This window comes from Mytilus galloprovincialis, chromosome 3, assembly GCF_965363235.1.
Source record: "Mytilus galloprovincialis chromosome 3, xbMytGall1.hap1.1, whole genome shotgun sequence".
NCBI lineage: Eukaryota > Metazoa > Mollusca > Bivalvia > Mytilida > Mytilidae > Mytilus > Mytilus galloprovincialis.
Genome location: NC_134840.1, coordinates 62,312,288 through 62,578,355, shown reverse-complemented (window position 1 = coordinate 62,578,355; position 266,068 = coordinate 62,312,288). Strand labels below are relative to the sequence as shown.

Sequence of the window (266,068 nt, the reverse complement as noted above, 5' to 3'; positions counted from 1 at the left end):
AATTTTAAATATATAGAGTCACAAAATGTACACAGAAGAAAGTTAATATGAAAGTTTAGGAAAATCACTCACCTTTGTGATAGATGATAATAATAACAGAGCTACAAGTCAAACAAAATTTTATTGATGCCCTGTTTAAGAAATGATCACTTTTTAGTACTAAAAGTAGGATCAAAATACAATTAACCTTCTTTTATGGTACTAACGCCGTGATAAACCAATCGGCACTGTACTTCCACAAAATTATTACGTAATTTCAAATGAGCGTATAATGTATGTATCCCTGTTTTACGTTTATCTCAATCCGAGACATCACCATTTAGTAAAGGAAAGTTAACACTACGAAAACACCTTGAAAGAAAGTCATACAATTTCTGTTTGGTAAAAGATTACCGTGATAAATTGTATTATTGAAGTAAAATTAAAAGGGAAGCAATAAATTTTATCGTTAGATTTAGTAAGTTGAGATGGATACACTTCGTGAATGGTATCTTGAGAAAATTCTGAAAAGATAACAGAGAATACGACATCTAAATACATGCAGAAAATTATGTCAGGTGGTATTTGATTAGTTCTTAATAAAGTTTGGTTAAAACATTAAAGAATCGAGTCTGCAATAAGAAATGACCGTTATGACGACATCCGGATATCAATACCATTTTTTTTTATTTTACTCAATTCAGTAGTTCAACATTCATTGATAGTAAACAAAAATCTGATTAAAACGATGCTGTTTTAATCTTTATGTAACACCCTTTTATAATACATAGCTGTTATTTTTTCTAAGCATTTCTTCTATATATTTTTCTCAACTCCTTTTACATAACTAATCACAGGATACGACGTACATCAAGATTTCTACTTACTATTGTCAACATAAGAGTGGCCTGTATTGAAACATTTTCTGCTTACCTCTTCTGTACACATGCGTTTACTCTGTTTTCATAGGCTTCGTGTTGTTAAATCCTGAGTTTCCTTATTTGATAGTGGAATGTTGTTTTTATTTATTTTCTTGCAATGGTGCTGACTTGTCCATACCCATAGACTTATTAGTATTATCATGTGTATCACCAATATACACTTGAGATCTTCTAACGTGTTGTCTTTAGACATTCTTGGTGATCATACCAGGTCATCAAAAGCCATCAAATAAACTACTGGGCTGGTGATACCCTCGAGGAATTAAAACTCCACCAGCAGTGACTTCGACCCAGTGGTTGTAAATAAACTCATCATAGATACCAGGATTAATTTTGTATTTACCCCAGACGCGCGTTTCGTATATATAAGACTCATCAGTGACGTAGAATCCAAAACAGTTGAAAAGGCCAAAAAAGTACGAAGTTGAAGAGCATTGAGGACCAAAATTCTTAAAAGTTTTGCCAAATACAGCTAAGATAATATATTCCTGAGTTTGAAAAGCCTTAGTATTTCAAAAATTCAAACGTTTTCTAAACAGTTAATTTATGAATATGACCATAGTAATGATGATTCATGTGAAGTGCTGACTACTAGTCTGGCGACACCCTCGGGGAACTAAAACTACACCAGTAGTGACTTCGAACCAGTGGTTGTAAATAAACTCATCATAGATATCAGGATTAAATTTTGTATTTACGTCAGACGTCTACAATAGACTCATCAGTGACGTCGAATCCAAAAAAGTTTGTATTCATTTTGCGCAAGAATTTTGTTTACTGCTTTTCATTGTACTTGCATGCTACTATTTAAATGTCTTTTTATCGGTTCATAAAAAAAAAAGAAATTATTCAATTTTTCTTGGTGTCAAATTAAGATTTAAAATAAAAACTTTTACCAGCTACCTCCTCTTTCTTTTAATTATGAAACAGCATCAAATGCCAGACTGATGGTTCAAAGATTATTGATAACAAATAAACTTTATTAATCAATTTGAAATACGAGTACTAAAATGATATTTACTGATTAATTAAAAGCACAATTAGATTATTTCGCATAAATAGTTTTATGAAAGGGTGAACTATAAAAAAAAAACATGTACTTTTTGTCTTTTGCTGATTGCACTTAAGTTTAATCTTTGTAAACCACAGTTACCTTTTACCTTTTAGTAATAAATTAACATGCCACTTGTTGTAATTGAAAGGGCAAAACCTTTGAAAAAATCTTAAAAGCAAGATGTTTTTGTTTAGAAAATAATACCATTCATCAAAAATTGAATAAAATCCCCAACTACGACTTAAACCTACATAACATATTATAACAGATATGTTTGTCCGTGATTAATTCAAGAAGAGAACACATATAATGTAAAGCTATATAACCTAATGATCTGTTACACAAATTATAAAAAAAAAGGTTAGATCGATGAATATTTCAAAATAAAATACGTTTTATAAACAAAACATATTTAAGGAAGAGCGATCGGCTTTGGGCACTGTACTGTATCTCCAAATACATATGAAATCTAATGTAGTATAAACCTTATTTGCTCAGGCGACGATGTGTAGGTTTCTGGTGTTATGTGTAAATAAACTCATCATAGATAACAGGATTAAATTTTGTATTTACGCCAGATGCGCGTTTCGTCTATAAAAGACTCATCAGTGACGCTAGAATCCAAAAAGGTTAAAAAGACCACATTAAGTACGAAGTTAAAGAGCATGGAGGACCAAAATTCCAAAATGATTTCCCAAATACAATTAAGGTTATTTATTCCTGAGGTAGAAAAGCCTTTCAAGTCAGGAATATGACAGTTCTTGTCCATTCGTTTTTTATGTGTTTTGTCATTTGATTTTGCCATGTGATTATGCACTTTCCGATTAGATTTTCCTCTGAGTTCAGTGTTTTTGTGATTTTACTTTTTAGTATTTCAAAAATTCAAAAGATTTGTAAACAGTTAATTTATAAATATGACCATATCAATGAAAGATATATAGGACGTCCTCACCGTCATCAATGCGTAAACATTATTATATTCCCACTTATCAATGAATACATTTCTAGCGTTAGGTATCATATAAATTCTTTCTATTATCAATGCATACATTTCTAGTGTTAAGTAGTATATTCTTACTCTTATCAATGCATACTGATGAAGACATAATCTTTCAATCAGTTTAATTGAGGTCTGGAGCTGGCATGTCAGTTAACTGATAGTAGTCTGTTGTTATTTATGAATTATTGTCATTTTATTTATTTTCTTTTGTTACATCTTTTGACATCGGACTCGGACTTCTCTTGAACTGAATTTTAATGTGCGTATTGTTATGCGTATACTTTCTACATTGGCTAGAGGTATATGGGAGGGTTGAGATCTCATAAACATGTTTAACTCCGCCGCAATTTTGCGCCTGTCCCAAGTCAGGAGCCTCTGGCCTTTGTTAGTCTTGTATGATTTTTAATTTTAGTTTCTTTTGTATAATTCGGAGTTTAGTATGACGTCCATTATCACTGTACTAATATACATATTTTTAGGGGCCAGCTGAAGGATACCTACGGGTGCGGGAATTCTCGCTACATTGAAGACCCATTGGTGGCCTTCGGCTGTTGTCTGCTCTATGGTCGGGTTGTTGTCGCTTTGACACATTCCCCATTTCCTTTCTCAATTTTATTTCTTGTTTTAAGTATTATGTTATTACTGGTATCAGTGCAACATTTCTAGTGTTAAGTATTATATTATTACTGTGTTATCAATGTATAAATTTCTAGTGTTAAAGTAGTATATTCTCAATGCTATCAATTATTTCTGTTACAGTTCAGTGACATTAACTGGGACATCACGATCTAAAACAGAATCAGTCAGGGAAGGAATGCCTACTTGGTTAAATATATCTCTGGTTAATACAAAAAAGAATTTTGAAACTGACTTTATGATTGACAACATATTTGTTGCGTTTAGAGGACACGTTTTTCAACAAACAATCGGCTTTACAATTGGACCAACTGTGTTCCTCTTCTTGTCGACTTGTTTCTTTATTCGTATGAGGCTGAATTCATACAGGAACTTCTTTGAAAGATATAAATGAAGTTAGCAGTTTGCTTTCCTCTATATAAGTGATGTTCTCTCGATAAATAATTCAATATTTAGTGCTTATGATGAACGCATCTATCCCATCAAACTTGAGATAAAGAATGCAACAGATAAAGTTAATTCTGTCACATATCTTGACATTCATCCATCTAGGAATTAACGTTTCACATGTGTTAGCGGATATGTTCCGAATGTCGTAACTACAATCCCGTCCCTTTTTCCCGAATTAGAACTACCGAATAAGACTTATTACTGGGTTTGTCATAACATGATCAACACCACAGGTGTCACATGTGGAGCAGGATCTGCTTACTCTTCCGGGCCATATTTGATCACCCCAAGTTTTTAATGGGGTTTCGTGTTGCTTAGTCTTTAGTTTTCTATGTTGTGTTTTGTGTTCTACATTTTGTCTGTTGGTTGGGGTTTTTTACAGGATCTGCATGAAAACTTTATCTTGTAGAGGGCGCCAGTTCATAAATGTCTCTTGAATCATGTAGGTTTTTTTTGGTGAATCGTTTGCCTCGATATATTTGCATCCCTCCAGTCTTTGGGTATTTCACCCGTATCGAGCGAGCATTGCATTATGATATGCAAAATTGGAACTAGTAAATCAGCACTTTCTTTGGGTATGCGGTTTTGAATGTTGTTAGGTCCGGAGGAACTGTATAGATTGGTGTTTTAGGTATTTCTCCACTCCCTTTTTGTCAATCGTGATTGGTGCTATTTTGGTTTTTTACTCTTATTCTTGTTGTTGGTGCGGTAGCGTCTGATGTTGTTACAATGACAGACTTGAATTGTTATAATAGTAGTTCAGGTTTCTCTTGAACTATCGCTGATGAGGATATGTCACTTTTTTAATGGTACGAATCCTCCAGATACTTGGCATTTTGATTCGATGTACTTCCAAAACGCCTTGATATCGTTGTTGATTATTCCCTTAAAGAAGTTTTGGTGGCTGATTTGTTTTTGTACTCGTATGAAGCAGAATTCATTCAAAACCTTCTAAAAGACAAAAAGAAAAAGCACCTTGCGAAATTCTTTAATTTTACTTTCCGATATATTGATGATGTTCTATCATTGAATAACCCATACTTCAGCCAATACTTACATCTCATATATCCCAGTGAACTCGAAATTAAGGATACTACTGATACTAGAAGGACTGCTTCATACCTTGATCTTTTCCTCAATATTGACGTAGATGGACGACTCCACACGAAAATCTATGACAAACGGGACGATTTCAACTTCCCAATTATCAATTTCCCATTTCTCAGCAGTAACATACCATCTGCCCTTTCGTATGGTGTTTATATATCACAATTGATACGTTATTCACGTGCTTGTTCAAACTATACGGACTTCATATACAGGAGTGTGCTACTTACGCAGAAACTTCTCCAACAAAGTTATGAGGAGGACAGATTAAAATTGACACTCCGTAAATTTTATGGACACCATCACGAATTGGTGGATCCATACGATGTGTGTTTAACCAAACTAGCTAAGGACATTTTTACCACATGGTAGATTGTGGTTTGTCATTATGTCGTCTAATCTTTTAATTACCAAACGTGACTTATTCCCGATTTTGACTGTTTTGCCGAGTGTGAATTCGCATTACTATAAGACGTGTTACGGTACTTGTCTATCCCAAATTCATGTATTTAGTTTAAATGTTTAATGCTATATTTGTAATTCTCATATGATTTTGTCAAATGTGTTGACGTCTTTTCTATTATATTTATGTGTTATGGAAACAAAAATTAATCGACGCCGTCATTTATTAGATTTAATTTTGGTCAACATAATCTGTACGATAATTTACGTTTGAAGTTGGATTCATAACAAACTGCACATATATATATTATAGTTAATTGCTATTAATAATTATTGCAATATGCATTGTGTTTAAATGCAATTTCAGTATTTAGTTCTATTTTAATCTTTAATCAATCCTAATTCTATCTTACTTTTGAGATATAGTTTTTCATATGTGACGTAATTTTTCTGCTGTTTCAGAAATTTCATATATTTAAATGCCTTTTCACCATCGTATGTGACGTAATTTTTAACGCCTTTTCACCATCGTACGTCATTTTCATAATTTACTGCGTGAGGCCTGGACTGAGTCGGGTGTGTCTATTCTGTGTTGGTCATTTATTATGTATTCGTGTTTGTTTTATGTAATGAGTTAATACTTCAGTTTCATTATGTATATCTGTTATATTCATTTGATAAAATTTACTGTTTGCAATAGCATTAATTGTTCTAAACAATAAGGATGTTCTTATCCCAAGCATAAAAACTTAGCCGTATTTGACACAACCTTTTTCAACTTTTGATCTTCAGTGCTGTACAACTTTGTACTTTTTTTCGCTTTCGATCTTTTATATCTGGGCGTCACTGGTTAGTCTTGTGTGGACGAGGCGCGTTTTTGACGTATTAAATTTTAAACCTGATGCTTTTTGTTATTCATTTATCATGTGTTTCTTTGTCTAATACATTTTCCTATTTATTTGTATTGTAGTCCTGTAATATTAATATGTTGTCATTTCTATGTTATATTTAACATTGCCATTAAAGTGCGAGGTTTGGCATGCCACAAAACCAGGTTCAACCCACCAATTTTTCCTTTTAAAAATGTCCTGTACCAAGTCAGGAATATGGCCATTGTTATATTATAGTTCGTTTCTGTGTGTGTTACAATTTAACGTTGCGTCGTTTGTTTTATCTTATTTTTGAGTGTAAATTGACATTGCGATAAGACGTGTCACGGTACTTGTCTATCCCAAATTCATGTATTTGGTTTTGATGTTATATTTGTTATTCTCGTGGGATTTTGTCTGATGCTTGGTCCGTTTCTGTGTGTGTTAGTTACATTGTAGTGTTGTGTCGTTGTTCTCCTCTTATATTTATGTGTTTCCCTCAGTTTTAGTTTGTTACCCAGATTTTGTTTTTTGTCCATGGATTTATGAGTTTGAACAGCGGTATACTACTGTTGCCTTTATTTGGCTGACATATTCTTATTCTGCTTTTTATGAGTTGTCTCTTGCATTCCTTTTTTGTAAGGCCTACAGTTGGACCATTTGCTTGTCTTCCTGGCTTGTTTGTATAGCCTCTTTTTTCTTAAGCATGTTCTCTTCATATTTTTTATTTATTGAATGTTGTTCCGGGATTTTGTTTCTGTATTAGGAATGTTGGTGTTCATGTTGTTTTGAAGGTGTCCAAAAGTTTCTGAACCTCATCTCCTTGTTGTCTTTCTTTGACCACTTATAGTGTATGTTTTCTGCCTCTATTTTGCCATCCTATAAAGCAATTTCTTTAGTTTCCAAGTCGGTGATAATGATATCGTAATTTAATATTGTTTATCTTACTTTTATGAACAATGATTTGTTTTTATGACCATATATACATTTTTTGGAACAATAAATATTTGTTTTATGAACAACTATTCTATGTTGTATGCAAATATATTTTATTTCATGAATATATATTTTATTTCATGAACACATATTTTTATTTTTTTAATATATATATATTTTTTGTTAATGAACATATATACGTTTTTACGAACAATTATCTAACTTTATGGACCTATATTAAATTTTTCTTAATATTGCACAGTTTGACACGCCATAAAGATGAATAATACACTTACATTTCCATTCTCAATTTTACTTATAACTTTTAAACAAATATTAAAAAGTTTTCATGAAGAAGGCAGATTAATATCATTTTTCATAAATATCTATACAAAATAGTGTGTTGTATATATATCATATTATATTGCAAGTACTTTACGAATATGTTTTTTTTTATTTTGAGAACTCTTAGGAAGATTAGTTTTTACTAATGAGATTATCCGCTTGAAATAAAGATTATCATTTTTTTTTATTATTAATTTATTATTTTACATAAAAAGAACGGTATATTGCTGACTCTTCCAAGTGCTCTCCGAAACATCTTTCTACATTATTAAGATCAATGTTATCAGCATATCTATTAAGCCATTCTTCAAAGTTATTGTGAAACTACCTATTCTCGAGGTTCTAGGGGTGGCTTGAATCAGATGTAGATACTAAAACATGTCCATGTCTTTTATAGTACAAACAATCTAAGACTTTTTCATCTTGCAATAGTATTAAAACCTTTGACTTTTTAACGCTTTACATAGTATTCCCCATTCCAAACTAAGAGACAAATTGAAATATTTGGTCACGTTTTGTTTCATTAAAAAGAGTCACCAACGTAAATACAAGTATCTGTTCTTAGGGAGGGATAAATTGTATTTGTTAAAACAAATCACACTGATTCAAACAAACAAATTCTGTGAAATTGACATTATCAAGATGCTTGATTTTTTGATAGACAACATTTTTGTTACGTTTGGAAGACGTGTTTGAACAAACAATCGGCATTCCCTTGGGAACAAATTTTGCTCTTCTTCTTGCCGGCGTATTCCTTTGTTTTAATAATGCTGGTTTCATACAGAGGATACTTATAGGAAAGAAAGAAGTTAGAATTATCCTTAACTTAACTTTCCGCTATATAAATGATGTTCTCTCACCAAATAGTTCAAAGTTTGGTAACAATATCATCTATCCCATCGAACTTGCGCTAAAGGATACAACAGATACAGTTAAGTCTGCCTCCTTTCTTGACTCACATCTATAGTCAATGACAATTGACAATGAGGGTCGGTTGAAAACAAAACTTTACGACAAAAGTGATGATTTCAGCTTCCCAATTGCGAACTTTTCATTTCTATGTAGCAACATTCCAGCAGCGCCTGCATATGGAGTATATATCTCCCAGTGGATACGATATCCAATGCAGTTCTTGTATTTCCTACATGATTTCCTCAATAGAGGGTTTATGCTCACAAAGAAGCTAACCAAGAGTTCCAAGTGTTGAAGTTGAAATCAATCCTTCGTAAATTGAATGGACGCCATCACGAGTTGGTTGACCGTTATGGAATATATGTTTCTCAAATAATGACGGATATGTTCCATTTGTTGGACCACAATCACAACGCGTTTCCCTGAATGTGACCTACAGAATTAGACTTATCTTATATGAGAAACAAGATGGTTGCCTTATGTGAAGCAGGATCTGCTCACCCTTCTTGGGCACTTGAGATCATCGCCGGTTTTAGTGGGGTTCATTTTGCTCGGTCTTTAGTTTTCTATATATAAAAAAGAAGATGTGGTATGATTGCCAATGAAACAACTCTCATTAACAACCATAGGTCACTGTACGACCTTCAACAATGAGCAAAGTCCATACCGCATAGTCAGCTATAAAAGGCCCCGAAAAGACAAATGTAAAACAATTCATACAGAAAACTAACGGCCTAATTTATGTACAAAAAAATGAATAAAAAACGAATATGTAACACATCAACAAACGACAACCACCGAATAACAGGTTCCTGACTTGGAACAGACATATACAACAGAATGTGGCGGGGTTAAACATGATAACGGGATCCCTGATATGTTGTGTTTTGTGTGATGTTGTTTGTATTTTGATCTTTTTCACATTTTTTGCATATGGCGTTGTCAGTTTGTTTTCGACTTATGAGTTGGAATGACCCTTTGGTATCTTTCGCCTCTCTTCTACTTAGACAAATCTGTTAGTAGAAAAGGCATTTTTCTTAACAACTGTGGAAAATAAGGATATGAAAGTGGTATTTGTTTTTATAATTATGACAATTCCATGTGATCGTTGAATTTCAAGACATAAGAGGTGTTCCGACTAAAGAACGGCAAAATATTTTGATGAAATAGTTGAAGTTCGATCAAAGAGAACCAAAATAAAAATAATAATAACAAGGGGAATAACAAAAACTAAACATATGCTATTCCTTTAGAATTATAATTAAATACGGGATGTCATATCCTATTTTTACCGTTATGTTGTTTGTGAATATAAAAAAGAAATGTGGTATGATTGCCAATGAGACATCTCTGCACAAAAGACCAAAATGACACAAAAATTAACAACTATAGGTCACCGTACGGCCTTCAACAATGAGCAAAGCCCATACCGCATAGTCAGCTATAAAAGGCCCCGAAATGACAATGTAAAACAATTCAAACAAGAAAACTAACGGCCTTATGTATATAAAAAAAATGAACGAAAAACAAATATGTAACACATGAACTAACGACAACCACTGAATTACAGGCTCCTGACTTGGGACAGGTACATACATACATAATGTGGCGGGGTTAAACATGTTAGCGGGATCCCAACCCTCCCCCTAACCTGGGACAGTGGTATAACAGTTCAACATAAGAACGAACTATAAAAACCAGTTGAAAAAGGCTTAACTCATCAGATAAGTCCGTTTTTTAGATGATTGGTTGTATTTTTATGCAGCTTTAACACGGTTGGCTTTATCGTAGAGGCAATGTCAGAGCATGGAGATAATCACAGATCTAAGGCAGGAAAACTGGCAGTCCAATTAAGATTGGAGTCGAACGATGCGTCACGTGCGGGGTTCGAACTCACAGCATCGGTGTTAACAGGCTGACGATACTGTCTTCTTCCACCTGGTCACAGAACGTAAATGTCTTTATGATTCACATAACCTATTCATCCTTTGAATAAACCTATTCTGAAAGGTTATCAATTTATCACCGAAGTAAGATCGTGGAATATTGTTTTTTTTTTCTCTTGATATACTCACATTGATTTTGTTTTTGATAACTGAATATGTAATGCTATATCTTTATGAAAACCGTTTATAGTCCTACAGCCTGTAGTTACTATGTACTTATATTTTGGCATTGCACAAGGTCATAATTGTAAGAATGTCAGAATGTTAACTTGATGACATGTTCACGCTAAATCCATTTGATGTGTACTGATTAATATTTTAGTCTGAGAAAACATGATTTATGTTATTTAGATAGAACTAGGTTTCAGTAACTGTAAGAACTCTTAGATTGGTACCTGTATCTTTTGTCTATGTGATTGTTTTTGCGTTTCTTACCAATCGGAACAGTCTATTCATTTCTAATTGGTTATCTACTATTTGTTGTTATGTTGTGCTGTCAAAGCATTGTCCAAGGTTATGGGAATACTGTGTGCTTTTTGACATGGTTAACCTCGCCACATTCTATCTGAACCTGTAATGCAGCACTTGGTTGTCTGTTGGATAGATGTCTCATTGACAATCATAACACATCTCCTTTTTTACATCGGATGACCATGAGGGCATTCCGGTGTATTGTTGCAACAGACATTTTTACATTCGTTTTTGACTAAAAACCGTATAATTACGTGGATATTATCGTGTGCAAAATAACATTCCTTATCGCTTGTTATTTATAAATTGTATTAATAAAAGCTCATGAAAATAATTTTTAAGAACATAGATACATGATATGAAAATGTTTTGTCCTGAGAAATATATATCAAGAATACAAAAAAATTGTGTTAACGCATGCGGAAGAATATCTCAAGAACGTTTTGTAATAAACGCGGGAAAATATGAATGCCTACTCAAATCCAATCTATTTGAAAAACGAATTATTACAGAAGAGTGTCCACCATTCTCTTGCACTACACTATCGAGAATAGGAGAATAGAATGATATACTAATGGATGAAAAATATATAAATGATATACAATTTATGAATTTAATACATAACAACAAACCAGAGTATACTGAGTAACAAATATGTATATCACTACACTATAATAGTTATTACTTTGATGTTGAATTCTCTGTCATTTATTCATCATTCACACTTGTCTCAGAGAAAAAATTATATCTATGACCCTTAACCTAACTTTCAGGTATAGAGATGTGATTTTTTTCTGAGACAAGTGCTTGTGACCATCCACCAGAACTTGCGGTCATCCGATGTTGGAAACTTATGTACTTTGATCAATAAAGTTATGAACAACTCTAAAATGACTACATATTAGGGGGAAATTGATAATATATAATAGGAAAGGTATAAATTGAACGTGTTTGTTATATAAAAAAAAATACGGAGATGTGGTATGATTGCCAATCAGACAACTATCCATCATCCATAGGTAAATAGTGTGAGATACTAAACATGTTGATTCTTCTGCACTTGATGTTCTAAATAAATCCACCTTAAATATCTTTCCAAAATTTAACATAAAAAATTCTCGAGTAATTAACCACCATGCATCATTTAATTGATGAAACACAGACATAAACATTATTGATAATTACTTTTAAAAAATTTATTGGACAGATATAATCATAATGCATCACACCAAACACATAATCTATTTAAACAAAAAAAAAAACATCTTGATATAAATATGACCGTCCGTTTCATTTGACAGCAAGATTGCGATAGAAACACAGCTAAAATGAAGACCTTCTTGCTTGCAGTAGTTTTCAGTGCTTGTTTGGCTGTAACTTCAGGACAAAATTTATTAGGATCCCTTCTAGGTCTTGGTATCGCGAGTGAACTTTTAGGAGGTGGAAATTTTTTTGGAGGAGGTAATAATTTTAATGGTGGTAACAGAGGAAGAGAAAATGTCCTGTTAGTTGAACGTGATAATGGTGGATTTGATGGTGGATTTGATCGTGGCTTTGGAGGTGGATTCCCTCGTGCTGGATTTGGTCAACCATTCTATGTACCAGGTAAGTTATATTTTACCTTCTCCCTGAAAAGGATAAATTAATAAATATGAACATTAAACAATGCAGATAAAATTTGACTTGCGAAATTATTTGATTCCGTTACTTCTTCCATTTTTTTCGGAGCCTTAATTTGGTGTCATTCGAATCTATGTATAGATAGTAATAGTAAGAGAAAAAAATTCAGAGAAATCAACATTTTGCCTGGCCTGGCAGGCACATGGATGTTCAAACTTTTTTAATATTTATGATTTTATAATTTTATAGCTTTGCACTATTTTTTCTAAAAAAAAATTCTATAATATATATGCCTGAACATTCTTCTTTTTAATATAATCTTGCGCATTTTTATTCGCTATTGGTCTTAAAACTTGATACGGCATGAATTTAGACCAGTAGATTAAGTACTCTGGGCTTGCTTAAATGACTGCGAGAATTCCTGGGCACCGTATAATTGTTTATAATTGTTTTATGTGTACCTAAGCCCTTTGTTGTCTGTTAACCGACATTACAGAATTAAGTGCTTTTCATGTTTGGAATTTTCTTCTTTGTACATTTTGTATGTCAAGGGGTGATTTGCATTCAACTACTCAAGTTGAGATGTGTGCCGAACGGACGGATATTTCTATATTATGCGTGCCATACGACAAATTAGTACTACTATTGGATATCTTAACTTTAAGTGGTGTGTGCATATCAGCCCAGTATAATACACAGTCAGTGGACGGCAAAAGTGAGTTCCCTCTAAAAAAAATATCCTATATCATTTCAACTATTGCTGATATGTATATTTACTTTGTTGTTGAATTCAAATGGTATTTAGACTCATTTCAATTGTATTTATTTTTATTATTTCTTGTACATTAAACATGTGTAAACATAGTGATTAAATATGACGTTTTTTTCAGATTACGGTTATGATGGATATAATGATTATTGGTAACATCATCCAGCTAGTTAATAATCATTTGAAGTCTTCAGAAGTCACATTAAATCATCACAAGAATAAAACATTTGTCTTTCACTTATCAAAAATAAATCAAAAGGCCTTATGATTTTCATTTTAGTTTTTATCTGTCTATATGGAAAATGACAACAGCAGTACTATGTGTGTATATGCTATGAAGTATGTTGATATGAGGATGACTTTATACAAGAACATTTTAGGATTAATGAAAAGAAAGTAGTATTATCCTTTAACTGTAAATGGTGCAATGTCACAAAATAATTCAAATTTTTAGTGACAAAGTTGAACGAATATCAAGTTCATCGAACTTGGGATAAAGACTAATACATATAAAGTTAGAGCTTTTTTGATATTCCATGTTGATCAACAGTTTAAATGCCTAGTGCAAACTTTTTTGGTTGTTTACTTAAATCCTATAATCAAGATTGACCCGTGCAAAGGGGTCTGCGGGGGGGGGGGGGAAAGTTTAAAGGTGAACCAATTTTGAAATGTATCAAAGATGTAAAGCATAAATAACTCATTTTAATTCTAAATATATAATTACTGTTACTATGATAATTGGTTAAAATATGATTTTTTTTTGGTTACTAATTACGTTATGACTGTATAATATATTCTGCAAGACTTGAAGAAAAAAACTTCAGATCGCTTTCTTGAAAACTCTTTAAATTTTTACGATTTGAAAAATCAGTAGTTTTCGATTCTTTCAGGGCCACTGTAGTAGTATTAATATAGGGAATATGACTGACATTTTTCGACAAACTCAAACACTTGTATGTATTTACTAACTTATGAATTAGAAATACATGTATTAACACAATTTTAAAAACTCATTCATTCATGTGTCTGGTTTAATTTTAACAAGCGTGCATTAAAAAAAAATGAAACATATATATAGTTTTATTATAACAATCCAAATAAACCCAGGGATAGCATTTTATCAATTTATGAACCAACAAAAAAGAAGAAATAACTAAAAAAAACACACACGTATATTGACGTCTTTACGCTTAATCCATTGGATGTTGGATGTGTACTGATTGATAATTTAGTCTTAGATGCATAATTTTTTTTATTAGTTGTTAGTTGCTTTGAACTAGCTGTCAGTAACTGCGAGTACTCTCAGATCTGAACTTAGTGTCTTTTTGTTGTTGGGATGTAAAAGTACCCGGCCACGTCCACATATATTTGTAGTATTTGTATCCATCTGATGAGTTAATATAAAAAAGAAGATGTGGTATGATTGCCAATGAGACAACTCTCCACAAGAGACCAAATGACACAGAAATTAACAACTATAGGTCGCCGTACGCCCTTCAACAATGAGCAAAGCCCATACCGCATAGTTAGCTATACAATGACCCGAAATGACAATGTAAAACAATTCTGTTCAATTGTATATTTCTTCTTTTTCAGCCATGGCGGCATCAGTTTTTGTTCGATTTATGAGTTTGAATTTTCCTTTGGTATCTTTCGCCTTTTTCACTTATTCGTGTAAATTGTATTGATGATATGAAAAACAAAAGTATTTATAAACATGATGATAAGAAATGTTGTTTCGTCTTCCAGTATTGAAAAAAACCAAGTGTGTGCACAAAACCTTTCGTTCTATATAATAGAACAAATGTCATTCATCCCATCAAATCTTTCTTTACTGTCAAACTTGTATTAGTATCATTAATTAGTTTTCAAAATTGGTTCGCATTTTAAATAACTAAATATCCTTTTTCCTGTACACCCTTTACGTGTCTGACTAGAAACAATATAATATGATTCATTGTCCATTAAAATCTAAGAATATTCTTTGTATATAGTAAATGGACTGTTACTCCCTATCCATAGTTTTAGGTGTCAATCTCAGTCGGAAACCCGGTTGAAATAGAACAAAAGAATCGAAACTCTTTGTTAGAGAAGGCGATAAATGTGTACTGTAATGTTTACTATAGTGACAAAAAATTTAAAAGTTAATAGAAACAAACAAAATTACAATTTTCTTCTTAATAACGAAGTGTTTTATTTTAAAAACACCATTTGCATAAGTTTTCAATTTATCTAGTACATAGTTAAGAAGAACAATTAGATATCAGGTCGACAACATGGGTATCTTTCAAGTTGGATGTAGAAAATGCATATCCTCCGATTTCTTTAAAAAAAATTACCACGGACGGAAAACATATCAATCTATTAGTTCAGTAATTTTCGTGTCTGCCCTTCTATTATGTGACTCAAGAAAAAAATCCAAAAAATTGGTAACAATAGTATCGAAAAGAGAAAATCGAGTGCACCTTTTTATGTTAGGGCGTGTTTGAGTTGAATATTTTGTCTTGATATCGTACAAAGCAAGAATATTTCATACACCGTCTCGCTTCAGAGTTTATCATTTTTATATATCAAAGCTACAGGTTGACTTTATAACTTATAAAAATCACAGTACTAAAAGATGAAATATATGGGTCAAGTGAAATACCTATCTAATGAATCACAAAAACAGAGTAGGTGTGTTCGAATAGCTATTCTTTTACTAAAAGTACTTGACGACAGTCTTTCAAGTTCGATGATGAAAATGCATATCTTCGAAACATTATAATTTTTTGTGTGTGATAACTAGGGTTTATAGTCTTCAACCACTAAAAAAATCTAGTCTGCCCTTCCACGAAATATTTAATAAGAATTTTTTTAATGTTTATGAATTTTCGAAAATTCTACCTGACAACCGATCAGACAATAGTTTTAAGTTGAATCAATGCAGACAAAATCATTAACTGATGCTCATTAGCGAGTTGATACATTTCTCTTATAAAATGCAACTGACACATAAGGATCGTACTGGTGCAATGTGGATAAATTTATCGGTTTCCAAGAGCAAAATTGGTAGCGCGTCATCCCTACAATGGCTTCCATTTCTACGATTGTGAAAATGAACTGGCGTAATGGGGAGATAATTTTGACGAAGTAGGATCCTGACTGTGTAAGCTAAAGTCGGTTTTGAAAAGGTCAAAACTATTCCCCCTCTCCATGAATTTGGAATTTGGCTGTGCCAATGTAGAATGGATTAATCCGTCGAAGAGTTCATTCTTGTGTATATACTAGAAATGTCAAATGGTCATTATATTTTCGAGAATATTAAAGAAATATCCTTTTTTTCATCGAAATTTGACTATGGAGAAGGTGCAACGACCGGTTTATAAGTGATGTGCATGGTGAAAACTATTATTTTTTTAACAAAAAAAACGGGTTTGGCCGTTGAATGGGCACTTTACAGGTACCCCAAAAATACATGTAAACATGGACGTCACTGTGTTTTTTCTCTAGCAGTAAATGATTAAACGAATACACAAGAGTGGTGTTTGATGACGGGGTGTAACAACAGTAATGAAAATATAAGTATAAAAGAGAGACGAAAGATACCATAGGGATATTTAAACTCATAAAAAAAAACCCATCTGACAATTCCATGGCAAAAAACGAAAAACGACCAAACGACAAACAGCAGTACTCAAAATACAACATAGAAAACTAGGGATGAGCAACATGAACCGCACCTAAAAACTGGTGATGATCTCAGGTGTTCTGGAAGGGTAGGCAGATCCTGCTCCACATGGGAAACCCGTCGTAGTAATAATTAGTCCGTGTTCTAACCAACCCAGTGATCAGTTTAATTCGGTAGGTCACAACATTAGGACGAAATTGTGGTTACGACAATTGGAACAATTCACTTATCCCTTGTCATCTGTGAAACAGATATTCTATAATGGTCAACTAACTCGTGATGACGTCCGTCAATTTTTTCGAAGGGATGATTTCAACTTCAGCAATAGAAACTCTTGGTTTAATAGGTTCTTTTTCAGGAACACCCCTCTATTAAGGAAATCGTGATAGAAAATGCAAGCTCTGGAATATAGTTTCAACTTGGAGATGTATACGTCATATGCAGGCGCTGTTGGAATGTTGCTACGTATTAGAAAGATCACAGTTGGGAAGCTGGAATAATCTCTTGTCGTAAAAGGTTGTTATATCTGTGTTATAAACCAACCATCATTGTCAATTTCTAGATCTAAGTCAAGATATGAGGCAGACTTAGAGCGTTTATAATATTTCTGGTTGATCAAAAGTTTAAATGCCTTGCTCGCAAAATTTTTTCAAACATTATAATTAAGATCGTCAGGATCCTACTTCGTCAAAATTATCTCCCAATTACGCCAGTTCATTTTCACAATCGTAGAAATGGAAGCCATTGTAGGGATGACGCGCTACCAATTTTGCTCTTGGAAACCAATAAATTTATCAACATTGCACCAGTACGATCCTTATGTGTCAGTTGAATTTTATAAGAGAAATGTATCAACTCGCTAATGAGCATCAGTTAATGAAATTCTAATTAAATATTTCGTGGAAGGGCAGACTAGATTTTTTTAGTGGTTGAAGACTATAAACCCTAGTTATCACACACAAAAAATTATAACTTTTCGAAGATATGCATTTTCATCATCCGACTTGAAAGACTGTCGTCAAGTACTTTTAGTAAAAGAATAGCTATTCGAACACACCTACTCTGTTTTTGTGATTCATTAGATAGGTATTTCACTTGACCCATATATTTCATCTTTTAGTACTGTGATTTTTATAAGTTATAAAGTCAACCTGTAGCTTTAATATATAAAAATGATAGACTCTGAAGCGAGACGGTGTATGAAATATTCTTGCTTTGTACGATATCAAGACAAAATATTCAACTCAAACACGCCCTAACATAAAAAGGTGCACTCGATTTTCTCTTTTCGATACTATTGTTACCCATTTTTTGGAATTTTTTCTTGAGTCACATAATAGAAGGGCAGACACGAAAATTACTGAACTAATAGATTGATATGTTTTCCGTCCGTGGTAATTTTTTTTAAAGAAATCGGAGGATATGCATTTTCTACATCCAACTTGAAAGATACCCATGTTGTCGACCTGATATCTAATTGTTCTTCTTAACTATGTACTAGATAAATTGAAAACTTATGCAAATGGTGTTTTTAAAATAAAACACTTCGTTATTTAGAAGAAAATTGTAATTTTGTTTGTTTCTATTAACTTTTAAATTTTTTGTCACTATAGTAAACATTACAGTACACATTTATCGCCTTCTCTAACAAAGAGCTTCGATTCTTTTGTTCTATTTCAACCGGGTTTCCCACTGACTACTTTCACTTTCAACAATAAATGTGTATGCCCCATTTATGGGAATTATGTTTTCTAGTCTGTTCGTCCGTTCGTTCGTTCGTCCGTCCTTCTGTCCGGCTTCAGGTTAAAGTATTTGTCGAGGTAGTTTTTGATGAAGTTGGAAGTTCAACCAACTCGAAACTTAGTAAATATGTTCCTTATGATATGATCTTTCTAATTTTAATGCCAAATTAGAGATTTTACCCATTTCACGGTCCACTAAACATAGTAAATGAAAGTGCCGATGTGGCATCCGTATACTATGGACACATTCTTGTTTCCGCATGTTTTACTTATTTCAATATATATGCAACTGGTATAACCCCTTAGATAGTAAATATTTCAGAAAAAAGTAGACAGAATACAGAGAGTCTCTGCATATTATAGTAGTATAATCGTATTTTACAGGTGGATAAACGCGAAAACATAATTGTCTCTAAGGAGGTATAATAGTTGTGGTTTTTGCGATCTAAAACCCATAATATGGAGAACGCTCTGATTGGCTTATTTATTTTTCATTTTTGTAATCTATCATACGATTGGTTGTTCTTGTGCATGTTTAAAACCGGAAGTTTTATCTATGACTAAAAGTCAGTCTGATAACGGAAACAATATCCGGACACCTATTTTGTCGTTTTTCTCCCAAAATAACTCAATCTGCATAATCATAAGAACGGATGACAAATGCGACTATGCATATTACCTAAAGAACACAGAGGCATGATGATTAATTTATTGTGGAAGGAAGAGAAGCGACACATAAAATGAGGTCTTCTCGTTTAAAAGTACTAGAACACACCCGTGAAATCGCTGGTCCGTGACTGAATTAAAGTATATAACTATGTCATGTATGTGTAAGCCTTATTTCAGCCTGGATATTTAGTAAAGTCATGCTGATTATAAGATGCAGTTTTCTCTACTTTCAAAATCTTTCTGTTTAAAACCGTCGACCTGGAACTTATCAATTATTGGTAATATTAATTATTTGAAAAACAATTGGGCCAGGAATGGAGTTATTTGTTATCAACAGCATTGTCCAATATTAGTTATAAATAAAGTTGAATTCTTTGTTTCTCTGTTTTCCGTCATGCCGGCTAACAAATTGGAAACTACCTATACGCCTAATTTTAACTCTCGATTTTTAGTATTCGTATTGTCATCTTTTAAAGTGAATATTACAATAGGAAACAATGTGACAATGATATAATTTAGTAATGTCATCTATGTGATTATGACCCGTGTATATAGCAAATCCTAAATACACCGTTTGATGGTGCGCCTGTCAGATGCGGAACGTACAGATAAGGTAACATGTGAATATAGTACTATTGGTATCGGTATCGGATTCGACCCAGAACTTGTTAATTATTGGCAATATTAATTATTGGGAAAACAAAAGGGTCTGGAGTGGTGTAATTTTTAATCAACACCATTGTCCTATATAAGCTATATATATAAAGTTGAATTCTTTGATTTGTCGTTTTTACCCGATGACGGCTGACAAATTGGACCTCGTTATTTTAGTATTATAGATAGATATTTATTTACTTTTTGGTTCGTTTTGTTTGAACATTTTACTTTGGTGTTAGTCGTATCTGAGTGGTTCTCTGCAAGAACCTACCGGAGTAAAACTTTTCTTCTAACAGATCATATTTCAAAACAAACATTTTAGGGAACATGACCACGCGGGACTAGGAATGAAAACCAGAAGATATGAATTTTGTACAAAAACTCCAATTAAGAGAGGTAGAAATAAATTTATCTATAAAATACAGACGCAAAAGATATTCGTTTGCACATAAAAAGTATCAACATCTTTGGTAGAATGTGTTTACTTATCGTTAAAATGAATTGTCGTATCGCCTGACGGTTCTTCTGTTCGCTTTGACAAAGACTTTGGTCTATCTATACGCTATTAGAGATATTGCAAGACTAAATTCTTATTCAACCAAAATCCCTATCAGAAACAAAATAGATGAATGGAAAAACAAAGAAACAGTGGACAAGTTCATATCACCTTTAGGCTTAATGTTACAACAAGCAAAAAACATGAAAGAAGAAACAGATATCAGTATTGATGACATAGAACCAGAATATCAATTTCAAGGTCTACAAGCATCAAAATCTCCACCAGAATATTGGCGTACTCTTGGTTCCTCAAAAAACAGAACTAAAGAACAAGAAATCACAGGAAAAAATTTAATATTAAACAAACTTAACACAGTATCTCCATCAACAGTTGTTGCTTTTACAGACGGTTCTTGCCAATCCAACCCAGGACCTTGTGGAGCAGGTGCAATTGTAATCTTCAACAATAAAGAAATTGAACTTAAACAACCAGTTTCAAAAAGGGGTTCAATTCTTTTGGCAGAGCTGGTTGCAATAAAATTAGTATTAGATTATGTAAGCAGAATTGAAAACAAAACATTAATTGAAGAAGTAAAAATATTTTCGGACAGTCAAACAGCAATTGGAATTTTAACATTAAATTGGAAAATTGAAAATAACAGATCCACTTCACATGAAATTATTTCCCTTATTAAATGTATCCAAAAACACCATGGAATAAGAATTAATTTTGATTGGACCCCAGGACATGCAGATGTTAGAGGAAATGAAATAGCTGATAAACTAGCTAAAGAGGCAGCTAAAGAGGCAAATCAAATTCAGAAAGATACCCATATTACAGTAACTAAACAAGATATTAAAACAGCAGCAAGAATTTTAGTAAATAAAAAGTGGCAACATAGATGGGATAATAGTGATACAGGAAGATTTTATTATAACTTTCATCAGACTGTCAGCAATAAATCGACATTTAATTATCCAGATCACAAAACAGCAAAAATTATTAGAAATTTAAGATCCGGATACTACCTAAAAAATTATCAAAACAAAATCAATCAAAATATAGACCCAAAGTGTGAATGCGGTCAATTAGAAACTGTGGAACATTATTTACTATTTTGTGAAAATTATGAAGAGGCAAGACAGAAACTTATACATGAGATATACTTCAACACAGGATCGTTACACATTGATTTGGAACTTTTATTGTCAATAGAAAAAAACGACAATGTCTCCGTCTCTAATGAAACACTAATGCGATTGTTGGGTGACTTTATTTGCGAGTCGCGCCGGTTTGATTAATGTAATGTTAGATTTTTTTTTGATTTTTTTTCTTTCTTTTCCTTTAAATTTTCATGTTAATTAATAAATGTAGATATATTTTTTAATTTTTGGAAAAATATGTTAAGCACAGTTGCCACCTAATAGTATGTATTTTAAAGTACAAGAGAGTTGTTTACCAGAGTGAATTATAAATACACGCGAGATTTAAATAATTACAAGGGAGACAATCCAGTGTCAACAGCGACACCTACAGAATACAGAATACTATCTATAAAAATATTTCATAAAATTGCAACAATATTCTGTCGTTTGTAGTGGTACATAATGGATTGGTCGATATATAATCCAATGTTTAGGCAACATCAAAACAAACTTTTTGACTATTGTGCATTTTAAGCCCACAACTTAAGGTTCATCATAACAAATGGACAAATATGGCCGTATTTTCACCTCAAAAACTGCTCTGTGTACAGACTAGTCCGAGATTACTCTGACGTCCAACAGCTGTTTTGCCAGACAAGCTGGGGCCGTGGGACGTCAGAGCTCGTCCCATATCAAAAAGTGGATATTTGCCCACCCAAAATAGATGCGCTGCTTCGTCGCTTCTGGTGCCAACTGAGAGCCTTGGAATTATAGAAATCGGGCATCAATCTGTTCATGTTTCATTTATCTCTTCATTTATGTAAGTTTCACCTACCTGCCAACCTTTATATTATCATAATTAGACAGTTTTCACAGTGACCCATCGATTTCTGCATTTTGCCTTTCATTTTCAAAGATTATCACGTGACCACGAGAAAACAGTGATGATTTATGCAAATGACCATAATGTAACACCTCGTTCATTTACGATGCAAGTTATCTAAATGTCTGAGAGCTTCTGATTGTTATTGTGGTCGGAACTAAATGCTTAATACCGATCTCCTGTAAAGGAGGTGAAAAATCGTGGTTGGCTTCTAAATGTTAAACATTGATCTCCTATAAAGGATGTGAAAAAATATAAATATTTGCATATTTGAGTCTCGAGGCCATGCACGAACTCTCTCGTAACTTGACGTCCATTTGAAAGTGAAAGTCAAAATGCAGAAATCGATTGGTCTCTGTGAAAACTTAAAATATGGAAAAATAAAGGTTGGTAGGTAGGTGAAACTTACATAAATGAAGAGATAAATGAAAAATGAACAGATTGATGCCCGATTTATATAATTCCAAGGCCACCAGTCGGCACCAGAAGCGACGAAGCAGCGCATCTATTTTGGGTGGGCAAATATCCACTTTTTGATATGGGACGAGCTCTGACGTCCCACGGCCCCAGCTTGTCTAGCAAAACAGCCGTTGGACGTCAGAGTAATCTCGGACTATGTACAGACTTACCTGTGCAGTTTGGAAAGTTTTAAGGCCTGGCATTATATATTTTTTCTGGATAATAACTTCAGTATAAGTAAATAGAAATCAATAAAATTGTAACACCAGGTTTATAATCTTTAATAAAAGAAGGTTGGGATTGATTTTTGGGGTTATGGTCCCAACTGTTTATTTTTTTACATTTTACAAGCTATGACATTACAAAAATATCACTATCCTTTAAAGTTCATCCTAACAAATGGACAAAAATGGCTTTGTTTACACCTCAAAACCTAATCTTGAGTACAGACTTACCTGTGCAGTTTGAAAAGTTTCAGCTAGTGCATTTTGCATTTCAGGAAGATAAAATCTTGTTTGGATTTTGAATCCAATTTTTGTTAGGGATCTATTTTCCTTCCTGCTGTTGTAATTTAAAATAAACAAACTCCTGAATTACAATTTGATACTGTCCACTCAATTACACCCTTTAACTTACCTATTGTTGTGTAGATATCTATTGTCCTTCTATTGTCCATGTTAATAAAAACAAAACAGCAGATCTTGAGAAGGAGCATCTGAAAGATTTAATACAACTTAGATTAATTTTACACCTTCTGCACCTTTGGCATGAACAATGTACATTGTACAATACCCCCCAGTACTGAGAAATTGATATTGAAAGTACAGGAATTGCATTTAGTACATGATACCGGTTCACCCAGGTATTCTTTCTATTTTTAAAACATGTAAAAAATCAGTTCAAATTCCTGAAATCCTGTATGGAGTAATTATTGAATCTGATTTGATAAGCTAAAAATAGTGAGGAAAGGATTTTCAACTTTCTATTTTGGTGACACCAATATTATTTTTTACTAGTCTCTCCTGCATAATGGTTGATAAGTTTTGATTGCCTGAGGTAGCCCTCCACAGTTAGCATCTGAAGGTGAAATTGCATCTTAAAGTGCAGGAACATGAACATGCATTTTGAAATGGATAAAGTCACTTTTACATTGATACCCAAACATGTATACAGTTTTAGAATCCTGTTCTTCAGACAATTCCAAATCATTAAAAAAAAGTTAAACAATAATGCTTAAGTTCAGTATCCATGGGAACAAAAAGTGTTTGTTTTCTAATTTTTCTTCAAAAATGGCTTTGGGACCCTCTCATTCAGGCTATAAAATATATATAAACTAGTATTTCGCTGCATATCAGACATACATTACTTCAACACTGGTGTATAGCCTTTAAAAAAAATAGGGAAAAAAATGGTTTCTTTCGCCTCATTTTCTCGCAAATTAACTTTCAAAAGTTCGTGCTAAATTAACACCTTACCAAAATAGTCAACAAATGCTGATATAATTTCAGAGTCATTGCTGGAATGGACACCAATTTGAACCCGATATTTACACTTCTACTGAACAAAACATGGTTCAATCTCTTCTCTGGAGTTATATCTTTCCATTACAACCACTTACATAGCAACATTATTTGGTTTTACTAATTTTCAACTACTTTTACCATTTCAATTTGTTTTACAAAAAAATCCACAGGGGCCAAACTAACAATTCTAACTGTGGATATTGAACCAGGCTGGAATTAGTGGTTCTTTACCTCAAATGAAAAAGGAACAATATCCCAAAATACAATGTACAAATGTATGGTCAGATAAAGGGATACACAATACTGGTTTTCTCTTGGGCAAATTCTAGTGATCTCCCCTTAATTCATTTCTAATCATCTCCCTTTTAATTAATTCAAAATGGTATCACTATCACTTTGGTTTTGAGATGACAACAGTTGACATGGTTGACTGTACATATAACTATTGTATAATGTTGTGTTATTTAAAAAAAGTTTCCTTTTTTATAGACTGCTGGTTCATTGAAGAAACACAGAAAATCAACATCAGCAAGACTGTTCAACAGCATTCCTCGTCGCATGTGTTATCGTCTTTGTGCATTAGTTCCGCAAGATCTTCTTGAAGAAGGGTATGTGCTCAATTTCTACACTTTGTACTATAATAAAGAATTTCAAAAGTGTATGCAATAGTATATCGATTCAAAAAAAAATTAATGATTGAAAATAACTAGCTACCATCCTGAAGTTAACCTATGTTATTCTCAGACACAATTTATGTGGATAAGGCATTTTAAAAAAGCAAAAGATTTACAGTTTATTTATATAAAAAAACTTGGATCATTATATTTAGATAAACCTTAAGCTTTATAACAATTAAATAATATCTTTGTGCATCTTACAGACTTGTTTTTCTTGGATTTACCAAATGTGGACAGTTTGTGGTATCTTATTCCTGTCAGTTGCTGGTTGCTGCAGAACATTCAACATTACCTGTCTATGTTTATAAACTACAATGGTGGAGATTTATACCCAATAGTCCATTACATATGGTAGGGTAATAAGTTTAGAAAATAACAATCTTGTATCAAATAAAGGACATTTAATAATCCACAGGCTTATTTTGGAGACATAGTTTTTAAGTTTGGATTATGAAAAATATCTCTTTTTATGCCCCCGCCGTAGCGGAGGGGGCATTAAGTTTTACCCTTGTCTGTCTGTACGTACATATGTACGTCCCAAAATTGGTATCCGTTCTCTAACTTGAGTTTGCCTCAACCAAATGTTATGAAACTTATACACAATGCTTATTACCACAAAACACAGATCAAGTTTGAATTTTGGTGGCATCACTTTAACCGTTCTAGAGTTATGCCCCTTTATAAATGGAAAAATTACAAAAAATTTAGTTTCCGTTCTCTAACTAAAGTTTGCCTCAACCAAATGTTATGAAACTTATACACAAGGCTTATTACTACAAAACACAGATCAATTTTGGTGGCCCACTTTAATTGTTCTAGAGTTATGCCCCTTTATAAATGGAAAATAAATGCAAAATTTTTAGTTTCCGTTCTCTAACTTGAGTTTGCCTCAACCAAATGTTATGAAACTTATACACAATGCTTATTACCACAAAACACAGATCAAGTTGAATTTTAGTGGCATCACTATAACCATTATTGAGTTATGTCCCTTTATAAATAAAAAAAATGCAAAATTTTAATTTCCGTTCTGTAACTTAAGTTTGCCCCAACCAAACATTATGAAACCTATACTCAATACTTATTACCACAAACCTCAGATCAAGTACAAATTTGGGTAGCGTCACTTTTATCGTTCTTGAGTTCTGTCCCTTCATAATGTTGTATTCAAGCTGGGGCATCATCTGTGTCCATGGGGACACATTCTGCATTTATTTTCTATTCTTCCATGAATACATACCTATCTTCTGCAAATTTCTAATTATGTGCTTATACATATAGTATTTTGATCAAACATTTAAAATCTTGTCCATTGAATAATATATTAAAAGTTCTTGTTTTTGGTGTATATTGGCGTAAATACATACAACAATTTCAAACATTGATAAGCTTAAGGTAATATGTTGACAGTATTCTGAAAGGGCATGACAAGTATATATATTTGATTCTTTTTTCTTTCTTTATGAATCATTTGACATAATTATAATATTCATAATCCTAGATAATAGTGTTCTGGATTTTGAGTGTATCTATGTAACTTTTAAAAGTAAACTTGTTTTTATACGACTGCAAAAAAATTTGCGGCCGTATATTGGTATCACGTCGTCGTCCAAAGACATTTGGTTTTCGGACAATAACTTTAGTATTAGTAAAAAGAAATCTATGAAATTTAAACATGGTTTATAACCACAAAAGGAAGGTTGGGATTGATTTTGGGGCCCAAATAAGCATTTTTCTAGTTTCCAGACAATAACTTGTGGAACGATGTATGGATCGCTCTGAAATTATATCACAAGTTTCCATATCACAAAGGGATGGTTAGGATTGGCTTTGGGGGGTTATGGATCAAACTGTTTAGGAATAAGGGGCAAAAAAGGGAGAAAAAACAAGGGTGTCCTGGTTAATAGACAATTACTTTTTAAATTATGTATAAAGAAATGTTGTATTGTCTTGAGGTGATAAGCTGTCAATTTATTTTTAGAAGAACTATGTTGATAATTTTAAAAATGCTGATTAAGGTATATTAATTTTAGCCATGATTATGTCATTTTCTCTTTTAAGACTTTTATGATGTATTTAAATGGGTAATTATGGTTACAAACTCCATTGGAAATTTGAATTGATGTTATGACCATACATTGTATCTTGAGGGAAAGAATTTTTTTTTTTGAAAAAGGGGGGAGGTTAAAAAAAATTGGTGGTGGGTAAACAAAAATATTTTTTTATGGGGGGAGGTCAATTTGCAACAGCATGGTTAATTGCACAAAAGCAAAAAAAAGTGGGGGGGGGGATTTCTTTTTTTTCTGGGGGTGGGGGTCAATTCGCAACAGCATAGTGTATTGCTAAAAAACAAAAAAATTGAATATAAATTCAAATCATATAACCAATTCCAAGTTCTTTGACTACAGTTATTCTGTGTCAGAAACCTATTATGTGTCAAATATTGAATTACAATTCAAATTCAGACCTGTATCAAGCACAAATTTTGTGTCCATTTTTGTCCCAACTGTTCAGGGTTGACCCTCAGCGGTGGTATCCAGCTGCGATCGGCAAAGCAATTTATTTAATTATCTATTAGTTGGAGCCAGAGGATAAGCTTTTTTCAATGCTTATTTTTCTAAATTAGATTTTGATTATTAAAAAACTTTCTTCAAGACAGTTCTTTTTTGCTATCATATCATATTTACTTACTCTCATTGCATTTTTGTTCTGTAAATATGATATTTTGTTTGCAATATAAATAAGATATCTTAAGTTTTTTTTTCTTATTTTTCCTAATGTCCCAAATAAATAATTTATGTCTTTTCACTATGTAAGAGTACTATGTTATGCAATATAGGAAAGGTGTACTTACATAAGAGGTCTCTAAACACAATAGCTCCAAATAGAGCTTTCATTACTTAGTAGTAGCCATATTAATTATGTGTATCAGCGGGGGGGGGAAATGTAAACATAAAAATATAGTAGATGTGCCAATACGCATAATTAACAGTGCCTGGTGATGTTTCATATCCTGACCGGTAAAATTACTTTGTTACTTCACGATAGAAGTATTTTTTATGCCCCACCTACGATAGTAGAGGGGCATTATGTTTTCTGGTCTGTGCGTCCGTTCGTCCGTCTGTCTGTCTGTTTGTTCATCTGTCCGTTTGTTCATCTGTCTGTCCCGCTTCAGGTTAAAGTTTTTGGTCAAGGTACTTTTTGATGAAGTTGAAGTCCAATCAACTTGAAACTTAGTATACATGTGCCCTATGATATGATCTTTCTAATTTTAATGCCAAATTAGAGAATTTATTCCTATTTCACGGTCCATTAAACATAGAAAATGATAGTGTGAGTGGGGCATCTTTGTACTGTGGACACATTCTTGTTTATTCTAATCTTTTCAGGTTTCTGAAGTGAGACTGTTTGGAGAAGAAGATGTCACACAAGATTTGTTTATCACATTTTGTCAGTGGCAGGATGATAGTTCTAAAGTCCTAGTCTTGGGTCAGAGGTTAGATAGTTTAAATTCCAGCACAGTACCCCATTGATTGTATGCTATTTAAAAATGATCGAGGTTAACATAAGTTTTATGTTTACCATCACAAATTTGTTGACTGATACAAAATGTTGTGTAGCTCAACTCACTTGCAATCTTAAATCTTTAGATACCAGAATAAGAATAATCTGATTTGTCTTATTCATCTATTTCTGAGATTTGAACTTAATTTAACAATATTTTTTTGTAAAATTGAGAAATTGAGATGTCAATATTAGGAGTGCATGTGCATTTGACAGGTGTTGTATGAAATGGCTGCAAGTTTAAGAAATCATTAACCTGTAACTCAAGTATTGTAGCAGGCAAGATATTTTATTTTATCCTTCTATAATTAATGTATTTGTATGTATATAAAAACATAAGTTGCAATCAATAGGGATTTTGATTAATTGGTTCATCTCACTTAAAAGAGAGAACACATCCATTCATAAAGAAATTAGACAGACTTGATTTGTAAAATTAACAAAAATACTGAAATTTGTAAATTTATATTTTTTTTTTCAGACTCTTTGGCATTATAGATATTTATGTTGTTTGGTCACACAGATTATTAAGTCTCCCAAACAAAGTTTAGAGACTTACTGTTTTTGCTCAGTTCTTATTATTTTTATTATTCTTCCTCTTCTGCCACTTTAAAAATGAACTTTTCCACAGCGTTTCTCCAAAACCACTTGTCAGATTTACTTAGGGTTTTATAAAATGTTAGATTTATATGTCTAGGGGAGCCATCAATCTTTCGTTTGTTCATTGGGGTCTATTAAGAGGTATTTTGGGGGGCTTAATTATGAAGGGAGGGGTTTACTATAGAACCCTATGGGATTTTATTTTCTAAAAATTTCAAATGAATATAACTTGAAAGCTGTAAGTGATAGACACAAACAGTCTTCAGTGATCAAAGAACAATGAAACAAATGACATGAAATATAGCTTGCGTCCCTTGGGAGTCACCCTACCCCCTTCAATTTGAAAATATGCTATTATCTTGTAAACGGTCGAGATCCCCTCCCCTAAACATAAATAGTCTTGTATTGGACAATAAAACGAATCAAATGAAATGAAAGGGAAGTCCCTGCTGGTCACCCCCACCCCATTCACTTTAAGAATGTGCTATTATCTTGTAAACGGTCCAGATCCTTACCCCTAAACCATATATATTCTTGTATTGGAAATAAAACAAATCAAATGAAATAAAAGGGTAGTCCCTGGGGGTCACCCCACCCCCTCTTGTTTGAAAACTTGTAAACGGTCAAGATCCCCACCCCTAAACCATATATAGTCTTGTATGGGACATTAAAAAAAATCAAATGAAATGTAGGCTAAGTCCATGGGGGTCACCCCATTCCCCTCATGTTTGATAAATTGTAAATGGTCAAGATCCCTGTCTCCTAAACCATGTATATTCTTGACTGGGACAACAAAACAAATCAAATGAATATGGGACCATATGAATGGCGAATTATGGGAACTTGTTTGGGAGACTTCGTAACAGCATCCTGTTACAATTACTTCTTGTTTTAACTGTTTTAGTCACACATTTTTTTAAATTATCAGGATGGATACCAAAGTTTATGCTGCAGCTGTCTTAAAACCTAATTCTATATTTAAAATGAGTACTGTTGGACAGATATATAAGCTTACAGAATCTCAGTCTCCCCTGACATTACAGTAATTTAAACCTCATCTTGAACTTGACTATCTCATGACATTTCAGTTTACCAAGTGTCTATAGAGATAGTTGTTATCAGTGTTGCATAAAAATTATATTGTGTATTTCAGTTTACCAAGTGAAGATAGAGATAGTTGTTGTCAGTGTTACATGACAATTACATCGTTTCCTACCTCCTACAGGTGCTCATTTTGTCAGCTGCTTCAGACAGGTAAATTATTCTGCCTTGTGCTTGAAGGGGGGGGGGGGATATTTTTTGCAAATGATGTTGTTTACAATGCTGTAATATTTTTTCTGTCTATGATGAAATAACATAAAAAATTTGGTGCACACTGAATAACGCAGGTAGTGGGTTATTTAACAGTGTGCACCACATTTATGTTATTTCGATAGACAGAAAAAATATTACAGTCATTTCTTATAATTTAATTCTAAATTCCATTTTAAACCATAGAAAACCATGAAAAAACGTTGATGACGTCACAGTCACATGACTAAATTATGTCTATGGGCTCATAACAAAATAACGTCAGCCAATCAGAAGATGCGTTACATCCAAAATTAAATTATTTGATCTTATATATCTGTCCTTTGAATGTAATGTTAATGAAATGAATGGACCTACCAGACAAAACAAGATACCATTCATGAAAGTACCCTTTACAAAAAATTAGTACATTCCTGTCATTTGAGTACGTTTAAAATAAATACTTTAAACTTGGTAGGTGCTAGTAGTACCGAAAGTGGCTTTAAACACCAACCAAGAATCAATCAGTCAATATACTTATAAACTTTCATTACAGCTAAACTATTTGAAAATGTACCTTGTGCATAAAAGTTTTAAAAGTTTGCTTGACTGTTAGGTGAGCCTTTTTTTTTCAAACAATAAAAATCATGGTTCAAAACTATGTTCAACTTAGGCACCCTGTGTGCATATGTTAAAAATCATTTCTGCTCTCCAACTTTCAAAACCCTTATAGTTAGGTAATAAAACTTGGCACTTCTAGCATACTGACTCTTTATTTTATTCATGTAAACTTATGTTATACTGTTATCTAAATATACTTTTTTTGTCTTCTGCAGCACCAAAAGAATTACAGACGATATCAAAGTGCCTTGCTCATAAATATGCCTTTCATACAAAATTTGAATTGACTCCACCTTACCCACCGTTTTGTCCTAGAACTCAATTAAAGATTGATGGAGTAGCAGTGGTAAATACTGGTGATTCTATTGTTGCTCTTTCTGTATGTGTCGGTGATTCTTGTAAACATTCACCCATGTGTAGAATGGACTGCTCCGTAGTGGAAAGTATGGATGATCCTGGTTCCACAGATGGTGTCATATCTGATACTATTAAATATACTGCTGTACGGAGTCCAGCCTCTCCGTCACATTTATGTAGTGAATGTAGAAAGAGACCATTTTGTAAACATGAGTATGTGTTCTCTCCCTCGCCTAAAAACTTTTCTGACGAAAGTCAGAAGGAGAATATGGAAGCATATTTGTTAAAAGAATATAGCAAGCAAAAATCGCCAAAATCTCCACGTGTCATTGATTCAAATCAACGAAAAAATGGAAAACATGGATCCCAAGGGATGAGTTCACAAGAGTGGTTTGAAAGCATGGGGGATGAAAATCAATCAAACGGAGTATTGACTGCTCATTCATCATCTGTTATTCATGAAATTCATGACGGTGGATCTAATATACATAGTATGGAGGTTGAACAGGATAGAATCTCCAAAGACAGGTGCTTAAGATCACCAAAAGATGAAAATTCTTGTGATTCAAAAAGTAGTGTTCAAAGCAGTATTTACTTGCCTTCTAAATCTAGTCCTTTACATGTGTCAGATAATTATGACTGTTCTGATAATCAAGTGGCACACAGTCCTCTCCGTATTACGACCAATACCCAGAATTCTCAATCAAGACAGGCATCACAACGATCGTTTTTCTCACCGTCCAACAGCACAAGTAGTAGAAGTACGACAGACAGTCTTGTGTTACAAGTGAATGATTCAAGGACAGTCACGTTTTCTGTGAGAAAATATACACAGTCACTTGAACAAGATGATGAATCACAAGAGGTTGTTGAAGGTAGGTTACGTTGGCTTCCTTTATGCATAAGCTCAAAGAACAAATATTTGCATAATGATTATCTGCAGTAGATAGACAAGTTACATGTACACGCTGTCTGCTCTATGGTTGGGTTGTTGTCTCTTTGACACATTCCCCATTTCCATTCTCAAATTTATTGATAATTGTAAATTTCAGCTGAATTCAGGTAGCAAGTAAAATCAAATTAAAGTCATAAGTTGAACTGGAAATGATATAGGTCTGATCGATTGTTCAAATATTCTTGATTTTGCATTGGTAAATTGTACATAATCAGTTTCATATATTGTACTGAGAGAATATATACTCCTGATTAATTGTTCAATCGATATAGAAGATGTGGTATGAGTGCCAATGAGACAACTCTCCATCCAAGTCACAATTTGAAAAAAATAAACCATTATAGGTTGAAGTACAGCCTTCAACATGTGCACAGAGTCTTGACATTGTACATTTACATCGTTGACGATTAAAAAAGTGAATGACAAATAAAGAGTGCACAAAAAACACAGAAAAGTACAGAAACACAGTACAGAAAATCAAAGTTTGAGCGAGAAATTAAGTGGGGAAAAGTTTAGCACTTTTGAAAGGTCAGCAGTTATTGATGGTACGTCACAGTATCTAAACAGTGAAATGTGGACGGAATTATTAAATCTTTCACTTTTTAAAACTTTTTTCAGATGATTTAGACTTGGCCTATCGTAGTGTATTACCAGTTGATGTACAAGGTCCTGAGGGGAGATCACTCCTACTTTCACAGAAAAAAGATGTTAATCAGGTTGGTTGGATAATTTATTGTGAAAAAAAATTTGAAACTTATGTATAAATGCATTTACTATATACATGTTGTAGCTTATCATGCTTATCTCATTTATAAGATATGACATGAGAACACTGATTAGGTTTCTGACTTATGACAATCACATAGATATATTGGGATCCTAGCTGAAGAACAATATATTGTGTTTTGAATTCATTAATATACTTTTTGTCGAGCCTTCGACTTTAGTTGAAAAAGCGAGACTAAGCGATCCTACATTCCGTCATCGTCGGCGGCAGCGGCGTCCACAAATATTCACTCTGTGGTTAAAGTTTTTGAAATTTTAATAACTTTCTTAAACTATACTGAATTTCTACCAAACTTGGACAGAAGCTTGTTTATGATCATAAGAAAGTATCCAGAAGTAAATTTTGTAAAAATAAAATTCCATTTTTTCCGTATTTTACTTATAAATGGACTTAGTTTTTCTGCGAGGAAACATTACATTCACTCTGTGGTTAATGTTTTTAAAATTTTAATAACTTTCATAACTATCCTTGATTTGTACCAAACTTGGACAGAAGCTTGTTTATGATCATAAGATAGTATCAAGAAGAAAATTTTGTAAAAATAAATTTCCACTTTTTCGTATTTTACTTATAAATGGACTTAGTTTTTCTCCGAGGAAACATTACATTCACTCTGTGGTTAAAGTTTTTAAAATTTTAATAACTTTCATAAACTATCCTTGATTTGTACCAAACTTGGACAGAAGCTTGTTTATGATCATAAGATAGTATCAAGAAGAAAATTTTGTAAAAATAAATTTCCACTTTTCCGTATTTTACTTATAAATGGACTTAGTTTTTTTGCCAGAAACAAAACATTCACTCTGTGGTTTAAGTTTTTAAAATTTTTATAATGTTCTTAAACTATCCTGGATTTCTACCAAACTTAAACAAAAGCTTGTTTCTGGTCATAAGATATTATTCAGAAGTAAATTTTGTAAAAAAAAAATTCACTTTTTCCGTATTTAACTTATAAATGGACTTAGTTTTTCTTCCAGTTAACATTACATACAGTCTGCAGTTAAAGTTTATAAAACATTTATTAGATTCATAAACTATCCTGGATTTTTTACCAAACTTGGAAGCTTCTTTCAATCAAAAGACAATTTCGAGAGAGAAATTTTTATTTATGTTTTTCCTCATTTTGTTGAGTATGCGATTAACAGCAAAAGTAGGCGAGACACTGGGTTCCGTGGAACCCTTACAAATTTTTGTTTTTGCAGAAATATTTGAATACTGTTAGTTGAAATTTTTATAATAGATGTAGGAAGATGTGGTGTGAGTGCCAATGAGACAACTCTCCATCCAAATAACAATTTATAAAAGTAAACTATTATCTATAGGTCAATGTACGGCCTTCAACACGGAGCCTTGGCTCACACTGAACATCAAGCTATAAAGGGCCCCAAAATTACTAGTGTAAAACCATACAAATGGGAAAACCAACGGTCTAATCTATATAAAAAACGAGAAACACGTATTACTTACTTAAACAAAAGACAACTACTGTACATCAGATTCCTGTCTTAGGACAGGTGCAAACATTTGCAGCGGGATTAAACGTTTTAATGGTACCAAACCTTCTCCCTTTATCTGAAACAATAGCATAACATCACAACATAGAAAAACACACGATAAAATATAATTGGAAGGCTTAACTCAATTATGCTTTTTTATTTTTTCCAGAAACATTTAAAGGTTGTGCAGTTAACGTTTGATGTTGAGCATTACCTTGAGGAAGTGATTGGTCAAAAAGCAGAGTGGGGTCATCGTTATGTTTCTTTTACAAACTATGACCTACAAATTCTTGATGTAAGCAAACACTAAAATTAATATCTAGATAATCATGAATATTCTTTATTCAGTGTTTCTTTATTTAGGTTAATATTTCATCTGTAGTAAGTTACTGCTCATTTAATGGCACATATAAAATATTTTTAGAATTTCTTTCCTGTTTAGAAAATTAGAATAAATACAAATTTTTATGCCCAACCTACGATAGTAGAGGGGCATTATGTTTTCTGGTCTGTGGGTCCGTCAGTTCGTTCGTCTGTTGGTTCATCCGTCTGTTCGTTCATCCGTTCGTCCGTCCGTTTGTTCGTGCTGCTTCAGGTTAAAGTTTTTGGTCAAGTTAGTTTTTGATGAAGTTGATGTCCAGTCAACTTGAAACTTAGTACACATGTTCACTATGATATGATCTTTCTAATTTTGATGCCAAATAAGAGTTTTTACCCTGATTTCATGGTCCACTGAACACAGAAAATGATAGTGCGAGTGGGGCATCCATGTACTTGGGACACATTCTTGTTCAACATCTTGTGGAGCTGAGACACATTTATCTATAAAATAATTTCCATTTTATCAACATGAATGTTAAATAAAAGGGTTGTTGACAATTAACTTATATTTACTACTCTAGTCTATGGTGTCGCATATTTTTCATCTGCATTTATGCATTCATCCTGAACATGAATGAAATATTTACTCTTCGAAATTTAACAAACATCAGTCAATTATATTGTTTTGCTTCACTTTAAATGGACACCCTTTTGAGATGTTTATTTGTTTCTTAATTACAGGTATGTGCAGACAGAAATTTAGTTGTTGGAAAAGTCATTGTTTTATTACATGCCCGTGAAGAAGTAGACCTGCCAAAGAAAGTAAAGCGATGGTAAGGAATATATTATTAATAACAACATCCAGAAAAAATATAATTCAATTTACACTTTATATATAAAAATAAGAAAATGTGGTATGATTGTAAGTAAGACAACATTAACCATCCATCAAGGTTCAAATGCAGTAGAGGTGAGCAATTATAGACTACTGTACAGCCTTCAACAATGAGAAAAATCAATAAGATATAGTCTACTATAAAAGGCCCTGCAGGAAAAATGAACATGAATCAATGACAACCACCAAACTATATGCTTCTAACTTGGGACAGGCGCATAAAGCATGTGACAGGGTTAATGTATGTTTTCTGTGTATACACTAGAATTTCTGATAACTTGCACCATTGGATTGTTCAATGTAAACTTTTAATTACAGGACTTTGAATATTTATTAATTTAAGAGATGTGGGGTATTTGTTAGCCAGACAGAAATTGAACAAAATCAATAATAGAAAAAAATAACATCCTGAGATATTAAAATACAGTCTTCATTGATCATGGATAAATGCTACACATTTTGAATGGATTCAACAGAGACAGCAAAAGATTTAAAAAGACACACTGACAAGGTTCTAGACTTGTGTTTAGTCTCGTAACAACATATGTTCTTGTTATTGACAAAATTAGGGTTGCTGTAATTATTGAGTATTCCAAGGTTTAGAACTTATAAACTAGGAACTAAAAAGTGTTTTTAAAATGCATGTGGTACATGTATCTGTTATAAGTGTTCTAGAAGTTTCACGTACAGATTTGTGCTTTTTACAGAAATTTTGTTATTTTTGCTTTTGGGAATTTACATGTTGTTAGTGGACATTTTTGTGATACATTAATTCAAACTTTAAAAATGTCACAATTAAACCAAATATGGAATATAAAATAAAAGTTGAGGATTCATAATTGCATGAAAATTATCTATAAATGTGTAATTTCAAATTTTGTGATTCTTTTGTAGCAAAAATTCCATCAAGATGTACCAGACCAGTTTTTGTTTTACCTGGAATTTAACAAATGGTAGGTTGTCGTAATAGTATTATAGGCTTGATATGAGTTTAATTCCTACTTTCATAAAAAAAAAAAAAGAAAAACAGCATAATGTTTTGATTACAAGATAAGTAAAACTTTGACTTTGTGAGGTGAAAGCATCCCATGAAATCAGTTGTACATGATAAAGGAGAAATTTGCATAATGAAAATGATGATTTTGAAGTATATTTATTGAAAATCACCAGTGGAGCTATATTGCAATCACCAGGGACTAAGGTCATAAAATATTTTGAGTCCAATTATCAATAGATTACCTATATCTATTAGCATATTTCTGTGCCATTATATAACTTTCATGATATTTTAATATTTAAGTGTCTTTCTTGAACAAATCAGCCAGTTTGCAGGACATGCTATTTGCACTTTTAAGAACCACATGTACAAGTTCAGGTAATACTTGATACAAAACAGTTGACCAATCAGTAGATTTTCACAGTCTACCACGAAGAGTTGCAATGCCAGGAAAACAGATCTTGAAAAAACTATTTTTAAATTTTGTAGGTTTTTATGACACAGTAAACATTGACAGATTAACTGAGGTCAATGAGACAGAGATGAGAAGGTATTTATTTATATATATATTTTGAATAAGTAAGTGATGAATCTTCATGCATTTATTGTTTATTTTTAAATTTAAATAGTAAAATACTGTAAATTCAGAAATTATTGTGTGCATCTATTATTGCGATTTTATCCTTATTGTCTAAAATGCAATTTTATCATTTGCAATATTAAAAAAATAAAAATTTTATTCATATAAAAATTTCAAAATGCGAGTTTTAATTATTGTGATTATAACCCTGTTGCATTTTTCACAATAATAAAAACATTGCAATAATTTCTGAATTTACAGTTGTAGCAGTACAGGAAACGGAAGGATAAATGTTCTATAAAGTTTAAGAAAACTGAGTTACATCAATGTTGTTATTTTTTTCAGGAAAGAATGGAAGCCTGGACATAGAGAATGTGCCTTATTGAGACGTCAGATGTTTGTCCCTCAGTCCACCCATAGATATATCAATGTTCTCACTAATGAAGCTGTGTTCAAAGGTATGTACATAGGTTTAGTTACTTAGGAACTTTTGTGATTTAGAATCTCAAAACAGTGTGTTGTAAAAATGTTGTTCCTGTATGAGTAAGAGCAAGAACTGTTTCGTTGATGCTCTGAAAAATCAGTTTATTAAAGACGAAATGTATTGTGTGAATTTTCACCCGTGTGAGCTCCCTTTTTAGCTCACCTGGCCCAAAGGGCCAAATGAGCTTTTCTCATCACTTGGCGTCCGTCGTCTGTAAACTTTTACAAAGATCTTCTCCTCTGAAACTACTGGGCCAAATTTAACCAAACTTGGCCACAAACATCATTAGGGTATTTAGTGTAAAAATTGTGTCCGGTGACCTGGCCAACCAACCAAGATGGCCGCCATGGCTAAAAATAGAACATAGGGGTTAAATGTAGATTTTGGCTTATATCTCTGAAACCAAAGCATTTAGAGCAAATCTGCTTATATCTCTGAAACCAAAGCATTTAGAGCAAATCTGACATGGGATAAATTGTTTATCAGGTCAAGATCTATCTGCGCTGAAATTTTCAGACAAATCAGACAACCCGTTGTTGGGTCGCTGCCCTCAAATTATTAATTTTAAGGAAATTTTGCAGTTTTTGGTTATTATCTTGAATACTATTATAGATAGATTAAACTGTAAACAGCAATAATGTTCAGCAAAGTAAGATCTACAAAGAAGTCAACGAGACCAAAATGGTCAGTTGACCCCTTAAGGAGTTATTGCCCTTTATAGTCAATTTTTAACCATTTTTCTAAAATTTTAAATATCTTCTCTCCTCTGAAACTACTGGGACAATTTTAACCAAACTTGGCCACAATCATCATTGGGGTATTTAGTTCAAAAAATGTGTCTGATGACCCCGCCCATGAACCAAGATGGCCGACATGGCTAAAAATAGTACATAGGATAAAATGCAGTTTTAGGTTCATATCTCTGAAACCAAAGCATTTAGAGCAAATCTGATGTGGATAAAATTGTTCATTAGGTCAAGATCTATCTGCCCTGAAATTTTCAGACCAATTGGACAACTTTCGTTGGGTTGCTGCCCCTGAATTGGTAATTTTAAGAAAATTTTGCAGCTTTTGGTTATTATCTTGAATATTATTATAGATAGAGATAAACTGTAAACAGCAATTATGTACAGCAAAGTAAGAATTACAAATAAGTCAAAATGACCAAAATGGTCAATAGACCCCTTAAGGAGTTATTGCCCTTTATAGTCAATTTTTAAAAATTTTCATAAATTTACAAAATTTTTGTAAATTTTTACAAATTATTTTCAACTGTCACTTCTGGGCCAAATAATGATAGATAGAGATAATTGTAATCTTCTCCTCTGAAACTACTGGGCCAAATTTAACCAAACTTCACTGGGGTAAAGCTGATGACCGTAACTGCATTCACGGTCATCCCAAGATGTCGGATGAAAAATTAGGTCAGTTTCTGTATTGTCTGTTATAGTGTTTCTATATCATTTTCTTTACAAATCATACATTGAAACGCTGTAAATTTATAAAAGAATCACTCGGAAATCACTAATTACTTCCGAGAAATGTGCATGAAACGGGAAATTCGATTTGAAAAAATCGTTCAGATGACCGTAAATCATAATCAAAATATTTTCAAGATGACCGTAACATAAAACAAGGATGACCGTGATTGGTAAAAAGATGACCGTAACTTGTAAAGGATGACCGTAATTTGTAAAGACTGACTGTAATTTATATAGGACGACCGTAACTTTTATAGGATGACCATCAATTCTAAGAAATATCCGTATTGTATTCAAAGCTTTTTTGTTGAGTTTGTCGATATCAATAGGGGATCGGTTAGCGGATATAAATATGTTTCATAAATTTTTTTTTAAACTATAATATAATTGGCCGTATTTTGGATTTATGACAATGATAGTAAATTGCATATTTCTCGTAAATAATGAAATATTTATGGATAACGACGTTAAAATTTTAACACAAATTGACAGCGATACGACGAAAATTTGAAGAAACATGAATGTGTCCCTAGTACACGGATGCCTCATCTACACTATCATTTTCTCTGTTTATTGGACTGTGAAAATGGGATAAAACTGTAATTTGGCATTAGAATTAAAAAGATCATACCATAGGGAAAATGTGTACTAAGTTTGAATTTTATTTAACTTGAAGCTGGACAAACGGACAAACAAAAAGACGAACAGACGAACAGACGAACGTACGCACAGACCAGAAAAACATAATGCCAATAAATGGAGCATTAAAAACATTAATAATACATACAAATATTTGGTAATCGAGTCTGTGTATGGTTCCAGAGGGCAGATTAAAATCTTAATTTGTCTTGATATATGCAGGCGGAAACACTTTTGAAATAGAACAAAAGAATCGAAGCTTTGGATCCTCAATGCTCTTTAACTTTTTACTTGTTCGGCTTTATAAATATTTTGACATGAGCGTCACTGATGAGTCTTATGTAGACGAAACGCGCGTCTGGCGTACTAAATTATAAACCTGGTACCTTTGATAACTTTTATCGAGAAAGCGATAAATGTTTACTGTAATGTTTGATAGAGTAACAAAATTTTAAAAAGTTAATAGAAACAAATAAAACGACAATTTTCTTCTCAATTACGAAGTGTTTTACTTTAAAAACACCATTTGCATAAGTTTTCAATGTATCTATTACATAATAATGCAAAACAATAAGATATCTAGTCGACGACATGGGTATCTATAAGTTGGATGTAGAAAATGCATAATCTCCGATTTTTTTTTTTTTTACCACGGACGGAGAACATATCAATCTTTTAGTTCAGAAATATTCGTGTCTGCCCTTCCATTATGTGAATCAAGAAAAAATCCCCCAAAATAGGTAACGATTGTATCGAAAAGAGAAAATCGAGTGCACCTTTTTATGTTAGGGCATGTTTGGGGTGTATATTTTGTCTTTAAAACGTACAAAGCAAGAGTATTTGATATAGCATCTGGCTTCAGATTCTATCATTTTTATATATCAAAGCTACAGGTTGACTTTATAACGTAAATATATGGGTCAAGTGAAATACCTATCTAATGAATCACAAACACAGAGTAGGTGTGTTCGAATTGCTATTTTTTTCTATAAGTACTTGACGACAGTCATTTAATTTGTATGATGAAAATGGATATCTTCGAAAAAATATGATTTTCTTGTGTGTGATAACTAGGGTTTATAATCTTCAACCACTGAAAATGTTTAGTCTGCCCTTCCACGAAATATTTAATTAGAATTTTTTTCAAAAATTCCACCTGACATCCAAACAGACAATATTTTTTAAGTTTAATCAATGCAGACAAGATCATTAACTGATGCTCATTAGCTAGTAGATACATTTGTCTTTTAAAATATAACTGACATATAACGATCGATCGTAATGGTGCTATGTGGATAAATTTATCAGTTTTCAAGAGCAAAATTGGCAGAGAGTCATCCCTACAGTGGCTTTCATTTCTACGATTGTGAGCATGAACTGGCGTAATAGGGAGATAATTTTGAAGAAGTAGAATACTGACTATATGAATAACATTTCTGTATATACACAAAAAACCAACAACGTTCCCCCTTGTGATACGCTTTTCGTACAAGACTATTTTAAGGATCTACTTTGCTGGAGCTCACATTCACTAGTTTAGTCGTATGATATTTTCAAAATATTTCTGTTATTGTATTTGCACGACAAAATGGAAGACGATATAATATCAATTGATGTACATGCATTGGCATTTTTAAAAATGTGTATTTATTATATGTCATTAAAAGGAATCCCTGAAATGAAAAAAAATCTTTTGTCGAGCAGTTGCATGGACAAATGATGGAGGCTGTGCACCGCATTTTTTCCATTATACTTGTAAAGTGTCATTTTATCGCGCTTTTGTAGCATGTTTTCCCTACCTGTTTATTTGCATGTCTTTTTGCAAATTCATTTAAAAAAAATTAAACCCTCTACTGTAAAAAAGATACATATGGTAATCTTTGCATTTGAAGCACGTCTTATTTTCTTCTACCTATAGGATAATACTCTCATATTAATATGTTTATACCAACACGATTAATCATTTGATACAAAAAGGTAGTTATATAAACACGGATATTTCTTAGAATTGAGGGTCATCCTTTAAAAGTTACGGTCATCATTTACAAATTACGGTCATCTAAGAAGCAATTACGGTCACCCTTGTTATGAATCGCTGATTCTGTTACGGTCATCTCGATTTTGATTTACGGTCATCTGAGCGATTTTTTCAAATCGAATTTCCCGTTTCATGCACATTTCTCGGAAGTAATTAGTGATTTCCGAGTGATTCTTTTATAAATTTACATCGTTTCAATGTATGATTTGTAAAGAAAATGATATAGAAACACTTTAACAGACAATACAGAAACTGACCTAATTTTTCATCCGACATCTTGGGATGACCGTGAATGCAGTTACGGTCATCAGCTTTACCCCAGTGAAACTTGGCCACAAACATCATTGGGGTATTTAGGTTAAAAAATGTGTCCGGGGACCCGGCCAACCAACCAAGATGGCCACCATGGCTAAAAATAGAACATAGGGGTTAAATGTAGATTTTGGCTTATATCTCTGAAACCAAAGCATTTAGAGCAAATCTGACATGGGATAAAATTGCTGTTACTAAAAGGCCAAGTTTACTATAGATAGAGAAAATTGTAAGTAGCAAGAATGTTCAGTAAAGTAACATTTACAAACACATCACCATCACCAAAACACAATTTTGTCATGAATCCATCTGTGTCCTTTGTTTAATATGCACATAGACCAAGGTTAGCGACACAGGCTCTTAAGAGCCTCTAGTTTATTAAGCCTGAAACTTATGTCGCAGAAAGCTCAACATAGAGATAGTGATACGGTGGAGGAGGCTATGTCAGAGGCTTTGGCAGCGCCATTAGCTAACTTCTTAAAAGCAGTATATTTTAGAAGGTGGGAGACTTGGATGTTGAAGGGCATACGATACAGTTTTGATCCTGTATTTACAGTTTGCTGAAAATTTTCATATAGGCTATTTTTTGCCTGATTAAATCATATATGTAATAAAAAATATACCTTCATGTGCTACTTTTTGAGTTAAATGAGGTCGAAATTTTGTATATTTGCTCAAAATATGGATTTATGGCCGTATTTTCCCTCTCAAAAAATAGCCATAACTTTTTTGTTTTAAAAGATAAACACAAATTGTTTTTTGTTAAATAATTTGTAATTTCTGTATTTTATAGATATCCTAACAATTTATGCATTTTTTATTCAGAAATAACTCATATTTATCAAATGGTCATGAATTGAGAAAAAAAATGTATTTTTTTGCTGTGCATTTATCAACATTAAAACAATTGCACCATTTACAGTTTTATAAAATTTGGTTCACATAATCTCCCTGCAAAATGAAACAAAATGTCATTTTAAAAAATAGGGGTCCATGCACTCGTTTTCAAATTAAATCAGTTTGAGTGATAAAAATCAGTTGAAAAATGCATTTTTTCCCGATATGTCACAATTTGACGTCGCGAAAATGACATTTTACGTTAGCAACGTCATTACCTCCCCTGTAACTGTATTGTATGCCCTTAAAGATGTATTATGTTAAGAAGTTTCCATCTGTCACATGTCCATTTTCCATGACCTCATTTTAATGGTTCAGTAACTACTTGAAAAATAAGTTAAGATTTTTAGCTCACCTGGCCAAAAGGCCAAGTGAGCTTTTCTCATCACTTGGCGTCCGTCGTCGTCCGTCGTCGTCCTGCGTTAACTTTTACAAAAATCTTCTCCTCTGAAACTACTGGGCCAAATTTAACCAAACTTGGCCACGATCATCATTGGGGTATCTAGTTTAAAAAATATGTCCGGTGACCCGGTCAACCAACCAAGATGGCCGCCATGGCTAAAAATAGAACATAGGGGTAAAATGCAGTTTTTGGCTTATAACTCAAAAACCAAAGCATTTAGAGCAAATCTGACATGGGGTAAAATTGTTCATCAGCTCAAGATCTATTTGCCCTGAAATTTTCAGATGAATCGGACAACCTGTTGTTGGGTTGCTGCCCCTGAATTGGTAATTTTAAGGAAATTTTACTGTTTTTGGTTATTATCTTGAATATTATTATAGATAGAGATAAACTGTAAACAGCAATAATGTTCAGCAAAGTAAGATTCACAAATAAGTCAACATGACCGAAATGGTCAATTGACCCCTTTAGGAGTCATTGCCCTTTATAGTCAATTTTTAACCATTTTTCGTAAATCTTAGTCATCTTTTAGAAAAATCTTCTCCTCTGAAACTACTGGGCCAAATTTAACCAAACTTGGCCACAATCATCATTGGGGTATCTAGTTTTAAAAATGTGTCCGGTGACACTGTCAACCAACCAAGATGGCGGCCATGGCTAAAAATAGAACATGGGGTAAAATGCAGTTTTTGCTTATAACTCAAAAACCAAAGCATTTAGAGCAAATCTGACATGGGGGTAAAATTGTTCTTCAGGTCAAAATCTATCTGCCCTGAAATTTTCAAATGAATCAGACAACCTGTTGTTGGGTTGCTGCCCCTGAATTGGTAATTTTAAGGAAATTTTGCTGTTTTTGGTTATTATCTTGAATATTATTATAGATAGAGATAAACTGTAAACAGCAATAATGTATAGCAAAGTAAGACCTAAAAAGAAGTCAACATGACCAAAATGGTCAATTGACCCCTAAGGAGTTATTGCCCTTTATATAGTCATTTTTTTTAACAATTTTCACAAAATTTGTAAAATTTTACTAACAAAAAAAAAGTTACATTTTCCACTGTAACTACTGGGTCAAGTTCATTATAGATAGAGATAATTGTAAGCAGCAAGAATGTTCAGTAAAGTAAGATCTACAAACACATCATCATCACCAAACCACAATTTTGTCTTGAATCCATCTGTGTCCTTTGTTTAGTATTCACATAGACCAAGGTGAGCGACACAGGCTCTTTAGAGCCTCTAGTTTGTAATGTTAATTTTTCATATTATGAGTAATATGATAACTATATTTGGTATGTGCGTTCCTTGCAAGGTCGTCATGCTCATCAGTCAGTTTTTACTTGACCTCAACCTCATTTCATGGATCAATGAATAATGTTAAATTTTGGTGGTCAAGTCCACATCTCATACTATAAGCAATAGGTCTAGTATAGTTGGTGTATAAAAGGACTGTAAGGTGTACATGTCCAACTGGCAGGTGTCATCTGACCGTGACCTCATTTTATGGTTCACTGGTTATAGTTAAGTTTTATGTTTTGGTCTGTTTTTTCTTATACTGTATGCAATAGGTCAACTTTATTTGGTGTATGAAAATATTTTATGATGTACATGTCAGTCTCGCAGGTTAAAAATGTTTTATTTGACCTTGATCTCATTTTCACAGATCATTTCTCAGAGTTAAGTTTTTGTTTTGGTCAGTTTTTCTTAAAACTATAAGCAATAGGTCAACTATATTTGTTGTATGGAAGAATTGTAAGCTGTATATGTCTGCCTGGCATGGTTCATCTGACCTTGACCTCATTTTCATGGAGCAGGCACTTTATGTCTAAACTATTTGATTAGTAGAAGGATGAAACCATGAATGTAAACCAATAAACCAGTTACATTAGAATATTCTATGAAATTCATATTTTTGATGTCTTTTGCAGATACATTTTTTAGTATTTTAGATTATTTTATTTCAATGTAGCATTATCCCTGGAATAATACACTACATTTTATTATTAATACATAATTGTTATGGTTGATAGAAATAATTATCTTTTATTTATATTTCAGGAAAATCATTGTCAATGATAGTCTCCCCTCAGCATTTTGTCGCTATTCTAATGTGATTCTCGTGGTGCCAAGAGAAGACGGCAGTTATCAAAATGTTTTGTTACAAGACTCATTAATGATTTGACACATGACTTTTTAAGTTGTAGACCAAGACTTTGTAATTAAGCAGTGTCATATTTTAACTCAAACATTGGTGTTCAGATTTGTCAAATAAAAGTTTTCATTTGAAATGATTCAACTTTAAATATAATGCCAATGTTTAAAGAATATCAGGAACTTGTTTCTAATAAAATGATACAAAACTGTAAAGAATAAGATCCTTATTTTATAGGAACTTGAAAAAATTGGAACCGCTCAAAAACATTTCTATTGTTGTAGCTTTGTTGTTACCATAGAAATCGAGCTTGTAAAATTGAAGACTCAGTTTATAACATTTATACAATAGATCTATACAACTGCATGCCATTAATTGTTTCTAATTTTAACATGACATCCTTCAAACGCTTTGAGTACACACCTGTGGTAAAATATAAATATACTGCCTGGGCTGTTCAGATAGTACTCCCACGTCATGTGCTTTTTTTGTGAATGAGTTACCCGGCGTCATAGAACGATGACGTCAGATAATGAGCATTTTAGGGGAAAATACACACTTGTGAAACCGAAAATCATCACAACAAGGAAACGTAAACAAAAGATGCTAAAATGTGGTATAAGCCATTTTTTTTAATACATATGAGACAAGTTAATTATCATTTAAATTCATCCAAAACTATCTAAATATGTTATTGTAAATAGTTTGAGCATGTCACTTATTCTGTTTGCTCTGTTCTTTTATGCCAATTAAACAGTGCGTTTATTTATGGGAATGGCAAATATTTGCCTCCTTCTAGATTGATTCAATCTAAAAGAATTGCCGTATTTGTCCTATTATAATCGAAATAATTCATGGGGGCTTGAATATATCTAGATTTTACCACGGGTTGTCCCTTTATGCTGATATTTTACCCCTCGCTATTGCTCAGGGTAAAATATTTGTCATAAAGGACCAACCTGTGGTAAAATCACTATATATATTCAAGCCCCCATGAACTGGTCATTGTTATTCCATGACCAAACTTTTATATTGGAAAAAAGTGCTGAGTATTATGAAGTTAACTGTATGTTCAGCAGTTTCCTTAATGGAGCTATTGGGTTGAATTGCTGAAACTTAACCAAACAGATGTAGACTGATTTTGGCCAAGAGATTTAAAGTAGACCCAAAATACCTGTAAAACAGTTTTATTGAAAAAATACAAAGTAAAATATATAAGAAATAATAGACAAAAAATTATCTATAAACAACATATTCAAATACAACTTGAATAATACCCCATATATATAAATAACAATATTTTACGGTCCTTATAAATGGACGGCATGAAAAGTATCACAGATATCTGACGGATAAATTGCTGATTAAAAAAACAATTAACCATATTAAATAATACATATTACATTGTGCACATTGAATAATATATAGATACCATACACTTGACTGTCTTGAGTATTTAAAATAAAACACAACTATGCTGTCTCATTTACTATAGAATTGGTATTCAATATTTCACATACTACGGTAAAAAGTCTAACAAATGTCAGTTGTGTGTAGATTCTACTGAAAGGCCCAAGTTTTAAACATGTTCATACAATAAAAAAAATTGCAATGTAATGTACCGTATTGCCCAAACAAAATGTCTTGTTAAATTGTTTAGTTGTTAAGAATCTTATATGCAAATATTTACAAAATAAATTTTATGGATTAAACTTCATTGTCCAATTCTGTTTACATTAATTCAGATAATACAGGATATATGGACCATTATTATTTAGATCAAGCTTTCAACATCTATATTGACCTCACTCGAACCACAAAAATGAAAAAATGGAAATGTAATATACAGCCATACGTCACTTGTATTAATTTGATTTGATTGGATTAAATTTTCAGATATTTTATTCTGAACAAATCAAATAAAAATATGCATCTACACAAACTTTCACAATTCTATGTTCATTTTAATAATTAAGAAATCATGGACTCAAGAACCCTTATTTGGCATGTATTCCAAAAGTTAACATAATGTGGAAACTTTCAAATTGAAGTGACCACAACTTCACAGTTCACTACCTTAATCAAAACTATTAACATGATAGGATTGATTAAGAGACACAATAAAACAGAATATAATATAAATATACATAAACATGTACTTCGTTAGACATTTTAATTCATGATTTACATTTACCTAAGGTGTTGTAACCCTTAAATAATATTGAAACCCCATTACTCGAAATGAATAATACTTAAACACTCACTGTGAAGGAAAATTTACAAAAGCAACTTCAGAAATTGCAACACAGACTGTAGAAATATGAACTTTGAGGAATCATTACTACAATTCCTTTAAAAATATTGCTTTTTTATTGCTTTAACAATATTAAATGAAAATTGATAATTCAAACTTTCAAGAAATTGACTCATTGATATTTTATACAAAAGTGCAAAAGCTTGAAACATAATACACCTTATCCCTATTTGTTCGCCATTACTGGAGATCACACAGGTTCCCGTAAAATTTTGACATCATAAAATATCTGACGCCACAATGGAAAAGTGATTGTTGTATGAGTCAAAAGTTCAAGCGGCTGGGTCAGCCGGGATTAGCGATAAAGTGTATAGATGTAGTTTCCTTTTCCAAAAAATGTTGACATCAGAATATAACTATAGATTTTATAATATATATATAAAAATAAATTAAAATATGAATGAAATAGTTCATGTTTCAGAAGATAATTTCTAATATTCTAAATCACTGCATTCCTCTTCGCTATCCTCTGGTTCTTCAGGGTCAGTATCTGGGTCATCTGGTTCAACTGACATGTCTTCTTCAGTTTCAATCTCCAGTTGAATGTTATAATCTAAAACAATTTAAATATATGAACGGTTTTTATAATCAAGTATTCATTTTCATATTTTAGTGATTTAGTATAAATGAAATGACATTGCACAGTTCAAAGGATGCAATGTCATTCAAAAGAAAGAACCCATTTAAAAGTATGAAGTCATCCTGTTTACTCACTGTAAACAAACTCCTTGCTTTTGATTCCCAGATGGTTACCTGAACCCCATCAAGCTCCAAATCTAAAGACATTAAAAATAGGATAAAAGACTGGCTTAATTTTGTTGCTGAAAACCCTGTTTTCCATAGGGCAATATGACAAAATATTCAAGGGAGATGATTTCACTAAATATTTTACCCAATATTTTGCTAATTTAGAAATTTAAAGATATTTATAGCAAAAGTTACAGGAAACATAGTGTATTTAAATTTGTCCTTACTTTTCCTTTGTATTTTAGGATAATCCTTTAAAGCCTTGGCAGTATGTCCTCCACCATGTAAACTCCAGTGTACAATGTTAACAGGGTTATCTGTTGATGTTACAAATGTTTCATTGTCTCCACAAAAATGAAGATTCTTAAGCTGAAAAGAAACAGATAACAAAAACATAAATTATAAGCCCCTGGTCACAAATGCTTAATTTTGATTTTTATATATTTTTTTTTAGAACAAATAGAAGTGTGAGCTAGAAAAAATTTAATGTAAAGTTTTTCATGAAGGCATTTTTAATAAAAGCCAAAAATACATTTCAATGGAAGTTTAAAAATGTTGGTACCCAAACCAGAGGGGGTCTCAGATGCTCTAGAAGACAAAGCAGATCCTGCTTCATTTGTGGCACCATTGTGTTGTGAATTTAAGTACAAATTTGGTGGTGCCAATTAAGCAAGTACTTGTAATTAGAAATAATTGAAAAATACTTGTAAGCTTTAAACATTTTTACTGCATTATTACACACAGAATTGCAGTATATCTCTATAGATCAACTAAAATGATTATATATACATACTGTGGATTTTTTATTAGTTGTTTTGTGGGGCCAAGTGAACAACAAATTTAAATTATCAACAACTTACAACTTATATATAGGCTTGAATAGAGACATCTAAACAACAAAATGCAAGTTTTCCTCAATCCATTGGTATCCATGAAAATAAATGAATTCACAGTAGTTTGGATAAAAAATATGTAAAATTAAAATGTCATACTTACAGTTGTGTCAAATTTAAATGATGAAAGGCACTTAAAGTTATTCCTGTCCCAGAGCTTGATGACTTCTTCATCCATAAACCCATAAGACAAGAAGTAAGGTCCATCGTATGGTACTGTTAACATTGCCTGTTTACTGTGCCCTGTTAATCTGTTCAGCAGTTTTCCTAATGAAACATGCATACATGTACTTTTTGTTGACAAATAATGTATTTAAAGTTTAAAGGCTTACTTGGGAAATAGGTATTTTTATGACACACTATTCAATGGACAAACAATATTTTTTACCTATGTCAATACAATTTTTTGTACTAGGAACTTCAGTTTATTACATGAAAATAATTTTGACTGACATTAAGATATGTCACTAAATTAGGTATGCAGTTGTGCTTAAGAGATAAAAATATGATAGGCAGTGGTTTTAATCACATCTGAAATAACTTCTGATATCCATAATATTCAGATAGCTGTGATCAAAATTGAACAAAATTATTACATAATTAATCTGAATTTCTTGCTCTTATCACTTATAATGCAACTTGAAATATTAACTTATTACAGCGGCAAATACCAAAAAGCTAAGTACAATGTAAAAAACTGACAATAGCCAGCATTATAAATAAAACCCATTATTGTTGATTTGTAATCTGAAAATTAACCTAATTTAAAATTTTGAATCACTGTGAACATAATAAAATTGAGAATGGAAATGGGGAATGTGCCAGAGACAACAACCTGACCACAGAGCAGACAATTTAAGTAAAGTCTTACCACTTTCAATATCCCATATTCTAATGATAAAGTCATCGTGAGCGGACACAACTTTCTCATCATCCAGGAACTGCACCTCATCTAATGCTACTGATAAAGGACTGTCTATCCTCTTATATTTCATGTGATAAACTGAATCCACCAATTGAAGTGACTTATCTTATAAATAGAAAAAAAATCTTTCATGAGTTTTTTTTATATATGTTACATTAGTCTTTATTAAAATGTTAGTCAAAATGCATCAAACATAATAGTTAATCTTCACCAGAATCTTGAATCAAAATTACACAATCCTTGATATTTACTTCCCAAGATATGTGTTAGAATATAGAGGTATTTAAACGACAGGAAGTTTATGAGAGATAAATTGGAAAATACATTTCACACTGTACATCATATTCCTATGAAACATTAAACCTATTGAGAGCTCTTAGAATGTTTAACATATGGATATCAGCAATTCAAAATCTTAATATGCCCTATGACAGGGGAAAATAAATTGATATTCAGTGATACCACTTTGTCTGAATATCATATTATTCTACTGGCCTAAATGTCCTTTAATAAAGACTTTGCAACAAATGACAATAACAATTAGCTACCTGTTTGAACATTCCATAGAAAGCCAATAGGTTCACTCTCCCATTCCTCGGTTGTTACAATCTTACACGCAGAGAGAACAACATGATTGCCATTAGGACATACTGCAGCTACTTTTGATAGTACTTCCATTTTGAGATCTTTTGGTGTGACGGTACAAATTTTACCATTTACGATATCAAATATAATAAAAGTTTCATCTGCCTTAGCCACAATGGTACTGCCACTTTTATTGGTCTGAAAAAGAAGTGAAATTATATCAATAATACATGGTTTTTTTTTAAGAATCCCTTTAAAAAAAGGCAAATTATCATCTTTTTTTATTTTAGAACATGAATACACAGTTGGTTTTGATAGTTTTTAAATCCCTGCTTTTAAAAAAATTATGATTTGTTTCCTAAAAATGTGCCTTTTCCGAAAGCTGGTGAAATGTAGGTATTAAAATCACATACCAACTAAGAGGTAATAAATCCTTTTAAATTCTTTGTCAGCTGTAGATGTATGTTGGCTTGGTTTTGGTCACTTTTTAAATGTCTTATATTGAAAACCAATTTATTTTCATGGAAGCTTTGTTTTGTGCTTAGCCCTTACAAGCCCAATTAATTCAGATTTATTTTTCATGATTTTTAAATATTTTATCCTTTTACATAATATATAGTTCTTTCCTCTCAAAAAAATACTCATGAAAATTTGTAGAAAAAGAAGTAAATGGGTATCCATCTATGGCACATAATCAGTATTATGAACAGCAAAAAAACACAAAAAGAGAAGGAGCAGCCCTTTTCTTGCTGTTCTTCATCCTCACTGTGTATATGTAGCTTTCAAAAGAGAGCAAAAAAACTCTACAAGTTAAGGCATCGATTCTAAAAAGAATTCTGGTTGGGTTACAGTAATACTTACAAAGAAATTATCGATTCTAAGGTCTTTGTCAGCTGGTGATTTATGTATTTTAATCACTTTACCAGTTGTGGTACTATACACCTTAATATTCCTTCTTCCTCTAGATAAACATATAAACTCTGAAACAATATGCTGATACAATTAATTTCTGACATCCATTTTGATAATACTTTGATTTGACAGACTTATATCCATTCAATTTTCTACCAAAATGTTCTCCACAATCACACATGATGTTGTCTTACCCCTGTTAATCTAAAATTAAATTTTCACACAATTTTACAACTGCTTCTAAACAAGAAAATGAGAGGTGAAAATTTTGATGTAATTTATTTCTAATCTACTTCAATTGTTGATTTTACAGTTGCAACTATCTGTTATAAAAGAACTCTTAAATGAAATATATTGGCTCAGATATTGCAGTGCACAGTCATGCAAGTTTAACTTACTGCAAACTAATCACATAAGCATTAAGTGCAAACCTGCCTAAGAATCACTCAGCTGTTCATTAATCTCAGAATGTAAAATAGTGCATGAATATATTGTTTCCGTATCATGTTCTGTTAATCCAAGATATGAAGGAAATACAATAGAAAATATCAATTGAGGGGAGATAACTCAATAATTTGCTATATTTCTAACCGAAAAAAAAATTCATGTTTTTTTTTCTGGCCAAGTTTTGAAATTTTTCTAAATAGCCTGATTCTTACAAAGACTGGCACTGTAAATGTATTGAAGTCTAACCTTTTCCATCATTAGTCATTTTATATAGTTTACATCTGTCACAGACTCTGCCTTGGAATACAGTTTTTATGGTCATTGTTTGTAAATCAATTGTCTTCGGCTTCAGACTCATTGGTAGTACAAGTACAGTGTTATCATCTATAACTTCAAGTAGATGTGAACCTTCATCCTGTTCATAAAAAAAATCATCAACAATTAAATAAAATATTTAGTTACTTTTTTTTTCTCTCTTTTCATCCTTAACTTTCTTTTAAAATTCACATATAATGCATTGTACAGACAGTTTAAACAGTTTAACCAAATGAATTTAGATTGTCTGGTTCAAATATGACTGAGTTATACATATGTCTATTCTACTATTTTAACTGATACATATACCAATTCTACTTTTTTGGTAAAGATTGCATGAAATATGCAATCGAAACCCTATGGTACTGACTTGATTTCTAGATCTTCCAAAGGTTTATCACTACCTTTGATATACACAAAATATAGTTTATAGATCATAACATTCTTTATCGCTATTTTGTGCATTTTTCCTTTGATCTTTTTTGCTGATAATTTTTCATATATGCTACTCGCTTGAAATGGAAAATTATAGCTAGAAACTAAGGAGGCACGTGGCCTTGCTAATTAAATTGACATGAAATTGACAACTTCGTCATTGGTAAAATAGCGTTAAACAGATTATCATTGGTCATCTCAACTCGATTGCTTTTCTAGCTTTCACAGTACCAGCTCAAGCGAGAAAATCAATCTCGTTGAGATGATCAACGACAATCTATCAATACATCCGATCCATGAAGATTTTCATAAATTTATCAATGAAATATATGTTCAGATATTCAAGTCACAAAATGATGTTATACTTGTCAGGAAATTACATCACTTTTGCAAGGTGCAAGAATCTACTATCTGTTCTAAAAATATCAATGTCATTGTTTGTCATCTTTAAAATTTGGAGTTATCTTCCTTTGTCCAGAATTCTAGTTGAATCAGCTATATTGAACAACCAATTAGTGCGGTGACAGAAGTTTAAAAAGTCGTCTAGATGGCGAGTTTAATCTCCCCAAATAACACACGGCTAAAAATGGTCTTAACTTAAAGACAAATATGTCATCTTTAGTTTTTGCCCTGTCGTCAGAATTTCGTACGGTCACATTTTTCTAAAAAGTCGTTTTAATGACTAGTAGTATATTGGAGAGTTTCAACCCCCCTTTTTCAAAATGAAAAAATGTGTATGTTTGCTTACATTTAATTGAAATAGTTTTTCCTGAAGCTATTTTTATATGTCAAAATATTCTATTTAGTATTTTATTTTCTTCTAATCTATAAAATTTGCGAAGTTTGGACCGTTTAAAATTGAGGTAATTTTAATTGCAAATCCAGACACAAACTTTAGTTTCTTCTTCATAGTAGTAATAAAAATTATCCCATAATATTTTAAGCATATAGTATTTCATAAAACTAATAAGTGATAAAAATTTCGGAACCAAAATATGAAAAAAACTTAAGAAATCAATGGGAAAAGAAATAAGTAAAAAACTTCAATTTCAACACGGAACTTAATCACTTGCCTTCCGTCACATTTTGTGTATTAGTCAATAATTTGCTCTCAACTGATATATGAAATAACTACCTTTTTCGCTATTATATACACATATTTTCAATTAAAGTGCTATGATATATGCCACATACTTTGTTTGTATATGTTTATATTCTTTGTTTTTTTATTATAAAACATCAAATATACTTTGTCAGAAAAGTCTTATTGTAAAATCAAAATAATTGAGGGATAGTTTCAGTAAATATTCTGTGATATGTCAAGTCCGTTGCAACTTGCTCCATTAAGTCCAAAGAAAAGACAAAAGTCGTTAAGTTTTATGCAGTGCTTAATATGCCAAAAAAAACTCGACTGACATTTTGAGTCAATTTACCAGTATAGGGAAGTCGATTTTTGTATCTGCATTGCATAAAAGATTGGATGAGGTGAACATCAAGATGCTTCATGCGATAGCTGTTAATTTGAAGAACTTTGTGCAGGCAGTTTATCATTGTTCATGCTACAAAAGTTACACAAGTAAACATATTTGTTCCCCCTTTTAGAGCGAGGAAGCTTCTAATCTGATATTTAATGACGACATACAATTATCGGACTGTTGTCCCTCAGTTTCGGGTATTTGTACGCGTTCTAGAATGCAGTCGTTCAACTGGAGCGCTTGTATATTTTGTTGCAACAAAACATTTTAGAAAGATCAAAAACTACTCAAGTTTGAATCAGATGAGCGTATTAAGAATGTTTTATCCGTGTCAGATCTAGATAAAGTTAAAGTTGAAATAGTTTCCCGTCCATCTTTTAAACTTCAAGCACTCTGTCATTATAAAAAAATCCAAACTCGTGGAAGCAGATATCTCAGATCACGATACTGCTTTTACTAATTTTATTTTGGCTATTGACAACGATTTAATGTTCATTCCTCATGACACCGTTACTTGATAAATATAGATCTTTTCTTCCGGCTGATTCTAATTTAAAATATTCTACTTGTAAAAGGCAGTCTAAACTCATTGATTTCTATAGAAATTCAGTTGTCAAACAACTTCAACAAGTTCAAGACAAATATAACATAATATTTAGTAGCAAAATAACTATTTTCGATGCCATATCAGCTGCTAGTCAATTGAAAACTGACCTCAAAATCTCAATGTCAACTGTAATGGACACAAATAACGGACAGATATTTCATTCCGCTGCAAGTATACTTATAAAAGACATCGAAACTCTACAGAAAAATACCCAACTTCGAATGAATTGTCTCTTCCTTCTTCAATTCAGTCAATGCCTTCGAATTTATTGTAATTCATTTTATGGTTACCCGATGAAACTGCATACAGCCAAGACTATTCTAAGAAAATGGCACCAGAGAAATTGCATAAATGCTAAGCAATTGTTGAGTCAATCGTTTGTGTGGCCAATTTTTTTTTAACTCCTTTTCATTTAGGATTGGCTTTACAAATGTACCATGAGTTTGGTTCAAAACACCTTGTTAAAACATTGAATGCCAATGGATTTTATGCTTCTTAAAGTAAAGTGCGACTCTATCTAATGTGTTGCAAGCCATGAAATTGAGCGAATTCAAGATAGTGTGTACGTCTCGTATAATGTTTCCCCAGCATCTTTGCAGACAAGCATATGGATGTCATCACACCTTCCTAAACCCCCTTTTAGATCTCTGTTAAATCTTGGATGAATTGATAGGGATGGTTTGAAGCTGGTACTTTTTTTTAGGAACAAATGTCTTCGGACTTCCTACAATACCTTGTCTGTACTTGCAAAGAAAAACTCAAAATAATGTGTTTGCTTTGAGCAGAACCTTTCATTTGCAGACCTGTGACCATGAGTGAAATGTGTAGAAATATTAAAACATGTCTTGTGACGGTTGATAAAAATGAAGATGATGGAGATAACGGTTGATTTGGTATAAAGCTTGTTGCACTGGTACACACAGTCCCAGCCCCCAGGTTAGGGGAGTGTTGGCGCGCCCTTAAAAAAGTTAAACCCTACCACATTCTGTATGTGTCTGTTTCAAGTCACGAGATGGTAATACAGTGTTTGTCGTTTGTTTCTATATACTATATTTGTTTCTTTCTTATTTATTTTGTACATTAATCAGGCCGTTAGATTTTTCCTTTGTTTTAAATTATTCATTTCGGGAATTGAAGACTTTGCAGTATGAATTTTACTCATTGTTGAAACCCGTACGGGACCTATAATTGTTAATTTATGTCTCATTTGGTTACATTTGGAGAGTTGTCTCATTTGCAATCATATCACATCTTCTTCTTTTTATATGGAATACTTTTGAAGTTTGTGGTACGTTGCAAGGAAAATAAACAGCTGCGCCATGAGCGCATGATACGCCCGACGTCTTGTGTGGAAGTTTTATGCAATAATCATAAATAGTTTCTGAGGAATTTTTAAGCAATAACCATTTATTGTTTTTGAGACACGGCGGGACATGTGAAAACCTCCACCCTGTTTTTTTTTTACAAATATCACTAAAATAAAATTTTGAATCAAACCAAAAAGTATACAGATCTTTAAATTAGTATAACAAAGAAGTGTGTACAGTTTCAAGCAATAATCATAAATTGTTTTTGAGATACGGCGTGACATGTAAAAAAACCCTCCCCTTTTTTACAAAATACTCAATAACTCAAAAATAAAATTTTGAGTCATCACCAAAAAGTATACAGATCTTTAGATTAATATAAAAAAGAAGTGTGTAAAGTTTTAAGCAATAATAATAAATCGTTTTTGAGATACAGCACAACATGTAAAAAAAAACTCCCCCTTTTTTACAAAATACTCAATAACTCAAAAATGAAATTTTGAATCATCACCAAAAAGTATACAGATCTTTAGATTAATATAACAAAGAAGTGTGTAAAGTTTTAAGCAATAATCATAAATCGTTTTTGAGATACGGCGCGACATGTAAAAAAACCCTCCCCCTTTTTTACAAAATACTCAAAAACTCAAAAATGAAACTTTGAATCATCACCAAAAAGTATACAGATATTAAGATTAATATAACTAAGAAGTGTGTAAAGTTTTAAGCAATAATCAAGAAACGTTTTTGAGATACGGTGCGACATGTGAAAAAAAACACACCCCTGTTTTAGTTACAAAGTGCCGTAACTCAAAAAGTTTAAATCTTATTTTCACCAAAAGTATACAGATCATTTGACCATCATAAGAAACAACTATATTAAGTTTCATGAAATTTGGATAAGTCGTTCTCAAGTTATGGTGCGACATGTTTACGCCGGACAGACGGACAGACGGACGGACGGACAGACGGACGGACAGACGGACGGACACCGGACATTTGTATACCATAATACGTCCCGTCAAAATTTTGACGGGCGTATAAAAATGGGGGATATAGGTACAAAACCTATAATGTAATAGATATTAACCAGATTAAAATACACAACAACAAATAATACTATGGAATTGTGAAAAAAACCCAAAAGCAACGAGTAGTCTATAAAAAAAACTGAAGTATCCACAAATTCAATTTGAGGTCATATTTGACTGTAGTGTTCTATTGCTTTGGTTTGATACCTCACCCAATATGATAGTTTAAAAAATAATTTAAGAGTATTGTCCTGCATGATACTTGATTTTTACCTGAAATTGATATTTTTCATAAGGTTAAGGTCAGGGTTGGCAAAAACCCGGGTTTTATGAGTATTGCCCAGCCCAGTGGGAAATACTGGGAAAACCCGGGTTTTACTGGGTTTTAATGGGCAATACTGGGCAATACTGGGTAATATAAAATACTGGCCTTAATTTTAAAGAGGATTCAGTGATCAAACTCAATTGCAATACATTTAAGATATTTATAAACACATTTTGATTTATAAATTAGTTTACTTGTTTAAGAGTGATAATACAAGTGTATATACATTTGAAAAAGTACTATTCTTGCAACTATGAGACAAGTAAACATGTAGGCACACATTACACAGATATTAATGGAAAAGGCCTTTATCAATAATTCTCTTCTGAAAGTCTATTAAATCACCCTCTCGTCTAGATTGGTCAAACTGTTAACATAAATTCAAAGAATTCGTTTTTCAAATGTATATATCTTGCATTAAGAATTAACAAGAAATTGTGAAAAAAATTACTTTTGTATAATTTATTTGTATATCACTAATTAATAAGTAATTAATCAGATTAAGACATTGATATGTTTATATAACATTATTCAGCCTTTTCATTTCTATAAGGGTTAATGACTTGACCCTGTAGGGTGTTTATTTAGCAATATGATTGCATAGACATTTAAATTTATAATTCAAACAAACACTGCTATAAAATGCATTTTTTTAAAAGTTTGGATAGTTGAAACAATACATGGAAATTAACAAGGTATTAATAATCCTAAAATATTCAAATTTTGTATTCTGCCTACATAGAAATAGTGGAGAAAAGAATGAAATTGAATTTTCAATCTTCTAGAAACATGACTCTCAATGGTTATCTGTATAAAATGTATATATTTAGCCATAATACTATGAAACTACAACAAGACTTTACTATTTTGTGTTAAAATAAGCTTAAAAAGTCTTATTGCCCACTATTACCCAGTATTACCCATTTCTGGGAGTATTGCCCAGCCCGGGAAAACCCGGGAATTCCCGCCTGGGTTTTCCCGGGCGGGTAATACTTTGCCAACCCTGGTTAAGGTGCTCTAAACATGTTATAGGTTGAAAACTTGATTATTTAAGTTTTGTTTATAAAACGCTGTTTTAGGAATTTTTTTGATAAAAAAAATCTCAATGATTAAGGTTTATGTATAATAACAAATATTACTTAAACCAAAACAGTATCATTTGTATTTAGTTAGAGTTTAGAAATAGAAAAAATGTCAAAATTGAAACCCTCCCAAATTTTCACTGATTTTTACATATGACCTTTGACCTCAATTTAAACAAAAATGTGACCATATCAAGTCCTGACGACAGGCATATTATTATAGTACAGGATTTCCTCTTTCCAATGATATATTATATAAGTATGTGTTCGGTGGGGAGATTAAATTAAAAAAATCTGCTTTCAGTCACCACACTAAATGCTTTATACAATACAATATGTAATTCTGCTTCCTACTGATAAATTAAATAATCATAACTCTTCAGTGCCTACAAGCACTTTGATTAACTGAAACATGTGGTCTGAGGTCTACTAGAAATAAGCTTGCTAAAAAAAACATGATCTTACCAGTTCTGTTGACTGCACAATAGTTTTGTCTACAAGGTCATACACATACATATAGTAATCATCAGTCTGTGTAGAATCAGGGTTTCCAATCACAACTACATGTCTTAAGTTTGGTAGGGGTTTAAATTTCCTGAAATTACAAAATATATTTACAAGATAGAACTGTAACAACTGTTACACATAATAATATATCATCATGATCATTAGTTAGAAGTTTATTATTATGAAACAACAATTTGAAGAATCTTTAAGAAATAAGTCCGTAGTTTCATAGAAGAAGATTTTTGTAAATGTTAACATACAACAATGGAAGCCAAGTGATAGGGAAAGCTCACCTAGAAAAAAGAGATAAACAGATACCGCAGGGACATTAAAACGCCATTACAAAAAAACAAAAATGAAAAAAACAAGAAAAGCTAATTGGTAATTAACTTTAATCTAAACCTTATCTTGTTCTAAGACCAATGGTTATAACTTACACAATACAATGATTCTGCAAAGGTTTATCCTTATCACTGGCTTTATTAGTTTCTGACATATCCCACAATCGTACTATAGGATCCTGGGTAATAGTTACTGCTCTGTCAGCAGAGTAAATATTGACGTCAGTGATTGAATCAGGATGGCTCCGGAATTTTGTCGTTTCCTTCTCTTCTTTCAGATTAATCACTACAACCTCTCTGTAGCAAGGGAAATACAGATATTTGCCATCCCCTGTCACATGGAAATTACTTATCTCTTCATATGGCTCATCTGTAAAATGAAAATTAGGAATAATTAACTTTAAAACTTGATGGCATGGAATAAAGGAGTATGTATGGTGAAGACTCTAATTCAAGATGTAATTTTTTTCAATATACATGTGAAAAAGTGAAATAAAATGATTTTGTGGAAATGTTCTTCTTTTTAATGATAACACATTTTATACAGTTTCTTCCAAAACAGCACCTTCAGCTGAAAGCCTTATATCATTGAATTAAATGGTATGTTGGAAGTAGCATTAGTTAGAAAACCCAATCAGTTATCTTCTTTAATAAAATATCCTTTGTCAACTCATTCATTGTAGTACTAAAAATTTAAAATTGAGAAAGGAAATGGGGAATGTGTCAAAGCGACAACAATCGACCATAGAGCAGACAACAGCCGAAGTACTTATTTTTCTACAAACTTTTAGACAAGAATTCATTTTTGTTAAGTATTCATTACGATACTTTTCATGTTTTGTATACTCATCAAGTAGCAAATACCTGTGTTGTAAAAAAAATATTTCAAAATAGCATTTTTGATTACCTTTCTATGTATATTTTCTTAACTTACTGAGGAGGAATGTATACAATGGATGACAATTCATACCTCTAGTCTTAATCTGCTTTATGATTTTAAGTGTTTTTATTTCATGAAGTCTAATAGTCGATTCCAGGAATGAGGCACAAATGACTATTTTCTGGCTTGGTGTTATAACTATGGCATCAACAGTATACGATTCTGAGGTCTCACGTTTACTGGAGGACAATTCTTTGGTAGTGATATCGATTACATAGAATTCATCCTCTGTGGGATTAGTTAATGCTACATAATTTGAGGTGGCTGAAAATGAGAAATAAGAGGTTGCATATGTCAACATGCTTAGCATACATGATCTCTCATAATTTAAAGTATCAACAAACATGAAGTATAAAAAAAAGAAGATGTAGTATGGTTGCCAATGAGACAACTTTCCACAAGAGACCAAATGACATAGAAATTAACAGCTGTATGTCAAGTGTCTGACAAATCCAAAAAGGGTGTATTCCAGATAAGTTACTATTTAAAAATGTCAAGCTGCAGATTAAATATGAATTCATGCTATTCAGCACTGCCTTTGTTAGATGAAATAACTAAGGAAGGACAATTGATTTTTTTTCCTTTCAAAAGAATAGAGTTGACTTTACTTCATTATTCCTGTTAAAAAATTGAGCCAGGATGTTCAGATTTTAATTTTAATTTGTTTTAGTTATCCCTTCTTCAGTTTTGCTCTATATGCAGATGCTCCATAATATTTCCAATTGAATACTTCATTTTCATATTTAATATGTTTACTTTTTTTTAATATTCGCAATTACACATAACAAAATGTTACTACAAACATACCTGAAGTACAAGACCGTATGTCAAACAAATTTGCATCTGTTTTATCAAATGAAACTTTCTCCCGTAACTTTCCATCAGCAGTGTTATAGAATGTGCAATCCCTGACGATGAATGTTCCAAATATTGATTTGTCTGGTCCAAAAACACAAAGCTGACACATGTTTGGAATTTGAATATTTTCCCGTGTGTTGTAGTCAATATTGATGAGGACTACTTCACTACGATAATGAATAAGTATTTTTTTATCCTTGTCAGCGAAACAAGCCTTCTCTGGATCTTTAGGTAAATTATCATACTCTTTCTGAAGTTTGCCCTTCATTAAAGACCATGTTCTGATGACATCATCTCCAAACTGTCCACCTGCAAAACATAGAAATTCAGCATGAAGACTGGTTATCAGGTGGAAAATAAAGGGGGAATGTGTCCATGTGACACAGATGATGTCTCACTTGCATATAATATAATAAAGGGCCATAACTCAAGAAAGACAAAAGTGACACTATCCATTGTACTTGATCTGAGTTCTGTGGTATTAAGCATAGTGTAAAAGTTTCATAACATTTGGTTGAGGTAAACTAAAGTTATAGAATGTTAATAGGAATTTTTCCATTTGAATAGGAGCATAACTCTAGAACCGTAAAAGTAACACCACCAAAATTCCAACCTGATCTATGTTTTGTGGTAATGAGCATTGTGAATAAGTTTCATAATATTTGGTTCAGATAAAATAAAGTCAGAGAATGGAAACCAATTTCTCGATCCTTATACAGACGAAGAAGAATAAAACTTGATCTGTTATTGGTAATAAAGAAAACAGAAAGCTGTGAATTACATATAATTATGATGTATCAGAAATTAATCAATAAAGTTTAGAAATATACTTACATGTTACTGCCGTACTACCATTAGCAGTTACATCCAGACTTTTGACTGTAGATGTATGTCCTGTCATAGTATAGATCAATTCTCCACCAGGCTTTAAAAGTACTTCATCACTACTAGCCAAATAAGGGACATCACTCTGTCTGCAATGCTCAACAAAACTACTGACAATCTACAAAATTTTTATCAGATTATTAATCACCATCCATTTGTATGCACTCCCCAATAAACTCAGTGAAAAACCACAAAAATTTAATTGTCCAATAAGGGACATATCTTAGTCAACATCACTCAACAAAGGCTCTGAAAACTATAGTTTGAAGACTGTTAGACATTAAAATACAGTAAAATAAAGAGACTTTACTGTAGTTATAACAGTATTGGGTAACAAGGGCATATATTATTTATAGAGTTGTTATTTTCTGTTTATCTGTATAAAAAAGGAGATTAAGGATAAATGTCAATGAAGCAGTCATCCAACAACACTACAGATGTTATTTGTTTTATTTAGAATCATTATGACTTTCCAATTCCAACATGTACATCTAATATGGTGTCCTTACCATACATTCTCTAGTCCCAGTTTTAATGAAATACAAAACTTCTGAAATTTGTATCCAAACAATAATTAATTTTTACAGTACCTAACTTGATATCAAAACTGACACCAAGACATAACAAAAGAATCACATGAACTCTTGACAGGACATGACTATTAAACCCTAGATGCTGATGAAGGATTTCTGAAAAAAGGATGGGCCCTGTTTGGAGTGGACATGTATGGCCATATATATGTAGCTCCATATGCCCCATCCCATCTTCTGCAATGTCATTTTTAACTGACTCAGCATTAAGGAATCATTGATCTTTACTGTCAATTATAAAGTGTGCACACTTACTTTTTCTTTGGACAGTCTGTCAATCATATGTGGAGCCAGTTGATAAGGATCATGTGATAGTGCATATTCTGACAATTTAAAGGCATCTGTAATCCAAGCTAACTCCTTGTCATTTTCAAAAGTATTCCTGGCAAGATTCAGGTCTCTGAACACATTCCTGAAATATTTTGTATGGTTAATAACTACAAATTCAATAAATGCATTTAATACCATAGTATTCATATATCTCTTCCATAAAGAAGATTTTTCCTGGATGGTAATCAGGATTTCGCCTGATCAATTATTTTTTCGCCACTTTCAATTTTGTTTTGCCAACTAAGTGTAACATAACTTTATTTTTTGTTAAAAAGTTTTCTTCTGTTTAACCAAAAAAAAAATGAATTTGTCCCATTGCTGTCTACGAAAATTCTCTTCATCTTGTTTTTTAATCTACATAATGTAATGAATAAGCACTAAACATTTACTTTTTAAAAGATACTGTAAAAATTGCAATATAGATCATGAAATCAAAACTTTTGACCTCTGGGAACAGGTGATATACAAGACGATTCCTCTGGTACCTTAGTACTTACCTGTATGACATTGCTATAAGTTTGGTCTGTAGAAATTTAAAGTTACATAGACATTCAGATTTGGCTTTCTCCAGTTGTCCTGCTTTTATCCTATGGTAAGGTAAGTGTCCTAACTTCCTATAGTTGTAGGAATCTTTAAATTTATAAGGTTGAGCTGTTACAAGTCTATCCTCTGTACCCTTTGTCTTATTTTTCGTATTTTCAAAAGGCTTCTTATTCCCTGAAATGAAATATTGAACTTCCAGTAGTAAATTCATGACATAAGTCAGTAAAATAAGTGTGACAATTTATATATATATAGTAAATCATAAACATTTTGAAATTCATTTGTGCAAAATAATCACATTCACCATATCAATAATAATTTTTGATAATTTGGGGTGATACATAACTGTACAGTGAGATAACTCTGTAAAAATCAACTTTGGATTTTTATCTTCTTTTATTGTTTGTTAAAAAATGTTGTACTAACATACCTCATGTGGGGCTTTAGTGAAATAAAATGTCTTATGTCTTATGTTCTATTGTTCAGGAAATATTAAGCTTCTCATGATCAAAATCAGTGTTTGTCAAACTGTTATTTAACCAATGAAATTTTTTTGTTTTTGATTTTTTTTGATTTTGTGTCAAAGGGTGAAAGTATATTGTCAAAATTTTATGAAAAAATAAAATTTTAGTCAAGGTGTTTGGTACCATCTTAAACATAGGAATATGTGCAACTTGAGAATACACAAAAACAAAAACAAATTATTTCATCCCCAACTAAGATTCATGATTTAATAAGTTGTTCATTAATTGAATTTCGAAAGTATTTAGTTTCATTCATAGGGTAAACTTATTCCCTTTTTCGTTCAATTGCAAAAATCAATAAAAGTTTCACCAAAAAGTACAAAAAAAAATTTAATCATAAAACCACAAAGATGTGATTAACCAAAAAAGATCCTACAACTGGGAGTGAAATCACAAAAGGATACCTGCAGCATTGGCAGATCCAGGGGGGGGAGGTCCGGGGTTGGAACCCCCCTTTTATTGGGACGATCAATGCATTTGAATTGGGACATGTAATTGGAACCCCCCTTTTATTGGGACGATCAATGCATTTGAATTGGGACATGTAATTGGAACCCCCCCCCCCCCCTTTGTCCTGGGTTAGGAACCTCCCACCCTTTTTAAAATGGCTGGATTCGCCCCTGTGCAGTCTTGCAATACTATTAGCATAATGATGTAAGTATTTGATTAACTCCCCTTTAACATGTTGAAGATTATATTCCTATTTGCACATTCTAACATGGTATTCTTCAATAGCATCAATTTTAACCAATATCCATTTAGCCAATTTGGAGTTGTTCTGACAATGCACATGACCAGAATTATATAATACAAAATGTTGGGAAAGTATTGGCATCAAACCTTACCATTAGACCATGTTCCTGCAAAGAAATCAGCCAATGCAGAATGTAGAAATGACTGTTTCCCTTTAATACAATATCTATCCTGGGCAGCTTCAATAAACTGTCGATGGTACCAGTATATCACTCTTACACCATCTGCACCTCTGTCCACTGCAAATATAGTTCTATTTTTAAATGCTCAATATAAAGAACTAGCTGTTAAAATAGATATGAATGCAAATGACCTGATTGCAAATTTTTCACAAAATTCACACGTTGCACATCTTTGCTTAGCAAGAATGCACACAATGATATGTCTTGCCAACGAGAGTTTAAGTGATAGTCTTTAAGATCAAGGCTCCAGAAATAATAGTTACGTGTCTATAATTAAAGTGAATAATGATGGTCTAGATGGAGGTCCTTCATTTCTGTATTCTTTATTTTTTTAGGCCAATTTTCTCTATTTTCTATATGCTATGCCTATCATTCTTTATTTTTTGTTATATTTTTGGGTGTATATTTCTCTATTTTCATAGATCCCTTTTTTTTCTGCAGTATTGGCCTATTATTCCTTATTCTTTTAACATCATCAGACCCTCATTAATTGTCTATCTCTAAGCAATATAACGCAAGTAAAGATATATATCCAATGTTCTTCATAAAAAAAAGTATACTGTACCATATGTACAAAAATACTTAAAAAAAAACATACCTAGGTATTGCTGTAGATCTGTTTTTAATCTAACAAGGAGAAGAGGTGGAAGTCGTCTGATTGGTGGAGTCCAAAACTGGTAAAGGTCATTAAGGACATCATCATCACATGACAATATATCTTCTAATTCTGTTTCAGATAAACCATTCAAAGCTGAATAAAAGATAATGAAAAAAACATGATTCATGTGATTCGTATGATATTCATTGGTTGTATTTTGTTGATGTGGTTCATAAGTGTTTCTCGTTTCTGCCTTTTTATATAGATTAGGTTTTCCCATTTGAATGGTTTTATACTAGTCATTTTTGGTGCCCTTTAAAGCTTGCTGTCTGGTGTGAGCCAAGGCTCTGTGTTGAAGACCATACTTTCACCTATGTTAAGAGAGAGCCATATCTCTTGCACGTTAAAGACATCCTTGTAGATTTAGAAAAAGAGCAGGCTTATGCAGCTACAAGGCAGCACTCGCACCCGCAAAGTGGAAAGGGATTGATATAAGTTGCAAAACTTGTTTTCCAATCCACTATAAATAAATAGGTTTAAACTTACTTTCACCTATAATGGTTTACTTTTCTAAATTGTGACTTGGATGGAGAGTTGTCACATTGGCACTCACACCACATCTTCTTATATCTGTAGACTTTGTGATTTCACAAAAGGCCCTTACCTATAGTCACATAACCCAGAGTCCTGCTAACAAATAAATCTCCATATCTGACTTCAAGACGATGAAGGTCCTTACCTATAGTCACATAACCCAGAGTCCTGCTCACAAATAAATCTCCATATCTGACTTCAAGACGATGAAACAAACTATTTATGCTGTCTCTAACGGTTTTCTGTAATACAGTCTGATTAGGCGGTGTGAAAGAACTCCAGTGGCATGCTTCATCTAAACTAAGCTTCAGAAACAATGCTAGTGAACACTTATTGAAGGCTTTAACAACAATATCATTTTGTGCTGTTGTTAGAATACGACCCTGGGACTGTAACCAGCTCTGGATAATGGATTTGGCATCTTGAACAGAAAGATCGGGTATGTGGACAAAACTCTCATCTGGAAGCATGGTCTGCAATAGGAAGAATTAAAATTCCAGATTGAATGTATAACTTACTAAGATAAATAAGAAGCACTTCATTCCCCTTCAAAACAAAAATGAACAATTATAGTTACCATCAATCTTTGTTGTAAGTTTTTTGTGAAACTGACCCCTGGCCTTCAAATGTTTTGGTTTGATTATTCCCATCTGGGTGAATCTATAAAAGCATAAAGAGACTCAAAATTTATACCAGTAGTGTCATTTTCTTTTATGGTAATTAATACAATATTTGAATGCCCTCCCATATTATGAACATTTATATATTTATATTATATATCTGGAATCATACCTTAAGTTTTGGAAAGGCTTCATACTGCCTATCCTCTAAGGTGGATACTATAATCTTGACACTTGCAGAGAAATCTTCAGGCAGCCATGATAAACTCCTGCCACCATTAGAAGCATCTAACTGGTCCAGAGAATCAAGGTAGACAACTAGGGGTATATCTGCTAGAGGCAATCCTAAGTATGTTATTAAGTCCTCCTTAAGTTCCTCTATGCTCTGAAAGATCAAAATAAATAACTATTAATATTATTAAGCAAAATCTGTGTCCAGGATTACAGTTTCAAAGCCTATATAAATTTTACAGCCTACACATACAAAATTCCTATTGGAATTTTGAAAACAAGCATACAAAATTTGTTTGGACATGCAAAAGAAACATGGCTGAAAGAAGGGAAAAAAATACATTGACATCTTGGTTATAAAGCTGAAGTGAACATTTTGATGTAAATAATTTAAATAAATGAAATGTTTTGAACTGATCAGTTTAATAAATAAACCATATAAACAAAGTTTCCTTCTATTTAAACTAGAGGCTCTCAAGAGCCTGTGTCGCTCACCTTGGTCTATGTGCATATTAAACAATGGACACAGATAAATTCATGACAAAATTGTGTTTTGGTGATCGTGATGTGTTTGTAGATCTAACTTTACTGAGCATTCTTGTTGCTACAATTGTCTCTATCTAAAATGAACTTGGCCCAGTAATTACAGAGGACAATATTTTCTAAAAATTTATGAAAATTGTTAACAAATGACTATAAAGGGCAATAACTCCTTAAGGGGAAAACTAACAATTTTGGTCATGTTGACTTATTTGTAGATCTTACTTTGCTGAACATTATTGCTGTTTACAGTTTATCTCTATTTATAATAATATTCAAGATAATAACCAAAATCTGAAAAATTTCCTTAAAATTACTAATTCTGGGGCAGCAACCTAACCCAATTTGTCTGAAAATTTCAGGGCAGATAGATCTTGACCTAATAACTAATTTTACCCCATGTCAGATTTGCTCTAAATGCTTTGGTTTAAGAGTTATGGTAGCACAATACAAAGATTTTTTTACTTACTATCACTAACCTTTAAAATGCTGTAACTTTCTTATAAATGCATACAAAATAATAAAAGAGGTATATATAGATAGATAAAAGATTAAACTTTTAAATGAATGCAATATTTTTATTATGCAATCATTATGTAATCAATTATTATGTAATTAGTGGCAAAATCTCGGTCAGATCACTTGAACGAATTTAGCTCTTTCATCACTTTTACTATACAGAAAATTTTAACGAAATCTTAATCAACACATCATGGGCTTCAAAAGGGTGTCTCAAATTGTCCCTATGGTATTTCATTCTCTCATAAATCTCTAATTGGTGTGAACATCCTAACCACATAAAAGAAGATAATGTTTAATTAGGTATAAAATTTGTTCTATACATTCTATCTGAAATCTGAGACACCCTTTTGTAGATAATGGCCATAGGAACAACATATAATAAAATCAATCCCCTAGGAATACCTATGAGGAAGCTAATTTCAATTGAAAGTGGAAATTTGAGGAAAAATATTTTAGACACAGTTAACATTAGAATTGGTTACATAATTATTGCATAGTACTAACATTGCATTTATTTGAAAGAGTAATATGTTAGCTATCCACAACTACCACTTCTATAAAATTTCAAGCATTATTAAGAAAGTTATAGCATTTTAAAACTTGGGAGTTGGAGTTATAAAATCTTTGTATTGTGCTACCTTATAAGCCAAAATCTACATTTTACCCCTATGTTCTATTTTTAGCCATGGTGGCCATCTTGGTTGGTTGGCAGGGTCATGCCACACATTTTTTAAACTAGATACCCCAAATATGATTGTAGCCAAGTTTGGTTAAATTTGGCCCAGTAGTTTCAGAGGAGAAGATTTTTGTAAAAGTTTACGGACGACGGACGCCAAGTGATGAGAAAAGCTCACTTGCCCTTAAGGTCAGGTGAGCTAAAAAGGCATACCAAAATTTATTTGACTTGGCTTCTGATTGACTTATATATCTTATATCAATGATATATTCTCAATTATTTTTTTTTGTCTTTATTCTTACACTTATTTATAAATCAGCATGGTCATATATACTCAAAGCCATCTGCTGTGTTATAAGTAATCAAAGATGGCAATATAGGATCAGGAAAACTTTAATAGTAAAAATTTGTCGATACATAACTTATTTTGTTTTTGGCAGCCTATGACTTTTGTTAACATATTGGTTACATGGTTAAGTGCAAACAAACTAAAGTGGAATAATGTTATGACATTAATATATATTGTATCTGAAATATTAATAAAAGTTTTCAAACACAAAATGGAATGTTTTCAATATTTCTAACATGGAGTCAAACTGTAGTATTAGGAAGGACAATTATCTTTAAAGTACATTGTTTACAAAGCAAAAGCTCAATTTTTTAAATGCAGATGCCAGTCTTTAACACTTTATCATTAGTATAAGCACAGGTGCTTGGGAAATCTTTTTGTTAAGGATTTGTGATCTCCAACCAATGAAAAGACATGATTTGTATCAGTTAATTTCTTTTTCTTTAACTCTATTGGTTAAAAGAGCAGTAGCGGATCCAGGGGGGAAGGGGGGGGGGGTCCGTGGGTTGGAACCCCCTTTTTTTTTGGCTGATCATTGCATTTGAATGGGAGCATATAGTTGGAACCCCCCTTTACTCTGTGTTGGGACCCCCCACCCCCTTTTTAAAATGTCTGGATCCGCCACTGAAAGAGCACATATTGCATTTAATTAAAGAAGATTTCCCAAAGTCCTGTGGTAGAAGCATTATTTCATAAAAAAAAAAATCAAAATAACACAATAAATGTAATTTATTAAGGATGGTGTGTTAACCAGGAATAAAACATTAGACAAACAAATTAAGGGTATATATACTGCACCTCAATGTTGTGAAGAATTTCCTGTATATAAAACATCTTATTTCATATTACAATTTCACAGTTGTGAATTTCTTACAAAAGAGAAGAGATGAGTATTAACCACAAAAAGAAATATAGAAATCTTTACTAGAAATGCAGGAGGATTGATTCCGGGTGGGTGGGGGTGTTACTGACTATCCTTTTGGGTATAAGTGTGCTGACAGCACTTGCCAAATCATACCCTGTTCTAACCAAAAAACATTGAAAGACATACCCTGTTTTAAGGTGTAATACCACCAAATCATGGTACGTCACATCCGGTTGTATACAAAAGTAGGTCTAAAAAAATATTCCCTTGAATTTGACAGTTGTAGGTAATTAATCCTACATTTTATTGCAGTAAAAACATTTCTGTGTCATAAACATATGTCTTGGGTATTTCAAAACACCAGTGCAAATTTAACAAAGACTAATAGGGGAAAATCAATGGTGGTATTACACCTAATATGGGAAGCTGTACACGCACCTTTGACCTTGTGAGTAATCTCATGTGTTAAAATTTCTTGCTATTTAAGTGAAATATTACAAAAAATGAAATATTCTGAGTGGATAGAGTCTCCAAAACACATTTTATGAGAAAATTGTCTTGAAATAGGATTCTACCATGAATATTCAGTTGATAGTCTTTTTTTTTTGGAGGGGGGGGGGGGGGCTTTTTCTCCTTATTTCTTATATTCTGCTATGATAGAACATTATCCTAGCAAATACTTAGATAAATATATAGTTATAAGTACATGAAATTATTTTTAATGCTGTAACGACAAATTATTCACTAAAAAGAAAAGCCTTTTATGTCGCTGTCTGGACTGCAGCGTAAATTTAATTTTTACATAAGGACTTATTGAAACCTCCTTGGAGACAGTAAACTTTTATATGGATTGTTCATTCTGCTAAAATGCTTCAATTACTCATTTCTTATAACATTTCTACCATAAATGAGTGAAAGTTACCCCATTATTTTTATTTATTGGCCTGAAAAGTTGAAATTTGAGGAAATAAGAGGTATAAATTGACCAAAAGAGACCTTATAAAGAAGACAAAGAGGTCCATTAGTGGTATTTATCTTCCTAAAATCATCTTGTGTATCATATTTAACTGTTTGTAGGCAGATAAGATAGATATTTGATCATTTATTGGTCCAAACTTCATTCTATTTTGATGCAGCTTGGTTTGGATTTGTCGAAGAAATTTTGCTCGAATCGCTGTAGATGTCGTCTTTCATTATACTAGATTTTTCTCAAACTATTGAACTGATTATGTCAAAACTTGACAGAAATGCTTGAAATAACCAGTATAACAAAGGAAAAAAGTTACATTCAGTTTATTGAACCATAATGTCTTCTTTAGGTGTAATACCACCAAATCATGGTACGTCACATCCGGTTGTATACGAAAGTAGGTCTAAAAAAATATTCCCTTGAATTTGTCAGTTGTAGGTAATTAATCCTACATTTTATTGCAGTAAAAACATTTCTGTGTCATAAACATATGTCTTGGGTATTTCAAAACACCATTATTTTTTATTTGGGATTTCTATAGAAAATTTTGTAATCTTGAGGTTACATGGTGACTAAACCTTGTACACAGATAAAATAAGGGGAGACATTTGATTGGTTAACTTCCAATGATGGTTATTTTCTTATATACAATGAAACGTCATGTGAATTTTTTTTCTCTAGTACTGGACAGGATAAAACTTTACTCATGCCAAGTATTTCTTTCTTTGAAACAAATTTAAATTCTGCACATTTTTTTGAAAAGTGCAAATTTAACAAAGACTAATAGAGGAAAATCAATGGTGGTATTACACCTTAAAGAGAAATATTGAAAACCATACCTTGTTCTAGACACGCTCAGAAAACGTATACCCTGTTCTAGACTGTACAAAATAGATGCTGTTCTAGACCTGGGTTCTAGACTGTACCTTAAACAGTTCAATAAGTAATCCTGTACTAAACAAATACCTTGTTTAAAAAAGACCCTGTTATCACCAGCAGGGCATAAAAAGGCGACCCTGTTCTAGCTAACAGGACAGGAAAAAGGGACCCTGTTCTAACCAGCAGGGCATGAAAAAGGGACCCTGTTTCGCGGCACACCCATACCCTTGACTTAAAATATAGGAAGTAACCATTCTGGGGATTGATTGCTTGTTGCCAATCTTGTCAGACTATGTCAATGGTCAACAATATTAGTTTATTTGAAAACCATATTTTTAAAATCAATTTCAACTTACAAAATTCATTTCATGGAAGTGAAATGGTAAAATAATCTATGTAGCAAAAATAATTCAATATAAAATGTATCCCTGTACTGCAACAGATTTTAAGGAAATTTATCCAGGAAACATGGTACAAAATATATAATTAAACTTTGCAAGCATTTAATGAAATAAATTTACCTCTGAGGTAGCTTTATCTAGCCCATATGTCTGACGAATCTGTGATATCAAACTTTTAAGTAATGGTGCTATTGATGAACTGTCTGGTGTTGTTCCTATAAATCTAAAAATTGACATGAAGTTCTGCATAAATGTGTTTTCCCCTATGAAACAAACCATGACAAACACCTCAGTAAGATTTTTCATTCATCCACAAAATTTTAGTTTCGAAATAGTCTGGTTTATCATGTCAGATTTATATTTACACACTTAAATCATGTCAGAACGTCAGAAATATATGCAATGTTGGGATCAATACAACATTGTTTGCATGAAAACATCAACTCAAATTTAAATATGTAGCACATACATCAACTGTGAAAGAAACTCATTCTTGAAACAAGAAACAAATGGTCATGGTTTGTATAAAATGCATTGCATATGTATTTATTTGGGCATCAAAATTCGTGTTGATGTCCACAAATATTATATACGAAAGTTAACATCACTTGAATATAATGGTACTTTTACAGTATTCAAAATTCAAAATTCAAACAATTAGTTTTCAGTTTACCTGCATAGAACTACAGCTTGTTTTTTCCACATTGATTTTGTCAGTTTAGCAGCCATAGACATAATGGAAGTCTTACCGCAGCCTGAAAATCCATGTATCACTAAAGGATTTTCTGAATTCCCAGTTACATAGGCTTTTATTCTCTGAAATAATGTAATATAAATACTTGAATCAAAATTGTAATTTAAATGGTAAAAAAACCCCAACACAAAATCATGTGTCAAGCAATAAAAAGTACCCTTAGCTTTTTTGTATTTCTGTAATTCTTGTAACAACTTCTTGATAAGGCCTTCAAATATAAAACTAATACAATGGCATAATTTCGTCCTGAACATGCATGAAATATTTGCCGCTGGATGCCGCGAGTGAGTGGATGTTAAGCAACCAACAATCAATCAGTCAATGACATAATTATATCACAATCAAAATACATGAACATACTCGCATAACACAAAGAGATAAAATCAAATCAAACCTTTAAAATATCCTCCCGTCCTTGGAAACCAAGACATTTTTCCTGACAGAATACTAAATGCTGTTTACACTCTTCCAGCAAAGGATCAACTAGTTCTTGCTTTTCTCTTTCCTTGATAGCTTTATCTATCATATTCTGCATGTTGGTTACCAGGTCTTCACTGATCTGCTTTAAATATTTAGCATGTTCCTTGTCCTCTGGATCTATACCTGCAGATGAACAACAAATGCTAGAAAAACTGAAATTTGACTTTTGAAATCAGGAGCTGTACAAGTTCCATAGAATTATGAGCATAAGAAATAAGAATAATATTTTAACAAATCATTCATTTATGACAATATAAGCATGTGTTTATACAAAATTCTGTTAAAATAAAGGGTACATTAATAAGCACATTTATTTAACTGAAAATCATGTTCAAATTTATGCTAAGGGGAGATAATCATAAGTTTTATTATGACGTCCACTATCGCTGACCTAGTATACATATTTGTTTAGGGGCCAGCTGAAAGACGCCTCCGGATGCGGTGTTTCTAGCTACATTGAAGACCCATTGGTGGCCTTCAGCTGTTGTCTGCTCTATGGTCGGGTTGTTGTCGCTTTGACACATTACCATTTCCATTCAAATTTTTATAAACAACAAATGAAGCTCTCATTTGGCCATGTTTATCTGAGGTTAGTTTACAAATGCACTATTGATTCCTGTGTTTGGAATCATATATATATATATATATATATATATAGTCTTACAGAGCCAACCAATTATAAAGGGCAGGTTTTCCTACTGAAAAACTGTCAGAACTACTCAATAAATTGACCACATAATTCCAAACATTCAACAATTATAAGTTTAATCGTAAAGTAGATATTTTTTGTCATATAAAATTACCAATATAAGTGCAACTCAGTTGATGTGAAGCGTTATTTTGTGAAATTGAGAATGCCATCTTCACCATTTTTTTCCCCTGTTTGCATTCTTTACCCTTCTGTGATGAAATGAATGTGATTTTGACAAGTGACAGATGACAAGTTAAATACACTCAGGCATCACTTATTACTAGTTTAAATGATATTTTATTGATATTTTCAGAAATTATTGAGATAATGGCAAATAAATATTTTACACATGTCTATTTCCTTATTGTGTTATTTATTGAAAACAAGGTATTTATATGTTACTGGTAGTAACTTTTAATAACTAGATGTGTCAAAATGACACAAATGACCCCGTCTCAAAAAGAAGAAAAATCTGCAATTTCAACAACACATGTGAACACAAACATGATGGTAGTCTAACATATAAAAAGTCAGCACAAGATCTGAAGGCATATAGAAAAATAGTCTGTATAACTGAGATTTTCAACAATTTTTTTAAAGTCCAAAACCCTTAATTTCGGCAAAAATCAGAGGAGCGGAACTACACTTAAACTTGATCTGTAAATCTTTAACTGACATCCCAAAAATCAGCCTAATATCTGAAGGTGTTTAGAAAAAAGTCTGTATAATGGTTTGTTGCGAAATGACAGAATGACGGACAAGGGTAAAACTATATGGCACCGACAACGTTGTTGCAGGGCCATAAAAATTTTAATTTAAAAAAGCCTTCATTCGTAAATTAATAATCATTAAGATTGTGCAATCTGGAATATTTCCGCAATTCTATCTTTATACTTCAAGAATAGAAAGACCTAAAAACAAAACATTAAATTAAATATAGTTTCCAAGTTAAGTGATCTGACTTTTATTTCAAAATATATTTTTCATGCAAAATTAGCTGATCCAACCGCAGATACATCACTTTCAATTCATCATACTTTTCATTGACATAAGCCAACTTTTTCCGATATAGAACCAGTCGACGATTGACAAAGGGAAGTAATTTGTTTGAAAAGTGTGTAATAACAGAATCAAATAGGTAATTGGCAAATGGACTATAGTGTATATATGTATAATGACCATTTACTTAGTTGAGGAAAACTAAAGTTAGAAAACAGAAACAAATCTTAGGATGTACATAGGGGATGAAAGAGGGTATAACTTAACGCCCCTGTCACAGAGTGGCAGGGGTATTAAAATGTAAGAAATTATCTCAAGTGTTGAATCAGATATATGTGGCCATAATACTAATGTGGGTCATTTTTTGTTTGTTGTTGTTTTAAAGTCTGTTTTCAGGGGCAGATCCAGCCATTTTAAAAAGGGGGGGTCCTAACCCAGGACAAAGGAGGGGTTCCAACTACATGTCCCCATTCAAATGCATTGATCATCCAAAAAAAGGGGGGATTCCAACCCCTGCCCCCTGGATCGGCCAGTTGTTTTTCAGAGGTGTATAAAGTTGTTGGTGGCTGATGTGGTCTCTTGTTCTGTGTTGTATTTTTTTATTTCTTTATAAAATTATGTTGTAATATTAAGTTGTATTTTTTTCTATTTTTAGATAAGCTATTATTTTTCTGCTCTGATCTTTTGTTATATCTGTTGCCACAAACATCCCACACATGATAACTTATATTTGTACAAGGTGCATGTGAAAAGTTTAAGTACACACACACAAAATAAACATGCATTTCAAACATTTAAATACCTCTTTTATATCTTCCTTCTGATAAAATTACATGCATACACATTGATATAAATAGGGGGAAAAAACATAAAACAACATCAAATGATATATAATATTGATTTCTTTATTACTTAAAAAAGTTACAATTCAAGATTGTAGATTGTGCCAGGAGACTTGCTAAATTTCTTGTTTTAATACAGACCACAAAATAGGTCCTTATTCAATTATCATTTAGAATATCCATAACAATTCTTACAATGAAGGTCTGTCATACAATTTCATTAGCAATACTTAAAATTTAGACACAATTATAACTTAGATATGAACTTGCTATTTTATTATTTCTATTATTTTGGATTCCTAACAAAAAAGGGAGAAGGTTCGGTACCATTAAAATATTTAATCCTGCTGCAAATGTTTGCACCTGTCCTAAGTCAGGAATCTGATGTTCAGTAGTTGTCGTTTGTTTATGTAGTTCATAAGTGTTTCTCGTTTCTCATTTTTATATAGATTAGACTGTTGGTTTTCCTGTTTGAATGGTTTTACATTACTAATTTTTGGGGCCCTTTATAGCTTGCTGTTCGGTTTAAGCCAAGGCTCTGCCTTGAAGGCCGTATCTTGACCTATAATGGTTTACTTTTTTGGATGGAGAGTTGTCTCATTGGCACTCATACCACATCTTCCTATATCTAATAAATTCAGAAAAGATATGGCACATAAAACTAAATATATGCAACCTACCTCCCTGTATCCAATTAACATTATATTGTACAATATTCTTGGAGGGAAGAACTTTTGACATTCTCTCATCCTTCAGTTCTGACAAAAGCTGGCGAGATTTCTTCCATTTTTTTTCCTCACCCTGACAATCTTCAAGAATAAATTGTTACAGATTAATTCTATTGAATTATTTGATTAAGGAATTAATGTACACCAAAAGAAATCATTCTAAATTTTATCCAATACTTTCACCAGATATTTAAAAAGATATTTCTATATTTATAAAAGGACACAAATCAGGAAAAAATTCTGCTAATGAACACTGACAACTTTTTTTTAAAACTAAACATAAGCTTCATTGAAAAAAAACAAAAAAACTTGATCTGTATTTTGAGGTAATAGGCATTGTGTATAAGTCTAATAACATGTGGTTGAGGCAAACTTAAGTTAAAGAACCAAAACAAAATAAATCCACATTTTTATGCCCCACCTACGATAGTAGAGGGGCATTTTGTTTTCTGGTCTGTGGCTCCGTCCGTCTGTTCGTCCGTTCGTCCCTTCCAGTTGGAAACCGGGTTGCAATAGAACAAAAGAATCGAAGCTCTTTGTTAGAGAAGGCGATAAATGTGTACTGTATTGTTTACTATAGTGATAAAAATTTTAAAAGTTAATAGAAACAAAGAAAATTACAATTTTCCTCTCAATTACGAGGTGTTTTATTTTAAAAACACCATTTGCATAAGTTTTCAATTTATCTAGTACATAGTTAAGCAGAACAATTAGATTTCAAGTCGACGACATGGGTATCTTTCAAGTTGGATGAAGAAAATGCATAACCTCCGATTTTTTTGAAAAAATTTCCACGGACGGATAACATATCAATCTATTAGTTCAAAAATGTTCGTGTCTGCCCTTCCATTATGTAACTCAAGAAAAAATTCCTAAAAATGGGTAACAATTGTATCGAAAAGAGAAAATCGAGTGCACCTTTTTATGTTGGGGTGTGTTTGAGTTGAATATTTTGTCTTGATATCGTACAAAGTAAGATTATTTCATACATCGTCTCGCTTCAGATTTTATTATTTTTATATATCAAAGCTACAGATTGACTTTATAACACAAAAAAATAACAGTACTAAAAGATGAAATATATGGGTCAAGTGAAATACCTATCTAATGAGTCACAAAAACAGAGAAGGTGTGTTCGAATAGATATTTTTTTACTGAAAGTACTTGACGACAGTCTTTCAAGTTGAATGATGAAAATGCATATCTTTGAAAAAATATAATTTTTTGTGTGTGAAAACTAGAGTTTATAGTCTTTATACACTAAAAAAATCTAGTCTGCCCTTCCACGAAATTTTTAATTAAAATTTTTTTTAAATGTTTATGAATTTTCGAAAATTCCACCTGACAACCGATCAGACAATATTTTTAAGTTGAATCAATGCAGACAAGATCATTAACTGATGCTCATTAGCTAGTTGATACATTTGTCTTTTACAATACAACTGACATATAAGGATCGTAATGGTGCAATGTGGATAAATTTATCGGTTTCTATGAGCAAAATTGGTAGCGCGTCATCCCTACAATGGCTTCCATTTCTACGATTGTGAAAATGAACTGGCGTAATGGGGAGATAATTCTGACGAAGTAGGATCCTAACTGTTCATCCCACTTAGGGTTTAAGTTTTTGGTCAAGGTACTTTTTGATGAAGTTGAAGTCCAATCAACTTGAAACTTAGTACACATGTACCCCTTGATATGATTTTTCTAATTTTAATGCCAAATTAAAGTTTGACCCCAATTTCAAGGTCCACTGAACATAGAAAATGATAGTGCGAAGTTCAGGTTAAAGTTTTGGTTAAAGTTTTTGGTCAAGGTAGTTTTTGATGAAGTTGAAGTCACATCAACTTAAAACTTAGTACACATGTTCCCTATGATATGATCCTTCTAATTTTAATTCCAAATTAAAGTTTTACCCCAATTTCACAGTCCACTGAACATGGAAAATAAAAGTGTGAGTGGGGTATCCGTGTACTATGGACACATTCTTGTTTCATTGGTAAAGGGGCATAACTTAACAACAGTAAAATTCAAACTTGATCTTTGCTTTATAGTATTAATAAACATTTTTTAAAAGTTTCATAACATTTGGTTGAGGCAAACACCAGTAAGAAAACAGAAACTAAATATTTTTTAATTTTTCCATTTATAAAGGGGCATAACTCTAGAACAGTTCTAGTCATGCTACCTAAATTTGAACTAGATCTGTATTTTGTGATAATAAGTATTGTGTATAATTTCATAAGATTTGATTGAGGCAAACTTAAGTTAGAGAACGGAAACTAAAAATTTGCAATTTTTCAAATTACAAAGGGGCTTAACAGTTAAAGTGATGCCACCAAATTTCAAACTTGATCTGTGTTTTTGGTAATAAGCATTGTGTAAAAGTTTCATAACATTTGGTTGAGGCAAACTCAAGTTTGAGAACGGAAACCAATTTCGGGAGGTACGAATGTATGTACAGATGGACAAGGGATGAAACATAATGTCCCCTCCAATACGGCAAGATAAAAAGTCACAACCAATGGAAGAAAAAGATCTTGTACATGTAAATATATGATATGCTATATTCTTAATGTATTGCTTTACAAGTTAAATGACACATTTATAGTTATCAAAGACCATAAATTCTAACTGCATGCATCGAAGGAAGTAGGAAACATATCAGAGGAGGGGTTGGAGGGGTCATGATCACGAAATCCCGGACTTATAAACATGAAATCCTGAGGTCCCAAATTAAAAAAAATATCCCGCCATCCAGAAAATTCAAAAGAAGAATCCCCAGATCCCAAAAGAGTCAATCCCTAAATCCCCAGCTTAAAAACACCAGATCCCGATGGCCGAAAAAGTTCATGAATTCTTGAATGTAATTCTGCTGAAGAAATTGAATTACACTCTAGTTATAGCAGACTTGTGTTACCAAAGAAATTTAGTACATACTTGTTTTTCTTATTATAGACATACCAGTAACGCCAAGTCTATAAAGTACTATGACTTTCAAGGGGCACTAACTGTCAAATTCATGTTCACCGATTTTAATCAAATTCTCATATATTAAAAGTCTAAAATAAACAATTAACAGGGCACAGGCATGAAAATATGTAGCTTCATTTGGTGTGTATTTTAGTCTAGGCGCCATCTAATTAATTATCTAGTTGACCTCTAAAGTCATCCGATGACCGTATAAGTGATGTAAACATAAATATAGATATAAATAGATTAAGCAAACTCGTGCTGTTGGAATATTCTAGGTATATTTGATTTCATATTCAATTCAATATTTTATTGGAAAGAGCACAATAGAGGCGTGATCCAAATACAGACAATTATAATATTAAACAACATATAAATGAAATAAAGATGCATATAACAAGTCATAAGCCAATTCTATGTATACCAACCAATACATTATAAACTGATATTGATACCATAAACTTATACATCAGTATTATTCTAGATTTTCATAAATTTACTTAAAACACACAATATAAGATATATATATATATATATATGTATATATTTACAAACTACTGTAAAAGATTATTATCTGATGAAACGGTATGGTGGTCTCTCAAATCAAGAGCTTCTTCAATATACATACAAATAGATTTTAATTCTTTTTCAGACATAGGATTTAACATTTTGGTAAAATTTTCATCCAAATTATTTGAATTAATATCATTAATTTTATATTTAGATCTAATTTTGTTATATTACGGACATTCAATCAAGAAATGTATCTCATTTTAAATTTTTCCTGTGCAAAATTTACAAAATCTCTCATTAGAGGGTATTTTTGGTCTTGCATACCTACCAGTTTCTATTGCTAATGAGTGTGCACTTATTCTTAATTTAGTGAGTTTTTTTCTAAGGGATTTAGGAATATTAAAGTTTAAATATTCTTGTTGTTTAAATTTAGTAAAAATTTTACTAAAAAATGAAAGTTTACCACAGTTTCCATGCTTTTATCTTAGTCTTTCATATTAGAGATGAAAAATAAATGTTTATCTGTATAAGAATGATTTTTTGATGGATCGAATCAGTCAATCAAAATGATTTACCTTTGTTTTACTTTCAATGTTGACATTCTTTTCCTTTAATTAACTTTACACATTCAATCCATCTCAAGCTAAGGGGTTAAATTGAAATTCACATGAATACGGATTCAATGAGGTCTAATTATTCGCTTGCAAGTGAATAGTTCATAATCAATGTTTTTTAGCTTATTTTGACAAAATTGAGCCATACTGGCTGCTAAATTCGAATTATTATTTCACTATTTGCATTTCATTATTGATTGAGCAAAAAATATAATATATTAGATTTTTGTATATCTTGTAGTAAGTGCCCCTTTAATATTTTTTCCAATATATGATGATGTACTTTACTTTGACAATGCTCATCATGATGTGCTGGTCATCTTGGATTTCTATGGATGAAATAAGATGTCTCTACTTGTAATAATTTAAAAGTATTACCTATATATCTTGACAGTGGTTTTGATGGTGTGTCATCTTCAATTTTCTCTAAGTTACGTTTAAACCATATACAGCTAGTCTCTGGATTCTTAATGTCTAATAATCCCATCTGCACTTCTCTTTCTGTTACTGTAATCAGAAGAAATTATGTTTCAAATCAGTTCTTTTATAAAACTTGGAATTAAGCGATGCATATTTTTTTTTAAAGACTAAATCAAAATTCAGTAGTAAAGCACCACTTTCAAAAGAGCTAATAGGAACCCTAAAAAACAATAGTCTTCATCTCATTGGTACATCTTTTACCACATACATATGAACTGATGTCCTTTGCTAAATTACATATTTTTGTGAAAAATTCTTTTTACTAAAAGAAATGTGCTAACAATATGAAAAAATATTTTTAAACAGTGGAAATTTTCAGCTATTGTTTAAGAGTAATTCAAAATCATTGGACATACATTAATATTCTTATACAGAGATGATGCTAACCTGACACCAAATAATTTCTTGCTTTCTCAGGACCAAGACATTTTTCTGCAGTAGTAGCTAAAAGATCCTGCATTTTATCACTGTCAATCCACCATATAGCTTTAGCTTTATCTTTAGCATCCACATTGGTAGAGATAAAATCAGGGAGTTGTGTACTGATTCTTTGTAGAACATACACTGGTGGTACAGCATTATCATCTTTCTTGTACCATCTATAAAATAAATATATACTTCATCTGCACCCTATGGCTATTATAAATCTCTTTGTAATTTCACTATCTTTAGAGTGGGGTGCTCATTTTCACCACAGTTTCTCATGTTTTTTGCAGTTTATGTTCATGTATTTATGTTTTTTGAAGTATACTGATGTTTCTATATGAATATAACATCAAAAGCAAAATATTCTTATCTTAAAAACTTGTTTCTTTGAAAACAAATCATCTGAAAAGTTAGATTAAAGGCTATTTGAAATTGCCTGATGTTTTGTCACACATATTCGCCGTTATTACACATCTATTTAAAACAAAAAAACAGCAGCTTTAAACAATATTTATCAAATCAATTTTATTATGGATGAATAGCAGACATTTCAAAGGTGTAAAGAATAAAATTTAGGTCAACCAGTCAAAGAATTACTAAGAAATACTTCTTTGAAATCGTGTTTCATATTCATGAAATTAGCTGAAAATCGTTGTTTGTTTTTGGGTTCTTTGCGGTTAGTGCTGAAATTTTGTCTAAGTTTGAATAATGTTTTAAAATTGTAATTTAGTGGCATATTTCTTCCATTTCAGCCATCCTTTGAAGTTTTTACACCTCAAAATCATAAAACAGCGAAATAGTGTCCCCTGCGAATATGGGCGCCCCATTCTACCAGCTCATATATTTTGTGATGAATCTACTACCTGCAAAATTTGTTTTTAGACTCTTGTTTTTTTATTTACCAGGATGTTATTATGATCTTTAAAAAAAATAATTACAGAAGATATTGTTCTTAAAACACTTTATAAATAGATTACATCAAAACCTCTTGCATGTATTTTTTTTTATAAGGTTTGTATTGACGGGAAAAAAATCACAGCAACCAGTAAATTTTTAAGATTTACATCAACCAATGTCGTGTACTAAGCCTGGAGGACTATTATAAGTACCAAGATAAAAGGAATAAACTGCACTTCGAAAATCCCTTCATAGGTTTTAGTCGAGCCAATCTGTACTAGCAGACAACATCTATACTCAATAACTAACTGCTAAAACATGATCTACTTTTCCAAACAATTATGACCAAATTGTGTGAAAAATTCCCAATGACAAGAAGGCCAAAATATTATCATAACCCCAGAACACTTTTTTCTTATTTACACAAAATATATCAACTTACTTTGTTAGCAGTTCTTTATCTTCTGTAGAGTCTATTGCTTGTAATAATTGTTCAAATTCTTTAGCTTCAATTTGTTTCAGGAGATTTCTGTACCCATACTTGTGAGACAATAGAGTCTACAACAAAGATAGATATAAATTGTAGGTAAACATAAGTTGAAAGAATGATTCATCCTACAATATCTAAGATCCACTGGACAAAAAAAGGGGCTGGGCCTAAAATAAAAAATTGTTTGTTTCCCGACCGACCCTGCAAAAAAGGGTCAGACTCACAAAATTTTATTGTCAAAACTAAGCCAAATATCATTTTATTCATTTCTGATTTACAGACCAATATTGTTCCAGCTTTTTGGAAAAAATAAAATTATTTCCCTACCTACCTACCCACACCTGGTTTGGCAGGGTCAGGATTGGGGAAACAAACAATATATCAATTTAGGTCCTGTGTTCAATGAGTGAATAGGCAAACCATTACTATGTCGTTCATCTTTATACAGCAGAGGATCACTAATACCGGTACAATTATTATGATATCAAATATGATTGCCATTATGATTTCAGATAGGAGCAGCAACTGACAGGAGCCTATTCAACTTGAACCAGAAAGCCACAACCACTGTTTCTGTTCCTAAATCATGTACTGTAGATAACTTCATTTTTGTTGGTCATATTCTGCAGATTGACAAATAAAATGTACTTTCATGGAAACTTAAATTCATTATTCTGAAAGAAACTCTGAATATGAGAAACAGATATTTTGATGGATACCACAATTTGTGGTTAATCTTTTTGCCAGAAATTAAAAAAAAATATAGGCCCAAAAATATATCATTTCAGTGTTTAATTTTCTTTATTTCTTTTTTTTTTTGTCAGTAGTCAGGATCTTACAATACCCCTACAATGATATACATTTGGGGTTAAACATTGAATAATTATGTACAAGACTATAAAATGTGGATTTCTTATTTATTCTGATTTTTATAATATATATCAAGACATGACAATCAGAAATTGCTATGTCTGTTGACAGTTTTTATTTTAAAACTTTAGCTATTCACAGAAGAATTAAGCCTTTTAATGTCTGTAATTTATTTAATTCAGTAAAAATTTATGTGTAACTTCTAAAGCAATTTTATATCAATCAAAAACAAATATGGAGATCAAATTTAAATAACATTTCTATAAATGACATTATTTCTTAAGGATTAAGCAATCAACAACGTATTTAAGTACCGATATTATTACCTGCTTACTAAATCTAAAATTAAATTGGAATTCTAGATAATATGCCTTCAGCGGAAATCCTTTAATTGAATTCAATAAAGCAAAATGATCAACCTTGACCATTACAACTTTCTCAATATTCAATAAAGATACCTAGCAAGTTCATATATTTCAAAACAATGTCTACATTCTTATACAACTTTTTTTGGGGGTAAAATTACTTGAAACATGATACATTTAAATGTGTCAAATGTATGCTCACTGATTTGACTCAAATTCTCATATTTGACTTATAACATACTAAAATGTATATCCAAATTACTATGAGTCTGAAATTAACAATTAACAATGCATCGAATGGATAAAATATCAACATTTCCTCTGTATTTTAGTCTAGACAGCATCTAATTATAACCATTTAGGTGACCTCCGAAGACTGCAGATGGTCACATAACTTTATTTAAACATAAACATATATATAAATAGATAGCAACCTTGTGAAATTTTTGCACTTTTCTAGGCCTATTTGGTTTCATGTTATAGGTTTAAATAATAAGTTAATCATCATGTTTACCTGCATAAGAATGATTTTTTGGGACTGAATCAGCCAAGGAAATGTTTCATCTTTGTTTCCCTCTTAATGCTGACATTATTTTCCTTTTAATGGATGAACATAACTAAAAAAAATGCCTAACCAATCTCTAGCTTATGGTTTAAATCGAAGGTCTCATGAATGCTAATTCAATGAGGTCGAATTATTCACTTGCAAGTGAACAATTCATCAGCAAAGTTTCTTAACTTATTTTGACAAAATTGAACTTAATGGCAGCTTTAAGCAAATTATTTTACTTTCATGAATAATTGAACAAATAAATTAACAGAGAATGTGTCTATGGGATACAGATAATACCCCCGCTCAGGGGCAGATCCAGCCATCTTCAAAAGATGAGTTCTCAACCCAGGACAAAGGGAGGGATTCAAACCATATGTCCCCATTCAAATGTATTTAAAGTCCATAAAAAGGGGGTTACGATCTGGTACTCAACTCTTAAGGGGACTCTAGAGAGGATGAAAGACAATACGTCAATAGGCAAATTAAATAGCTTTTAAATTTTAGAACAATTAATAAACTGCAGTATCAAATCTGCGATCACAAATCTATTTACAGAAACCCAGTTTTAACCAGATAAAAATAGTCACCACAAAATTGGGACCAGTTGACAGTTTTTGGCACTGTTCCAATTCCTTGAGACAAAGATCTACAGCGCTGTGATCATCTGTAGCTTCATCTCTGACTCCCCATCTCATATCAACAACCTGGAACTCGTAACCATGATCACGACAAAAAGATTGAATTCTGGGATATGAATGAACCATCCAAGAATTCCTTTCATATTTTGTATCTACAAAATAAATATAAAAGCATTACGCTGAAATATTTTATAGCATTCATACAGGATCATAAAGAAAATTTCTGTTCTTGGTATTTTAAATGTCAAAGATAATTAAAAACTATTTGCTTGACATCTTTTTCTTAGTTTACTATTTCATTGTATCACTCCTTGGTATATCAGACTGTTTTAGAAGTCCTACTTTAATAGCAAATACACTATTTTATCCTTCTGTTAACAATCAGTGCTTCTATATAAATCATGGTCTTTTGGATATTTCAAATTTGAATTATTGGTTTGCTGTCTCATAGACATTAGAGGGGGGTTGTAGGGGTCCTTATCATGAAATCCTGGGCTTAAAAACATGAAATCCCGAGGTCCTGAATTAAAAGAAATTTAAATCTCAGACACCCCAAATTCAAAAAAAGAAATCCCGGATCCCGTAAAGGATCAATCAAAATCCTGACCTTAAAAACACCCAATCCTGACGTCCCAAATAGGTCCTGCCCCCACTAACATTACCCCCAATATCTCATTTTATTCCTATTCATTAACTTCAATCATATTGACAAAACTTAATGGTATACATTGTGTTTTGTAAATGTAGCTGTATTTTAAGCCACAGATATAATAAATTGAAGTAAGAAATTTTTAAATTGATATAAAAGCGGAAAATCTGATAAATATAAAAGAAAACATTGTTTTAGGATATATGAAATTTAATCAAATAACATGTTATATGTTTGTCATCAAATCGATGAATAATTTACTGAGTTATCATTGTTGGGGCCACATTGATTTCAAATTGAAATGATTTGTTACAGCAAAATATTTATTCAGATTAAAAATAGTGTATATTTTTCTTTGGTATAATTAAATTTAACTTTTGAAATGATTTTAATATGTAAAGAGTGACTTTGCACCTTTCAGAAATTCAACTATTTAATTAATCAATAGTAAAAGTTATTAATTATGAAATCATATCTTGTAATAAATGTGACTTCAAATTGGCTGCTTTCAAATCATATCTTGTTGTTATTGTAACTTCAATATGACAAATCAAATATTTTATTTCATATTTTGTGAGTAATATCTGAATATACCTGTAAATGTACTACTGGTGAATATTCTGACAATTTTGGCAGTTGGTGGAAATTGTTGATTTATATCTCCCAATAATATTGGATTACTTGTACATTTCTCTTTCTTGGCCTGAATTTTTGCCATGCTAAAACCACGGTTAAATTTTTTCTGGACATTTGCCTTCCGGCTAACAGCAGTTGATATCCTTTTCTTTGCAATTTCAAAATCTGTCTTTTCCTTTTCATAAGCAGGATGGCCATTTTGAACTGTTGATTTCTGATCTTTTACTGTTTGTTGGTTGCTGGATGGTCCATTGTCTTGTCCTCCATTCTGCTGAGGAGCTGGCTTACTACTGTTTTGAACTGTCTTTGACAAGGGCTGTTTATTCTCTACCCTACATAAAACATTAGACAGTGAATACAACTCTCTACTTTTTGTGTTGTGATGGTTGCCACATGTGGAACAGGATCTGCTTACCTTTCCAGGGAATCTGAGATTACCACCCTGTTTTGGTGGTTTTTATGTTGCTTAGTCTTGAGAGTTTGCTATGCTGTTGGGTTTTTTATTACTTTTTGTTTTTGGAGATGGTGTTGTCATTGACTTATGAGTTTGAACATTACTCCAAACTCTCTTTTGCAAAAATTTGACAATCTTGTCTTGATTCTCCCTTAATCTAGAAGAGGTATTTAGTAATAAAATATTCATTCTAATGGTATGATTATGAAATTATTATAGATATTCCCCTCTTAATTTGTATGTAGATATATAAATACAGCCCATACTTCCTCATGTTAAAAGTGTAAGTAAGGCACAATCAAACACCTAAAGTTTGTTTTTTTATAAGATTATAGATAGGGCTTAAAAAATAAAGATTTTACTTCTAAACACTTTTTGGCTCATAAAATTTTGATATCTAAGCTGATCAAGCCATCATTTGTTATATATTTTTCTTTATGATGTCATAGAAATGTATTTCATCATTTCATCCAAAGGAGATGGTGGACTTGTCCTTCTACATTTCATTGCATACACATTGGTTATAATCAAAATTATTCAATAGAGATAACACATATTACCTACTGCTTCCCCATTACCAATGCATTTGGTACTACATGTAGGTATATAAATAAGACATATATTTTCCCACTAGGTATGCCTACAGCTAGCATATCTTTTAATATCATTGCCACACTAAATTATATGCCAATTTTCATTACAATATATTAATTCAGGAATTATCATTTCAAAAGTTTGAGCAATTTATGGTATTTTTCCAAACAATTCTTATGCATTTGTGCCAATTTGAAAAAAAATCCAATCTTTCATTTGCGCCACAAGGTTATATTTCATTTGCGCCAAATAGAAAAACTTCATTTGCGCCATTTTACAGGTAATACAGGTAACATATAACAAAAAAGTTAAATATTCATTGTTGTATCGTGAATAAGATTTTGTTTCTACAGTATTTCTCCTAGATGATTGTTCATACTCATTTCTAATACAAAACTGAGGTTTAGAATTATAAAATGTTTACATTTTTGAGGTGTCAGTTCAGAGACAAATAGAGGAAATAAGTCTGTATTTTTTTATGATCACACATACAGTATATAGCTTTAATAGCATATGCATCATATCAAAACTCGTTTAGATGTACCATAAAAATTGCAAAGCCAGAATAACAACTAATATGGACAGAATTATATCTTTACTATAGTGTATTATGCTCACAAATGTATCACAACTTTTACTCCTTTTTGAAAAAGTTTATAGTACAATGTAACAGAACTGTGTTTTAATGAAGTTTTAACATACCTTGTATGGGTTTAAGATGACTGATTTCTGAGGAATATATTTTATAATGCAAACAAAAACTCTTTATTATTAGAAGTGTTTTAAAAAAATCATTTATTTATACTATTTACATGTATTTACCTGTATTATTGGCGCAAATGAAAGGTTTAATTTTTGGTGCAAATGAATATGGTTTGTGGCGCAAGAGAAAGATTTTTTAATGCCGCAAATGAAATGCCAATTGGCGCAAAAGCAAAGCACCCTTAGTTCAATTTCCTTAGTTAAGACATTACATTGTATATTAGAAATTACATGTATTTAAGACATTACATTGTTATTTAGAAATTACATTGTATTTAAATCATTACATTGTAGGCATATACATAGCATTGGTGACCTTCTGCTGTTGTTTTTTTTTTCTATGGTCGCGTTGTTGTCTCTTTGACACAATCCCCATTTCCATTCTCAATTTTATAGTGTACATTTGTACTAGATATATGTTTTATTTATCCAAATAAACTTACATATTTATATAGTTAATTAGATAGGTAATAAACAATTTTGTGCATTCTGTGCATATTATTTAATTTATTTGATACTTACATTAGCAGTATTTTATGTTATGGTTGTGAAATATGGGGCTTCCATAAAGCTCCAAATATTGAAAAAATACAACTTGATTTTTGCAAAAACATATTAGGTGTCAAACAATGTACAACAAATGTTATGGTTTATTTTGAATTGGGTAGATATCCTTTGATATATTTTAGAATGTACAAAATAGTGAAGTACTGGTTAAAATTGTTATCCACAAGCAACTGTGTTCTTAAAAACTGCTACAGGGAACAACTGTATAATTTTTGTAATATTAGAAGCAGTTGGATTTTTCAACTACAACAATTATTGTTTCACTTAGGTTTAAATGAGATCTGGTATAACCAAGACAATTTGATTATTGATACAAATTTATTATTATTTGTAAAAACAAGGATATATGATCAAGCAAAGCAGACTTTGAATGATCAACCGAACGTTTCATCTAAGTGTTATTTATATAAATATATTGTCAATAATGTATGTTTACAGAATTATCTAACTAAACATATGAATTTTAGAGTGTATTTAACTCGCCTTAGATTGTCTTCTCATAATTTGTTTGTTGAACAGGCCGTTATCATGGAGTAATTAGGTTAGATAGAAAGTGTACTCTTTGTACTTTGAATATCACTGAAGATGAATTCCATTTTGTTTTACAATGTGAATGCTATATAGACTTAAAGAGACAGTTTATTAAACCTTATTATTATAGACGTCCATCGTCGTTTAAATTAGTGCAACTTCTCAGCACTGAAAATGGAAAAGATTTGCGTAATTTGTGTAAATTCTTGTTTAATGCACTTAATCGTAGGACCGAACTGTTATTAGTCAATACTTGATATTTATTTGCTTCTCTGATGTATTGTGTCATGGTGTGTTATAGAAATGTATTTGTATTTATTGAACTGATAAGCATGATGTGCTTAAAGTAATAAAGAATTGAAGTATTTAGGCTAAGTCTGGTAATAATCAAAGTGATGGAAATCACTCATGGAAAGATTGGATGAGTAGTTTGAATAATTTCATATCGGTATTGAGTGGACAAACAAGAACATTAATAAAGCACTATTTCTGACAATTGCATTAACTCTAGGTCTTTATAAGGAAGAGTGCTTTTCCGGTGTGTAGATAAAATAAGCTCAATTTAACTCTTAATTTTTTTAACGATTTTATTTAAACTGCAGTTTATATCTTAAGCAAATAATGTTCCCTGTTTTGAACATGTTTTTAAAAAAAATGGAAAAATAAAAAATTCAACTAGTAAAATTTACCAACTATTCTTTTAGGGCATATTAAAGACCAACAGATAAATTTGAAGCTAAGAACTTTAAAGTGTCAACAAAAATAATCTAAATAAGTTGTTTTGGGGCATTTTCTAAGTAGAAACAAAGGTTATATGACATTGCAGATTAAAAGTTGTAGAGAGCCTTTTGATCTATTTATAAAGTATTTTTCAGCACAGGGCATTGGAAATGTACTTCTTTTATTGAAATGTGGATTCTTTCTTGACTGCAAAAATATATATTCACTTCTTAAAAATATTCAAATGCCTAAAATTGTGAATAGATATTTGACATAACCTTTTAAATATTCATATTTATTTATATATTCTTTCAAAGATCTTGTTAATCCTTAATTAATCATTTATCTTTCAAACATAATTTATAGAATCACTTTATGTAGAATAGATCAAAAGTAATAGGCAATGGATAAATCCTCCTTACATATCAAACATCTAATATACATATTTGTGTATTCAATTATGAGGTCAAATACTTGTGTATTAAGAATTAGATGTATTTTGAATGGTCTTGTATAATTATGTAAGACTGAGGTTGATAGGTAATGTGGTCAATTTGGCTATATGGCCAGTCAAGGTCGTTAAACACTTCCATTTGTTGATTTACAGTTTAGGAGATGGGGCATTGTAAATAAAGGTCCACCTGGTATCTGATTGTTCTGTGATAATGAAAGTTATCAGCACTCAATTACATAATCAAACTAATTAAAAAAAGCCTGCACATCAACTTATCTTAATGAGATACATTCTTGAATGAACTGCTCCAAAAATATATCCATTTTTTCACAGTGTATATGTGTATTAGGTGCACATACATGAAAACTAAAGGGAACTATATTTCAGTGTAAATACATAAATTTAGTAGCTAACCTGTCGTGAAGTTAGGGAGGCCGGTGCCTATTAGGAAAGATTTAGAACAAGTTCCAATCTTTCCAAAAAAGTAGAGTAGTATGTGTCATTCAGATCCCAAATTTGACTAATATCTAAAGATTAAATTTCAAGATGTAACACTTTATTTTTACAATGTATTAACAGAGACATATAATACATTGTAATATTGTATTATATGTCTCTGGTATTAATATTCATTTTGCATCTCTTCACCATTTTAAATTTGGCTATTATGAATCCTAATTTTTTTCAATTCTCTGGTAAATTTCCCTGTATTATGTTATGTAATACTGTTTGGGTAAATAATTGAAACAGGAAAATGAAATGGAACTTTTCTTGTAAAAAGATGGAGAAGAAACCATGGGGACAGTGACTAAGATACTGTGTGAATATCCAGTGGCGGATCCAGAACTATTTGTAAGGGGGCGCTGACTGACCTAAGGGGGCCAGATTTAGTCACGCTTCAGTGATTTCCTATATAACAACCAAATTTTTCACACAAAAGGTAGAGGGGAGTTGGGGGGGGGGGTGTTGGCAGGAGTGTGTATCGACAGTTAACACATTATTGATGTTCATGAACGAAAAAAAAAAAAAAAGAACACCAACAAAATTTAGGTTGCATATTAAAAGAAACACAAGTTATACAGATTTTCTTAATAAAAAAAACAATCATTAATATACTTTATGGTGATTTTTATAATGACTGGTATACTGCTATTTAAAAGTGCAGTCATATACCTCAGCGTTATAATTAACTGCAATTTAAGTAAATTGAAATTAAGATTTTAATTAATATTTTGTGTATAGGTATCCCTCAAAGATGTATAGCATGGACAGAGCAGGGTCTGCCCCTGGGCATGCAAATAGGGTATTGAAATATCAGGTTTAATATCACAGGATCTAATTAATTCTTCTGTCCATCACAGAGGTGGATTCAGCCATTTTTAAAGGGGTTCCAACACATGCAAGTCATTTAAAAGGGAGGGTTCTGTGTCATTATTAAAACCAACCGTGCAAGGGCTGTATAGCCAGTCAAGGTCACTATGCCACTAGTAGTCAAACACTTTGATTTGGTGAGGGGGCAACCCCATCTGGTTTGTAAATATGAATTGGCTCTTGCAGGCTGACAGGAGTGACACACTGACTCTCTTCCTCTGTTACCTTAAAATTGAGCTCACTGATGGGTGCCGGAGGGTCTGGATGTGGGGGGGGGGGGGGGGGGGGGGGGAGTCTGTTATTCTGTAAACATTTAATTTTCATCCCTTTTTCTCTAATCTTTAAAAAATTAACCCCTTTTTTTCTCTAATTTTCAAAAAATTAACCCCTTTTTCTCTAATCTTCATTTTTTTAGCCCCTTATTCTCTAATCTTCATTTTTTAAAGGCATTATTCTTTAATCATTTAACCCCATCCAAACCCTCATGGGTCTTTCCAAAATGTCCTGCTCTTTTAAAATCATGCCTACTCATTTTATTAATTGCATATTTGTTCAGTCCTAAGTATTCGTGAACTATTTGCCACTGGATGTTAAGAAACAAAAATAAATCAATTAATCAATCACTATATTCTGCATGCATAAAAATGTGGAGTTTACCTGTCCTTTTCGTAACAATTAATGTACACAACTTGACTTAGTTACAAGTAAATAAATTGACAATATCGATGTATCGATTTTCACAAAAATCAAAACGTGTGGATTACATATGACGAAAATAAAATATACCTACCTTTCAGGTGCGGAGGCTGCAATTGAGGCTTTAGAACTGCCGGACCCCATTACCTCAAGATCACTTTTCGTACCGCGTTTTGATAAGATATTCCATTCTAATGAAAACGTGTATAATTATAAATATTTACGGGTGAATAGTTATATTTAGTGTGATCAGCTGATTTGACTTTAAATAGATTTGTCTACGGTGCTCTGTACAGGTATTTTTATATGCTAAGCCGCACGTACACAGGGGTGCAGCCAGAGACTACTATAACATGTTCCGGGTTTACCGAATAAAAGAGAGGAATCTTATTTTACAACATTTAACATGTGGGGGTAACATTTTAGTATAATAGTCCCAGTTCTAACTGAATATTAAAAAAATGCTTTAAATGTTAAGTGAAACTTCAGTAACCTAAATAATTCATACCAAAGATCTCCAAACAACTTGTGAGAGGCACATGCACAAATGAAGTCCCTCGTGTGGGTGTCCAAGTAATCATATAATCACAATTTTTTCCCCAATATAATCACATTAATCATTAATTATTTTTTTAAACAAGATAATCAAATAATACAGTCCTAGATTATCAAATAATCAAACAATCATGAATATTTGGTCTGGTAATCAAATAATCACCATAAAAACGGCCAAGTAATCACATAATCAAAAACCTAATGAGGAGTCTCATGAATGGAAGGGTTACATTACAAAAATATCAACCTTCATCATGTTTAACCTTCAAATCACTGAATACTAAAATGATATGTTGTGTATCATAAGTTTGATATGAATACTAAATGTATAATCAATTCTTATATCAAGGTTTGATGATTGCTATAATCAATTCCAGTTCAAAGGTACAAATAAGAGTGTACAGGCTGAGGAATAGAAAATTGACATATGAACCATGTAAGTGATGTCAATCAAAGTCAGACTGTCTAACATGGACACCTTACATTCATTCTATACACCAAATATAGTTGAACTCTTATAGTATCTTAGAGACAGATGTAACCACAAATTCTCAATGTTGACCATTGAACAATGAAATTGAGGTCAAGGTCAGTTGAACCCTGCTAGACTGAAAGGTACATCTTACAATAAATTTTCATTATGAAGTGGAGCTCATATTGTCTGAGAAATGGATCTATTCACCAAAAATTTACCTTGCTCATAGAAATGAGGTCGAGGTAATGTGAATTCTGTCTACTAGTATTAGAAATGTAAACATATGTTAGATATAAGTATCCAAAGATTTTTATCCTTAAGGGTTGTAGAGCACTCCAGAAAGACAGAAACTTCTCTAGTCAGTCGAGGTACATTTGAATGCAGATACAGTAAAGGAAATGTTTTTAGATTTTTGTTGAGCATGCAACATTTTGTCGTGGAAGCAAGACAGCAATTTTGTGATTATATCTGTTTCTCAGATACCATAAGAGAGTCAATTTAAATTTCATGTATAAAATGATTTTAATTTTTACATGTCTGTCTGACAGTGGCTCTTTAAGTCAGTAGAGCTCTTCAGAGCTCATGTTTACTGTGTTAATTTGTACATATCGTGCCCGACTCCAAATTAAATTTACCAACTTACTTACTTTAGAAATCCTACATTCTGTCGTTGGCCTTTTAACGATTAAAGACAGTCTCCAGAGTACAATTTTCAAAATTCCTTCTTCATTTTTCTATATTTTACCAATAAATGAACTTCAGTTTAATTTGGCAGTTAACATTTCGATGCTGTCTCAGGTTCAAGATCTTAGACATGTATAATTTTTCAAACCTAGATTTTTATGAACATCAGCAGAAGATTTTTTATAATTAAGATGTTTGATTGTTGGTGTTTAATGCCACTTTCAGCACAACTGACTATACTGTGGCTGTAAGTTTGTATTGGTGGAGGAAGCAAGAAAACAGAGAATCCTAGTCAATATAAAGATTGGATTCAAAGTCAGACCTTCATTGAATACTATAAAACTTGGACAGAAGCTTCCCCAAGATCAACAAATAGCATTTGTAAAAATAAATTATGTTTGTTACTGATGAAAAGACTTCTTTTTTAGCTGTTAACATAAGGCATTTACACTGATAGCAGCAATCACAGACAAGACAAGACAACATGTTAAAATTTTCTTTGTGTCTTTTAGTTTTATGACATATGGTATAGACATTTGAAAAATGGAAGGTTTGTGAACACATTAAACATGTTTAACCTACTCACATGTTGTGCCTTGCACAAGTCAGGAGGTCAGGAGCCTTTTATACAATGTTTGGTTGTCTGTCATACAGTTTTTCCTTTATTGTTTTGTTATTAATCACAGTGTTGGTTTTATTATTTGCTCAATTTTGAGGGTTGTATGGTTACTTTATAGTTGCTTATAAAATCCACAAAATTTTGGACTCTATTGGATAAATGTCTCATTGTTTATTATGCCACCTTTCCTTATTTCATACACGGTGAACCAGGTATGTGTTGATGCTAATGTTTGTCTTTGTTTGTATATTTATTTTTTGAGAAGTTTCGATTTCTTATCTTTGTTAAATGCAGCCATTTTCTATGACTGACCAGTGTTAGCATATTGACATAGCTTGTTTGGATTTATCAAGAGGAGATAATAGAAGAAAATGCTTGAGAATTAGATACACTTGAGAATTCAAATGGAATAATTAGAACACAAAATAAAAAAAGAAGAATTTATTCAGCAACATGAATTTATTGACTAGAATACATTGAAAATTGACTGTAAAACAAAATAAATCCCTTTTTTCCACCCTTTTACCCTGAATTGCAAGAATCTACTATGAAATTGAATTGTATAAAAGAAATACATTTTTTTTATTATTAATAAATTTAATCTAAATAATTTTTGAAAATTCTTAAGTTATTGATATTCAGTTGCTTTTTTCTAACTTTAGCAGAATGAAATAAAATGTTTTGTCCTGCACTGTCATGACTTTCACCTAAAACAAATAACGAACATTATCAGAAATATGATAAAATAAAAGAAAATGTTCATAGATGAAGTATAATATTAATGTAACATTACAGGCAACAGAAATATTCTGTCATAAATTCTTATGTCACATAAGACTGTATATTATTATGAACTACACACATTAATTTCCTCATTGGCGTCTAATTATTAAAATAATCAATAATGTACTTAGATTTAAATAAAATACAACCGATGTATAAAAAATTCATAAAAATAAGACCATAAAAAATATTTCATTGGTTTTCATTAAATATCAATACCGGCTTATTGTATAATTTATATAATTTTGTTCAGAGGCCTATAACTGTTGCTACTTTCTGGACAGAAGCCGGGTCTTCGGTCCACTTTACTTATAGTGGCTCATCTCTCATTTTTTTAATCTAAATATCTAAATTATATAAGAGATTTCTTAGTTGAAAAATAGTTTTCCCTTTACCTTTTCAGACACTTATCTTAATTTATATTCCATTAATGTTTCAAAAATAAGAATTTATTACCGGTACTATTTTCAAATAAAAATGGATCATATTTTTGAAACCAGGACCACTTATATATCTGGCAAATCCTTATTTTGTCTTTTTTGGCACATATGTTCTGGCATATAATTAAAGAGCAAAAAAAAACATGCATAATGTAAAATGTGAAGACATATAGTTTGTTGTTACTTCAAAAACTTATAATAACAACAAATATAAACATGACAAAAATATATACAAAAAAAAAAAGAAAAAAAAAGATTTCTATTAATAGCTATCTACAGATCTAAATAACGAGACAAATTTGAGTATTCATATTCAAATTGGCAGTGAGAAAGAACATTTTATACATCACAGAAATAAAATAACATTTGAGCATATCAAACTATATTGAACTATTATTTGCAGCATAATTTCAACGTTGAAATAGTAAGGCACATATGGTTATTGCCATTCACACATAAAACTATTTCCCAATCACTCACATATTTAGCCATCATTAATTAATTGTTCACTTAGAAAGACATATTAAACATTTTTGACACAAACTTGACATCTACTGACACGTGTACGGAGATTTCCAGCTTTAAGAGTTGCTGGTATTGGACTAGCAAATTGTGAATTTTGATCTATTGTTGTGAGCCAGAAACTGTATTTGTTTGCGTAAAAGTGACAGTTTCCACCATCACCGTTACACTCTATAAATGGAGTAGCTCTGAAATCTTCTAGACAACTGCCAGGGCTGGACAATGACTGACCACCTCCGCTTGGTCCTGCTCCAGTGTGCTGCAAATTTAAAAAACAAACATGTCAATTACATTTGAAAGTCATAATAAGGTCAATAATAAACAAAGAAGTGCATGGTGTTCTTATAAATCACTGTGCTTGTCCATCCTTTTTACCGATTTCAATACCGGATTAGAAATTTTACAATTAGAAATGTAAAGTTGTAACATCAAAACTTTATCCAACCAAAAATCAGAAATTATATAGTTTTCAAAATAAAAAGGTTGTCATATTGGAATTATATTCAATTTATTGTAATCTCATTTCTCCTTATCTATTGTTAAAATTTTTACAATGGAAATCTGTCTTATCAGAATTATATCATACTTTTTTGCCATAATTCTTCCCCTCAAAGTTAGACGGTCTTTAAATTTAAAAGCAGTAAACTTACCATAGCAAAACTGTATCCAATCCACATTCCTGACCAACCAATGGGACACTCTGGAATCTGTAATGTTTGACTGTGGACGGCAATTACATTAGCTGGGGCATCACATACCACACATCTACTGATGTAACGAGAGATATCGTTATCTGTCACAGGCATCATGGGTAATGGTGCATTTGTAGCCAACCAATAAGATTTATCATTTCTGTTGGCATAGTTACAAACATTGTTTGTATTACAGAAGAGGAATGGCATAGTGCTGAATCTCTGGAGACAGGAACCGGCCATACCTAAAATATCAATGGTCAAATTCATTATTAAAATCAGAAATTAATTCTATAATACCTATGGTAAGATCATATGTTTTCATATGTCATATGAATTCATACTATGCAACCTTTCTGAATACATTCTTAAACATACCCCATCTTCTTATATCTATTTAAATGAGACGAGGATAATTGTTTAAGAAATATTGTGATCACCTTATATTTTCTTATCAATTGATATACTTCTCCTTTAATAAAAAACATTATACTTATATGGTATGGGAAAAGAAAGAATTACTGGTATATGATTGAAGCATGTATTGTAATAAACAGTTGCCATTATATAATTTAATCATATACCTTGTTTTGAGTTTTCATATTATTTAACCATAATCCTTGTTATTAGTTTTCATCTTGTTTCACCATAGACCTCGTTTTCTGTTTTAACAATCAGCAAATTTTTAAGCTTCCAGTTTTAGCTTATTCAATCCTAAATCTTGTTTTCATCTTTTAAAGGTCTGTTTTTTAGTTTCATCTTCATTAACCATTAACTTCATTTTCATTTAATTTTTAATAACAACTATCTGACCATATGCCTTGTTTCAGTTTTTTTTTTAAATCTATTAACTATAACTTTTCTATAAGCATTGTTTTTTTTCATTTTGATGTTTTCAATCATAGGATCTGTTTTTAGTAAATCTACCTTTTAGGATACCAAACAACAGAAATAAACACATGATTTTCTTTGTTTAACTTTCTGACAGAAATTTACCTAAATCTTGATGCTGAGATCTTTCATTTCCTTCAATGTACAATAAACTGTATCCCTCCCATATTTTGGTAAGTCTTTCTGGACAAACTGGAATATCTTGACTCTGACTGTGACGTACTAACAGGAAACCAGAGGGTGGAGTATTGCCTGGCAACCCTGAACGTCCAGGTTCTCCCTCTAATCCACGAGCACCTTAAATTGAAAATTAAAAACATTACTTAAAATCCTGTAAATTCAGAAATTATTGCGCTGTTCTTATTATTGCCAAAAATGCGAAAGAGTTGTAAACGCAATAATTTAAAGTCACATTTTGAAATATCTTATATGAATAAATCAGGATTTTTCTCAAATTTGTAAAAATTAAAATCGCATTTAATTCTAAAATGACAAAATCAAAATAATAAATGCACTCAAAGATTTCTGAATTTACAGTAGTTCTAATCAAGGAACAACTTGAGGACAGCCAGAATAACTGACAGATAAATGAAGCTGAAGCATTAAAAGGGTTATTCTTATAGGGTTTCAGACCAAATCCTGTAACATCACTTTCATTTGTAAGTTTCCATTTTCATGGTTTGTGCAAGCATGCATGATTTGTGGGTTTTTTAATTCATGGTTTAAGATGAACAAATTCCTAATCAATGAAAATAAATATTCCTTTTGGTATTAAAATATGTACCTCATAAACAATAGACGTATGCAAATTCCTCCACCTTTACATAATATCACACAAGTTCCCATTAACCTTGACATCACAATTTGTAAAACATGATGTCATAATTAAAAATTACAAAAGTGAGAGCCGTGGTATAATGGTTAGTGCATCGGACTACTAACACAAAGGTTCCTGGTTCGATTCCCGTTGCGGGATGAAAATTTTAGGCACTGAATTTTCGGCTCTCCCTTGACACCATTTGTGAGTATGGTCTTGAAACGATGATAGTCTGTCGGAAAGGGACGATAAATGGCTGACCCGTGTTAAGAGAGAGCCATATCTCTTGCACGTAAAAGACACCCTTGTAGATTTCGAGAAAGAGTAGGCTAATGCCGCTACAAGGCAGCACTAGCACCCGCAAAGTGGAAAGGGATTAATATAAGTTGCAAAACTTGTTTCCCAACCCACTATAAATAAATATGTTTAAACTAATTAAAAATTGATTGCTGCTTGACATCAAAAGGTTATTCAGAGACACAATCCAGCTTAATACCAAAAGTGTAAATAAGTTTATTGAAACTTACCTGGAAGTCCATCCTGACCAGGAGTACCAGGGAACCCACGCTGTCCTAATTCACCTTTCATACCAGGTAAACCATCCAATCCACGAGCTCCTTTAGCACCAGCAAATCCAGGTGGTCCTTAATAGGAAATATAAAAATATTAAAATCACAAGCAGACAAAGGAAATTGATCAGGACCAATATTATATATATTATTATTCATTTTAGTACATGTAGTAATAATTTGACCAAAACATCCTTCAATTCTTCTTCTTTCTATACTGTGCAGGGCTCCTCAGGAGAATTATCGCAACCATATTAAACACAAAACTTCAGTTTAAAAATAACACAAGTCTAATCCACATGACTGTTTATCTGAAAATGAACCCTTAGGAGAGAAAAGATTATTTTTCTTTTTATAAACTGACAACTAATACAACATGAAAATAAGAATTTTCTCTAAGAAAGGCAAAATTTTTACAATCATATCATTATTTTTTAATCCTGTTGCATAAGCTGATCCTAGTAGGCTCAAAAGTTTGTTATTCTTGCTAATAAAGTTAATATCAAAAATAGTCCAATAATTTTGACGTCTTGAAAGGCTATTCTATTTTTCTGCTTTGATGCCTAGCAAGCCATCAAAGCATCAAAATAAAATAGCCTTTCAATACGTCATCATTGGCGGATCCAGGGGGGTGGGGTTCCGGGGGTTGAAACCCCCCTTATTTTTTGCTGATTAATGCATTTGAATGGGAGCATATAATTGGAATTAGATATTCCAGTTTTTTATAAATGTTACCTCTGAGTCCAATTTCTCCTTTCTGTCCATCTAGACCAGGGAATCCTCTCAATCCGGGTATTCCGGGTTCTCCTTTAGGACCTGGAGGTAATAGTGCGTTATTTATAACACCTGGTAGACCTCTGTCTCCCTTTTCTCCAGGTAAGCCACTCAATCCTTCAAAGAAAATAATGCATAGAATGAGTTTGATGTGTGAGCTTTTGATTTTGCCACTTGTTTAGGGACTTTCTGTTTTGTCAATTTTGCTCTGAGTTATGTATTTTTGTTAGTGTGAATAGAAACAAATATCAACCAGATGCTCCGCAGGGCGTAGCTTTATACGACCGCAGAGGTTGAACCCTGAACGGTTAGGGCAAGTATGGACACAACATTCAAGCTGGATTCAGCTCTAAATTTGGATTGTTATTAAATAGTTGACACAGCATAGGTTTCTGACACAGAATGAATGTGTTCTAATGAACTTAAAATTTTTGTTTCTCTTAGAGCAATTCACTATGCTGTTGAATATTAATCCTCTCAAAAAAATGTTTGAAGAAATTTTCTTTTTTATTTATGAAATTTCAAATGAGAAAAATTGAACCCAATTTTTTTAATCACATCCCCCTTTCCCTTATTCCAAAACTAATCTCAATTAAAATTTCTAATGGAGTTTGCAACAATAACTACTCATTTAAATACATCATAAAATATTAAGATGTAAAAAAAACTGCTTGTTATCACTGAATGGTAAAGATTATTTTAATTTATAAGTTGGTAGTAAAAAGTGAATATACATTGTATATTGTATATAACAAAGATTTAAGTTGATTCTGGACAAAGAAAGATAACTCCAATTAAAAAAAAATCTTGCTATTGCACAATATTTTGCAATTAGATATTTCTTGCTTACTATTCTGGACAAAGAAAGATAACTCTAATTAAAAAAAAATTTGATATTTCACAATATTGTGCAATTAGATATTTCTTGCCATTGTGCAATACTGTGCAATTGAAAAGACTTGCTATTGCACAATACTTAATATAATAATTTTAGATCCTGATTTGGACCAACTTGAAAACTGGGCCCATAATAAAAAATCTAAGTACATTTTTGGATTCAGCATATCAAAGAACTTCAAGATTTCAATTTTTGTTAAAATCAGACTAAGTTTAATTTTGGACCCTTTGGACTTTAGTGTAGACCAATTTGAAAACAGGACCAAAAATGAAGAATCTACATACACAGTTAGATTTGGTATATCAAAGAACCCCATTTATTCAATTTTTGATGAAATCAAACAAAGTTTAATTTTGGACCCCGATTTGGACCAACTTGAAAACTGGGCCAATAATCAAGAATCTAAGTACATTTTTAGATTCAGCATATCAAAGAACCTAACTGATTCATTTTTTGTCAAAATCAAACTAAGTTTAATTTTGGACCCTTTGGACCTTAATGTAGACCAATTTGAAAACTGGACCAAAAGTTAAGAATCTACATACACAGTCATGACAGTTAGATTCAGCATATCAAAGAACCCCAATTATTCAATTTTGATGAAATCAAACAAAAGTTTAATTTTGGACCCTTTGGGCCCCTTATTATGTTGGGACCAAAACTCCCAAAATCAAACCCAACCTTTCTTTTATGGTCATAAACCTTGTGTTTAAATTTCATAGATTTCTATTTACTTATACTAACGTTATGGTGCGAAAACCAAGAAAAATGCTTATTTGGTTCCCCTTTTTGGCCCCTAATTCCTAAACTGTTGGGACCTAAACTCCCAAAATCAATACCAACCTTCCTTTTGTAGTCATTAACATTGTGTTTAAATTTCATTGATTTCTATTTACTTAAACTAATGTTATTGTGCGAAAACCAAGAATAATGCTTATTTGGGCCCCTTTTTGGCCCCTAATTCCTAAACTGTTGAGACCAAAACTCCCAAAATCAATCCCAACCGTTCTTTTGTGGTCATAAACCTTGTGTCAAAATTTCATAGATTTCTATTAACTTAAACTAAAGTTATAGTGCGAAAACCTAGAAAATGCTTATTTGGGCCCTTTTTGGCCCCTAATTCCTAAAATGTTGGGACCAAAACTCCCAAAATCAATACCAACCTTCCTTTTGTGGTCATAAACCTTGTGTTAAAATTTCATAGATTTCCATTCACTTTTACTAAAGTTAGAGTGCGAAAACTAAAAGTATTCGGACGCCGGACGACGACGACGACGCCGACGCCAACGTGATAGCAATATACGACGAAAATTTTTTCAAAATTTGCGGTCGTATAACAAGAATGCACACACTGAAATGTCTCGCCTTCTTTACTACAGATCAAAACACAAAATCTTAACTATAACCACTGAACCATGAAAATGAGGTCAAGGTCAGATGACACCTGCCAGTTGGACATGTAAACCTTACAGTCCTTCCATACACCAAATATACTAGACCTATTGCTTATGGTATCTGAGATATGGACTTGACCACCAAAACTTAACCTTGTTCACTGATCCACGAAATGAGGTCGAGGTCAAGTGAAAACTGTCTGACAGCATGAGGACCTTGCAAGGTACGCACATACCAAATATAGTTATCCAATTACTTAAAATAAGAGAGAATTTAACATTACAAACCAGATGCTCCGCAGGGTGCAGCTTTATACGACCGCATAGGTTGAACCCTGAACGGTTGGGGCAAGTATGGACACAACATTCAAGCTGGATTCAGCTCTAAATTTAGATTGTGATTAAATAGTTGACACAGCATAGGTTTTGGACACAGAATGAATGTGGTCTAATGAACTTAAAATAATTTTTTTGTCTTTGAGCAATCACTATGCTGTTGAATATTAATCCTCTCAAAAAAATGTTTGAAGAAATTTTCTTTTTATTTATGAAATCTGAAATGAGAAAAATTACCCCCCCCCCCCCACCATTTTTTTTCACATCCCCTTTTCCTTTTTTCAAAACTGATCTCAATTCAAATTTCTAATGGAGTTTGCAACAATAACTACTCATTTAAATACATCATAAAATATTAAAATGTAACAAAAAGTGTTTGTTATCACTGAATGGTAAAGAGTGTTTTAATTTATCAGTTGGTAGTAAAAGTGAATATACAATGTGCATTGTATAAAACAATGATTTAAGTTGATTCAACTACTATTCTGGACAAAGAAAGATAACTCCAATCAATTGAAAATTTCTTGCTATTGCACAATATTGTGCAATTAGATATTTCTTGCTATTGCGCAATACTGTGCAATTGAAAATATTTGCTATTGCACAATACTGTGCAATTGAAGATTTCTTGCTATTGCACAATACTGTGCAATTGAACATTTTTTGCTATTGCACAATACTGTGCAATTGAACATTTTTTGCTATTGCACAATACTGTGCAATTGAAGATTTCTTGCTATTGCTGAATACTGTGCAATTGAAAATTTCTTGCTATTGCACAATACTTAATATAATAATTTTGGATCCTGATTTGAACCAACTTGAAAACTGGGCCAATAATCAAAAATCTAAGTACATGATTAAATTCAGCATATCAAAAAAGCCAAAGAATTCAATTTTTATTAAAATCAAACTTAGTTTAATTTTGGACCCTTTGGTATTTAATGTAGACCAATTTGAAAACGGGACTAAAAATTAAGAATCTACATACACAGTTAGATTTGGCATATCAAAGAACCCCAATTATTCAATTTTTGATGAAATCAAACAAAGTTTAATTTTGGACCCCGATTTGGACCAACTTGAAAACTGGGCCAATAATAAAAAATCTAAGTACATTTTTAGATTCAGCATATCAAAGAACCCCAAGGATTCAATTTTTGTTAAAATCAAACTAAGTTTAATTTTGGACCCTTTGGACCTTAATGTAGACCAATTGGAAAACGGGACCAAAAATTAAGAATCTACATACACAGTTAGATCCGGCATATCAAAGAACCCCAATTATTCAATTTTTGATGAAATCAAACAAAGTTCAATTTTGGACCCTTTGGGCCCCTTATTCCTAAAAACCTGTTGGGACCAAAACTCCCAAAATCAAACCCAACCTTCCTTTTATGGTCATAAACCTTGTGTTTAAATTTCAAAGATTTCTATTTACTTATACTAAAGTTATGGTGCGAAAACCAAGAATAATGCTTACTTGGGCCCCTTTTTGGCCCCTAATTCCTAAACTGTTCAGACCTCAACTCCCAAAATCAATCCCAACCTTCCTTTTGTGGTCATAAACCTTGTGTTTAAATTTCATTGATTTCTATTTACTTATACTAAAGTTATTGTGCGAAAACCAAGAATAATGCTTATTTGGGCCCTTTTTTGGCCCCTAATTCCTAAACTGTTTGAACTAAAACTCCCAAAATGAATCCCAACCTTCCTTTTGTGGTCATAAACCTTGTGTCAAAATTTCATAGATTTCTATTTACTTAAACTAAAGTTATAGAGCGAAAACCAAGAAAATGCTTATTTGGGCCCTTTTTGGCCCCTAATTCCTAAAATTTTGGGACCAAAACTCCCAAAATCAATCCCAACCTTCCTTTTGTGGTTATAAACCTTGTGTTAAAATTTCATAGATTCTATTCACTTTTACTAAAGTTAGAGTGCGAAAACTAAAAGTATTCGGACAACGACGCCGACGACGCAGGACGACGACGCCAACGTGATAGCAATATACGACGAAAAATTAAAATTTTTGCGGTCGTATAAAAATCTTAACTTTTTTATCAAGTAGTCACTGAACCATGAAAATGAGGTCAAGGATATTGGACATGTGACTGACGGAAACTTGGTAGCATGAGGCATCTATATACAAAGTGTGAAGCATCCAGGTCTTCCACCTTCTAAAATATATAGCTTTTAAGAAGTTAGGTAACGCCGCCGCCGCCGGATCACTTTCCCTATGTCAAGTTTTCTGCAACAAAGGTTGCAGGCTCGACAATAAAGTATACATTTTTCATTAATTTTTTGAGTTAAATATACATGCATTCAACATTCATTTAAAATTATTTAGTCAGCGTACTTTAATTTTGAGAAATAAAAGATTCATAATTTAACAGATTATATATATTATATAGGGGAAAAATATGTCTGACGAGTAAAACCAAAATCCATTTATAGTCATTCATAACTTTTTTGTGGGAAATTATATAAATAAATGTCTTTCAGTATATAAAATGAAATTATTTTATACTATTTGTTTTCTTGCTATTTGAAAAGTAGTCCAAAGATTAACTATTCACCATATTGTTTCTTTTGAAATTATAACAAATAGTGTCCTTTCTAACAGGACAAATATTGAAAGATCAGGGAAGTAATTTTTTAATACTGGTTTTCCCACTGCCAAGGTAGATAACTTTCTTATTACAGAACTTTTTATTCTTACTCTTTCTTTAGGTCATATTTTTGTCAAAGAAATATAGTTTCCATCACTGCAACAAGTGTGTTACAATATTTCTCCACTCGAGACAGTTATGTTATGATATCTAAAGCGCAAGGCTTGCCAAGCTTTTTTAATTTTTAAATTTAACTTTAGAGAGTTGAGAAATATCCTTATAAACGAGTTATAGAAGTGGAATCTGTGTCTCTAATGATTTTTATCCCTCCAATACAAAGATTTGCAGAAAGTTGTGTTTTTAAAACGTGACGTCATCAGACATGGTCGCTTTTTTTCAAGACTCTCACGCCGCTTAAGAAAGGTGAAAATAGCACAAAATTAGAAAACTAATTCTCTAATTTCAATCTTTCCAATTTTTACCATTTTCTCCAGGAAGTCCATCAAATCCATCGCGTCCACTTTCTCCTTTAGGTCCAGGACTTCCAGGCAATCCATCCAAACCGGGCTGTCCCTTTTGACCTTTAGATCCAAAGCCACCGGGAATACCAGGTTCACCTGTTAAGGAAAAGTAATTCAACTATAATATACACATTTTGTTTTATACTTTCTGTTTGATTAAAAAAACTGTTTCTATTCTATATCTCATCATTAGATTCTGACATCATTTTTAGTAATTTTTTTCTTTAGTAATCATACATTTTTACATCTGTTTGTTTTCTTTACCAACTGAATGTCAGGATGCCTAAATAGTCTGATGTCAAAACACTTTTCAAATTGGTACTTATAATTATTTTAGAAATGAATGTTATATTCAATATCAAACTTCCTTTTCTTATTAACTCATCATTCAAGATCTCACTTAACTTTATAAAATGATAAACTGAAATGAGTTTTGTTTGTTAACAGATTTTAAGTAGGTATTTCTTTTTAAAAATACAAAATGAAAGAAACTAATATATAACAAATCATAATCCAAATAGGATTATTTAAAAACAAATAACTTCAAATGAAGGAAAGTTCTCCTAGATTTATTTTTTCCAAGGAACATACTGTTAATTCAGAAATTATAGCATGCATTTATTATTGTGTGCATTAATTATTGCGATTTTGGCATTTTAGAATGAAATGCGATTTTAATTTTTTCTATATTGAGAAAAATCCTATATAATTTAAATCAAAATTCAAGTTTAAATTATTGCGATTATAACCCTGTCACATTTTTTACATTAATAAAAGAATAGCAATAACTTTTGAATTTACAGTATCATGTATGGATATCAAACTCACCTTTACGGCCATCCAATCCATTGTTACCCTGAGGACCAGGTAAACCATTGAGACCTCTATCTCCTGATTCTCCTTTACGACCATTCACCCCAGGTAATCCATCAACACCAGATTCTCCACGGAGACCAGCACTACCTAAAATAGCAAGTAAAGAAAAATATAAAAAGTGATAAATGGGAACATGATTTTTGTTGTCTCATTGACATTTTACTACTTGTGACATTTAAAATTTAATTTTTATTCATCATCTTCTTGCACCTCAATAATTTTACCAAAAAAAAAATTGAACTACAAATAAATAAATATATGTAATGTAGTGATACATACCTGGTAATCCATCCAATCCTCGTGATCCTTTCTGTCCGATTCCTTCAAGTCCAGGAATTCCTGATTCACCCTTAGCACCTGGGAATCCATCCCGACCAGGGAAACCTAAAAAAAAATGTTACATTTATTTGATGTAAAACAATAGAGGCCAGATATCAATTTTTACAAGACATTTAATTTTATTTACAAAGTTCTTTAAAAGTAAGTGAGTAATACAAGTACTTCTAAATAGACTATGGATACACATTTTTAACATAGAGAAGCAGTATAATAGATGAAGTCAGAAATGGTGTACTAAAGAAAGTCATTGAGTTTGATGTTTCTAACTGGTCAAGAAGTCATTATGAAGTTGCAGATACAACAATGTAATCTAAGAGAACATAAACAGAATTTCTAAAACTGAAAAACAGCAAAAGCGATTTTGATTGTTAGAAATTCTAAATTTTACTCCCACTACCAGACACAACACTTTGGGTGTACTATTGAGGTTTGTTCAGATAAGTTATAAACCAGCCAAAGTTTGAATAAGAAAAAACCTTATAATATTTAGGCCCTTGTAAATTATATACTTACCAACATCTCCTTTCATTCCTGGTAAACCATCTAATCCAGAACGGCCTGGTAGACCTGGTTCCCCTTTGCTTCCCTCTGATGTTCTTCCTGGCTCTCCCTTACTTCCGTCTCTTCCATTGAAACCTGTTCAAACAAATACATAGTTATTGAAATTAAATTTCCAAAAATATGAATGGATCAAATTGTTCATGAAATAAAGTATGTATATAACAACATCTTCAATAGCACACTCAATATGAAGAGAATAAGAATACCAGTTTTTGTTATTCAAGATAAATTCAGCTTCTATTTGAAGGGGGTATAGTTTTATTATCTAAAACAACTATACATCATTGAGATGGAAACCATCTCTGTGCGCCCCACTGAGAATAACTTGGGGTAAAAAATTTGTACCATTACCATATGATATGGGGTTGTCAACTGAAACAAAGTCTTTAACCTTGACCTTCGCCATAGGGAGAGGGTGTTGTAAAAATATTATGACACACCCTCTGGTGTGGGTTAATATATACGTCAAGTATAAAGTATGAGAATATAATGGTTCTCTATATAATGAGCGTACACAATTTGTTGTTGATGGACAGACTGATCACTATAGGGTGACATGCTATTCTGTGGGGCCCTGATTATTTAAAAGAAAGACATATCAGTAATCTATAAATAATCTGACTTTACCTCTTTCTCCTTTAGGTCCAGGTAATCCTGGTTGTCCATCAGGTCCTGGGAATCCAGGATTTCCTTTCTCTCCTAATTAAATAAGATATATATATATATATATTAGTATATAAAAAAAAATTCATTCATATGAGAGAGAAAACCAAAAAACTTCAAGTTAAATACATTAGCCAGTTAACAGGAAATAAATAATGCATTCATGTTTTTTTTTTTTTTTTTTTTTTTTTTTTTTTTTATGAAATGTTATGTAAAGTAAGAACAAAACTTTGAAAATTTAAAGCTAATGTGATTTTGGTAATTAATTATTGATTTCATTACCTTATAGGTATAGAATTACTCATTTGGACCAAGTCAGCATGAACATATAAGAAGATACGTCAAATTTCAAACAAAATTTTAAATAGGATAGAAAGAGAAATAATGATGTAAAGAAATGTACATACCTGAAACACCTGGGAGTCCATTGTTACCAGGGTTACCTTTAGGTCCAGGTAGACCATCAAATCCAGGTAATCCACCATCTCCTTTCATTCCAGGAAGTCCAGGTTCTCCTACAACACAGTCAAAATTATTGGTCTCAATTGGTCATTTGTTTATTAAGTTTTATTTTAGTGTAACATGATTTTTGTTAGTGTGTATTTCCTGCTAACTTGTATGCCAGACTGATGATCAAACACTGTGGTAGTGTATATTTGCTATAACAAGGCAATTTCATTTTATAAATATCCAAACGTTGATTCTGATCAATTACAGTTAACCAACATAGTTTGCCAAAGGACACACATCAGGATCATATAGGTCATCTAAATCAGATCTTACTGTGGATTCATTTAGCTCATCTAAATCAGATCTTACTGTGGATTCATATAGCTCATCTAAATCAGATCTTACTGTGGATTCATATAGCTCATCTAAATCAGATCTTACTGTGGATTCATTTATTTTCAATGGTGTCAATTTTCGTAAATCTGGGATAATATATTTTTTCCTGGATATTTGAATTTGTGGTTTTGCCACAGTCTACAAACAAGCTTACAGAAAATTTGTATTTGGTTAAACATTCAATTCACCGTTTTAGAATCTAATGCATTCTGGGTAATATTTTTAAAAGCTTAATTGCTTTAGAATGTTATGAACAATGGGAATCCATCCAATGGTGTAGCGTTATTTTCATTTTGGAGTACGAACAATGAGATTACCCATAGTCCTTTAGATTCTGAAAAGGCAAATTCCTGGATCACTGTAACCCACAAAATCCATGAAAATAGGTCTCCTACACATAGTAATGAATCCACAGTATAACAAAATGTTGTCATTCAAAGTTGTGAATTTCTGTGTACATCCATCAACAATTGACTTACCATCTCTTCCAGGTAAGCCAGATGGTCCATTCTCTCCTCTGGGTCCATCTAAACCAGGGGATCCATTAAGTCCTGGTGGTCCACTTTCTCCTTTGTTACCTGGTCTACCTTCTTGTCCAGGGAATCCAGAATCTCCCTTTGGTCCTCCAACACCTGGTAAGCCATCCAAACCTGATTCACCTACAAACAGAAAATATATCACATACAATCATTTCCTTGCAATGCTAATGCAACCTACTATGGTGATTTGCTTTTAAACTCAGCCAAGATATACTCAACAGATCCACCCCGTGAAATAATAGGGTGGTAAAGGGTTATTTTTGTGCAACGTGTTTTGCCATTTTTATTTCACGTGCAACTGTGATAAAGGTTCGTTATTCACTGTGTTTCATGAAATCGGTAAAAAGATAAAAGTGCTAGAAATTTTTAATTGTATGTTCATCGTGAAAGGCAATTTTATTTTGTGTTCTTCCGTGCAAATACCCACCCTTTTAAAGATTTTTTTATTCAAAGTAGTTAGACTACAAATATTTACCTACAAATGAATAGCAGGTTTATTATACTGAGAATCATATTTTTTCTGACTAAGGTATCTAAGGGGTGCCATGAAACAAAATTATTTTAAATCAACAGGAAAAATGGAAGCCAGTATTTATTATATAAAGAATAGAATATCAATTGATAAAGAATTGCTTATAAATTTGTTTGTTGATGAACTTTTCTATGATTGAATTCATCTAATTTTAAAATATACTATTTTGCAAATGGATTTTTCTTTTTTTACAAAATCTATTTCTGTAACTAAAATGATTATTTTGTACACCATTATGTGTTCAAAATGCCAAAACAACAGTTATCTCCGTCTCCAAAGACACCAGTTTCAAAACAACAGAAATATTTGACAAAGTTCAACAATGCCTGGAAAGCTGACTTCAAATGGTGCCAATTCACTCCCAACAGGCAAGACCAGTCACTTGCAAAGTAGACTTTAAAATCTGTTATTGGAGCCATAATGACATTACCAGACACAGTGAGACCCCTTCTCTTAAGAGTTTAAACAATGACAATGATCAGTTTTCTGTCATCATATTAGTGCTTTTAACCATGCATAGTATACCCATTGTTATTGTTTGTTAATTTATTATTTATTTTTTATGTTATAAATGTATAGCATATATCTCTCTTATATCTCAAGCCAATGACAATGAAAAACAAATAAAAAAGATCATCATCAGCAATCAACAATGTAAAACAAAAGAAAAAAAAGATTCTCATCAGCAATCAGCAATGTGAAACAAAAGTAAAAAAAGATTCTTCTCAATTAATCCTTAATATATGCAGACTTAAACTAATGCCATTCACAAGGAAGATTGAAAAAAAACACAAAAAAGACAGATTTTTACATCATCATGATCATATGGTTAGTTTTACGCGGAAAAATATGTCGATAATATGTCGATAAAAAACCTCCTGATCTGAGGTCCAAACTCCTGACCAAAATTTCAAAATCTCCTGATCTGAATTTTACAGTCCATCACATGTATGTAACTACCTTTCATTCCAGGAAGTCCATCTTGACCTGGTCCTCCAGGACGACCTGCATCTCCTCTTGGACCCTGTAAGATGAAAAATATTTATTCAAATATCAGAACTTGTCTTCAAAGGAAAAAAAAACAAAAACAAATATCAACAAAACTGAAAACAAATATTTTTGCAGCACCTCGACTTACATAATTTGAAGTTCATTCTGATTTATTGGAACAGATTGTCCAAGAACATATACCGCATTGTTTATAATAACTTATCATCTTTTCACATGAGGGTTAGATCAAGTTTCTTTCATAAAAAAATATCATCAAAAAAACAATTAAAATATTTATTGATAGGAAATAGAATGTTTTTACACATATAAAATTAAAGCTTATTGTTATGTCTACAGCAGAGATCTTTTTCTTTTTGTTCAAAATACAACAGACTTTGAGAGGGAATTTTGTATTGCCTATAGGTCAGTTCCAGGATATGGTTTTCAGACGAATCTGTCATGTGACCAAAATGTATGCATAGAAATTTCCAACACATGTTGAGCAAACGGGTGAAAAAGTTTAATGTTATACTGCACAAAATATTTGGGAAATTAAATTCTAAAAGGATGGTTACCCTCCCTCAGTTAAATGGCAATCACAATTATGTACTTACAGAACATTAATTATTTCTATACTACCATACAGAATGACGATTATGAAAGGGCTGGAAACTTTTAATAGAGCAGGGATACAGGCGTGCCTTCTATCTGGTTAATGACGTCATAAAGGCGTGTGAAATTGACAAGCTTTTTCAGTGAAAAACATGATTCCAGAAATGACCTATTGGCAGGCTTTATCCTGGGGCTGTTGTCCAACTCCTTAAATTATATTTCTGAACTTCTATAGTCATATCATTTTCTTACCCGTTCTCCCTTCATACCAGGGAAACCTGGTACACCTTCATCTCCCTTGGCTCCAAATGGTCCCCTGCCTCCTGGTAGACCCTCTCTGCCTGGCTCTCCAGAAATACCAGCCTCACCTGGGATACCAACTCCTGGAAGTCCATTATCTCCCCTGTTTCCATCTAAACCTGGTAAGCCTGCATGTTTAAAATATATTTGTCATTATATGGTATAAAATATTCCAAAAACCTACTAAATAATGATGATGATGATGATAGTTCTAGTAATAATAAAGAGCTGTGCCTTGAAGGCATGATACGCCTTTCATCGGCGTATAAAACAAAATAATTTTTCAGTCTGTACAGTTCTCATATAAATCTTCATAATAAATCATTTCATTTCTACAGTCTCCTCATTGTTACAATATTATAAACACCGTACAAAAATCAGTTTTTAATTGTTCAAAATAAGGAAGTTAAGAATGGCTCTTCCATTTGAGCAATTAATATAAATATCTGAAATCAAGTTTGTATTTAGTGTGTACATCAGATAAAAGATACTGACCATCTCTGCCTGGTTCCCCACTGATTCCACGTTGTCCTGGCAATCCTGATTCTCCCTTTGGTCCTGGTAATCCATCTACTCCTGGACGACCTTCAAATCCTGGTAGTCCATCCAAACCTCTATCTCCCTTACCACCTGAAGAAATTAATAAATTATTATAAATTAATTTGTTTATATTGAAGGTTTCAGAAATATTCAGATAAATAAGATTATTTTGCTCGTCAATTTTTCACGTTGATAAAAAACATTTTTTATTCCTATATTCTTGAAAGGTGGAAAGAATAGAGTTATAGTTGACTTAAAGTTAGGCAAAATTGTGAGAGTTGAAACAGAATTTCCTATTATTTGCAAGTATGTCATATATGAGAAAAGTAATTCCTGTCACTTTTCTTAGCAGTTGATTTGCAATAATTAATTAACATACAGATTACAAGCTTGAAGTATGCCATCCACACTGGTTGTCATAGGGGTTTAGATGTCTTTTGATTTTTACTGATTTTTTTGGCTGCATTTCATTTACATATACCTTGTTCCTCTTTTTTTACAAAATTTAAATGGACATACAAATATTTGAACCCGACATTTTGTTCTACAAATGGATTGCTAACCTGACAATCCTGGGAGACCTGCTGTTCCTGGTACACCATTGAGTCCTCTGTCACCTTTACCACCCTTCAAACCAGGTAATCCAGGTAAACCATCACGTCCAGGTTCTCCTGGGAATCCAAATACACCAGCATCACCTTTAGCTCCTGAAAATAAAATGATAAAAATTTATCACACAAGAAATTCATATCATTACAGTGTTGGTACTCAAAAAAATGAAAAATACAAAAACTAGACTAAAAGAAAGATGTAAAACAAATCTGTGTGCCAATTATATCCACAAATTATCACTTCATAAACAAGAATGTGTCCAAAGTACACAGATGCCCCACTCGCACTATCCTTTTGCATGTTCCATGGACCGTGAAATTGGGTAATAATCCAATTTGGCATTAAAATTAGGAAGATTATACTATAGGGAACCTATGTACTAAGTTTCAAGTTGATTGGACTTCAATTTCATCAAAAACTACCTTGACCAAAAACTTTAACCTGAAACTTCCACTTTCATTTTCTATGTTCAGTGGACCGTGAAATTGAAGTCAAAAGTCTAATTTGGCTTTAAAATTAGAAAGATCATATCATAAGCAACAAGTGTACTAAGTTTCAAGTTGATTGGACTTCAGCTTCATCAAAAACTACCTTGACCAAAAACTTTAACCTGAACGAACGGACGCACAGACGGACAAACGGAACCACAGACGAACGAACGGAGCCACAGACCAGAAAACATAATGCCCCTCTACTATCGTAGGTGGGGCATAAAAAAAACAAGAAATTTGCTGATCTGTCATTTTTTAATCCAGATGTGTTCAGACAAAACATAAAGAGATTATGAGCACTGACCTGGTAGTCCATCTTGCCCTGGTAATCCTGGAGGACCCTGTGGTCCATCTAATCCTGGTAATCCTGGTCTGCCACTTGATCCAGCCTCTCCTGGGATTCCTGGTTCACCATCAATACCTCTAACACCTGGTAAACCAGGCTCTCCTTTAGAAGCAAGGTCACCAGGTAATCCAGGTAAGCCATCTGCACCGGTACGTCCAGGTTCTCCAGGTATTCCGTTTCTTCCACTCTCTCCCTTACCACCTGGCTGTCCAGGAATTCCAGATAATCCTGATGGTCCAGGTTCTCCCTTCATACCAGGTAATCCATCCAATCCAGGTACACCTTAAATAAATGTCAACATATATATATATATGTGTACAAGCTTCATCTTCTTATTTTTATATATCAACTTTTAATATAATGTGGATTCATTTATTTTCATGGGTACCAGTTTTTAGTGGATTGAGGAAACTTGCATTTTGGTGGATATTTGATTTCCTGGTTTTGCTAATGTCTCAATTCAAGCCTATCCTATATATAGAATTTGTAATTTGTTGAACATTTAAATTTGTTATTCACCAATACATAATAATGAATCCACAGTATCAGACGATTGACAGTAACAGTTAAAAAAAGTTTCTTTCTTAGGAAAATTAAAAGAAGGGATAGGGTGTATTAATTCATTATATAAAGTTCCTTCAGAAATTTACAAAAGCTAAATCTAAGGGACTGTCCAGTAATTGCTGTTCTTTAGTTCTTTCTCTTTCTGTCTTAGGATTCATCAAGTTTTGCTAAATGAAATGGAATTTTGTTTTTTTTTAACAGTAGATTTTCTTTGTCTCCATCTTCCCTAAAACTTACCATTGGATACTGCAAAACTTAGTATATCTTACCCTGCCTTCCCCTCACACTTACCATCTTGTCCAGGACGACCTGATGGTCCCCTTTCTCCAGATAATCCATCCAACCCTCTATCTCCCTTGGCTCCTTCTAACACGGTACCAGGTAAACCAGGCAAACCACCATCACCTACAATCAAACAACTTTATCTTATAACTTTGTAAAAAACATGTATACATAAAGTATTGAATGCATATGTATAGGTCTCTTAAAAAGAGAAAATTTATCAAACATTAAAGTGCAAATTTTCTCAGAAAAATATACAATTTTTCCTTCTGTTTCAGCCGGTTACAATGTTTCTCTGCATCAGGTAAATTTCTTATTTCAGTATGCTATAAATATTGTTTCAACTTACAAGTGAAAGAAAAAAGTATAGGCATTAATGGGATCAAAGGCGGATCACATCTATGCAATACATTGTGTGTACTTACAAAAAAGCAAGTAGAGAAAATGGCTAAAATATAGCTTTTCAGTCTGTATCTATAGGGACCTGACTGCACATTGTTTGATCTTTGACCCCCTAACATCTAGTTTTTTTTAATGATTTTAACCATATATAATATGAGAGTTAAAGGAAGACAAAAGTTTTTATGCTGACCTTTCATTCCTGGGAAGCCATCACGTCCTGATTCTCCTTTGAGTCCATTAAGTCCTGGTCCTCCAGGGAGTCCTGAGGTTCCTTTGTCCCCTCTAGGTCCAGGAAGTCCTGTACAAAAAATATCAAATGTTGTGTTATGAGGAAAAGCAAGACACCATCGTTTTATCAAGTACTTGTAATACTCTGTAGTGTTTCTTATCTTTATAACATTCTTAGATATTAAAGTAAAAAAAACAACAACTATGAATCACAAAAATACAGAATCATGAAAAAATTGATAGAACTCCTGATATAGTTTCTTGTTTGGGATTCAATATCCATTTTACACTCTTTGTTCTTTTTAAACAAGAGTGCACACGCTAAAATGTCTCGCCTTCTATACTAATCATTGATATTATGTTGATAGTCCTAAGTATAAAGCTAAGCTTTATAACAATTGTCACATAAACTTAACATTAACCAAGATAACTAAACATAGACCAATGAACCTTGAAAATGAGGTCAAGGTCAGATGAACCATGCCAGGCAGACATGTACAGCTAACAATGCTTCTATACAACATATATAGTTGACCGATTACTTATAGTTTAAGAAAAATAGACCAAAACACAAAACCTCAACACTGTGCAATGAACCGTGAAAGTGAGGTCACGGTCAAATAAAACCTGTACATGTGCGACTAACATAAAGATCAAAAATATTTCCATACACCAAATACAGTTGACCTATGGCATATAGTATTAGATAAAAAGACCAAAACTCAAAAACTTAACTTTGACCACTGAACTATGAAAATGAGGTCAAGGTCAAGGTCACATGACATCTGCCCGTTAGACATGTACACCTTACAATCGTTCAATACAACAAATATAGTAGACCTATTGCATATAGTATGAGAAAAACAGACCAAAACACAAAAATTTAACTTTGATCACTGAACCATGAAAATGAGGTCAAGGTCACATGACATATGCCCGATAGACATTTACACCTTACAATCGTTCCATACAACAAATATAGTAGACCTATTGCATATAGTATGAGAAAAACAGACCAAAACGCAAAAATTTAACTATAACCACTGAACCATGAAAATGAGGTCAAGGTCAGATGACACCTGCCAGTTGGAGATGTACACCTTACAGTCCTTCCATACACTGAATATACTAGCCCTATTGCTTATAGTATCTGAGATATGGACTTGACCACCAAAACTTAACCTTGTTCACTGATCCATGAAATGAGGTCGAGGTCAAGTGAAAACTGTCTGACAGACATGAGGACCTTGCAAGGTATGCACATATCAGATATAGTTATCCTATTACTTATAATAAGAGAGAATTCAACATTACAAAAAATTTGAACTTTTTTTTCAAGTGGTCACTGAACCATGAAAATGAGGTCAAGGACATTGGACATGTGACTGACGGAAACTTCGTAACATGAGGCATCTATATACAAAGTATGAAGCATCCAGGTCTTCCACCTTCTAAAATATAAAGCTTTTAAGATGTTAGCTAACACCGCCGCCGCCGCCGCCGCCGCCGCCGTAGCCGCCGCCGCCGGATCACTATCCCTATGTCGAGCTTTCTGCAACAAAAGTTGCAGGCTCGACAAAAATGATCATGATTTTTTTTAAATTTAGTCATTGAAAAAAAGGGAAGATTCCTGAAAAAGTTTCAATGCAAACAAAAATGATTAACCAACTAAGCCATATACCTCTTGGTCCAGGAAGTCCTGGTAGTCCATCTTCACCACGGGGTCCAGATTCTCCTGGTCTGCCATTTATACCTGGTAGTCCGTCCAAACCTACAACAGATTGGTTATTAGCAAATAATTCATAAGACACAGCATTTTGAGTCTACCTGGATTTTAAGTTCTTTGGCAAATGAATAACTCTTAGTTTATCAAGATTGTTATACTTTTTAATTTTTCTGGTCAATGTTGTGGTAAACGCAACTCTTTGTTTGTTATCTGAATAAAAACACATGCACAAGATGTTTTTTTTAACATATTATGTGAATTTGAGATTAAGGGAAAAAATCCCTCCAAAAATGATAGAATTGAATCCACAGTAATATAGAAATGGTTATCATGATAACTTTTGTGTGTTTTTTTAATCAAATTAAACAGCAGTCATATAAATTTTGCAATGAAGTCATTTCAGAAGTTTGAGAAACAGTAATAATCATAGAAATAATGCAATTTATCCTACATAATAATAATGATATTGTGGGGTTACCAAGGGGTAATTGGAAATGTTTTTCGAACAGGAAAATACAGATTTAGATATAAATCAATAATGACTCACCATGTTCACCCTTCATTCCAGGTAATCCATCTCTACCTGTGCTACCTGTCAAACCAGGTGCACCTTTGTCACCTTTGTTTCCTTTGATGTCTGCTATATTAACTGGAGTGCTCACACCTAAAATGCCAACATGAGATATTTTTAGTTTTAATGGCAATTATTATGAATGAAGATTATTTAGTTCAATATAATAAATCACTAAAGAGTATTGTTGACTCAAAATACAATTTCATACACCTATTTGGAAATCTGTCCCGCTTGACTCCAGAATCTTCCCACTTGAAATTTTGACGTCATATACAACAATCACTTTTTCATTGTGGCATCAAATATTTTCTATTATGACAGAGTCTTTGTGTCAGGGCAAAGAAAATGAAGCTTTATCATAATAAAACAATTAAAAAACATTATACATAATATGTATTTCAGGATAAAAACTAAAAGGTAAAGGGAAAGTCTTGGCTGAATTGAACTGAAAACTGAAGATAATCTTTTGCTTAAAATTAAGATCTGTTCAAAAGATAGAGGTAGAAAAGGAGAAGACAACATTAGCAATAAAGAAAGGCTACAAACCTGGTTCTCCCTTCAATCCTGTAAAGCCTGATGTTCCAGGCAGACCATTAGATCCAGGTTCTCCTCTTATTCCAGGAAGACCTGGGATACCAATTCCAGCATCTCCCTTCTGTCCTGGTTGACCGGGCTGTCCATTGCTACCAGGAAGACCATCTAGTCCTGGACGTCCACCATCTCCCTTAAGTACAAGGTCATGTTATATGTTTTTGCATTATAATACATAAATTGCTTTTGATGGTTGCTTTATGCCGCATCAGCACAAAGAGGCTATATCGAGTTTAATATTACAATACATGTTTTTGAATAAAGTCAGTTAAAACCAAAAAGACAGTTTTAGTTTTCATCATGGTTTACCAAGTATGAAAATTGTAAATCATCAATATTACTTATTTAGCCTAGAAACATAAATTAACCCTTTGATGACCATGTGGTTTTTATCTACACCCTACATGACATGTGTTTATGTATAAAATGTGTACTCTTGAAAGAATTCAATAGTTATTTAAAAAATGTAAAACCATTATTTCTGGACAAAATGCATGGTTGGAGTGAATGCAGATTTTAACTGTAAAATTCTTGAGATTGAATAATGGGGAACATCAATATCCAAACCCCATATTTCTGGCATTATATTACCTTATCTCCCTTAAGTCCTGGGAATCCAGAACTACCAGGTGGTCCTTGGGGTCCTGGTCTTCCTTGGTTACCTTTAGGTCCAGGTAAGCCATCCAATCCTTGACCTCCCTTTTCACCTGTAAGGCAAGTATCATACAGGTAAAATGATTTACACAGAGCTCACAGACCTCAGTTTGGGGACTACACAGAGACCACAAAAAAAATGTTACATCTAAGAAATTTTGAATTCAACTCCAATTAGTTTTTTAAATACTAACTGGGTCAAAAGTCAGACTCAATATATGTATATAGAATTTGACAAGAAAACATGTGTATGACTAATTATTCTTAGTTATACACTTTAAACTACTGTATAGCATGTTATTTTTCGCAGTAAGTAATTAAATTTTTGCATATTTTTGCAGATAGAAAAAAAATGCCAAAATAAATTCCGCCAAATTAAAGGTGTACATGCAAAGGTATTGAAAAATGGTTTAAATCCGCCAAAATATTTCTTATAACTTATTCAATGAAAATCGTGAAATTTTACAACCAGGAAAATAACCCTCTATACGGTATCAAGGAGAACCAATACATATTGAATTTATTAGGCAGAATCACCCATAATGAATTATTTGGCTCAATACTTATAATTAATTATCTGTTAACTTAAAAACAACAAAAATTTACAAACTGTATTGCTTTTGAATTAATATAATGAATTAGGTTTTTTAAATAAATTTAACTCTTGCAAAATATTTCAATACCACAGAAACTCGAAAGCAAGCATTTTTATAAGTATTCTATAAGCACTTACAATTTACTTGATAATCAGGAGGAATAAAGGCAGCTTCTCCCTTAAAACCTCTTAATCCATCCAAACCGGGTTGTCCAGGAATACCCTACAGAAAATACAGTGTCATCAGTATATAATTAATCCATTCATTTGCAAAGGAAATATATTCTAAATCAAACTATAGACATAAGTGAAGGTTAAAGTGAAGGTTAAAGTGAAGGTTTAAGTGAAGAAATAAAGAGTAAAAGGCAGATATTAGTACACTGATGTTGCACACTTCGAATGATGCACTGCCAATTTAACAGTTTAGTCAGAACATCGAATTTATATCAAAGTAAAGTTTAATTATTTTTTGTTAATGTCAATCATTGAATATAGGATTTTTTTTGGGAGCCCTGACTTAGAGCCTAGATAAATTTTTGAGACTTAGAGCCTAGAAAAATTTTAAGCATAAAAATTATAGCAAAGTTTGTTACATACAGGCTCTCCAGGTTGTCCCTGAAATCCTGGCAGTCCATCTAGACCTCTGTCTCCTTTGTTTCCTTGAGGACCAGGGAGTCCAGGCTGGCCATTCCTTCCTGGGACACCATCAACACCATTTAAACCACGCTCTCCTTTCAGTCCAGGGAGACAATCACTACATGATCCTCCTCTGTCACCTTAATAACATTAGGATTTAAAACAATTTATAAATCTAAAGATCCAATAAGATGTCTCTAACAGTTGAAGGCATATTTGTCTCTAGTAAATCTGATCAGTGTAATGCCAAAAATAAATTATACATGTGTTTCCGCTAACCTAACCTACCCTAATTTTTAGTGCCTACCCTAACACTTTTTATGCCATTTTGGAACAAGCACTGTTAAAGTCAGACTGATTCCCTTGAAGTAACCACCTAAAAAATGTTAGCAAAATAAAAAGATATTGCTTAACCTACGTACCCTATTTTTTTACAACTAGTTAGCGGAAACATGAGTCTTATTTTTTTCGCCTAATGTCTTAGACGATGTCAATTGTTTTTAAGTTAGATAATGGAATGTTGATACTAATATCAAATAATAACTTGAAAGGAGTAGGTCCGGTAAGGACCGATTTTGGCCTCAAATTTCAAGTTCATCTGACGAGAGATTTAAGAGACTTTTTAAACACATATGTGTCTCTTTCAGTTTATTCAATCAATTTATGTGAAAGATTTAAACTGATTCACTCATCAAAAACGGTCCGATTCTAGCTTAAATCTGAAAAATCTATCAAATATGCCAAAAAATATCACTTTTCAGATGGTTTTTGTCAAAAATGAAAGTAGCATTTGTGTTCATCCTCAACCTTTAATATGTTATGTATTATCATCAAATACAACTTACATTTCAATATTAAGAATGAACACAAATGCGGCAACTTTCATTTAAGACATAAACCGTCTAAAATTTAACTAAAATGCTAAAATTGTGAAGATTTCAGTAATTTAGCAATGATGTTAGTACCCGATATATGTGCATTGTACTGTCAAAAACAGCCCATATGTATGTAGCAGAAGCATTCTACTTTCCAATAAATAACTAAAAGTTTACATTTTAACAATTTTGTAAACTGCTATATTTTGGGGTCAAAAAGAGGTCTTACTGAACCTACTCCTTTGAAGTATTTTACATTAAAATTGTATATAATTTCCTTAAGTGTTTTACATGACTTGTGGTTTTACATACATATATATACAAAAATGAAAACAGTTATTCCAGTATGTAATCCTTAGTTGGGCCTGTTGTCAAAGGTTTTTTTTTTTGGATATTGAAATTCATGCTAATTTTGAAAGGTGATATGTAATTTGTAATAAAACACTTATTCCCCATCTAGTCATTGTGTAAACTATGATATATAGTGATTATGGCCAAACAATCCAAATTTTAACTTGACCAAGTACTGGCAAGAAGAAAGGTTGTATTAATCCTGTTTCCAATCTGCTACTTTCAACTGACCTTTGAATCCAGGAATACCAGGTTCACCATCTCTTCCAGGCAATCCACCATAACCTTTCAACCCCTTTTCCCCTTTTGGTCCAGGTAATCCAGGTCTGCCTCTTGTTGAATTACCAGACTCACCAGGCACACCATCCCTACCTCTTTCACCCTTTATACCTGGGACACCATCCCTTCCTGGGAATCCTGAAGGGCCTTCAGGACCAGGAATAGACCTGCCTGGTTCACCTGTGAATCCAGGTTCTCCCTTTTCACCTGGTAATCCATTCAATCCAGGTAAACCATCTATTCCAGGAAAACCTGCAAAAAAATTAGTTCAAAGTATATTGTACTAAAACATTCTTCAATGAAAAGAGACATACAAATGAAACTTGTTTTTTTTTCTGTTTTACCTGGAACATATAAATTTATGCTACCAAAATCTATAAATCTCTCGAAATCTTGTAAAATATCCCATTAGATATACTGTTCAACCAAAAAGAAACCTATGATGATTAATAAATATTTACAAATATTTATTTAAAACTGGTCTTACAGGTAATACAAATTTAACTTTGCAAACTATCTTACCTGAAACCCCTGGTCCTCCTTTGTCTCCCTTTATTCCATCTTTTCCTTGTGGTCCAGGTGGTCCTGGTACTCCGGGCCCTCCAGCTGGTCCAGTTTCTCCTTGAGGTCCAGGAAGACCAGGAAATCCATCATTTCCAGGAAAACCTCTTGGACCTGAAGGTCCTCTATCTCCTTTTGGTCCAGACGGTCCATTACCACCTTTTCCCTTATAACAATTACTTATTTATAAATATGCGTAACACAAATTCTTCACTGAATACCATCAGTTTATGACATAAATAGATAAATGTTTCATTGATACTTTTTTCCATATAAACTATTTTTTTTGAAAAATATTGATTTTTATTGAAACGGTAGAACATTTTTTGAGTGGGAACTCACTTTTGTCCTATGACTGTACATGTACTCTAAATGAAACAAAAACATTTTTTTTTATATGTTCCATGATTTGATTGGATATTAAAAACAAAAGTTATTGTTTCCAATTGTAAGTTCGCAAAGCCAAAGGTAAAAATTACGTTGATTCCATTGTTTAATTAGAACACAACCAAATTAACTTTGTAGTTATTTAGTTACATTCAAAAACATGTAGATATCTATAAATATGAATCTTCAACTTTCCATACTACATAAAACTAAATTAAAACAATTTCTTACTCCTGCTGGGCCAGGAAGACCCCTTGGTCCTAAATCTCCCTTAGGACCTTCAAACCCTATGTCTCCCTTTTCTCCTGCAAGTCCGTTTAGCCCAGGAAGTCCATCCATTCCACGGTCACCTTTCAATCCGGGCAATCCTGGTAACCCTGGCAATCCTTGTTTTCCCTATCAGAAAAAGTTGAAACTTAAACTAGTGCAAGTAACAAACAATATCATAGTAGAAATGCCAAGAGTCTGAACAAAAAGAAATATTTTCTGACTAATTTTCTGAATTAATGTTTTAAATTGATAAAAATCATGTCAAATGATTTCATTCAATAAGTGTAGATGGTTGATGTTTTGATACTGGTTTGAATCCTGAGTAGAAATTCCAAAAAATTAATATTGTTATCACTACTGTAGTGTAAACCATATCTAAGACTATAGGCTTTGAAATAATTTATAGTGCAGCTTAAAATAGTTTATATACTACTCAGTGTGCATTCATTTACTTTCTTGGGTATTAATTTTCATGAATTAAAAAACCTTACATGATCGTGGATATTTGATTTCAAGGTTTTGCCGGAGTTTCCATACAAGCCTATAGAAAATTTGTCATTCATCGAACATTTAATTTCCTGGTTTACCTTTACCCACGAAAATTGGTATCCAACGAATATTAATGAATCCACACTATAACAAAACCAATAATTCTATAGTTTTTTTAAAAATAAAGATGAACAGTAATCTTTGCCTTAATATTGAATCACTTTAGGAAAACTCTAAATCATTACAAATGATTGACACACCATACAATTAGGAAAAGAGGGAGGGGTGATCATGAAAAAGAATCCAGCAAAAAAAATGTAAATAGAGTTATTTCCCTTGCCAACCTATATTTTTTTGTTGAATTTGGTTATATTTTGGCAACCAAAAGTTTCAATCAATTGTATTACATCATAACTGCAAGATTTGATTCATTGAATGAATCCCATTATGTATTTAAAAAAAAAAAATAATAATCTATACTTTTCGTTGAAAACATTTGGTAGATCTCTAATAATGACCCATTTGTATCAATAACTTATATATTTACAGAGAAAAGAGATCAAGGGTCAATAAAAAATATACCTAAGAATTACATTATATCCATAGATACCTAATCTTACAAATCCATGACAAGGAAAGATGATCAGAAATTTTTTTCTACATGCACCTCCATTTCTGAATTTTTTTTCAATAAATGTTGCAAATTCCTTGTTTTCGGTTTGGGTTTATAGCAATTTTCGCTCAAAATTTTGCCAAAAAATCTTACCCTAGGTCCAGCTATTCCAGGAACACCTTTCTCACCAAACATACCAGGCATACCTTTCATTCCCTGAAAATATATGAAAAACTTCATTTATCTCATCATAAAGGTACATATCATAATCTTCTTGAAAAGGAGTAGGTTCAGTAAGACCCCTTTTTGGCCCCAAATTATAGAAGTTTTACAAAAGTATGAAAATGTATTCTTTTAGCTATTTACTGGAAAGTAGAATGATTCTGCTACATAAATATGGGCTGTTTTTGACAATACAATGCACATATATCGGAGACTAGAATCATTAAATTTAAGTCATTGATAAATGATAATAATTTGACTGACAGATAAATAAATAAATAAACAATCAAATAAAATTTATGCCTTACATCTCTTCCAGGTTCTCCTTTATATCCATCTCTTCCAGGTTCTCCAGTGAATCCCTACAAAGACAACCAGATCAATCATATACTTTGTCTATACATGTATTGTAAATAAAGAAATTACCTGCATTGTGTGCATTTATGGGGGGGGGGGGGGGGGTCCTGGACATGAAATCCAGAGCTTAAAATAATGAAATCCTGAGGTCAAGAATTTCAAGAAATTGAAATCCCAACATCCAAAAATTCGAAGAAAAAAAATTCCCGGATCCCAAAAGGATCAATCCCGAAATCCAAAGCTTAAATACACCTGATCCTGATGTCCTGAAAAAGGTCCTGCCCCCCCCCCCCCCCCCCCATATCTATCATTGGTATTTTGTCATTTAAGACTAAAAAATTATTGATTTTAATATGAGAGTATTTGAGAGATACCCTGCTTAATTCTTAAAAAAAAAAAGGTTCAAAATGTGAGTTCAAATTATTGTGATTACAGCCCTGTTGCATTTTTCGCAATAATAAAAACATCGGAATAAATTCTAAATTTTCAGTAACTTTTCTTACAAAATTTTTTTTTTTACAGTTTTTGTCATAATTGGATCAGTATGGACTTCAATTTTTATGAATCCATCATATTTGATTATCGCTATTTTGTGCATTATCCTTTGATCTTTTTTTGTGATAATTATTCATGTCATGCTACTCGCTTCAGATGGAAAATTATTGCTAGAAACTGAGCGGGCACATGGCGTTGCTATCAAAATTAACAACATCCTCATAGATAAAATAGGGAAAAACAGATTATCATTGGTCATCTCAACTCAATTGCCTTTCTCACTTGAGCCTCTTTGGGAAGGCTCAAGCGAGAAAATCTTGTTGAGATGATCATCGATAATCTATAAATATAGATATATTCTTATAGACATGGGCTTAGTTAAGATTGTTTTTAATAGTCATGTTTGCATTTATTTTTCTGGTACTTTTTTTCTTGGAATTTATAAATAGACAAAAGCTCAGTATACTAGAAAATCTTTAACAGAAACTATTTTCAGAATATAAATAAAATTACCGTGTTTCCTTTTCTACCCCGATCTCCTTTTGGTCCAGTAAATGATCCCTTATTCCCTGTGAAAGTGCTAGTAATGTTTCCTGCTGGACCAGGTGGACCTTGTTCTCCATTTTGTCCTGGTGGACCAGGGGGACCTTTTACACTAATGCCATTACTTCCTTTTTGTCCTTTTTGACCAATGTCACCTTTTAAGCCCTGAAAAAAAATGAAAACAAATGATAGGTTTTTGATAATATTCTGTATTATGAACTGTTAGCTGTTATATTCTGATTATTCAACCTTATAAATGTTGTCCTTTTAAAAAATCTCTTCCAGAAAAAAACCTATCAAATTCACAACTGAAATAATCAGTCTTACTGTGGATTAATTATTATTCGTTGGATACCAATTTTCGTTGATTTCGTGGGTACAGGTAAACCACGAAATTCAATGTTCAACGAATGACTAATGATCTAAAGGTTTATATGCCAACTTCAGCAAAAACCACGAAATTAAATATCCACGAATATGCAAGTTTTCCTTAATCCACGAAAATTGGTACCCACGAACATTAATGAATCCACAGTATATAGTACTTTACGTACTTTGATATACGTTCGTTAAGTTACTTCCCTTTGATATCAGTCTGATATGATTTATGAAAAAACCCATATATCATTTGTATCATTATTTGTGTGGAATACAAATGAACACGCTGCCTCTTGTTTGTCATTCTTATTATCCCCATACGACCCCAAAGAATATTACAACTTCTAAAAAACTCTTATGCAAATGTCTATTTGGCATACATTCCTGCATGTAATTATCAAATTTAAACTAAAATGGACAAGTTAAAAACAAATAAATTTAGAATAACAAATTGATATTAGGCTCTGACTATAAAAAGACAAATTCTTTTGATAAAAAAATATCGATCAGTATATAGTCTCTTTAAATGAAGGATTGATAATAAACATACATTTCTTCCATCAAATCCTCTCTCTCCTTTAGGACCGGGTCCTCCATCTCTACCATTTGGTCCCTGAAAAAATATTACACAAGTAACTAAAAAATCAAAACATAAACATACTGTAATCTAATTTTTGCCAATACAATGTACTTTATGTTGCATATGGCCCTTTTCAGCTGACTTTGGGGCGATTTATTTTCCTGATTTAAAACATTTTCTTGATGTATTAATGAGGGAAGCCCCAAGTATTTCATATTTGCGCTAATTTAAATTGGCGTTCTATTTCTACACGCGAAAATAAAATGCTCATGAAAATTAGTTGGTTTACAGTATGGAAATATAAGTATGGTAAACTGATAGATTGATGGCAGATGAACATTTTTGTGTTAGTTTGTAGATATGTGCAAATGAGCCAATTCTCCATCCAAGTCACAATTTGTAAAAGTAAACCATTATAGGTCAAAGTAAGGTCTTTCCCAAAATGGAGCCCTGGCCAGTAAATAGAACTGTTATCTTTATTTAAGATTTTCTGTTTTATTTTCGTTTGGTATAACCATAAGGAGAAGATGAGTGAAATGTACATAAAGTGATGCATTTGGTTCTATTCATTTATTCCCTGTGCCTGAGGGAGATATGAAGATTTGTTCACCCAAGAATATTCATATTTCACAAGGGCTCTGCCCGAAACAAATATGATTTTTTAGGGTGAACAAATCTTCATATCTTCTGAGGCCAAGGGAAATTAATGTTTTATTCCATTGCCTAATCTTTGTTTACTATCTGAACTTCAAATATTAGTTTGCATACAAGCATTTTTTCTTATCCTCTTTTTTATTACTTAACACGACATACATATTGATAAACAGTACGGATAAACATTTATTATTTAATTGGTCTTTTAGTTTTAACATCTGAATTAAATTTGAATACGATAATGATGTGTGCTATCGCTATTTATACCAGCGCAGCTTTATATGACTGCAGAGTTCGAACCCTGAACATTGGAGCAAGTATGGACACAACATTCAAGCTTGATACAGCTCTGAATTTGGATTGTGATTAAATAGTTGACACAACACAGGTTTCTGACACATAATGAATGTGGTCTAAGAACTTAAACTTAAAAACTTTAAATTTTAAATTAGACATTACCTATTATGGTCCAATATCCAAAATCTAAATACATGGTTAGACTCAGCATTTCATAGAATCCCAAGAATTCAATTTTTGATGGATCATTTACATCTCAATAGGGACCAATTTAATAACCGGGCCCAAACATCAAAAATACATGGTTACATTAAGCATATATCAGAGAACCCCATATATACAATTTTTGTTGAAATCAAACAAAGTTTAATTTTGGACCCCAATTTGGACCAACTCGAAAATTGGGCCTAAATCTTAATACATGTTTAGATTCAGCATATCAAAGGCCTCAAGGATTCAATTTTTGTTGATATCAAACAAAGTTTAATTTTGGACCACGATTTGGACCAACTTGAAAACTGGGCCCATAATAAAAATTCTAAATACATGTTTAGATTAAGCATATCAAAGAACTCGAAGGATTCAATTTTTGTTGAAATTAAACAAAGTTTAATTTTGGACCACGATTTGGACCAACTTGAAAACTGGGCCCATAATGAAAAATCTAAGTACATGTTTAGATTCAGCATATCAAAGAACCCCAAGAATTCAATGTTTGTTGAAATCAAACAAAGTTTTATTTTGGACCCCAATTTGGACCAACTTGAAAACTGGGCCAATATTCAAACATCTAAGTACATGTTTAGATTCAGCATATGAAAGAACCTCAAGAATTCAATTTTTGTTAAAATCAAACTTAGTTTTTGGCCCCTAATTCCTAAACTGTTGGGACCTCAACTCCAAAAATCAATCCCAACCTTCCTTTTGTGTTCGTAAACCTTTTGTATAAATTTCATTGATTTCTATTTACTAATACTAAAGTTATATTTCGAAAACCAAGAATAATGCTTATTTTGGCCCTTTTTTGGCCCCTAATTCCTAAACTGTTCGGACCAAAACTCCCAAAATCAATCCCAACCTTCCTTTTGTGGTAATAAACCTTGTGTCAAAATGATTTTTATTAACTTAAACTAAAGTTATAGTGCGAAAACCAAGAAAATGCTTATTTGGGCCCTTTTTGGCCCCTAATTCCTAAACTGTTGGGACCAAAACTTCAAATATCAATCCCAACCTTCCTTTTATGGTCATAAACCTTGTGTTTAAATTTTATAAATTTCTACTAACTTATACTAAAGTTATAGTGTGAAAACCAAAAGTCTTCAATTTTTGCGGTCCTATAAAAATAAGAAGTTCAAGACGTTATGTATATAAACAGCATATAACATCGCACGATTTAGTCCCAACATTTCAGAGGGGAATATGAAGTTTTGTTCGACGTCAAGTGTGATAGTTTCAACCATTCAAATGTTGATTTCGCTATCAGAATCAACATGCAGTGGAATAACATCATTCACCATTTTTATAGAAAATAATTACTAAGTATGTCAGGGTGTAAAAGTGAAGTTACTGTTTAAATAAGACCTTATTTTACAAACTTAGCAAACCAGTTTTACTGACCACTTGTCCTGGAAATCCAGTTACACCAGGTTCTCCCTGAAAAAAAAAGCAAAATAATGTTACAAATTCATGTATCAAATAAGTAAATAAAATTCTACATAAAAATTCCTATACTTGTGAGAAATTGATATCAGCTCTCATTATTAAATCTAGTTAGTATTAATATACTCGCCACAGGATGGTTTATTATCATATTGAAAATAAATAACTCAAGTTAATATCAAGTGATATTCAATTCTCAAGCGTTATGCAGCAACCACTTGATTTTCTGGGGGGGGCTATGGTTTTTTTTTCTGTACAAACTTTTTTTTCGCCTGTGGCGAAAAACAATCTATTTTTTTTCGCGACAAGTCGAAAACAATTTTTTTCTTTCAATTTTAGCATTACATATAGTGGCAGCTGAGGGTGAAACAAACAATTTTTTTTCTCAGAATCAAAAACAAATTTTTTTTTTCTCCAAAAACTGGAAACAAACTTTTTCCAAAAAAAACCATAGCCCCCCCCAGAAAATCAAATGGTTGCTGCCTTATAAGACATGTTGATCTTATGGTTTGACACTCTTGTTGCGTTATATAAGTTGTTTGCACTTTCAAGTATGAGGTTATATGTCCTGTTCTGATGTAAAACTTTTAACATTGTTTAAACCTTTGAAAGTCACCAATGACCAAATTAATAGCCATTGGAAATTTCTTAATATCATCTGATGATGGTGGATAGGCCATTCACATTGATAACAAGTCACAACGATAAGAGACAAAAGTTTACCGTGAGAGTATTCAATAAAATAGAAAAACATATTGATGTGAAATATTTTCCCTAAAATTTCATTTAAGGAATGACTGTAATATTTTTTTCTGTCTATAAAGAAATAACATAAAAAATGTGGTGCACACTGAATAACGCACGTAGCGGGTTATTTGACAGTGTGCATCACATTTTTTATGTTATTTCCAATAGACAGACAAAATATTACAAACATTCCTTATAATTAAATTCCAAATTCCATATTTAAGGAGTAAATCATGAAAAAACGTTGATGAGGTCACAGTCAAATGACTATGGGTTGATAAAAAATTCTCACAGCCAATCAGAAGACGTGTTACTTCCAAAATTAAATTATTTCTAAATAAAAAATTTCCAATTTCAAGGTAAAATGAAATCTAAGTAATAACATAACAAATAATAAAAAAAAAACAAAAAACATTTTGAACATGCAAGTTTGAACCATGGCTTCATATATTCTTAAAAGAGGTTCTAAAAATCTTATAAAAATATTTTTCTTTTAATCAAATAAATTATATGAATAAATAATGTTTTAACAATGTTAAAACTCACCTTGGTTCCCTTGATACCAACACCATTTCTAGCAGGTTCTCCTTTTCCTCCTTTGGATCCAGGGAAACCAGGAGGTCCCACAGGTCCAGGAAATCCAGAAATTCCAGGATTACCAGGTTCTCCCTATAAACATATATAAATCAGTGCAGAAATTGTCCTTGGTTCATGTAAAAATAAGGAAGATATTTAAAAGTACCCAGAGATCAAAGAATTTGTGAAATCTGTAAAAGTGGCGAAATTGAAAATGAACAGCACATGCTGCTACACTGCAGAGGTTACTCCAGTATTAGAGAGACTTTTGTATTAAAAATGTTCAAAATTACAGGAAAAAGTATATCCACATTGTGCGATAAAAATAAAATAAATCTTATACTTAATAATACACCTTATACGGCACTAAAATTATCTTCCTCTTTCGTAACAAATTGTTTAAATGCAAGAAGTAATCTATAGTAATAGATTTTCATTATACCTTTAATCGTTTATTCACATATATATATATAATTGTTTGTATTTTACTACCATGTATAGCACATTGTTTATCCATTCGGTCATTATCATTTATTGTAAATGTGTTTGTGCCAATAAAATATTGTCTATTGTCTATTGTCTATTGTAAGTCATATTTGTTTTTATAGTTTGTTCTGTAATAACTTTTTTGCAGTTGGTTTTCTCATTTGCATTGTTTCCTTTTTTCAGTTAAGGGACTTTTATACCCAAATATACTTTCATCAAAAACTTTTTTCTCATTGTTGAAGGCCGTACAGTTGCCTTTTTTTTTATTACTACCAATTCATTTTAACCCTGGTGGATAGTTTTCTCATTGACAATCATACCACAACTAATTTTTCTATTATCAGATACTCAAGGATTAGCAGGTTCTCCTTATAAATACAAATATATCTGTACATTTCTATAAGAATCCCTTAGATTACTACACACAAATAAAAGATGTGATATGATTGTCAATAAGACAACTTTCCTAAAAAGATGAAATGACATATCTAATGTCAACATAAGTCTTATAACAACAATCAAAATCCATACATTATTAAAGCAAGCTATGAAACATGACAAATGCAGAACAATTAAAACTAGAATACTAAGGGTCACAGTTATGAATGAAACAAAAAATAGATATGTTACACAGCAATTATAGACCACCACTCAATAACATTCATATTAAAAACTTAAATATCACTAGGCTCCCCCTGTTATTATATTTGATCAGAACATTTATATTTGACACTTTAGATTTCTATAAGGATGTAGAGGTCCTCAAAAAACGCAAACCAAATACGTACATACATATGGCTGGACATACAAGTGATGATAAAATGATAAAACTTGATGCCCCCTCATCTACAGCAGGGGCATAAAAAATGTGTCTGTTCCTGCATCATTCCGGAAATATTTAATCCTGATTTTTCAAATTCCCAACAATTGTCTACCGAACTATACCCCAATTCCTGTATATTAAACAGCTCAGTCTTTAAATTCCTGAAAAGGTCTTACCTCTTTAAAAGACTTTTATTATACATTTTCTCTGACTAAGGGTATAATAACTAAATTCAAAAGTAAGACAAAAGTAAATCCCGGCAATTACACTGAATCTACAAAAATGATAGCCATATAGTTCCGCTACATTTTTTCTCTCTCGAACCAGGGAAATAGTTTGCTTTATTCTGATTGCAGAAATGACTTTCTTGAAAGCATCATACTCACACATGATAACCATATCATTTTACGTTTTAAACAAGAATGTGTCCATAGTACACGAATGCCCCACTCGCACTATCATTTTCTATGTTCAGTGGACCGTGAAATTGGGGTCAAAACTTTAATTTGGAATTAAAATTAGAAAGATCATATCATAGGGAACATGTGTACTAAGTTTCAAGTTGATGTAACTTTAACTTCATCAAAAACTACCTTGACCAAAAACTTTAACCTGAACTTCGCACTATCATTTTCTATGTTCAGTGGACCATGAAATTGGGGTCAAAACTATAATTTGGCATTAAAATTAGAAAGATCATATCATGGGGAACAAGTGTACTAAGTTTCAAGTTGATTGGACTTCAACTTCTTCAAAAACTACCTTGACCAAAAACTTTAACCTGAAGCGGATGGACGGACGGACGGACGCACAGACCAGAAAACATAATGCCCCTCTACTATCGTAGGTGGGGCATAAAAATAGAATGTTAATAAAAAAACAGAAAATTTATTTGTAAATGCAACTTTCCATTAAAACAACAACTTCTGGTCATGCAATAATTGAGAAAACAACCACACCTGTAGATTTTAGCAACATTATACATGCTGACAGCTCAATTCTCAATTCACTGATAAGACCTCCTAAGGTTATCAGATAACTTGGCATACACAAACAGGATGATGGAATATCTGAGTGCATTTTACTGTTGCAGTCTTTAAAATGCAGAAACCTGACAATCATTAAAGACCATATGAAGATGTCCTTTGGCATTTTTTTTGTTTGGATAGCTGTCTCATGGATGAAAACATAACATCACTTTTAATTAATATCTACATACAAGAGTTGTTTCATTAGCACTAATATCACATCATCTTATTCATAATGACCACATCTTTTTCAAATTTACTTTTGATATATATTTTTTTACTTTTTCAGAAAATTCATCTGTGACAGCTGTTTTTGTCCATAGCATTAACAAAATGAAGACATTTAAGAAGAGAACAAAAAATGTCCATACCTTTTGGAAAGAAAAATTGAAAAATTTAGTATAGGAGACACCAAAAAAATAACAATTTATCAAATGGCTTTTAATAATTAGTAATTAGTTATGCACAAATTCAAAAGAAATGATGGCAGTGGGAAATGATTCCATAGATACTAAATCAATTCTCTTTAATTAAAAAAAAACATGTGAGATCAATGTTTTTGGAAAGATTTTTCCGTTGACAAACCACTAAATTCCACTTTATACCCAATTAAACCATTCTCTGAAACATTCCCAGATTTACACATATGTTTCTTATTATATCAGAATAAACAAAATTCATCCTGTTTTATCTCAAGAGGCTTGGGTAAAACCTAACTATTTTCAATTTACTCAATGAACATGTGTGTGTTTTCAGTGTTAATTACTTTCAATTTACAGTCTATTAACTACACTCTTTTCAGTCTGTTACAGAGTGTCAATAACCTTATCTCTAAGAAGTACAGAAGGATTTACAAATTACCATTATCTAGTGAGGGTCCCATAAGATTAGGGTGTTATATAATAACCCTTTGATAATTAATAAGAAGAATCATATTACTGATTCATATATTAAGATTATATCATTATTAGATGATTATAGATGTATCTCCTTAGAAACACAGCCTGTAAGAAAATGTAATTAACAAACCAAAATGTTGTTTTATAACCAACATTTTTTTTATGGTTTTTGAAAAATACTTATTTCTTTTACAACTTTATCTTTCTGATATTTAGATAAATTTGATGTGTTTGAGCTTTTGAGTTTGCCATTTGCTTACAGTCTTTTGAAATTTCCTTGGAGTTCAGTAGTTTTGTGATTTTTCTTTTTACGTAGGGCTTCAATATCCAATTGAGAATTAGATGTTTATGGTCCTGTGTTTCAACATTTTGATGCCCTGAACTTCGATTGAAATCATGAATCTGAACTTTATCTCAAAATCTTCATGCTTAGGTTGTTTGTTCTGAATTTTAAATTATTCAGTATTTCTTACCTGAGTTCCATTACATCCATCCAGACCAGGTGAGCCTCTTGGTCCAACAGGGCCAGGAATACCCTGAAAAAAATTATAACAAATAATGATATAAACTTTTAAGAGGGATAGTCTAAAAACCCACCTAGAGGCCCCTTTTTTATAAATTTGCTACTCAATATATGTTGTTGCAAGGTGTATTTTTTCCAATACAAGACGAACAGATTTATGTCATAAGAGGGTATCAATATCCTCTACTATCAGGCGTCAAACGGACATTTAAGGCTATCTTTAGCGACAAATTGGTTAGAAATTTACCATGATTCGACAAAATATCCTTTCATGAGCCCTCAGAGATAAATAATTATCGATACCGTTTAAAAAAAAAATTGAACCCGATTTAATCGTCATGCACAAAAAAATTACTGTTCATGTCATTTAGCATGAATTTGATGAAGGTACGCCTATAACTACACTTTTATAATTGCCAATATATTATTCAAATACAGCTAGTTACAGACATTTTACACCTAAAGTACTAATACACATATATCTTGAAGTGTGTGGACATGCACAATTTACTGTTGAACTGATAAAAATATTAACCTTTAAATTGGAGATATCTGTTTCTTATTAAGACTATGCACTTAAACACATGTTCTTTTTACAACAGACATACTAACACAGTTTTTGGCATTTATTGTGTTTATTCAGTTTTTTTTTAAATGAGTCCATCATTTACTGACTTGGCTAAAAATTGATTCAGTCTTCTCGAAAAAAAAACTTTTCTAAGATTCTGAAAACCAATATTTTGATATTTTTGTTGTGTGCCTTAACAATTTTTTTCAAAACCTTACTTACTAATCTGAATAAAATTTACATATGTTTTATCGGGATTTTTCAGATTTTCAGATGATTTAATTTTTCCCTGATAGAAATGGAGTAAGTTTGCTGTATCATGTACTCTTCAGTGTGAAGGAAATGATTCTATAATTGGAGATCTGTCAGACAGTAGACCAGACTAACCTATTTAGACAGTTGAAGAGCTAATGCATCTGCCATTCTAATAGTTTAACAAAAGTTTTAAAAAGAAAGCAAAAGATGGTTTATGTTAGGATAATTAGCAAGTGAACTTTCCTGAACACCTATTTACAACTTATTATTGGTGGAATTTCCATTTCTATAAATATATAGACTTCTTGATACTTACAGGAATACCATTCATACCAGGGAATCCAGGCATACCCATCTTACCCTGAAAATATACAATCAGAAATCACTTAAACATAACTTACAATAATGTAAAATACATCGTAATTTATCACAGACTTCACATTATCAATACTTTATTATAACTATATATCTGACTGCAGATGAACAAAAAGATCTGACTTTCAAAGTTTCTATAAACCAAGACATTGGTAATTGCAATTCTTCAAAAATGCATTTTATTTAACAACCAAGTGCACGGTTATCATGTTTCTTTGAATCTGATGAAATTCATTTTTGAGATTACAAGAGTACAGAAAAAAAACCTTATAGTTTTTGCATGACTTTGTGTTTGTGTTAAATAGACTTACCCTGTTACCCTTTGGTCCATCAGGTCCTTCAGGTCCATGTTCTCCTTTCATTCCTTTTGTTCCCTGAAGACCTTCCATACCAGGAAATCCCTGAATACCTTGGGGTCCAGGAGGGCCAATTGGACCAGGTGATCCCTGAAAACATTCAAAATTATTTCACCATGAAAATAAGGGACATACTCTTCATAAGTAATCAAGTTCACTCAATCAGTCATACCAAACTTTTTTTTTTAAATATTTTTTTCACAAGAGAAACTTCTTAGAATGTCATATTTCTTTTATGCATTATATTTCTGCATATATATATATATATAGAGCGACAAAACAACAAAACTTTTTTGAAAAATTTGAAAATTTGTATAGGCATTAATCTTATTTTAATATAAATATTATTGATCAATAGGAGAATGAGCTGCAATAGAAATTGCTTAAGGGCTTAACTTCAAGCCGCTTATATTCACTTATGTTTAGTAGTACAAAAGTCATTTGGATTCTAAGGGCCTTAAATACCAGCAACTGGTTAATGATTACATATCATGACATGTAAACATGATTATAGTTACATTTTATTACAACTATACAAAACAATGCCAAGTTATTTTTGTTGTCTGACAATACTGGTATTCTTATATAAACCTGTAATAAGAATATCATTAACATAAAAACACTTCATTATGTTTTCACTTTCTGAGTTTTCTAGAGAAAATCAATCTGTTTACTTATTATTGATTGATTGGTTGATTGTGTTTTAACGCCACTTTTTGGCTAAATTGTGGCAGCCCATTTTGTTTGGTGGAGGAAGCCAGAGTGCCCTGAGAAAACCACTGACTTTCAGTAGGAAAACTTACAATTCTAGTCAATTATGATTGGACTCAGGTGCACCCGCAAGGACAGGGTTCGAACTTGCAAGTGCAGCGGTTCGAACTCACAACCTTAGTGTTGACTGGCTAGTGATTACAATAGTAGAACACCAAGGCCCCACCATCATTATATATTAAAACCTCAACAAAACTTGACTGTACGTGTACTTGTTAAAATAGTAAAGGACAAGGACTAAGATTAATTGTATTTAGGATAAACAAAAACCTGTATACAAACAATTTTTTTACAAAAACAAACTTATTTAAAACCACCCAGAAACTTATATTTCAGTCTGGCAATATGCTTTGATAATTTTTGATAATTTCATTCCATTTTTTTTTCTCTCTGCAATATTGAAAGAAAGAATACATTTTACTAGCATAAATCTTTTCTAATAAATTACTTAAAACTAAATTTTCTAATAAATTACTTGAAACTATAATTTTCCATTAACACTTCCTCTTTTAATAATTCATGACACATGGCAAGAACAGATTACCTCCTGTTGAGCTTCTGTAATGGATTATGGTTTTATAATTAAGATATTTGGGTCACTGACCGTGGATTATATAAAATAAAGGTCATGCTGTTCTCCATCCTTCCATGGAATGTTCTTCTGTCTTTGAAAGGATAAAAAATCAAATAATCTTCCTTATTTTTTATTTTGAAAAAATGTTTATGATGATAATGTCTATATTTCCAAACAAAATTTCAGCTTTTGACACTGTTAGAGTTTTTGCATATATGTATGCAAAATTTAACCACAGCAAAAATTGAAAGAAGTTATTACTTTTCAAAGAAGACAAAAAAGTGGGAAGGTTGAGATCGTAAAATTGTTGAATTCTACTACATCTTCATGTTCTTGTCCAAATTCAGGAATCTTGGCAATTATTGCTATTTGCTATACCAACAATTACAATAACCATTTGTGTTTTTTTGTCATTTAGGAAATTCTGGGCTGATGGTAGATTATTGCATTGACTACATTGTTCACAACCTTTTAAAAGACATGGGATGAATTAGAACTTGAAATATTAGTTTGTACTCTATTTTAAAAATATTTTATGAAAACATAAAGATGTTTAACAAAATGGCAAAAGCTATAAAGCTGCGTAAAATAGAACTGCACGTATAGGGAAAAAGAATTTTCTCCAGCTTCTCTCTGCAATGTGAAGGTTTAAGATAATTCAGGAAATCCTGACAACAAACAATTTTTTTCTTGCATAATATGAAAAGATGCAGGTTGTAAAAATGCAAAATATTTTGATCCCAAAGTATGATACAACAAAAATGTAATTTACATGATGTAAACACATGTGGAAGCCATTGACTTATTTAACAAGTCTTCTCACATAAAATGTGCACCTGACATAAAAGTGACAAGCACTCCTACTGTAATGTAACTGCACTTTGTTTTTAAAAAAAAAAGAAAAGTTGTAGGTGATTTGTTTCATCAGATTGATAAGTGGATAAGTCATTTTTTATCAAAAACAATTCTTGCAAACGTCAGAAGAATAACTGCAAGTCTATAGACTTTGGCATAACAAAAGTTTGGGAAGAGGGATTTTTAAATTCTTACACTTTTTTTTCACAATTTATGAGTAATTTATTTCATAAAACAGAAAAAAACAAGAATGTGTCCAAAGTACACGGATGCCCCACTCAATCATTTTCCATGTTCAGTGAACCGTAAAATAGGGTAAAAATCTAATTTGGCATTAAAATTAGAAAGATCATATCATAGGGCACATGTATACTAAGTTTCAAGTTGATTGGACTTCAACTTCATCAAAAACTACCTTGACCAAAAACTTTAACCTGAAGCCAAAAACTTTAACCTGAAATTTGCACTATCATGTTCTATGTTCAGTGAACCGTAAAATTGGGGTCAAAACTCTAATTTGGCATTTAAATTAGAAAGATCATATCATAGGGCACATGTATACTAAGTTTCAAGTTGATTGGACTTCAACTTCATCAAAAACTACCTTGACCAAAAACTTTAACCTGAAGCCAAAAACTTTAACCTGAAATTTGCACTATCATTTTCTATGTTCAGTGAACCGTAAAATTGGGGTCAAAACTCTAATTTGGCATTTAAATTAGAAAGATCATATCATAGGGCACATGTATACTAAGTTTCAAGTTGATTGGACTTCAACTTCATCAAAAACTACCTTGACCAAAAACTTTAACCTGAAGCCAAAAACTTTAACCTGAAATTTGCACTATCATTTTCTATGTTCAGTGAACCGTAAAATTGGGGTCAAAACTCTAATTTGGCATTTAAATTAGAAAGATCATATCATAGGGCACATGTATACTAAGTTTCAAGTTGATTGGACTTCAACTTCATCAAAAACTACCTTGACCAAAAACTTTAACCTGAAGCCAAAAACTTTAACCTGAAATTTGCACTATCATTTTCTATGTTCAGTGAACCGTAAAATTGGGGTCAAAACTCTAATTGTGCATTTAAATTAGAAAGATCCTATCATAGGGCACATGTATACTAAGTTTCAAGTTGATTGGACTTCAACTTCATCAAAAACTACCTTGACCAAAAACTTTAACCTGAAGCGGGACAGACGGACGAACGGACGAACGAACGGACGAACGAACGGACGAACGGACGCACAGACCAGAAAACATAATGCCCCTCTACTATCGTAGGTGGGGCATAACAAAGAGAACTCATATGTAAATTAATTAATTTTGGTACTAAGAAAGTCTTAATTCAATAAAAATTGCTTTATTCATTTTTATTCAAGTGCTATATACATTTGTTCTCCTTATAAAACCTTTTGTCAGTTGATCGTGTAAGAAATACTTTTCACAAAAAAACATATTATCTTTTAGCTGATGAAGGAAAACGTCAAAGCAGCTAAACTACAATTTGCTTGGCCTAAGCGTCTTGATTTAATTTCATCATTAATCAAATGATCATGCTGTAATATTTCATACATATGAATATAACAAGTTCAAAGACTTTGGGTGTAACTAAGTAAGAATATCACAAAGTTTATATGTTAGCATATATCAAAACTTTTAGGCTTTAGTCATAATCCTACTGAGAATAGCTTAACAGCTTCCCTCTAATAAAGTTAATGAGCCTATTCATATACTTTTTACAATCAGAAAAGTGAAGTGAAGTACATACCCTAGATCCTTTTTCTCCAACACATTTACATCCATTATGGAAAACACAGTTACCACCCTGACATTCTGGGTCATTAGGGTCACGTTGCTGTGAAGAAAAAAACAATATCTTTATTATTATATGATAACTATATTACATGATCTTCCACTTGGTACTTTATTCTGAAAAAAATGATGTCACAAGGTAATTCAATATCTTTAGGTCACAATGTCCCATGACCCTTTTTCAACAATATATTCAACAAAACATTACCACAGAAAAACAGACTAGACAACACAAACCCCAATAATGTTTGGTAAACTCAGAGGTTTCACAAGGAAAGGCAGTTTTTCTGCTCTAGGTGTCCTGTACTAGTGTTTCTCTTGTTGTGTAAAAATAGGACATGTAAGAAGAAATTAAGATTTATATTTTTTTCAAATTGTATATAAATATCTCACTGTATTTTACTAGATTTAAATAAAGGGCAATCTGATTGGTGTTTAATGTCCGTCTGTAACAAAAGTTTTCAAGTAGTGAAACAATCAATAATTAATGTACAGATAAAATGATAGGACCGAAATCCTCCAGTTGTTTCTGAAAAGATTTAGAACTTTGCAGTATCTTTCAAAAGTTTTGGCAGCAGCTATGCATTTTGATGGACTTTTTATTGATTGACAAAAGATTAATGTAATATTTCTGGTTGAATTTTTCTTTTACAGGTGTTTCATGTATTGAAACTGACCTCTTCTTGCACAAAGTACCTTTAAGATAAGTTTATAAGATATCAATCAATTTGGTTTCCATATCAACTAGACAGGTGTGACTTATATCAACGTTGTTTATATTTATGTATAAACAATTTTAGCTCTTGACTCTCTAAATGAAGAAAGAAAGATCATCATAATGCATGTTATCATGATTGTTGGTATTAGGTTTTATCTTCAACATTATCACTGCAGTTTTTATACATTAACATACTCAGACAGAATTCTTAGTTTTAAGTTGAGAAGCATATACATGTTTAATTTACTCTAATGTAAAATACCAAATTATTAATCAATTTACCTCCACTTCTTTTATTTTTGCTTAATATTTATCTTAAGGAGATATAAAATCTTAAACTCTGATTATTTCTAGCTAGATATACTCAAAAAATTCCTCCAAAATCTTCGTTTATTGCTAGAACACAATTTTATGCAAACCTTTCATCTTTTCACTGACAAAATAGCTTTGAGTTTTAGATTACCCCAGTCTTCACAAAGGTACTTAAAAGACAATCAGCTAGACTATTGCTCAGCTAAATTCCTTAATCAAAAATTCATCAGAAACCAGACTTCCAATCAACATTGTTTTCTAAAGTATATATCTTTTAAATAGAAACACAATTCACATATATATACATGTGAGGCAATTCCACTTGCAGATGCACATCTAGTTAACCTACTAACTTACATTGCATTAATCTTATATCATGTTTATTCTTTTCTTTTCAAAACTACCACTGATGAATAAGAATTGAAGCAATTTGATCTTCTAATATAAATAAACCAGTTCTAAATAAAACATTGTATATTTTCTTTGAAATTAGTTTACAAGAGTACAGATGTGTTGTCCAGATCACAGCGGTCCAGACATATATCAATTAGAATTCAGCTTACTCAGCTGTTTTTCAATATCCTTGAAATCATGCATCAGATGATAGATTAGTAATATAGATCTATGATCAGATCAATGCTATCTCTGAACTTACTAATAGCATGTTAGCCATATCATTTGGGGTTGGTACAGGTACAAACATTTCCCTCTCCAAATACTATTCTTTGATACTTGCAATTTAATAAAATTGAGACTAAGGTGAAGGATAGGAAAGACTCCTTAGTAGCCTTGAAAAAATCTACTTTACTTCTATGTAATGCATATTTCCTAGAGCTAAATTTTTAATTTCAAAAAATCATGACAATACATAACAAGATCTAATAAAATCCAACAAAAAATCCAACAAAATTACACAACTTATGTTACAAATACACCTTAAAACCTGTTTAAGATATAAAATCTGACAGAATCAAGCCTATCTAAATCAGAACAATATTGAGGGTTACATGTTCTCATCAACTCTAGATTAGATTAGATTATAATCTGGAGTGCATACAAATCATAAGTCAAAGAAGAACATACAACATCATCTGATATCCAAATGATTGATTGATTGTTTGAAAAGTGTCTAACACCACTTTCAACACTAAATTTGTGCTATTTCATGGCAAAGAGTTTTTATCAGCAGTGGAAGCTAGAGTGTCTAGAGAGAACCAGGACTTTGGTAGGAAAACTGACAATCCTTGTCAACTAAGATTGAAGTCCAACACATCAGCCATGTGAAGGAGCGTCTCTTGTCAAAGTCTAAAACATTACAAATTCATTATTGACCATTGATTACTCAATACTGTTAAAAAATTTAGTAAAACATTTGTATCTTTTAATGTATAGACAGGTCAAACAAGTGTCTACAAGTAACTTAACCTAATATTTACCCCAGTTCTATGTGAAGAGGTTTTAACGTCTGCATACCTGCCAACTTTTCAAAATGCCCATGGGGGTTTTACGTGAAAGATGGTTCTTATAGTCCTACAAAACCTTCAAGGGGGCCTTCAAATATATTCTAATGTGGTTTTTTGGTTTTTTCGTGCTTTTAACAAGCTCATAGCCATTGTTAAATTAATTGTTTTCTTTAAATTATTTGACAAAATTGCTCTTACAAAATTTCCACTTGGAGCCTCCATGGGGGAAATCCCACGCAAATAGTGACAGTTGGCGGGTATGCGTCTGATGCTATCTAAACAGCTCTTCCTAAGTCATGAAAGAATTGCCCACCATTTTCTACATTAGAGAATGCCTGTACCAAGTCAGGAATATGACAATTGTTATCCATTCGTTTGATGTGTTTGGACTTTTGATTTTGCTTTTTGCTTTTTGATTTTGCTTTTTGAATTTTCCTCGGAGTTCAGTATTTTTGAGTTTTTACTTTTTTTTGTAAGAAATTGTAAATACCTTTCTTTGTAATGCCTAACATTGCTTGCATTTTGTTTTTGTTACAACATTTGTTTGTAGAAAAGGGACAAATATTGTTAATGTAATCATAGAATGGTTATAGCAGAAAGGGCAACCACCTTGAACTTTGTTACAAGTTACAAAGTAAGATACCAAATTTTAATTATTTTTCCTTAGTACCTATGAGGTTAAAAACCTTCAGGCTGAATGGTTCTCTTATCAAACTGTTACAGGGTTCTTAAAAGTCTTAGGAAGTAATTAGTTACATAAAGAGGTAATAACACAGTGTCAATGACTTTTAGTGATCAGTGCACATATTCCATAAAATGGATTCAGGAATGCTTTATTACTAGAGAAATTTTATATGACAAATGGATAGACATTGCAAAATGTATTATGTGCCGAATAAAGTAGACATTCAAATTTTAGTTTACTATCCACAGCGGTCACTGAATTATATGCTTGTATATATGTAAATTTTATGTATAATCAGTGACCACTGTCGCTTAGTCTTCAGTTTTCTATGTTGTATCTTGTGTACTATTATTTGTCTGTGTGTCTTTTCTATTCTAGCCATGGCGTTGTCAGTTTATTTTCAATAAGAGTTTGAATGTCCCTCTGGTATCTTTCACCCAGGTAATGAGTATATTTTTGCAAGTCTTACCTATATAGAAAAACATGAAATAATACTGAAAATTAAAAGCAAAGGAAAAGATAACAGACTTTGGGAAACACCGGGAGCAAGAGCAGATACAGCCACTTTTAAAAGGGGTTGTTCAAAACAAGAATTAAAGTGTGGGGGTTGTTCAAACCTGGAATAAAAGTGTGGGGTTGTGGGGTGGTTCAACAATTTGTCCCTATTCAAAAGCACTGATCGCAAAAAAAAATGGATCTGCCATTGGGGAGGCAAAACTAAAATTGCCCTGTCCTCATACATCAAGGACTCAGGGGCGGATCCAGCCATTTAAAAAAGGGGGGGTTCCTAACCCAGGACAAAGGGGGGGTTCCAATTACATGTCCCCATTCAAATGCATTGATAGTCCAAAAAAAGGGGGGGTTCCAACCCCGGAACCCCCCCCCTCTGGATCCGCGCCTGAGGACTGTTCCAGGATTTGATGCTAGAGGGTTTTCCTAATAATGAGACTTATTGAGGAGTTAAAGGATATGTTGACAACATTTTTGGTTGAGGGTTTGATATACAATAAATGGAAATAAAAAACTCAACACCCTCTATGTCTATGAAAATTGGACTTTTCCACTTCCAACCAATGAATGTTTCTGGTTGCATCGCCTGGACACAAATAACAATGGAATTACCAGACAGAATCTAAGACCATACTATAATACGCCACGGGTAAGAACAGTTCCTCGAGTCCTCTAAAGTTTTGTTGCAAAAGTTCAGATGTACTCTAAGAAACCTGAATATCTAAATTCAGTATTTAAGTTTCGCATTAAAGCTACATTGTTGTGTAGTAACAAAATGTGTTTTTACTTCAGAAATTACGTAAAATTTTATCTGTAATAAAAAATATTATTATGTTTCAGAGGAATTTATTTTTTTATCATTTGTTATCAAAGCGTTTTGATCATATATCATTCTGATGTTAACTTTATGTTGCTTGGGATTGTAAGACATAATTTTATACCTGTTGCTGCTGTTGGGTTCGTTTTCAGAAGAAATATTCTTTAATACTTTCTTATCAATGTCATTGATATTGTGTATCATGTAAAATGCACCTATATTTTGTTTATAACAGTGTAACTAGACATTTATAGATATATTACGTGTGATAAAAAAAGAAAGAAAAAGGGGGAGGGGTGCAACTCCTAGAATCAATGTTATTTTAAATTGTAATTGAACTATGCCAAATATTTTATTTTATTTATATCACAATCTTCGACCTCCATTTGTATGTACATAGCGCCACAGTTCCAGGATATTCTACACTCCCGCACTGTACCAGACAGTGGCGGATCCAGAAATGTTCAAGTGACTGTGGGGCCCGGGGCCCACTGACTTCCTAAGAGGGGGCCCAATCCAGTCATGCTTTAGTGATTCCCTATATAATCAACCAAATTTTTCCCAGAAAAAGGAGGGGGGAGCAGGCCCTCTGAAAAACCCTCTACATCTGCCTCTGCCAGAGTATTTCCCATACTAGGAAGAAGAAGAAAGTGTTAATGGCTAAAGATGAGACTCACTGACACACAAAATATATGACTCTACTTATCACTTTCATAAAAACTACTTTGGAGGTATATCTAATGAAAGACTTGCATTTGAAATTAATTGAATATCCTCCATCGGTTGAATAATGTAGTCATTGTGGGTCAAGAAACAGTGGCGGATCCAGGGGGGGGGGTTCCGGGGGTGCGCACCCCCCCCCTTTATTTTTGCCGATCAATGCATTTGTATCGGGACATATGTTTTGCACCCCCCCCCTTTGCCCTGGGTGCCCTGGGTTAGCACCCCCCCCCCCCCTTTCGAAAATTCCTGCATCCGCCCCTGAGAAATTTTTATAAGGGAAGGCCTAGGCCAACTGACTGCCTTAAGAGGGAACACTCCAGTCATGCTTTAGGGATTCTCTATATAAACAACCATATTTCCTACAAAGCATGTTTTTTCATTTGTAACTCTAGAACGGTATTAAAGAGACACAATTTTTTTTTATTTGTTTTAGACAGACTTCATATGTACATGTATATAAGTTCTTCAGGTGTTCAAATCACCCTTGAAAGCTGGAAGTGAACAGTGGACTCTTTACACTTCATATTATGACTATTATATAAGAGGGTAGGATAGCCCTTTACTGTCAGGCAGCAAACTGTGTGTTTTCTGCTCTTCTTCTTCTTCGGTTGTAGAACAAAGCTTCAGAATACTGAAGATTACTTGTCGTTGCTAAAGTTTTATAGCATCAATTTAGTTAAAATTTTATTCTGATTCATCAGAGGCCTCAAATTATTATTGGTTGTAATTTTTTTTGGAAAGAATTTAACATGATACATCAAAATCATTCTAATTTCTTTTATTTTCATAAAGAAAATGAACATTTTTCCTTTATACAAGGTAAACAAACAAAAACAACAAAAAAAACAAAATAACAAAAAAATGTCATGAGATATTTGCAGATTGATCTCTAAGTCAACCAAGGCCCTTAAAGTACCAATGCTAGTTTAAACTCAGGTCTGGGTAACAGAGATGTGTTAGGGAGGGGAGAAATTCGGAATCACCCTGGTGATTTGCTGAAATTTCAAGCAACCTCAGTTAAGATCGAAGCACTGTAGCTAGGGATCTTGATTCTTAACCACTGGGCAATGAACCCACATTATACTGATTTTTAAGCTTGCAATTCACCTTTGCAAAAATATTCTGCTCTTAGCAGGTGCAAGATGTGGTCTGTCATCTTTGATGCATGCATACAAAATGTATGTTATTTATTGTACTGGTATGTTAGAAGGGTTACTAAGTGTGGACAAAGTCATTGTTCAGAAGAATAAAACACTATGAATAATACTTTCTTTCTACTCATGATCTATATATATAAATTAGATTTAACTGAAGTTGACAGGAGTTGGATAAAGAGCACCTATCTTTTAATTAGATGATTCATTATGTATCTAGCAAAAAATGTAGGCTATCCAAAATGACTTCTTCCTTAATACTTTATATTATTAATATTTTGTAGGAATTATGATTGCTGATCTTAATGCTAGTCAGTCGTGAAGTACAGAATCGTTGAGTCAGCTGAATTCAATTTGAACTAAGCTATTGCTAATGATTTCATAATAAAAATTTAAGAAAATGTGGTAATGATGTCATGATTAAAACAGTTTTCTTTCATTCCAATTAATTTAAGTTCAGTGATTTGCACTTGAGAACAAAGTGACTCGTATTTTCATTTAAACAATAACTGTACAAAGATAAGCACTTTAAAATGTTTTTAATCAGCCTTCTTCCTTGGAAAGTACACGAAATAATGTGAATAAAAGAGAGAAACAATGAGAGTAAGAAAATCAAGAAAACTTTCAAGTTTTTTGTTGTTGTCGTTTCTAGACTAGGAAAAAGAATGCACTTTACTCAAACAATTCCATTGTCCCAAATCCCGTTTTTTAAATGCAACAAATGGAAAAACAACCCGGGCTATTCATTTGGAGGCGTAACTAGTACTTTTACCCTTCCATTCTATTGAAACGTGCCGCCTGAATTAGGATTTTTCATATAAGGTATTCAAGAAATATATTACCCCTCAAAAATATATTGATTTGCCTTGACCATGTTTTCTTGGGGTAACAATATTCTCTTTCACACTCTTATGTATTTGTTACTTATAAAGTAACAAAAAAAAAATCACAAAATTTTCTATTTTTTCCAGAAAAAAGTCATGTCTAAGGAAAAGACACAGCTAACTCAGTTTGGGGAAGGTAATAATTCAAATATTATAAAGGTCTTTAATCTTTACATCAAGAATATTAAAGGAGATAAAAAAATTAGAAGAAAATGCAAAAGGACTTTTCACTAAGATCTTAGTTAAAATAAGATGTGGTATGAGTTCCAATGAGACAACTCGCCATCCAAGTCACAATTTTTAAAAGTAAACCATTATAGGTCAAAGTAAGGTCTTGCTTATTTCACAAATCATTAAATTAACTACAGAAGATCCTATTTCCTATCTTGCCCATTCAAACTACTTATATTCCATCAGATAAATCTTAGTGGGCATGAGAAACAAATAATCAGTATGACATATCCTAATGTTTTCTGTTGTAGTTTGGCAGTAGTCATGTAGATGTAAGAACAGATAAAGTTGCTGACAATTTTCCACAGGTTTGTGAGTCACTGTAGAAACAGACACTTTCTGTCTGATCTGCTTCATAAATACTATGATGTCATATCTTTGATTCTTTAATAATTAAGGCCAAAGCAACATAATCATGGTTATATCTATGATTCTTTAATAATAAAGGCCAAAGCAACACAATCACTGTCATATCTATGATTCTTTGATAATGAAGGCCAAAGCAGTTTAGTTCCTTGTAATAATAATTCATTGAAACATTAATTCTTTTACTTATTAATTGTAAATTACCCTGAACTAGCTTTCTGTAGATGTGAAAACTCTTAAATCAGTACATATTGCCTTTTTTTGGGGGGAAAATTGTTTATTTTTTAGTGCATGTGTCTATCTGACGACTCAATCCTTTTTCAACTGATTTTTATAGTTTGTTCTTATGTTCAATGTTTTGTGAATAAATCAGGATGTCGGTTTTCTCTTGGAATTCTTTTACATTTTATCAATAGTGGGACTGTACCTTGCTACTTATTTTAGTATTGAGACAAAACTCATAGAATTTATTACTTTGTTTGAAATGCTCTTGCCTAATACATTCTGTTTCTAACTATTAAGGAAATGTTTAATAAATTTCTGCAACTATTGACTTCTTTAGGAATAACAACTTTTCAAGGGGATATAACTCATGTGTTAAAATTCAATCCAGGGGAGATAATTTGGCTGGATGTTATTGGAAATAAAATAACAAGAAAATAACAATTGACACCCATATTTTATTTCACAAATTCATTGTGTTAGTTCACAATAGTTTACACTGTAAGAATATTTAGATTGCACAGGGAACTAATGGTACCTAACATCATGCTTTTGTCTAACAGGTACACGTTTCTTAAAATTATTTGTTTTCCTATATATACATTTAGGTGTATAGTATAAAAGACATTTTTGGGGACAAGTGCCTGTGTTTTGACATAGCTTATTATAGTGTTTTGCTTTTTTTTGTTATGTTAGATAGTAATGGATATTCAATCTTCTTATTGTTAATTAAAATATATGCCGTCAACCATCTGGTATTTATTGTGCAGTTGATTAATATTTGGCACCACTGACAAAAGTTAAATTTTGAAAAACATCATATAGTGTCTAAAACTAGCTTTGTCATGTACTATGTCAAATTAGCTAAACTTCTAGAGATTAATACCACATATTGAAAGCATTTCATTATGATATGTATTGGAAACCTACCAAAGTGCATATTTGTTAAAAATATCTTTAATATATATTCTGCAAAGTGCATTAAATATAAAAAATTTCGACCTCATTTTACTCAAAAAGTAGCACATGAAGGTATATTTTTTATTACATATTTGATTTAATTGGGTAAAAAATAGTCTATATGGAAATTTTTATCAAAATGTAAATACGGGATCAAAACTGTATCGTATGTCACAGTATACAGGGGCGGATCCAGCCATTTTAAAAAGGGGGGTTCCAAACCCAGGACAAAGGGGGGTGGGGGGGGGGGGGGGTACAACTATATGTCCCCATTAAAACAGGGGGGTCCAACTCCTGGAACCCTCCCCTGGGTTTGCCACTGGTATATACCCTGTCTGAGACCTGAATAACATATAATATACATATGTATGAGTGTATGTTAGGTTTTTTTTGTTTTAGTTTGTAACAAACATGTTTCATTTGTTTATATATATTGTTTGCAATAAAGATTATTATTTCTAAAAAAAAAAAAAAATTAAACAGAAAATCATATCAATGTGTCCTAGCAAAATTGCCATAGGCAACTCTAGAAGTAATAAAATGAAATAATTGGCAAGTAAGATATTTGATAAGTAAGAGACCAGCACATGAAATGTTACCCACAGGAATGCTTATGTTAATTTTGACATCTTCTTTGTGAGATTGAACAAACAAACACACCAATAATGCATTGAGGTGGCCTAACCAGCCCTCCTCTGTCTTAATTAACTCATGTCTGTAGAACCTGTCAGAAGGAGTTGTTTGGATGTTCAGCATTAAGGATCATGTTGATTTCATGCTATTTACAAAGCTATAAAATTCTTTTTGAACTGACTGGTTGAAATCAACATCATATGTCAGAGCTTTCAAACTCCAACTTTGAAAGAAGGCAGGGAACTTAAAGTGTAGGAGGAAAAATAAAACCACATCATCAGTACAGTTTTTAGTTCCCAGGAAATTATACCATTTAGATATTAATTGATTTTACACCAAGGCATTTTTGAAATATTGCATAATCAGCCCACGCAGGAAATGACAAAATTAAAAACTGGTAAAAACCAAGTTGTGGTAGTTTTAACTAATTCAACAGCCAACTAATTAGAAACAAAGTATGTTGTGGTAGTTTTAACTAAGCGAACAGCCAACTAATTACCCCAAAAGGTCATTTTGTTATGTATTTGCATTGCTTGAATTGAATACACTTTTTGACCATTAATTAGTCAAGTCTGGTTAAGAAAAAAAATATCTTACTGTTTGAAGGTCTCCATTTGTCTATCTTGGTTACACATGTTACACATTTATTTGGCTGTTTTTACACCATTTAGAGAGCTAATTTACTTTGAAAGTAGAATTCGTTTTCTTTTGTTGAACTGTTTAGCAAAAATTACATACACAAACTTTCATAAACTCATGGAAAATTGTCTGTTTCAATGAGTATTATTTTCAAAGAAATATTTTTTAGTTAGTCTTATAATCTGAGTATTTAGGGATAGAAGGCCACACACAAATACAAGGACCCTATCCCCCATTTCCTCCCACACAACACTAACTCAGCTTAGTAAGCCTTTAATAAAGTTATAGCAGTAATTTAGTCTTTCTCTTTCCTAGTCCTTAGCTTAATAGTTGTATGCATACATTCAAGTTTCCATGAAACTAAAGCAAGATCAATTCAAAGACACAATATAAAAAAAAACTTATAGCAGACATTGTTTGCATTTTTAGCAGATTATTAGAATAATAAAAAAGTGAACACATGCCTCTGCTCTTGTTCTATATACAAAGTTTAGAGAAAGTATGAATCAGATTAAATGTATAAGTACCAAAATAGCAAAAACACTTGTTAGAGTACATATATAGTAATAAGTACATCAGCCAGTACTTGACAAATATTTATGTTCATTTTGCACAACCAAAAATTTGGATAATATAAGGAAATATACCTCAGCTTTGTAAAATATGTATTATATGTCTTTGTCTTAGTGAGGGCCCTCATGGGGTTTTTGATTATGTGATTACTTGGCCGTTTTTTTAATGATTATTTGATTATTAAGCCAAATATTTCATGATTATTTGATTACCTAGGACTGTATTTTTAGTTTATGATTATTTGATTACTAAAGATAAGCAAATATTTATTGATTATGTGATTATATTGGCAAAAAAATGGTGATTATGTGATTACTAGGACCCCCCCCCCCCCCCCCCATGAGGGGCCTCCTTAGTGTACCTTTGCAGGTTACCTGGTCAGTGATATTTTACACTAGCTTTTACCGTTCTGCCTTTGTTAAGGCATCTTTTCTGGCCAAGGGTTACGATCCAGTCACCTTCTCTCCTATATCTACCTCCTCTCTGAGAGATCATCATGATGGTGACAGGATTGAACCCTTGGCTTGAGAAGATGCCACTACAATGGTAATACAAAGCTACAGTTAGTATGTTTTAGAGAAAATTGAGTGTGTCACTGCTGTGACCGATTGGTCATTCAGGTCACTAAGCTAGTGTAGATGCTTGTTCTGAATTTTGTATTTTTTGCAAAGTCTGCATAATTTCTTTCGGTAAATATTTGCCGTATTTTGTGTTTAAATGCATGAAGGAAAAGGGGTGTTCTATTTGGAATAGTGCCACCGTAAAACCAGGACAATGCCCTTCACATCGAAGTTTAATTAGGTTTATATTATCAAAAATTCATAGTTATATGATCTTATATAATTGATATAACGATAACAAAATGTTTACGATATTTTCTTGGGAATATTGCTAATGTTTGAAATGCCGTTTTAACTGACTTTTGGAGGAAAAAGATTGATGTGTGTGTTTGTGATATATATCAGTGATGATAAACTTTTCTCATGTTACTTCTATAGCTGATAAGTACGGTTCTCTAAAACTGATTGCAATAAATAAATAATTTTACAAGAAAACTTCTATGCGAAAATGTACCAACCAATGCTAAGTGTGTTTGATCAAAGTTACAGAGGCACTTAATTATAAATGTCAGAAAACACCTTCTATACCTTGATACACACATGAAGGTATTATATCGGTATTTTTTCAGAGACAAGTGTCGGTAATATGCTTACAGAATGTTAATTTTCTCGTTTGAATTGTTTTACATTTGTCATTTCGGGCCTTTTATAGCTGACTACGTTATGGGCTTTGCTTATTGTTGAAGGCTGTATGGTGACCTATAGTTGTTAATTTATGTGTAATTTGGTCTTTTGTAGAGAGTTGTCTTATTGACAATCATACCACATCTTTTTTATAGTAATACATTAAAAATTAAGTTAATTTTATCTTATTTTCCACGGTGTGAATTTTACTGTACTAGAGCATGTGAACAGACCCCCTTCCCCTCCGTAAAAATGTCCCCCCCCCTCCCTTTTAATCAACAAATTATGTCAGTGCATCTTGAACGGAACGTGACATGGCTCTTTGTTTATTCAGTTTTATGAATGTGTTAATTATACATGTATAATTTATGAATGGACAGTGGTTGAGAATCTTAACATAGCAAGATGCTGACTAAGATGGTCTAGACGCCCCACAAAGTGCTTCAGGCTTACCACAGCTGTTTCTCTCTAGTGTCAATATCCTGTGGAGATTTCCTGTTCTCAGCCAAACATAAATAATTTCACACTATTTCATGCATGTAATTAATAAAACGCTTCTTATTTTATTGAAATATTTCTAGTGTAAAACAATTTATATTAATCGACCATTGTATGTTATATACTTATGTGGATAAATTATATATGAGTGATAGATTTATGTGTATTTACTATGCAAACTCGTTTAGAAAGCGTAGGAGAACTGCTGTAGATATTCTTCTTCATAAACCTACAAGGATCATGATTTTGTTGTACTCAGTTATCAAAAAGTTTTTTTATATTTTCTCATATGTTCGTGTATAAAAAGAATTTGGGATATTTTTGTTTACCAAAAAGGACCACAGAACACGCAAACCAATAATACAATTGGAAACAGTTACATAACAATACATATATTTATATATCAAACTAACAATCTAAATATATAAACTATCAAAAGTGGGTGCTCACTCAAGTAAAACTAAAAACTCATATTGGAGATTGACTATGGCACCAGAAAAATGTATTGCTAATTTATAAATCTGCAGAAGACACCAATAAATCCCTACTAGTTACTACTGCAGACAAGTTTAACGTACAGCTTATTGCATGGAATAATATATCTCAAGTTATATACTTTAGACATATGTCTCTGAATATAACTTAATTACATTGTACACTTGATAGTGTCACTGTGACTCATCTGCAGAAATTACTTGGAATCAAAAATTTGTATTTGTATATATATGCATGACAACCAACAGGCACCTGTTGCATGCACCCCTCGTGTTTTTTAAGATTCTTTTTGATAAATGCTCTCTTTAATAGTTCAATTTATCTTCCATTTCTAGTATTTCATGTGTTCTTGCTGCTATCAAGACAATTTTGCAACATCTTTTGGTATTATGTGCCCTCTAATAGTATAGATGAACAGAGCGTATATATATAATAAACCAGTTACTGCAATATGCCTTGACTGTATGGGTTAGAGCAAGAATATATGAAATGATGAAAAAGTGGAACTATGAAACATGAAAGAGATAGTAAAGGGTGCCCTTGTCTCAATTATCTGCTTTATAGCCACTACAATGATATTTTTCACCGTGAACGCAGATCAGTTTGGGGATATGGTGACGTAATTCATATCAGTATTTGAAAGCCATGTATAATGGGTATCTGCCGATACTCCTTTTGAGAAATTCGTGTCGAGCTTCAAAATATATATACCTTAATCCTATTTCTATTAAGGGTTAGTTATATCAGGACTTGGTAGGATTCTTTCAGCACAGCGTGTAATAAAAGATATAAGAAGCTCCAAACAAGTCAATTTATAGCTTTTATCATTTGTTTTCTCAAAGACATATTTAATATGTCTGATATTTGAACAAGATCATTAAGTAACTCATTGTGTCGAAATGGGGAAAAAATATCATACAGGCTCTTTATAAGTCTTTGTGGCGAGAAATAAGAACTTTTGCAACCATTTCCTTTCAGTTTTGTGTAAAACTTTATCATTATCTGACAGTTGTTAATGTGATACCGATGGTCAATAAACTCGGTCAATTGCAAACATATACACGGGTCAGTATACCACAGCTGTATAATGATAAGAGTGAACATGGTAAAAGGGATTACTGATATCCCAACATTAATAGCAGATTATATAAGATTAATAACATATACTTACAGCTAACACGGCGTGATAACTACATAATGATATCAGACAGGCAATCTTCAAAAGCCTAAAAATCATGACATTCAAAAATTATTACAATGTTAAAATGAAATATTTGATAGCCGCAAGGAATATCTAAATGAAAAACCAAGAAATGGTTGTATATTCCCTAAAAAAAATTCAAAGAAACTTATAGTTCGAGGAATCTGCAATAACTTCTTTGTATCATAGATATATTAAAATAAAAAGGCAATGTATCAAAGCAAATTAAGAAATGGTTTTGTTTCGTTATTTCATCTTCTCGTATTGATGTATAAGTATCCATGGAGTTTACAGTAGTCGCCCGCCATTATTGCATTTAACTTATTGAAACAGACTATAGGTCGCCCAAAGAAATGCAATACCACCCGCAAAATCTTTAAATAATATTTTTTATTGAAATTTCAAACATGAGTTACAAACAAAAATTGTAATAATAATATAGAAAGCACTTACCATTCATTCATGGCTTAAATTTAACAATGGAAAGAACTACGGTAGAAGTATACGGAATCAGACCGCTAATATTTGTGTGTCTCCTCTGGAAACTCCTAAAATGTCCTCAGACGGCCAGATCTGCCGCTTCCAATCCGCTGAGATAAATCTCAGCCAAATTTCACTTTCCACTTCAAGAATAAGTTTGTTTTTTCAAGAAAGCATTAAAAAGCTAGCCGCTTTCAGAGTACGGTGATCTCCGTTCTTTCTGTGTAATTCGGCTGAAGATAGTGCCACTGCAGTTTACCGATTTGGAAGCGGTGGGCGGCGCTTGTAATTTGTTGGTCGCGCAAAATGTTAAACAGGCAAAAGTTAATAAGTTTTAACTGGACCTTGCGTTACACATTTTATATCAAAGTCACACATTTTAGTACAACAATAAAATAATATTATCCCTTCCCAATTAATAATTTCTATGAAAAAGCGACACTTGATTGTTTCTTTTTAATCCACGTGTTCTGAACATGTAAATGAAATAAACTTTCCTGTCTGTTGTATCCAAATATTAATTTCCAAAATATTTGTTTCGCGTATTTTGGAGATTTTTCTTTTACTGAAAGTGTCCAGCTTTATCTATGTTGTTACATAAGAAACAGAAAAGAGCCTTGTATTTGTTAATTTTTATCTATTTGTAACTTAATACAAAGACTTATTATCTTATCAACACTGATTTGCATATGATTGACAGATGCCGAGAGTGTATGTAATTCATGAAGAATTTTGCGTTTATGACAAACATCCGACATAGGAAAAAGTTCTTGAGTACAGAAAGTGGGATTTGTCATGAACGTTTTATCTAGTACTTTTTGATTTTATCCCGACAAGTGCATTATATTAGATTAGGAATTTCCGTTAAAAAGTGTATGTTTGAGAACTGTAAGAAAAAAGTTTTAGCTGTTATTTCATGCGCGCAAGGGCGTAGGAGTTGAGGAAACTGACTGCGCTTTAATACATTTGCATTTTTACACGATAGAAAATGGTGGAAATGTAGTCTGCTACCACGGAAAAGTTAAAAAGAAAATTTAAGATCTGTGGTGCGGACTTTAGGATTTTTCCGCTGTTGAATGTTTGTGGAGAACTAGGATAATTATTTTAGAAATGAACGGACGGACATTTTTATTTGGTCTCTTAGTTTTCACGCTGATTGTAGACATCTCTTTAGGAGCTGTAAGTATAGTCTGTTTCTTATTTGTAAACGGGATCGCGAACACTATTATAGCAATACCGAAGTCTGTGCCTTTAATAATAAAAGAACGAATTAAGGTCCATCTTAAATGTCACATTTTGTGACGTACATTGGTTTCTAAGAGAAAAAGTGTGAATCCAGTCAAATGGACTTCATTGTTTAATCATACGTTTTTTGATTGAGTTAAGTCTGCCAATTGATATTTTATCGTATGTTTTTCTTTGTTGTGATGTTATGCTATTGTTTCAGAAAAAGGGAGAAGGTTTGGATCCATTAAAACGTTTAATCCCGCTGCAAATGTTTGCACCTGTCCTAAGTCAGGAATCTGATGTACAGTAGTTGTCGTTTGTTTATGTAATATATACGTGTTTCTCGTTTCTCGTTTTGTTAATATAGATTAGACCGTTGGTTTTCCCGTTTGAATGGTTTTACACTAGTAATTTTGGGGCCCTTTATAGCTTGTTGTTCGGTGTGAGCTAAGGCTCCGTGTTGAAGGCCGTACTTTAACCTATAATGGTTTACTTTTTAAATTGTTATTTGTATGGAGAGTTGTCTCATTGGCACTCACACCACATCTTCCTATATCTATCATAAATAACATGAAAGTTTACATAACAGAAATACAAAAAAAGCAAGATTATTCAAAGGAACAACCTTACATGCATAATTGTTAACTAGAAATTAACATTTTTATTAATTTACAAAACTCATAAAAGAGCAAAATGTAAAATACAAAGGCTAAATTAGTATTCATGATATAAGATCGTTTATGTTTTATCATGGTTGGATATTCATCAATGTTTGTCCCTCTGAATTCTCAGGAACTCTTGCTTAAATGAATTTCTGTAGTAGGAGTGCTAAAAAGCTCTATATTGGGGGAAAAGGGGGCCTGCCTCCTATCTTTCAATAGTTGTAAAATAAAATATTTGCTATCCCCCTTTTTTTGGCAATTTTATTTTGTCTTATTGAAAATACAAAATGAAATCGAAAGAGGGAACTTTTTAACAGTTTTTCTGTTTTGTTTTTTTTACTCTTTTAGGGGGATCTGGCATGTATCTTTTTCTTATTGCTAGAGGTCCTCTGGGAAAAATCTTGATTCAGAAATTTTTTTTTGTCATCTGTTTGACCACAATATTTTTTTGGCGTCAAAGGAAAAAAATACCCCTCCCCCTTTTGAAGTTAAATGGATATTCCCTACATTAAGTTACTAACTGTAGTTTATATGTGCTGCCCTGGTAGATCATACATACAAATTAAATAAAGTACACAGCTGTGTTGCCCCACTTTACTATTTTGTACATTTTTTTTTTAAACAAATTTTAGACAGGCATTCAATTTTAACTTGAAATTAAGAATAGAAATCTGGAATGTGTCAAAGAGACAACAACTGGAACCAAAGAACAGAAAACAGTCCAAGGCCACCAAAAAGTTTTCAACACATTGAGAAAATTTCAGCACCCGTAGTCCTTTAACAAAAATGTGCACTAGTTCAGAGAAAAATGGATGACTCAATAAACACCAAAACATATAAACCAAACGAAATTTAAAAAATATACAAGACTAATAACTGCACCAGTGCCATAAGTTTTGTGTAATTGAAATTGTACAATTTTGTTAGCATAATTCAAAATTGCCACTTGAGCCACCTGTAGGCTTTACGATTTATTGTGTGGTTATATGTTAAGAGAATATGGTTAATTGTAGTTAGAAATTGGTTCTGAGACTTGAGTAAAAAGTTGACTTTTTGTATGAAGATACAGGAAATTAGTAACCTCCAACAAAAAGAAGGTCACACTGACCTACACATGTATATTTCATGCTACATTGTACATGTAGTTTAGTCTGAATTTGAATCTGTTTCTCTGATACTAACTTTATTTATGCTCCAGTCATTTATTTTTTTGCAAAAATCTATCAAATATGGAGTTCTATTGTGTTGAACAAGAAATAGGTTTATTCGACCTTGACCTTCTGCTTCACAAATTGCTAACTTCGTTGTCATTTGGTCTCATTGGCAAATTATCTTGCATCCCTTTTATTTTCTCATCCATTAAATGCCATAAATCTTTTGTTCACAACTTTAGAGTGGACTGGACTGGAGAATTTAGAATCATATATTGTATAATTGTGTACACCTTTCTATTGTTAAGGGCCTCATGTTGCCCTCAAAATTCATTTTGGCTACTTCTTTTGGTAGGTTGCTGTCTTATTGACATATAATATCTTCTTTTATTATAAGTTGCTCTAAAAAGGCACCTAGAATGTATTTCTGGCTAGTTTGACCTGTACATATTTGTCTGTACACAGCTATGTTATCTGCAGTTTTGATGTGTATGGATTCAATCGAAACATTTTAGAACTTTTATTTGCTGCTTCTTTTCCACACATAGAATTAAGGAGATAAGAGCAAGATCTGGTGATATATTGTGATCAAGCACATTTAATAAAAACACATGTATAACTTCATGTAAGTAATCAGTATTGTAAATTGTCCAAAGCAGGTATATTTATTTAGCCATAGTGTTGTCAGATTATTTTTGATCTATCAGGTTGACAGTCACTCTGGTATCTTTTGCCTCTCTTTTATATGGTACAAACAGTTAACTTTATATTGAAATATTTGCCACCAGAAACTTAATATTGAAATATTTGCCACCAGATATTTATCCTGAATCAATTAATCAAAGCTTTTCTTTATATAGTTATATCATAATCTTACACATGATTATTCTACTTACAGGTGTGTAAAGGATGTCACCAGACAACATGTACGTGTGCAGGACAAAAGGGAGTCAGGGTAATGGTTACATTTTGATTTTTCATGAAAATATACTTGATTATTCATCCAGATGGCCTGAGAACACAGTTATTTCGTACTGCATTTCTTTTAGACAATAAATTTAAATTAAAAAAATCACATTTGCTCTAGCTCAAAAAGATTTTTACAGTATAGTGTACTACTAGTGGGACAAATAATATCAAAATTATAGAAACTTCTACCATCTCTAACTCAAAATACTGACAATTCTGTGTAAAGGGGGTCTAGAATTCAGTTTGACAGCTTCAGACATAATAAAAATTTGACCTTTTTGAACTGGACCAAATCACTGCTTAACATAAAGATTCAGCACCCCACTTTTTTTAAAAGATGTAATTTCATCCCCCTACTTAATATTTCATGCATTAAATATTAAGAAATAAATTGGGAAAGTGTATCAAATTAAAATCCAAGTTATACACTGATCACACTAGGGACTGAATTCCTAGACAACAAATTACTGTGTCCTTGGACCAGATGTAATGTATTTAAAGTCAAATTTATGAAGACATTTATTTTATAATAATATTATGTATTATAACCCAACTTTACTAGCTAGCCTGATTCATACCAGAAATTTAATGGGATTGTAAATATTCTCCTGAATCTGAAGGTTATTTGGAGTTTTCATGTTTGAAACATTGCTATCCTGGTTCGACAATATCTGCTACTTAAAATATGAAATATACTGAAATTCTGGAAGTAATTTTTCTTTATTGAATAACTTAAGATTATGATGACAGTTTATAAAAAAGAAATATCACTACGAAAAATAAAAAGCTTATTTAACATTAAAGACCTGAAGGATGACCTTTGAACAGAAACTATTGTCATGTTCATCTGCATTTTTTTGTTGTTAACATAAAATCTGATTAGAAAAGTTATAAAAAGAGTTCATTTTCATAATCATTATTTATAGTTTCTGTTTCAAGTAAAAAAATCTTAGTTTGATTTTTGATACAACTAGAGAGATAAGTTATTTTATACAATAAGGGAGATAACTTAATTTTTAATTCTTCAAGGGAGATAAATCAGATAATTTATTATACATTTATTTACTTGACTAATTATGCAGTCAAAATTCCTTTTCAGCAAAAGATCTTTAATTGAACTTTTATTTAAAAACTTATTTTTCTACATTTATTTCATAAATAGTAGATCTTGCAGATAAAAAATAAAACTCTTTTGTATTTCCTGATTATAGGAACACCCACAACCCTTCACAACATAAACAGAAATTTTAAAACTAGAAGTCACAAAAACATTGATTAACAATTTAATGTAGCAACTGCCCTTCCAGCACTTCAGCTCTTTGAATTAAGTAAGAATGATTGGGAAAAATAGAAAAGTGAATGAACATCTTTAACAAATATTCTATGAATCAAAAATATATGGAGATTTTTTTAGATTTGTTAATTGTTTGCAGATATGATATGTTTTTCTTTGATTATAGTAAATACTTTGTTATTTTACAGGGTGTTGGAGGTTTGTCAGGCTTGAGGGGACCTAGAGGATTGCCTGGATTTTTGGGACCAATGGGTCGAGATGGACAAGTCGGATTTTTTGGTGATAGAGGAGAATTTGGAGGCCAGGGTAATCAAGGAATTAGGGTTGGTATCATATACTTTGTATTTTTCTTAAAAGACCAGAGTAAAATTAATTAATCTTTACATTTATAATGTTTGATAGAATTGTTACCTCTTCATAAAAAATAGAAAAAAAACAAAACATTAAAAATAAAGCCATAATTGAAAATTTTGATAATTGTTGGACAAATATTTTATAAATAATTGTGCATAGAACTAGTCTTACAGATTTCTTGGAATGTTATTCTAAATCATTGCATTATTTCTTTGCTACAGGGTGGAGCTGGTTCTCCAGGTTTTCCAGGTGTACCTGGTACCCCAGTAAGTATACATGTACTCTTATGGCATTTTTTTTTTATGAACACTTCAAATTTTAACAATTCATCTATTTTAAGATACTATTCTTAAATTGAGCTTACAAATTTGTGATTTTATATTCTGGATGAAAATATTCACATATGTAAAATTTAGTACGATGAAACAGTTAAATCATATATTTTTTTTCTTCTGATTTTGTGTTACTTGTATGACATATAGAAGCTTGAAAAACTGTATTTTAAAAAGTAAAATTGGAAATTGATAACTGTTATGCCAAAATATGTTAAAATTATCAGTTTAATAATAGATATTGACAATTTAGACACAAAATGTGATTCATCTTTCAGCCAAGAAAAGATCAGCATTTGTAGTTGCTTCAGCTGAAAAAGATTAACATATAAAGTATCGTTTGACTTCATAATTGTATAATAGGATTTCTATTGAATAAACTTTTATGATGTTTACAGGGTATTGAAGGAATAGAGGGTATAGTTGGTCCACCTGGCTTTTCTGGCTGTAATGGAACTAAGGTAGGACAGCATAACATTTATTCAATTAGTCATTTCAGAATCTAATGCATTCTGAGTATTATTTTCAAAAGCGTACACCAAAACGTTTTGATTGGTTAAGAACAAACCAAACAATACAAATTCTACCAATGGTATTAAGTTGTTTTCATTTTGGGGAACAAACAATAAATAACCACAATTGTTTAGATTCTGAAAAAAAAAACCATATTAAACTACTAGTGAAATCAAAACCGGATTTATACATTGTATTGATAGTCTAAGCATTTTCTCAGAGCCTACTTATCACTGCACCTTTAGTCATAGTTGATTTACTGACTTTTTTGCATATAATGTATGTATGCTATTTTATTTTCAACATTTGCATTATACTTTCAGAATTAAAAAAAAGTGAAAAATATCTCTATTTCATCAGAAATTCTAATTTATTTCATTTATCATTTTTAAAGTCAATGGTTACAACAATATATATAATACATATATCAAATATCAAGAAATTTTAACTTTTGACCTACATGTACCAACATTGATAATTAACTCAACATGCTCCAGCACTATTTGCATTCATGAACTATTGTGTTGATCTGTCACTTGTTGATTTTTTTTTTATATTTGAATTTTTGGATCAATTATTTTACAAATTATTTTGTACAGATAACATATTTGGCAGAGAAAATTAACATTTAGCAAGGACCGGTAAGTAAATGAGAGACGAGCTGTAATTTATCTCAGACTTTTGGACTATTTTAATCCATCTTTTTGTATTATACAGGGTATAAGAGGAGGTGATGGTATCAATGGATTGCCTGGTTTACAAGGTTCAAGAGGACCATCCGGTCTTAGGGGTCCAAAGGTAATTTATTTATGAATGATTGTAATGGAACTAAAATAAAATTTGGGGAACATGTCAGAGACAACAACCCAACCAAAGAGTGGAAAACAGCTGAAGGCCACAAATGGGTCTTCAATACAGGGAGAAAATCCAGCAACCAGAAGCGTTTTTTTGCTGGCCCCTAAACAAAAATGTGCACTAGTTCAGTGATAATGGATGTCATACTTAACTCAAACACTGCATTATAGAAAATGAAAAAATAATTTAAATAACTTATAGATCTTAAATGAATAACACCATCTAGTCTTCAGTTAAAACAGAAATTGTCATTTAAATTTAAGTATAAAATATTTGCATAAAAAAATGGATAAATGATGTTTATAATCATGTTCTCTTTTTAGGGTGAAGAGGGAGATCTAGGATTTCCTGGATTAGGCTTCAAAGGAGAGACAGGAGAACCAGGCCCAAAAGGATTACCGGTCAGTATACAATATAGTGGCAGATTTAACTGTAAAAGTGAAAATTCACTCGTTTTCCAATCCTTATTAAACTGCTATATTGGAATGTTCATGTTATTATGTCAAAATAAAAAATATTGTTTACAAAAAAACATAATCAAATAATATCTATAACATCTTAATGATTGTGAAAGGAAAAATGTCTACCATGTAGTTAAGAAGAAAAATAAAGAAACTGAAGAAGGCCATTGGCCGAAACGTCTTTAATAATGGTTTATTACTACAATAAATGTAATGTAATATACGTTCCCTACTAGAATTCTTAAAACAAAGAAAATCAAATAAATTAAAAATTAGAATTTAAAAAAAATATGGTTAGATACTATCCTTTATAAAGGTTTGTATCTACAAAATTACAAAGGTCTTTAAAAGTGAAACACTGTTTTTTGCAAGGAGTACATTCTCTTTGGTGTTTTTTTTATGGTTTTTAAAATATTCTTTGCTAAAACAAATATTGTTCAGGACCTTTGAACTGTGCAATACTAGTTGCTGTTCCAAACTACAGTTAACTCTTGTTGTCTCAAAATTTCGGATGAGTCCAGGTTATCACGTGGTCCCGAACTTTGTTCCATATAAATGTATGTATTTAGACTCCTGATGAGTCGAAATTTCGGTTGAGTAGAACAAAATTTACAGTCCCAAGGTTAACAAAAACATTCAAAATTCATTATTTATCTTGAACTAATGCAAATATGTCAAAACATGACCTCTGGGAATTAAATAGATTGAAGAGTTCATCTGACAATACACGTGTAATTAAATTTCCGATCTCTGACAACTGTACTGTAAACCAACTTATTTTCGCGGATACTTTATTTCGCGTTTAGCCTTATCTAGTCAACTTCGCGGCTATCTAATTTCGCGATATTCTTATTTACTAGAGGTGTTTAAATAAGGTAAGATCCAAGTTATACATATTCGCGAAGATTTAAATTCGCGTCATTTTTCTAGTCGCGAAAATAAATCGCTCGCGAAATTAAGTTGGTTTACAGTAATTGATTTATGACATGTCTGTCAAACTTCTGGTTTTTGTTTGAGTCGAACAGCATGTATCTCAAAATAATTATCTGGTCCGGCTGACTTTGAGATAACGAGAGTTGACTGTATATGAAATTATAATTGAATTGTTAACACTGGTTAGCACTTTCATGCTTTTGGTTGTGATGCTGTAAAAATACAATTATATTATGGAATTCTATTTTAGTTGATTGTGTGGTTTAAAAGTCTCAGAACAACCAATTTTTTTTTTTATTTATGATTTTTTTTTATTAGATTCTTAAAACTAGGATTAAAAACAACAACAAAATCATCAACTGTCTTTAAAAGAGTTATTCCCTTAGAAGGTGATGTTTATTCTTTTTTTCATCTTTTGTGGAAACTATAGTAGATATTGGATATCTTTAAATATTTTTTAAACTGTTCAGCATAATTAACACAAGATTCTTAATTCAGTCAAATTATCAAAATTGACCCTTCAGAGGAGTTATTGTCCTTGAAGAGAGGAATTTTACCCATTTTGCATTTTTTGCAGAATCTATATCCATGTACAAAAGAGTGAAATTATAAAAAGCTATAAAAGCTCTGTAATACAAATTCTTCAAATAAGTCAACATGGCAGAAATTGCCAATTGACCCATTATACCATTATATGAGTTATTGCCCTTGGAGGATAATTTACCAATTTTTGGTGTTTATTTCAAAACTATATCAGGTAGAGAGAGAGTAAACAACATTTTTGTTTTATTTAATAAGATGTTGAAATGAATGAACATGCCTAAAATTTTCAAAAAACCCTTGATAGGAGTAGTTGCCCATGAAAGATAATGGAAGGCATTTTTGGAAAGATTGGAACTTGTTCTAAATCTTTCCCTAGGCACTGGCCTCCCTAACAACACGACAGGTTTTCTACTATTACTAAATGTATTCACACTGAAATATAGTTCTCTATAGTTCACATGTATGTGCACATAGTAAACATATAAACCGTGAAAAAATGGGTATATTTTAGGAGCAGTTCATTCAAGAATTATGTCATTAAGGTGTGTTGAAGTGAAGGCTTTTTTTAAACATTTTGATAAGGGAATTGAGTATTGATACAATACTATATGATTGACAACTGTCATTATCATCAAACAATCAGGGACAAGGTAGACCTTTAAGGTGTAATACCACCAAATCATGGTACGTCACATCCGGTTTTATACGAAAGTAGGTAGAAAAAATATTCCCTTGAATTTGACAGTTGTAGGTAATTAATCCTACATTTTATTGCAGTAAAACCATTTGTGTCATAAACATGTGTCTTGGGTATTTCAAAACACCATTATTTTTTATTTGGGATTTCTATAGAAAATTTTGTAATCTTGAGGTTACATGGTGACTAAACCTTGTACACAGATAAAATAAGGGGAGAAATTGATTGGTTAACTTCCAATGATGGTTATTTTCTTATATGCAATGAAATGTTATGTGAATTTTTTTCTATAGAACTGGACAGGATAAAACTTTACTCATGCCAAGTATTTCTTTATTTGAAACAAGGATAAATTCTGCACATTTTTTTGAAAAGTGCAAATTTAACAAAGACTAATAGGGGAAAATCAATGGTGGTATTACACCTTAATTACAATGCCCCATCCCTAAACTGTCAATCAAATTGACATCATTACTTATCAACCTCAGTCTTACATAATTATACAAACCTTACAATAAACATCCTAATATACAAATATCAGTGAATATTTGACCTCATAATTTAATACACAAATGTATATATTAGATGTTTGATATATAAGGAAGATATATTTATTTATTGCCTATTATTACCTTTAATCAACATTACATAAAGTGATTCTGTAAACTATGTCTGAAAGATAAATGATAAATAAAGCATTAACAAGATCTTAAAAAAATAAAATGTAATAAAATATGAATATAATGCTTGAAACAGTTTTAAAATTTTAAAACTTTTAATTACATTTATAACAAACTATTTTTTATTAGTTTATTCCCAATCAATCATTATGTCTATTTTAGTCATTTGAATTTTTATAAGAAGTGAATATATATTTTTGCAATCAAGAAAAAATCCACATTTCAATATAAAAAGTTTTTAATTTGTTTATATTGAAAAAGTACATTTTCAATGCCCTGTCCTGAAAAATACTTATTAAATTGATCAAAAGGCACTCTACAACTTTAATCTTCAATGTCATGTATCCTATGTTTTAACATACAAAATGCTCCAAAACAACATTTTTAGATTATTTCTGTTGACACTTTTAAAGTTCTTAGCTGTTGGTCTAGATCTTATGTCTTACAAAGATAGTTGGTAACATTAACTAGAAGAATTTTCATTAATAATGCTTAATTGTTCTTTTGTCCCCACAATACCTTAATATGAAATTATTCAAACTACTCTTCCAATAATTCCGTGAGTGATTTCCATCACTTTGATTTTTTTTAAGCTATTTATAGATAAGAGATATCATACAGAGTTAATTGTGTTATATATAATAAACTTCATATGGTCAACATGGCTGAAATTGTCAATTGATCCTTTATTGAAAAAATAAATGCCCTTTACATATTATTTACAAAATTACAATAGAAAACAGTAAAGCAACAAAAGTAACAGATATTATTATAGGACTCCTACTTGAATTGTGCAAGCACTTTCACAGGTACAATTCTTACCAGATTTTACTAAAACTTTTACTAAAGGTTAATATCAGTGATATCTAAGACAAGTTTTATAAAGGTGGACGATCAACTTTTTTTAAAAGAGTGATGCCCCTTGTAAATATTAAATAAGTGCAGAACAAGGGACATTGGAACTCTGTTCTTTTATATCATGTTTTATACGACCCCAAAATTTTTTTGGGATCGTATAATGGTATGATGTCGTCGTCGTTCAAAGACACATTGGTTTCCGGATAATAACTTTAGTTAAAGTGAATAGATCTTCATGAAATTTTTTCAGAAGGTTCAATACCATAAAAGGAAGGTTTGGATTGATTTTGGGGATGAAGGTCCCAACCGATTAGGAATCAGGGGTCCAAAAGGGGCCCAAAACAAGCATTTTTCTAGTTTCAGGATAAGAACTTGTGTAGAAGTATTTTAATTGCTCTGAAATTATACCACAATGTTTAAAACCACAAGTAAAAGGTTTGGATTCATTTTAGGGGTTATGGGGCCAATTTTAGGAATTAAGGACCAAAAAGGGGGCAAAACAAGCATTTTTCTAGTTTCAAGACAATAACTTGTGTGTATTTGTATGAATCTCTCTGAAATTGTACCATAATGTACCATATAACAAAGGGGAGGCTGGGATTAAGTTTTGGGTTAATTGCCCAAAATATGTAGGAATAAGGGACCAAAAAAGGGCCAAAAAGAAGCATGGTTCTAGTTTCCAAACAATCATGACAGAAATTGTACTACAAGATTCAATACTACAAAGGAAAGCATGGGATTGAGTTTAAGGGTTATTGCTCCAAGGGGGTTTCAAAAAGTGGGGGGGATTTTTTGTTTACCATTTTTTGAAGGGTTTCCTTTTTTTTTCAAAATTTTTCAAATTTCGAATTTTGAAAAGTTTCATTGCATACAACTATTGTGCAATAGATTTGTCAGATCTTTGACCACATTAATTTTGTGACAAAAACCTACATTATGTCAAAAATTTGATCACAATCCAAATTCAGACAGAATCAAGCTTGAATATTGTGACCAAATTTGCCCCAACTGTTCAGGGTTCAATCACTGGGGTCGTATAAAGCTGTGCCCTGCAGAGCACCTTGTTGTAATTTAACACATTTAATTTTTTTTGATTTTTATTCAGTTGCAAATTGTAACTGACCAATCTTTCACATCTTGTATTATATTTAATTCTATGTATGCTTTTATTTAAAAAAAAAAAAAAGGAAACCTTAAAAAAAAAGCCGTCTAAATTGAACATCATACTACAGTTATTTATTTCCATATTTATCAAATTTCAATTTCGAATTCAATTTTAGCAATCGTTTTATATAATAAAATACTGAAAAATATGATGTCTGCATGAACACCATTGTCTAGAGAGGTTGGTTGATACAAGCTTTACTTCAGCTTATAGAAAAAAAGCAAGCTACATTAGCATGATTAGGTAGCACTTCTCAGTTAGAAAATAAAATTAAGATTGAACCACAAAATATTAAACATCTTCTATTCTTGGCTTTCTAATACATTAAGCCAACTGTGTGTGTCATACATGTGCATATGCTTGTAATCAGTATCTTCCACAGAAAAAAGATCAAATGGTGAAATGTAATTCCTTTTGTGTATATCCATGGCAACATTCTGCATTTATTTACCTTAAAATATTGCAAAAAAAGGGGATAAAAATGTCACATATTCCCAAAAATTTGTTTCAAACTAGAATTGCAATAGCTTTGAGAGAAAGCTTTTCTGAAACTGTTGACATGAATCTACCAAATGAAAAAGGGCCCAAATAAGCATTATTCTTGGTTTTCGCACAATAACTTTAGTATAAGTAAATAGAAATCAATGAAATTTAAACACAAGGTTTATGACCACTAAAGGAAGGTTGGGATTGATTTTTGGAGTTGAGGTCACAACAGTTTATGAATTAGGGGCCAAAAAGGGGCCCAAATAAGCATTATTTTTGGTTTTTGCACCATAACTTTAGTATAAGTAAATAGAAATCTATGAAATTTAAACACAAGGTTTATGACCATAAAAGGAAGGTTGGGTTTGATTTTGGGAGTTTTGGTCCTAACAATTTAGGAATAAGGGGCCCAAAGGGTCCAAAATTGAACTATGTGTGATTTCATCAAAAATTGAATAATTGGGGTTCTTTGATATGCCGAATCTAACTATGTATGTAGATTCTTAATTTTTGGTCCCGTTTTCAAATTGGTCTACATTAAGGTCCAAAGGGTCCAAAATTAAACTTAGTTTGATTTTAACAAAAATTGAATCCTTGGGGTTCTTTGATATGCTGAATTTAAAAATGTACTTAGATTTTTATACGACCGCAAAATTTGAAAATTTTTTCGTCGTATATTGCTATCACGTTGGCGTCGTCGTCGTCCGAATACTTTTAGTTTTCGCACTCTAACTTAAGTAAAAGTGAATAGAAATCTATGAAATTTTAACACAAGGTTTATGACCACAAAAGGAAGGTTGGGATTGATTTTGGGAGTTTTAGTCCCAACATTTTAGGAATTAGGGGCCAAAAAGGGCCCAAATAAGCATTTTCTTGGTTTTCGCACTATAACTTTAGTTTAAGTAAATAGAAATCTATGAAATTTTGACATAAGGTTTATGACCACAAAAGAAAGGTTGGGATTGATTTTGGGAGTTTTGGTTCCAACAGTTTAGGAATTAGGGGCCAAAAAAGGGCCCAAATAAGCATTATTCTTGGTTTTCGCACAATAACTTTAGTTTAAGTAAATAGAAATCAATGAAATTTAAACACAATGTTTATGACTACAAAAGGAAGGTTGGTATTGATTTTGGGAGTTTAGGTCCCAACAGTTTAGGAATTAGGGGCCAAAAAGGGACCCAAATAAGCATTTTTTTTGGTTTTCGCACCATAACTTTAGTATAAGTAAATAGAAATCTATGAAATTTAAACACAAGGTTTATGACCATAAAAGGATGGTTGGTATTGATTTTGGGAGTTTTTGTCCCAACAGTTTAGGAATAAAGGGCCCAAAGGGTCCAGATTTAAACTTTGTTTGATTTTATCAAAAATTGAATAATTGGGGTTCTTTGATATGCCGAATCTAACTGTGTATGTAGATTCTTAATTTTTGGTCCCGTTTTCAAATTGGTCTACATTAAGGTCCAAAGGGTCCAAAATTAAACTTAGTTTGATTTTAAAAAAAATTGAATCCTTGGGGTTCTTTGATATGCTGAATCTAAAAATGTACTTAGATTTTTTATTATTGGCCCAGTTTTCAAGTTGGTCCAAATCGGGGTCCAAAATTAAACTTTGTATGATTTCATCAAAAATTGAATAATTGGGGTTCTTTGATATGCCAAATCTAACTGTGTATGTAGATTCTTAATTTTTGGTCCAGTTTTCAAATTGGTCTACATTAAGGTCCAAAGGGTCCAAAATTAAACTAAGTTTGATTTTAACAAAAATTAAATTCTTGGGCTTATTTGATATGCTTTATCTAAATATGTACTTTGATTTTTGATTATGGGCCCAGTTTTCAAGTTGGTCCAAATCAGGATTCCATATCAAGTATTGTGCAATAGCAAGAAATTTTCAATTGCACAGTATTGCACAATAGCAAGAAATATCTAATTGCACAATATTGTGCAATAAAAATTAATTTTCAATTGGAGTTATCTTTCTTTGTATAGAATAGTAGTTGATAATATGTGTTGGAAATTTGCCAGACATGACTATGATGTCATTTTCTATTTTTATTTGCCAATAACTTTATGTAAATAACTTTATTGGAAATTTGCCAATATAAAATGTTGCTGATGAAGTTTGTTTTATTGTTTTATACAATAAACAATGTATATTCACTTTTACTACCAACCAATCTTTACCATTCAGTGATAACAAGCACTTTATTTTACATTTTTCTATTTTATAATGTATTTAAAAGAGTAGTTATTGTTGCAAACTCCATTAGAAATTTGAATTGATATCAGTTTTGGAAAAAGGGAAGCGGGGATGTGAAAAAAAAAGGGGGGGTTTAAATTTTTCTCATTTCAGATTTCATAAATAAAAAGAAAATTTCTTCAAACATTTTTTTGAGAGGATTAATATTCAACAGCATAGTGAATTGCTCAAAGGCAAAAAAAAAACTTTTTAAGTTCATTAGACCACATTCATTCTTTATTTTTATGCCCCACCTACGATAGTAGAAGGGCATTATGTGTTCTGGTCTGTGTGTCCGTCTGTTTGTTCGTCTGTTCATCCGTCTGTCTGTGCGTCCGTCTGTCCCGCTTCAGGTTAAAGTTTTTGGTCAAGGTAGTTTTTGATGAAGCTGAAGTCCAATCAACTTGAAACTTAGTACACTTGTTGCTTATGATATGATCTTTTTCTTAAACTATTGGCAATAGGTCAACTATAATTGTTGTATGGAAGAATTGTTAGCTGTACATGTCTGCCTGGCATGGTTCATCTGCCCTTACCTCATTTTCATGGTTCATTGGTCAATGTTTAGTTTTCTTGGTTAATGTTATGTTTATGTGATAGTCTAATAAACATGATAAAGCTTTATATTTAGGACTATCAACATAATATCAAAGATTAGTAAAGAAGGCGAGACATTTCAGCATTTGCACTCTTGTTAAGTAAAATTTAATCACAAAGTCATGCAGCAAAAAATTGGAAAAAAAACATACAATAATTGCCACACCAATGTTTGGTATGGATATGAAAATACTGACTGTCATACAGAAAACAGCAAATATTACATACATAACATAATCTTAATAATCCTATAACCCACTATGAAGGCTATATTAACCTTCAGCTATCCAAAAATGAATAATTAAAGCTTTAAATTATATGCAGGGATTAGAAGGAAGAGCTGGTTATGATGGTGAACCTGGAATACAAGGAGATAATGGTCTACAGGTATGTATATCATGTATATGTTTTTCCACAAATCATTAAGAAAGTAAACCATCAATTTTGTGATATCTTTTCAAGGTATGTATGGCAATTGGTATTTCATTAGCTGTAATGGGTATTCTAAATTGCACTTACGTTTTTTAAATGAGTATGGAGCCTTAATTTCTATAGACATACATTTTAAGGACATTTCAGATTTATGTTAAATATATTATCTAGGTATAGCCAAATTGTCAGTAGACATATTTCATATAACAATTTTTGCAACAACTGAAAAATTACGACAGATTGAAAAATTTTAGCTTGATGCTCAAGTTTGGGTAACCTAAACTATTAATTGAGTACTACCAGTAATAAGAATAAATAATATTTCTTCATATTTAATTTTGCTGAAACGTCTGAATTGTTTTAGGGTATAAATGGTATGGAAGGTGAACCAGGTGCAAAAGGAGATATGGGAAGTCCAGCTGTAATAAGACTTCAAGGAGACAGGGTTTGTATGATGAATAAAAAGTAGGAAATTAAAAAAACACATAATTAAGGATATACAAATGTACTACCAGTATATAGGTGAAATTAAAAAAGATCTAGAATTCAAAATTGATACATTACGTCAGAAGAGCATTAGTTAAGATAAGCTAAAATTATTGATAGGCTATGGAGCTCATTTTTGAGATATTTGTGTCATCTGCTTTTCCATCAGAAGTATCCAGTAGGGCTAAAATGCAACTAATAGTAACAGAATACTGGATTCAGACTTGGGAAACACACAATTTTTTCTGGATTTTGACAATCAGAGAAAAAAAATCGCTAACCTTCTAACCCTATTTTTGGGGTAAAGATTGTATGGAATTTTACTGACTTGATATCTAAATCTTCCAAGGCTTATCACTACCTTTTTGATACAAAAAATTTAGAGCATTGATGATAACATTCTATACATTCTGTCCATGAACAATTCCAGAAATTTATCAATACATGCTCAGATATTCAAGTCACAAAATGATACTACACCTATCAAGAAATTCACATAACTTTTGCAAGGTGCAGGAATCTAATATCTGTCCTGAAAATATAAATGATGTCATTGTTAAGGTCATCCTTAAAAATTGGAGTTATCTCCCATTGTTTAGAATATTGACAATGCAATGTTCAATTTAAACTTCCCACTGATAAATTTATAAAGCAATTTTTATCCTTCTGTGCTAACAAGTACTTTGATTTAAAGGATGTAACTGGAACCACACACATACTTTTATCTGGCCTAATTATGATAATTAAAAATAATCAGCTGTCTTAGAAAGGTTTAACAACTATTTGACGTTTATGTTTTGCTGGTATCTTATAGATTTTATCTACTAATATTGTAGGGACAGAAAGGTGGTAGAGGACCTCCAGGTCCCCCAGGTAATAGTAATGATCAGACAGGGGGAGAGGGAACTGCAGTACCTGGTCTAACGGGAGACGATGGAGAGAACGGAGAGAAAGGAGCAACGGGAGTGGGAGGTATCCCTGGCCGTCCTGGAGAGGATGTAAGTAATGTAATTCTCTATTTAGAAGGACTAATAACTTCTTATTCATGACCCCATTGCTCTCTATTGTTAGGTAGTTGTTGAACAGAAAATTAAGTTCAAATTGTAAGTTTTTGAGAAGACAAATTTTAAAAGTACAAAGGAAAACCAGTCAGATCCTGAAATCTCGCAATATTTGCTGCTCCCAGGCAGTCATTAATAAATTTCAGTAAATTCACAGGTTACACCCGTAAAATATGGGTCAGTTAACTGGTATGTGCAGGAAATATTATGTTTGAAATAGGAAATTCGTCTTAATTTGTTTTTCCTCTGACCAGGACAAATTTGTGGCTCTATACCACAAAGCCTCTTTCTTTGGTGTGTTCTCAATTTCATGGTTCAGTGATCTTAGGTTATATTTTTGGTAGTTTCAGGCCTCAAATAGTTTGATGTGAATAAAATGTGTAACATAATGTTTTTAAAGTTATAGAAAACTTGTGAGAAACAATGTTTTTTTGAAAAGATAATTAATTGTCAGTCTGCTTGTCTGCAGTACAGCTATTGGTCTTCAGCCTTTGACAATGAGCAAATTTATATGGTATAGTAAGCTGTAAAAGGCCCTGGTTAACAAAATGTGAAACAAAACAACTGAGAAATCTATTTTCTATATATCACAAAAACATCTTACAGGAAAAAATACTCAAAAGTCATGCACTACTGTGAATTTTTGTTTTTATATGCTAGTCAATATATAACTTCAAATGGAAAATTTAAACCTCATGTTATAAAGGAAGTATATTGAACAATGAATTACATATGATAAAAGTTTGTCAACTTTGAATAATCTTAAGACTAAACTTAAGATTATTTATTACAGATTCTATTTTGCTTTGGAAAACACTAATAAAGAATCACAGTACATAAAAGAATAGAAAAAGTCCTACAAATGATCAGATATTAAACTAATATAATATATTTATAAATATTCATAAAATATAAACTTACTGTGGTTATTCATATCATAGAATTAAGAAGAAGTGGTTTTATGGCCAATGAGACAACTACCGTAAATTTTGGTAGATAAAATAATATTTTTTTCTGGGAATCACTAGAGACCAGAGGGCATAGCTGTTAGCATATCATGTTCATGTATGTGGAGTATAAAATACAGAAAAAAGCTTTTTTCACAGAAACATTGTAAAAAATCAAGGACTATAAATAACATGTACATACTGCTTCATTAGCAATATAATTGTTATTATTGTATAGCAATATATATTTCCAACAGAAAGTAACCAAAAGTTGGCTTGCAATAAATTCTAATATTGCACTAGTGCAATAAATCTTCAAAATTCATGACAAAATCAATGACAAAATCTTAGTTTAAACCAATTTTTACTTTCAAATATCATATTGCTATACAATCAAAGGGTTATTGCATGAATATTGGGGAATATTGTCCCTCGTAGAACATATATTGCACTCGCAAGCTCGTGCAATATAAAATTCTACTCGGGACAATATTCCCCAATATTCATGCAATAACCCTATAATATTGAACATAATATTTCAGGGAAATAAAGGAATGGATGGGATGAAAGGACCAGCAGGAGAACAAGGTCCAGAAGGTCGTAGGGTATGTATGTTTTAACTGCAGAATTATTTGATCAATGTAAATGTTTAAACATTTTATATCGTTAAAAAAGAACCCCCCCACCCACCCCCCAAAAAAATAAAGATATTATAAGGTATGGTATTTTTTTTATTTTGGAACATTTTATTCATTCCTGTATTTTCAACGAAACATATTTTGTATTTGTGAACATTTTTTTTTTTTGAATTTTCAATGTAACAAATTTTGTATTTGTAAACATTTAATCCTGTATATTCAAAGAAAAACATTTTAAAGAGGTCATTTTAATAAACTTATGAGAAGAGGTATTGATAAAAAAAAGAGTTCTAAATTATCAATGTTTATAACAACAAAAACTGCATTTTAATAGAAAAACAAAGGATATGGGGTGTCCATATATGATACAAAATCAGAACATGCAGAAAAAAACACACAAAAATCAATGGAAATTTGATATGTATTTTATAATTATATCTTGACATATGTATTTCTACAGGGTAAGAGAGGTAAAGATGGACCCACTGGGTCTTATGGTCCAAAAGGAATGGCTGGCGACAAAGGAAGGGAGGGTATTGATGGATTTAAAGGTGTTAAGGTAAGACAAATGTTACCCAATTTATATCAATCTATTATCATTATAGATTGTTATGCCCCTCTTATTATTGTGCCCCACTTAGGGGCATTATGTTTTTCAGTCTGTGCATCATTTTGTTCGTTCATCAGTTCTTTTGTCTGTCTGTCCTGCTTCAGGTTAAAGTTTTTGGTCAAGGTATAAGTTGAAGTCTTATAAACTTGAAACTTAGTTCACATGGATCAATATCCTTAATTGATTTTCCATAGGCTGTAATGGTAATGTTTTTTTCCTGTAGCTCAGTCCATATAGTAAACTTGGATATGTATGATTGCTCGTTTCGATGCTGAGACATTTTCATATATGTGGTTTATTTTTGGGGTTCAAAGTGAGATAACTTTTTCCTTAAATAAGCGTACCCTGAAAATCCTTTCGGGATGCTGTTTCTCATGGTGAAAAATCCCCCTTTTAACACAACAAGTTCTTTGAAATTTGATACTTTGAACACAGTTAATAGCTCCATAGTTTTTACACATTTATTCTATGTTCCTCTACTTTCCATATCAACACTAACGGTTAAGCTCAGTCACTTGTTAAAAGTAGAAACATGTCCAATATCACTACACAGAGATTTTTTGTTTACACACAACTTTTGAGTTCCTCAATTTGAGGCACATTAGGGATATTGACCCACATGTTCTATAGGGTATGATATTTCTAATTTTAATGCCAAATGTCAAGGTCCACATAGAAAATGACAGTGCAAATGGAGCATCCATGTGGGCACATTCTTATTTAAGTAAATTTTGTAATTGAGATTTCTCTATGCTAACATGACTATAAATATAGCTATTGAATGCAAATTCTAATAATTTAGTGGGGTTACTGTTGCTCAGTGTTTAATAATCTATGTTGTGTTTTGAGTACATTTGGTAGTTTTTGTCTGTTTCTTTTTTTTACCATGGCTTGTCAATTTATTTTTGACTTTGAATGAGTTTGAATGTCACTTTTGTATCTTTTGTTCCTCTTATATATCATTGTTACTCTGATTTAAATGCTAATGTAAGTGAAGTTAAAACAAAGTTTTAATGATAGTAATAAGATAAATTAGTGCTAATTTGTTTTAAATTCTTTTGTATTTCTGTGTGATAATTCTTCATCTCAAGCTATTCACTGAGTTGGGACTTATTTGTTTTTTATTTCTAGAGAAGTTATTTTCTTTAGCTTGTTATTCCAAAAAGGCATAAAGAAAATGAAAATGTTAGCACTGTATTTTAATAGGAGGGTCTGGATGGGGTTTACAGACTAGAGAATAATGAATAAAAGTAATAATGAAGAGAGTTAATTTGACAAAAAATAAATAAAAGCCAGGTGTGGGGTGTAAAAGTATAAAAATAGCTGGAATATCCACTCACACATGAGAAGTTATGACCTAACTTTCCAATAATGATTATTAATTAGAATTTATTGTATTTTAGGGGATAACAGGAGATACTGGAAGACAGGGAACCAGAGGAGATGAAGGACCAGTAGTATGTATTTTGCAAGATTTGATTTTTGATTTTTGGTGTTTTAACGCCACTTTTAAGCACCGCATTTAGGCTATTTTGTGGCGGCCAGTTTTCATTGGTGGAGGAAGCCGAAGTGTCCGGAGAAAACCACCGACCTTCAATAAGATAACTGACAATCCTAGTCAAGTAAGATTGGAGTTGAGTGAACCTACACAGTCGGGGTTTGAACTCACAACCTCAGTATTGACTGGCTAGTGACTTAGACCCCTTATTTTGCAAGAAACAATGTATTAAAAATATGCTGTTTTTTATTTTATTTTAAAGAAAAACCTTTTTTGTTATCTTTCTAGGGAATATAGTTTCTCTTAAACTTTGAATTGATTTATAATTTTTTTTTATAAAATTGAATTTATCAATTCAGTATTTTTAGTAGGTAGATGATAAGAAAGTTGTTTAGATAGCCACTTATGTCAGTAGATCAAAGTATCTTTTTGTCTTCATAGGGATATCCAGGAGATATCAGAAATGATCTAGATGGTCAGCCAGGGGCACAGGGACGTCCTGGAGATGTAGGATTTACAGGGGAGAAAGGATTCTCTGGACGAGATGGTGAAATAGGAATTTCTGGTCCACCTGGTGGGCCAGGTCTGCCTGGACTAGATGGATTGCCTGGACTCCGTGGTGCAACTGGGTTTTCTATTCCAGGAGAACCTGGAGAGAGAGGTAGGTATTTTTCTTTCACCAAGTAATTCAAATTTATCAGACACAAATTTAGAGGGGGAGGGCAGGGTTCCCAGGCCACACCCATATGGAGATATGTATATGGTTACTTTATAGACTTATTGCACATCCCACTCCAAATGTTGATGACTTTGGCTGATATGGGCTTCCCCTATTTCAAAATCCTGGATACACATCTGTTAATAAATTATATTCTATGCATGAAAGAAAAAATATAGACAATAGTTTAGAATATTTCTTTCTATTTCATCAGACTAGTTTTACTTTTATTATTTTTATTTAGGTCATTTCAAATATAGATATTGATTTAAATTTAGATTGATTTTGAAAAAATGCAAGTGTAAACAGGGTTTTGAGCCTCTGTTACTAAAATGAAATAATTTAAAAAAATAAATTCTATATCAGTATGCAAAAGGGGTTATTCCAATAATAATTACAATTAGGTCAATTGTTTTTAAAGTTTTTACCTCAATGATTAACTCATCTCTAGAAATGATTTAACCATATGGATTTCTGAAAATGAAAAATTTAGTGCTGTTTAATAGATCTCTAATTGTGAGTTGAACTTTGCCACAGCTGATCTGTTTTGTTCAGACTTAGAATAAAAGAAAAAATGAAACATACTAATAATTGGATTATGGTAATTTTTACCGTAAATTCCTAACTCATCATGTTTACTAGTATATTCTGAAGCACATTTCAGCACAGTATATTTGCAAGCTCTTCTCAAAATAAGTTTTGTTATTTAAATGTTTTTCTTTTCCATTGTAGGAGGGTTTGGTGGTAACGGAAATCCAGGTCTTCCTGGAACTCTTGGACAGAAGGGTCAAACTGGAGTCCCTGGTAGTCCAGGACGTGATGTAGTAGGTGAGCCAGGGTTCAGAGGTCGACCTGGTCGTGATGGTGTTAATGGTATTTCTGGTCGTCCAGGAGACGATGGATTTCCAGGTTTGCCTGGTATTCCTGGAATCGGTCTTGATATCACTGGTCCTCAAGGATCATCTGGATTGTTTGGTGAGCGAGGTGATGGTGGAGATTACGGCCGGGATGGTCTCCCTGGAATACCTGGGTTAAAAGGTAATGTATTTACTATTCATCAGGATGAAACTGATATTAGTTTTCACTGCCTTTAATTCCTGAATATTTGGCCAATTTTTATACACAGAATAAATTGTATGACAGTAGGGCCTTTTAGTTTATTAAGTAGGATAATTGATTAATACCAATGTAATTTTAATTTTGACAGAAGTTACCTTTTCAGGGGCTAATATCTAGTGTGAAAGATCTTCTAAAGTTCAAAGATAGGGCTACTGTACATTTCAGCAAGTTTTCATCTCAGTTTTCATAGGACAACAAGCAAATAAGCAATTCGGAAGCTGTCAAAAGATTTCAAGACCCCCTTAACATAGAATTGTCCATATTTTGAGTTAGAGCCAATGAAGTTTTCTATATTTTTATGCCTCACCTACGATAGTAGAGGGGCATTATGTTTTCTGGTCTGTGCGTCCGTTCGTCTGTCCGTCTGTCCGTCGTACCGTTCGTTCGTCCGTCCATTCGTTCGTCCGTCTGTCCCGCTTCAGGTTAAAGTTTTTGGTCAAGGTAGTTTTTGATGAAGTTGAAGTCCAATCAACTTGAAACTTAGTATACATGTGCCCTATGATATCATCTTTCTAATTGAAATGCCAAATTAGAGTTTTGACCCCAATTTTACGGTTCACTGAACATAGAAAATGATAGTGCAAATTTCAGGTTAAAGTTTTTGATAAAGTAGAAGTCCAATCAACTTGAAACTTAGTATACATGTTCCCTTTGATAAGATCATTCTAATTTTAAAGCCAAATTAGAGAATTTATTCCAATTTCACGGTCCATTAAACATAGAAGTTTAGCGAGTGGGGCATCCGTGTACTGTGGACACATTCTTGTTTTTGATATAAATTGTCCCAATAGCAGTACTACACATTGTAAAAATATTATTGAGAAAGCACAGGTGGGATTTTTTTTAATTTTTATTTATTGTCTGAAAGAAATGCACTACGTAACAGCTGTGTACTCAGACCAACATATCATGTTTAAAATTTTGTTTTCCTCTAATTCTACTACTGTGGATTCATTAAATTTTCGTTGGATATCAATTTTCGTGGATTTTGTGGGTACAGGTGAACCACGATTTCAAATGTTCAACAAATTACAAATTTTATAATGGCTGTGTATACAGAGGTTGACAAACCACAAAATTAGATATCCAGGAAAATGTAAGATTTTCTCAATCTACGAAAATTTATGCTCAGGAAAATAAATGAATCCACAGTATTGTGAGGTCCCCTTAAATAAATCCTAGTGATTGTTTCTGGTGATCTGGTATTATTTTTGTTGACATGTAATATAGGATTATATAGTTTGTTCTAATTTCTAATTATTTTTCAACGGAACTTCTTAAAAATCACCACACTTAATACCAGTAGGTTTTTCAATGGCCAATTTAGTTTCTATCATGGCCACATATATGACCCAACCACTAATGATTAGGGTATGAGTACTTAGATAAGGACAGATCACTTTAAGCCCTCTTATAGACATTCTTCAACATTAGTAATTTTTTTTTAAAGAGTTATGTCCCTTGAAGATATAAAATATGTGTAACTTGGGGGAGAATCCATGACAAATCGCCCCACTGGTAAATCGCCCCACACCTAATCGTCCCACTTTTTCACAAACTCGCCCCATTCTTGTTTACCAACTCGCCCCACTTATAAAAAAGGCTAAAATCCTATTTCGATTCAATTAACAGGTTTATTTTCAATTGTTATACAAATAACCAAGCTTACAAGTATAAAGTTATGCTCCAATAATGATATGAACATGTATTTGCAATTATATTCTAAGAATGTCAAACATCATTTAATTTCAAAAATAATGGTTTAATTAATTTTATTTTTTTGGGGGGTATTCTGTACATGTGACAGTGTAGATTTACTAGATTAGTTTTCATTTAAGTGGGGCTAGTTGGTAGACCTGAAAATTATAGATTGAAGTAGATTTTACCTTTTTTCAATAAGTGGGGCGAGTTGACAGGAGAAACATTAACGGGATTTAACCCTTTTCACAAGTGTGGCGATGTTTTAAAAAGATTTTTTTAAAAGAGGGGGCGGTTTTGGCTGTGGGGTGATTTGACCTGCTTCCCTTGGGGGCCATTTTTTTTATTATTATTTAACACAAGTTTGTTGGTTTGTGTATTCTTTTTAGATCAAAATAATAGAAAGTATAAACACATACGTACACAACATGTTAAAACTTAATATTGGTTATGATTTACAGGAGGTAGCGGAGAGGATTGTGGAATTTGTCCAGGTGGAGCACAAGGATTCAAAGGAGAATCTGGATTACCTGGTCTTCCTGGTAAGATGTTTTTACTAACAAAAATCTTGAACCTGATGATGATAAAAGACTTTGTTTGATTGTGTATAACTCATTTGAAATATATTGATGTAGAAATTGTTACAATGTAGTTTATCTGTATATTTCATTTCCATTCACTAAGTTTTTACCAGTCTATTTCTTGACCAGCCATCTTTTATCATGTTTATTATTAAACAGCCATCATTCATTTAGTATAAACCAGGGTTTGTTTTTTTTGTTTTTTTTTGTCAGTGACCTGTAATTAATTGAAGTAAACTTACAATTTTTATTTTACCTAAAAATCTACGTTCAGCAAGTTCAGGACAATGTTAAAGTCTTAATATTTTTATTCAGAGATGACTGAAGTTAAATTCTGAAACACAAAGGGAAAATCTTTTAAACATTTTCTTGTCCAAACATGATAGAAAAATATCATCAATATATTCATGATATATTTAGGACTTGAAGGACTTGATGGTTTACCAGGATTACCTGGACAGAAGGGACAGTCAGGAGTACCTGGTAATACGGGAAATTCTGGTGCTGATGGAAACCAGGTGAGCTAAATTTATGTTAACTAGGCTATTCAATTGACTTAATCTAAAGGGGTATTTATTATATTTATATTCTTTCCTTTGAAGATCCATACAATATCTATCATGCTTAATCTGGCTGAAGAAAATGTTTATATCAAAATCTGTACTTAACTGTCTGAACAACATTTGCAATTACCCCATAGTTACCCCACACAATCGCTACATATTTATCATAAACAAGGTTTTTACCTTAAAATAAAACATAATTTTTTAAAAAGATGATGATCCATATTATTGTGAGAAGATATGTAGATAGAAGAAAACCTCAACGTAAAAAAGGGGTGCAATGTAAAATGATAATCATTTATTATAATTGCCGATTGTTACAGAAAAACAAAAAATGTCATATGAAACTTAATACATAATCATTTCCTATCTTAATGGCACCATAAGTGAACCATCAAATTCATACTTTTAGACAACCGTTTACCTGGGTTTAAAATTGTAAACAAAGGCGAGAAAGAGAATGACAGAGTTTTGACTAGCAATGATGATTAGCGAGAAAAAAAAAAGCGAACATGGCTGAAATGTCTATTGACTCTTTATAGGAGTGATTGTCCTTAAATGGGTCCTCATGGGAGTTATTATCCTTACATGGCTCCTTATAGGAGTTACTGCCCTTAAATGGCTCCTTATATGAGTTATTGCCCTTAAATGGGTCTTCATGGGAGTTATTATTGTAAATAAAATCGAATTGATTCTCAGCTGATTGACTTACACTTCTTAGAGCCTTTAGTAAGACAATATGAAGCCAAAATGTAATATTGCCTTTAAGTGATCTGTATATAAATTGTCAGAGAATTACAGAAATAGAATTACAGAAATTGAATAACAGAAATAGAATAACAGAAATAGTTTATATATGGGCAGATATATTTTTTTTAAATATATGCATGTTTTCCGTCCAGGGCCGACCAGGACGTCCTGGTGAAGAAGGGTCAACAGGACTTAAGGGTTTCCCTGGTGATGTCATAGATCCTAACCCAAACAAAATATATAGAGGGGAGGCAGGAGAGCCAGGAAGATTTGGATTACCTGGAATGGCCGGAAGTCCAGGTGAAGCAGGTGAAAGAGGAAATATTGGCCTGTCAGGATTACCTGGATTAAAGGTAAGATAAGGTCATAGAATGAAAAAAGACTCGTGGAACTCCACAGACATAAAATAGCAGCGTAGCCAAAAAAAACTGTACTGTTAGGTTCTGTAGAAAATTTAACAATTAGGTATGCAAGAAAAAAGATGTCAATGATAAATCCTTTTGTTACAGTATTGCATGTTTTTTTCTCCTCTGAATTAACAGCTGAACCTTGGACTTGTGGCACAGCAAACAACCAGACTAGCAATAGAGATTGAAAAAGAGTCCAAAAGGTTAATTGGTAGCTCAGAATATCATACTCTACTGTACTGCTTGGATAATATATGAGCTCAGAATATCATACTCTACTGTACTGCTTGGATAATATATGAGCTCAGAATATCATACTCTACTGTACTGCTTGGATAATATATGAGCTCAGAATATCATACTCTACTGTACTGCTTGGATAATATATGAGCTCAGAATATCATACTCTACTGTACTGCTTGGATAATATATGAGCTCAGAATATCATACTCTACTGTACTGCTTGAATAACATATGAGCTGCATCGGATAGACCTTATGCAAATGAATGTCTATACAGCTATTAATCTATTTTGAGTGGGAAAACACATCAAAGGAAAGTCTGTCTCTCTTTCAAAATTAGCCTTTTATAAGAACCACACAAGACAAACCAAATAATCTTTTTTTTATTTCGTATATAAATGTTCCAAAATTAATCAAAGTTTTATACAGTTCACATACGCTTGCATAAGGTCGATTTCTATCGGATACAGCTCATATATCAATGTTGCCAGTGAGAAAACCTATATTTGACAGAGTTGTGTAAAGGAATAAAGAATTAAGTTATTGCAAAACTTAGGACTTATTTCCTTCTGGAAAAGGTTAAAATGAGGCCTAAGGTATATGCAAATTTGAGGTCTTAATGATAAAATGTTTCAGACTGAAAAGGTAGGCATGAGATCAATGAATAAATAGGACCTTTTCTTTGAATCCGTATAAAGATGGGAATTGTTTCAAAGAGGTTTTTCCATGTCTTTCTCTAATTTTTGTGCTATTTTCACATTTCCTGACTGATGTAAAATAATATTTCTCCTCTCACTAGTGAAAAAATCTGTTCTCAACAAATGATTGGTTGAAATTTAATTGTGACGTTCAATTTTGTTGTTTTCTTCTGAATTTTCATATTGTGACGTTCAATTTTGTTGTTTTCTTCTGAATTTTCATATTGTGACGTCATGAAAAAAGGCGACCATGCCTGATGACGTCACATCAAAAGTACACAACTTTCCTCAAATTTTTGAAAAGAAGAATAAAAATCATTAGAGAAATAGATTCCACCACTGTAACTCGTGTATTACGATATTTCTCCACTCTCAACAGTTAAAATTAATTATTTAAAAAGCTCGGCAAGACTCATGCTTTAAATATTAAAATTTAACTGTCTCGAGTGGAGAAATATCGTAATACACTTGTTGCACCTGTGGAAGCAATATTTTTCATTCTGTAGAAAAATGTAAGAATGGGATAGGAGATGGTAGGGTCAACAATAATTCGCAGGACAAAATTAATATGATTTTATTAGTATTGTAGAATTTCACTATTTTTGCTCTTTCGATGGCAATTTAAGGGCTCTCATCACCAATGTACATTCTTTTTCATGGAAAATTGTAAAACTATGACAATGCTCTTTAACTCTTGATATTAGTAAATTTACTAAATATAATATGTGATCTGTATAGGGAGATGCTGGTAGTGATGGATTTGATGGATTAGACGGTTTGCCAGGTATTCGAGGAGAACCTGGATTCAAGGGTGAAATAGGAGATTCAATCCCAGGAACTAATGGATTCCCAGGACTAAAGGGATTAGCAGGATTTGATGGCTCACCTGGTGCAAATGGACGTAAAGGTTGGTCGTTGTTTAATATTGCTAAGAAAATACATTATGTAGGCTATTTAAATTTGAATGCAGTAATTCCTTTTTGTGACTCCCTTAAAAAAAAAATGTTTTGTTTAATTTCTAATGATTCTGAATATTTTTTAATATTTATTTATTATTAATTGAAATGTACTTTTCACTAGCTAAATTGTACAACAGTGGGATTAAGACAGAAAGAATGATAAAACAAATTAGCTATCTATTAGAATTTTAACCCCCTCTAATGACACATGGTTTCATCAAAAACTAATCTGTGTTATGTTATCTGTGAAATCTTCTTAGTAGAGAGATTAAAGAAATATTTTACTGGTTTTACATTATGTGTAACTAAATTATTCATATTTTCTTGGTTGCAAAACTATGTGTATTATTTTAGTGCTTTCCTTTGAAATAGAAAGATATGTGGAATATCTATGTCAATGAGATAGCCTTTAACATAGTGTGGAATATATGTCAATGAGATAGCCTTTACCATAGCGTGGAATATATGTCAATGAGATAGCCTTTAACATAGAGAGGAATATATGTCAATGGGATAGCCTTTAACATAGAGAGGAATATATGTCATTGGGATAGCCTTTACCATAGCATGGAATATATGTCAATGAGATAGCCTTTACCATAGCGTGGAATATATGTCAATGAGATAGCCTTTAACATAGTGTGGAATATATGTCAATGAGATAGCCTTTACCAAATCGTGGAATATATGTCAATGAGATAGCCTTTAACATAGAGAGGAATATATGTCAATGGGATAGCCTTTAACATAGCGTGGAATATATGTCAATGAGATAGCCTTTACCATAGCGTGGAATATATGACAATGAGATAGCCTTTAACATAGTGTGGAATATATGTCAATGAGATAGCCTTACCATAGTGTGGAATATATGTCAATGAGATAGCCTTTAACAGAGAGGAATATATGTCATTGGGATAGCCTTTACCATAGCGTGGAATATATGTCAATGAGATAGCCTTTACCATAGCGTGGAATATATGTCAATGAGATAGCCTTTAACATAGTGTGGAATATATGTCAATGAGATAGCCTTTACCAAATCGTGGAATATATGTCAATGAGATAGCCTTTAACATAGAGAGGAATATATGTCAATGGGATAGCCTTTAACATAGCGAGGAATATATGTCAATGGGATAGCCTTTAACATAGCGTGGAATATATGTCAATGAGATAGCCTTTAACAAAGCGTGGAATATATGTCAATGAGATAGCCTTTAACAAAGCGTGGAATATATGTCAATGAGATAGCCTTTAACATAGTGAGGAATATATGTCAATGGGATAGCCTTTAACATAGCGAGGAATATATGTCAATGGGATAGCCTTTAACATAGCGTGGAATATATGTCAATGGGATAGCCTTTAACATAGAGAGGAATATATGTCAATGGGATAGCCTTTAACATAGAGAGGAATATATGTCAATGGGATAGCCTTTAACATAGCGTGGAATATATGTCAATGAGATAGCCTTTAACATAGAGAGGAATATATGTCAATGGGATAGCCTTTAACATAGAGAGGAATATATGTCAATGGGATAGCCTTTAACATAGCGTGGAATATATGTCAATGGGATAGCCTTTAACATAGAGAGGAATATATGTCAATGGGATAGCCTTTAACATAGTGAGGAATATATGTCAATGGGATAGCCTTTAACTTAGAGAGGAATATATGTCAATGAGATAGCCTTTAACATAGCGAGGAATATATGTCAATGGGATAGCCTTTAACATAGGGTGGAATATATGTCAATGGGATAGCCTTTAACTTAGAGAGGAATATATGTCAATGGGATAGCCTTTAACATAGGGTGGAATATATGTCAATGGGATAGCCTTTAACTTAGAGAGGAATATATGTCAATGGGATAGCCTTTAACATAGCGTGGAATATATGTCAATGGGATAGCCTTTAACATAGGGTGGAATATATGTCAATGGGATAGCCTTTAACTTAGAGAGGAATATATGTCAATGGGATAGCCTTTAACATAGTGAGGAATATATGTCAATGGGATAGCCTTTAACATAGAGAGGAATATATGTCAATGAGATAGCCTATAACATAGCGTGGAATATATGTCAATGAGATAGCCTTTAACATAGCAACACAATAAAACCTATAAGGACATCTGGAGGTCATGTATTATTTTGTCCTCTTTTGTTCCTTCTGTAATTTTTTGGCCATGTTGGTCGAAGTCTGAAATGGACTAATATTATGGTCACTGGCCTTCCTCAGTTTATCTTTTACTTGTCTTAACTACATGGTAGACATTTTAATTTCCCAATCAATAAGATGTTATAGATTTAGGTCCTTGTTTACAAATATCTTGAAGCTCTATACTATAATAAAGTATAAACACTTAAACAAAATGCAAAAAGTCCTAAATTATGCACCTACATTTAACTTTTAAATAGAGGTCGGTCATTTAAAGACATATCAACCTTATCATATACGTTGACGTATCCGCATCTGCAGATATACCAAAATGTATGTAATCTCGAGCTTTAATTTTATTTATCATATGTTTAATAGTAAAACCAGTAGTTTTGAAAATGTGATAAATAGCCTGCTGTTAAATCCATATCGCACAACTTTGATGCGCACCCTTTATCGCATACCCTTACCCTTTATCACACCTTTACCCTTTAACCCTTTCCTCCATTGAATTTTTTTTTTTTGCATACTTGATTCGCATAGGATTTTTCAATAGAATCCTGAAAATATGCTTTAAAGTATTAATGCATTGCGAAAAACAAATATTTCATCAAATAAATTTAAGTCAGATATTCCTATGACATTCCTTTTCATATTGGATACAAATTTAATTAAGTCTACTGCAGACACTTTGTAGTCAAAGCGTTTCAACAGAGGTACTACACAGGCGTCAAAAGGCGTCATTATGGAGTAAAGGGGGTGGCGTCAAAAGGTGTCACTATGGAGGAAAGGGTTATCATATCCCTATTTATTTATTTTTTTTTTTTTTTTTTTCAGTCAGTTTTTTTTTATGTAAGCTTAAGAAATATTTTTCCTCAAAATAGGTACGGTCATTTGGGCGTGACAAGATTTATTGAATGACGTCATTGTTTGGTATGTACATGTGACGTCATGAACATGAAGTTTTCATAATTTTTGACACACTAAATGCAACTGTAAAAAATATAAAACACACAAAAAATACAACAATAAACATAATATATTTTTAAAACAACAGCACGCAAATTGTAAGGTAACCCAGGTGCTTTGGATAAGTAATTGAGCAGTTCTTTTAATGCTTTTAATACAAGACAAAAGTAGAACTGAAGGTAACCCAGTGAACAGTTCATATTATAACTCTCCTGTTGAAATATATGATAAAGCGTATAAAACATGGCAAAATCTGTATCACATGCTGTATCACCCTCGACCAATATCATCCCTTGGGCCTAAAGGCCCTTGGGCTGATATTGGTGTCTCGGGATAATACAACATATGATACGGATTTAGCCATGTATTATTCTCTATGTACTTTCAATAATGCAAATGGGCAACTGATTAATTTCTAATGCAAAAAATAACAAAACAAGTAGGAAATATTGAGTTTTTGTGGAATATGTAATCTGACTTTAAGATATTCCGGATAGTTGGAACAGTTCACAGGCATGAGAGGAGTGAATATGGTAAAATCGTTTATTTGTGTGCTAACTTGTGCTCACGTAGAACCAAATTGTTATTTGACAAATAGAGTGATACTCAGTACTGTTTTATTTAAATGTACATGTGTTTATATGACATCTGAAGACAACTCGTGTTTCTATTACCTCTTATGATAACATCGCAAATGAACAATATTCAAAGTTCCTTACATGTATATAAGTAGTACATTTGATTTTTTGTGTGTGTCTATTCATGCAAGATCTTGAAATATTTTTTAACTATATTATTAAAAGATTGTGTACGATATTCATGTACCAGCCCTACATTGGCTCCTTTTTAAGGGCATGTAAAAGTAGTTGATAGAACCCCTTATTATTATTTTTACAAAACACCACTATTGCAAATTTTGAAAGTGAATGTTTGATTGATTCGAACGTAAGGTGTTCTTAAGCTCGGGATCACATAATAATTTTTGATAAATCTGCAGATGCAGATACGACAACGTATAAGATACGTTTTTAAATGATCGACCTCTAATACCAACTTGGCCATTTTACCAAATCTAATTAAGAGTTCCATTTCTTTTGTTTGATTTTAACTGAGTTTCACATAGGAATTTCATTAATTTATTTAGAAGATTAGAAGATGAAAAGTCTTCTTTCCAGATCCCTTTTTAAAGAACTAAAGGATAAACCACTGTTATTATATCTTTCAATATTTTCTTCTTAATTTTCAACACAAGCTAATTCTAACATCTCCTTTGTTAAGAGCGGCGTAAAGGGGGGTATCTGTATGGAAGAAAGTGAAATGAGATTGCCATTTCAGGATGAACGAAAAGTTAAAAAAATCTTGCACATTGATCTTTTTCACGAAACATGGTGAATAACAAACCTTTTTCATGGCTGCATGTGAAAATAAAAATGGCAAAACACATTGCACGAAAATAACCCTTTACCACCCTCTGTTAACATAGAGGCCATATAGGAGGAGACTTCCTCCAAATCTAATGTTATACATTCCTTCATACTTACAACATTTTCTATTGAAAATATATTGATGAGAAAGTAAAATCTGTTCTTACCAATAATTCTAATTTTCAACAGGTGTTAAAGGAGAGCCATCTCAGCCTTCGATTAATCCTAATATAGACATACGTGGAGACTTTGGAGAACAAGGAGAACCTGGATTGGACGGTCTTAATGGATTCCCTGGTCAAAAAGGTAACATTTTAGTTCTTGTTTTAATTCAGGATTTTGTTCGTCATTTTGTCCACAGATACTTGTTCTGCCTAACAGAAGTTCCCCTTGAAACTTTGTAAAACTATGCCATAATGGAATAAATATTCTATATTATTACATTGGTTGCAATGAATTACATTGATTTCCTAGTTAAATAAAAATCGATTATTTCACATGTAAAATTATGGATAACTAATCGAAGAATTCAAATATCGAAAAATATTCAACTCGTGACCGAACAACACTGATAATTAACTCATGCGCTACAAGCATTTGTGAATTAATGTGTTGTTTGGTCACTCGTTGAATATTTTTCTCTATTTGAATTCTTCGATTAGTTATTCTATAAATCTTTATTCTATTAAGACAATTCTGCCATATAAGTAGCTTCAGGCAAGGCTGATTGGAATTGAACAAGCTGTTTGCATTTGGTCCATCTATCAGTTCCTACATGCCAATTGAGCTATTCTGATCACTTGGCTTTGGTCTTCGTTTGTTATCTCTTTACTTTTTCAAAATAATCTCCTCTAAAATAATTGGGCCAATTGTAACCAAATTTAGCCACAACATGATTGGAGTATCTACTTCAAAAGTTGTGAAAGGTGATTCTGCCTGCCAACTGACAAGGCCATAACGAGAAAAAAAAAGAACCTGTGGGGGAAAACATTTTTTGTCTTTTATCTTGAAAATTCTTTAGATAGAGAAAATATGACCGTAGAAATAAAATTGAGAATGGAAATGGGGAATGTGCCAAAGAGACAACAACCCGACCATAGAAAAAAACAACAGCAGAAGGTCACCAACGTCTTCAATGTAGCGAGAAATTCCCGCAACCGGAGGTGTCCTTCAGCTGGCCCCTAAACAAATATATACTAGTTCAGTGATAATGAACGCCATACTAATTGTACACAAGAAACTAAAATTAAAATAATACAAGACTAACAAAGGCCAGAGGCTCCTGACTTGGGACAGGCGCAAAAATGACGCGGGGTTAAACATGTTTGTGAGATCTCAACCCTCCCCCTATACCTTTAGCCAATGTAGAAAAGTAAACGCATAACAATACGCACATTAAAATTCAGCTCAAGAGAAGTCCGAGTCTGATGTCAGAAGATGTAACCAAAGAAAATAAACAAAATGACAATAATACATAAACAACAACAGACTACTAGCAGTTAACTGACATGCCAGCTCCAGACTTCAATTAAACTGACTGAAAGATTATGATTTCATCATATGAACATCAGGCACAATCCTTCCCGTTAGGGGTTTAGTATCATACCATCATAACATATATGAGAAGAACATAACCCGTGTCATGCCAACAACTGGTTTTTGAATAAATGTGTTTAGTTCCGATGCAAAGACCCTATAAGTGAATCAATATTAACGCCAAAATATGCAATCTTTAATGACCTGACAACAGTATCATAACTATATCCCTTCTTAATAAGTCTATTCAAAGGTTTTGTTACTTTTTGAGGTGAATACTGACACCTTTGTGCTTTATAAAGAATATTTCCATAAAAAGTAGGATGTGAAATACCTGAACGTATAAGAAGTCTGCATGTTGAGCTATATTTACGAATGATGTCCTTATACCGATGATAAAATTTAGTAAATGTTTTGACTAGTTTGTGATATTGAAAACCCTGGTGTAATAATTTTTCAGTAATACATAAATTTCTCTCGTTAAAATCTAAAACATGTTTTGAATGTTGTGATCTACCTAATGCTCTTTAAAATCAAAACTGTTAGACCTCTTTTTATAGGAGTTATTGACTTTTAAAAGAAATGATGATTTTTACCAATTTTTCCATTTTGACTATTAATTTGAAATCTAAAATAGATAAAGAGCAAGTTTTGATATCAGGACAAGATTTACGAATAAGTCAAACATTGCTGCAAATTGACACCTCATAACAGTTATTGCTCCTATAATGAAGATGTTTACCATAGCTTCTTGTATCTTCAAATATATAATGGATAGATAGATAACTTAAAGGCAAACAGGATCAAGACAAGATCTTAAAATAGTTATTATTGCCAATTTAGTCAATTGGTTCCTTACAGGAGTTATTGCACTTTGATGAAGATTTTTTTTTCTATCTTTTGTGTGTTTTAGGCAAAAACTATAAAAGATAGAAGGATTTGTAAAAAGAACACAATAATATCAGTAATGCAAGAACATCAAAAAAAAAATTTAAGGCATGAGTTATATTGTTGCCTAAAATGTGGGATAGTGCCACTCATGAAGTTTCTATTGCACATATCAATTAATCTTGTCCTCAATTATCAAGGTTTGGTGACTTGTTGAAATCAACATGAAATTTTTTGGTACTATGAGTAATACATACATGTGAACCTCCCGACGAAATATGATAATCCCATTTTCAGGGGTCTCCTCCTGTCCTCCTGTTAAGGACAAAAAAATCCAGTGTATGAAATATTTTATGAATGAAAATTTTAAGTCACCATTTTTGTTAATTTCATACTACTGTACGGGTGTAATTAAATATTATATAATATAAATAAATAATATTTCATATAAGGGTGGTAATAAAATGCATTTAAATGTTTTGGGACAAATAAAAAAATATAAATTTATAAAATATTTTAGGAATCTAGACTTCTTTTCAAAGATTAAATTGAAATTTATATATTAATTATTATATATTTTTCAGTTATTAAAGCTGACTGTGCAAGGGCTTTATAGCCAGTCAAGGTCGTCAAAACCTTCCATTTGTACAGTTATTATAGCTGACGGTACAAAGGCTGTATATCCAGTCAAGGTCGTTAAAAACTTCCAATTGTTCAGTTATTAAGAATAACAATCCTTGACAGTTGTATTACTAGATTTATTTCACTTGACTGGGCAGGGTTCAACCGGCTGGCTTATTTAAGACAAGTCCATCTATAGATCGGTGTGTTGGGATAAATTCATCAGTGAAGTGTCCAGTTATTCGTCCCATATTGTACACTCAGTTCATTTGTATACCTGTTCGGTGACAATGATAGGTGATTAGAAATCAATTATGAATAACGACCATCATCCTTATCACACACATCTTCAAATAGACTGTCCTTATGCAAATTAAAACGTAAGCTCCGCCCGATCAGTTGAAATAACATTAGTAATACTTCTTACAAGACCCTGATTTTCAAATATGTTTAAAGTAAGTAATATTTGTTAGCGTGTTACATTTGCAGTGCTTCAGCAAAAAATAGCCAAATTTTTTACACTGTTTGAGTTTTAAGTTTTCTAGAAATATGACATTCATAATAGTTAAAAACCATGCAAAAACAAAACAAAACAAGAAACAGATTCTTCTAAATATTTTTATTTAATAATGTGATATCATTCTAATAGAAAGGCAGCAAGGGTACTATAAACATATTACATTCTGAAGGAAAGACAATTTCTACATCATACGGTTACATTTACGACAAAATTTATGTCGATAAAAAACTTCCTGATCTGACTCCTAATCTCCTGACCAAAATTTCCCAATCTCCTGATCTGAGTTTCACAGTCCATCACATGTATGGTAATAGGTTGACTTTATATGGTCAATAAAATATTTGAAAAGTGTACTTGTTCATTTGACAGGGGTGAATTGATCATGGTCTCTTTTCATGGTACATTCATCAACATTAAGATTTCATTTTAGGGTAATTTTCTAATTTAATCAGTCAGTTTTAGGATTGTAAATTTAGTGCAAAGGAAAATCTATGATAGCTGTCAGGTGATCAAAACAAATGTCAGGGTGCCAAACATAACAATATCTTTCTATGATTTCAGGACAATTAGGAGAGCCAGGCGAGATGGGAAGACCTGCTTCTAATGGATTACCTGGTCCAAAGGGAGGACCTGGATTTGATGGGTTACCAGGAACAGGTGGCCAAAATGGACCCAAAGGATATCCTGGAATCCCTGGTGATGCTGGATTACCAGGTATTCCAGGAAACTCTGGTCCACCTGGAGAAGATGGATTACCTGGTTTCAAAGGACCACCTGTATGTCAATTTAAAATTTATTTTATGCTTCTTTTTAGCTCACCTGGCCCGAAGGGCCAAGTGAGCTTTTCCCATCACTTTGCGTCCGGCGTCCGTCGTCGTCCGTCGTCGTTAACTTTTACAAAAATCTTCTCCTCTGAAACTACTGGGCCAAATTGAACCAAACTTGGCCACAATCATCATTGGGGTATCTAGTTCAAAAAATGTGTGGCGTGACCCGGTCAACCAACCAAGATGGCCGCCACGGCTAAAAATAGAACATAGGGGTAAAATGCAGTTTTTGGCTTATAACTCAAAAACCAAAGCATTTAGAGCAAATCTGACATGAGTAAAATTGTTTATCAGGTCAAGATCTATCTGCCCTGAAATTTTCAGATGAATCGGTCAACCCGTTGTTGGGTTGCTGCCCCTGAATTGGTCATTTTGAGGAAATTTTGCTGTTTTTGGTTATTATCTTGAATATTATTATAGATAGAGATAAACTGTAAACAGCAATAATGTTCGGCAAAGTTAGATTTACAAATAAGTCAACATGACCGAAATGGTCAGTTGACCCCTTTAGGAGTTATTGCCCTTTATAGTCAATTTTTAACCATTTTTCATAAATCTAAGTAATCTTTTACAAAAATCTTCTCCTCTGAAACTACTTGGCCAAATTAATCCAAACTTGGCCACAATCATCTTTGGGGTATCTAGTTTAAAAAATGTGTGGCGTGACCCGGTCAACCAACCAAGATGGCCGCCACGGCTAAAAATAGAACATAGGGGTAAAATGCAGTTTTTGGCTTATAACTCAAAAACCAAAGCATTTAGAGGAAATCTGATGTGGGGTAAAAATGTTCATCAGGTCAAGATCTATCTGCCCTGAAATTTTCAGATGAATCGGTCAACCTGTTGTTGGGTTGCTGACCCTGAATTGGTAATTTTGAGGAAATTTTGCCGTTTTTGGTTATTATCTTGAATATTATTATAGATAGAGATAAACTGTAAACAGCAATAATGTTCAGCAAAGTTAGATTTACAAATAAGTCAACATGACCGAAATGGTCAGTTGACCCCTTAAGGAGTTATTGCCCTTTATAGTCAATTTTTAACCATTTTTCATAAATCTAAGTAATCTTTTACAAAAATCTTCTCCTCTGAAACTAATGGGCCAAATTAATCCAAAGTTGGCCACAATCATCTTTGGGGTATCTAGTTTAAAAAATGTGTGGCGTGACCCGGTCAACCAACCAAGATGGCCGCCACGGCTAAAAATAGAACATGCAGTTTTTGGCTTATAACTCAAAAACCAAAGCATTTAGAGGAAATCTGACATGGGATAAATATGTTTATCAGGTCAAGATCTATCTGCCCTGAAATTTTCAGATGAATCGGTCAACCCGTTGTTGGGTTGCTGCCCCTGAATTGGTCATTTTGAGGAAATTTTGCTGTTTTTGGTTATTATCTTGAATATTATTATAGATAGAGATAAACTGTAAACAGCAATAATGTTCATCAAAGTAAGATTTACAAATAAGTCAACATGACCGAAATGGTCAGTTGACCCCTTTAGGAGTTATTGCCCTTTATAGTCAATTTTTAACCATTTTTCGTAAATCTTAGTTATCTTTTACAAAAATCTTCTCCTCTGAAACTACTGGGCCAAATTAATTCAAACTTAACCACAATCATCTTTGAGGTACCTTGTTTGAAAAATGTGTCCGATGACCTGGCCATCCAACCAAGATGGCCACCATGGCTAAAAATAGAACAGGGGTAAAATGTAGTTTTTTGCTTATAACTCTGAAACCAAATCATTTAGAGGAAATCTGACAAGGAGTTAAATTGTTAATCAAGTCAATATATATCTGCTCTGAAATATTCAAATGACTTGGACAACCGGTTGTTGGGTTGCTGCCCTCCAATTGGTAATTTTTAAAGAAATTTTGCTGTTTTTGGTTATTATCTTGAATACTATTATAGATAGCGATAAACTGTAAACAGCAATAATGTTCATCAAAGTAAGATCTACAAATAAGTCCACATGACCTAAATGGTCAATTGACCCCTTAAGGAGTTATTGCCCTTTATAGTCAATTTTTTTTTCTCTGTTACTAATGGGCAAAGTTCATTATAGATATAATTGTAAGAAGCAAGAATGTTCAGTAAAGTAAGAACTTCAAACACATCACCATCACCAAAATACAATTTTGTCATGAATCCATTTGTGTCCTTTGTTTAATATGCACATAGACCAAGGTGAGCGACACAGGCTCTTTAGAGCCTCTAGTTTTTTTTAACAACAAGTAAAAAGATATTTACATTTGATATTTGATGAAGAATTTTAATTCTAGAAAACATAGTAAAACCAAAAAACAGTAACTAAAAAATACAAAACCTTTAACAATTAAAAATCAATTGTTCAGAGAACAATTGAAAGTCTTTCCACATCAAAGAAATTACGAAAAAAAGCAAGTGTCTTTATACTGATTCAAAAAATGAATGGTTTTCATATACTTTTGAGTTAGATAAGGGAGATAATGTGCTACGTCCGGTGAAGTATATGTTGATTCCAATCTCATATGAAGCTTCTTTAACAGTTATTCCAAAAATATAAAGTTTCTATATACTTTTACCTTTTAACCAGGAGATAATTGGCCATTTTTTTTTTTTTTTTTTCTCTTTTATGAGCACTCAGACTGAAGGGTTTGGAAGACAATTCTAAAAATCACAATATGACTTAACTTTTAATTTATACAGTAATATGATTAGTATATTATAGGGTTATTGCATGAACACTGGATAATTGGCCACTTCCCGTTTATCAAAAGTCACTTTTAGTCTACAGTGATTAGTAAATGTATTGAGATTACAAAAATATATGGATTCCGGGTACTTTTTCATGAAAAATGTGCAAAAATGGATACTTCCGGTTTTCTCAAGGTCACTTCCGGTTGGCATTTTTCAAGGTCATATGTCACCCAACACTTTGGTTAAGGTCGTATGGCTATATAATGAACCAAGTTGAAGTAATAATCAATAAACCTGATAATTACACATTTCAGGGGCACTAACTCCTATAAGATGCCATTAGATTGTTTCAGACCAAACGTAACATATCTACATTACAATTAAGCAGACATTTTGCACTTGTTCTTTTATACATATCTTTAAAGGTGTTGGAGAAAATGCTGAAACGTGGAAAACTCAACATTGAGAACCTTTGACCTTGACCTAATTTTCAAAGTTGGGACCCAGGGGCCTCAAATAAAAACATTCCAGGGTTATATGGTTAACGGTTTATAATTTAAAAAAAACATACCGACAAATTTATTTCGTAAAGGTAGATAACTCCTATAAAATTTCATCGAATTGCTTCGATCCAAATTAGCCAAATATTTCTGAGGATGTAAATAAACTCATCATAGTGATAGATATCAGGACTAAATTTAGTATATACGCCAGACGCACGTTTCGTCTACAAAGGACTCATCAGTGACGCTCGAATCCAAAAAAGTTTAAAAGGCCAAATAAAGTACAAAGTTGAAGTAAGAAAAAGAAATTTGCCAATATCTTTTTTTGTTACGAAGGAGATGCACACATTTAATTAACAGTGAATATGGAGATAACTCTTACAAAGAAAATTGTTCGTCTTAACAGGGTGAAATTTAAAAGCGCATAAACTATACGATACAATATATGAAATATCTAAGCGACATATTGCGAAACAAATATTTATTGCAAGAACAAAATTAGGCAGAAGAAAAAAAAATAAAAAATAATAATAATAATAAAAAAAACAATTGTTCAGAGAAGGTCTTTCCACCAAAAACAATATATTTTGAAATGAAAGTTGTAAAATTAAGTTTAAAATGTTATTTCAATCATCAAATGATAGCTTATTGTACGCTGATTCCAAAAATATATGGTTTCTATACAATATATTTTTAAATAGAGGAGATAATTTGTTACATCCGGTTTAAAAAATGTTACTTCCGATAATATTTGAATATTTACTTGACACTGATTCCAAAAATATCTGGTTCTATATACTTTTATATTAATAAAGTACAAAAAATAGCTACTTCCGGTTTACACAAGGTCATTTCCAGTTGTTTTTTTCAAGGTAAAATAGTTTGATACCTTTTGCCAAAAGTCTCATGGCTTTATCATGTATACATATGAGGTAAAAGCAAATGTCAAAACGTCACATTAAGCTATGACCTTGAGATCAATTTCAAGGTCATAAACAAAGGACCTCAAATCAAAAGATCATAAGTCTTAATTATATTTGGTTAATGAGTTATATCACCATACGCATATTTTTAAATACAAGTGGGGAGAAGACTCCCTTTTACGTTCAACATACCCTTACAATCAAAATTTACATTTGATCCCGGTCTAAAATCAACTTGCATAGCTTTACATATATCTTGATGAATTTTATTTTAAACTCATCTTCCCTAATAAGAGTCCAAATCTCATCTGTGAATTTTGAGATAAAACAAAACTACAAAATGATAAAATATGAATTGTTTATTTGTGCTTTCATAGCATCAACTAATATGGACCAGAAGGGGGTCCAGATGACATTGAATAACCATCTTTTATACATGTATAAAAAAATGATCGCTTTTTTTTTTGCAGTTAGAGAATATTGAAAAGGCTTAATAGATATTTTATCTACTAGTAAGCAATTAGTCCCCTTAGTCATTCGGAATATTGTGTCAGTGTTGTAAATCTAGAAATGAAGTTACATATTAAAAGTAGAGTGGCTGATATCGCAAAATTGTAAAGAATCTCAAACATTTGAGTTAACTATAAGTGTTGAATAACTGTTTGACACTTATACATAGGAGGTCAGTAGCTTTTTATACGACCGCAAAAATTGAAAATTTTTTGGTCCTATATTTCTATCACGTTGGCATGGCGTCATCGTCGTCTTCCGAAGACATTTGGTTTTCGCACTTTAACTTTATTAAAAGTAAATAGAAATCTATGAAATTTAAACACAAGGTTTATGACCATAAAAGGAAGGTTGGGATTGATTTTGGGAGTTTTGGTTCCCACAGTTTAGGAATTAGGGGCCAAAAAGGGCCCAAATAAGCATTTTTCTTGGTTTTCACACAATAACTTTAATATAAGTAAACAGAAATCTATGAAATTTGAACATAAGGTTTATGACCACAAAAGGAAGGTTGGGATTGATTTTGGGAGTTTTGGTCCCTACAGTTTAGGAATTAGTGGCCAAAAGGGTCCAAAATCAAACTTTGTTTGATTTCATCAAAAAATGAATTATTGGGGTTCTTTGATATGCCAAATCTAACCGTATATTTAGATTCTTAATTTTTGGTCCTGTTTTCAAATTGGTCTACATTAAGGTCCAAAGGGTCCAAAATTAAACTAAGTTTGATTTTCAATAACAAAAAATGAATTCTTGGGGTTCTTTGATTTGCTGAATCTAAACATGTACTTAGATTTTTTTATTATGGGCTCAGTTTTCAAGTTAGTCCAAATCGGGGTCCAAAATTTCAAAAAAAATTGAAATATGGGGTTCTTCAATATGCTGTATTTAACCATGTATTTATATTTTTAATATTTGGGTTGTTTATCAAATTGGTCCACATTGAGGTCTAAAGGGTCTAAAATTGAACATTATTTGATTTCATCAAAAGTTGAATTCTTGGGGTTTTATGATATGCTGAATCTAACCATGTATTTAGATTTTGGATATTGGACCATAAAATTTTATTTTTTTAAGTTTTTACATTTAAGTTCTTAGACCACATTCATTCTGTGTCAGAAACCTATGTTGTGTCAACTATTTAATCACAATCTGAATTCAGAGCTGTATCAAGCTTAATTGTCGTGTCCATACTTGCCCCAACTGTTCAGGGTTCGACTTCTGCAGTCGTATAACGCTGCACCCTGCGGAGCATCTGGTTACTCCTAATTTACATAGAATTTTCTGTAGTTGTGAACTTTCAAATGAAATTTTTCTGTATTACAGGGAGACAGAGGATTACCTGGACGGGTACCAGATAATTTTGTGCCAGGACCACCTGGTGAAAATGGACGACCTGGCCGTAATGGAGACAGAGGTATAGATGGGGAACCAGGCCGACCTGGATTCCCTGGTAATGATGGAAATAAAGGAGAAACAGGTATGTTTAATCTATATTTAGATTCCATTTTGGTAAGGTCAATCTTTAGTCTCCAGATCTCAGCTTGTTATCCAATGAAGATGTTGGTGTAAATAACACAACATGCAAACAGACATCATTTGATATCGAATTAAATATAGACAAATAATACATAGTGTGTTCAATTAAAGTAGAATTAACATTATCTTCATTTTTATACGACCGCAAAAATTTTAATTTTTCGTCGTATATTGCTATCACGTTGGCGACGTCGTCCGAATACTTTTAGTTTTTGCACTCTAACTTTAGTAAAAGTGGTTCAAATCAGGATCCAAAATTATTATATTAAGTGCCAGTCTGCCTAAGAATCAGGCAGTGGTGAAAACATGATAAAAAAAAAAACACCCTATTTGACATTGATTTCAGTTCATAATATGTAGTTATGCACAAAAATAACATTCATTTCCATTTTCTGTCCTGGTAATAGAAGATACAATTTGGTTGAAATGCACTAGAAATTAACAAAAAAGGGGAAATAACTCTGTAATGTGCTATCTTTCTAACCAATTTTCTAACCAAGCTATTTGATATTACCAGACACACACAAACAAAAGACCAATTATTTTTAACTCAGGATGATGGTTAGTATTAAATAGCATGATTAGCTCGGTGGGTTTTTTCTAATCATGTTTTAATTTTTACCTAAATTGCCTGATTCTTACAAAGACTGGCACTTAAGTATTGTGCAATAGCAAGAAATTTTCAATTGCACAGTATTCAGCAATAGCAAGAAATCTTCAATTGTACAGTATTGTTCAATAGCAAGAAATTTTCAATTGCACAGTATTGCGCAATAGCAAGAAATCTTCAATTGCACAGTATTGTGCAATAGCAAATATTTTCAATTGCACAGTATTGCGCAATAGCAAGAAATATCTAATTGTACAATATTGTGCAATAGCAAGAAATTTTCAATTGATTTGAGTTATCTTTCTTTGTCCAGAATAGTAGTTGAATCAACTTAAATCATTGTTTTATACAATATACAGTGTATATTCACTTTTACTACCAACTGATAAATTAAAACAATCTTTACCATTCAGTGATAACAAGCACCTTTTGTTACATTTTAATATTTTATGATGTATTTAAATGAGTAGTTATTGTTGCAAACTCCATTAGAAATTTGAATTGAGATCAATTTTGGAAAAAGGGAAAGGGGGATGTGAAAAAAAAAAATGGAAGGGGGGGGGGGTTAAATTTTTCTCATTTCAGATTTCATAAATAAAAAGAAAATTTCTTCAAACATTTTTTTGAGAGGATTAATATTCAACAGCATAGTGAATTGCTCAAAGGCAAAAAAAAGTATTTTAAGTTCATTAGACCACATTCATTCTGTGTCAGAAACCTATGCTGTGTCAACTATTTAATCACAATCCAAATTTAGAGCTGAATCCAGCTTGAATGTTGTGTCCATACTTGCCCCAACCGTTCAGGGTTCAACCTCTGCGGTCATATAAAGCTGCGCCCTGCGGAGCATCTGGTTATAGGATGCCTTTTGAAATTGATAGGTAACATATAAGATATTTAAATCTTTCTAAAAAAAATATATGTATGTGTGCTTATCTTTGAGCATTTAAGCTTTATTTGTTCATACTTATAAAAGAAAAGCCTGAGATATTTCAAAATATTGAAATAATTTGAAATATGACAGTAACTCTTCTTAAAAACAGATAGAGGTAGATTAAGTGCATCTACTTTACATATGTAAAAGACCACAACTAAATTTTATAACAATTTGTTTGAAAAACTGTAATTTTAGGATATGAGATTTTTTTTAATAACTAGCCTGCAGTATCTGGAGGAAATAAAAATTTCTGATGATTCATATTATCTTATTTTATAGGTGAACGAGGTCGTGATGGACTGGCCGGTATGCCAGGATTTAAAGGAGAACAGGGAGAGTATGGATTGGATGGACTTCCAGGACCTGAGGGTGAACGTGGATTGAATGGACCAAAAGGTTTGATTCTTACTTTAATATGGCCACACTAGATCTTTTTTTAATACCAAATGATGTTTCAATATTGGCATGAGGTATTACATTTTTTATTTAGGCATGTACAGGGTTGGGAGGCTGCCAAACAGTGTTTGTTTAATAGCAAGCAAACGCTTTGACAAATTTTTTTCACATTTTAATATTTTTAATTTTGATGAAGAAATTCAATGTTCTCTAATTGTGTTTTTGTGTTTGACCATTAACCTCTTCTATGCATACTTATATGACATAATTTCAATTATATTTCAATAGGAGAAAGAGGATTCAATGGTATACCTGGTGACCCTGGGTTACCTGGATTCCCTGGTCAGCCAGGTAGGAAAGGTCAGCCTGGATTTATTGGTCAAGATGGAACAAATGGTGAGGATGGTAGAACAGGTCCAAGAGGAACACCAGGTCTACCAGGCATTAATGGATTAAAAGGTAGACTACCACTGTGGTAAAAATGAAAGGGAACAAATAATATCATATAAATTAGGCTTCATGAAATATTCTACAGAGACTGTTAAATGCAGACATCTTTTGGTTATTTGTGTCAATGTGTTGCTGTCTTATTGAAGTTAACCTGTATCTCCTTTTATTCTTACTTTTTTCTGTATATTGTCTACTTATCAACTAAATGCTATGAAACTTATTACTGCAAAACACAGTGAAGTTTAAATTATGGTGGTATCACTTTTCAATTCTACAGTTATGTCCCTTTTCAAATAGAAAAATTGCATTTCTGTTCTCTAACATAAGTTTGCTATATAAGTTACAATTGTGTAATTAAAGCGTTTTTTTTTTTGTTTTTTTGCAATTGTATGAAGAGATTAAAATATGTGAATGCAAGTGTCAGAAATGTTATCGTAAAATATTTATAATTGAATTTCAGGTTTAGAAGGTGACAGAGGTGCAGGGGGTCCCAGTGGTAATCCTGGAAGGAATGGAGTAGATGGAGAGCCAGGCATATTAGGTATTCACATATATATCAATGAACAGTGATATAATCTATTTAAGTATAGTCAGGTTTAATGTATTTATTTTTTATAGAAAATACAGTTTTAATATGATGGTAAATAGTAAAATGATTTTATTTCAATGTAATATACATTTTTAGATGAGTGAAAATGAGGATAGTGTATGTTTGACTATGTATGACTTATAACTGATCAATAACTAAATATAATTAAAAGTTGCCTAAAAATGTTTTTTTTTCATGATTTTCTAATAAAAAATATATTTATATAATTGGAGATCTATCTTGAGCATATTCCCGATAATTCATATTCCTGTTAAATTTCTACTTGCAATGGCTCGAAAAAACGAGCACTTTAGACACGATCATTTCCACATTAATGAATTTTCTTTAACTTAAATTTATGTGATGTTTTTGCATAGGTGAACCTGGCCTAAATGGTAGAGATGGATTACCAGGATCCAGAGGTATAAATGGAGAGAAAGGGGAATCAGGAGAAACTGGATTCCCTGGTGCTGCTGGTGCCGATGGGCGACCTGGACAGTCAGGTCTTAAAGGTTTATCTGGAGAAAATGGATTCCCAGGTAAGAAATATTCATCATTGTAGAAAGCAGCATTGTATTAATACTGTAACCTTGAACTTAGAAATAAATGATGATTAAAGAGAATATGCTATGCGAAAAAGAATTTCATTCAATCGGGAAAAGGATGAAAAAAACATAGTTGATCTAAATTCTAGTTGTTTCTAATATTGTATTGTAATGATGAACTTCATCAGTTTTAACATTTAGATGTTTAAGTATTAGCTTTATTTGAAAGTTTGTTGCAAATTTACTTTTCAAAAGGCAATTTTTACTATATGTAGAATTTGAAGATAAATATTTATCCTTTACTTTGTTTGATTTCTGTTAAATAAATTTTACAAGAATCTGATATGATATTACTTTTTTTGTTGAAAAAATTAATGGATGGACAGATTTAACAAATTTTTCTACTGAACCTTTTTTATATATCAGGTCAGAAAGGATTTGCTGGTCCCGATGGTCTCCCAGGTGTCTCAGGTCGTAAAGGAGAAAGGGGATTCCCCGGACCATCTATTAAAGGAGAACAGGGTAAGTTGTTGTAGACTTATATTAACAAATTCATAAAAAAACTGTTGTAATACTGATATTGATTTTCTTGGTTAGAGAGATGACACAAGACCACACACACCTAAGTTGTTTTTATACGACCGCAAAAATTAAAAAATTTTTGGTCGTATATTGGTATCACGTTGGCGTCGTTGTCGTCGTCGTCCAAAGACATTTGGTTTTCACACTCTAACTTTAGTAAAAGTAAATAGAAATCTATGAAATTTAAACACAAGGTTTATGACCATAAAAGGAAGGTTGGGATTGTTTTTGGGTGTTTTGGTCCAACAGCTTAGGAATTAGGGGTCAAAAAGGGCCCAAATAAGCATTTTTCTTGGTTTTCGCACTATAACTTTAGTATAAGTAAACAGAAATCTATGAAATTTTAACATAAGTTCTATGACCACAAAAGGAAGGTTGGGATTGATTTTGGGAGTTTTGGTCCCAACAGTTTAGGAATTAGGGGCCAAAAACAGGTCCCAAAATAAGCATTTTTCTTGGTTTTTGCACAATAACTTTAGTATAAGTTAATAGAAATCTAAGAAATTTTAACACAAGGTTTATGACCACAAAAGGAAGGTTTGGATTGATTTTGGGAGTTTTGGTCCCAACGAATTAGGGGCCAAAAGGGTCCAAAATTAAACTTTGTTTGATTTCATCAAAAATTTAACTATTGGGGTTCTTTGATATACTGAATCTAACTGTATTAGATTCTTAATTTTTGGTCCGGTTTTCAAATTGGTCTACATTAAGGTCCAAAGGGTCCAAAATGAAACTTAGTTTGATTTTAACAAAAATTGAATTCTTGGGGATCTTTGATATGCTGAATCTAAACATGTACTTAGAATTTTGATAATGGGCCCAGTTTTCAAGTTGGTCTAAATCGAAGTCCAAAATTAAACTTTGTTTGATTTCAACAAAAATTCAATATATGGGGTTCTTCAATATGCTGAATCTAACCATGTATTTAGATTTTTAATATTTAGGATTTGTTATCAAATTGGTCCACATTGAGGTATAAAGGGTCCAAAATTGAACTTTATTTGATTTCATCAAAAATTGAATACTTGGGTTTCTTTGATATGATGAATCTAACCATGTATTTAGATTTTGGATATTGGAATACCACAAAGGGATGGTAAGAATTGTCTTTGGGAGTTATGGTGCAAGGAATACCATTAAGGAATAAGGTGCAAAAAGAGGGGGAAAGGGTTTCCAGGTTAATGGACAAATACTTAAGTACAAAACATAATTTAAAAGCAGTGTAAGATTGGTAATTGAAACTCATTTTAATATTTCACCTAAACTGCTCTTAAATTATGTATATTGGAAATTTGCCAAAAACTTTATTATTATTAAATTCCATTGGAAATTTGCCAAAAACTTTAGTTTAATGAACTTCATTGGAAATTTGCCAATATAAAATGTTGCATTGGAGTTATATTTTTTTGTCCAGAATAGTAGTTAAATCAACTTAAATCATGACTATGACATTTTATATTTTATGATGTATTTAAATGAGTAGTTATTGTTGAAAACTCCATTAGAAATTTGAATTAAGATCATTTTTTGAATAAGGGAAAGTGGGAGGTGAAAAAAAATTGGTGGGGTTCAATTTTTATACACCCGTCAAAATTTTGACGGAACGTATTATGGTATACAAATGTCCAGTGTCCGTCCGTCTGTCTTTCCAGCGTAAACATGTTGCACTTTTACTTGAAAACGACTTATCCAAATTTCATGAAACTTAATATAGTTGTTTCTTATAATGGTCAAATGATCTGTATACTTTTTGGTGACAATAAGATTTAAACTTTTTGAGTTACGGCACTTTGTAACTAAAACAGGGGTGTGTTTTTTTTCACATGTTGCCCTGTATCTAAAAAACAATTCTTGATTATTGCTTAAAACTTTACACACTTCTTAGTTATATTAATCTTAACATCTGTATACTTTTTGGTGATGATTCAAAATTTCATTTTTGAGTTATTGAGTATTTTGTAAAAAAGGGGGAGGGTTTTTTTACATGTCACACTGTATCTCAAAAATGATTTGCTTAAAACTTTACACACTTTTTTGTTATATTAATCTAAAGATCTGTATACTTTTTGGTGATGATTCAAAATTTCATTTTTGAGTAATTGAGTATTTTGTAAAAAAAGGGGGAGGGGGTTTTTACATGTTGTGCCGTATCTCAAAAACAATTTATGATTATTGCTTAAAACTTTGCACACTTCTTTGTTTTATTAATCTAAAGATCTGTATACTTTTTGGTGATGACTCAAAATTTTATTTTTGAGTTATTGAGTATTTTGTAAAAATTGGATGTTTTTTTTTACATGTCGCACCGTATCTCAAAAACAATTTATGATTATTGCTTAAAACTGTACACACTTCTTTTTTTTTTTGTTATATTAATCTAAAGATCTGTATACTTTTTGGTTTGATTCAAAATTTTATTTTAGTGATAGTTTTTTGTAAAAAAAAACAGGGTGGGGGGAGGGGGTTCACATGTCCCGACGTGTCTCAAAAACAATAAATGGTTATTGCTTAAAACTTTCTCAGAAACTATTGATTATTATTGCATAAAAATTCCACACAAGACGTCGGGCGTATCATGTGCTCATGGCGCAGCTGTTTATTTTTATTTCAAATTTCAGAAATGAAAAAGAAAATTTCTTCAAATATCAAAGGATTAATATTCAACAGCATAGTGAATTGCTCAAAAGCAAAAAAAAATATTTTAAGTTCATTAGACCACATTCATTCTGTGTCAGAAACCTATGCTGTGTCAACTATTTAATCACAATCCAAATTCAGAGCTGTATCAAGCTTAAATGTTGTGTCCATACTTGCCCCAACTGTTAAGGGTTCAACCTCTGCTGTCGTATAAAGCTGCGCCATGCGGAGCATCTTGTTAATTAATCAGATTTAAGATATGCTGAAAATAGGGTTTAAAAAGTTTTGAGTGCTATGGCAAAATATGAAATGGAATTTATATATCTGTAGCTAATTGCAGTTTCAAATTAAGATGATATCAACTTGGATAAAGCTGCAATTGACATTTGATTTTACCAAAAGCTATAAATAATAGGAATTAAATATTATTAATTTTGTAGGATCTTAGAAAATTCAATATGAAGACCAACCTCAGTACACAGTGACTGATCGGATTCTCTATGAGATTGTAATTGTAATTCAGATTTTCATTGCACCACCTAGATAAGAAGTAATATTTCAAATGTGATTATTTTGCAGCAAATAAGTTGCATTAAAAGTAATTAATGATTGTGACTTGTTCCATTTTAGGTCCCCCTGGTCGTCCTGGACTGGACGGTTTACCTGGATTACCTGGATTAGCAGGTGGCAAAGGAGAACGAGGTGGCATGGGACAACCAGGTATATATCTAGTAGGCTGATTTTGTGGAAATCATAAAATAATACTGCATCCGCTTAATTTTATCATCATTAATTCAGTAAAAAGTAAAATAACAAGAATACTGAACCCCGATGAAAATTCAAAATGGAATGTCCCTAAGCAAATCACAAAATCAAAAGTTCAAACACTTCAAATGAATGAATAACAACTGTCATATTCCTGACTTGGTACAGGCATTTTCTTGTGTAAAAAATGGTGCTTTAAACCTGGTTTCATAGCTAGCTAAACTTCACATTTGTATGACAAGTATATATACAAAAAAATGAGGTCATAGGAACTATTAACAGTATGTTGTGTATTCTGTAAAATTTATATAGATATTATTATGTGTGTAAAAAAAAAAATATATATATATATATATATATATATATATATATATATATATATATTTTTTTTTTTTTTTTATATATATATATTTTTTTTTTTTTTAACTGTACCATCTTTAAGATAAAGCAAAACAAGAATAGAATACCAAAAGAGATACTGTGATTAATCTTAAATTAGGATTGATTGTTTCAAATGACTCCAACAAGCAATATTTTCAAAAGATATAATTTTTCTTTATAGGTCTTGATGGTTTACCTGGTGACCAAGGAATATCTGGACCAACAGGAGAAATAGGCCAGTATGGATTAGATGGTGTAAAAGGTCCTCCAGGATCAGATGGTCGTCCAGGTTTCCCTGGACCAAAGGGGCTGAGGGTTAGTTTTAATTTGTATATGGCTATATTAAAGTACACTCAAATGCATTTCAGCTGTTAAATTGGCAATTGTCATATTCTTCATTTTGAATAAAAAGTTAATAGATATGAATGAAATTGAGTTGTTTAACAACATTTTAATGATAAAGTATGGTCAGATTTTTTCATAAAGACCTTATTTTAAAAACAAAATTTAAAGGGATACCTGAGAAATCTTTTTTTAAGATCTAATTGTAAAAGCAATATTTTACAGGGAGAATTTGGTTTAGATGGATTTGCTGGATTAGACGGTCAGAGAGGAGAAGCAGGTCTTAACGGTATAACTGGAGAGCCAGGACGTGAAGGTTTCCCAGGATTACCAGGACCTGATGGAAGACCTGGGTTCCCAGGATTACCAGGTACCAAAGGAGGATTAGGAGAGAGAGGAAGGAGTGGTAATCCAGGAACCCAAGGACCTCTTGGAGATTCAGGATTACCTGGTTTCCCTGGATTGAGGGGTAGCAATGGAGATAATGGTCTAGGTGGATTACCTGGTATCACAGGAGAACCAGGAAGGCAAGGTATGATAGTGTTTTATAGTCTACACCAGATAGTACAATGTCAGGGGCAGATTCAGTCATTTTTAAAAGGTGTCCAAACGCAGAATAAAGGGGGTTCTTACCATATGTCCCCATTCAAATGCATTGATTATAAAAAAAACCCTGGACCCCTTTAGATTTGTCATTATTCTACACCATATAGTACAATGTATAGAATTTAACAAGGAATATATATAAAGAAAGAACTTAATTTGACTGTAGTTTAGTTTATACATAAACTTTATTGTAAAAGTAAAAAAAATCATAATGAATAGTGATATAATTTGATATACTGGTAATTTCTTTTATCAAATGTTATTGAAGTCACCAGGGAAAAGGTCAAAGTTACTAAAAGTAGACTGAAATTTGTGTAAGGAACTTGTTTGTGGATTCTGAAGTAAAATTTTATATGTAGGATTGCAATTTTACTTCTATATATACCCATAGTTACATTTAATGAGGGAAAGATCTTTAATGATTTTCACATCACTAGGTTCAAGGTCAATTTTATAATTACTAAAAATATGCAATAATATTGTTCTCAATCATGAAAGAGAATTATACTTTGAAGTAACCAGGGAGGGGGGAATGTGCAAGCAGATCTTTTGCTTCATATAGGAATGTTTTTACAAAATATGTTTATTAAATAATTATTAAATAATTGTTTTTAACCTTCAAAATTCAAAATATATTATGAAGCATGATGTATTTCTTTATATTCAAATTCTTAACATACATTTTGTTCCTAGATAATTACTTCTGAGGTTGTTATAGGTATTTTTATGAATACATTACTTGGTAGAATAAGGTGATGTATTTATCTATGTTAAATATATACATCTGTTTATTTCAGGTGATGATGGGTTACCAGGGTTACCAGGAGCCCCAGGAGATGATGCACCATTTGGTAAGATGTTATTTAAAAGTGAATGTCACTTGTGATGCCCCTCATGGGGATGTCCAAGTAATCACATAATCCATTGTTTTTTGCCAATATAATCACATAATCATTTATAATTATTTTAAACAAGATATTCAAATAATCATGAAATATTTTGTCTAGTAATCAAATTGTTACTATAAAACGGTCAAGTAATCACTTAATCAAAAACCACATGCAGAGGCTCGCTTGTGGGGAGTAGGTATTTGACCTTAATAAAAGCAAAGACTGTTTTTCAGTACAATGTATGATAGTATGGTGGTTTGATAGGACTTGGTCCCTCCTATCTCTTTTTCATTGGGGTATTGTTGAAAACAAAACCACCTGTTGATAGAGTTATAGGAAGTAATAATGTTGTATACACTTTGTTTACTTTACACTTAATGAAAGTTCACCAATTTCCCAGGCACAGATCAAGTTTGAATTTGGTAACTTCAATTTTATAGTTCTTGAGTTATGTCCTTTTTTATGCATGGACACATTCTACATTTATTTTTATATCAAATAATTTTAAAATAATTTCCAAACTATGTATCAACCTATAACATTTAATACGACTATGTGCTATTTTTAGATTTCCGAGGGGCACCAGGTGATCTAGGTTTACCAGGAACTGATGGAAGACCAGGTATCAAAGGTCCTCGTGGAGAAGATGGAAGTGCAGGATTAGATGGTCTCCCTGGAATGAAGGGAAATCCCGGTCTCCAAGGATTTGGAATCAAAGGACAGCCTGGAGATAATGGATTCCCAGGAACTCCTGGTAAGTCTTATAATGTTTTTGAAACAAATTGTCATCTATGGTCAAACCATAAACACATCTCTCTGTGAGGCAACATTATGACGTAATTACGGGCTCACATTTTCATAAGGAGAAGTGGGTGTCTTCTAGTTAGTCAGGGCTGTCAAGTTTTTACGAATCAAATGCACAAGATTTGGCAAAATATGTAAAGATCAAAAAGAGAGAAAAAAATAGTTCGAAGGAAAATGCAGCTTAATTATCATGAAAATGTGTGAGTCTTATGCAAATTGTGTGTGACTTGACAGCCTTGGTAACATAATGTGATATAGTAAGTATCCTTCAAAGATGATCATTCCCATAAAGTGTAATAATGCTGTTATTGGTGATTATTGCTTTGAAGTATAATTATCTCAAATACATATAGTTATCTGTTTAAAAAAAAACTATAATGATGAAAAATAAGAATAATTCAGAATGGTTTGGTAGGATTATACAATGATTTTTTATAGTAACAACTAAAGTATTTCTATTGTAAAAGTACTAAGCTTTATGCCAAGTTTTATCATTGTTGCAATATTTTTCTTAAGGAAATAGTGGACCTAAAGGTTATCCAGGCAGACCTGGATTAAGTGGATTAGACGGACAGAAAGGTGAGCGTGGTTTAGATGGAATTAATGGAGAGCCAGGTCGTGAGGGAACACCAGGATTTTCAGGATTACCAGTAAGTTTTAAGCTGACATTGCTTAGCTTTTATTATCACCTCTGCTGTTTTGTTCATCATGATTTTTTTGAAAATTTTCTCATGCTGTTTTGTTCATCATGATTTTTGGAGAATTTTCTCATGCATTTTTCGTTCATTAATGCTATATAAGCACTTGTGTAAAACAGAAATTAAATAATCTTTGTGTCTTAGAATGCCAGTAAGTGTATCTGGTTACTGAAACATTGATTATAATTTGTTAGTATAGTTTTAGGGATTGTTTTTATGCAAAGTATATGCCATTAACGTGAAACTCAATACCAAAGTTTATGATGAATGAGATGATTTTAGATGATGACGTTTTCTTGTCACCATCTTATGGTGTTTATTTATTTCAACTTGTAAGATTTGCTTGTGTATGTAACAACGTTTTAGATTTTAGTGAGAGAAATTTATGTATTACTGAAAAATTATTACACCAGTGTTTTCGATATCACAAACTAGTCAAAACATTTACTTAATTTTATCATTGGTATAAGGACATCATTTTTAAATATAATTCAACATTGAAGACCCATTGGTGGCCTTTGGCTGTTTTCTGCTCTTTGGTCGTGTTGTTGTCTCTTTGACACATTCCTCATTTCCATTCACTATTTTATCAACCTTATTTTCTTGTGTTTTCAAATACACTTTTAAATTAGAAAAGTATTCATCATGAAATAAAACTTTATTTACAGTCTTTAGTATGTTTATAGTGTATTTGTCCGCTATTCACAGTCTTTAGTATGTTTATAGTGTATTTGTCCCCTATTTACAGTCTTTAGTATGTTTATAGTGTATTTGTCCCCTATTCACAGTCTTTAGTATGTTTATAGTGTATTTGTCCCCTATTCACAGTCTTTAGTATGTTTATAGTGTATTTGTCCCCTATTCACAGTCTTTAGTATGTTTATAGTGTATTTGTCCCCTATTCACAGTCTTTAGTATGTTTATAGTGTATTTGTCCCCTATTCACAGTCCTTAGTATGTTTATAGTGTATTTGTCCCCTATTCACAGTCTTTAGTATGTTTATAGTGTATTTGTCCCCTATTTACAGTCTTTAGTATGTTTATAGTGTATTTGTCCCCTATTTACAGTCTTTAGTATGTTTATAGTGTATTTGTCCCCTATTCACAGTCCTTAGTATGTTTATAGTGTATTTGTCCCCTATTTACAGTCCTTAGTATGTTTATAGTGTATTTGTCCCCTATTTACAGTCTTTAGTATGTTTATAGTGTATTTGTCCCCTATTTACAGTCTTTAGTATGTTTATAGTGTATTTGTCCCCTATTCACAGTCCTTAGTATGTTTATAGTGTATTTGTCCCCTATTTACAGTCCTTAGTATGTTTATAGTGTATTTGTCCCCTATTCACAGTCTTTAGTATGTTTATAGTGTATTTGTCCCCTATTCACAGTCCTTAGTATGTTTATAGTGTATTTGTCCCCTATTCACAGTCCTTAGTATGTTTATAGTGTATTTGTCCCCTATTTACAGTCTTTAGTATGTCTATAGTGTATTTGTCCCCTATTTACAGTCCTTAGTATGTCTATAGTGTATTTGTCCCCTATTTACAGTCCTTAGTATGTTTATAGTGTATTTGTCCCCTATTCACAGTCCTTAGTATGTTTATAGTGTATTTGTCCCCTATTCACAGTCTTTAGTATGTTTATAGTGTATTTGTCCCCTATTCACAGTCTTTAGTATGTTTATAGTGTATTTGTCCCCTATTCACAGTCCTTAGTATGTTTATAGTGTATTTGTCCCCTATTCACAGTCCTTAGTATGTTTATAGTGTATTTGTCCCCTATTTACAGTCTTTAGTATGTTTATAGTGTATTTGTCCCCTATTTACAGTCTTTAGTATTTACAGTCCTTAGTATGTTTATAGTGTATTTGTCCCCTATTCACAAGCACTTGTTTCTATCCATATGAAGGTTGACTATCCGTATGAATAGAAGAAGACATAGTATAGATATATTTGTTTTCTTTAGGGTGAAGATGGCATTGCTGCTCTTCCTGGAAACAAAGGAGAATCAGGAGATTTTGGATTTGATGGTAGGCCAGGGTTACCAGGAGAACCTGGAGCACAAGGTCGTAATGGTTTTCGTGGGCCAAAAGGTCAAGAGGGTTCAAAAGGTAAAGAAATATTGGATTAAACATCAATAATAGTTCATTTTTGATATAGCTCTTTAACAAATTTATATTTTTTACTATCTGTTCTAATCAAGTCAAACACTAATATTTTTCACAGTTTTCCACACTATTTTGCAAATCCTAATTTTCCAATAAAGTCTGACTGCATTGACATTAAATCTCTGGTCTGTCAAATCAGACTACATATATATTTACAACCAATGGCTGATTTGACTGTTGTTATCAACAGTTGCTGTCTGTTAAAAATCGGAGGACATTTTACCTTAACAGTTTTAGCCTGACAAAATCTGACCACATTAACAGCTCTTGTGCGGAAAAATCTTTAATACTACATTTACCTTATCAACTATAGTTTGACATCTTAACTCCCAATATTTTGATTATAACACGTTTAAAACCTACAAAAGTATTTTTACCATAGAAATTCATTAAACATTGTAGGACTTAAGGGAGTTACAGGAGAGACTGGTCCAGCTCCAATTGTAAACCCTGGTGATGGACCAAGAGGACAGAAAGGAGAATCTGGATTCCCTGGTCAAGCAGGAAATGATGGCCGTAGGGGACTTCCTGGTGATGAAGGTCCTAGAGGTAATGCTGGGTTCCCTGGTCAGACAGGAGAGCCAGGTATTCCTGGACCAAAAGGTGAAATAGGTAATCCTGGTCCTGATGGCTTTTCTGGACAGCCTGGACGAGGAGGAATTGACGGAATACCTGGACGTCCAGGGGCAGATGGACCAAATGGTAGACAGGGTGTCTCACCAGGAATATACTTTGCCAGGTTTGTAACATAAAATGAATGGCTGTACATGTATTTGGTTTTGTTAGCTCTTTTTTTTTTGGGGGGGGGGGGGGGGGTTACAAAGAACAAAGAATTATAAATTTTCTATATGCAGACCTTAACAAAACCATGAAATCAAATATCCATGAAAAATAAAGTTTTCTTTAAATCGCCAAAGTTGGTACCCTTGAAAATACATTAATCCACAGTACCACAGATTTGGGTACAAAAATAATCCTCACATAAAAACAAAAAGGTTCAATTTTAATTAAAAAGCATTATTAAATTTTATGTTAATTAATGTTGACTATTTAAAGTGGTATTTTTCTATATATTTAAGGTCTTGGTTTTAGAGAAACATGAAAAGATGTTTTAGTAAGATTCAGATACCTTTAGGCCATAATATTATCTAATATAATTATTGTTTTACAAAATAAATTTCTTAATCCAGAAGTGTGGTAAAAAAAAAAGAAAAGTATAAATAATGAAATATTGGAATATTATTTGTTTCTAGTTGTGTTTTGTCCTCTTTAGTTTAATACTAAAAAAAATAATAGAATATTGTTGGTATCCTTTGATAACTGATACTTACATGTTTTTAAATATAAAACAATGAGACAACTCAATGGACACAAATATTTAAATGTATTATATTATTAAATAATGTGAGTGATAACTGTTAAATTTACAGGCACAGTCAGACAACATTGGTTCCAGAATGTCCTCCTGGTACAAGCAAAATGTGGGAAGGCTTCTCCCTCAGTTTTATCATGGGTAATGGAAGAGCTGTAGGACAAGATTTAGGTGTGTAATTTTGCATTTATGTACTATTAAATCAAAAGGATTAGTCAGGCACAGATCACTCAATAACGTAAGGGGGGAAAGTCTTGAGAATAAGGAGTTAAGAGGACTATAATTTGACCCCAAAAATAGCTGTAATTTTACCTATAAATTACTTTTTATGCCCCATTTATGGGCGTTATGTTTTCTGGTCTGTGGGTCTGTTCGTCCCGCTTCAGGTTAAAGTTTTTCGTTGAGGTAGTTTTTGATGAAGTTGAAGTCCAATCAACTTGAAACTAAGTACACCTGTTCCTTATGATATTATCTTTCTAATTTTAATGCCAAAATAGAGATTTCCCCCCATCCCCCATTTTCACGATCCACTGAACATAGAAAATGATAGTGTGGATGGGGCATCCCTGTACTGGGGACACATTCTTGTTTTTATACGACTGCAAAATTTGAAAATTTTTTGGTTTTATATTGGTATGATGTTGGCGTTGTCGTCGTCGTTTTCGTTTAGTTTTTCGCACTCTAACTTTAGTATAAGTAAATAGAAATCTATGAAATTTAAACACAAGGTTTACGACCACTAAAGGAAGGTTGGGATTGATTTTGGAAGTTTTGGTCCCAACAGTTTAAAAATTAGGGGCCAAAAAAAGTCCCAAAGTAGCATTTTCTTGGTTTTCGCACAATAACTTTAGTATAAGTAAATAGAAATCTATGAAATTTTATCACAAGGTTTATGACCACAAAAGGAAGGTTGGGATTGATTTTGGGAGTTTTGGTCCCAACAGTTTAGGAATAAGGGGCCAAAAGGGTTCAAAATTAAACTTTGTTTGATTTCATAAAAAAATGAATTATTGGGATTCTTTGATATGCCCAATCTAACCGTGTATTTAGATTCTTAATTATTGGCCCTGTTTTCAAATTGGTCTACATTAAGGTCCAAAGGGTCCAAAATTAAAATAAGTTTGATTTTAACAAAAAATGAATTCTTGGGGTTCTTTGATATGCTGAATCTAAACATGTACTTAGATTTTTGATTATGGGCCCAGTTTTCAAGTTGGTCCAAATCAGGGTCCAAAATTAAACTTTGTTTGATTTCAACAAAAATTGAATATATGGGGTTCTTTAATATGCTTAATCTAACCATGTATTTAGATTTTTAATATTTGGGCCCGGTTATCAAATTGGTCCACATTGAGGTCTAAGGGGTCTAAATTTGAACATTATTTTTGATTTCGTCAAAAATTGAATTGTTGGGGTTCTATGATATGCTGAATATAACCATGCATTTAGATTTTGGATATTGGACCATAATAGGTTAATGTCCAATTTAAAATTTTTAAGTTTTTAAGTTTAAGTTCTCAGACCACATTCATTCTGTGTCAGAAACCTATGTTGTGTCAACTATTTAATCACAATCCAAATTCAGAGCTGTATCAAGCTTAAATGTTGTGTCCATACTTGCCCCAACTGTTCAGGGTTCAACCTCTGCGGTCATATAAAGCTGCACCCTGCAGAGCATCTGGTTCCTTTTAAAGGGGTTGTGTGCCCCTGTTTGAGTCTATTTCTATAAATTAAAGAAAAGAAAATTAAATTAAATGTACAGCTTAATATAGATAATAGAATATAATGTTTATACAATTAACAACTAACATGATCTGTATTTTGCCAAATTGCCCGAGTAAAATGATTATTAGTCAATATTAAAACATTTTTACAAGTATGCAATAAAAAATATGACGATAGTACTTTGCCAGTTATAATAAGCTTCACAGTCTGTTTTTAAATTTCTTATTATGGATAAACTAAAACTTTCATGAGCCTTATCTTTTTATATCTTTTATTTCCATGGTAACAGGTACTTCAGGAAGTTGTCTACGAAGATTCAGTACCATGCCATTCATGTTCTGTAACATTAATAACGTTTGTAATGTGGCCAATAGAAATGACTACAGTTACTGGTTATCGACCTTGGAACCCATGACACCGATGATGAATCCAATCTCAGGACGGCCATTACAGAATTACATAAGCAGATGTGCTGTCTGTGAAGCTGTTGGAGAGGTAAGAGAATGGTTGTTGGACAGAAAGATATCAAAATTATAAGAATGATGCCTTTATATATCATAGATATTTGAATGGGAATTAAGATCTGTTCCCCTTTGCAACCATTTGTACCATTAAGGTCACAAATGTATCAATATATGAAATTAAAAAAAATTGATAAAAGTAAAAAAATCTAAGCAATCCTGTAATATCCTGTTGTGAAGGGCTGTGAGTGTTAAAATGGATGACCTTACTACAAATGTACTGGAAGAATTGTGGGGAAAATCCTTTAGAATGAATAAAAATTAGCTAAGTATCCACATTTAAAAAAAATTCACTATATGGAAAAGAAATAAAATACATGTAATAAAATTTGATTGGATGATTCAAGGGAGTATTCAAAATACCTGCCTAATCTAGAGGGAGATTGAATAAAGATATACTTAAAAGAAAATAATTGTAAAAGTTGTGATAGACCGGGAATACTTGGACTGTACAAAAAGATTTAAGCAGCATAAACGGAGTAAATACATACAAACCTGTGTAACCAACAAGGGGCCTATAGAAAATAGCTCTATTTTGTCCAATATTTACTTTGCATGTGAGAATTGTTAGCTTAGTTTTTGTAAAATTTACAAATTTATCAGCTATGACTTTATAAAAATTCAAGTGTTCAATCATTGCCAAAAAGATACACTGACCACTGGGCAGATGACACTATTTGGTAAACAAGCAGTTGGATTTAATCATATCTATAAAATCTCATGTTGACCTCTATATTGATAAGTTTGTATTTTATTTCACTCTTTTCAGGTAATGTCTGTCCATAGTCAAACATTGAGACTACCAGAATGTCCAGTAGGATTTAGCAGCATGTGGATTGGATACAGTTTCTTGATGGTATGTTCCATGCAATTAGCTTTTTGAGCTTTGAATACTACATGCAGTATTGCAAATAATGAGTTTATTTGAGGTGTCAAGATGAAGCATTTTTAAATCTGATTTATGGAGGGTCTTTTAGGACTTATGCAGATGATTTTGTTTTTGTTATTGAAAAATTTGATTTATAATTGTTAGTTTTTGGAATAATTGTTTTCTCACGCACCTGCATACTAGATTTTTTATATGTTCTAATATTAATCTAAAAATTGGTATATCAGATATCAAATAAAAAAACTAATACATCGTTTGAAGATAATGAAAAAAATTTTCCTTTCTGCATGTTCAGAAGAACACCAGAAAGGTTGAGATATAATAATAATAGAATAATAGTTGATCCATGTAGAAAGCTATAAAATGCCTTGAATATTGATCTAACAATTTTTTTTAAACCATTTTTTTACTACCAGGTACCCTATTTTTGTTTTGCAAAATGCTGATATTTTAAAGCTATGTAGTACACGATATTGAATAGTAATGGTGCTTTTAAACTCATCTTGTTACACCAACAATTTTCTCTATGAATTATCTCCCCTTACATTGTTTTTCTTGTTATTTCATTGTTTATTTATGTATTTCAGAACACTGGAGCTGGAGGTCGTGGATCTGGTCAGAATATGCAGTCCCCTGGATCTTGTTTAGAAGATTTCAGAGCTGCTCCATTTATAGAGTGCCACAGTAGAGGCACATGTAATTATTATGCCACTTCTCTCAGTTACTGGATAGCCACAATAGATCAATTTAATCAATTCCGAAGACCGCAAGGTCAAACTCTAAAAGCAGGAAACTTAAGAACAAGAGTCGGTCGTTGTCAAGTTTGTATGAGAAGCTAATTTAATGGGTTGTTTTGACTTTAATCTAAACTTGACATGTTGTCTAAAAACTGAATTGATTGTTCATACATGTGAATAAATAAAATGTTAATTTGTTTATGTAAAAAATTATTCTATGCTTCTGTAAGATGTATGAATGTGTGAGAAAATTGTGATTTCTTTGCTCGCTCAAACAGTTTTGACATGTCCACTTTTATTAGTTTATATGTGAAATATAGTTATATTACTTGTAGAATAAAACTCAATGAAGGTAGGCAAGTTTCTTTTTTAACAAAAAGTAAATTAAACCCAAAAAAATTTGATAGAAAGAAAAAATTTGAAGCAATGGAAAAACAGAAAACGGGTAAAAAAGAATAATACAGATGTATCTAGATAAATTCAGTACTGAATCCAAAGCTAGTTGTATGAGGGAATGTTATTTTATGTCTGTAAAACAGGGGGAAAGTCAACACATGACTATATTTTTTTAGCATACTGTTTTAATTAATTATTGATTGGAAATATATGAGATGGCTTATAAGAAAGGGCTAAATGACCTTGCTTGAATAACATTGCATGTAAGGAAGTAAAGAATTGTTTATTACAAAACAACACGAGGTGGAAAGAAAATAAACAGCTGATTCACAGGCTTGTGTTTAGTATTGAGAAATGCTATCTTAGCCCTATTCAGACCCATTCAGTACTGAATTTAATTCCTATATCAGTAAACTGTAGTTTAATTCTCTTTGCAAGTTTAATAAAGATGTACGAATTAAAAGTTTAGGAAGGGATATTGTAAGATTTTAATGGTTATTTCTTTCATCATTGCATTAAGCTCAAACTGTATAATAGTGTTTTTTAATGGTTTCATAAGGTGCTATGGTTGTATGTATTATTTTTGAATTTTCATTGTATACTTTATGTTTAGTGTTTGCTAATGTATGGGGGGTTATATGATTTTTATCATCAACTTGCATTGATGAAAATGGAGAGAATACTCAAATCGTAGGACTTGATATGAACAAAATGCATTTTAAACTTTATAATATAGTTTCTGAATTTTACTGGTTATGAAAAATTATTTCAAGATAATTATTTTATTTAATTAAACAAGAGTTCCACTTCATGAATCACACTAATAACCATCATTATAAGATTGTTTTATGAAGAAGGGACAGGTACCACAATGTCTTTCAACAACTTTTGTTTACTTTATATTGTGCACGATTATCTATATTTTTTGATAGTATCATTCTATTATGACTTTGTACAATAATTTGTAATACAAATTTCAAAATAATCATCTTACTTCGAAAATTTGATTTCCTTTTATTTTAAATTTGTTATATTCGTCTACTGAATGTATTGTCAAAATAAAAACTTCTAGTCAGTATATTCTGTCTCTAGTCAGTCAATAAATCTTTTTACAACCAATTTTGATTTAATGTTTTGTATCTATTGTAGACATTTACACATGTCCTTTCATTCCTTAGGTGTATTTTTAAATAATGCTGCCTCACCATCAACCAAATTGGGTAGCGTCACTTTAAACATTCTTGAGTTATGGCCCTTAAGGTGGTACCCAACACTTTAACTAAAATCAATTTGGCTCGTTTAATTTTGATAAAATTTTGACAAAGTATTTACTTTGATCCTTTGACAAAAACGTAAAAATTTCAAAAAATTTGAACCAACCGTTTTATCAGAAAAATTACACTGGTTGTATAGCAGTTTGACAAACACTTATTTTGATCATTGAGAAGCTTAAAATTACTTTAACAACACAACGTAATTAAAACGTTTAGCTGATTTTACAGAGTTAACTCCCTGTAGTGTTAGGTACCACCTTAAAAGATGAAAAAATGCTGAATATTTTCGTTTCTTTTCTTTAACTTTAGTTTGCCTCAACCAAAGGTTATGAAAGTTATACACAATGCTTAATACCACAAAACACAGAGCAAATTTGAATTTTGGTGGCCTCACTTTTACTGTTCTAGTATTATGCTCCTTCGTGAAATTGCTCAAGACTTCAAGACTGATCTTCGTTTCCAGAGCTCTGCCGTTATGGCCCTCCAGGAAGCCAGTGAAGCTTACCTCGTTGGTCTTTTCGAGGACACCAACTTGTGTGCAACTTATGTACAAAAAATGAATGAAAAACAAATATGTAACACATCAACAAACGAAACCACTGAATTACAGGCTCCTGACTTGGGACAAGCACATACATACAGAATGAGGTGGGTTAAACATGTTATAGGGATCCCAGCCCTCCCCTTACCTGGGACAGTAGTGTAACAGTGCAACAATAGAACAAACTGTAAAAATCAGTTAAAAAAGAAATACATATATCAGAGTGGGTGTGGACGGGTGCTTGTATTACAACAAAAACACTAAGTTATGATCTGAGAGTACTTGCAGTTACTGACAGCTAATAAAAGAAATCGTGTGTCTAAGACTAAATTATCAATCAGTACAAATTCAACGTCCAATGGATTTAATGTAAACACGTCATAAACAGTTAGAGAAAAACATGACCTTGTGCAATGCCAAGAAACAGGTATCAATATATTATAGATCTATGAATGTGTATATGTATATAACAATAATATTTAGTTTGCTTTTAATTTACTGATAACAAAATTAATATTAATACCAATAAAAACCATATTCAATGATCTAATTACAGCATCGAATTGGTAACTTTTAAGAATGAATAAGTTTGTTTAAAGGATTGATAAGTTTACCAGGATCGTTTCTAAATTTCCAGGCAAGGTAAACAACATTTCCGTAAAAGATCGTAAAACTGAGGATGTGCTATCCAATTTGAAATAAGTTTTCTACAGGTACAGCCAAACTTCAAAACCAAACCTTTATAGAATTTAGTAAAGGTTTTAAGTAATTTGTGGTTACAAAATCCCTGGCTCAATAATTTATCAGTAATACCTAGATTATGTTCGTAAGTTTGTCTTCACCTGCTGCTTATTCTTGCAGGTTAGATTTCATTAAAATATAGTTTCAACAAATATGGCTAAAAATCATCATTCAGGGGCAAAATTCATATGGGTGTCAACTGACAATTTTAGATATCATTCATGTGAAATAAGCCTTATCAAAATCTAAAGTTTACACTTTTGTTGACTGCTAAGAATATATTGCTCTGCTCTTCTTTTCTGTAGAAAAAATATAGCTATGAGTTACAAGAGTGCACATGCTGAATTGTCTCGCCTGCTTTACTGGCCATTGATTTTATGTTGAAAGTCTTAAAGATAAAAGTTTAACTAAAGCAGAAGCCGGTGTCAGATAAATGCTGTCAGACAGACAAATACACCTGACAATTTGTATACACAAACAAGTGCATAGCTGAAATGTCTCACCTTCTTTACTAACCATTGATATTATGTTGATAGTCCTTAAAAAAAAAGCTTTACTACAACTATCACATAAACTTAACTTGATCTAAGAAAATGAGGTTAAGGTCATATAAACCAACAAGAAATACATGTACACCTTACAATCATTCAATACACTAAATATAGTTGACCTATTGCTTATAGTTTCTAAGAAACAGACTTAAAACCTAAAAACCTCAACATTGACCAATGAACCACAAAAATGAGGTGAAGATTAGATGAACCATGCCAGGCAGACATGTACAGCTTACAATCCTTTGTTACAACAAATAAAGTTGACCTACTGCTTATGGTACTTGAAAAATAGACCAAACCCCAAAAATTTAACTGTGACCTATCAATCCTGACAATGAGGTCAAGATCAGACAAAATTTGCCAGATTGACATTTTCATATTACAATCATTCCATACACAAAATATAGATGAATTATAGCTTATAGTACTTGAAAAACAGATCAAAGCACAAAAGTTTAACATTTACCAATGAACCATGAAAATGAGGTCAAGGACAGATGATAACTGACACAGACTTTTACAATTATTCCATACACCAAATATAATTGACCTGTTGCTTATAGTACTTGAAAAACAGACCCAACCACATAAACTTAACATATCAAAGGATTCATGAAAATGAGGTCAAGGTCAGATGAAACCTGACAGACTGACATGTACCCATTATGGTCATTCTATACACCACATACAAATGCTTCTAGTATTTGAGAGACACACCTTATCACATAACTCAAACCTTGATCACTGATTTATGAAATGAGGTATTATAAGGACAGGTGAACTCTCTTAAAGATGTGTACACATTGCAAGGAATCCATATACCAAATATGGATATCCAGTTACTCATGATTAGATCAATTTGTTTTTTCAAGCAGTTACTGAACCATGAAAATGAAGTCAAGGACATTTGACATATATGACAGATGATAACTTTGTAACATAAGGTATCTGCATACAAGACATGAAGCATTCAGCCTACTGCCAAATAGAAATACCTATATCTGAAATACTGTGACTTTCATCGTATGTGAGACAAAAATTGTTATCTAGGAAAGTTTACAAGATAATCACATGTGCCTCCATGAAAGTAGTACACTATTATAATCATCTCATTTGTATAAAGATGCTCACATGAATTGTTGTGCAATAACATGATCAGTGCACACTCTGAAATTGCCTGCCACCTTTACAGAATGACTTAATACGATTTAATAATATGTTGAGTCATTTGAGTTAAACATTTTATACCAAGTATTATAATAACAATATTGTATTTAAACCATGTGAATGAGGTCAAGGTTGTACATTTCCAAACAAACCTCTACAAGTTACAATCATTTCATTCACCAAATATTGTTGAAATATTGCTTTTATAGTATCGGAGACCAAATTTACCCCCAACTAGATAGAGGCTATAAAGAACCTGCATCATGCATCTGGATTTATTAACGTCTTCAACAATGGCTTATAGTATTCCAACATTGTAGACTGTGTGTGTTCATTATCACTGAACTAGTATATATATTTGTTTAGGGGCCAGCTGAAGGACGCTTCCGGGTGCAGGAATTTCTCGCTGCATTGAAGACCTGTTGGTGACCTTCTGCTGTTGTCTGCTCTATGGTCAGGTTGTTGTCTCTTTGACACATTCCCCATTTCCATTCTCAATTTTATGTGATATCATTCATTGCTGAAATCTCTTTTTGATTGATTTATAGTGCTGATAATTTTTATTGTTTTTATCTTCAATATTTTTGTCATAACAAAAATAGATAAAAATTTGTCATTAAGGCCGCCCAGTTTTTCCTATATTTCAAGCTATGTTGACCTTTTTTGCTGTTTTCAGACTTTCTTTATCCAATACAGGGTTATGGCAACATATACAAGGAATTTGTTAATTTCTATGTCATTTGGTCTCTTCTGAAGAACTGTCTAATTGGCAATATTAAAAAATTTCTTATTTCATATTTACCATAAGAATGATATTGGTAAAATAATCATTGAAGGGAGTCAACCAACAATTTAGGCAATATTTAACTTGGGTCTTATTGATTTTTTTTTGCTATTCAAAGTTTCTATCTATTTGTTCTATATTCAAGATAATAGACAAAACCAAAGAAAGGTCAGTTTTGTTGTAAATGAACAGTAGGTAGGTCTAAATATTTCTGAACCATGACAATTTTTCTATATATACTGCTGCTTTCAAGATAATAAGGATACTTGCATTTCCCATTTAGTTTTGTCTATGTTGGTTGGCAAATGATGTCATTGCACATATTTTTCAACCTAAGATTCTCTAATGATAAAATTATTGACCAAGTGAAGTAAAATTTGGCCAAGTAAATTCAGAGATTTGTTTTTGATAATGAAGTGACCACTACAAACCATGGATGCCTAGTGATGAGATAAGATAAGCGCCAGATTAATCAAAATCTTAAATTCTAACAGTAAGCAAATACATTTGCTCTAATGGTTATAGTATTCAAGAAATTGACAGAAACATTACCTTGATCACAGATTAATGAAAATGAGGTCATGGTTAGTTTACCCTTGTTTTCAAAAGACTTGTATCATATATTCCAATATCATTTAACTCCTAGTGATAAGTGAAAAATTCAAATGATGTAAAAAATAGTTTTTTTAATAGTGGAAATGAGGTCAGAGACGAAGGACATATGACAGACAGAAAACTTAGAACATAAGGCATGTTTTCCCGTTTGAATGGTTTCACTGTAGTAATTTTAGGGGCCCTTTATTGCTTGCTGTTCAGTGTGAACCAAGGCTCCGTGTTGAAGCCCTACCTTGACCTGTAATGGTTTACTTTTATAAATTGTTACTTGGATGGAGAGGCATCTCATTAGCACTCATACCACATCTTCCAATATCTATTCGGTCTTGTACTTTCTGGATTATAAAGTTTTTAAAACTTATACTTTATGCTGTCACCAGGTGAGAGAAAAGCTACAGGTGCCTTCTGAAACAAGGCAAGGCTTTTGCTTATGATTGAAATTTCTATGAAATAAAGAAGAGATGCAAGGAATTTGTTTGAAATAAAGAATAGAGATGCAAGGAATTTGTTTGAAATAAAGAATAGAGATGCAAGGAATTTGTTTGAAATAAGGAATAGAGATGCAAGGAATTTGTTTGAAATAAGGAATAGAGATGCAAGAAATTTGTTTGAAATAAGGAATAGAGATGCAAGGAATTTGTTTGAAATAAGGAATAGAGATGCAAGGAATTTTTGTTTGAAATAAGGAATAGAGATGCAAGGAATTTGTTTGAAATAAGGAATAGAGATGCAAGGAATTTGTTTGAAATAAAGAATAGAGATGCAAGGAATTTGTTTGAAATAAGGAATAGAGATGCAAGGAATTTGTTTGCCTCAGGTTTTGTAAAGTGGATGTAGGATTTGTGTGTCAATGACATATGTACTACTTTACTGTAACAAAAGAAGTTATCAAAGGTACCAGGATTACAATTTAGTACGCCAGACGCGCGTTTCATCTACATAAGACTCATCAGTGACGCTCAAATCAAAATATTTACAAAGTTGAAGAGCATTGAGGATCCAAAATTCCAAAAAGTTGTGCCAAATATGGCTAAGGTAATCTATGCCTGGGATAAGAAAAAGTTTTTATTGATAACATATGTTTGTGGAATGTTAAAAAAATCTGTAAACAAGTTTCGCCTCACCTTAATGTCTAGACCCTGGTCTAGTTATCTATAAAGTCTCTTTAGTGAAGGGGACAATCAAAAATAATAAGTCAAAGAAAAACAGATAATAAAAAACACAAATAAAACAACTGAAAGACAAACATTACAAAAAACTAAAGGCTCTTAAGAGCCTGTGTCGCTCACCTGTATTTACAGATGCTTTGTAAATCATGTGAAATAAGGTTAATGCATAATTAATAGTATTAGATATTAGATATTATCAGATACTATAATGATATCTAAGATAATAGCGTAAAATTTCCTTAAAATAACCAATTCAGGGAAAGAAACACAATAACTGGTTGTCGAATTTGTCTGAAAATTTGTGGGCAGATAGATCTTAATCTGATGAACATTTTTACCCCCTGTCAGATCTGCTCTAAATGCTTTGGTTTCAGAGATTGTCAGATCTGCTCTAAATGCTTTGGTGTCAAGAGATACACGCAAAAATCTACATTTTACCCTTATGTTCAATTTAGCCATGGTGGCCGTCTTGCTTGGTTGGCCAGGTCACCCGACACATTTTGAAAACTAAATACCCCAATGATAATTGTGGCCAAGTTTGGTTAAATTTGGCCCAGTAGTTTCAGAGAGAAGATTTTTGTAAAAGATTACAAAATTGTATAAAATTTGTTAAAAATTGACTATAAAGGGCAATAACTCCTTACAGGGTCGACTGACAATTTTGGTCATGCTGACTTATTTGTAGATCTTACTTTGCTGAACATTATTGTTGTTTACAGTTTATCTCTATCTATTATAATATTCAAGATAATAACCAAAAACGGCAAAAATTATTATGACAGATATTCCATAACCAAATTATAATGATGTCATTTTTACTTTCAAAGGGATGACTTCGCATTACCATGGGAACCCTTAGTTAGAAAGATTCCTTTAAAGCAGCAACCCTTAATAATGGAAATCATGATAGGAAGCACAAGCTCTAGAATATTGTATCAACTTGAAAATATATATTTTCCTAATGCATGCACTGCTGGAATGTTGTTAGATAGAATTAGAAAGTTCACGAATGGATGAAATTAAGCAACACTTAGTGTCAATTTCTATTATGTTTACCTGTTCTGTCCCTAATAAGTATTCATTAAGTAGCTTTCCTGCATTTTAAACAATGTGTCTTGGTTTTTTTTTCTAATTTGATACATGTTTCTATTTTCTGATAGGGAAAGGCCTCCAATAAAACAACTTCAAATTCTCTTCTTTTCTTTAATCACATTTTAACTGCTTGCATTAGCACTGACAATACCCATTCTTATAAAGAATAGCAACATAATAATCTCAGTTTGCCAATGTCTTAAGGACATTAACTTACAATTAATGCTTCTGTATGAATGACGATGAATTAATAAATACATGTACAAAATGTCTATACAGCTTACAATGAACTTTATATGCAATCATCTTGAAGAGCACAGAATTACAGAGAAATGTCTATGGACTGTTCCCATTATGAAAATGTGGTGCCAAAGGGTAGCACTTCATAAAATAATAGCAATATCTGTGAGCGTCAATTCTTTAAAGAAGTATCATCATGAAATTATACAAGAGGTTTCAGAGTGTTTCACATGCTCTGATAACCTAAATGGAACAGTCCTGATCAAACACATTTAGTTCTGTTCAATATGTTAATGATATGCAAAATTATACAATAAAATATCAATATTTATATAATCTATTATCAAATTTGATTATTTATTCTTTTTCTGAAAGTCATAAATTTTTTAAAGACGGTTGTCTCCTCACCAAATTCTTATCATAACAGGACTTTTAAAGTTCAAATTTCTTAATTGGAAAACAAGAAGAATTTACAGGTTTCATAATTTGGGCACAAAGCATTTGAAATCTCTTCCATCACTTCAGAATGTTTTGCAATTTACTAATAAAGATAAGTCTTTTATGTTAACTTTTTTCAGGTTTCACGTGATAGAAGTTGATTATCTTCCATATGCGTCAATAGATATTAAAGAAGCACAGCCCAGAAAGTATTTGAGGTCAAATTATTTAACTGAAGAATAAATATTCCAAAAATCAATTGTATTTTACATAATTTAAAATACAAACATTATGCTACAGAATAAATAATTGCATTCATTATTAAAGAATAGTACATTAATTGTAACATAACACACATAAAATTGACATCTATGCATTGTCAATGTGATGGGAAGCACAGAAACATGAACTAGCCCTTTCCCAGAATTATAACAATCTGACCCAATCATTTTCCATGTTTTGTAATAGCAGCTCTAATTTCAATGTTTATGACATGAACAAACAGAAGTCTGACATATGAACATATCTACAAATGATTATTTTTCCCATATTTTCCACAGAATGAGAAGCCATAGAATTCTATATAAATCATATTACAGGGGAAACAATTTCAACGAACAATGAATCTGTGAACTTCAGTGTCGACAAGCTTAATCTAATCCTCTTCATATTCCAATGTAATCCCTGTAGAACTTCTATCTCTTTCTTACTACTGAACACATACTGTCTTCCTGACTTGATGGTGATAACATATCACCAAATACAATAAACGGTCATTTGCAAATAAAATCTAAATCTGAAAAAGACAGAAAAAAGATAATTATAATAATTTAAAGATTTACAGCTTAATAAAATAATTATTTATTTTTTTTAGAAATCTTCTATATCATCAAATTAATAGGCTACAGAATTCTGCAAACATTGAAATTGAGCTTTAAATTGTAAGCTTCTCCTTCAATTCTTCATGACTTTGAACAATACAGTTCATCAGTATAAACTTAGTATGTCCAAATTTCTTTGTTAAAGTCAGTTCATAAGTTGGTTTTTTTTTGTGATTTTTGCTTTTATATTTTATACATTATCAGCTATGTATCTGTTATTGAAAACATAGTTCTCCTTGATAGAAACTTTATGTATATTGTATATTAATAGGCATTTATTCTGCTTAATTAATTAGTTGTCATTGCTTATTGTCCAGTTGCAAATATTTCATAAACATTCATTCAGGACAGTAGTCTTCTGTCTTGTTGCAATTAAATATACTTTAATTTTCCTTCTTTTTTTTGTAAATTTGTTGTTTGACAGTGTGCAAGTTTACAAATATATAATGTGTATTTTTTTCGCCAGTGCATCAATTTATATCCATATTAATGATGAATTAGCAATTTGTTGATGTAGGACAATTCATAATTGAATCTTGTTAAAATATATCTAGGCTTACATTCTTTCACAAAACAGTGTCCTGATGCATATAGTTAATAATAGAGTATTCAAGAATTTATTTTTTTCAGTTCTGGCCTCAACCTTAAAAGATATTATACTTACGTTTTATATACATCTAATGTTGTTCCTTCATTGCTCTTCATATGCATAACCAATTAATGTTGTTTCTCTACAAGATAAATATAACAATGGTTGAAGAACTTGCTTTTGTTGAAACTGGTTCACAATCATAACTTGCTACACATTCTCAAAACAAAGATACAAACTACATGAGGAATAATCATCTTATTCTTTTATTTTTTTAAACATTAGAATATCTGACATTTTTATATTAAATTTGATAAATGAACAAATTTTAATAAGTTTATTGTTAGACATGTAACAGATATGCTTGAATTAATTTGGAAATTTTTTATATTCATGAAAGAGAAAGTTTGTCAAGTTTACAAGCATGTATTTCACACGATGATTATTAATCTTGCTCTAATTTCAGGGAACTAAAACTTTTTGTGTGTACTTAGAATACAGATATTATATTTCTGCGCAATTCATGGAAACAAAAGTTATTAGAAGAGGACATAAGAATTTCTTACAAATACAAATACATTTTCGTTCTGATTGGTCTTTTGATTCAGAATTCTATTTAGTATTACCAAAATTGTCATCAACAGTATGTAATGCAGGATGTGACTATTTGTACAAATGATGTAAAATTATTTAGAGTTATCTTTTAAGTGTACTTAAATTCATATATAAAAGTTTTAAAAAACTTACTGATTAGGCAGTTGGTAAGCAGATGCTTGACTTCTGAAAAAAATATTCAAAGTTATAAATTCATTTATAATCATTTTGCATGATGACAAAATTGGTAAACATTTAGTGGAATATTTCCGTCTAGAAACTAGTTTTCATTAGACTGTAATCTAAACATGTTCTCCATTTATTTATTACAATACAAATTTTTTTTTCTTTCAAGTCAACAAAAAAAAATAGACTGGTATTAATGCCAAGAAGACTTTTAACAAAATAGCAAAATACAAGTGTGTAAACATATATACTTACAATACTAAACCATCATCAAATGTCATTATCTTTTCTGTGTTTGAAACAGCACTGTCAAAACAAGACAAAATATTTTTTTTATTATCATCTACAAAGTCATCTTCTGCATTGATTTAACATGAAGGCACAACTATGATAAAATGTCATTAACAAAATAAAATTTATGATGACCTCTAAATGTCATTGGAATTCTTGTTGGGTAGCTGTCTCACTCACACTATTAGATATCTTGGTGTAATCAGGGGTGTACAGAATTTTACACCGTTGTTGAAAATTCATACACCCTGAGGCGCAGTCGAATGGGTGTATGAATTTTCAACAACGGTGTAAAATTCCGTACACCCCTGATTACATCAAGATAACGAATTTATTTCTTATGAACAATTCCTTTACTCATTTTGAAACCAGGACGTAAAATTGTAAAAATGGTAATGAAAAATTTCCAGCGTAACATTATTTCAATGTCCATGTTGCTGCACATCTTCAAATACTTTTTTACTTTATTTTTGGAAAAATTCAGAAAATTTTTGTGTTCTTTTGAGTTTACAAAAAAAAAAAAAAAAAAAAAATAATTTTTTTTTAGCATTTTCTTCTTATTATTTTTTTTCTAATTTTTTTTTTTTTCTTTATTTTGGGAAAATTTACTTTTCTTATTTTTTTGGGCAAAATTTCATATTTTTAAAAATTTTGGCAAAATTTTATTTATCCCCAGGTGAACAAGGGTGGGGTGTTATTTACACCGGGGTAGTCAACCAATCAGATTGCAGTACTTTTGCTGCATAAGAAATAAACATCTTTACATCGTTGTTAAATAATATATGAATTGAAAACTGGTTCTGTGTAAAGAGAGTCATATCTCTTGCATGTTAAAGACACCCTTGTAGATTTCGAAAAAGAGCAGACTAATGCCGCTACAAGGCAGCACTCTCACCCGCAAAGTGGAAAGGGATTAATATAAGTTGAAAACTTGTTTCCCAATCCCCTATAAATAAATATGTTTAAACTAAAACTGGTTAATACATGTAAGAATTTGGTTAATTATTTTTTATATAAATGTATCAATGTGTATATATGATCTGCAAATGATCTGATAATGGTAGAGTTGACTCACTTGGCTTTAAGGTGGTATGGGAGTCTAAAATAAAAATGATAGAATTTGTTCATACTTTGCCAAAACGTTGTATCTATTGATACATGTTGAAAAATATAATAAAAATGATAGGTCACCGTGCATTTTCTCAGGCTACAGGACAGGACAAAATGACAAATTTTGTATGGATTATACAGGAAAAAACACCATTTTGTGATTAGAAACTAAACAAAATGATAGAATTGATAAATACTTCAGGAAAAGATAGCTTTCAGACACTGCTTTGAGAATATCAAAAGAAAAGATAGGGTCACCGTACGTTTTTTCCGGCTAAAATACAAAATAGGAAAATTCCATACAGAATCCTTTAGAAAATGCACTTTTTTAGAGTTACCTCCCCTTAAAATGCCAATTTAAAAAAAAAATAAAAACAACCAAAAATAATTAACATTTGCAAAAATATCAATATTTAGAAGTTATATTCTTATAAATTGGTACTTTTAAATGAAAATGTACATTAAACATCTGCATTCCTGCATCAAATTTTGCTAACTTGATGGAAAATCTGGACCTTTGATTCTGTTTTTTACAATCCAAGATGGAGGAAGACACCCATACCACCTTAATTAACACATTATTATATGTATTTCAACATTGCTTTTTTTATTAGCATGTAAGTCTTTATTACACCTTGTTGGTTGAGTTGAAAAAATTTTGGTTTAGTATGTTGTACATGCAACTTATAACTGGTTAAGTTGATTTACTTGGCATTAGCATGCATTTTTATATTTTACTTACTTTGCTTTAGCATGTGTTAGTATATGAGACTTGAGGTTGGTAGACTGTGCAAACTTTTTATTGCAGCCATCAAACGGACAAACATATGGTCTGTCCCCTGTATGTATTCTAACATGTGTCCGTAAGTTAAAGTCCAGTGAAAATCTTTTCCCACATCCTTCAAATGTACACTGCAAAATAAAATGCCAACAATAGTAAGAATTCAATAGTCAAAATCATAATAAAAAGTTAAATACTCAGTTTTAATTGAACTACCTTCTCACTTGTAAGTAATACAAGTAATACATATTGTGTTGAAATTGTGAGGCCAATAGTTTAAAGTTTCAATTATATCAAGGACTATTTCACTTTCAGCCTTAAAGTACAATGACCCTGTTGCTCATATGTTTGGTCATGACCCTATTAGATATAAGTTCCTCCATGGTTATATTAAAAAAATTTATGTACTCTTCTGCTATCATTTTCAGCAACAATATGCATAAGACATTTCTTCTGCTTTGAAGAGAGCTTTTTGGAATTCATGGGAAAATCAACACCAAATAATGAATATATCTTGAATCTTTTTTTACACTTTAAGTTAAGTAACTAGCAATTAACCCTATACTTATTAAATTTCATATTCGTATAATACCTGAAATGGTTTCTCCCCTGTGTGGACAAGCTGGTGCCGTTTTAACTTTGAACTTTCAACAAAGGCTTTCCCACATTCTGCACAGACATGTACCCTTGGGCCATGCGTATGTAGATGTTTGCGCATGGCTGAGTTATCACGAAACATTTTATTGCAACCCTGTAAAAAAAAAGTACATTCAATTTAGAACAAGCAATTTACAATTAGTTAAATAGAGCCAGCACAAACATTCTTAAAGATTATGGTCATGTAGGGAATTGACAGTGACTATTATAGACAATTTAAAAAAGAGAGTTTGAAATTTGAAATATAGCAAACACACTGGTCTGTTGTCAAACAAATTATGATGAATGTAGATATTTTTTGTTTTTGTTTCTTAGGTTGCTGTCTTGTTTGAACATATACTACACATCTTTCATCCACTACAACAAATTGATTAATTTTTCTTTGACATTGGCTTAAAACAGATACAAATAGATGTAATACAAAATTTTAAAATTTTATAAAAAAGAACAGGACAGCTACCATTCAACACATAATATTCTTGACCTTGAGGAACAATATTGATTCAATTAGATAAGGATAGAGATTTTTTTTTACTGCAGACATTTTTGCTTAGCAGCAGTACAATTATTGTTTTTTCTTCACCACAGGACTGAAATATTTTATTTATCTACATGACACATTAAACATGGAACTTTATCGCTCACAATATAACACAAAGAATTATTCAAGGAAAAATGAAATCTTTTCGTTTATGCCCATATATATGTTACAGTAAATAGGTGAAATTAGGAATTACACGTAATTACTAAACATTTCAGTAAATACCTGTAACTACTAGCCAATTTAGTAAATACATGTATTTACTAGTTGTTTCAGTGATTACTGGTAATTACTGATTTTTTTTGTCATTTTTACAGCTATTTACTAACTTGATGTTTTTGTTTTAAAATGAAAAACATAATTCAAGATACCAAATAAGAAAGTAAAGGGTAGGGATTTTAAGGGAGCTTACTTAAGGATATAGGAATATAAGGCACATCAAAAGTGCATACTCTTTAGTGTTTGTGAATTGAAACTGGAAAATGGTTGTTTTATAGGTCTTGTAACTCCGTCACTATATGCATTTATATATGCAAGACAATGATATCAATCCAAAATTGATTTTCATAATTTTGTTAAACTAAAATCTCAATCATGCACTGTGGTTTAAAACTTTAAAATAACTTTCTCCAAATATCCTGGATTTCTACCAAACTTGGACAGAAGCTAAATGTTTATGATCATAAGATAATATCCGAAAGTAAAGTTTGTAAAAAAAATCCTTTTTTTCGTATATTACTTATAAAAGGACTAGTTTTTCCCCAGTTAACATTACATACACTCTGCAGTTAAAGATTTTAAAACATTAGATTTTATAAACCATCCTGGATTTTTACCCAATTTTGACAGAAGCTTCTTAAAGTACTTAAGCCAAAGATAGTATCTAGAGGAAAATTTTAATATTTTTTCCTCATTTTTGTTGAGCCTGCGATTAACAGCAAAAGTAGGCGAGACTATTTGTTCTGCAAAACTCTTACAATTGTAACAGCTTAATACATTGATAACCCATCTTCAGCTAGGGGTTGAATTGAAGGTCACATGAATACGTATTCAATGAGGTCCAAATATTCACTAGCAAGTGCACAACTCATCAACCTTGTTTCGCAGCTAATTTAACAAAATAGAACCAGATTGGCTGCTAACAGTGAATTATAATTTCACTATATCATTTTTATGCCCTACCTATCAATTCTTCATGGATTTCGTTGGTACAGGAGAACCACAAAAATCTAAAGTTCAACAAACAAGAATGTGTCCCCAGTACACGAATGCCCCACTCGCACTATCATTTTCTATGTTCAGTGGACCGTGAAATTGGGGTAAACCCTCTAATTTGGCATTAAAATTAAAAAGATCGTATCATAGGGAACATGTATACTAAGTTTGAAGTCAATTGGACTTCAACTTCATCAAAAACTACCTTGACCAAAAACTTTAACCTGAAGCGGGACAGACGGACGAACGGACGCACAGACCAGAAAACATAATGCCCCTCTACTATCGTAGGTGGGGCATAAAAAACACATGTTGGGACACATTTTTATAGGTTTTTATGCAGACTTCGACTAAACCACAAAATTAGATATCCACGAACATGAAAGTTTTCCTCAAACCACAAAAATTGGTACCCACGAAAACAAACGAATTCACAGTAACTAAGTTCTATATTCTGCCTAGAATTATACCTTATGTGGACAAGGAACTGTTCTTGGCACATCATCTGCAGCTTTTCTTGGCTTTATTCTGAAATAATCAAATATAACTGTTAGTTCTTCCATTTTTTTAAATCTTTTTTTGTAATTAAATTTTTAGCGCCGCATGTACATGTACATATAGTTAATAAATTTTGGACAAAGTTGCATTAGATTACAAAGTTTGATGATTTAGAAATACAGTCTTTAATATTATGGCGCGACAAGCTAAATTTTTATTCATATTTTCTTTCAGCTAAAGAGTATGCATCCAAACTCCTCCCCATTTTTGCCGCAATTATTCTTTACTGGGTTAAATTAAAAATACAGTAACACAAATCTACCATTTAATATTCAGGTCCCAAATCTGAATCCATTAACGTAAAAATGGTAAATAATTTCAAAAAGAAGTCTTCAACAACATGGTTCGTCTGTTTGCTCAGCTTGACATTACAAAATCACAATGCTTTAAAAATGTTCATATTCATGCATGATGTAATGAGGTTATAAGAATTAACATGTGACCAATGAATGATTTTATAGACGTTACCTTGTCAATGATCAAAAGAAGACAATATAATAGCTAATATTGAAATATTTGGTCCCTTCCCCGTCTGATAAATACCTTGAGTGCTGTAGCAACTGCATGTCTCTTGGCTGGAGACTGAAATTAACAACAAATCCAATTTGTTTATTTGAAATGAATATGGATTTCTTTTAACTCATTATTCTATATTGAAAACAAGCTAATATTAAAGCAATCAGCGCTTTAAAAAAATATAGAAAAAAAAAACAGCCTTTAAACTTAGTAATAAGAATGCAATATAATCAATCTACTGGCAAAGGCAATAACTGAAATGTTATCTGGGATCTCAGTTAGCTTTTTAATTAGAATGAATTCTAACTACGAACAGAGAATTCAAGTTACGAAAGCCATTTGACCAACATTGAGGAAATGAGCTTTAACATAGATATACATGTAAGAAGATGTGGTATGAGTGCCAATGAGACAACTCTCCATCCAAGTCAAATTTTATAAAAGTGAACCATTATAGGTCAAAGTACAGTCTTTAACACGGAGCCTTGACTCACACCGAACAGCAAGCTATGAATGGCCCCAAAAATGACTAGAGTATAATCATTCAAATGGAAAACTAACAGTCTTATCTTTATAAAAAAACAAGAAATGAGAAACACTTTTGAACCACAACAACAAATTTTACTTGCTTGTTTAATTTCCATACCAGATGTTGGACAAATTTGTTCTGTGTATTTTTGTTTTTTCATGTTTTGACTGTTCCTTTATAATGCACTTACCTAATGCATTCATAAAGGTACCTAATGCATTCATAAAGGTACCTAATTGGCACATGGATCATTAAATGCCATGATAATTCTTTAGACTAATAGTTGAAAAAAATAATTGAAGTGCAAATTGCAATGTTAGTTAGAAGTAAAAAATACTGTTAGAGAAGTGACTTATTGAGTTACTACAGCACTCAAAAATAATAATAAGAACTTTGTATCAAATAACAATACTAGAACAGTAACCTTGTAATGTAGGTACATCATAACATGTAAACTAAAGGCCATTTATTGACTATTTTGTAATTTAAAATATATTTATGAACTATACTTCAAGTGAGTCATTCAAGGAAAGTATGAGTTTATGGCAATGATATGTATTTACACCAAATACATTTAAGCAATGATAAAACCATGCAATAGCTATATTGAATTTAACATTTAGCAGTAGCATTATTTATTATAAAGGCTAAGCAAAGGCCAAGGGGAGAACACTGACCCCTTGTTTGAAAAATTAGATCCCATGTTATAAGGAAACTCCACGCAGGAATAAACTGATGGGTTATGCTTTAAACTAGGTGGAACACTGTACATTGTAAGTGGTTCAAAATTAATGTGTCTCTTTCATTTATAGATGTCATTCCAAACTACATGTACTGTGGAGAAAAATGCCAAACAAATATATTCTTGTATTCTTGTACTGAAAAGTTCTTGTAATGGAAAACTAATCATTTGACCTATGAGGTCGACACAATCCACTGAATTATATGGCAAAACAAAGCAAAGTGTGCTCAACCCTTCTTTAATATCACAGTCAAGTGAGACAGGGATGTTATTATTTACCATAATCAATAAAGTGTTGCTATGAAATTATATACAATGTATTTGTGTGGTATCTACTTTCCTTCTTAAAATAGTAAAACAATTCAATGAGTTAATTTGAGTCCCTTTGTGATTTCGATACCCCCCCCCCCTTCCCCCTCCCTTTGGGTTAAATTTTTACAAGAGGCTATACTGAGTGATCACTAAGGGAGTGGGATTGCTTGAACTTTTGTGAGACAAATATGTCGTTAGGCCACTTGGTACATGTACATGTTATACAATAAGTTAGTGCAAATTAGTGTAACCAAAATTAAAATATATTATAGGTTAGTACATTTTAGTGTTCCAAGCAATGAATTAATACATGCATGCAACTTTCCAATCTTCAATCCTCAATCAAAAATATATCATTCAATCTGTAGAAAATGTTAAATTAATGCAAACAACAACATGTGGGCTACATTGTGTATTGTCAAATTTAACCATCCATACCTGAATAAGAATATATTTTTAAAGAGATTTTTTAAAGCCTTTTTTCTTATAAAATATTATTTAAAAAAAATCTTTTGAGTAATTCATCATCTCAACATTACAAGTTTGATTAAGTTGCCTTTTCGTATTAACTAATTTAATCAATTTCTACCTTGAACTTATAATAATCTTTCTTTTAATTATTTCTGACATACATGTATGTGCTATCATTTGGTCATTTTAAATTTGACAATATTTGTGTGGCCTTTGTATGTGTTGCACTGATGTTAAGCAAAATTTTGATTAAAAAAATATTTTGCTTATAACAGGATAAAATTTTGTTATTATGATTTATTAAAGCATGAAAATGTGAAGTGGTGGTTGCAACATAGAGTTGAAAAATCCCAAAGTTATGCCCCTTTGTACATATTAATCATAGTACTAATAACAACATAAATTATTCAGTATGAGCAATACATTAAAATTTTAGAATGACACATGCATATACATTAATATGTAGATCATTAATGATTACTGTGACACCAAATCATAGTAATGATACATGTAGTCCGAGATTACTCTGACGTCCAACGGCTGTTTTGCCAGACAAGCTGGGGCCGTGGGACGTCAGAGCTCGTCCCAGATCAAAAAGTGGATATTTGCCCACCCAAAATAGATGCGCTGCTTCTTCGCTTCTGGTGCCGACTGACGGCCTTGGAATTATATAAATCGGGCATCAATCTGTTCATTTTTCATTTATCTCTTCATTTATGTAAGTTTCACCTACCTGCCAACCTTTATTTTCTCATCATTAGACAGTTTTCACAGTGACCCATAGATTTCGGCATTTTGACTTTCACTTTCAAATGGACGTCAAGTTACGAGAGATTTTGTGGTCTCGAGACTCAAAATATGCAAATATTTATATTTTTTCACCTCCTTTATAGGAGATCGATGATTAACATTTAGTAGCAAACCATGATTTTTCACCTCCTTTACAGGAGATCGGTATGAAGCATTTAGTTCCGACCACGTTACAATCGGAAGTTCTCGGACATTTAGATAACTTGCATCGTAAATGAACGAGGTGTTACATTATGGTAATTTGCATAAATCATCACTGTTTTCTCGTGGTCATGTGATAATCTTTGAAAATGAAAGGCAAAATGCCGAAATCTATGGGTCACTGTGAAAACTGTCTAATGATGAGAAAATAAAGGTTGGCAGGTAGGTGAAACTTACATAAATGAAGAGATAAATGAAAAATGAACAGATTGATGCCCGATTTATATAATTCCAAGGCCGTCAGTCGGCACCAGAAGCGACGAAGCAGCGCATCTATTTTGGGTGGGCAAATATCCACTTTTTGATATGGGACGAGCTCTGACGTCCCACAGCCCCAGCTTGTCTGGCAAAACAGCCATTGGACGTCAGAGTAATCTCGGACTATGATACATGTAGTATTTAAGGCAAAGAAAACTCTGAAAGGGTGAGCTGCCCTTGAGTGTTTCTACTTTTTTCAGGATTTTTTGTAATTTTTGCAATTTGAACTTGTAAAAGAAATCCAAATCTTGAAAAAAAAATCGCAAAACAACAGGACCTTTTTTTTACATTGCTCCCTCTAACATGTCGTATCCAGATTCTGAACCATAAAATTTTTTTTATGCATTACGGTACTATTTTACATGCTAAGAATAGTTTTTTTTTCTCCTAATATTTTTCATTGAACTGCAGGGTAATAATATTAATTAACATGTACATAATATATATGATATGGGGAAAAATCATTTATATTCATATAAAATAATAACAAGAACACACTGTGACTTCAAAGTGCTTTTTGTAATGTTTATAAATGTATCAAGACACAGCTAAAATTTTGTCAGGTAGGCAAACAAGAAGCACACATATTATTTTGAGTAACAAATCTAGCAATAAAAATAAGGAGATGTACATGTAGTCTGTTTTTAAAAGAGACAACTGTCAACCACAGTTTTAATGACCAAGATAAATGCTAGTCCAGATTAGGGGTCATCCATAATTGTCAACCATTTTCCAAAGTGTACAAAACGTACACTTGGGGGGAGGGGGTTAAAAAATCAACATTTTTACTGTACGCTTTTAAAAAAAATAAAAAATAAAACAAGTCTGATATATTTCAGTTTATTTTCATTGCAAATTTCGACATTAAATGCAATTGTAATAGACAGGATCGTCTTTTTATTAAGAATGATTGATTCTTGTCTTGAAATCTGAAAATGGTTGATGTACACTTTTAGAGGGAGGGTGGGGGGTCTGAAAATTTGAAAAAGTGTATGTTTTGTACACTTTGGAAAATGGTTGACAATTATGGATGACCCCTTACTAAATCAATGTTACATGTTCACAAATACCTCATTACCCATCTTGGTTAAGAATAAAAAGAACATAACAAACACATTTTATCAAAAAAATCGAAATAATTTTGCAAGTTTAATTTTTTTTTCAATTATACCTGGCAAATTCTGCAAGTTGTTTTGGGTCACTTAAATCAAGTCCAGGAATACCACCAGGTGGAAGTTTTTTGCCAGTCATATATTCTGTAAAATCAGCATCTGTTTCTGATACTTCATCTTCCAGTTTTATTTTGTCATCCCCACCTGGAAATATGTGAAAGGTTATATAATTGAATGACGTAAGATTAAAAAAGTCTTTCCTACAGTGATACATTTAACTTAAAAGTTTTTAGGTGCTCTTTTGTTCTGATTTTTTGTAAATACATGTATATTTTGTTTGTCAACCAATAGTCCAATACAAATGTACATTAAATATTTAAAAGAGAGGTTGGAGCTTCTGTCCTTTACAATACAGCTAACTGGTTTTTATCACATTTTTATAATTTTCATTGTAAAAGCAATAAAGGGCAATAACTCAGAATGGCAAAAATGAAAATCCTCTTTAAATATCAAACTTGATCTCAATTATTTGTATCTGACAGTAACAAAACCATTACATATGAAACACATTTGTAAAACAGTTCATGTACAATGTACTCATAATTTATTTTAAAGAAAAGACAAAGTGCCATTTTCAAACCAATTAAGGGCCATAACTCCTAAATGATAAAATGAAAATGTTGAACTTGACCTCAATTTTGCATTTTTGTCAACCAAAAAATACCAATAATTGGAAATTGTTGTGGTTTTTTAAGTGTATTATATCACTTTGCACTTCGATGAATTGATTGTGCATTTTCTACAGCAGAACTTATCTCTCCTGACCAGTTGAAATGTGATTAAGCAAACTGTAATTAAAAACTTGTATGTTGGTTAAAAAAGCTCTATATAACTGTGTTACAATTCAGATCTTTGATATGAGCGCACAATATGCCTATCGCCTTTTCAAGATCCATAACTCCAAAAAATTTAAGGTATTTCAGAAATTAATTAAGCTGAAATGTCTTGCCTGCTTTTACTGATAATTGAATGATGACAGCCCCTAAAAACAAAGCTTTCTTTTGTACATTGTGTATAGTTTGCAATGTACATAATCTAAATCTGTATCTGTTGTTTTTTTTCTTTTCATACATATGAAACTGAATCATAGAATCTCGTATCTACATACATGTACAATAAATGAATATAGGCTAACTATTTATAAACTCCTCCCCTTTAAACAAGTTGTGACCTTCACCTTACAAAATTTTCTAAATAAAGAAATCACGTGATGAATTTCACGGTTGAATGCAAAGAAAGGAGCCATCTTGTCCATTTCCAAGGTCATTTTCCATTTTCAATAAAATATTCTTAGTTTCAACAAGAATCAATGTAATTAATTCACAATCATCTCCAACAATTTTTTTTATATCAGAATTTACATTAAAACCATTACATGACTCCAGGACATACTAAAACTGGGCTAAAATTCGCGGTCATCTTTCTGCAAATGGCCGCGGTCCGCCATTGCAAATTTACACCGCCATGTTCTTGCAATGGCTGAAATAATATGGCGGCGCCCATGAATTCACTATGGCCGACAGCTAAATCAAAACAAACATCTTAACTTGACTTGAAAAACATTGTCAGCCCTCAAATTGAACGAAAAAGGGTAAAAATACGTTGGGTGTGTCTACTTGAACATTCCATAAAAAGACAATGACGTCATTTCATACTATCCTGTCTGTACGAACTATTGACAAGATTTCTTTGATTATCTTGACTTATTTTCGCTATTTTGTCACAATAATATACCAAAACTCATGACCAATAGTTTAAATTTTAAGAATAAGATATATACTGACCCGTAGCCCACATAGTTACTGAAAATTCTCCTTCCAAAGTTTTTATTTGAACCTGTTTTTGTTCCCATTTCTTCGATGATGAAGGCGAATCAAAGTTCAATTCTCCAAGTGTTCCAGCACTAACATAATTTTTTGAGCGACTTCCTTTCTTTTTACTCCCTTTGCCCTTTCTATATGTACAAATTTCTTCTGTAGATACTTCTATTTCAGGTGCAGGAACAGGTATACTGTCAACATACACGAGGTTAGGATCACCGACAACTTCCTCACGAGTTTGTAAAATTATTTCTTCCTGTCCATCTGGCAAAGGTTGTAAAGCTATCATAGGTTGCACTTCAATTGTTTCATCGGTCGTTTCAACTGTCTCTATCGGCACTTCAACAGGGATCGATTCCACCTCAACTTCTTGAATTTCAACTTCCGAACCAATGATGGACGCCATGTTGGTAATGGCGGCCAGCAAGTTTTGTTCGCTGGGGGTCGTAGTTAACTCATTTGTCACGTGATAAAATCATTCATGTGTATAGATCTGAAAGTCGTAAGATCATTTTAGATATTTAATGGTCTGATATTGAGGAACAAACGATTTATATTATAGGAGCAAACAGCTGTTAACATATTAAAAGTATGGGCGCTCAAGTTTCTCAAACGGACTATGAATGGGTGTATACAGAAGAACCACATGCAACACGAAGAAAAGAAATATTGGGTAAGAATAAATAATAATTTTGAGTGAGACATGACACCACTGCAGTACTATATAACTGAGACACCGGTATCTCAACACCCAATGTTGTATAAGGTCTAAAATTTTACCAGAGACATATTATATCTGTTTTTACATGTAGCAAGGATTTGTATATTTGATTTTACTATAAATATTATTGGATACAACCTTGACTAGTATAATATTTTATGACAACTGATTTTTTTTTAAATCTTATTATTTTTCTCATACTGTATACATGTACAAAAAATGTAGGTTCTTGTGGGCAGGACATTTTTTTAGCCCTTTTTTTCTGAAATTAATTATTTTTTAGTAAATAAATCACTATATTGTCTGAACATAAATATACTAGAAATGATCCACGGAAAATGGAAAACAAAGCATGAGAAATAAATATTAGGAAAAAAGTACTAGATGCTATTACAGCCATTTTTGGAGATCATGCATTCATTATCAATGGACATCTCAGAAGACCCTGTGGTAACCTTTTAGCGTCCGCTATTTGCGTCAGATTTGACTGAGAGAGACAAAATATTAATCTTAGCAGATCTAAGTAATTTGATAGCAATTAAATATAATATCCTGATAACACATAATTGAAAGCAATAGCTGGACATTGATATTGAATTGAGTCCTGGTTTGATTTTTAATTAAATGCAGGGTAAGCATAAAAATTAAGATTACCGACACGAAACACAGAAATTAAATAAGGGCACACAAAATAAAAGTCATAAAGCCTTGATGGCGAACCAAACATTAGAAAACAAAACACTTCAAAACACAAAAATATGTAAAACAATAAGGCTGCAAACGTTGCACGAAGTCATTATATTGAAAACTATAACATGTATAATGCCAGTAAAATATTGAATTTACTTACTTCAAGTTGATAAAAATAATAATTTAGTTGTGAGGCAAGAGTTAACAATTGTTCATGCAGAGCATGAAATGAAGAAATTAATTGTATATGCATTGTGGGGATCAGATCTACAATTTTGTATGTATGTATATTTAACCTACAATGTACCAACTGTTGGGAACTTAGAGCTTTTATTAATTGCACAGGTAACTGTTTAATTTGGTTTGATTTCAGATTGGGATATAGGATATGAAAACATCATTACCGGGTGCATACATTTACCTGATTATGAAATTTATTAGATCTCTTGAACGTTTTTTATAATTATACATGTATGGAGAGAATTTCAAAAGAACAAATTCAAGATATCATTATTGTATCAAATCTCACTAGAACCCGATGTCTTGAATAGGCTTACTACATTGTAGTACATGTATTTGTGCATATGAAATTAAATTTTATAGATGATCATGATGATAACAACACAAAAGTTTTTTTAACCTTGAGAAATACTTTACTTTATACAATATATATCACCTTGGTTAAACTCTTACTTCACTGAACATGTCAATTAAGTATGCTTTGTTTGTGTTTGGCCTTTAAATAAGAAATGGTGCCTGGTACTATTTTGATACTCACTTAAGACTAGTTGTAACAATGTCTGAATTCAGGTAATTACTTAAAAGGTATCGATAAAATATACATAAAGTACATACATTCAAAATAAAAGATGTGTTAGAACTTTTTTGATTGTACATGTATATCCAGTTAAAAGTTTGATTTATATATTAAATGGCACTCATTTCCCCTGCAATAGATTTGTTTTGCATTGATTGTTCTTATTCAATTATTTTAATTATATCTTTGTTTATAAAATACAAGTGAAACATAATACATGCACTTGTATCATGTGTAGTGAAGTACTGATAATTTATAACCCTTAACTTAAGAATGAATACCCTAACCACCACCCTTTTTTCAAGCGCAAATTTTTATATTAATATGAAGTGTAATATCAAATATTTTTAAAACTGCGTATTATCAAGCTGTTAAAGAACTATATGTGCAATATTGACAAAAAATATGATGAACAGAATAATAAAGATATCATTTTTAAATTACATGAATATTTTTAATATTAGTACAATGCATACAATCATTTTATAAGCATTTTACAGAATTGGTAATATTTGCAAAGATTAAGAAAGATGTATGAGGAATTTAATGAAAGTAGAAACCAAGAACCTCCCATCCCTACCCTCATGTGTATTGCATGAATATATCACAGAGAAATGAACATCAATGTTTACATTGGTATTGAATAATGTAGTCCCAGCAACATGGTCTATCATAGTGTTAACAAAAGAAAGAAATTCAATACAACTAAATTGAATTTTTAATTGCAAGTATTTGTAGATATGCAAATCCTAAAGAATTATTCCACAATCATTTTGATTATGAAGACATGAATATTTTCCCAACACAGTTGAGTACCGCTGCACAAAAATAAAGTTTGGCCCTATTTCACAAAATATACACAGTGACAATAGACTCTGAAATTATTATAAAGAAGCTAAAGTTGATTGGCTGTTTATGTATAAATATACCAACTTCAAATGTTTCATTTTTAGAATGAACAAACGATGAATATATGTAGTTATAAATTGAAATCCCATAAAAGACATTTTTCTTGTATTGTCAGAGGTGTTTTCAATTTCATACATACATTGTGTAATGGCCTGCACAAACTTGCTAACCTAGTACATGTGTACACTCATGACTCTATTTAAATATGTCGTCATTTATGATATGTATTTGTGTAGACTGTATCTAGATAAAAACCTGCGTGTCAACATTGTAATGCGTGTTTTACAAATAGTGCTTAATGAATGGATCAAGTTTTTAAAGGTATCACGAAGTACATTGTAATAAATGTATAAAAGTTTTAAATAGATTAATTTAACGTTAACACATTCATGCCTCCTTATAATTTTGTGTTACTGTGTTCTTCTACCTAAATAATTCTTCATATATATTATATTACAAGATAAGAAGACATGGTATAATTGCCAGTGAGACAACTACATGTATGTTGCAGCTGTATTGATTGATGAAAGTAACTGATTCAGATCAAGGATTTTGAAAAAGGGGGTTTCTGGCAAGACACAAATGTTAGGAGTGACATGTATAGTTTATAAAATTACCCTATACCAGTATATGAACATTGATGCTCCTTTGTGGAGGTGGGGGCTTTATCCATCTCTGAAAAACAACAAGTAGATCATTTAAAACACAAAATACCATAGGTACATGTGTACATGTTCATGTGTAGTACATGTATACCTAAAGATAGCTACAATGTACTGAACAACCATTTTTATCTACCAAAACAAATCTATATGAAAACATAGTCTTCAGATTATGTATTTATAATTGTTTTTAATATGACTAGCTTAAACACCATAAGATTGACCTGCATAGACAAAACATTCACTCACTCAGGATAAAAAAAAACTGAGATTACCGGTACTACAAACTAGGGATAAACACACAGAAAAATGAGACATAATAACAACTTTCAAAATCAATATACAATATATGATCTTTATTCTAAGTATCATTCAACAGCATGGATTATTCCTTATACACTTTTTTACTTACCCTAATAATTCATTCATTATATTCACTTCTCTTAGATGGCTCCTGCAAGTAGGTGAGATCAATTAAAAATGGAAAGACTATTATTCTGGTACTTTTTTACTTGCTAAGTGTTTTTTTATTATTTACATTATTATAAACTGATTTCCTGTTATGATGATTTTTTCAATTATTTTTTTCCAGCTAAATATCCAGAAGTAAAAAAGCTGATGGGACATGAACCTAGAACAAAATACATTGTGGCAGCTGTGGTGTTATTCCAGATTCTCAGTTTATATTTGATAAAAGATGCATCGTGGGTAACAGTGGTCATATTAGCATACTGTCTTGGTGGGACAATAAATCACTCGTTAACTCTTGCTATTCATGAAATATCACACAATTTAGCATTTGGTCATAGCTATCCTTTGGCCAACCGAATTTTAGGATATATTGCCAATTTGCCACTAGGAGTGCCAATGTCTGTTTCCTTCAAGAAATATCATCTTGAGCATCATCGTTACCAAGGTGACGTGGAAAGAGATGTAGATATTCCAACAGAAATAGAAGGAAGATTTTTCACTCGTACATGGTCAAAATTTGTATATTGTTTACTAATGCCATACTTCTACACTATTCGACCATTGTTTGTACGACCAAAACCTCTCACAGGTTTAGAACTTATAAACATAGTGATCCAAGTAACATTTGACATTTGTATATATAACTTTTGGGGTATTAAACCTGTATTTTACATGATAGCAGGAACCCTTATGGGAACTGGATTACACCCATTGTCTGGGCATTTTATAGCAGAGCACTACATGTTCATCAAAGGCTGTGAGACTTATTCATATTATGGACCTTTGAACTACCTAACCTTCAATGTGGGCTATCACAACGAACACCATGACTTCCCATATATACCAGGATCAAGACTTTATAAGGTTGGTACATAATCAGTTACTAATTATTTTTTTGCTCTCAAAAATTTGAGTAAGTAAATACATACAGGGTCAAGAACTTTCATACTAGAAATTTTCTACACAGATGGAGCAGTTTTTTTCTTTTGTCTATAAAATAGCAGAATTTGCTTATATTTTTTCAAGTTTGTTGTTATTTTTGAGGAAATGCTGACTTCTTTTTACTATCATTTTTGACTTGACAACAACCATATCATAGAAAAAGCTGAATTTTGCATAAGAAGGACAAACAAATACCACTGTTCAGAGTAAAATTCAAACTCATAGATCAAAATTAAACTGACAACAACATGGCTACAAGAGAAAAAAACAAACAATAGTATGCAAAACACAACGTAGAAAAATAAAGACTTTAGCAACAGTCTGTTTATTGTTTTACATAATATGTTAAAATCTGAAGGCAATATTTTCGTACAGTAATATCAGTTTAATATTGTTTTTGATATTGTAGAAAATCTATTTTAGTATTTATTTTGCACTAGTTATTTGCACAGAAAACAATTCCAAATCTTTACTCGTACATATGCATATGCTTGGATATGAAAATTACAAAACAAAGAGTAATTTGACTGGTGTAAGCCTAAATGGCATGTACCCAAAACAGTGAGAATGTGGAAGGAAAACTGTTATATACATGTGTAGTGTAAAACACTCAAGGTTATGTAAGCTTTAAAGGGATTATGTTTTACTTTCAAACATTTTATAATCACTAATTGTAAAGTGTCAGGAGAAAAAAACAGATCAATCACTAAATACAATGTGCATATATCATGTACATTGTATATAATAATAAATATTTATTTTATTATAACACTGGCATGTACATTTATGAATTTCTATCTTTGACACAAACAAAATTATATCACTGCTAATAGGCAGTTCATCAAACACCATAGAGAGTACGTATAATAGAATGTCAGATTGATATGCTAGTCATTATAAAGTAATGTTGTATGTATCAATTAAGGTCATTGAAAAATGGATGAAATTACTTTAAGAAGCACTGGTATAACTGATTTTTTTTAATTTCTGGACTTGTTCTTGAATTTCTGTTTTATGGACATGTGTTGGAGTTTGGATATTTCTGGTGTAGATTTAAGAAGATGTGGTATGAGTACCTATAAGACTACCCTCCAAGTCACAGTTTGTAAAAAGCAAACCATTTTATGTCAAAGTATGACCTACAATAGTTTTTACCAGACAAATCCTAATAAGATTCTTCCTTTCAGAAATTTTAAAGGAAAAAAAGATATATTTTAAAACTGTTATTCACATTATTCAATAATGAACTATAAAGAAACTACATTTTGAAGGATTTTAATCTTCATTTATAACAAAAAGTGTTTGGATAGATTTTAAAGTGACAAGATTATAATATTTTGAAGGATTTAATTGTCAATATTTAAATCAATATTTTGACTTTTAGATAAAGTATGATTGGATGGTAATCCTTCTGAATATGAACAAATATTTGAATTTTTGAATTATGTTTTGGTCCTTTATTTGTTTATACTTGTAAAATTAAATCTATACTGTATACATGTACAAGTAACACTCTGGTTGTCTAATCAAACAAGTTTATAAAGATTACCCCTTTGGCCAGAGAAAACTCACGCTAGTAGAGAGATGAACTAAATTAAAATCCATAGGTGCTATCAAAGCTGTACAAGAAGAAGGTGACCTGAAAGCATAGTTTTTTGCTTAATATTGTTGACCTTTCCAGTTGGCTGACTGTAACTATGCTAGGGTCGTTCTACATTCTGTTCATTTAAAAGTTGAATGAATCAGGAAGTATTTACTTTGATAATTTTTAAGTACATTTTTACTATGCAATTAACCATTTCAGTAGAGTTTAAACAAAAAAACTAAAAAAGTACATGCTCATATATCAAAGTCAATAATATCTTATTTACATAGCAAATATCTTAATTTCAGGTGAAAGAAATTGCCCCAGAGTATTATGATAATTTACCCCAGCATTCATCTTGGTGTAGAGTGATCTTCAACTTTATAACTGATCCTTCCATAGGACCATTTTCTCGAATCCGTAGAAGAATGAAGACTGACTATGAGGAGAAACATATAAAAGATGTCCAAACACCAAATGGAAAGACACATGCTGATTAGAAGAAGTTATATTCATCATCTTGTAATCATGAATTTTCACCATTGCTTTTTGTCATTATTGTATATAAGGTAATTTGAAGAAATAATAGATTACAATGTGAATAACAAATCAAAAGGCAGTACATATATTTTAAGTCTTCAGGAACTATAATCCAGTAAGAAAGGCATGACAGGGGAAATATTTTTATTTGAATGTTTCAGACAAGAATTGGCAGGAAAATGTATTAAACATGTATTGAACTTGTACAGGTTATTTAACCTTTAATACTTTAAGAAGGACCTTTATTTTTTACAATGTTATATAGATTCTAATGTTAGATTGTTTTATCAATTAGTGACTGTGCAAAGGAATCAGGGAAAAGATAAAGAATTTTATTTTTTTAGACATTTTCTTTATGGGTGTATGCAGACTTGGGCAAACCACAAAATTCACGAAAATACCAGTTTTTATATCCACGAAAATTGGTATTCATAAAAAATAAATGAATCCATAGTATTTCAATATGAAGCTTTCTGGAGCAAATACCTTAAAAAAATATCTTGTAAATCTAAATATATGTATTTAGATTTTTTTGCATTTCATAGATTTAAAAGTCATGTTAAAATTTTGATAATTTTAGTTGTTAATATGAGGCAGGCATTACCTGTGAATGGGGACGATGTTTGTTTCAATTATTTTTTTTGCAACTTAAATATAAATTGTTAAAAAAAAGAAACGGAAATACCGTAACGTTTCCGATTTTGGTTCTGTTGTTAGGGATTTTACTTGTGACGTTATTTAAGTTATGACGTCATGTTCAATGTAAACAAAGAAACGCAATGCATCTGGTATTGTGTTCCTTGAGTTCCTATATTTTACTAGACTAATCAAAGTCTCACGACAACAAGACCGGAAGAAGGAAGTAGAGTTGTGTGTTCTGCGCAGATCCGGAAATTAAAAAATTCGACAAAAAAAAATTGAACGATTTTGAGTTCATTAGTACAATGAAAAATTCGGGAAATTTTCCCGATTTTTTTTTTTTTTTTTTTTTTTTTTTTTTTTATTGAATTTCTACTGTTATAGGGGACTTTGTCCCCATATCATTGCTGTTACCAAAAGGCACAACTCTTTTTATCAAACACAAGTATTATAGAGAAATTGTGTTCAGTGAACACAGATACTTTTGTTATATGTTGAAAGTATTGTTTTGAAAACAAAATGTTGCATTATTGCTTTAAGTTAAGTTTGATTGTAAGTTGGTGCCATATACCACCAGTCAGTGCTAACATGTTACACCAATTTTTCAGTATTTCAATTACTTTTACAAGGTTTTCAACATTTTTAAAATGTAAATTCTATGGAAATGTTTTACTGCTGACATTTTTGTGAACTTGAATCTTTGTCACTATTTATTACTACTGTACAGCATTTGATGTTGATGTAGATAGTTACTGAGGTGTTTACTCTGTCAATCAAATTTTATTTAAAGTATTATGGCTTTAAAGATTCATAAGAAATATGTATTTTTAAAAAAGTTTTGAGGGGGAGTGAGTCGGGAAAAGAGAGAGAGGGAGTTAAAAAATGGAATAACCCGGAGTAGTAGGGAAGTGGAAGTAGGAATGAAGCACTCCTGTCCTACCCCCATTTGCAGACCAATTATTTTTTACATTTGATCTATATAACATTGTCTATTTTTAGTAATGAATTTAAAAAAAAGAAGTTTTAAGAGATTTGTATTAATACAATGTGCCCTTATTATGTTTTTTTTTTGTATTTGCACACCAGTTAATAATTTGTGTTTGCTTGTCAACATATATGCTGCTTTATGGTTTCATAATTTTATTTTTGTCTTTAGCTATCCTAAGCTAGATGGGGTTTTTTTCTGTAAAAGAGAAATATCTGTTCGCCTTCCTGAATATTGGATTTCAATGCTAGTCTGTGATTTCACAGTATTAATCATTCACTATCCATGCGCCACATAACCACTGCAAGTTTTCAGGCATCCGAATTGTTAAAAGCACAATTATGGTATTCTATCCATCTTTAAGTTGAGCTCTTTCATGAATAAGTGAGATGCAAATGAAAAAAAAAGTGAGAGGGTTATATATATATATATTTTTAATGTGACGTTACTCTTGTTATTGAATTGTTTTACTTAACTTCAGCTTTTAAACTAGATCTGAGAGCATAAATCCATCTGTTTTCCATTGTGTTTCATTAAAAAAAAAAATCAGGATTGATCTCTGCAGAATTTAAACCATGTGTTTTAGTGCATAATATTTTTTAGAGGGAGGGTAAGGTAAATACACTTTTTTGGATGAACTATATGATATTGCAGGGATAAAAGTATTTTTTTCAATTTTGATTGATTTGTTCCAGACAGTAATTTTTGTTAGTAAAAAGGATTACTTATGCCAGGTCAATGTCTTTGTTGGTTTATTGCCAGTAAAAGCTAATAACCAATACATTCTGTCTGCATTTTATTATTTAAATTTGTAAGTTTCAGTTCAATAACAGTAAGACAAGTCAGAACTTTCCAGGCCAGTAGATTTTTGTTTAAGGGCTACCTGGTAGCCCTTTTTACAAGTGTAGAAGTTTGATGTTTTCACATCCCTGAATGATTTAGTTATCTTGCCAGGTCTGTGTCTGAAAAGTTTTATGTTAATTTGTCATTATTTATAGATGTCATTATTTTATTATTTCATATAGTGCGTTTTTGACACAATTTATTGTTTATTCTTGTACTTGTAGTTAAGTATTATACAATCAATTTACTGCTTCAAAATCCAATGAATTCTTTTTTATATTTTCAGTAGCAAACACTTTAATAGTGTGACCGGTGAAAAATGTTCCTTTAAATGAACAGTCAATCAATGAAGTTATCTTAGTTTTTATTTATGATGCAAATAAAATCACTGTTACTCCTTTTTATTCTGATAGGGAGATCAATAAAAAATACATATGATATATAAATATAACATGTTCAGTTAACAAAAGCATTGGATAAAAATAGTTAAGACAATTATTTCATACTAGTGCACTCACTTTAGTAGTGAATTCCACTGGTTCTTGGCTATATTTTATACAGATTGATTAAATTCAGACCATGAACCCTTTTTTTTTAGGATAGAATTATTTTACTTTTGCCATACTGAAATAATGGTTACACTATTGGATTAGACATATTGTTTTTTACAATGAAATGATTTTACTTTTGTCATACTGAAATAATGGTCAGATCTTGTTTGAATTAGTCAATTGATTTTGAAATTCATAACTCCTTTAAAAATACCCATAGTATTGTCAGTGTTATGTTTGATTTTTTTGTCTGTACATTTCATTCTAATTCATGAGCATATTTTCTCATATATTTTTATACCTTCAACATTTCATTGTTAGCACTATACACTTACTATAAGGAGTGGATGTGTGTTGGTTATGCATAAAAGTTGTTTTTGAATTATTAATAAAGATTTGCATTCAGTTGTATTATTATTAATTTATAATACCTACAGTAATATAACACTTCATTAATTAGAAGGTAACATGATTGTTATTCTTCATTCTGATGTTTGTACAAACCCCATGCCATGAATAGCATATATAAAAAGTAGATTAGAAATTTCAATTCCAATTAAAATCAAACACAAGTCATGAAGAAATTGAACAAAGCAAAGAGAAAGACCATATTCTATGGTGACCTGTTGTATGATATCTATTTTTGGTGAGCTTGTGTTGCTTAATTGCTGTCAAAATGATGTGGATCTCGAATCTCTTTTGATCATCATATCTATTATGGGGTTGCAAAAAAACTGAAGTTTATTTGTACCACCGTTTAGTTTGATTGTCATGATCATATACTGTTGTTTTAATATTAGATTATGAGAACCAGTTTTCATGGGTATAAGCTTTAGTGAACCAGAAATTTAAAAGGTTATCAAAGTTAACATTTTCTATAAGTTTGTGCAAAACAAAGATATACATTCATGAAAATGCAATTTTCCCTCTATCCACTTAAATAAATGCCCATGAAGATAAATGAACTCACACTTCACTGCGTAAGGGAAGATTGAAAGCCAAAGAATCTTAAACTCTTTGGTAGTCTTGTTTTGGAAAGGTTGTTGAATTGACCGATGGCTACGTCAAGTGAAGTACAGAAATAATATGTAAAGCTTCTCTTCTATGCACAGAGCACTTTTTGAGGTAGCAGTCAAAATAATCAGTTTGGAGTTTGATAATATGTCTAGGTAGGGTTACATGTATTCCTGTGTACTGCTTCCTTGTGAACTAAAAACACTTTGAAAGAGTTGGTATTGCTTTGTTTCATAAAAAAAAAGAATGGCCAGCGTAGATACAAGTATATTGTCTTTGGGAGGAATAAATCCTACTTTGTAAAGAATCACTCTGATTCAAACAAAAAAAATCTACGAAACTGACACTATCAATATGATTGATTGACAACATATTTGATACGTTTGGAGGACGTGTTTTTCAACAGACTTTCGGCATTCCAATGGGATCCAATTGTGCCCCTCTTCTGGCAGACTTGTTACTTTATTATTATGAGGCTGACTTCTTAGGAAGAAAGATAAGAGGTTAGCAATATCCTTTAACTTTGGTGACTGTTAAACTCATCTATCCCATCGAACACTAAGAGTTCAGCTAATTTACTATCTTGTTTGAATTGATTTAACCTGAGAATAAATAATGATAGACATGGGACCAAATAAGGTATTTAATGTTTAACCAATAACGTTTAATGTCTTGACCGTTGCCCTATTTCACTTGAAAAAATGATAATTTTCATTTAAATGTGCATGTCTAAAGTGAACATCCCTGTCCCCTGCTATTGGAAATGCTAAGCCCTTCCACCTCAACCATCTAAATTCCTTTGATTATTATATCAAGATAAAATAAATTGCTACATAAGAGTTCGCATAAGGCCCCCTCTCTACATATACACACATATTTCAAGAATGTTCTCACAATATGAAATTGGTTCTTCATCCAAAACTTGTTATTTTATTGTAAGCTCTTCAGAAAGCACATTTGATTGCATTTGTTTCAGGGATTTGATAATCATTATCATGACCGCTTATTTTTTAAGCCTAACCCGCTATATGGTAAGCTCAGGTGGTTTTTGTTTGTTGTTTTATGAACTCTACTCAGGTTTATTTATACATGTATTCATTCAGTTTTTACCAGAACATAGCGTTCAGCAAAGCAAGGGAAGTCTTAATAATGGGACATTCCATATACTTGTAAATCCGAGATGTGCAATCTAATTAAAAATAGATCTCTTATTTAGTTATACTACACATGAGTATAACGAAATCAGAGATCTGTATTCTAGTTAGAGCCGAGAGGTGTGACTCGATATAAGGTTTGAACTCGATTTGAAACTGATATAAGATATATCTATAAATTCTTATTGTCATTCAACTAGGGTAATCATATAAAAGCCGTCCAATGCTCAAAAGGAATTTCTAGCTATTCAAACAATTGTATGACATTAGCAATAATGTTAATTTTAAAGTAGAGACATGTGATAAATATTATATCATATTATATTATATGTCTCTGGTAAAAGTTGTTAACTATCAAAATCGTTTGCGACATTCATTTGGAATTAGCTGTATCTGGCAAAACTTTTAGGAATATTTTGGTCCTCAATGCTCTTCATCCTCGTACTTTATTGTGGCCTTTTAATCTTTTTTTTTTTATTCAAGTGTCACTGATGAGTCTTTTGTAAACGAAACGCGCGTCTGACGTAAATACAAAGTTGCATTCCTGGTATCTATGGTGAGTTTATTGTAAATATGCATAATTTCACACTGTTTTCTGAAACCCCTATATTTCCCATAGTTTCACTGTATCTCTTCAACTTCGTCCCTTTTTTGCCTTTTAATCATAAAAGTATATTGATTCCAGTGTCATTGATCTTTCAAGTCGAAACGCGTGTCTGGCACATGTAACATTTCAATCCTGGTGTCTATGATGAGTTTATTTATATTTATTCAACCTATCGCAATTACGGAATTGAAGAAAATTAACTTACAAAACACATTTTACCCCTTCATATGTAGATTTGCTTGTGTCTATAGTCAATACCCTTTGCTCATATAGTTTCCCATGTAAGACATCTCAGGATTGCAAATATCTGGTCTTAAACGTCCTACAGGAACACCAAAAAAGTGCTACAGTATAATTATATCTACAATGATTTCTGTCCATTTATAATTTCTTTGATACACTGTGAAAATTCGTGGTTTAGACAAGAAACCTTAACCAGAGACATATATGGCTCTGCCTTAACATTGTCCATGTTATAACATATTTCTAGATTTTAATGATTGTTTTTTCTCTATTATATTTGATACAACTTTTCGAAATTTTTGTGTTTGTAATGCCATCCTTGAACTTCGCATTCGAATTGGCCATCCGGTGTTTTGCGTCACGACGCTGAGGAGTTTAATGTAGACGAAACACAAGTCTACAAAACCAAATCATAATCCAAGTATCTTTGACTAGAAAACGTATACAAACGTTTAGTCACCAGCTACTTATTTACTCTTCCTGCAAAATTTCTGAACTGAAGAAAAAATGATAAGTAACATCATTTGATGATTTCTTTTGAATTAAAATGAATCTCGACGTAAACGTGTGTAAGTAACATCGGACATATTTATATTTTGCAAATATAGATGTATTGGTGACAATAGTGTTAACGACAAGTTATTTCGATTGAAAATTCTGCCTTTGATATTTTAAAGTCTAGGCAAACACATGTAATACGTATTCTATGTCTCTGGTCAAGGTATTTATAACATGTACTTATTTTTAAAACCTAATTTAAAGAATTCTTTGTATAAATACTTCTAATGAATTTTATAGGTCAAATATATGTTATTGAATGTAAAAAGCTCTATAGATGTGAAATAGCTTTATTGTAATTCTGCTTAGTTCAAGGACGAAACATACGCTAAACCTAATAAATGTTATGAAACCAGTTTAACAATATGTATAACTCCTTGTTGTTATTCTATTCATCGTTGGTTGGATTTTGCAATATAGCTTAACCTTTTAAGTTGAGCCTTCAATTGGTCATATTTGCATATGATCAAACCTTGGACAAACACATTCATCATTTGGTCCAAGATCAAGCATGCCTCAATGTATAGTATCAACTCTAATCAAACTTTTTTTGTTTTTCAAAGTATTATATTTCGGGTATACAAGGTTAACAGAATTTCACAGCTATCTATGACACGCGAAGCTCAAACCTCACTAATACTTTTTGCATATCAAATGTATTTAAACCAGTTAAGTACTTAAAAAATACCAAGGTAATATATATGTTTTTCATTATCACTTTCAACACTCAAATAGATATATTTATCAAATAACTGTTTCGAACAAATTCCTCTACTGGCTAAGCCATATTATAGTGATGAAAAAACATTTGCCAACACTGAATTACAAGGTGCAGCTTGAAACAAAAGCCGAGTCGAACCCTGACCAGGTTTTGCAAGTATGAACACAACATTCAAGAATTTTGGATCTTTCGGACCTTAATATGGACCAATTTAGAACAGGGGCCAAAAATAAAAAATCTAAATATATGATATTATTTGGGATATCAATGAACCACTATAACTCAGTTTTTGATGAAATCAAACAAAATTCAAATCCTCAACAGTTAGGAGAATAAACTAAAAATCGATCCTAACCATTATTATTTTTGTAATAGAACCTTGTGGTACAATTTCATAAAGATGTATACACTTGTATACAAGTTTTCAGACGAATTTGACAACTCAATGTAGAGTAATTGCCCTTGCAATAATCACTTTTGTGAAATTTCGCTGTTCTGTTTTTGGTTATTATCTTGAAAACCTATTTTTTTTATCAACACAAATTTTAAACAAGAAAAATTTTAAGCAAATTAAGATCTTTCAGTAAGTCTGCGGACCGAATTCGGCATTTCATCTTTTGTACGTGTTAATGCTTTTAAAAGCTCATATAGTTTTTTTTATAAACTATGATAGATTGATAGAATATTTAGTGGCAAAAATGTTAGCAAATTAACACTCACAAATAAGTCATTATGACAAAAATTGTCAATTAAACTCTTATTTTGATCTGAGAGTCACTGACGAGTTTTATGTAGACGAAACGCGTTATTTTGATAACTTCTTATGCCACTGGAATGATGCCCCTGCTGGTGGACGTTTCGTATCCAAGGGTATCAACAGCCCAGTAGTCAGCGCTTCGGTGTCGACATGAATATCCATTATATCGTTATTTTTAAAAATTGACTGTGTTGCAAAAGCATGATTTATTCGAAATTATCCCAGGCATAGATTACCTGTGCCAAATTTGGTACAACTTTTCGGAATTTTAGATCATCAATTCTCTTCAATTTTATACTTGATTGACTCTTTCTAACTATTTTTATCTGAGCGCCACTTGTGAGTCTTATATGGACGAAATGCGCGTCTGGCGTATCAAATTATAAGCCTATTAACTGGATCGATGCAACTGCTGTTGGACAATTTGTCCTCGAGGGTATCCCTAGCCTAGTAGTCAGCACTTCGGTGTTGACATAAATGTTAATAATATTGTCATTTGCAAAAGTATTTCCTTATCCCAGACATAGATTATCTTATCCGTAATTGACACAACATTTTAGAATTTTGGGTCCTCAATGCTTTTCAATTTTATACTTGTTTAACTTTCTAAATATTTTGATCTGAGCATCAGTGATGAGTCTTGTGTAGAAGAAACGTTCGTCTAGGGTATCTAATTATAAGCCTGGTACCTATGCTACTATAGCAATGTTGCTGTTCATAAGTCGGAGATTGTCTTTTCCCGAATTTTATGCAGATAGGCGAATTCATATCTCTGTATCAACAGTGTATTATTAGTCGAGTTGTGACAATTTCGTGGGTATAGGAGAACAACAAATATGAATGTTCAAAGAAGTAAATATTTTCTTTTAGCTTGCATACCAAACCATGAAATCTTATATCCAGAAAAATGCATTTTTTCTCTATCCATCAAATTGATACGCATAAATGAATTCACAGTACATTGTATAAATGAAGATAGTTGGCAAATGAATCTCAACCCTTTTGTAGGGGAGGGTTGACATCTCACAAAACTTGTTTAACCCCGCCTCATATTATAGTATGACGTCCATTTTCACTGAACTATTACAATTTTGTGTACCCGCCTCAGGGTAAGGGATTTTCTCGTTGTATTGAAGACACATTGGTGGACCTCGGATGTTTTCTGCTCTTTGGTCGGGTTGTTGTCTCTTTGACACATTCCCCATTTCCATACTAAATTTTATCGTTATGGTAGGGTTACTGTAGGTTGTTGAATTGACCACTGGCTAGGCAAGGGAAGAATTGAACTAATATTTGATGCTTCTCCTCCTCTTCTCACAGTACACTTTTTGAGGTAAAAGCAAAAAAGGGTTAGCTTTGAGTTGGAATAATATGTCCAAGGAGGGTTACATATATACATGTAGACTGATACGTTGTGAACTATATTATGCTCATACTTTATCTATTGAAAGAGGGCGATATCTAAAAATACCAAAGCAGAGTAGGGTATGTCTTTGCTGCAACAATGGACACATTGAAGATGAACTACACTTTCTTTTAAAATGTTCCTCCTATAACTAAGTGAGAGATAACCTCATTAGAAATTACCTTCTATATCATATATCTTGCTTATATCAATTCTAAATAGTAATTCCCCAACAATATTAAAAAGTGTTGTCAACTATTTGAATGAATGCTTGTTGGTGAGAAACTCATTATTAAAAGGTACTTGATTTCTGTAATAATGGATATGCTTCTCTTTTATTTTTATATATTTCTCTCATAATTATCCACTGTCACTCCTTCATTTTATATATGTTATTGTAGTTTAATTTGTTGTCATGACCATTTATTGTCAATGCGTTAGTGATAATAAAGTTATCTTATCTTATCTTATCTTATAATAATACAGCTTAGTATATTTGTTCAAAGTTCGTAAAACAAGTTTGTGAGTGTCGTCGGGAAATGTGGTCAATTTGTTTCATTTCATTTCATTCATATATGCCTCTATATATTCTTTTAATTAAAACTAGAGGCTCTTAAGAGCATGTGTCCCTCACCTTGGTCTATGTGCATAGTAAACAAAGGACACAGATGAATTCATGACAAATTGTGTTTTTGTGATGGTGATGTGTTTGTAGATCTTACTTTACTGAAGATTTTTGTAAAAGATTACAAAAAACTGGTAAAAAATAAAGGGCAATAACTCCTCAAGGGTTCAGCTGACCAGTTTGGTCATGTTAACTTATTTTTAGATCTTACGGCAAAATTTCCTTAAAATTACCAATTCAGGGGCAGCAACCCAACAACCGGTTGTCGGATTCATCTGACAATTTCAGGGCAGATAGATCTTGACTTGATAAACAATTTTACTCATGTCAGATTCGCTCTAAATGCTTTGGTTTCAGAGTTATAAGCCAAACTCTACATTTTACCCCTATGTTCTATTAATAGCTAAGGCGGCCATCTTGGTTGGTTGGATGGGTCACCGGACACATTTTTAAAACTAGATACCCCAATGATGATTGTGTCAAAATTTGGTTAAATTCATTTAAGTTTCAGAGGAGAAGATTTTTGTAAAAGTTAACGACGACGACGGACGACGGAGACGGACGCCAAGTGACGAGAAAAGCTCACTTAGCCCTCTTGGCCAGGTGAACAAAAAATAGATGTCAATGTTGAAATCTTTGTTTACTTTGATCTTTCAAAGGCGCCATTTTGTAAAATTTATCGTGGATTTACTCAATACAACGGAAACAATTCATTCAGAAATAGTAAACCAGTCGATAACGTGATCCGAAGAGAAAAATTAGCAGGAAATTTGAAAATTAAAAAAAAAAAAACGAAAAAAACATAGCAACGCGCTTGCGTTGGATAGCGCTGCAGTCAGTGTAATAGAGCAGCGGTCAACGTTCTTCAACTTTGTACTTGTTTGGCTTTACAACTATTTTGATCTTTGCGTCACTGGTGAGTCTTATGAAGACGAAACGCGCGTCAGGCGTATCAAATTATAATCCTAGTACCTTTGATAACTATCATATTGATATAATAATTAATAACATGTTCTTGTCCAGATAATCATATAATATTTGCCTCTGGACATGAAGCTATTATCCATTTGTCAAACGAGTAACTTGCATGTTAGTTGCATCATTAAGTCTCCAATACAATATCTAGAGGCTAGTTTTGGCTACGTTTCCTTACTCTCATCTGAATGTGTGTGCTATTATTCTTAGATATCACTCTCAACTTACGTTGTGCATGCTAGTTCCCATGCAAGTCTGGTGTATCAAGTGTTAAACAATGCTCTAGATTTAAATGTCTAGTTGTGCATCAACGAATGTGCTGTGTGCATGGTAGTCTTTTAAGTGGTATTTTAATGGACAAAAAGAAGAGTAGGGTTTACATAGAAACTCTATCCAGGAAAAAGTTAACAATCTTGTTTGATTTTTAAAAAAAACTTGCAAACAATAAATGATAAACGCGGGGTCTCAAGTAGTTTAATATGGGATCAATTATTAGCATATTTAATGGTAAAACAATGACTATAAAGTATATATTCAATAGGTCGAGACGGTCTCATTTACAGGAAACACAATATGGTATCGTGTTACTCTATATGAAATTCTCAACATAAAGTCACATGATTCTTCTAGTTTTATCATACAAAAAAAAAAGACTCATAACAGTTATCAAAGGTACCATAATGGAATACACCAAACACCCGTTTCGTCTACATAAGACTAATCAGTGACGCTCAGATCGAAACCGTTATAAAGCCAAACAAGTACAAAGTTGAAGAGCATTGAGGATCCAAAATTCCAAAAAGTTGTGTCAAATACGGCTAAGGTAATATATGCCTGGGATAAGAAAATCCTTAGTTTTTCGAAAAATTCTAAGTTTTGTAAACAGGAAATTTATAGAAATGACCACATAATTGATATTTCATGTCAACACCAAAGTGCTGACTACTGGGCTGGTGATACCCTCGGGGACGAAATGTCCACCAGCAGTGGCATCGACCCAGTGATGTTGATAGTTATCAAAGGTACCAGGATTATAATTTAGTACGCCAGATGCACGTTTCGTCTACAGAAGACTCATCAGTGACGCTCATAATTGTTATATTTAAACGTTACAACGCAGGCGGATTCCGGCGAGAGTGGCGGGGTTGCGCCCCCTAAATTTTTCAAAGCTTGGATTGTCCTCGGCTTAATTATTTTCAAGTTTGCCTTAAAGCCTTGAAGTATGACTATAAAACAAATGGACGTATACTTTCTTTAAACAGAAATTTTTTATTTTATACAAATCTTCAAAAAATGTACTGCTATTGAATTAATGTATTCCCTATCTGAAATTCGCTTACAGCTTTTCCATATGCAGTGACCTTTACCAGCAACTATCACAATTCGCACAGCATAAGTACGAATGGAAAACCCGTGATGTAAAAAAGAGTAACAAATATGGAAAGGACTTAGTATTTGCCGATTCTGAATAGAAGATGCCTACACGAAATCAGTTATGTAGCAACATTCCAGCAGCGCCTGCATACAGAAGATCTCCCAATTAATACAATATTCCCGGACTTGTATTTCCTATCATGATTTCTTTGACAACAGGGTTCTGTCCCCAAAGAAGCTATTAAACCAAGAGTTCCAAGTGGTGAAGTTGAAATCATCCCATCGTAAATCTTACGGGCGCCATCACAAGTTGATTGACCGTTATGCATGGAATAACCGTTTCACAGATGATATCGAATATGTTCCTTATGTTCTAACTACAATCCCCTTCCCTTTTCACGAGTGTGACCTACAGAATAAGACTATTTACTAGATTTTTAATAACATGAGTAACATGACGGGTGCCACATATGGAGCAGCATCTGCCTACCCTTCCGAAGCACCTGAGATCACCCCCCGTTTTTGGTGGGGTTCGTGTTTAGTTTTCTATGTTGTGTCTTGTGTAATATTATTTGTCTGTTTGTCTTTTCTTTGATAGCCATGGAGTTTTTGCCAGTTTATTTTCGATCTATGAATCCCTCTGGTATATTTCGCCCCTCTTTTACTGTGGATTCATTAATATTCGTGAGTACAGAGGAACCACGAATTTAAATATTCAACGAATTACAAATTTTCCTCTGGAATGTATGCAAACATTGAAAAAAACACGAAATTAGATATACACGAATATGCAAGTTTTCCTCAATCCACGAAAATTGGTACCCACAAAGTTAAATGAATCCACAGTATAGTGTCATGGTAAAGGTTACTGCATTAGTTACATAGTTTCCTTAGCTTTGAAATCACAGAAACTCGTTTCATATGTCTTTGATTCAAAAATACAGTTTATCAATAATTAAGCGTTTCTGACATACATTATGCAGATCGGAATTATGAAATTTGCAGTCATAGATCATAAAAAGACATTTATGGTAATATATAACAAACGATTTGTTTGATACTTTGGTTAAGTTTATATCATGTTATGCTAAGGAGGTAAACAATGATCAGTAAAATAATTTGATAAAATATTTTGAAAAAAAAATATGAATCTTGATGAAAGCATGTTTAACATTGGACATATTTATAGTTTGCCAAATATGGGCCCAGCTAAGATATAAATGTATTGGCGATAATTGTAAAAATATTTCAATTGAACATTCTGACTTATTTTAAAGTCTAGGGAATTATAACATGTACTTATTTTCGAACTTAATCTAAAATATTCTTTATATGTGAATACTCCTAATGAATTATACGGTTCAAAGATATATTAAATAAATAGGCTCTTTATATAAATTTGAAATAGCTCCATTGTTATTCTTTTCAGTTCAAGGACGGTATATTATTTAAACATATTAACTTTTATGAAACCAGTTGAACAATATATAAAACTCTCTGACGTCTTTGTTTTCATCCTTGCCAGTTGGTTAAAGTAAGCAAAATATCGTGACCACTTTTAATGGTATGCTCTGAACGAGTCGTATTTGATCCAACATTAGAGAAAAACATTCACCCTTTGGTCCCAAATCATGCATGCGCCCGTGTATTAACTCTACTATGACATGGAAAGCATACACTTCATTCACTATTTAAAATTAAGAATGGAAATGGGGAATGTGTCAAAGATACAACAACACGACCATAGAGCAGACAACAGCCGAAGGCCACCAATGGGACTTCGATGCAGCGAGAAAATCCCGCACCGGAGGCGTGATTCAACTGACCCCTAAACAAAAATGTTTACCAGTTCAATGATAATGGACGTCATAATAAACTCCGAAATATATAAAAGAAACAAAAATTAAAATCATAAAAGACTAACATAGTCCTGGGGCTCCTGACTTGGGACAGGCGCGAAAATGCAGCGGGGTTAAACATGGTTTTGGAGTAAATATATATGTCATTATCACATTCGAATAATCAGGAAAACAGAAAGATTTATCCAGTAATTGTTTCGATCGAATTTTCATACCAGCTCATCCATGTTGCTGTGATGAAAATAAATCTACCAACACTGAATATAACAAGTGCAACTTGATACGACTGCAGAGATTGAACTCTGAATAATTGGGGCAAGTATAGACACAACATTCAAGCTTGATACAGCTTTGGATTTGGATTGATAAAATATTTGACACTGCATAGGATTGTGACACAAAATGAATGTGGTCTAGGATCTTAAAAATTTGAATTTTGATATTATCATATTATGGACTAATATTCAATATATATATTTATCATATACTTAGACTAAATAACATATGATTTTTACCGTATGATAATAGCATTAAATTAAAGTATTTTCCATATTTTTCGAATTGGTGCTTAGCGGGCTGATATGAAAAGTTTATCACATGCTTCGATTGTTATCACATGCCTTTCCGTAACGTTATCACATGGCATTCCGGTTATACTCAGCAAATTCCGGAAAATACACCTCAATGCTACGTTTTCAGTGAAAAACATTACAAAGTAGTGTACAAAACAATTATTTGAATAGTGGAAAATATATGTGTAAAATGATTAAATTAAATTAAAAAAAAAAAAAAAAAATTAAATAAATGCAGTTTTTAAGTTTTTCTGAAACATAATTTAGAAAGTTACTTTAAAAAAGTTGACTTTTCCAAACAATGTTCATTATGTATGTTGTTGAATTATTTTTTGTCGATTCGTCAATATTTAAATGATTTTTTTTTCCTCAGTTGAGGCATATGATAGAAAGATTTCATATTGAATGTATCAAATTTTGGGTCCAACGTCCGTGAACTTTTTACTCTTTCAACTTCTTTTCGGGAACCACGTAGAAGGATCAATATATGAATCTGTTATTTTTCTCTACTGTTGAAGCATATGATAAAAAGATCATAACATGTCATTTTTCATATCGCATGTATTATCAGCCCTCGGTCAATATCAGCCCTCGAGCCATGCGGCTCTTGGGCTGATATTGAACCTAGGGCTGATAATACATGCGATATGAAAAATGCCATGTAATAATCTGATAATATATATATATATATATGGTTAGATTCAGTATATCAAAGAATCGCAAGAATTCAATTATTGATGAAATCAAACGAAAGTTTCATTTGCACCCTTTGGACTGCAATGTGGACCAATTTGATAG

The 266,068-nt window shown here is 32.0% G+C and overlaps 8 protein-coding genes across 12 annotated transcripts; 5 read left to right on the top strand and 3 right to left on the bottom strand.

Moving 5' to 3' along the window:
- Nucleotides 1–12,245: 12,245 nt before the first annotated feature.
- On the top strand, nucleotides 12,246–13,702 carry LOC143066509 (uncharacterized). Its single transcript, XM_076239419.1, has 2 exons — nucleotides 12,246–12,653; nucleotides 13,559–13,702. The coding sequence occupies exons 1-2, from the start codon at nucleotides 12,377–12,379 to the stop codon at nucleotides 13,591–13,593; spliced, it is 312 nt and encodes a 103-aa protein (XP_076095534.1). The 5' UTR covers nucleotides 12,246–12,376; the 3' UTR covers nucleotides 13,594–13,702.
- A 6,756-nt stretch (nucleotides 13,703–20,458) lies between these two features.
- On the top strand, nucleotides 20,459–46,369 carry LOC143068588 (DDB1- and CUL4-associated factor 15-like). The gene is made up of 13 exons (XM_076242773.1): nucleotides 20,459–20,571; nucleotides 25,174–25,292; nucleotides 25,565–25,712; nucleotides 28,751–28,857; nucleotides 30,679–30,779; nucleotides 31,652–32,668; nucleotides 33,367–33,464; nucleotides 35,201–35,326; nucleotides 36,094–36,185; nucleotides 37,142–37,200; nucleotides 37,734–37,794; nucleotides 38,170–38,282; nucleotides 46,140–46,369. Exons 1-13 carry the CDS (start codon nucleotides 20,539–20,541, stop codon nucleotides 46,193–46,195), a joined length of 2,130 nt encoding a protein of 709 aa, XP_076098888.1. The 5' UTR covers nucleotides 20,459–20,538; the 3' UTR covers nucleotides 46,196–46,369.
- A 2,215-nt stretch (nucleotides 46,370–48,584) lies between these two features.
- Nucleotides 48,585–94,317, bottom strand: LOC143068587 (NACHT domain- and WD repeat-containing protein 1-like). Of its 3 annotated transcripts, XM_076242769.1 has the most exons (30): nucleotides 94,173–94,317; nucleotides 87,888–88,261; nucleotides 86,594–86,796; nucleotides 84,171–84,286; nucleotides 82,793–83,004; nucleotides 82,304–82,432; nucleotides 77,778–77,906; nucleotides 77,058–77,075; nucleotides 74,480–74,688; nucleotides 74,005–74,147; nucleotides 73,452–73,554; nucleotides 71,015–71,035; nucleotides 68,071–68,283; nucleotides 67,424–67,751; nucleotides 66,685–66,837; nucleotides 65,997–66,143; nucleotides 64,582–64,801; nucleotides 64,010–64,166; nucleotides 63,114–63,282; nucleotides 62,229–62,588; nucleotides 61,452–61,685; nucleotides 60,578–60,851; nucleotides 60,099–60,228; nucleotides 53,303–53,471; nucleotides 52,559–52,677; nucleotides 51,661–51,895; nucleotides 51,059–51,217; nucleotides 50,291–50,454; nucleotides 49,522–49,663; nucleotides 48,585–49,100 (listed from the first exon to the last, which is right to left on the bottom strand). In XM_076242769.1, the coding sequence occupies exons 1-30, from the start codon at nucleotides 94,220–94,222 to the stop codon at nucleotides 48,979–48,981; spliced, it is 5,202 nt and encodes a 1,733-aa protein (XP_076098884.1). In that variant the 5' UTR covers nucleotides 94,223–94,317; the 3' UTR covers nucleotides 48,585–48,978. The 3 variants fall into 3 exon arrangements, with proteins under 3 accessions (XP_076098884.1, XP_076098886.1, XP_076098885.1); XM_076242771.1 differs by lacking the exon at nucleotides 71,015–71,035; XM_076242770.1 differs by lacking the exon at nucleotides 77,058–77,075.
- Nucleotides 94,318–96,837: 2,520 nt separating this feature from the next.
- Nucleotides 96,838–157,187, bottom strand: LOC143068571 (uncharacterized). 2 transcript variants are annotated; one of them, XM_076242750.1, is made up of 40 exons: nucleotides 156,604–157,187; nucleotides 156,121–156,175; nucleotides 141,779–141,865; nucleotides 137,758–137,892; nucleotides 137,388–137,432; nucleotides 136,199–136,261; nucleotides 132,460–132,582; nucleotides 131,125–131,160; nucleotides 128,527–128,589; nucleotides 127,569–127,763; nucleotides 126,512–126,565; nucleotides 126,135–126,197; nucleotides 124,841–125,005; nucleotides 124,184–124,388; nucleotides 123,614–123,913; nucleotides 122,118–122,296; nucleotides 121,659–121,743; nucleotides 120,863–120,978; nucleotides 120,227–120,404; nucleotides 119,654–119,770; nucleotides 119,062–119,151; nucleotides 117,343–117,450; nucleotides 116,760–116,873; nucleotides 115,863–116,186; nucleotides 115,019–115,162; nucleotides 114,411–114,545; nucleotides 113,868–114,043; nucleotides 112,974–113,037; nucleotides 111,422–111,601; nucleotides 110,504–110,611; nucleotides 110,061–110,132; nucleotides 109,386–109,508; nucleotides 108,813–108,917; nucleotides 108,486–108,620; nucleotides 107,619–107,753; nucleotides 101,861–102,016; nucleotides 101,084–101,200; nucleotides 99,845–100,036; nucleotides 98,807–99,093; nucleotides 96,838–98,415 (listed from the first exon to the last, which is right to left on the bottom strand). In XM_076242750.1, the coding sequence occupies exons 1-40, from the start codon at nucleotides 156,612–156,614 to the stop codon at nucleotides 98,158–98,160; spliced, it is 5,298 nt and encodes a 1,765-aa protein (XP_076098865.1). In that variant the 5' UTR covers nucleotides 156,615–157,187; the 3' UTR covers nucleotides 96,838–98,157. The 2 variants fall into 2 exon arrangements, with proteins under 2 accessions (XP_076098865.1, XP_076098866.1); XM_076242751.1 differs by lacking the exons at nucleotides 115,019–115,162; nucleotides 115,863–116,186; nucleotides 116,760–116,873; nucleotides 117,343–117,450; nucleotides 119,062–119,151 and having other exon boundaries at nucleotides 114,411–114,527.
- Nucleotides 157,188–157,374: 187 nt separating this feature from the next.
- LOC143066746 (uncharacterized) lies at nucleotides 157,375–175,033 on the top strand. The gene is made up of 11 exons (XM_076239557.1): nucleotides 157,375–157,809; nucleotides 160,569–160,625; nucleotides 162,122–162,256; nucleotides 162,509–162,553; nucleotides 163,018–163,080; nucleotides 163,850–163,930; nucleotides 164,311–164,388; nucleotides 172,973–173,035; nucleotides 173,445–173,525; nucleotides 174,403–174,564; nucleotides 175,028–175,033. The coding sequence occupies exons 1-11, from the start codon at nucleotides 157,741–157,743 to the stop codon at nucleotides 175,031–175,033; spliced, it is 840 nt and encodes a 279-aa protein (XP_076095672.1). The 5' UTR covers nucleotides 157,375–157,740.
- Nucleotides 175,034–176,099: 1,066 nt separating this feature from the next.
- LOC143068572 (uncharacterized) lies at nucleotides 176,100–221,321 on the top strand. The gene is made up of 29 exons (XM_076242752.1): nucleotides 176,100–176,179; nucleotides 176,673–176,771; nucleotides 178,226–178,279; nucleotides 178,762–178,981; nucleotides 179,771–180,076; nucleotides 182,317–182,397; nucleotides 182,857–182,954; nucleotides 183,902–184,102; nucleotides 185,835–186,003; nucleotides 190,807–190,923; nucleotides 194,744–194,958; nucleotides 200,951–201,104; nucleotides 202,990–203,106; nucleotides 203,395–203,565; nucleotides 204,017–204,097; nucleotides 204,523–204,684; nucleotides 205,117–205,212; nucleotides 208,540–208,629; nucleotides 209,237–209,370; nucleotides 209,623–209,929; nucleotides 210,801–210,854; nucleotides 211,462–211,647; nucleotides 212,214–212,347; nucleotides 214,361–214,505; nucleotides 214,965–215,301; nucleotides 215,993–216,105; nucleotides 217,949–218,154; nucleotides 218,950–219,036; nucleotides 219,657–221,321. Exons 1-29 carry the CDS (start codon nucleotides 176,129–176,131, stop codon nucleotides 219,906–219,908), a joined length of 4,437 nt encoding a protein of 1,478 aa, XP_076098867.1. The 5' UTR covers nucleotides 176,100–176,128; the 3' UTR covers nucleotides 219,909–221,321.
- A 6,915-nt stretch (nucleotides 221,322–228,236) lies between these two features.
- Nucleotides 228,237–243,505, bottom strand: LOC143068576 (transcription factor YY2-like). Of its 2 annotated transcripts, XM_076242757.1 has the most exons (10): nucleotides 243,016–243,503; nucleotides 241,231–241,375; nucleotides 236,764–236,802; nucleotides 236,133–236,190; nucleotides 233,842–234,000; nucleotides 233,211–233,380; nucleotides 231,323–231,373; nucleotides 231,035–231,067; nucleotides 230,363–230,429; nucleotides 228,237–229,613 (listed from the first exon to the last, which is right to left on the bottom strand). In XM_076242757.1, the coding sequence occupies exons 1-9, from the start codon at nucleotides 243,455–243,457 to the stop codon at nucleotides 230,390–230,392; spliced, it is 1,137 nt and encodes a 378-aa protein (XP_076098872.1). In that variant the 5' UTR covers nucleotides 243,458–243,503; the 3' UTR covers nucleotides 228,237–229,613; nucleotides 230,363–230,389. The 2 variants fall into 2 exon arrangements, with proteins under 2 accessions (XP_076098872.1, XP_076098873.1); XM_076242758.1 differs by lacking the exon at nucleotides 236,764–236,802 and having other exon boundaries at nucleotides 243,016–243,505.
- Nucleotides 243,506–243,520: 15 nt separating this feature from the next.
- On the top strand, nucleotides 243,521–250,737 carry LOC143068578 (sphingolipid delta(4)-desaturase DES1-like). Its single transcript, XM_076242760.1, has 3 exons — nucleotides 243,521–243,724; nucleotides 247,443–248,185; nucleotides 250,157–250,737. The coding sequence occupies exons 1-3, from the start codon at nucleotides 243,643–243,645 to the stop codon at nucleotides 250,346–250,348; spliced, it is 1,017 nt and encodes a 338-aa protein (XP_076098875.1). The 5' UTR covers nucleotides 243,521–243,642; the 3' UTR covers nucleotides 250,349–250,737.
- Nucleotides 250,738–266,068: the final 15,331 nt, after the last annotated feature.

Coding starts and splice junctions, on each gene's coding strand:
- LOC143068578 (XM_076242760.1), top strand. CDS start 243,643: ATGGGCGCTCAAGTTTCTCAAACGGACTATGAATGGGTGTATACAGAA. Junction 243,725..247,442: donor ACGAAGAAAAGAAATATTGG/GTAAGAATAAAT, acceptor ATTTTTTTCCAG/CTAAATATCCAGAAGTAAAA. Junction 248,186..250,156: donor CAGGATCAAGACTTTATAAG/GTTGGTACATAA, acceptor TCTTAATTTCAG/GTGAAAGAAATTGCCCCAGA.
- LOC143066746 (XM_076239557.1), top strand. CDS start 157,741: ATGAACGGACGGACATTTTTATTTGGTCTCTTAGTTTTCACGCTGATT. Junction 162,554..163,017: donor CAGGTGTACCTGGTACCCCA/GTAAGTATACAT, acceptor TGATGTTTACAG/GGTATTGAAGGAATAGAGGG. Junction 163,081..163,849: donor CTGGCTGTAATGGAACTAAG/GTAGGACAGCAT, acceptor TGTATTATACAG/GGTATAAGAGGAGGTGATGG.
- LOC143068588 (XM_076242773.1), top strand. CDS start 20,539: ATGAATTTTGTACAAAAACTCCAATTAAGAGAG. Junction 28,858..30,678: donor GTCCTAGTCTTGGGTCAGAG/GTTAGATAGTTT, acceptor TGTGTATTTCAG/TTTACCAAGTGAAGATAGAG. Junction 36,186..37,141: donor CCAAAGAAAGTAAAGCGATG/GTAAGGAATATA, acceptor ATTCTTTTGTAG/CAAAAATTCCATCAAGATGT.
- LOC143068576 (XM_076242757.1), bottom strand. CDS start 243,457: ATGGCGTCCATCATTGGTTCGGAAGTTGAAATTCAAGAAGTTGAGGTG. Junction 236,803..241,230: donor CAACTTGCAGAATTTGCCAG/GTATAATTGAAA, acceptor TGTTAATTTCAG/TCTCCAGCCAAGAGACATGC. Junction 233,381..233,841: donor CAGGGGAGAAACCATTTCAG/GTATTATACGAA, acceptor TTTATTTTGCAG/TGTACATTTGAAGGATGTGG.
- LOC143068572 (XM_076242752.1), top strand. CDS start 176,129: ATGGATGGGATGAAAGGACCAGCAGGAGAACAAGGTCCAGAAGGTCGT. Junction 186,004..190,806: donor TGGTGCAAATGGACGTAAAG/GTTGGTCGTTGT, acceptor AATTTTCAACAG/GTGTTAAAGGAGAGCCATCT. Junction 209,371..209,622: donor CTGGACCAAAGGGGCTGAGG/GTTAGTTTTAAT, acceptor AATATTTTACAG/GGAGAATTTGGTTTAGATGG.
- LOC143068587 (XM_076242769.1), bottom strand. CDS start 94,222: ATGGGGTCCGGCAGTTCTAAAGCCTCAATTGCAGCCTCCGCACCTGAA. Junction 53,472..60,098: donor TTGTGCAGTCAACAGAACTG/GTAAGATCATGT, acceptor TTTTATGAACAG/GATGAAGGTTCACATCTACT. Junction 52,678..53,302: donor AATGACTAATGATGGAAAAG/GTTAGACTTCAA, acceptor ATATTGTTTCAG/AGTTTATATGTTTATCTAGA.
- LOC143066509 (XM_076239419.1), top strand. CDS start 12,377: ATGAAGACCTTCTTGCTTGCAGTAGTTTTCAGTGCTTGTTTGGCTGTA. Junction 12,654..13,558: donor TCAACCATTCTATGTACCAG/GTAAGTTATATT, acceptor CGTTTTTTTCAG/ATTACGGTTATGATGGATAT.
- LOC143068571 (XM_076242750.1), bottom strand. Junction 120,405..120,862: donor CAGGACTTAAGGGAGATAAG/GTAATATAATGC, acceptor CTTGTACTTAAG/GGAGATGGTGGACGTCCAGG. Junction 116,874..117,342: donor TGGCTTCCCAGGAATGAAAG/GTCAGCATAAAA, acceptor GTTTGATTGTAG/GTGATGGTGGTTTGCCTGGT.